Here is a 242,640-nt window from a genome sequence, read left to right as displayed (position 1 = left end):
GGACGTGTCCCTCATGTTCAGCACTCCCTAGATCATACCCAGGTACTGTGTCCAGTTTGGGGCTCTCCCTGCTTTAGGAAAGGCCTTAACAGACTGGGGGAAGGGAAGCCCAGGGAAGCCCCCAGGATGGCTGGGGCTGCAGAACTTCCCCTGAGAGGAAAAGCCATGGGAGCAGGGCTTGGTCAGCCCGGGGCAGGCAAGGCTTTGGGGACCTACACATCCAGCCCCCTTCCTTTGAGGTTATTGAGCCAAGGTGAGAGGTGACAAGGAGCCAAAACAAGAATGTTCTGGATGGATACAGGGAAAACCTATTCCCCATGGGGACTCTCAGCAGCAGCACAGTTGCCCAGCAAAGTTGTGCCATCTCCATCCTTGGAGGTTTTCCAAAGCAGGCAGTCCAAGCCCTGAGTGGCCTGGTCTGACCCCAGAGCTGACCTGCTCTGAGCTGGAGCTTGGACAGGGACCTCTGAGGGCCCCTCCAGCTCAAGTTACCCCGTCGTCCTGTGATTCTGCACTTGGGTGCAGACAAGAAAGCCTGGGAGATGGATAATATTGTGTTTCAATACAATACAATGCTCTGTGTTGGGAGCATTTTTGTTCTCTGCAGCAGGTAGCAAAACCATGCAGCATGAGAGCTGAGAGAGCTTTCATCAGCTCCTGCTTTCCACCGTTCCTGCTGTATTGGAAACATTTGATTGAAATAGAAGATGTGGATAATTAGTGGCATCATTTGTAAACACATGCTTAATTGGCCTTTTGGAGAGGGGTAGCATGCATTTAATGGCTGGTATTAATTCTGCATTTGATATTTACAGTGGTGTATTAAGAGGTGTAGGATGACAGAGCATGTAATCATTTAATCAGATAATTAGCTTATTACAAATATTTTCCCTTGTTTGGATTCTTATTTTAGGCTTTACCTATATCCCTTTAATGCAGCACAAGAATTAATTCCACTAATCTAAAACATGTTGTTCATCCGCTACAAAACCAAAGGTAATAATTGTTTCTGCTTCCATGTGCTGCCAGAGAAAACCAGAGCTGAGGAGAAAGCAGCTGTTTGTCTGCCCAAAGTGACACCTTTGTGCAAATGTTTGGAGCCACCCACATACCCTGACACAGGTGGGACTTCCCAGGCATGAAATATGGCCAGCTTGTTTCATAGGATGGGAGTAGCACCCTGAACACATGGCTGCCTTCTTCCTGTGGGGTGCTGTGTGTATGGTCTGTCCCCTGTAGCCAGTGGATATGCCAAATTCAGGCTGCAAAAGATAAGCTAATTTCTTCCATTCCCAGAAATCTAGGGTCCAGAAATTAAGGCCAAAGAGTGGGATCTCATTACAAGTAACTTGGGGAAAACAAAAAAATGTTCCTTCTGTGCTCTGCACAGAAGGCAGGGAGTAAGACAGAACCCAGATTTGGTATCAAACTGCAGCTGGTTTTTCTTGTAACTCCTTGTTTACTACTTTTATTATAGTAAGTGGATTGAAGGAAAAGAAATCTTGTTTTTTTACCTTGCTTCCTCAGAAGATTTTATACATCCTTTCAGAAAGGTGTAAGTAGTGTCAGGGCAAAGAAAGCAGAATGCTCCAGCTCTGGTGCCTAGCAGAGGTAGTTTGAACTGAAATAGGGACATGATTAAACCCTGTTAACAACTTTTTAATCTGTCATTCAGTAAACAACGTCCTGCTCTCTGCAGTAAGGAAACAAGGGTATTTAAAGCCTGCCAAAGAAGGGAAGTTCTGTATACAATGTTTGGAAATAGTTTTTAAAGAAATAACTACATAGAAAGTGTTGCAAAGATGAAGTCAAAGATTTATGAGGTATATAAGGTGTTTGTGGGATAAACTACAGGCTAAGACTAACCCACAGTAAAGGTGTCTCTTGCACTGATGAACTTTTCATTTGTGATGAAAAAAATGTGCTGTGCCCTGGAAAACAAATTTAGCACTGGCTGTTCTCATCCTAGGGCTGTGGGCAATATTTTAAATATGTGCATTATTTTAGGTGTGTGACACAAGACAGCACAGCAGCAGGGTTAGAAGCAGGAGAATATTCGGAGGGAGAAGCGATACCTGCACACAACTTCTGGGGACTCAAATAGGAGCTGGAGGCTGATTGTAGATGGAAACAGTGCCACTGAGTGTTTCTGTATTGAGGCCTGACTTGTAGTTGATTAATACATCTACTGATCTCTAATTAGGTGCAATTAACAGCCTGTACACAACACCGCCTGGATGATATTTAAGATAATTATCTGGAGCCCTCTAGTGGAGCATGAGACAGATACAATCAGACTATTTTTTGTTCCCTGCAAAGACAGATTTATTTTTCTGCCAGTGAATGGCCCAACTAAGAACCTTTGCTGAAATCATTGAAGGCTTATGCTTGCACTGAAAATCATGCAAAAGGTCAATAGTATGAGGATGACTTGGTCTATTGTGTTGATCTTTACAAGTAGTGACCAAAATTTTAAAAGCCTATTTTTAAAGAGACAAGGATAAGGAGAAGGCAAAAAGACAAGATGAGAGAGGGAGAAAAGAAAGAGAAAAATAATTTTTAAAAAGCAGGATACATTTTAATGATTCTTGGCTTAAGCATCAGTTACAGGAAATGAATGACTATTCCTTCTCTGCTATCTTATTTTGGAAGATTTCCTGTAGCACAGACTTACCTTGTTTTGTAGCTGGTAAAAGCCTGCAATCCTGTTTCCCTGAGTGAAGAAGCTCAGTGCATGATTGTGCCACACTTTCCAGAGGCTGCTTAAATTGTGTAAGACTATCCTTGAGCTGTGTGTTTCAAATATAACCTAGGGAGATTTGCTTTTAACTCATTGGTTTTTTTCATTACTTGAACTTCAGCAATGACCTCAAGAAATGATGGAGAATAAGTGTTTGCCAGCTGGGTCCTGCTCCAAACCCACATGTGACTCACCAAAGCAGCTGTGCCCATTTCTTCATAACATAGCTCTGCTCTCTAACTGCTGGGAGTTCCCTGACTTTGCTGCTCCAGCCTGGACAGCCCTTGGTTTCCACAGATCTGAGCTCTGATTTATTTGGAGCTGCTGGAGCATACTAAACACACATTTCAGCCCAGCATGTTAGGTAGGACTTTGCTTTTAGATTTTCTTTCCAAGATCACAATTGCCAGCATTATGAATTAGGGGTCTGCAATGGACTTTGGTAGGTGCTGTGGACAGGCATTATATTACGGTAGAGGTCTAAAAAAGAAGTATTTTCTCTTTTTGGGTTCTATTTTCACTCTGATTATTTTCAGGCCAAGGGATGGAAAAGCGAGATTGTGGCTGTATGTTGTTATTTGCTTCTAAAGTCTCTGGGTCTGCTATTTGGCAAATGGCTGCCTTCTAAACAGCAGCAAGAACACAGTTTGGAGAAATACAGCTTACATCTATTTTCTGCAGCCTCACACATCTGCTTCAGATTAGCAGCAGGAGGAGAAACGGGATGTGTAATGCTGGTTTATGGACACAGCAGATGCCCATACATCAGCACACACACACACACTGAATAAAGAGGACATAACCTTTTGGGATTCACTGAAATGAGGCACAGGGCTAGTGAGAATTACAGAACCATCTGTAATAATGGTTTCCACAGCACTTGTAAAGAACCTGGATTTGTGAAGTCCTCATTCTGCACAGGTGCTATAATGAGGAGAGCTTTGTTGCTGAGTGTCTCTGTACAGTAAGACAAGAAAAGCAGTTCAGGTCTTATTCCTCCGCTGTTCTTTGTTCCTCAGAAGAAATCTGTCAGAATATGGATTTAGGAGTTAATGGTCTGGAAGCAAAATCCCACAGAACTGAGTGTCTGTGTTAAAAGCTGTCAGAATTTACTGCTATCTTTAAAATAATTAGTGGAAAGTCTAGAACCTATTTCAGGCAAAGAGGGAAAGATGGAATTAGCCAGTTTTTTTCCAGACAAATTAAATGATTAGTATTAATGTGTGGTCATTTTAGATTTCCAGCAGGACCCCTCTCTCGACAATATTTGTCTTGTGTAGTTAAAAATGGCAGCATTAATACATTCTGCTTCCATGAGCCCCTTCATGGTAGCTGATTGGAAAGATCAATAATGTGCCTCAGGTTGTGAGTCATTAGAAGCTTATTTTTCAGTGTTGATTATTACAATGTATGTGAGCAAGTGATCAAAGCAGATTATTTACAATATACAGCAGTGTGGTCCATCGGAGCAGCACATTTCCAAAGCCATGGAAAGTGGTTTCAGAGAGAGCTGACAGATTACTACACTGTTTATCATTGTTACAGCCTCAGTGGGAGTCTGGTTTAATCTAATTAACATAACAGTGGGAGCACAATGACAATAAAAATTAGAAGCCCTGAAGAACTCTATTATGTGGCTGGTACGACTGAGAATGACAGACGTTACAATGAAAGCACAACAGGAGGATGTTAAAGGGTGACTACTGCTCAAAGAAGCCTTTTTTTGTACTCAGGACATTAAGCTGAGGTTTTTTTCCCTGCACTGTCTGCTCTGAGCATCCAGCCCACTTCAGGTGTTCTGCATTGGCTTCTCTGTTCTCAACCGCTTCTGAGCTGGCAAGATAGTTCTGGTCAGAGAATCTCAGACTGGGTTGGGGTGGAAGAGGCCTTAAAGCTATCCCAGTCCCATCCTCTGCCATGGGCAGGGAACCTTGCCCTGTCCTGGGCTGCTCCAAGCTCCATCCAACCTGGGCCTTTGGACCCTTCCAGAGATGGAGCAGCCACAGCTCCTCTGAGCACCCTGTGCCAGGGCCTCACCACCCCCATTGAAAATAACTTCTTAAATTCAGTCTAAATGTCTTCATTTTTCCAGGAGCTACAAAAAAACATTAGGGTTTTTTTTAGCAACAACAGAAAACACTACCTTGAAAAAACAAGTTAAAACAAGCCTACTTCAAACTTGGGAAGCAATTTAAATAGTAATGTTTGAAAGGAGTTCCAGGCATCTCTGGTGATAAGGAAAGGTGCAGTGGAATGAAACTGTGAGTAGATACCAAAGCTTTGGCTACCATAAAAATGTAGGCATTTTTGGGAGCTTTGTTCCATACTTCTGTGTTCTTTAGAGAACTACCTGTTGTGTTCCAGGAACAGGTATGCTGAAGTAAATCTCAGAGGAGGCAGTTTCAATTCATGCAACCCGGTGGGTTCCTTTTCCCACTGCTTTCAGTGGTTGATTTTGCAGAAGTCTGGTGGGTTGGTGTGCGTGGGGAGGAGGGACCTAAATCCACAAGGTCCACAAGTGGAGGAACAACTTTCACAAATTTCCAGGCCTGGCATATATCCTGGTCCTGAACACCTCCAGCAAGAACCAAGGAAAGAAAAACATCTGTGTCTGAACAAGTGAGGGATACAGAGCTGTTGGACAGTGAAACTGTAGAGTACACACCTGATTGCACAAAGCGACCAAACCCAAATTTTTAATGTCCTTTCTTGTGAAATAAAGGACAGTAGTACTGTGTAGCCATTGATCAGAGAAAACTCAAACTGGCCACCCTGCAGAAGGATTTGTCAAAGGCACCTACAGACCATGAATAGCAACTCGCTGTGAAATTTTACAGGAAACATGCATGTACTCCTCATCCCCAGCCTACAATAAAAAGTCTTCTAAAACATATGCATCAAATGCCATAAACGTTGCAGCAAAGCATTGGCCAAAAGTCAAAGAACTCTCTGGTGTTCTCCAGGACACAATTTCTCTTTGTTTCTGGCAGTTTTTTGATTATAAACTAGGAAAATATGGTAAGGAGAAGTCTTGGAACAGAGAGTGGGGATGAGGAAGCCACATGAACAATTTGACAGAGTGTAAAAAAGACAACAAAGAGGCAGGAAGCAGGAGAGAAAGTGGTTTGGTAATCAGCCCATGAGGATGTAAAGTGTGGTGATTCAGTGTTAGCCCCACACCGTTTCCTCTTGAAGAAATTCTTAAATTTCTCAGGGTTTGGTCCCTGTTCTTTGCCTTTTGTAGGAGTTGGAACCCAGATTTTTCTTCTCCAGATGAAAAGGTGGATTATTCTCTGTCACAGTAGGGCAAGAGGACTCATACTTGGAGCAGATTTCCAGAGCTGCTGGTGACAGGAGGCAAGGGCCACATCCCACCTCTCTGAAGTCCCTTCTGGCCAGAACACTGAGATTTGGAAACTGGCACACCAAATCTGCCCTTCTTGCCTCTCCAGAGTGCAGGGACAGTCACTGACAGGTAGGTACTGCTGCCTCACTATGGGGAGCAGCAAGAAGGCTGGAAGGGGCATGATGGGGTGTCATGGTTTGACACTGGCCAAAAGCCAGGCACCTTCAAAAGCTGCTCACCCTCCCCTGCCACAGCTGGGTAAAGGAGAGAAAAAATTAACAAAGAGCTCATGAGTTAAGATAAAGACCAGGAGAAAACACTCCAAGGGCAAAACAGGCTCAAAGGTACAAAGTAAATTTATTGCTAACAGAATCAGAGGAGGATAATGAGAAGTAAAATAAGCCCTTAAATCACCATTTTTCCCCCCAGCCCCTGCCTCCTTCACACCGACAGCACAGGGAGACAGGGCGTGGGGGTTTTGGTCAGTTCACCTCCCAGATTTTCTTCCTGCTCAGGAGAGGAGTCCTTTCCCTGTGAGACCCTGGGGTCCCTCCACAGGAGACAGTTCCCTGTGAACTTCTCCAGCGTGGGGCCACTCCCACGAGCAGCAGCCAAACCTCACCTGCCACAAGGTGAGTCCCTGCCACGGGCACAGAGCCCTCCCAAAACTGCTGCTCTGGGCTCTCTGTCCATGGGCTGCAGTCCTGCAAGGACAGGCTGCTCCAGCCTGGGAGCAGGGGCCTCTCTGCACTGGGGCTGCACTGAACACAGCCTCCCCCAGGGATCTTCCCTGAGTCACAGCCTCCTCCAGGGATCTTCCCTGAACACAGCCTGCTCCAGGGATCTTCCCTGAACACAGCCTGCTCCAGGGATCTTCCCTGAACACAGCCTCCCCCAGGGATCCTCCCCTGAACACAGCCTCCTCCAGGGATCTTCCCTGGGTCACAGCCTCCCCCAGGGATCCCAACGGGCTGTGGGTGGATCTCTGCATCCCCCATGGATCCCCATGGACTGGGGGTGGATCTCTGCATCCCCCATGGATCCCCATGAAGGGGCACAGCTGCTTCACCCTGCTCTCACCATGGCTGCAGAGGAATCTCGGCTCTGGCCCCTGGAGCACCTCCTGCCCCTCCTTCTCCACTGACCTTGGTGTCTCCCTCATATGTTCTCACCTCCTCCTCTTCTCTGACTCAAAGAAAAACCTGTCCACATTGTTTTGATTTTCTTCTTAAAGCTGTAATCCCAGAGGCATTACCATCATCTCTTAATTGGCTCAATTTTGGCCAGCTTCAGAGCCATCAGGGACTGGCTCTGCTGGACATGGTGGAAGCTTCCAGCAGCTTCTCACAGAAGCCACCCCTGTGTCCTGCCCCCTCCCCGTCCCCCCAAAAAACCAGGCTGTGCAAAACCAACACACGGGCCCATGGAGCTGAGTAGAAAGGAGCATCTCTCCCATGAGGAAAGGCTGGGAGAGCTGGGGGTGCTCCCCTGGAGAAGAGGAGGCTCCAGGGAGACCTCAGAGCCCCTTCCAATGCCTAAAGGGGCTCCAGGAAAGCGGGAGATAAGGGCCTGGAGGGACAGAACAAGGGGGATGGCTTTAAGGTGAAGGAGGGCAGGGTTAGATGGGATATTGGGGAGAAATTCTTCCCTGTGGGGGTGGTGAGGAGCTGTGGCTGCCCCATCTTTGCAAGTGTTCAAGGATTGGAACAACCTGACTCTAGCAGAAGGTGTCCCTGCCCATGGTAGAGGGTGGAATAAGATGATCCTTAAGGTCCATCCCAGCCCAAACCAGTCTGGGATTCTATGATTTTCAGTTGAGGATACTAGGAATTAATTTGCTTTGTAAAGAAAACTAATTTCCTAGTAACTATTAGCAAAGCTAAGATTCCTTGGGAGCTTTCTGGAGTGTAGTGAGTGGCCACAAGTTGGGTATCTGAAAAACAGGGAGGTGTGCGGGGTCGGGAGGGACTTTTGTAGGGAAGGATTTCACCGGAGGAGGAGGAAGAGGGATTCTCTGTGACCAGAACAGCTACAGAGGTGAACACGCAGGAGAGGGCGCCCGACAGCAAGGAGTAACTTCTGCTGTGAAAACATCGCATTAAAACGGGGAGAGAACAGCTGGTTTGAAGTTTTGGTTGAGGTTATATCGTGCATAACCTCCTAGAGCTAGAGTGGCCAACTGAGCATCCGTGGTTTTGGTAGCTAGTGCATTCAACAGGAGTGAAAATCTGATTGCTGTCACGGTCAGTGAGGAGCATAATCCTTATATATTATATATATATAAGTGCTCTCTAATTAGATGTGTGAGAGCAGCCTGGATAGGAAGTGTACAGCTTCCTTTATTTCTCGTGTCACACCACTGCCTCAATCCCAGCCGTGGATGCCGGCCTCCACAGCGAGCTAGTTCCTTGTTAAACCAGAAAATCCCCTCACAAAGCCTCCACGTTGCTCCACTTAGTGTTGGTTGCCTGTGCTCCCAGGATGCTGAATGAGGTTACAACTTGGGCTGTGTTTATTTTGAGGTTACAACTTGGGTTGTGTTTATTTTCAGGGCTGTAGCCGTGCAAGGCTTTTGCACACAGCAGAAACATTCAGAAGCCTGGACACTGGAGCCCTGTCAGGATCTAAGTCTTTTTTCCATGGCAAATCCAGCATTTAGGGGAACTGCCCTTAGTGGCAGCTACTTTTATCCATGCTGTCCCCAAACAGAATGTTCTTCCTCAGCACCTTCCCAGTGCAGGTGGTGCAGATGCTCATTTGAGGCCAAGTTGCCACTGCTCTCTTTAAACTGAAAATTCTAACTCCAATCCTGTTTCATTGCTGTGAGACCTTCCTGCCAGGTAGAGCCCTGTGCACCATCAGTGAGAAGGTCCATAACTCCTCTTAGTGCCTTTCCTGCACTGCTGCCTCACCACAGCTGCAGTTACAGCCCAGCCAAGTTGCTTCTCCTGGCCCTCCTTTGCAGATCCATCTCACACAGACCCAGCTGTGGTTTGGGCAGCTCGTTCTAGTGTCATCCATCATGACCACACTTGGGGCTGGTGCCTCGTGGGCTCCACCTGGAGTACTGCATCCAGCCCTGGGACCACAGCACAGGGAAGATGTGGGCCTCTTGGAGCTTGAGGAGGCCACAGAGGTGCTCCCAGGGCTGGGAAAGCTGGGGGAGTTCACCTGAAGAGAAGAAGGCTCTGGGGACACCTTAGAGCCCCTTCCAGTGCCTAAAGGGAGTCCAGAAGAGCTGGAGAGGGACTTGGGACAAGGGATGGAGGGACAGGACACAGGGAATGGCTTCCCACTGCCAGAGGACAGGGTTAGATGGGATATTGGGCAGAAATTCTCTCCATTCCTGGCATTGTCCAAGGCAAAGTTGGATGGGGCTTGGAGCGACTTGGGCTAGTGGAAGATGTCCCTGCTCATGGCAGGGGGTGGAACTGGATGGGCTCACTGCCCAAACCATCCCCTGATTCTATGATTCCACATGAACTTCAGTTTATTTCTCCTTCTTTTCAGAGAATTTTTGCTTTTCACAAGACAAAACTCTGGAAAGGCTCAAGTTATCACTAAGCAGCCCCAACCTTTGTTGTGGTGCATTGTTCTTGTCCGTGGTCTAACAATGCAGCCAGTGCCTTCAGCTGGGAGCCAGGAGCCAAGTGGAGACCAGCGATAAAGAGAAGGAAGGAGGAGCAAGGGAGAGTTTGACCTCACAGCTTTTGTTTCAATTGCTGGTTCTTTTTAGTATTTCCTCTTGTTATTCTTTAGGTGTTTGGGGAAAGAGAAGGGAACCATAGTCAGACCATTATGTATGCTTAGTCTATAATCAACACATTTTCATCATCTCTTTTTTTCTTTATTTTTTTTTTCTTTATTTTATCGGTTGGTTAAATAGCTACAGAAATATACCAGAGAAATGGAGACTTAAAATTTTGCAAGATTTTAATTCTGGGCAGTGTGCCAAGGAAAAGGTAATGGTTGGCAAGGCTCCAAGGTTTGGTTTGCATGCTGCTTTCAGTCCACAGCAGGGATCCTTACAGCTTAATTATTCTATAGACAAAATGCTCAAAAAGCTTCATTTTGAAATGGGCTGAGCGGCTGTTAGAGAACATTAACACCCCCAATTTCAGCCTCCTGCCCACTTCTGTGTTCCTGGGCTCTCTGGTCCTTGACAGAGTACTGAAAGACCCCCCAGTTCTATCCCATAGCTACTGCAAGATGTGACAGAAGCCAGCCTTAAGGTAGCTCAACTGCTAAACATCCAGCATGCCATCAGAAATGAAGCAAGGCCACTGCTGCTTCTTCTGCTGGTTATTTAGACAGGCAAGAGCTAATTTTTTTGTGCATCTGAACACATCAAGGGAAAACACATTAAGGCTAATACAACTTGCTCCAAGGAGAAATTCTGTCTGGGTTTAAGTGGAAGAAAATCACTGTGAGAACAATTAAACATTGCACTAGATTTCCAGGGAAGTGGTAAAATTTCCCTCACTGGAAATATTCAAGGTTTGGCTTGACAGAGCCCTGGACAGCCTAACACAAGGTCCTGCTTCCAGCAGGAGTTTGGAGCAGATGGGCTCCAGAAGTCCCTTCCAAACTGGATTTTTCTGTGATCTATGATAATACTTTTAATCATCATGTTTCAAAGTTGGAATAAGAGAAGAATGTTGTTATTTTCTTTCATGTAAGGAAAATGAGGATTCCAGTGTCTACGGAAATACTAACTTTATTATGAAATAGAAAAGGAAGGAAAAGCAATAGTTGTATTTCACTTACAATGCAACTGACTGTGGTCAAAACCAGTCTGGTAAAGCTGAGCAGCAGAGGTAACAAGGAGAATATAGGTTTCTGCTAAACATCATAAAAAAAAGAAAAAAAAAAGGCAATAAAACAATCATTTTTGATCTGCAGAGAGCAGTTTTAATGCAGTAAATATGACAGTGTGTTCAGTACTGCACAGCAAAACAGCTGCGACTGTGCTGGTGGATGTGCCTGAAAGCAAGCAAGTTTTTAAATAAGTATTATGCTTTCCTATAACAGCCAATTAAGTACTGGCATTTCAAATGCTTTGAAAAAACCCACAGAATTAGTAGTGATTTGATAAGTTTTTCAATTCTAACTAGATCATTGCTACATAATGAAGGCCACTGCTGTTTCTTCTGTTGGTTATTTAGAGAGACAAGAGTGAACCCAAGGCAGGTACTGTGCTAGAAAAGCAGATTAATTGTTACCCACGTTAACTGGAGAGGCAACAGTGTGTAAGAAAATCAGTCATACATTGGTTAACTACATCTGCACTCCTAAAGGATACTGAAAGTGTCCAGGTTTTATCACACAAGTAAGTCATGGGAATAATTAGTTGGAAAGATTTCTGCTGGCTGCTCCGCCACGAGGATGTGCTGGAGCTGCTGAGGAGGTGATGTCCTCCTTCTGCCCAGGCACATTTGGGTGAGTGCAGATGAGCTGGAGAGGAGCAGGAGGCTGGCAGGACCCCGGGGATGAGGGGATGGGTGGAGGATTGCTGTGAGGCTGCTTGCTGGGTGGCTTTCCCAGCCCAGGAGCCAGCCTTGGGTGGATGGACCTGTGCTCTCAGCGCCTACACTAATTGAACAGAAACACTTGTAAACATTTTGTGATCCATCTACTGTAAGTTCAAAACCTCGGAGGGATAAGTTGTTATAAAATTATCTGGAACAAAAATGAGGCAGACGAGACAATCACTTTAGAGAGGGGAAAACACATCAAAAATCCAAACTATTCCATTTTCCTTTGTGTGTCTCCTTTTGAACTTTTGCAGCCCCTTCAGTGTGCAGGATGGTTTAGCAAATCCCACTTTATTTGTTACACATGCCTCCCTGAATAGGGTCCTGAGGAGAAGATTCTCCATGGAAAATGGAGACTTGGAACAGGAAAGCTGTGTTTAAACCCCATGCTCGATCCTAACGAATATACTTGGAATAAAAAGCAACCAAAACCATCTGTGGCCAGAAGAAGCAAATCCAGATGTTGTGGGGATTTAGCCCTCTCCTTCATTAATTATGTCTGCAGGATCATTCAGCTTCTGCAGCCTACGCCTGCTGGACTTTTGAGGGGTTGTTAATAGCACAGGAACAGCAGCTCACTTGGGAAGAAAGTTTCAGTCACATTTTTGATCATCAAATGGAAGTAGAATTCCTTACTCCTCTAAGCAGAGTCAACATGATTTCCTTAGTTAAGATGGGAAAATTACAGGTTTAATTTCTGGATTTGGCATCTTGCCTCACTAAACTCTGTTCAGAGGCAGTGAGATGCCTCAGCCTTCCCTTCTTACCAGGCTGCCTCCTACAAAAACCTCCCTATAAGTTTATTTCTACCGCTCAGGAAGGTTTTGGTCTCCCCAGGCAGGTGTGGCTGCACATTTGAAGCAGTAAAGAGCCCAGTGGATCTCCACCAGATGGCTTTTTATTCTGCATTTTCTGTTGAGATCAGCAGATTGGGCAGTGCCTTCTTGTTTGCTGTTCTGTATCCCTGGGAGCAGCAGGCAGTGGGAAGGGCACTCAGCTGTGGTTTATTCCCTGGTTTCTGTGCACCACCTCTATTTTCACGTAAGGGAACAAACCCTTGTTTGACAATGAGGGAACTTCAACAATGAATTTGTGAGGGCCTGTGCATTAGTTGTTTTGACATGAATGTCCCAACTAATTAAATTACAGCCTCTAATGGCAGCTGAAGGGGAATGATCACTTCATTTGTCATTTAACAGATTTCATAACTAGTGACTAAGCAGAGAAGGAAATGGTGTTTGAATTTACCAAATACACTTTGTGTATTTAAAAAGCAGGAACGTTCAACACATGTATTTTATTTTAATTTACATATACACAAAACTATGTCATTTCCTGGCCACTGGGTCAGGAAAATGGAGTGTGCCACAGCTGGAGGTGATTCTTAATTCTAGGATTCTTTACTTTATAGGAGATAAAATCCAGAACTATATCTTCTGAGTTTTTCATCCCTATTCGGGGTTTTTATTCCTGTCCCCAATGCTCTCAGTCCATGGCATGTCCTCACAATCCATTTCACTCCCATACTGATTCCCAGGGCTGCTGGGTTTGCTTCACCTCTTTCCTTTCCTGTTCTTCTAGATCCAGCATTGCCCCCCAGCCTGCCAGAAGGAGACTCCAGCTGCAAAGAGCCACAGGGCTGACATCAAAAGAACAAGCAAGCCTGAAACAGTGCTCTCATCAGGTTGCTGAGATGGCAGTGACAGAGCCAGCAGCACTCCCCCAGGAAAACTGGGGAGAGGAGGAGACAAGTCCAGGGGAACTTCCCACCACAGGGCTCAAAGAGAAATTACTTCACATTAAGGTAAGGCAGAGTCTCTTGTTCTTGTGGGATCACTGATTTGAGAGGAATTTTTCACTCCAGGTGTGCAGTGCTTTCCCTTCTCCACAGCTGCTGCCTGGAGCTGTACTTGGGACAATCTGTTTATTTGTAATAAATCAATTTTAGAATCTGTTTTAAAAAGCAGTCTTGACATGCAAGTTGGTAATGTGCCCTAAGTACTAACAGATTGTGTATTTGGTTGTAAAGAGTGCTCAGAATAGATTTGCAAGGGTTTGGTTGTACTCCACAAGAACTGGGAACCTCAGAGGCACTGAAGGGCCCTTGTGGATAGAAAACAAGAACAGAGCTCTCTCCAGTGAGTACCATGAGCACTGTGCTGTTCCCTCAGCTTTGAGAAGGAATTCCAGGGAAGCAGCATTCTTTAGTTGAGCTGACCTGGTGTCTTAAAGGCCCAGCTGCTCGAATCCCCCCATCCAGAATCTCAGGTGTCAGAAGAGAGAGAAGCTTCTCGTTGTCATTACTGGGAAGTTTTCATCACCCCACCACACTCTTGCACAACAAAGAAAAAATAATTTTTTTAACCTCAAGTATTCTACCTTTCCACTCAAAAGTATTTAGTGTTTGAGGAACAAGATGTGTGTTGTTTGGATATTGAGGATGGAAATTCTCAATTTGTAGCAGTGTTGATGTCTAGCTGAGCCCTGCTATGGGCTAGGGCTATGTTTGTATATATATATATTCATTAAATGCAAGTAGAGAACTACAGAACTCTGCCATGTCACCATGTCACCATTAGTAGAAAATTCTATTGCAGGAGTTTCAAAAACCTCTCAGATTATGTATCACATTCAACTCTGTGGGCAAAATTGGCATATCTAAACAATTTGCAACCAAGCAGGGTAGAATAATGAGTGTCATTTATAATTTGGTTTTTTATAAGCACTGTTTTTCAATGAGTATTCCAATGAATGTTGTTCACATGTTGAATGTGAGCAACATAATAAAACATAACTGGGAAGGAACTAAGAAGTGAGGAAGGCAACCAGCAAAGCCTCCTCCTGCTTTGAACTGTGCACTCAGCAGCTTGATTATATTTTGATCTACATAACCTTTGAAAGGTAGAACTACAGATAAAATTATATCATTTTACCACCATCTGCTACTGAAATATTCCTTTGCCTTACTTTCCCTCCTTCATGAGTGGTTCAGACTGTCATTCATACTTTCCAGTAAGGGGTTTTATCTGATTTCTTCATTTGAATAATGACCATAAATAACATTTTTACCTCTTTCCTGGAACATTCAGTTCATATATGAAGCAACATACTGTCTCCACACCACGCTCTTTCATTTTATCTTGCTATAAGAAAGATACTTTCTACAGCAAGAAAAGCAATTCACTGGCACAACCTCCTCAGGGGTGTAGCAAGGTCTCTGTTGCTGAAGTTCTAAAGGTAATAGCACAGGGTGTTAGATAATCTCCTTAGACTCCCTTTTCCAGGAGAGGTTTGAGGACCTTTTGAGGTCCCTTCCAAACCTGGGCTGCTCCATGATTCTGGGATTAGGAACTTGTCAAAATCCACTCTCCTGTATGTGGGTTTTCAGTGCTCCACACTGGTTGGTCTCTCAGAATTAGGGCAGTAGTTAAAGCACAACCAACTCTTAACTTTTTTTTAAAGCTATTTTATCAAAATGATATTTTTAATTTTCCAGACAGAACAGCTGTGATTCTCTTAGAGTATCTTCTGCAGCTAGATTTTAAGACCTCCTTCTAACCTTTTGAAAAAAAATCATAAGAACAACATTTTTGTTTTACTTACAAGGAAAGGATCAGAATATACTTCAGTCAGCAGTCTGTCCTGAGAAAAGGGCTGTTTTTATTTTGTCACACATCTCTCACACTGTCTGCAACCTGACAGTGTTGACTTTCAGACAATAATGTTTAAGAGTTTCCTCTAGCAATAGATAATTATTATTTATTCATTACAGTTTCATTATATTTGGAGCTGGCTGTGTCAACAGCACATTGTTATCCTGCCTACAAAGCCAGTGGCCTTAAAATGGCTCCTTTCCCTTGGAAAAATCCTAGAAGGTACTTTTGGATAATGAATCATCTCTCCCAATGGATTTCACACACCTTTCACTTCAGTGCTTCTGTTTGATAACAAACCATGTCTCTGAGGCAACGAGAGGGCTGTTGGGGAGCACACACAGGGTGAACCTGTGCTCTCTCTGGAGCCAAGGGCACAGCCAAGTGCTCTTGTGCAGCTTGGCAAACCAGCTGGTTCCTTGGCATGTCCCCGTTACCACCACACAAGGAGAAGCAGCCAGCAAGGTGGCCAAGCTTGTATCAGTGCCTCTGATGACACCTCTGCAGGTTGTCAGCCCTGTGGTTGTGTTGAGGTCTGTGTGTTTGACTAACAGCCCCTGGAAGTTCATTCCATGGAGCACACGGTGCTGGGAATGGATCTCGTCGTGTCTGGGGCACATCAGGGTTCCATTACAGTGGGAGATCAAATAGATGAGATTGTGGAGATAGCCTCCTTCTCCCTCCCTCTTCCCTTCCTTCTTTCCCTCCCCCACTCCCTCCCTCCCAAAGCAGAATTTGGCAGTAACAGTGCACTGCACTTTTTGGGTACCAGAGCTTCCATGGGTCCAGAGCATGAGGAAACCTGGACTGTGGTGATGTAAGAAACCACCACCCTCCATGTCACTGTGCCACAAGTGAAGCCACAGAGGCTACAGAGCTAGATCTTCATCCCTTTGTTTGGAAGGGAGGGCTTCTCCTGATCCTCTTCACTCAGGAATTCACTTTCATTTTGCCCTTTAGGATATAGTACAACATCTAGGATATCATACAAAACAGGTGTTTAGAGAAGGAATTTTGGGGTGTGTAAAGATAAACACAACCCTTAAAGATCAAGATTTCATAGGAGAAAAAGTGGGGAAATACTTGTTTTGATTGTATTACCTTATCATTAATAGCTGCAGTGCAGGTGTGTCACATCAGCTTAAAAGTTAATGTGGCAAATTTCTTATCTTAAAGATGGTTTTTGTTTGAAGCAGTACATAAATAGGATAATTTATCTCTGTTCCTGATTTGGCTCACATTTCTCATGGTGTTTTTTTAAGAGGATAAAGACAGAAGCTTTGCTATTAAAACACAGCATTTCCCTATCTTAAAAAGGAAATCACAGTCTTAATTAGCAAGCATTTATGAAATGCCTGGGGATCTTGGGGAGCAGTAACACAGTATAGAATGTTGTAACTACACAAACTCCTCAGTTCTCATTTTGTTTTTACCCTAGCTGTAATTACACAGGGAGGTTTCCCATTCAGGTCTGACATCTGTTCTGGGGTATGAAGCTTCTGGGATTTGGCATATTTTTATCTGCTAAATGATGGGACAGAACTGCAATCCACTTCATGGCTCATGAATTCTCCAAGGTTTATCTCTCCAGACTCCTGGAGCTGACTTGCCCATTTCATGTGATGAAAAGCTCCTCAACTACACTTGATAAAAGATACACTTCACTGAGCAGAGCCTGAATTCTCCTCTGAGTTAATGCCTTCAAAAGGCACACCAGTAACCAGTATTTCCTCACTGGTGTCTGCTCACACAGCTCACATACATGCAGTGAGAAAACTTACAGCAGCCACCTTGCTGAGAGCTCTCAAATATATTTAAAACAGAGCCTAGTTCACATCTGACCTCTAGAAGTGCTGTTGATTTAATGTTTTAGCTCAGCTGGGGTCTCTAGAGACTTGTGAGAAACTGGCTCAGTGATGCTCTGGATGAGCCTGCTCTCCTCAAGGTAGTGAAGCTCCATCATATTTAGATACAACAGTGTGTGCCCAGAGAACATGAATTTTCAAAGGAAAGCGGTTTCTTAGCACAATACTGAACTCAATGTCACATATCATCTGCAATATTTCAAATCTGATCAAGTTCAGTGTTGGTTTAAAAACCCCAAAATGGTTGGTTTGTTCAATTCCAAAATGTTTCACCATTCTGTGATCAGCTGAGTGGCATAGGATAAACCTACCAACCCCACAGCCCACGTCAGCAAAGCTGAAATATGTGCAAGCAATTTCACAGTGAGTGGCAGATGTGTACAAGCTGAATAAGAAGCATTTAATGGTAAAATGAGTAACTTCCAGTCACTGTGAGCCTCCAGTGTGTCAGCAAAATCCACATTCATTGCAACTCATCAGCTCCATGCAAAACATATGAGGCCCAATAAGGGATGGCACCCTGCCCATGGCCAGTCAGCTGGATTAATGTTATAAAAACAACAAAAAATAAGGAAATACTTTAGAAAATCACATCTGGGTATTATGTGAAATTATTATTCAGGGGCAGGAGAATTCAGATATCTGTTCCATACTGACTTACATTGATGTGCTGAGGATCTGCAGACTGGTGCACTTGCCTGTTTCAGGAAGTTGTTTCAATCACTGGAAAATATTTACTGAAGTGATGTGTATTTTAGTGCCTGTTTTTTTAGGTTTATTGTTCATTGTGGAATCAAACACACAGTAGAAATTTGGAATATTCCTGGTAAGAGTGGGACAATATGCCCCTGAAGACTGAGCCATAAATCACAGAATCACAAAGGATGGAATGGGTTGGGTTGGAAGGGACCTTAAAACCATCTCGTTCCACCCCCTGCCATGGGCAGGAACACCTTCCACTGTCCCAGCTTGCTCCAAGCCCTGTCCAGCCTGGCCTTGGACACTTCTAGGGATCATGGGACAGCCACAGCTTCTCTGGGCATCCTGTGCCAGGGCCTTTATCACAGAATCATCAAGGTTGGAACAGACCTCTAAAATCATGGTGTTCAAACGTCACCTCAGCACTGCCACTGTCACCCCTAAACCACTGCACCCATCACCCAGCGCTAGTCCCAGCTGCCTCCTGGACATCTCCAGGAGAGGTATTTTGGTCCTGTTTAACCGTGCTTTTACTGTGGCACGCTTTTTAACGTGACTTCTGGATAAACCCCGGAGGCTCTAACCGTGTCTGCGAGGGGACGTGGATTTTGCGGTGACGAGTGACAGCGGGGCAGAGCGGAGTGGGGCTACAAAGAGCAGCCGGGGACAAGCGTGCCTGCAGCCCAGGGGCGCCGCGGGTCCCTGCCCGGTCCCTGCCGGGTCCCAGCCGTGCCCGGCGGGGCGGGGCCGGGCCGGGCCGGGGGCGGCGCCTGCGGAGGAAGCGGCGGGGGCGGCCGGGGCTCGGTGGGACCGCGGTGCTGCTGCAGCTCCGCACCCAGCCATGGGCGCCTCTGCCTCCGCGCCGCTGGACGACAGCAAGTGCGCCTACATCCGAGGTATGGGCTGGGGGACCGCCGGCAGCGCTCCGGGTATCCCGGGCTGGGGAGAGCCGGGAGCGCTCCGGGTATCCCGGGCTGGGGAGAGCCGGGAGCGCTCCGGGAGCCCCGGGCTGGGGAGAGCCGGGAGCGCTCCGGGTATCCCGGGCTGGGGAGAGCCGGGAGCGCTCCGGGTATCCCGGGCTGGGGAAAGCCGGGAGCGTTCCGGGTATCCCGGGCTGGGGAGAGCCGGGAGCGCTCCGGGTATCCCGGGCTGGGGAGAGCCGGGAGCGCTCCGGGTATCCCGGGCTCGGGAAAGCCGGGAGCGCTCCGGGAGCCCCGGGCTGGGGAGAGCCGGGAGCGCTCCGGGTATCCCGGGCTGGGGAGAGCCGGGAGCGCTCCGGGTATCCCGGGCTGGGGAGAGCCGGGAGCGCTCCGGGTATCCCGGGCTGGGGAGAGCCGGGAGCGCTCCGGGATACCCGGAGCTGGGGAGAGCCGGGAGCGCTCCGGGTATCCCGGGCTGGGGAGAGCCGGGAGCGCTCCGGGAGCCCCGCGCATCCCGGGCAGCGCTCGGCAGCCGCTGGGACAGAGCGGGTTGAGCTGATTCTCAGCGTCCGATGGAGTTGGGAGCACTTGCTTAAGGGCGATGCTTTGGAAGTTTCCACTGCGGGAGTCGGTTATGAGTAGAGGGTGAAACTTGAGAGAGTGTGGAGCGCTGCGGCTGAGTCTGCCCGTGGGACGGATCCCGGGTTTCCAGACCCGGCGGCTCCCGAGGCAGCGGGCTCTGCCAGAGTGACCCCAGCCAGCACCATAAGGGATGATGCTTCGCCAAGCCCCTTGGAGGCAGTGGCGATGCTGCTGGGTGGGTACCGAGGTAAAAAAGGTGGGTACTTTACACAGTGTGACTGTGTAAGGGCAGTTCTTTATCCCATTGAAATGTAAGGAGGGAGAGAGAGCAAACAAAAAACAAAACAAAAAACCCCACCCCCCAAAAAAACCCACCCAGGCTTTAAGTTATGTATATTGATATTAAACTATGAAGGAAAAGAGTGTAATTCTGGGGTTTAGGGTGGGTTGGTTTTTTGTTGTTTTTTTTTTTTTTTGTTACTTGAGTAGTTCGGTATGAAACACAGCTTACTCTTACCTTTGCTGCTTATCACTCAGCCAGCAGGTAGAGTATTTGCAAAGCAAATTTTAAGGCTGAAGATTTACAAGTTTGCATGAGAAAAGGAAACCCGGTTTTAGCACTTGGTGTATGATGCATGTGGAGTCTGCGGGAGCCCTCTCCTGGAGATCAAACTCTGTGCTGAGGATTTGGGCTGGAGGGGGACTCCTGGGTGATGCCCACAACCCAGCTTGTCCTTGGATTTCTTTGCTTTGGGATGTTTTTGTGGTGCAGAGGGAGTTCAAACACTGAGCCACTCCTCTGTTAGAACTTCTTTGAAATCACAGTGGGTCTTTCAAGTGATTCCCATATTGGGAAGGATGTCTAGTTACCAAATGGCTTTTACCCAAAAAGCAGTCAGCAGAGCTACTGGCCTCACACACTGAAAGTTTTCAACAGAGTCCTGTCAGTACTGTCAAGTTTTCCTGCCCCATTGAGGGTGGTTTCAAGTCCCATCAGAGCCATGAGGGTGCAGTCTCCATGGATTTCTATTTTTGTTTACATTCATCCCCACGCTGCAGCCAAAATTGCATTTTCATAGTTCAGCATTTAATTTGCCTGCAGCACACAGGGAGGGTACCTTGGTCATGCTGAGAGCCCTGCAGCACTCCAGACACAATTCTTATTTGCCCATTGCATCTTTGCACAGGTAAGAGCCAGAGGGAAGTCACTGTGGAAGAAGGAATTAAAATCCTATGCTCATCCCCTGGCTCACATCTGCTGTTGGTGCTATCAGGATCCCCCATTCAGAGCTCCTGGTTGGAAAAAATAATTAATGAGGCACTTTATACAGAGGCTGCCTGTGACTTAGCTCTTCTGAGGAGGAAAAAGAATTGTGAAGAGCATCTGAAATGCAAACAGAGTGCAGTTGAGCCAGCTCCCCAAACCTACTGCTGATGTTAGGCTGGAGTCTGTGAGAGTCAGCCTTACTGTCTGTCCTACACACCTGGATGTGATTTATTTGCAGAGGAGCTCTCTAGAGGGCTCCCCTCATTCCAGGAAGGAGCATGTGCAAGCACTGAGTCTGTAGCTTGATTAAGCAGTATGGTTTTTAGCTGGTTTTGTGAAGCTTAGGTGGGTTTTCCTAGTGGGATGGCAGCTTTTGGGGTTCTTTTCCTACACAGGTGATGCAGGGGTGTCCTCAGTAAAAAAGAAAGACTTGCTTTTTGTCAGCAGAATTGTCAGTCCATAGGTGCTGGAATGGGACAGCACTGGTGAGGGATGGAGATGGGGAGACAGCAAGCCAAAGGAACTAGCAACACTCTCCAAACTTTGTGTATTTTGGGATGCTCCCTCATATTGGCCCAAATACCAGTAGCCTCAAGACAGGAAATCCTGAGTATTAATTCAAGTGAGAGCTTGGTGTAGTTCACAGTTGTTTTCATGATGATGTAATTTAATTTCTTGTTGCTGTAATGAAAATCTAATTTGTCTGAAATTAAATGGATTGTAAAGCCTTGTAGTTTACCTAGACAACATTTAAGCTAAATGTAATGAATGGAAATGAGCATTAGAGGCAGTGGATGTTCTGTGTAGGGCAGGAGTTGGACTTGGTGATTCTTGTGGGTCTATTGCAACTCTGGATATTCCACAAGTCCATGTTACAGCTTCTACATCAACACAGGTACAGTTCTACAGGTTTTCTGACTTCTGAAAGTCTGTCTGCTCACATAGTTTGTGGGATGAGAGGAGAACCAAATGAAGACAAGAATTATGTGAGATGTAAAATGATGTTGGAAATACACAAAGCCAGTCAGACAGGTGCCTCTGTAACCCCTCAAGAACCTGCCCTCAGCACGGTCACCCCAGGTAGAGCCTGGGAGCTGCTCTGCTGTCTGTGCTTTCCCATGGTGGAGGGGGGTGAGCCTTGTCAGACCAGCTGGAGAAATGAATTCCAGAGAAAACCAGAAGGCATCCCACACAGCATCTCAGTTATTGAATGCAAAGCCTGGGATTTCCACCTAAAACTGCTTCCAGCTTCCATGCTCTTAGGGAAAATGGGGTAGGACTGAACCAGCCAACTCACAGAGCTGTGTATGGTTGTACATGGGGCAATACTTGGCTGGTATCATGACCTGAAAGGCAGCAATTGTAATTATTGACCTGATAATGTGCATCCCCTGCTTCAAACAATGCCTAAGAAAAGAACAGGCAATGCCAATGTGTGATTTTCCAGGTGGTCTTTGCAGGGAAATTGAGGCTGTGTTTGAAATGCCGAGGGCAGGGATCTTCCTTGTGAAATTTGAATCAACTGCCTAAACACTTAGTTGGGGATGAAAATGCTTTGCAAAACAATTTTTACACTCAGAAAATCTCTGTATATGTTTAGATCTCGTGATACATTTTGCAAGCCGTTGCAACATCTTTTGTCTTTGTTGAATAGCAATTAATGAAAATTGGTCACTGTTGGGGGATGAAATCATGAATAAAAGATCAGGACCTGATATTCCTTACTCCTACCTGAAGGAAATGAATGTCATAGTGAAATAATGGAAAAATGAGACAGCAGGGACTCCTATGAGCAGTGGGGACAGTTTGTGTCCTCTGGGAGGAGGACTGTGGAGGATATTTAGAGGGAAGTGGGAGAAAGCCAGACCACCTGCACTGCAGAATTACTAGCCTGGAAACCTGAGCAGTTTCAAAGGTGTATTTCTGTGCTGTGCAGCACAAGCCTGTTTTTCTAACCAGACTTATTGAGAAATACATTTTTCCACCTATTTAAATCCATAAGATATTTTAAATATACACACATGGTAAGCAGTAAAATGATTTAAAGCTCTTCTAAATGAAAATAAAATTTTATAGTAATTCCTCTAGGTTTTGGACTGGGGCCTTGAAAAAGACGACTTGTGGCAGAGATAATCCTGCTTTGTGGTGTTTTGGTAGCACTACATGAGGATTATTCAGGATGTGAGTAAAATGGAGTTTAAAACATGGCAGTAATAATTAGGAGACTGGGACTTGGTCATGTGAAAAGAGTTTATTAAAAAAAATTATGTTCTCAGTTTGCTGAGGCATGGGATAAACTTACGATGGGAGTTGTTTGGTGGGTGAATTGTCTAATGATGCTTGAGGAGTGCTCCACCCAAGAGGGAGCGGTCCAGGGCGGTGGTGGGGAGTTACAGGCTCGGGGTGCAATAATGAAATTCAGGAATCAGTTGAAAGTGCCTGCTAGAGCAGCTTAGCCCTGAGAGATTGTGCCAGAGGTATCATCATTGCTGGTGGAAAAGTGCTGCTTAGTGTCCTTGCTAGCAGACAGGAAGCAATTGAGGATGAGGATTGTACAGCTGGCAAAGATGGAAATGCCCTTAAAGTCTTGATGATTTTTCATTTCTGCAATCTCAGCAGCGGAAGTAGTAGATGGCCAAGCTCTGCTCTATCCCAAGTTGTGTGTCAAGACTACTTTTTTTTACAATTTGCAGAAGTGGAAAGATTTCAAGCACCTAACACCAGTAATTTCAACAGGTGCATCTTCAAAACAATCCAGCATATGAAAAATGGAACTTCTCTGAAGATAGATATTTGGTATGCTTGACCATATCCTGGCTACCCATTTCTATAAACAGACATCTCTCCAGAGGCTTTGTAGTCATTTGCTTTGGATTTGTTTGTTTAAATGCAGTTTCTTCCTTCCCTTCTTTTCCATCTCTTTCCTCCCCCAGGCAGGTGGGACCCCAGCAGAGGGCACAGTGGCTGTGACCCTGTGGCACCCAGGATGCACTCTGTGGATTTCCTCATTGTTTAGGAAGTTTTTCCAGGCAGACCTTTGTTGTTCTTTTGAGGTGACAGTGAAAGCTATTACTTGATGTCTGTAACAGACTTCTTTCTAGCCATTTGTTTACTTAGGAATTTCAGTGGGGTGGTAATTAAGTCAGGATTCTGCACAATGATCGCACGCTGTTGGTGCGTTCCTACAAGATGTAGCATATTTGGAAAGGCAGAGACTCCTATTCTGTCCCAATTTAGAGGCTGAAGAGGAGCCTGCTTTACCCTTTACTTGAAATACAAGATAGGAAATGGGTTGTTATCTTTCCAGGAAAGCAGGTGAGTAAATTGCAGCAGTGGTACGGAGATGAGTCCCGACTCCAGGGACAGACCCAAAGAGCCTGGTACAGCTCTGGAGTGAAAGTCCCAGCCAGCATGTGCTGAGCTGGCAGGGGGAGTGCTGCAGGACAGAGGAATGACTTGGAATTAATTGTGGAAAAGCTGGCCTTTTTTTGGACAGGCACTCAGACTGGATGTTGAATTTTCTGCTTTAAACTGTCACTTATCCTTCTGGTTTTAATTTGGTGTGTGACTGCAAGTCCAGCAGGGTTCTGTACAAGTCTTGCTGCACTCCCTGCCTTTGCTTCCAGCCTGTTCCAAGTTGGTTGTTCCATGTTCCAGAAATTCTCTTTTCCATTTTCTGTAGGTGAGCGTGGCTGTGACATCAAACACAGCAGAGTGCCCCATCCCTGGAAGTGTCCAAGCCAAGTTGCACAGGGCCTGGAGCACCTTCCTGGTCTAGTGGAAGATGTGTCTGTTCCTGGCAGGGAGTGGAATGAGATGGGTTTTAAGGTCATTCCAACCAAATTCTACAAGTGTGGGGTCTCTCTGGACTTAACAACATCTAGTTTGTAGCTCTTAGACACTGCTTTTCCTTTTCACCTGGTGAGGTTTATGGTAAAAGCTGATTGGATTTGCCTGCAACTACCAAAATCTAAGGAAAAGGCAGAATAATATTTTCATTCAGGAGCATGTATTAAATGCAGAATTCACGATAGCACCATCGAGTCCAATGAAAACAGGGATAAGTACCCATGGAAGGAAGAAGTGAGGTAAAGCACACAGGAAATTCAGATTTCAATAAGCATGTAAGATTCTATTATATGCACCTTGCAAAGTTTCCAAGTTCTTGAAGACTGTAAGAAATGAGATTTTTAAAGGAAAATCCTTTTGGCTTTACTTGTTTTCTGAGAAGTTTTAGTGCTCAGAGAGGTTGTTGCTTTTGGAACCAGTAGCAGATTTTCATTCCATAGTTTTGATAAATGGTGCCTGCCTGTGCTGGAAAGGAGAGGAAGCTTTTCTCTGGGTTTTATGGCCTTTAATTCAAGGGACCAAGTACTTTTTCTTACCTTTCAACTGAATGCAAGCAAAGGCATCCAGGGATGTGATTGATGAAAAGGGTATTTGCCACCCACATGAGTAGAATTTACTGTCCTTGGTAACTTTCAAATTCAGCTTTGGGATACTAAGGGAGGATATACCTTCTCTCCATTTCCATTGCTCAAATATTATTAACTTCTCTCAAAAGCTCCACAAGCGATTTTGGAAGTTTTCAGCCATGTTATCTTGCAATGGGCATGGTCAAGATTTCCCTAATCAAAGCAGAAGGTGAAATATTTCAGTTTTCCTTCATTAGTTTGTCAGTAGAGGTACTGTGATCACACCCCATTTGCCTTCTGTATATGGCTTGAGGTTTTCCTAAGCCCAGAAATGCCAGTTACCCAATTTGTGTCCCAGAACTTGCATTAGGCTCTGTGCCTGTTCAGCAGGATCATCTCAGGGCCCTACACCAAAGCAACCCATACACAGGAACTACCCTTAAAGTTGATGTGCTGCATCACTGGGTCTGAAAAACCAAAGGTGGTTTTCTCTGGCCTTTTTCTGGCTTGTGTAAGGGAAGGGAAACCACTGGGTTGTAGGGGAAGGCATGTAGTATTTTTCATGCTTTTCTTGTCACTGTAGAAGAAACTACATATAATGTTGAATTAGGCACAGGGGTCAGTGGAAAGAATATCTCAATAGAAAAATAGAGAAACAGGCTCATCCTGGCCCCAAATCTGTAACTGAGAGACACACTTCAAGTGTGCTGTGCCTTTGTACTTGATGTTTTTCAGAATTTTGAATACTGGAAGTTCTAAAATTAGTGCAGCTTAGCCACAAATTGTAAGACTATCTTTGCATCTGATCGACATTTTATTGATATGAAAGGGAGAAAAAGCAAGCTCCAAGATGATGAAAGCAGCTTTGTTGGTGGTGCCTTTGGGCAGTGGCAGCTGCAGAGCCAGTGTCTAGGTGGGGAAGGATGATATTCATAAGGAATGTGCTTTTAAAGTGCAGCTTTTTCCTTTGCATGGAATAACCACGCTGTTCTCTTCACGCTTGGAGAACAATTACAAGTTTTTGATCATACTTGCAAGCATTTTATTTGCTTTTGCAGTTAAAGGACAGTAATGAAACAAAGCCAACTATTACATCAAAGCAAGATTAAAGCTTATGCAAATGACTCAAACTTCTGTGAAGAAAGGGTTTTTCTGCCTGGGTCTCCTAAATTCTTTGTCCTGTGTCTTTTGAGTAATTTTATATATATATAAAAGAAAGCTTGCTGCCCTTTCTACACTGAAGCTTATTTTGGTATGGATAAGATTTTAGTGACTTTGTTTCTCTAAGTATTTAATTATTATATCTTGAATTCATGAGCCTTTAATTTTCATGCTTCTGTGATATTTGTTAATAGGTCTGACCAAGTAGTTGCTGTTACACTTTGGCTAGTACTGAAGCTTTAAGCCAAAATATTTAGGTCATTGTGGTACTACCAAAGTTATTATGCATGTTTTTTATTGTTATGCATCTTTTTTATTGCATGTTTTTTAAAGCTAGGGAGTTGTCTTAGCTGCAGTGCAGGAAGCAGAAAACAAGTGAGGCTGACTCTTGGGCTTTTCTGAATCCATGAGTAAGAGGTTAAAAACAGTGTACTTTTCAAAAGTATGTAGATGGGTTTTGTATGGTTGAAATTCTTTTAGGAAACTAGTGAGATCAGGAATAGAGTAGTTATTTTCTAAGTAAATATTTTAAGCCAAAACTAGTGATTCAAGTGACCTTTGGGTGCTGTTTGTGATGAGGCTGGTTCTAAACCTGTAGCTGTGCCATGCCCTGCACGCTGTGGTTCCTGGGGAGTGGGCAGTGCCAGGGATGAGCCCATCATTGCTTTTGTGCACTCCTTGCTGGGAGCCTGCCAGCCCAGTGTCTCCCGGGTGGTTTTTGGGGTGTGATCAGGGCAGGCACCCCTACAGCCATCAGAGGGAGGTGGGTGCTGCTGCAGGTGCCTGGTCACATCCAGGGGCTCAGAGGGACCTGGGCTGTGCCACCCTTGGGTGGGAGCAGCGTGTGCTGCTGTAGGACACCTCAAGCCGAGCTGCCCCAGGGCTGTCACGGGCTGCAGCAGCCCCACTCCTTGGTGGAAAAGAGCAGCAGGGTTTTGGCTTGCTGCACACTTTCTGTACCTTCCCAGGAGCAAGCTGTGATCTGTCCTCCAGGAGGAATTCTGCTTTGGAGCTTTTTTGCAAAGCGAATGTGTCAGCTGATCTCCAGGTTGGGTTTTTTACAGTCACTGCTGGAGGAGTGAGTGTGGAGCATCCTCCTGTTAGTGGTGCCTGCTGAGAAAAGCCTCCCACGGCAGTGCCTGGCAGGCTGTGGGCTCTCCCCAGCACCTCAGCACCACTGACACCTTTTCAAACCACAGAGGGCTTGTAAGGAGATCTTTGGCAATGCTCTAGGACAGTCTCCATAGCTCCCCAAAATGCTGGTGTTTTTCCAGGTTCATTCCGTGTTGTGCTTCGAGGGTCAGGGCATGTTTTGGGTGTGGCTGTCCTGCATTGCAGCAGGTAACCTGCAGAAAAGGTCATTTACACCTCAGTTCCGTGTGGGATGTTGTGTGGGGGTGTGTTGTCCTCACAAGGAGTGTGGCACAGACATCATGAGGTACTGCTTGTTCCTGGATCTGTACGGTGTGAGCAGGCAGAGCTGAAGCAGAGATCCAGGGAGCTGAAGACACAGGACCAGGCTGTGGCAGGATCAGGAAAAGCAGCCTGTGCCAGCCCTTGGAGCAGGGATAGCCCCTGCAGCAGCTCCAGCTGCACCCTCCTGGTGGATCCCAGCAGGCAGAGTCCATGACTGGCACATGTGCTGGGGACCAGCTGTACCTTAAGCACCCAGGACTCACAGAATCATGGAATGGCTGGGGTGGGAAGGGAATTTAAAGCCCAGGGTCACCCCATGCCACGGACAGGACACCTCCCACTAGCCCAGGTTGCTCCAAGCCCCATCCAGCCTGGCCTGGGACACTTCCAAGGATGGGGCAGCCACAGCTTCTCTGGACAACCTGTGGCAGGGCCTCACCACCGTCACAGGGAAGAATTTTTCCCAAACATCCCATCTAACCCTGGACCTCTGGCAGTTTAAAATAACTCCTCCTTGTTCTGTCACTATCTACCCTGTCCTTCATTTTTCATAAGCCCCCCTTAAAGTTCTGTAAGGCTTCAGCAAGGTCTCCCTGAAGCCTTGTCTTCTCCAGGCTGAACAATCCTAGCTCTTTCAGCCTGTCCCTAAATGCTTTCACATCCAACCTTAGAAAGAAATACCTGCAGCTTCTGTATGTTTATAAAACCATCTGAGGTTTCCCTGGAGGTTCACATTCTGTGTGAAGGGAGCTGCAGGTTTTGCAGGGCTCAGAGGCCACCTCTGGCCATGATGCCAGGTCCCTGCTCCTTTCCCTGGGACAGCCCATTTACTACTGATTTTTGGTTCGTTCTGCTTGCCACCTCAGCTAGAAAAATTACCCTCATGTGCTGTATCTGAAAATTTGCTGTCTGCCAAGGAGCTTTTCCTTGCTCTTTTCAGAGGTACTCGGGTGTTGCTGCTTCAGATTTAGAGAACATGCCAGCTCCATCCCACTCAGTATCCATCTCGCTCAGCCCCTCTCATCTCCTGTCTCAGGAAGGCATTTCTAAAGCTTTACGTGGTACTTGCCTTTCTCTGCATGAAACCACAGTTGCTGTTTGTGCTGTAATTCTCTGCAGAGCATTGTTGTGATGTTGGTAACTGGAGACACCAGGCTTGGAGCAGCATTTGGGATGTTAAATACCTTGGGTGAACATTGTCTAAAGACCAGCTTGCTTTTACTGAGCACGATACAGAGGATCTTTATGTATTTTCACTTCATATTCCAATATTGCAGTGGTCATATTAAAGGAAAGGCAAGTTTTCATCATCCCCAGGCAAAGATTTAATGGCGGGGTCTATGCAAAAGAAAGGACAAAAAGGCTTTTTAAAGGATATTCTGTAAAGTAATATCTCTGTAATTTAGTCTGCCAGACACTTTCCAGTGTTTGCAGTTGCAGATGAGGCTTTGCCAGCTTTCAGCTGTCCAGATTGAAGTTTCCATGCTGAGCATCTGCCCCAAATTGCCATTTTGAGAAAACTGCAGCTTAAATGGATGGAGTTTTTTGTTTGTTTGTTTGTTTTGTTTATTGTTTGGCTTATTAGGGGGGGGTTGGTGTTTTGCTTTTTTTTTTTTTTTTTTTGTTTGGTTTTTTTAAATTATTTTTGGGGTTTTTTTTGTGACTTAAACTAAAGAAAACATGATCTCCTCTCTTTGGATGTTCTTTTGAGCAGGTCAGGTATGGCCTGCAGGCAAGGGAAGTGTTTGGGGGCATAGAGGTAGAAAAAGGAAAACTGGAGGGAGTGGGAGAGGAGGCTTCCAGCCCCTGCCCATGTTCTCCTGCTGTTTCCACGTTTGCCCTCGGTGCAGGCTAGAAAAACTGCAAAACCCACAGCTACCAGCAGCTCCTGACAGCCATGGGCAAAGCAAACACAGCTTTGTACCTTACAGGCTTAAGTGGGAGTGGAAAAGCCCCATGGATCTGAAGCCCTGAACTCATTGCTGATGCTTGAAGGAGACCAGGGTGCATAGACTTATCTTTGGTGTGTTTTTCTACTGCTTCATTCAGTAGGAAGTCCCAGATTCATTGCTTGGGTTTTTTTCTTTCCTTCTGGGATTTCCTGTACACCTGCCAAGCTACAAAGTGCTGTGCAGATATTGCTTGGCTGATCTTGCTGCTGTTTGATTTCATGCACGAGGGGCTATGGCTGTTAATTTGGGGCTTGAAAAACCTGGTGACTAATTTTTTTGGGAACTGACGATTTTGATGCTCTCCCCAAGTTTCCAACCAGATTCTTGCTGTGCTCAGGCACTCAGCACTTGTCTAAATCAGGAAAAGAAGGTGGCAGGAGCCTTGTGTGAGCTTCTCCTGTAAGTGCCATGTGTTTTGTCCAGCTTTACATTCTGCAGTAGACTTAGATCTGCTTCTCTGGGGTGGTGGTTACCTGCTTTTAAATATAAATCAAGGTCCTGCTATTTCCAGCTCACAGTGCCACAAACTTTCAGAGCTCTGCAATGAATACAATAGGTACATATAAGGTAGAAGATGCTGGTTTTAGGTGTGCTTGTAAAGGAAAGTAACTTTACTGCTCCTTGTGCTCCCTCTGTCTGGACATGTCTCAGTGCTCTGAGCTGGTGACATGGTGGGCATTGGGCACAGGTTGGACTCAATGGTCTGGGAGGGTTTTCCAACCTGAATGATTCTAGTATTCTGTGTTTCCATGATGTCCTACAAACCCAAGGGAAGCAGTGGGGAGGAAGAGTGCCCAGAACAAAACTGAGGCTGTATTTCGTGTGACACACACCCGAGAGCTGCAACAAAAGAAGTTTCTGGGGAAGACTTTGGAGCCTGGGCTTGGTGTGTTCATGGTGCTCCCACCACCACGTAGTGGTGACATCAAAAACTGAGGCAGCACTGGGTTTGTTCAAGGAAGAATCTGAGTTCTGATGAATGAAGGAGGAAGGCCCCATCTGAAATGAGCACCATCTCCCCTTACATCTGGAAAAAACACGAAGCAGCTCAGCACATCCCACGCCAGAATGGGGGTGACTAAAGCTGATACTACACTGGGAGACAGAGGAGTTACCAGTATAAACAAACGTCCCACACCAATGTGTTGCTAAGAGTGTAAAATACTACGTGGTAGTTTTGAGCAAGAGCTGTGGTTTGTTAGTTACTCATCCCTTGCTACACATTTTTTTCTTTGCGTGCCTTAAATATTCAGGCAGCAGGAAGTGTGGTCAACTGAAAAGTTGCTCTTTCTGTAGCATTTGGCATTGGCAGGTGTTACTTTTGTGACCATAAACCAAATTCACGCTTGCCTTGGGGGCTGCTCCTAAACCTGGATCTCACAGGGTGTTGGGGCTGAGCAGTGGAGGGAAGCACTGGCTGGGTTTGATTGTTACCATCTGCAAAAGAGCTGCTTTTGAATAAAACCCAGCCTCTCTGACAGCTGAGTGTCTGGAGTGCTGCTGTAGGATGAGATGAGGGGCTACCCCAGAACTGGGGCTGGCTCTGAGGATGCTGCCAGTGCTGAGTTTCTGTGGCCATTGTGTTTGGTTGCCTTGGCTGAATCAGTGCCAGGGCTGTGAGTGTGCACGGCCCTGGGAGGATGTGAGAGCTGCATTTCAGATGGGGCCCATCTCTCTCTTCAGAGATTTAACTCTGTTTGGATGATGAGAATGGAGACATCTGTAAAAAGCAACAGTCCCCCTTCCTTCCAGAATAAGGCTATGAGCTTTCCAGCTGTTGGCTAAGACAGGTTTTCCTGTTAAAATAGCTTTTGTCTGAAGTAAGTCTAAAACAATATGGTCATACTAACTGAAAATATTTCTTTGTCAATTCTAGTTGTAAATCCAAGTGTTTTGATTCATTGCTACTTCTTTGATTCAGAAAACCTTATGGAATCTTCCAGTGAAGTGCCCGCTGCTGGTAAAATGCAGTTTTCCTTATTTTGTGTATTTTCTTTACCATATTGTGTGTGACTGATTCTCTTTTATCTTCACAGTCTCACAATTCCAGAACACACTCTTGCTTTCCTTCAGAAGTTCTATCATCCTGAATAATGCAAAGACAAGCCCATAACATTCATTCATGTGGTTCTTGTTTGCAACCACAATAAAATGGATTGTGCCATATATTTGTCAGCTGATGCCACCCTATATTCATAAAGTATGCTTGGGATCTTTTTTTAGTTCTGCAGAGTTTAAAGATGAGCTTATTAGGCATCTCTCTGATGTGTAATTATTCTGGGCTGAATAATGTTAATCAGAATATATGCAATTTATATACACTAGACAAGCAAAGAAGAATGTATGTTTAAAAAATGAGTTTGCCAGAGCAGATTTGCAAAAAAAGTGGATCTAATGCACTTAAGAGGTTTCTATTTTTATTTGAATACCTTTTTTAAAAAAACAAGTCATGTTTGCTGGCTCAGGAAAGTTTTACTTCTGAATTGTGTGTGTCTTGACTACATTTCTGTGTTTTATTTCAATTTCAAGATATGCTATTTTACAAATCAGAGGAGCCCTCAGAGATTAGGAGTTTAAAAAGCATGTCAGGGTGTCTGCTCAAATCAGGAACCAAGGCTGCATGATCTCCTCTGGTGTTGCTCTATACTAGTCATTCTTGAATGAGATAAGACCTGATGCTTTCGTGTTTCTCTCAGCAGGTTCTTCTTAAGCACACTAAGCAGATATTTTTAATACACCCCAACAAAAATTGAAATTCTAGAATGCCAGCTGGCATTTAGAGCTTCAGCTTGGCTTCAGAGGTGCTGAGCACCCACCTGGCAACTGGTGGTTGGTACCAGCTGTTCTGGAAGCAGGAGGAGTTGCCTCACACCAGTGGCAGCAAAAGTAACTTTGAAAAGATGCCTTTGAATTTTCAGTGTGTATATCTTCTTAGTGCCAGGGGTGCTTCTAAAGGGGAAGTAATTACAGCAGAAGGACCTGACCTCATTTCTTGTTCAGAAGGGGTTGTAAGATGACTGTCATCTCCTGAACTATGGATTTGTGGCTCTTGGCTAAGGCACATGCCCCGCAGAGGGACCTGCCTGCAAGCAGAATTGGAAACCAGGTGTTAAATCTGTGTTTTGTGTCCTGACCTCAGCATTTCTCAGACTGGTGAAGAAAAAGTCCTGACTCCATTTAAGCCCAAACCTTTGGAGCCAAAGGTTCAGCCTGACTGATTTGTTTATGAAGGGTTGATGCACTTTTGCTAGTAAAGTTCAGAGTAGAGCAGAGACCATGAGATCCATTTTTTCAACACTGTCTGTATTTTTTCACTGGAAAAACCTGATGAATCATATTGGTGGGTTTTGTGAATACACTTTTCCAGAATTCTTGTTCTTGTTCTAGGACACTTTTCACTGCTCTGCTTTTTCCTTGATCAAGAGCCTGCCTGTTTGTGTGAAGCTGCTGGGTTTATGCAAAAGCTGTGGTGAAACGGTTGGCTCAGAGATGCTTGAAAGGGCAAATAGCAGAGAAACAATGTCCAGGGTAGCAAAAAGTTCTGCTGCTGCATGAGCAGCACCTCGTTGGCAGGGATGATTGATTGTATAGTAAAGGTCTGTGGGAGTAGTAATATGGGGAGGCAAAACCTCTGAAAGGTTGTTGTGGATTCAGGAGCTCTTCAGGGTGTTTTGCAGCCACTGGATGCTGTTAGGTGAGAAAATATTTCATAGAAATTCAGGGCTCATCTTTCATCCTATCAGCCTGGTGAAGTCCATCAACTCAAATGAAGACAGAAAATGGGTTTATGTGGTTTTCCCTGCATTTGTTTCTCAGAAAGCCACAGGCTGCCTTTAAGGCACCCTTAAAGAATGCAAACATGGCTTGAAATGTAGCTCTAGTGAGGAAATGCAGGCAGCCTTTGGAGGAATTCAGGTTTGGATGAGACTCAGAATGAGCATTGTTAGACAGGGGCTAAATATGTTCAAAGTCACATTACTAGTGATTACTTCTGCATTCACAAAGTGAAAATGTGATCTGATAGACATAAATTTGCTAAATAAAACCCTTGTCACACAGCTCTTGCATATTGCATTCTTAGGGCTGCTTTTTTCTTGGTGCTGTAAATAAAGCATTTTGCAAAACATAGAAAGATGAAGAATTAGAGTTTTGATACAGTCAAGTGAAACATACTCTTCTTCAGAAAGAGAGAATGTATTAGCATCCACAGTGGCAGGAGCTCAGATTGGGTTGACGGGGAGAACTTCATGGAGACCTTTGATGGAAGAGCTGAGACTTACAAAACTGGAGCTGCATAACCAGTCATACAAAGGTGTGAGAGATGGAAGCAAACTGTTAAATTTGCCAATTCTATTACTTTTGCACTCGCTGAAGCATTGTCACAATGGGTATAAACCCAAGCCTTGAACATCTTCTGGTTGGTTAAGTGTTGCCCCAGGTCCTGGTGTACAGGCAGGTGAGTTTGGTGTTTCTGTACATGGAGGGCCACGAAGGCCTCCAGAGGCACAGGGTCACTGTGAACCAGCAAGGGAGCTCTGACCAACCCATTTCCCAATAAATTCTCAGGAACAAATTTCCTTTTTTTAATAATAACCTGCCCAGCTGCCTTTCTGAGGCCAGACCTCACGTGGTCCCACTGTACAAACACAGCACAGGGAGAAGGTGGTTTGGATTTGGTTTTTTCCTTTCAAGTCATGTTGTCACAAGCCCTTTTAAACTTGTGAAAGATAAATGGAGAGGAAATGAGGCAACTTATCTCCCTTTTTTTTTTTCCAAGAAGGAAGGAGCATTGAAACATTGGGGCGGAAGAGCAGAGCAGCCAAGGAGCCTCAAGCACAGGCTTAGTGAGAGGGACAATAGCTGAGTGGAGCTTCTTCCTGGGAAGTCCTCTTAAAAATGGAGCAAACAAACACCAGTGGGGATTATTGTCCTCCCTGGGATGCTTTTATGACTGTTTGAGGATCTGAAAGTGGTCTAGGAGGAAGAAGAATAATGCACAGCACTTGGCAGGGCAGGTGGCTGGATGGAACCCCTCTGAGCTGATTTCACTGAATAAAAGTGGGCTTTGATGAAACCAGCCCCAGGGAGGAAACAAGGCAACTGGGACCTACAGAGCTGTGTCACCACCTTCCTGTCACAGCAAGTGACACTGTGGCTGTGCCTGTCTGGGAGCTGCAGTCAGACACTCTGTTGGGCTCTGGCCTTCCTCTGAGTGATGGTTAAAAATAGCCTGAAAAAGAAAATAAATACTTCTGTGTGCTGGAACAAAGAGGCCTTAAACCCCCACTTTTAGAGACTGAGAGAGGAGTGTTCCTTTGTGTGTGTCCTCTGTGGCATTTACATCAAATCCTTTCTGATCTCAGTTCTTTGGTTTCCCTTTTTCCTTAAATTCCCCTAAGCTATGCCCCTGTCACCTGGGAGTGTTTCTGCCTCTGGTGATGTGGGTTGCTGGCACTGGTGGGTTGTAGGAACAGCAAACCTGGGGAATGTAAATGTAATCCTTCATCTTTGATACTGCTGCAGCTGCAGAAAGTTAGGGGTTGTTTACATTTTTACTTGACCTCTTTTCAGGATAAAATTTTGGGAATTATTCTCGATTTGGTAGCAGAAGGTGTATTTTTATTAGTAAGATCCCAGCTTTAATTTCGGAGGAATCAAAGGCATGACCTCTATTAAGTAAGGAATGATTAATGAAGTTTAATGGGTCATTTTAGCTTTGCCAAAGAAAAACCCCAAAATGTTTTGATCAGTTTGTTTTATTCTTTTACAGTGCTTTGGAAATACTGAGATCTTGATTATGGCCTTGTTCAGCTTGGAATGGGAGGAAAGAGGGAAAAGGAGGCTACTGCCAGGTCTCCCATGTTGAGAAGCCCCAGGCAGCCAGAGAGCCATCTCCCATCTTCTCTTTGTCCTTTCCCATTCATTTTGTTTTCATTTGCCTCATTTTCTCTGCTTCTTCCCTTGAATTGTCCCTGGACCAGATTTAGTAGGGGCTTTTGGAATGGTTTCATTGGTTTCACAAGGGAAGAGGCCAATTTTATTCCTTTTGCACCCATTTCACAGCTGGAAGAGAACAAAAGGCTGTGACCTATCCTGAAGTGGGACTTTGGGGCAGCAGCAGCTGCTATGGGAGTGTCAGAGTAAAGTGTGAGAGAGAGAACCAGACCAAGATTGAGGAGTGAGAGGAGATGTGGTCAAGGTCTCTCTTACCAGCAGCCTCAGTGCATCTTGTTCCCTTTGTGCCACCCTTTCTTGAAGGAGCCTGGATCAGGGGCTGATGTTCTGGTGCCACTTCCCAGTGTCTCTGCACTAATTTGAATTATAAAGCTGATCTGTTGCATCACAGAGCTGTAGTTTCCCTTCCCCATCTGTAATAAGCACAGAAAAAACTTTCTTACACAGGGTTGGGTGAGCAGCTTCATATAATAATTATACTCTTGTCTTCTAAATTCTACCTTAATTGATGCTTTTTAGCAGTCTTGTGAAGAAACCTTTCCCACAGGGTGAGGCATCAATGATTCCTCCTGTCTCTCTGCAGAGTGAAAAGTGAACAGTGTGGATTTCCTGAGGGACATTACCATCCATGGAGAGATAGAGAAGAATTTGTTTGTGAAAGGGGAGACCTCCAGTTGCATGAGTATAGACCCTTTTTTAATGCCTGACAGTATTCCTTGCAAAGGAATGAATGTGATCTTTTTAAAATCAAGTTAATTCTAAAGATTTAGCAAACACTTTTAGAGCTATTATGTTATTTTTCTGAACATGAGAGCAGACTACCAGCAAGGAGGGTTTGTCTAGTTTGTCTTAGCTAAGGCTTTGAAGGATTGACCATAGTGTAATGCTGTGGAACAGTTTTGTCTTATAGGTTGTGTCAGCCTCGACAATTCCTGCTGTAGCATCTGCATGGCCAGCAAAATCCATGTGATGTCAGAAAATGATCCTATTGTATCACCCTGCTGTGTGACAACAAAATATATAACAGATCAAAGAATTTTTATAAGCTTTGTAACAACAAAATATGACACAATAAAGAGATTTTATAAGCTTCACTCAAACTTCTAAGTTAGTTCTCCCATCCTCTGCCCAATTGTTTTGCTCTGACAAGTTACATTTTCCTGCCGTCATATTCCAGTATTATAATCTGAAATTAGTGAAAGCCTGAACAAATGACTAAATATGTACTGCAAAGGAAAAATGTTTCCATTTTTGTTGTTCAAGCTGAATGTCAAGTGGGAAGTCAGGTAAAAAAAAAAATTCTTTGGAATGTGAATTGCATTTTGCATACTCCTCTTCCTATACTGTAAAGTTTTATTAGAAGCTTTATCTTATATACACACACACATATATATATATATGTATAAATTTTTGTCCTTTTTAAAAGAGGGGAAAGAGGAATAAAATTATTGATTTTTTATTGATTTTCACAAAAAGTTGGCTCTTTGTCCCCCTCAGAATGCCTTTTCACAGTCGCTGCCCTACATAGGACCAAGGCGAGGCGGTGTTGGCACAAGCAAAGCAAACCAGGTGAAACTGGAAAATGGTCCCAATTGGCAAAACTGTGACATGAGTATGACCTTGGGCTTCAAAGATCTGAATGGTGCTTGTTTGGGTTAAAATCTGTGTGTTCACCCTGGTGTTGTTGTGGGGTTCAGAATGGCAAGAAGGGGCTCTGAGGTTGGAATTATTTCCTGATAAAATCAAGCAGTGTGGTTGTGTTAGAAGGTCATTAAAGTAAATGTCCTTGCTTTGAGACCTCTGTTTAGAGATTAGTCTTGGTTTTAGCCTTCTTGTGCATAGGCTTAGCTGAAAATTCTTTGCAAATCATGGTATTTAGTCATTTTCAGTGTATACAGGAGCCAAAAGTGAAGCAAATGCCTTAGAACTGATGAGGAAAATTTTAAGAAAAGAGGCTCCAATGTTACCATTATTTTCATTTTGTTACTCTGTTTTGTGCAGTTTGTGTGTTTGTTGAAGAGAAATGGAATAAAATCCTGCCATGGAATAATGGCCTTCTGCTGCAGTGCTTAAAAAGTGATTATTCTGTGGGAAATAGGGTATATTGAAGAGTCCATCTGGGCTGATGGTGACAGCAGTTGGAATAGTGAGAGAATAAAGGGAATTCATTACTAAGGTAAGGAAACCTCAGTGTAAATGAAGCTCCTCGTGGAAAGATGTGTACTCACAGCTTTGGCCAATGTCATGTACTCCCTGGAGTAATTTTATGATAGAGCCATGTACTGTGGTATAATTTGGCAAAGTAATTAAGAAAGAAGAAATTAGCAAAAATATCTCTTAGATTTGTATGAGCATATGCCAGGCACTGCATGGAAATAATCTTTTGAAGGTGTGTGTGCCTGTATAAATATCAATATATATATTAAAAAAAAAGGTTCAGCTAATGTCATGAAGGTGGTTATTTTTTGTTATCTATGTCTCTGTGTCTTTTTGTCATTTTGTTTTGTGGATGGTTGGGCAGTGAGGTAATTGTCACCTGAAAGGGAGGGAAGGGGGAATACATCATCCTGATTTAAAGGGTGATGCAGCATTGGCTTACATTTTTGGAATGCTGTTTAAATGTTCCCAAGAAACATTTTTGTGTGACCTCCACTGATGTGTAACATGGTGCTGAGATGTGGATTGGAGAAAGCTGCTCAAGACATGTCTGATGTCTGTGTCCCCAGGAGTGGCTCAGGGAGTTGAAAAATACCCCAAAACTTGAAAACCAGTGACCTTCACCAAATTTATTTATCACAGATCATAGATTAGTTTCATGTGACCCTCTCCAGGATTTAGATTGGGTTCATTTGGTTATTAAATCCCAAGTCCTTCTGGTGCTGTGAAAGAAGCTTATAAATAAAGTCTTGTCAGACCTTATTCTAGTTGAATCTGACCATGAGTAATTGTTTCTAGACAGAGATTGCTGCTTCTAGCCCCATTACCCAGAAAGGGTAGATTTTAGCAGCCTTTAAGATAAGCTTGTCTGACACAGTGTTAATCAAACCCTTGGCTTGTTTCAGCTTGAGCAACCACAAGCACTGGCCTTTATGTAATTCATGATTATTAGGATTTTTTAGCCTGACAGAAGTGCAAAGGCAATTTGTGAAATCTTCCTTCTCCCATAAATAAGGATTGGGCAGTGGGAGCAGGGGAAGGGAGAGCCAGCTGCAGGAATGAGTCTCTGGGTTTGACCCAAGAGCCACTCTGTGTTTGTGCAGGATCTGTGCTCTGCTGCTTGTTCTTGATTTTTCACAATCAGACAGCATTCACAATTAAGTTAAACCATCACGCTCCATTAGTTAGATCACAAGCTACTTTTCACAAAACAAACATTTTTATAGAGTGCATGAGGTCTCACTGAGCTCAATCTGCTCCCTCTGAATGTGAGATGTTCCCAAAGCTGCCTGGGAACAGCATAAGTATGTAAACCTTTGGAAATCTGTGGGATAATTGTCCATCTCAGTACAAAATTCAGCCTTGTGTAGCAGAGCACTTGAGGAAGAATAAAGTATAGGAGTAAAATTGTAGAAAGGATGATCTGCGAGGTTGGGAATGGAACCTGTTACTTTTGGCATCTCTTTTCCCAGGGATCTTGTCTGGATGAACTTACAAACGTGCTTGTTTAGCTTGCTGTGAAACAAAAGCTTTGCTTTTGATGGAGCACAAATATCACACCCCCAGTCTCAGCTGCCAAACTTGCAAAAAAAATCTGATTTTTTTCACAAGACAGCGGTAGTTTTTTCCTATGGAGAGGATGGACTAAGCACCTGAGGAGTGCTATATGCTGAGACTAGAGGAGAGGCTGATCTGAGGTGTGATGGGTGTTGCCCACTCTTCTGCACTGAGTTTTGGGTGACTAACAGGCATTTTGCCAGCATGGCAAACAGGTGATTTGAGGGTGTGTGCACACCACTGGAGTCACAGAATTGTAAGGTTTTATTGAGAGCAGTCTCCATTCATATAAACCAAGGCTGGGATAAATAACTTGTTTCAGTATTTTACCAGGTGCAAACCACATGTTCCTGTGTGGGAAAGAGGGGTGGCTCCACCAGCTAGAGCTGCTGGATTTGGCTGAATGCAAACAAACCTGTGAGAGGTGATCCACCCAAATCAGAACCTGGGATTTGTGTCTGACATCCCTTTTTGTCATAACAGGTATTAAGTCATGACACAGATAATTGAAATACTATTTCTACAAATAAAGATCAAAATGAGTCCTGCTTTCAACATCAAGAGTAGTTTACATTGCCTTCCTAGATAAAGTCTGGGAGCACTTGAACTTAAACACTTTGTGGGTGGTATTGTAAGTACTGCACAAGGAAGAAGACTGAAGGAAAGAGGGAATCACTTGTAAATCCCACTACATTGTTCTATACCCCAGAGCACTGGAAAGTGGTGGGCAATGGCAGGATATGCCAAACAGAATCACTTTCACAGGTTTTCTGGCTACCAGATGCATTTAGCAACTGATAATGATGCTTGCAGTGAACAGGTGATCTGAGTAAAAGCAGTTTTTATGGTGAGTGACTGCTTCCTTCCCTTCCTGTTGAGCATCCAGCCCATTTCAGAGCTGCCAGTACTGACAACTTTCAGGGCTTACATAGAGCATCTGCAATTTCATATGTTTACCTCAATCAGAGTTGTGCTTTTCTTGGACTTGGGATGAAGTTGGCCCAGGAGCTGAACACTGGAATTATTTTGTTAACTCATTTTGCTGCTACCTTGATGGTCTGTGAGAATAAGATTGTGTTTTTGGATAGAAAAGTAGATGGATGGATGGACAGTAGTAATTTTAAAGCTCAATTTGCATTAAGTCAGTTTATGTACTGTATGCATTTGCATACAGATTAACTGGTTTTTAGTTTATCATTTGAAAGGATGCCCCCAGTTGTGAGTTATATCCTGGCTTGTGGAGCACTGTGTGGGTATGATCAGCTGAGCATATAGATTGTGTTCTGACAGTTTTGCTCATGATCTGTTAGAGGAAATAAAACAAGGTTCCTGTTCTGTCTCACTGCTTTACTTGTTTGAAGTACTGGATGTACTGACATTCAGCACACACAGTGCCTATTTATTTTAATTTTTTTTTTGGTTCTGTTTTTTTTGGTTTTTTTGTTTTAATGCAGCAAATAATCTACTTCCTTTACATTTATGTCCCCTAGGGCTTAAATCGTGTAAGAAGATACTTCAGGCCCCAGACCTCCAAAGAAATTCATATCACTGGTCATGGTATATTTGGAAAATCCTTTCCAAAAGGTGCTGAGAAAGGCAATTGTGCTGTGAAGGGGAAGGATTGTGAACATTTTCCTACTTTTGGAAGGGTCATCTTACTGCCAAACACCAATATTTAAGTGAAATAGCTTTTATGGCAAGTCCTTCCCTCTTTCCATTCTTAACTTCCAAATGGCTGAAGTTCTGGGAGTGTGAGCAATCACTCTCTTGTGTGCCAGCCAATATGTTATTGTTTTCTGACCTTTTTTCCTGAGTTTTCCTGGCCTGCACCTGGACTGGCCACGTGGCAATGTTGTTGAGAGCAGGGAGATGTGGCAGGGTGAGCTGGATAGGCTGCACTGGAAACTGGTGACTAGACCAGCAGGAATTAATTTCTGGGAGAATTTGATGAAGAGTGCCCTTGTTTGAAAAAGCTGTATGTCAGTTATTTCAATACAAGCAGTGAAATCCCCACTATAAATTTGGGTATTTGAGGCCATTCTGCTGGCCTGATGACTTGGAGTTACATACAAGTGTCCAACATTAATTAAGAATTAAGAAGGTCAAAGGCAGGGGAAAAGCAAGGAAAAAAAAAATCTGGGGTTGATTACTGATTTCCAGGGGGGCAACAGGTAGATGTTTCTTGTTTCTCAGTGCAGTGACATTTGGTTTTAGTCTTAAAAGAGGTATTATAACTCATGCTAAAGGTTTGTGGTCATGCTGCAGAGCGGGAGGTGCATCATGAAGTATTAGCAACGTTTATTCTGGAGCAGGATCTAAACCCTCAGCAAAGGAGGAACAGACCCTTGCCATGTTAAGTCGACAGATATCCCTCCACCTCCATCACAGTTGTCTTTTCCTGTTGGTAATTTTGGTTCAGGGAATCACAGAATATCCCAAGTTGGAAGGATCCCTCAGGGACGAATCACCAAGTCCAACTCCTGGCCCAGCACAGGAGCAGGAGGTTGCATGCAGGCTCCTCCTGGAGCTGATCAGACTCCTCATTCTCCCAGGATAAACATCCCAGCTGCTGGGCTTCAAGTCCCATTTATATAGGCTGGAGCTGTGCCACTGCCAGACCAGCCAAGTGGGAGCATTGGCTGTGCTCCATATAAACAGCTCTGACTAAGCCAGCCGCACTAAATTTGGAAAAGAATTAGGGGAACTCATTTTTCAATTGCCCTGGAGTATTTTATCTCCAGTTGCCCCATGTTATCGTTTCATGGGAAGAGTTTCTGTTACTCAGGACTGTTTCCATCATGTTTATTTTCAGATAGCGTATTTTTATTTTCTGTAAACCAAAAGAGTTTAAATATCCATTAAGGAACAATGGATCAAGGGTCTGTCTGCTTCACTTCCCACCTTCAGGTAGCACTGAAATTCCTGTTCAGCTGAGCCCTGCAAGGCCAGGTCCTCATATGGTGCCACTCAAATCTCTTTAAATAAACTTTTCTTCTAATTTTAAGAGGGAGGAGTATTTTTAATGCAAAGCTCCTTTGCAACAATTAGTGTGAAGATTGGAAGAAACAACTGGAAACATTTGCCTCTTGATTCTTGTTTTGGTTTGTCATAAATATAGTCTGCACATAAAAATTACATCATCAATGTCCTATTTCTGACGTATATGTTGTGAATTGCAGTGTTTCTTTCTCTTCAGTCATTGTGCTTTTAGCTGATCTAAGGAGTACTGACAGTGAAGAATGACACTTCTGAGGCCATTTAGCCTTAATTGAGAATCTTTGCCAAAATTACAGGTATTTCCTGTGATTGTTGCAAGTTTTTTCCCAACACCAGAATTTTATTCTTTGTCCCACTTCCTCTGCAAACTTTTACTGCAGGATGCAGGCAGTAGCCAAGTGAGGTGCAGTGTCCCAGAGCCCTCTCCAACAAATTGAGAGGATGATGTGAGCTGGAAAAGAAAAAGCCACAGTGCAAAACAGGGGCAAACCCTGAGCAGGAAACTCTGCTGGGGCTGGGGCCAACAACATCCTACTGCTGGCTGGGACCAGGAGGAAAAAAAATGCTGCAAAGAAAGTTTTGGGAAACTTTGTCCTTATTTGGAGAATAAGTCTATGCCTCTGCCCAAAGCAGGCTAGTTTCTGTAGGGCTGGGATATTCTGCTTTAGCAGCACCATATCCTGCTATTATACCCAAGCACATGCTATAATCAGTATGTCTCTAAAAATCGATCTTAAAGCTGAAGATTTGGAGTCCAGATTGTCACCGGGTGCTGTCCCACAAGTAATTCTGTGAAAACCTTACATGAGTGGTGAATTGACTCTGGTTCTGACATCCCTCCAGCTGAGTGGGATGGCTGTGCCAATGCTGAGCCGGCTTCTCCGTGTGCCTGGAGAGGCTCCAGGGTGTCAGATCTCCCAGTGCTGGTGTGGAATTGGAATGGGGCAGCAGTGGGGCAAAAGGGGCTTCCAGTTCAGTGGAAGGCAGCAATCACACTGATGCTTGTGAAGGAGAAGGCTCCAGCTCACCCCTCCGACCTGGTGACACAGGAGTGGCTGGAATGAAAGGTGCTGTTATGGAATGGAAGCATTGGCATTGCCCCTGAGCTTGAGGGGGTGCATCTTGTTCTGCATCACACTGGAAATTCACCTGCAGAAGCAGAGGAGTTGGTATGTAGGTTTGTCTTCTCATGCACATCCATGTTAGGAATTTAGGGAGTAATTCCTGGAATCCCACAATGGTTTGGGTTGGGATGGATCTTCAAACCGATCCAGTCCCATGCCCTGCCATGGGCAGTGGCACCTTCCATTAAACCAGATTGCACCTTGCCCCTGGCCTTGAACACTTCCATGAATTCTGTTTCAGGAATGCTGTGTGCCAGTCCTGGTCTAGGAGTCCATTAAAAAGTCTTAGTTTGAGAATTACCATTTTCTTTTCTCATACAGAAAATACGATGGTTTTTTCCCCCCAAGCAGAACAAAATTAAATTTTGGAAGCATCTAAGTTGCTTGAGATGTGAAATTGCATTTCTCTGTTGTATGCTCAGAAATGCCCTTTTGCATGGTGCTCCTTAATACCAAGAAGAAAAGCCTCTCTCCAGTATCCAGGATGTTTGGGATGCTTTCTAGGTCATAGGCCAGGTTCTGGTTCTTGCATTCCTGTGGACTCTTTCAGTCACATATATGCACATGCCTTTAATTTTAGCTTCACTTCCCTGTCTGCAAAGTACCATTATTTCTTTGGTAGGGTTAATGAGTTAATTGCTTGTAAATTTTTTTAAGATTCTCAGAAGGGAGACCTCAGTGTGTTTATTGCTGTTGCTGTTACCTTTGAGATCTTGATCACAGTGAGACAATACCACATTAGTGTTTATTGCAGCATGACTGAGGATATGTTTACATTAAAACAAAGATGAGACTGTAGTGCCCAAGCCTAGAAAAATATTTTGTAGAGCTTTGAGTCATCTCTAGAATCTCAGTAAGTGATAAACTTGGCCCCTTATGGCTGAACATTAGCCAGTGTCACTGGTTGTCTTTGAAAACCCTTTCACGCCTTGACCACCCTTGGCTCTGGGGCAGCATGTCCCAGGGAGAGGCAGAGAGCATCTTTCCTTAGAGAAATGGATTTGGGGAATTCTTGTCTTGATCTTAGAAGAAAAGACAAAGTCCCAAACCCAATATTTTCCTGGACAAATTCCCTCTGAATGCATCACCAAGGGTTTCCTGATCTGTGCAGCAAGTGACCCTTGGTACATTCAGGAGGTTTTCTCATGGAATCATGGAATGGTTTGGGTTAGAGGGACCTTAAAGCCCATCCAGTTACACTCCCTGCTCTGGGCAGGGACACCTTCCACTAGCCTAGGTTGCTCCAAGCCCTGTCCAGCCTGGCCTTGGACATTGCCAGGGATTCAGGGACAGCCACAACTTCTCCGGGCACCCTGTGCCAGGGTCTCACCAGCCTCACTGGGAACAATTCCTTCCCAATATCCAATCTAAACGTCCTGTCAGCGGGAAGCCATTCCCCCTTGTCCTGTCACTCCATCCCTTGTCCAGAGTCTCTCTCCATCTTTCTTGTGGCCTATCTTCAGGTCCTGGAAGGTCACTATTAGGGGACCCTGGAACTGCCTCTTCTCCAAAGAGAAGAATTCAGGTCACTGTGAGAGATGCCTTGGTTCTGTGTTACAGGTTGTGATGCCATGTACATGAAATACATTTAAATCTCTGTTCCACCTCAGGAAAAACTGAGGCCACCATCAAGAACTTCAGCCCCCACTACCGCCGGCAGTACGCCGTGGCTTTCTGCAGGCACGTGCAGGAGGAGCTGGAGCAGCACCGCCACTCCCAGTCCCGCTTCCTGAAAACCAGGGTAGGAGGACACTCATTTCTCTGTCTGAGACCCAAGTGCATGTGCAGATGTTGGATTTGGGTCATTTTGGGATGGAAAAGTTGCATCTGGGTGCAAGTTTGAATTTTTACTTCTGAAAATTCATCTGTATTTTGGTTTTGTTTAGTTGCTTATCATGGCATGAGGAGAACCATGACATGAGTTTCTGGTACAAGGATTTGGACATTTGGACAAAACTGGTTCCTTCTTGCTGGTTGCAAGATTCTGCAAAATCTAGGGATAGATATCATAGTTCCAGGGAAGAGATTATGTAGGAAATATAATTAATCCTGTCATCTGTGGCTCAGGGTTCCTTAAAGAAGATGGTAATAATTTCGTCTGTGGAGTGAACTATGGAAGTTGGTTTTTTAGAGGGGAGACAAAAAGAGAGACACAAGTCTCTTTACAAGAGGAAAATGCAGAGAACTAGCCTTAAAGATTAAGAAGGTAAAAATTTCAATGTTCTGAACATACTGGAAATCATGGTTTTCCAATGCTCTTGAAATGAGTAGGTAAAGCAGTGAGATGGGATAATAGAAGATCTGTGTCTTTCAGAAAGGTGTGTATCAGTTGCTACAGCACATATGCAAAAGCATTACAAAGAAATGGGAAACAATTTACTGTATTATAATAAAACCCTGTTTTTCATATCAGTGATATATTTATATTATATAGTGGAAAATGGAAGGTGGTGAACTCAAAGCCATCCTGCAGGGGTTAGAATTAGATGATCTTTAAGGTCTTTTCCAACCCAAACCACTGCAGGATTCTCTGATCTTGCATTTAGCCTGTCAGCTGAAAGGTAAATAAATCTCTGTCTCAAAAATCTGGCAGTATTTTGGAAGGCAGAGCTCTTCTGTTGCCTCCTCACCTTGGCTACAAGACTTTGCTTGTGTCTGTAGAACCTTCTGAAATCAGAGATGTGTATGACTCCAAATTGCATTTGAAGGCTCAAAAGCCCTCAGAGCAGCATTATGGAAATGTAGAAATAAAAGCTTCAAGATGGTCAGTGGTGCAGAGGGGTTTCAAATGTCACCAATTGTCCCTGTAGCCTGCGGGGGAAGCTGGGACAGTTCTGTACGAAGGAGAGCTGCTGCATTTCAGTGAGGACCTGAAGAAGTGGAAGGACAGATACGTCGTGATCAGAAATGACTACACTGTGGATTGCTTTGAGACCAAAGAGGTGAGTGCTGCTTCTGTGGATCTGCTTGTACACTCCAATGGCAATGGCTTTGCTGCTGCTGTCTTGCCTTCAGCAGTAGGAGGTGAAACTTTGTCCTCATCAGGGTGGCTCCAGTGGAAGCCCCACAGGGATGGCTGAGGGTACAGTCAAGTGCCCTGCCTTGGCCAGATGAGTGGCCAGAACTAACAAATGGGACATTCCTTGGCCAGATACGTCAGCAAGAACTAACAAATCCTTTTAACAGCACTTGAACCTTCCTGTGCCTGTCCCAGAGCACTTCTCATCTCTACATCCCTGTAATATATCCCTGTGCTCCTGCAATTGGATCTGAAGTAGCAGGGTTTGGCTGGCTACAGTGGAGGTTTTTTCCTGGAAGCTGCCATAGTCAAGCTAGTCCAGGCTGAAAAATCCAACAAATTGGTCTCAGGAGAAAATCCCATCCTTTTTCCCTCCCTTCCATCCCTGACTCCTCACCACAGCAGATAAGCACTGAGAGTTCAGATTTGTTTCAGATTTGACATGCCTAGGGAACATTTCCAAAATTTAGCCTGACAAAAAGATTCTCCCTTTGGGCAATATCCCCATGTATTAGAATCATAGAATATCTTGAGCTGGAAGGGACCCACAAGGATCATGGAGTAAGCTCCTGGCTTTGTCACTGAATTGTGTATTTTTTGTTTTCTCTCTCCTTAAATCTCTATTTAACAATACTTCCTCTCTGTTGATTTTCCAGGCCTACCAGAAGGGAGCCAGCCCTAAATATCATGTTATTCCTGCAGGAGGCAAAGTCCTGACTTCAGAAGAAGATTACAATTTGCTGTCTGATAAACATTTTCCAGACCCTGTTGGTAAGTCCTGTTCAAAGCTGAACTGCCAAAACTCAGGCTCTATTCCTTACTCTGTTCTGGGAAGGCTTTTAGGCCCCAGTTTAAAATGGGGTAGCAGAAGATGCCCACAGACCTTTTTCCAAGTTCAAGTACAACTCCAGAATGGATGAATAAAGCAGATGCTGTAAGCCAACATTCAGAGAAATGCTGGCTCCCTTTCTTCCAGCATACCGGCACCAAGCTGCTGGAAGCTGTGCAGAAGCGGGGCAGGAACCACAGCACCATTGTTCCCAGGCTTTGTTCATATTCCTGGTTTATTTGTTTCCATTTTTAGATGCCAGCTGTCTGTGTTGACTCACAGCTGATAATAAGTCCCACAGAGAAGGCAGGAAGGTGGCTGCTTCTGCCTTTGTTGTTTCTGGGCTGGGAACTGCTGTGGTCGGGCCTGCCCCCACTGCACCAAGATGGAGAAAATTCAGGCTTTATGGAAGAGGCTCTCACATTGCAGTCAGATTTGGAGAATGGGATGCCACATAATGAAAGGGATAAGAGCAACTTGAATACAAGGATTTATTTTTTGAGTCCTTTAAATCCCTAGGATTTAAAATTAAGTGCCCTCTCACACCCTTTCCCAAGGCACAGGGTGGTCAGAGGGGCTTGGAGGTGTCCTGTCTGTGTCACTACAGCTCTGCAGCAGTTGGGGTTGAGTGATGTGGAGCACCCCAAGGGTGCTCATGGGCTTCCCATGGCTGTTCCTTCAAAAATATCATCACTTCACCTTTCTGGCACTACTCTCCATCTGTGTGGTGCTGAAGACCCTCCAAGGTGAACCGCATGTGTCTGGGCTCTCAGTGCATGTCAGTGACTCGAGATTTGGTTTGGTCATCCCTAAATGTGCTGTCCAGCATCCCCTGTGTGCAAGGACCCGGGGCAGGTGGGAGCTGGAGGTAGAAAGCTGGAGGTAGAAAGCTGGTGCTTTCTTTACATCACCGGCAAGGCCATGAAGTGACAGTTTTTAAGGGCAGTTGTGTATGGAAATCCTGGAACCAGGGAAAGCACTGCTGTTCCAACTCAGTTTATTTAATGCAGCTTGTTTCTATAGGAAAGTCCATACGCTCCTAAATGGTCTTTATGTGGAACGGACCAGGGCTCTCCACTAATTTACTTATTTGCCATGAAAAACGTTTCCCTAGCAGCTGTAATCCAGTGAAATAATTTGAAATTTTACCAAAACTAGATTTTTGCCAGCTTGAAGACAAAGCCATCAAGAGGCCGTCAAGTTGCTGTGGTGTAACACAGAGAGGTGGTTGATGCCAGCTGAGTGTGCCCATCCCAGCTGTGTCCCCCTGCCCTCTGTGCCCAATCTCCTGGACTGGGAAGGAGATGAACCTGCTGGCAGAGGTCTGGCACAGAGCCAATGCCCAGGAAATTTGCAGCTCTCAAGCAGAGGTGTTTTTGTGCAGGCTCCAGCGAGGAGGCAGCTGCAGCCTTCGTCCCGCTCCCGAAGGAGTTCCCGGTGTACCTGTGGCAGCCCTTCTCCCGGCACAGCTACTACTGCTTCCCGGAGCCGGGGGCACAGCGGCGCTTCAGCGCCGTGCTGGGGGACTGCGTGAGGCATTCCAACCACGGTGAGTGAGGAGAGGGATTGCATGAGGCATTCCAACCATGGTGAGTGAGGGATGGAGCTGCGTGAGGCATTCCACCACGGTGAGTGCGGGATGGAGCTGCGTGAGGCATTCCAACCATGGTGAGTGAGGAGAGGGACTGTGTGAGGCATTCCAACCATGGTGAGTGAGGGATGGGGCTGCGTGAGGCATTCCAACCATGGTGAGTGAGGAGAGGGACTGCGTGAGGCATTCCAACCATGGTGAGTGAGGAGAGGGACTGCGTGAGGCATTCCAACCATGGTGAGTGAGGGATGGAGCTGCGTGAGGCATTCTGACCATGGTGAGTGAGGGATGGGGCTGCGTGAGGCATTCCAACGATGGTGAGTGTGGGATGGAGCTGCATGAGGCATTCCAACCATGGTGAGTGAGGGATGGAGCTGCGTGAGGCATTCCAACCATGGTGAGTGAGGAGAGGGACTGTGTGAGGCATTCCAACCATGGTGAGTGAGGGATGGGACTGCGTGAGGCATTCTGACCATGGTGAGTGAGGGATGGGGCTGCATGAGGCATTCCAACCATGGTGAGTGAGGAGAGGGACTGTGTGAGGCATTCCAACCATGGTGAGTGAGGGATGGGACTGCGTGAGGCATTCTGACCATGGTGAGTGAGGGATGGAGCTGCGTGAGGCATTCCACCACGGTGAGTGCAGGATGGAGCTGCGTGAGGCATTCCAACCATGGTGAGTGAGGGATGGGACTGCATGAGGCATTCCAACCATGGTGAGTGCGGGATGGAGCTGCATGAAGCATTCCAACCGTGGTGAGTGTGGGATGGAGCTGCGTGAGGCATTCCACCACGGTGAGTGAGGGATGGAGCTTCGTGAGGCATTCCACCACGGTGAGTGCGGGATGGAGCTGCGTGAGGCATTCCAACCATGGTGAGTGCGGGATGGAGCTGCATGAAGCATTCCAACCATGGTGAGTGTGGAATGGAGCTGCGTGAAGCATTCCAACCATGGTGAGTGCGGGATGGGACTGAGTGAGGCATTCCAGCCACGGTGTGTGTGGGATGGGACTGAGTGAGGCATTCCAGCCACGGTGTGTGTGGGATGGGGACCGTGTAGGGCATTTCAACCACGGTGAGTGCAGAAAGGGCTCAGCCTGGGACATCGTCACCCACCCAGGACCCACACACCCAGCAGTGGGAAAATGCAAGTCACTCACAAAAGGTGCTTGGCTTCAGCACCCTGAGGAATGAATCAACACAGCCCTGCTTCTTGCAGTGCTGGGAGCACAGTTAGGTGCGGTTTGGGGTGCAGTGGGTGTAAGGTTGGGGAGAAAACATGGGAATTGCTTTGGAAGTTGTGTAATGATCCAAAATCCCTAAGAGGTGTTTATTACTAAGGCACAGCAAATCCCTCACCTGCATTTGTAAACTGGCTAGTGCATCACAGCTATAGAACCAGGAATAATGGACATCCTGAACTGGCAGGAACCCACAAGGATCATGGAGTCCAACTTGTGGCCCTGCACAGACAATCCCAAGAATCCCACCCTATGCATACATGAGACGAGGTGTGTACAACATGGAGGGAATGTATTCCCCCTGTACATTCCCATGTTGTTACACACATACCTCTCCTGATCAAACATTTGACCTTTCTGCAGATGTTTCAATGGCAGCTCAAGCCCCAGCCATGGTTAAGCCTTGTAGCTGGTCCATGAATGGTGTGTAGGACACAGTATTGATTGTCTGCACAAAGATAAATTATGACTATCACTTTCTAAGTAGATTAGACTAAAAAACTTTTAAAAAACCCTAATTTGTGACTTGGTAGGACTATAAAAACAGCTTTGCTCCTAAGAAATTGGAAGATCATTTATGAATTGGACCCTTCAGAAAAATAAATGCTTTCCTGATTTTCAGATGACGTTTTTTCCAAGATGCCCTCAGTTCCATGCCTTTAGTGTCACTTTGGAGTCCCATCTGCTCTTGCTGCCCTTGGTGGGAGATGGGAACACTCAGCAACTTCTCCACTAAACTCAGCTGCTTGGGTCTGAAGCCCAGGCTTGTGGGTAAATGAATTGTGAGTGCAGGGTCTGAACAGTCCCTTTTACTTACAGAAGTGACTCCTGGTGAATGTTTTTTTAGCTGTCACTTCAGTCTCCTGGCCATCAGCTTCATCCCATTGCCCTCAGACAGCTTTTTCTTGCTGTCCTCCCTGGATCATTCTTGATTACCATCTCTTTTCCCTTGCCTCCACTGCTAAAGACATTCCTGGTTTCCTTTAGGACTCCATTCCCATGAGGAAAACACACACAACTACATTTCTGGGCAGTTTCCGAAGATGTGCAGTTGTGTGGGGGTCAGGGCTGGTTGGTTTCAGGGGCTTTCTTCACAGGAGATGTGGGATTCCCTATCTCAATGCTGTCCAGGTGGTGTACAATCCCCATTCCTTATCCCAATGCTGTCCAGCTGCTGTACAATCCCTAATTGCATTCCCAGGTGGTGTACAGTGCCCTGACACTCTGGACTTGGCTCCTCACTGAGGTTTGGTAGGGAGATGAGGACACAATCAAGTTTTCCTGGCACTCCATGACTTGAAAACCGTTCATGATGTTTGGGGATTTTAATTTCTCTCCTGGAACAAGTGTAATGGGTTTGACAAAGCTTTTGGCAGCCTGTTTTTTTCTTAAAGTTCAGCACATCACTCTAGGGGCCAATCCTGAACTGGCAGAAGCTGGGTTTAGATGACCTAAGAGGTCTTTTCCATCTCCAAAGCTTGTGAGTCTGCACTTCATTATATTTCATATGGCTTAGCTATTGCTCATTTATGCATCTGTTCCAGGATTTATCCCTCTCAGCTTTTCCTGTGGTCCAGTTTTTATCTGACAGACAATTCCTCAAGGATTTTTCTTACTTCTGCCCAGTGGGGTGAGAAGCAGATAAAGACAGTCTGGATTAGGATCTACTGTTGAACCAGGAATAGAGTTTCAACAGCTGTCAAGGAAGCAGGAGCCCCTTTCATGTGGATTTCCTGGAGTTATGTAACCCCGTGGAGATCTAGGTGCTGCAAGTGGGAAAATGATCCCTGACAAGCACCTCAAATTGAACTCTGCCCTTGGAGAGAATTTTTTTCCCAAGAGCTTCATATTGATTCCTATTCATTTGCACATCACTGAAAAATATTGATTTATTAATACTTCTTAAAATCTTTTTTGCAAACAATTCTGCTGACAGAAACAGGTGTGTGAGCAATCTTACAAAGTTACAGCTATGTGCAGCAAAACAATGGACTGTAAGGACTGTGGTAGAAAATTTGGCTGTGTTCTTTTATTAAAAAACAGTTGAAAAGAGAAAGGAACTTTGAAAAATCCTTCATCTTTGATTGTGAAATACAATTTAGTGGGATAAGGAGCACAGATCAGGGCAATACTCACTCCACCTCTTCCCAAAGTGCCAAGTTCCCATTTACCAGGGCAGATTTGGCAAGGGCAGGACAAAGACAAATGTCATGTCTGATCAGAAGTAGCCTTTCTGCCCCTGCTGTGATCTGCCACTCCTGGAAAGGAATGTATTTCACTGGGCTTTAGCCAAGGACTTGGAGGAGCTCATGGCTACAATGCATTTCTTTCTCCCAGGAAGCAGAGTTAAACTGGGAAAGCTGCAGAGAATCAGTGCTGGGAGCCGCCCTGGCATTCAGCAGCTTCCTGTCCCCCTCTGGTATAAATACCAGCCCAGCCTGTGTTTCTGGGATTTCTGGGCAGAGCAAAGGCTTTGGGATTTAGTGAGCACCACTGGGAAATGGCATTCAGATGTTTGGAGTGTGGGTTGTTGTGCTGTTCCCCTCTCAAATTCCCTCTTGTCTTTGCCCTTTATATTCATTGATGAAGGCTTGCTGGTTTGAGGAGACAATGATCTCCTTCACCAGCAATGGAACATGAAGATCAAATGCTTTTTGTGTTTATTTTGTGAGGTGGTGTGCTTAGGGCTAATCAGTGAGAAGACAAGTACCCAGGGAGTAGCAGAGGAGCCCCAACAGCGTGGTGGGTGCAGGGGGTCCCTGGAGGGGACTGCTGACTGTTCTCTGCTGCTCCCCAAGTGTCTCTGCAGGTCACACCTACAGCAGTGTAGGATTTTGAACACTCCTCAGCTTTTTAAAGAAGCTGTGCTTGAGTTTAGGTGGAGTGTGGAGGAAGCAGTTTAGCATCTCCTCCAATTTTATGAGCTGCTGCCAGGTGAGATGGGGGTGACAGCATGGAATCCTTTAGTTTGCCTGAGCTCCATGATCCACTTTGATCCACAAGCTGGACTTACCTGGTTCCATCTTGCTCCCTGTTTCCTTGGTGAAATGTGACAAGTGCACACCTCAAATTTGGGGGAAATCTGCTGCTAAAGTGGCCACCTAGCCCCCAGTGGGGATGTTCTATCAGTCCCACAATGGCAACAGTGAGGAAAGGCCCAGAATATTCACAGGACTCCAATATTAGCTATTCCCCAGGTTTTAATCCTTTATGTTTGCATGCCTTGAAAATCAGACTGAAGTTTCTTCTGAATACTTCTTAAATTACTCGTTGTTTTTAAGTCTTCTTGCTTCCTATATGAGTTTCATTCAGTATTTGCTGTTGAAAGTGGGGAATCCTGACCACTTGGTGCTCGGATAGAGGGAAGTCTGCATGATGGGAAGGAAGTGACAACTAGCTCATTCTGGGAGACACACAGTTTCACTTCGTGATTTTATTTTTTTTGTGTCTGGTTTGATTTCACATCCACATCTTGACAGTCACCCTCCTGACACAGGAAGCTGAGGGACTTTCAAAACCATATCCTGTCATCTCCGATTTCAACAGAAACAACAACAAAAATTATTTTGAGCAATAAATATATTAAAGAAATACATTAAGCAAGAGAGAAAGGCAAAAACTGTGGAGGGGAGATTTTTTTTTCTCCATCTCTGACTTTCAGGTTTGCCATTATCAGTGTCTGCATTTCCTTTCTCAGTTCTGAATTCATCTGACAGATGTTTTCTTCATAGTTATTTCTAAATTTCTTATGTTACATGTCTATAGTACCTGTATAGGACTTACCAACTCTTGGACCAGAATTCAGAATAATTCTGGGAGCACTGATAAAGGCTGAGAAGCTGACATTACATCCTTGAGCTGAGGGATGAATGTGTCTGTATATCTCTATATACAGAGCAGAGCAGCTGTCAGGAGTCCACATACCACTTTGGAAGGATTTCTGAGACTTCATGCCACAAACAGGGTGGCCTTTCTTCCCCGGAGAGGGAGATGAAGGGAAGGATTTTCTTATTGCCTGTTTCCAGTGGATGTGGAGGGAGCAATTAAAAGAGAACTGAGGAGGAAATTGCTTTTTATGACATTAAAGAAAAATGTCTTTGTGAACTGGGATGAAAGTGAGGCTTTTTGGAAAGTTTGTGTGGTAATTTGGGGTGGGAAAAAGTACAAATGGAGATAATATTTACCCCTTCATCTACCAAGACTTGGTAGTCTTGGCTCCTTTCAAGTAGCTGCTGTACTTGGGTTAATTAAACCTTTACTTTTTGGTTAATAAGATAAGAACACCTGTGATCCACATGAGTGGCTGAGACCATGGCTGTTCTTTCACCAGTCACATGAGTTTCAAATAGACTTTTCAAACTGATGTTAAACATCCATAGGGGTATTAATGTAGTCAGAACAGACAATGCCATTTCATTGGAAATACCTTTGATGAGGCTTGTGGGATGTGTTTGCTCTACAGCATGAGTTCATTTAATCAGTGTGGCTTTTGTCTTTCCTGCCAGCCTGGTTTCCTACACTGTGGTGAGGATTTTCAGTCTGTAGGAGTGACATTCATTCTGAAACAGCACGATGATGAATGTGCTAAAATCATAATTGCCATTACATTCTTCCTATCCCTCTCACCTCAGGCTGATTATCTTCTTCTTGCACACTGCCAAGCGTGGGGTGGTGCAGGGGAGCCACTGCCCTGAGCCCTCCACCCCAGCATTTTCAGGAGCTGTGAAGACTCATTTGTGCAGAGTACGGTGGTGGTCAGGCTCCAGCTTCAAAGTTCTGCAGCAGAGAAATCACAGAATCATGGAATGGTTTGGGTGGGAAGGAACCTCCCACCAAGGGCAGGGACACCACTAGCCCAAGTTATTCCAAGCCCCATCCAGCCTGGCCTTGGACACTGCCAGGGATCCAGGGGCAGCCACAGCTTCTCTGGGCATCCTGTGCCAGGGCCTGCTCACCCTCACAGGGAACCATTCATTCCCAAAATCCCATCTATCCCTGCCCTCTGTCAGTGGGAAGCCACTCCCCCTCATCCTGTCATTCCATCCCTTCTCCAGAGTCCTTCTCCTGCTCTCCTGGAGCCTCTGTAGGTACTGAAAGGCCACAATAAATAGAACCTTTTCTTCTCCAAATTCCCACCTGCTCCAGGAATGCAGTAGCTGGTTTGGAAAACACTTGGAAAATGTCAAAAATGAGTGATACTGTGATCCTTTGTGTGTGTTAATGCAGTGATCATTAATATTTTAGAGTATGAAATCCACACCTGCTGGGCTTCCCTCTGGAGGTTCATTGTGCCCTGTCTGGTGCTGCTTTGACCAGCTTCAGTCTGGGTGCTGTGTGCTGATAAGCAAACAGTTAACCCTGCTCAGTGTTGGTTTGGTGGCCACGGAAGGAAGCTCTATTTGCTATAAGTACAGTGTATTCTTTCAGGGCTGCATCATGTTTGGGAGTGACCTCATCCAGCTTCTGTTGGTGGTTAGCAGCTTCACACCACATGCTCTGTGGATAATGTGACAGCACACTGCTTGCAGGAAACCCCCAGAGCTGGGAGGTTGATGCCTCTCAGGCCCAGAGCACCATATATATCTTACTTTGTTCTCAGTTTGGATGCTAGCAACACAGGACAGCATTTTGTGAGGGTAAAATGTGTGTCCTTTTATTTAGAGGGTCATTTTCAACTGTGCTTTAGCCATGTCCCAAGCTCCAGGTAACCTCCCTTTTCCTTAGGTGCACTTCCTGAGCTTTCTTTTTCACCCCAGGTTCAAAGCATGTTCCTTTTCTTACCTGCCATCCCGGTGGGATGGGACCATTGCTTATTTTTTGGAGACAGAATTTCCACATTTTAATTTTATAGGGGTTGATGGCCATGGCTTTTTTACCAGCTGTCTGTGGTATCTAAATGCAGCAGCTCTTAAATCATGCTGGAGCTCACGTGAGCTCTTAGAAAGGGAAATATTTTTTTTATTGTGCTCATTTATTTTTATTTGAAGGGCGTTCCCTAATTGTGGTGCTGGAAGGCTGGCAGAGTGATTCCTTCCCTGCAGGAATGTCTCTTGTTCCCTGATGGTCTCCAGCTGCCTCCACCCCAAATCCTTGGGGCTGGAAGAGTGGGAGCACTGTTTTTGAAGTGTCAGTACCACTATCCTGGCTCTTTAGTTGGTTTGGAGCTGTGTATTTTCCTTTTTGTTTTACCAGCTTTTGTTTTAAAATAACTAAATTTAAAAAAAACTAGTTAGAAATGTATTATTTATTAAATTATGGAGTGTGTATAGTGGAAAGCAGAGGAAAAGCAACTCTAAATATATATGAAAGAAACAGATGCCAAGGTGAGAGGGGAATAACTTGGAAGGATGAGAAAACTGGGAAAATGTAATTTGCATTTCTTAGCATGAAATCTATTCTCTTGAGGGCAGCAGTGTCTAGTGGAAATGAAGGGGTGGAATCACCAGCTTTTGAGACTGCACTTCAAATTCAAAACACTTCTTTGTCTGCCTCTTGCTATCTATTTGTAACATCACAAGAAGGAAGGCCCTGCACCAATATCTGTACTGAGATTTTTGTGTCCCAGAAAAAGGCTCTATAAAGTGACCAACAAGAAGGAGTTATGTGAGATGCTTTGGCACTACCTTCACCAGAGTCAGCTCTCCTTCAAATGGATGAGGAAGCAACAAAATAATATTGTGAGATCACCTAAAATCAAATGCAGTTTTTTACTCATTTATCATATTCCAAAAATTATTAGTAAGTGACATTCTCCTCCTCAGTGAAAGGCCACCAGACTGAACTCTTTGGTCATCTTCATCTCCTTCCAGTGATTGTTGTCCTGCCTTCTCCAGTGTTTGTCCAAAGCCTGTCACTTGGAATGATTTAAGAGGATATTCATGGGCCCTGCTTGTAGGGGGGAACTAAAAAGTCATGAGTTTTTTGTATTGGTTGTGAATGTCTTGTGTTGGGAAGAGAGAGCTGCAGTTCCTGAGGCTGGTGAGCCCAGCAAGGCCTGTGGGCCCTGACATGATCATCTCCTACAAAAACAGCCATCACTGGGTGCCACATTGCTAATATCAATTAGTTACCTGAAGAAAGAATTCCAGGATCATATAAATGATATTCCCTGCATGCAGAATCTGGCTGGGATGCTGCAGGAAGCAGATGAAGCCAGGGTGGATTGCTCCTGAGTTTTGGTGGTCAGTTGAAGTGCGTTATGACCAAGTCAGCATTTCTTTAATTAAAACCTGTGCTCTGTGAGCTCACACTTCTGGATGCTGGCTTAACACTTGTTCACCTATGTCTTTGGGCCTCAGCTTTGTGTGAAATGTCAGCCAGAAGGCTGAGGCTTATTCTTCTGGTGGAGCTCACTTTGGTAAAGCACTTTATCCATAGTCAGTAGACCCCTTCACTGTTACTGGATTGCAGCTGAGTTCAACCATTAACCCAGCCATGGTTTCACCATTAAACCATGTCCCCAAGTGACATTAGGGACAGTTATTGTTCAGAGGGACAGTTTAAATGTGATGTGGAAATAATCACTTTTTAACAGCTATGCCAATGTTATAATGGCCTCCTCCTTTGCTTGTAATTAAGAAAAAACATCATCTGAGTGATTAAACCTCCTCACCAGCAGCACCAAGGGAGCAGTGTGCAGTACAGACAGATGCACAGTTTGAACTGGAATGTTCAAATGCAGATATCACATTAATCTGGATTTGCTGCTCATCAGTTTGAGCCAAAGGCAGCTGGAACACTCAGCCTCTCTGGTAAGGAGGTCCATCTGCACAAGTTCTTGCACAGAGCTCTCCAGTGTTCTGACTGGTGTAAGACCAGCTGATCTGTGGCTGTGGATGAGATCAAATCCATGAGAGCAGTTAATTCCTGCTGCTGTCGTTGGATGCACAGGAAGTGTTATGGAAAGCCTGTCTTGAGGGGCTGTAGCCATGTCCATCTCCAAGGGGGCATCTGTCCTGCCATGGACAGGGCTGGGAGAGCCCACAGGACCTTGGGAATGAAGATTTGCTCATCACTCCCCAAACATTCACCTGCCAAGGGACAGAAGAGCAGCTCACAGCCCGGGGCAGCCTGTTGGAAGGCTGCCATTCCCAGGGCAGCCCAATCATGGGAGGCAGCTGAGACTGGGACCAGGACCCTCTTCGCCACGTGCAGGTGCTCTCAGAGGGTGTCCAGTAGCCTGGTCCTCTGGGTGTCATTTTGATCGCTTAATGTTTGACATAATTATGTTTTTTAAAAGAGAAATTACTCACTGCATAGAAGCTACTTCCTTCCCAGAAAGCTTTCTGCAGTCCTGAACAAATTGAGCCATACCATTGAGACATGTGCAAGTTTGGGAAAATTTATAAAGTTGTCCTTCCATCTCCCAGAGTTAAAGGGAGCTTTATAGCAGTTACTCTTGCATTTATAAAAGAAATCTGTGGTTAGCAATATCTGTTATTGAAATTGGGCTCTATGCTTGGATATGTTGAGTCTCTAGGTAGGTTTTCTTTTGTTTAAAATTAAACAGAACAAGCAGAATTTTGTTTTAATCTCCACACATAAGGGATGTTATGTTCATTAGCATCTGGAGAAGATGCTTGGGCTATTTTCCAAGTGCAAGGCATCCTGGATTAAACACACAGTATCAGTCTGTAAAGCCTCACTGGCCTTTTGCTGGAGAACACTCAGTAACCTTTCTGGCTTTGTGTGAGATTTGGGTAAGGAATACTGCAGCAGGCACTGCACCAAGCTGCCCTAAGCTGCTCCCCTCCATACAACCAGCAGGACACATGGATCATCCAGGACAGGGGCCAGGATGGCCGAGGGGAAGCCCCTGTGAGGGCTTCAGGAGAGGGGAGCACCCATTGTGCTTCCCCTCAGTGAACACTCGTCCCTGGCACCACTGGGCTTTGCCACCTGCCCCGTTTGCAGCTGCAGCTCTGCTGCCATGGCCCAGGGCCCAGCTGCTCCCTCGCACGCCAGCGGGGCTCCCCCAACAGCCCAGCCCTTGTTTCCCTGGCCTTGCTGTGGCTGCCAAGCCACCACCCTCCTCCAGCCTTTCCATGGACTGTTGGGTGGGATGGGCAGAACGCTGGCTCTGCCCCACTGAGGTCGTGCAGAATGTGTGTGGCAGCTCCTTTCAGCTGGGCACAATTCCCTTTTCTTGAGCCCTGTCCATGAATGTGCCTCTGTCTCGTGTGCCTCGCCAGCAGCTTCTGCACAGCCCGGCACTGGATGGATCTACTTGTTCAAAGCCTTATCACTGAGGCAATCTTTTCCTCCTATGGAAAGTGAGAATGAAATTGCCTAAATTAAGCAATTGAAGCAGCCTTGAAGGATAAAGCTTTCTTTCTGCTTGGAGTTGTTTTTGTAGCAAGACTGCCATGATTGTGTTTGTGTCCTGTGTTTACTGGCATAGGAAAGAATGTGGGATTGGGATTTTATGGCCCTTACAGTTTAATGTTTGTCCCATGAGCTATTCAAATGAATCATTCTTGGATTTTTAGCACCTTCTTCCCACTACAGTACAGGCCTGGGGACAGTCAGAACAGAGAGAGAATACTCCCTTGAGCATGGATTTAAAACTTGATGATCTTAGAGGGCAGACTCCTGTCAGCACTGATGCGTCACCATCTCAGCAGCTCCAAGATCCAGCCTCTTGGGTGGTCTGTTGTCCCTTTGGGTTAGGAGGGAGCACAGCTGTGAAGGAGGAAAACATGTGAGTCATGATTGGAGGGCTGTGGGAGTTGCAGTTTTCCCTCCCTGCAGCTAAAACAGGCCCTCTTCTCATGAAAATCGTCTCAGTTTTATTGTGGGAGGACAAAAGTTTTTGAATGCAATGTTCCACCTCAGTTGGTCAGGTGGAACCCTCCATTCTTTCATTAAAACTGTGGTCAGAGGATGTTCTCTCAGCACTGAACAGCCTGACTCAAAACTAATACTGGTTTATGATGTGCTGTGACAAATGCTATAAATCCTGGAGGCAGCAGTGAAAGTAGGGTTGGGGTTTTACCTGGCTGATTTTTTTTTGTTGGATCATTGTATGAGCTTGGAAAGTCTGTGTGATGTCTTTGGGTCTCCAAATATCTGCAGATGAAGAACAGTATCAAGAGAGTGGCACTGAGAGAGTGTTTATTGCCCCTCATTGTGTTTAACAAACCTTCCTGCAGTCATTGCAGCCAGGTGAAACTCTGAAAGGGCAAATGTTGACATTTGGGCTCTGAGAAGATCAAAAACCATGCAGTTTTCAAGCTGTTTTCAAGCTTCAAGGACAAAGCCCTGATGAAGTTAATTGTAGGTTTCTGTAGCACTTGTTTTTGTTAAAGTGCATGGAGGAGATACTTCAGGTATTACTGTGGTGTTAATCCTCCACGTTTCCCATAATTTCTCTAATCCCTGCATTGCCCTTGGCATTTATGCAAGGCTCCTGTAAAGCTTCTCTCTTGAGCAGTTTCATGAACAAGCCCAAAGAAGTGTTGCTTGACAAGCAAGGCTTGAGGACTTACTCCTGACTCTTCTCATCACAATTGTTTGCATGTATCAGTACCTTCTAAAGCAGCATAATTCCCTTCGAGACAATCAACATTCTTGTTCTTCCCTCCTTTGTTCTCAGCGTGCACAACAGCACTTCAGCTCCTCAGGCTGCAGGAGATAATCTTGGAGAGGGGATTACTAAGGAAAACATAGCTTTTGTGGCTTTGTTTTCCTACAAGATAGTAATCCTGATGCTCTGATAGTGAAGATACAGCACTTCAGTCGCTGAAGTGTTTGGGGATGCTTTTTTCACTCAGGTTTGCCAAGCAGCCACTCTGCTTCACTCTGTTCTGAGGCCAAGGTGTCCCCAGGCCACCACACTGTTCTCAGGAAGAGCTCCCATCTGGCAGAAGTGGCCTTGCACAATAACCAGATATTCCAGAGCTCTGGTTGAATATTCCTGAAATATTTAGGGAAATCAGAATTATCTTGTAAGGAGTTTTTGTTCTTAAATGGTACAAGTATGGTGCTTTCTTTGTTGAGGTCTGTTTTGTTGTATATCCATGAAAAACCATCTTGATCATCAGTTTTTTAACAAAACAAAGGAACTGAAACATTATTGGGGAATGTTAATTCAGGATTTAGCAATTTATCCAATAAGCTGCCTGCCATTATTGTAAACTAAGGAAAAAGAATTCCCAGCTGTTGGCCCTGCCACATGCTGTCAGTCTCCCTGTGTGCCACCTTACATTGCTCACAGGTGTGAAGGTAAGGAATGAGCTTTCCTATGTTAATGCATTTCTAAATCTTAGTGAACACCCAAGGCCTCCAGGCATCCGGGCTTAGTAAATTATTTAAAAATATTACTGCTAGATGCATGTGGAGTGGGAAATGGCTCAGAAAATGATGGTTATTTGTAAAGATTATTTCTGGGTAAATAGTTTATGTTACTTTTTGTTTTCTCCAGACTTTCTCAAACAGACCACATATGAAGTGGAGGCGTTCTTAGAGGCCATTCAGTTCTTCCGTCAGGAGAAGGGCCACTATGGCACATGGGAAATGATAACTGGCAACGAAAAAGAGGTAAAAGAATATATTCCTGATGGGGTTTTTGGTTTTGGGTATGGCAGCTCTGAGGGTAGTGAAGATTATAAATTCTTTTGGCTAAAACAGCATCTTAAAAAAAGAAAATTTAGTAGACAGAAATACCTGAGATTTTAAGACATCTCTTACTCATATGTAAGTGATAATTCTTTTTAAATAAAAACTTCTGAAACAGAGTCTTGTAGAGTAACAGTTACACTTAAACACCAAAAATCTGTGTACTTCAGTTCTGCAGAGAAGAAATGCTAAGCCCAGGGTCTGGGTCCATACTTGGGCACCTGGCTTTGGAGCACTCATGGAGCTGAGATTGCCCCACAACCCCACTGGCATTACTCCACATGACTTCTAGGGCATTATTTACACCCTGATTTATACTTTTTTTCCAAACACTGAGCACTCAGCAACAAATGTTTACGTGTTTACTTTAGTGCCAACTGCCAGCTGTTTTCCTTGATGAAATCTGTCTTACTTTGGGAAAACGGAAAAAACCTTAAGGAGAGTGATTTGTTTTAAGGAACCAGATTATTGTTTTAGAAGAAGCCTACCTTTGAAATTCTGAGAAATGTGGAATCTGGAGAAAAATCTATAAACAGTGTCTTTCCCATTGCCAACATGTCAGTGATTGAAGTTCTCTGCTAACATCTGATAATAAATGCTTACTTTAAGGAGTTACATGAGGGTTTTTCTATTCTCCCCTCCTCCTTCATATTATGGAGCTATTATAGTGCTAGTTCATTTTATGTTTTATTTTTCCTATTGCTTGCCAACATCTTACTCATAACCCATATGTCTCAAGAGAGCTGTAATCAGAAGACATCCAACCTAGTTCCACTATTATCTTCTTAGCAATAATTTATTCTGTAACTATAGTGTGTTCTCATGGCCTGCTTGGACCAAACATAATAATTATTTTAGGCAAATATCCAAGCTAAGTGAGTGGTTTGGAGCAAGTAGGCTGAAATTTGTTGCTGTGAAAGTCCTTGCAGAATGTGAAGAAATGTATTTGCTGACACTCATTTGTGATGGCTGACTCTCTGCAGTGTCAGCTCACACTGGGACTGCAGCATGGCTGGAGTGGGAGCACGAGCCGGGGCACCTGAGGGAAGATCCACCAATGCCTTAAAAATGTTCCCAGAGAACTCAAGATTCTTCACAATATAAAGTTGTGGAATCACAGAATATCCTGAACTGAAAGGGACTCACAGGGACCATCCAGTCCAGCTCCTGGCCTTGCACAAAAACCCCAGCAATTCCACCCTGTGCATCCCTGGGAGCGTTGTCCAAAAGTTCCTGGAGCTCTGGCAGCCTTGGGGCTGTGCCCATTCCCTGGGGAGCCTGGGCAGTGTCCAGCACCCTCTGGGGAAGAACCTTTCCTTGACAGCCAGCCTAACCCTCCCCTGACACAGCTTCATGCCTTTCCCTTGGCTTTTAAATCTATCTCGTCTGTTGTCACATTTATTATTTATGATTGTTTGGGTTATTCACGAGATCTTTTTCAAGGGAGCCATTAGGACCTGAATTAGTGAATTGCTTTTGCAGACATTTGAGTCAGCAGTGCTGAAGTGCTGCTGTGGCATTATCTATAAGTACTTAAATGAAGCTACAATAAAAGTGTATTGCATATTTGAGGTATATTCGAGGTATATTACAGTAGGTATTGAGAGTTGTATTTCCATAGGGGCTGTTTATGCCCTGTTTTACACTGGGCTGCAGTCAGAATCCTTTAGTTGTGCTGCTCTAGTTCCTGCCTTTTCCTTCTGCTGGTGTTGGTGCATGCCTCAAATCTTTCTGGCAGCTTTAATACATGAGGTGCAGTGTCTGGGAGCACGGACATGAATGAAAAAGTCCTGGCATGATGAAAATGGAAAGTTGAGGGGTATTTTTGCACTCTGTATTAGCTCAGCTAGAAGGTGGGTACAGCAGGGATGTGATCCTGAATGTGGACTGTGCTGGGCTGTTGGTGGAGCTTTCTCAGGCCAGAGACAGTGTCCATAAACAAAAACATGGGAGACTCCCAAAATCAGATGTATATTAAGTCTTGCATATTTATTTGGTACATTTGAGTGGGACAGGTAAGGAAGGAGTTGCAGTTCAAATCTAGGCAGAGAGACTGCAGAGCCTCTGTGGGTAATTCCTGGCAGCTGGAAGGGAGGGACAGCTGAGCCACTGCCTGCACACATCGCTCTGTGCTGCAGTGCTCAGCCTTCAGCTCAAGAACAGGGTGTGAACTTGCCATTTTCATCTCCTGACCCTACAGATCCTGAGCAACCTGGTGATGGAGGAGCTGCTGCCTAACCTCCAGACAATGATCCTGCCTAAAATGAAGGGAAAGAGGAATGATAGGAAACGGGCTTGGTTTGGGGTAAGGACTGACCCTTGCAGAGAAGCTGTTGCTCATAGCAGCTCTCTGTGGGTGCTGGTTCTGATCTCCGCTTCTCAATCTGATTTGTGTCCAGATTGTAGAGGAAACCTATGGCTTAGTCCAGCAGGAGGTGGCAGAAGGATTAAATACCTTGAAAGAAGAATGTAGAGAATTTGTAAAAACTCTTGAAGGGACCATTCGTTCAGACATGGATCAGATTCTGAGCTCCAAGAACTTCCTAGCTGGAAAAATCAAAGGTTAGTGGAGGAACAGCTGTGCTTTGGAGCAATTCTCCAATGTTTCCCATTGTGTTGCTCAAATTTCCAGATGTGCTTGATTGAAATCCTTGTTGTGTTTTGAGAAATCAAACTGGAGACACCAATTTTCAGAACAGAAATGAGCCTCTGCTGCCTTTGATGGGAAAAGATACCTGTGGCCATTGTGTCTGCGAAAATACCAGGCCTTCTCAAATTGGAGCTGACAGATTTTGAGTATCCTGATCAGAATTGTTCCTTCCGCTTTCATTTTCAATTATACAGTCTTAGTGAAGATACAGGTCACATGAGCATAATGAAAAGACCTGTTCTCTAGGAATGTACCACAAAACCAGGTTCTGGTTATGTGACAAGTCTACGGGCTTTCAAAGAATATTGAAGCCAAAGGGCTTCTTAAGTGGCTTTTATTTAATGTAAAGTAATCATAATTTTGTTATGAATATAAAAAGGAATGTAAAGAACAGGCAAAATGTTGGTGTTGCTTAAGCTGGCAAATAAATAAATAAATCAATAGCTGGTAATCATACCAAGACCTGCCCTTTCCTCTCCCTCACAGTCCCCTAGTTGCCAGTGTTTGCTTAGGTGAAGCTTGAGACAAGAGTTTTCAGTGTCACTCATAAAGCTGTGAACTCCTTTCACACCCTCATCACCTCTGTGGTGGTGTGACTCCAGGGAAAAATGCAAAACCATTAAATTCACTGTAAAGCAATAAGTTCCAATTACTTCTTTCAATGTCTCTAAATGCAACTGTTGTCCTGTGTGACCCTCCAGCCAGTGTTTCTGAGCCTGCCCAGAAGTGCTGCACAGAGAATATCCAGCCATTCCTCGCCTCCATCCTGGAGGAGCTCATGGGCCCCGTCAGTTCCGGATTCACGGAAGTGCGCGCGCTTTTTGATAAGGAAGTGAATGAAATCATCCAGGACTTCCAGAAGACCAATGACATGACCAGGCTAAAGGAGGTAAGACAAGGAGCCTTTGCATCAGCACAAGGTTGTTCTTGACTAGACCCTGGCTGGCAGCAGGATTTGCTTTCCCAGGTGGAAGCACGTGAGCACCTGGTTTTGTCATTTACAAAGTCTTGTGGTATTTGTACAAATGGTGTGCAGATACCAGAATTTGGGTTAAAGCCAAATTGTTACATTCTCTATTAAAAATTCACCTCTGGTTACTTTCTCTCAACCTGCATGGGAATGCAGAATGTGGACCAGCTCATGACCCTGCCCTTCAACTCGGTGAAAATGGAGCCCTGCTATCTGAAGGTGAACCTGCTGCAGGAGCTCCTGCAGGACCTCAAGAGTCGCTTCAAGGTCTATCACATCGATTTTGTGATTCAGAGGACACAGAACTTCATGCAAGAGGTACTGTAAGATCCAGTTTTTCCTCCTGGGAGAACAGGTTAGGTTTGTCCTGCTAATCTGCTTCAAAGTAATCTTGATAAAAGCTGTGAAAGAGCCCCAGAGTGTCTCTCAGACAAGGTACAGGTAACAAAACCTGAGAAAACCAGCTAGAAGCTGCTTGAAACTTTTATTTGCAAGACTCTGTGTGTGTGTGTGTCATTCAGCAAGGCATGAAAATTTTGGATGGATCATCTGTTCCCCTGAACTTTCAGGTTCTGAATTCCCAGTGTCTCACCACCCAAGAAAGTTGTGTGTATAATTAGTGGGATGGCTAAAATTCACCTGATTCCTTTTCTCAGGGCTCGATTTTTCAAGAAGGGTGTTAAATGTGTTTTACCAAACTGGAATGTCTTCTCCTTGGTAGTTGATTTTCTCACTAATATAAAGTAAAGCAATTAATGTTAGAAACTTGGAGACAGACAACATTTCAGGGTGTAGGTGCTTTATCCAGCCTCACCTTTCAGGGCAGTGGTGGAGGTGACAGTATCGTTCCAGATGAAAACTGAGCTCCACCTCTTTGTCCCCTCTTGTGTGTGTTGGTACAGGCTATTACTCTGCTTTGCCTGGACTCCTCCTGGATGCCTGGCCAGAAGTCTCTGAGGAGCTGGCCAGCAGACTGATTCCAGTTGCCAGATCACAAGGCAGATTTGGCTTTGGAGCTCTAAATTGAACCCTGTGATTTTAATCTGTATTTGGGAAATGTACTAATCTGCTCAGTAATCTTGTGAAATGGAGCTGGTCCAGATCTATGGAGTGGAAGTTATGAATATGGAAAACAAGTGTCTAGGACAGGGCTAGAATAGGGTTTTCCTAAAAGCAGCTCTTCTGAGTACAGCCAGGACCAGCAGCCAAGGAATTACTCAGAAATAAAATTCTGATTTCATGTCTGGGTCTTTCAGGGGGGACCATTCCAAAATGCTGTCAAATAAAGTGTATTTCACTGAGTGAAGACCATGAGTCAAGACAAAGAAGTAGACAGAAAATAAATTCCATATCAACCAAGAGGTCGTTTTTTTCTGAACAGAATATGAGTCAAAATTAACAAGAAATAAATTATAGCAGGAGTTCTAAACATGCTATTGTTGCATCTTCCTCTTTAAGAGACTTGTATTTTCCTCATAAAAATATTGTAGTTTCCCTGTTTTTCCATGGACGTTGTTTATTTCATAAATAAGTGAAATCAGACACGTGTGTTGGTGTAGTATTTGGCTAAAATGTACCTCGGGTGGAGCAGGATTCCTTGCTTTGGGAGCTTGGCATCCTCTAGTGGCCAATTCAGGCAATCTGGGAGCACGGTACTCAACTGGCTGAAGGAATGCCCCCCCCTGCTTATCTCCCTGTACTTTTCCAATAAGAAAATGTTACTATTTGAATGGGAACACCTAAAGAAAATGCAAAGCCTCATTAGATAGACTCAATTACCGCTTGCAGAACTGTTTGTCTGAAATATCTTCAGAGTAGGGGCATAATATTCTTAATGATAAGCTGAAAATATTGTAAATGCCAGTTTAGCATAATTCTGAGAGAAATTATTGCACTCTGTGTGATTTTTGCTGATTATTTATTTGTATTATAATTAAAATGATGTGCAGTATGATTAAATATTTTTTATTAATGATAGAAGTCAATGGGAGTCTTCCCATTAGGGATAATGAGTTTTGACTATGGTCTGTATACATGGATAATCAATTCAACATTTTGGCTCTGCCACTATCAGTTTTGGTGGTGACATGAGATCAAATCTGTACAAGAAAGCTGGGACAGCATGATAATGATACCACAGCTTTAATTTAATTTATTTATTGCAGCATTTCAGTGCTCTTCAGAGCACCTTCTCAGAAATACAATTTAAATTAACAGTTGCACTTAACATGTTTGCAGGAATTTGATGTTACTGATCTTTAACAGATTTTTTTCTACTTACTATTTTTAGCTGATGGAAAATGCAGTTTATACTTTTGAGCAGTTGTTCTCTCCAAGCCACCAGGCAGACTCGGCCAAAGTTGCAACAACCATTGAAAAAGTCAAGCTGAGAGTGCTGAAGGTAAATGTCATGTAGCACATTTGCAGGCTGCCTTTCTGGAAGCAGAGAATATATTTTATATTAATGTACCTCAATATTTGAAAGAGGATAAGCTTTTACCATCCAGCTGAAAATACTGATTTAGTGGCACTTAGCAAAACTGCCCATTTGGGGGATAAAACCTAGTTCTGGACAGACACTTATAAAAGTATTTGCATGTGCAGTCCCTTAAATTGTAGGTAAATCAGATTATTAATATGCTGTGGATCTGCATAAATAATTTTAAATTAACTTTGTAATTAGCCTGCACTAGGATTTGTTACTCTCTGAAAATGCAGTGCTGAAACGCCTGGGGAGGGCAGCTGGGGGATGTTTCTAGCCTAAAAGAAGCAAAAGAGATCCCAGAACAGTAGATTTTAGAGTGATTTTGTAGAAGCTGGACTAACCTGTGTGGCCATTCCAACCCCTGTGTGCCCTGATGCGGCAGCTACGGGCTGACAGGAGCAGTTCCCTGTGGGAGTGGTGAATAACCCCAGGCACGCATGGGCTTGTTTCTTTCTGTGTGTTTTGGCAGCAATATGACTATGACAGCAGCACCATCCGCAAGATGATATTCCAAGAGGCACTGGTGCAGATTACCTTGCCCACAATGCAGAAGACACTGGCTTCAACATGCAAACCAGTAGGTATCTGTGACTAAAAACCTCAAAAAACAAAAATGGAAGGCAGGGGAGGAACAGCACCTTGGTAGTAATTCCTTAACACTGTCAGGCTGTTTGCAGATCTCCTGCGTGCTCAGTGCTTAGATTTGCCACGTCATGGGTTGGGTAGGTGTGCAGCACAGGGACGAGCATTTTATCACCTAGAATATGTGCAGGTACCTCATGTCTCTGTCACAGAGGAAGCAGTGATGGAGCAAACTTCCACAACCCTTTCTATTTAGTTTCCCACCAGCCTTTTGTATTTGTGCCTCTGCAGAAATGAGCAGCCAGCTCTAGAAGCCAAAGTGTGGTACAGCTGACAAGACCTGCCAAGTCCTGACCTTTTACTTGAAAACCTCCAGGTGATTTATGTAGGTGCCTCTTCTAGAAGTGGTCAGAGGTCACTTAATTTACTTTTTATAGACCACCAAGCAGCTGCTTGATGATAGTGATTCAGTTAGACAGCCTGATGGGTATAAATCAGTGAGCTCAAAGTGTTACACACCTATTAGAAAAACAAAACCAACCCCGCGTCTCCTGTGCACCGTGGATTTGCCTTCTTGGACAAACAGGTTGTGAGGCATTTCCTCAGCAGCTGTTTGTTTCAGCAGGCAGTGATATGTAGTGCTTTTAACTGTGGTTGTACTGCAGGTAAGTAATTATGTTTGGTAGGTACATAATTGATTGTGGACACACGTAGCTCATGGAGTCATAGTTCAAACAGTGCACCCCAGGAGCTGTCACGGCGTGTTGCAAGACCTGCTCCATGGCATCTCTGAGCTATTTGGTTGCAGTAGGACTCAGAATCCCTCAGTTTTCTCCATCTGTTCCTTTCTCCCCTACCTGCACAGGAGCTGCAGAGATACGAGCAGTACATTTTTGCTGATTACACAAGTGTGATCCAAGTAGAGAACGTGTATGAAGAGATTTTACATCAGACACTGCTTGAAGAGGCCCTAAAAGGTGAGAACATTTCTGAGGTGACAGGAATAACATTGCAGCCTGTGGCCCATGAGCTGCTCCTTCAGAGCTTCCCAGAGCCTCACCTGGCTGTTCCTGTCCTGCTTTCTCCAGCACTGGTGGTTACGTCCCTACAGTGTTTTTTCATTTGGCTCGCTTGAAAATGTGTTGCAAGCCCTAAAATCTGAGTTATGGGGCAGCTTTACTAAATCCATGGAAGTTAAGAGTGATGGCTTGGCACAAGCCTTTTTCTAACAAAATGTAATTATGGCAACTTCATTTGATCTCAGTTCCCTGGGCCAAGGAGGGAAATTCTATCCTTACTTGTACAGGTTTGGTGATGACTAAATGAAAAGACTATGCCAATTGCAAGACTAAGAGAATTTCAAAGACTAATGGTAACAGAGATTAATTTTCTCAAATGAAAATAACTGCTGGATGCAGTTTCCAGTACTCACTGATGCCAGTGCAGTACTCCTTGCAGATCTTTCTGCTTCTGTGTCAGAAAATGAGACTATTCTTAATAAATACTACATATATATGTATATCTATTAATACTTTACTTGTATCTCTCTATATGTGCCTGTCTGTCTCTGCCCTGGATAAAAGACAAGCAAATGTACTACACAGGATGTTTTCACAGACCATAGGCACTCCTCTTCCAAAACAGCAGTATAATAATTGTAACCAGCATGCTTTTATTGGCATATTCAATGTAAATCCTTCTGCACTGAAGCATTACCCTTGTGCATTGTGGGTCCTCTGCTTCAGAAGTGCTTGGGTCAATACTAAAGTGATGTTATTCAAAAAATAAAATCTCCATCTCCCGAAAAGAAATGTGAACTAAAAGGAAGCTGAAAATTAACATTAGTGTTGACTTTAATATCAAAATGTACAACATAAACTTGGGATAGCACTGTATGTTCTTCCCTGTGCCTCTGTCAGCCTTCCCAAAGCAGTTTGGTGTTTGTGTTTTATTCAGTGATCAACGAAGCTGCCATTCTGAGGAAGCACAACCTGTTTGAGGATAACCTGAACGTGCCCTGCGAGAGCGTGTCCAGCCTGACAGAGCTGAGGACTCCCGTGGGGTCAGCACAGGGCACCCCCGCCAAGGCGCCCGCAGCCCCCCGGGCCGAGGGGTCGGACACCGAGAGCCACGGGGACGAAACGCTCGTTGTGACAGGGAAAATCGTGTGGGAGAAGGATGCTGATGAGGGAAAGTCACCAGACAAAGAGGCAGGCACCTCTGTTAGTGCAGCTGGTGATCAGGCCAGCAGGAGGGAAGCAGTGGCTGTTACAGACGTTGGTGACAAACAGGAGTGCCCTTCGGCTGACCACATTAAACAGGGAGTTGCAGAGGGAAAAGGTGCCATGGAGAATGTATCAGAGTGTGTAGTGAGCACTGAGAGAGGACTCAAGGCACAACAAACAGCTCTGGAGGAAAAAGTAGCTTCTGGGACTGACACTGCAGTAAAAAATTTTGAAGCCAGCCCTAAAAAAGAACTGAAGGTACCTGAAGGAGCAGTGGAGGAAGAGGTGACTTCAGTGAGTCAAACAGTAACGGCTGCTGTGTCTGTCAGCAGCACTGAGAAAGCAAGCACAGCACAGGAAAAAGTTTCTGAGATAAAGCTCACTTTCTCACCTAAGAGCGTAACAGATGCAGAGATTTTAGGGAGTGTAGAAAAGGAAAGCAAGGTAGAAAATGAAATTATGGGAACATTATCTCAGAGTGAAAATGCAGTAGGAACAGGGTTGGAAGGGAATAGTAAAAAAGAAAGTGGTGAGAATACTGAGACAAAGATTGTTTCCCAGGATGAAAAGACAGGGAAAGCAGGGTTTGGGGTTAGTCCTGAAAAAGAAAGCCAGTCAGAAGAAAAGAGTAGTAAATCCCCCGATGACGTGAATGAGATAAGGAGTTTGCTGATGCTGACAGTTGAGATCCCAGCGGATACTCCAGCTGAGAACATAAAGGAGGTCTGTGAGGGTGAGCTGCTGAAGTTGCCGGAGCACCATAATGGGAACTACGAGTTGAGCGAAGTGGCTGTGGCAGAAATTCAGGTGAGCCAGAAGATGAAGAGTGAAGATGCAGCAGAATGTGTGGAGTTCAAGGAGGAGCGACCATCCTCAGCCAGCCTGGGGACAGATGGTACGAGGGGAGAGAGCGTGCCCAAGGGGGCACAAGCTCCGTGGCTGGTGGAGGGCTGGGCTCCGCCTCGGGAGGCAAAGGCAGAGGTGGAGAGCAAACCAAGTGTGTGGTACGCAGGTGCGGAAGGCGAGAGGTTGCAGCCGGAGGAGCACACGGGAATTGCGGTGGATGGGAAGGAAGGAACAGGGGACAGCCACGCTGTCCTGGAGGACGGTGGGACACAGAGCTCCTTTCCGAGCCCTGCTGCAGATGCAGGCACGAGGGAGGTGCCCATCCTGGATAGAGCAAACCCGGGCCCCGGACTGCTGGAGCCGGTGTCCCTGCAGCCGCGCCGGGGGCAGCCCGGGACAGAGCGCACGGCAGACACGGAGCCCGGGCGGCGAGAGGGGGAGCCGGGAGATCAGCCCTCAGGAATTCACGGCACCGGAGGAAAAGCGATCCTCCCAGAAGAACACCGAGGAGATGGTCCTGCACAGCAAAACTCTGAGGGGTAGAAAGCAGCTTTCAGCCCAGCCCTGCGGGACCTGTTCACTCCAGTAATCCCTGTTCAGTTTTGAATACTTGTTGAGGTCGGGGCTGGAGGAAATGCGCTTTGTTGTGGTGTCCCCAGCTCCTGCAGGTTTCCCACGAATCCCTTCCCGAGGGATGGGTGATGGGTTTCGTTTCGGTTAAAACCAGATTACTGCTGAGGAATCTCAGCTGCCACTTCAAATCTGCTCCCTTTTAAAGCTAGAGAAAAAGTCTGGAAATGTGACCACTGAGTGCTTCAAACGCCCGACTATCATCAACTTATTTTAACAACTTAGCTGTTCTTAGTGATCCTCTTGATTTTTAAATGCATGGTTTTGACAAGTACCGCTCTGATTCTGGTGATTGGTACATACATACTCGAGGATGCTTTTAGTATTTGCATGCAGTATACAGGAAACAAAAACTTTTTTTTGTAGTAAAACTTTTTCTGTAGTAAACAGAACCAAATAGTTGATTTAGTAGATTGCTGAAAAGCCACGTGGTGCAAACTCTGCATACCGATTACTTAATTATTTTCAAGTTTTGGCAGATATCAAAGAAAAGCAAATAATTCTGATTTTTTTTTTCTCTTATTGCTGTATTTAAAAAGGGGAAGGTATGGGAGCAGGTTTCTCAGTCCCACTCTGCACTTCGGGGTTATTTAGCCTTCCAGAGCACTTTATGGCTATTGTTTTGTTTTGTTTTGTTTTATGGAAGGGAGAGAATGTTTACAATAACTATAACTGTTAGGCAGCATTTCTCTGGTTTAAATCCCACCATAAAATAGATGCACTTACAGCAATTTCATACAGAATCTTGAGACCTGCCATTCCCACTGAGTTACTCAGGTCTGTAGACCTTTTTAGGTATGGAAATCATGTAATAAGTGGCAACAATTGTGAAATACCAGAATCATTGCATCTAATTTCTAATGCAGATGTTAACTGGACTGACAGGCAGCCAGAGGTTGTTTTGCATGTGCTTAGATTTTGGAGGGCAGAATTACATTACAAAAGCAGTTATTAAAATGAGGCAGTTGCTGTCATGCACACGATCTGTATCAAGCCATAATCTTGGTGCAGAGTTGCTTAAATGTGTCCTTTGCATCTCATTTTGCACAGAAAAGCTTGGAGATGAAACCCAGCATTTTAGTAAATTGGCCTTTCAAATGCAAGACCTCACTTTAGAGGTCAGTTTAAGGCACCTTGAAATTCTGGCCTGGTGTTTTGAGCCTGTTTCTGAATGTTATACAGTGCAGGATAGCAAAGATTAACTATAATTGCAGCAAGGACTGCAGGATCTATGCCCATAAAGACACAGGAAGAAATAACAAAGCATAATATGTGTTAGCATTTAACTTCAGCAAACTGTGCAAAGTCTTTTAATGCTGTCAAAATATTCTTTAATACTAACAGAAAATTGACACTAGAGGAACAGCTAAATAGTACTGTGTGAGGAAGGAACTTTGTTGAGTAACTGGATTAACTATTCTGTCACTGCAGTAAAATAAATGCAGTTCCGATTTATTCTAGAAGCCATACTGTGGTATGGAAACATGAAGGTCACAGACATTTTCCTTGCAGAAGTAGTTTGACTCATTTCCTCCTTGTATTTCATGCAAAAATACTAATTTGGAAACATAGAAACCACTGCCAGCCAATTTTTTTTTTTTTACAAATCATTGGTTATTTCACTGTCAGCTGCTTCACTTTTACAAATCATTAACTATTTTTAATTGGTACTGAGTGTTAAATGACTTCAAATTTATAAAGTGCTCTAGAGTTAAGCAGCAAGCAGCCTTTTTAAGCTAAAATTAGGGGACATGATGGGGTTTTAGTACTTTTTTTTTGCATGGCAGCAAAAAGGACTGCAGCCTCCTGCAAAAGGAAACTAATTCATTCTGATGTGAATTAGATACATCTGTACAGAGAGCATTTTGCATAAGTATTTCCATAATGGTAATTTTGGAGTTATTTCTGTGGCAGGCCTAGATCTGGGTAATATTTTCCTGTGGTGTGTGTTGCATGGCTGGATGCAGATGCTCAGATGTTTTTCACCAGTGAGATGGGTAAGGATGAAGAAGATTCAGCCTGTATAATTTAAATTGCAGTTCCTGGTGGCCATGGGACTTTTTTCTCGGTTTTGGGCATTTTCTGCCCGTTTGCCAATGGATATAGTGCTTTTCTAATTGTTGGTTAGAAGCGACAGCTTAGTTATAAGAGGTCAGCAATCTACAAGGTTATGTGGGACCACTGATGAGAAATTATAATAATGCACCCATTCTGTCGTTTCTGTTGCTTTCTTGCGGTTTCCTCCACAAACCGTGAACTGTAATAAATCTCCTCTGGTGGAGCCGGGCGCCCTGAGGGGAGCGGGCTGGGGTGTGGAATTCCATGGGGTTTCCACTGTGAAGGGCCAGGACATGAAACACATTGTATTTGCTTGGAACTTTGTACAAACGCTTGTCATGGAAATAAAGACGCTCTTCCCTTCCATTGCCGGGAGGCTGCTTTTGTGAGGGTGCGATGGTTTGGGGGGGTTTATTAAAGAAGCGTACATCGGGCAGCTGGGAGTGCCGGCGGTGTTTCCAGCACGGACAGGGGAATGTTTAGGGCAGCGCGGCAGCGTGACGGGGAACGGCTCCAAACCGAGCGTTAGACTGGGTATTCAGGAGGAAGTTCTTCGCCGTGAGGGTGGTGAGGCGCTGCCACAGGGGGCCCGGAGAAGCCGTGGCTGCCCCATCGCTGGCAGTGTGCGAGGCCAGGCGGGGCAGGGCTCTGTAGTCACGGCCCTGCCCGCGATGAGCCGCCCGAGCCACGCCGGCACATTCTGGCACGCTCCGCGCTCGTGGGGCAGCGCCTCAGGGAGCGCGGGGCACGCCGGGAGCCGTGTGCGCGCGGGGCACGCCGGGAGCCGTAGTTCCCCGCCCTTTGTCCACGTCGACCCTCCCGTCGCGCGTTGCCTGCCGGCGCACGTGACCCCCGCGCCGCGCTCCCCCATTGGCCCGGCGGCGCGCGGGCGGGGGGGCGGTGCCGGAAGCGGCGGCGGCGCGAGGCCGTTTCCCTGGCTACGCCCCCGCGGGCGCGCGCGGAGGGGCCGGGCCGGGCCCTTCCTGCCCCGGGAGCGGCGATGGCCCCGCGGCGGGACTAGCGGGCAGCGGCCGGCCGCCATGGCCCTCAGCGCAGCTCCGGGCTGCCGCGCCGGGGAGCGGGGGCCCCGCTGCAGGAGGCCCTGGAAGCTCCTGGCCCTCGGCCTGCTCTCCGCCTCCTCCGTGCTGGCGGCCGCCCCGGGCGCCGGGGCCATGAGCAGGGAGGAGAAGCGGCGGCTGGGGTGAGCGCAGGGACGCCGGGCCGTGCTGGGCGGGGCGGGGGGTGCGCGCTGCCCCCGGGTCGGGGTGCGCTGGGCGGCCGCAGGCGCGGAGCTCCGGCGCGGCGTCCCCTGTCCGCCGTGCCCTGCCCCGGGCGCTGCCGGGGACGCGTGGCACCGGGGCCGCGCCGTGCCGGGGCTGCGTGTGCCGCACCCCGGCGGGTTCCGGGCTGCTGCGGACACGCGGCCCCTTCTCCCGTGTGGGGGCAAGCCATGTGCTGCGTGCACTCGTAGCTCGCCTCGGAGGTTTCAGGCAGGGCTTGCGCGGAGCTGGGGGTGAAAGTGAGCAAAGGTGAGTGTAAATCCCCACTCGGTCGGTGGAATTATGGCCGTGCCTCTGTGAGAGTGCGGGAGTCATAAAAAAGGTGAATGTTTACGTGTGTCTTGCCTAGTTCCTGTATGCGACCTAAACTGCTTCGGTCCCCCGTGCGTGTGCGTGTAAGAGGCTGATTCTTTTATTGTAATTTTTAGTTGAAGAGTAAATATTGCAGCGTATGTGGAAATATATTTTCCTGCATGAAATGGGACTTTTTAAAAAACAAATTTGCAATCCCAGGGGTATTTTGTGTTACTAATATGTTTCTGGGGGCAGTTTCATCGTCCTCTTCCCATCCAGTGGTCAGTTGTACAGAACAATAATGCAAAAAGTTTGCTGGAAAAGCATTGTGGAGACTCTCACATTTGTTAATCATGGAGTTGTTAAGGTTGGAAAAGGCCTCCAAGTCCAGCTGTTGTGTATAAGTTGATGTTTAACTCCCGGTGTTTACAGTTACTGGCGTTTTCCATCATGGGTTCTCAGGATAGTTTGTGTGTGCGGTCTTTGATATGTTTTCTTCATAAAGCTACACAAGCAGTTGAAATTTCATTCCCCAATTTGTTTTAAAATTTTGGGATTGCACTTAAAATATCATCTGATGCCCCAGGCATGTGCAGGCCATGTCCTGCTATGGTTTGTGTTTGGCTGTAAATGTAAGTTTGAAGCAATTTTCTGTGTGCTGCATCACCCAGAAGCTCTGTGTTTAGCTGGGGTATTGCCTGCTGGTACCTGAGAAAAGCACCATCCTCCGCTCTTTTGATGCCCTAATGCACTTGATGAGTTAAAACTACTTCTTGAATTTCCAAGTCATTGAACTAAATTGGATATTTACAATATAATTGTGGTGTCCCTGGTTCCTTTATGTTCTATCTTATCAGCAGAGATTGTGAATTATGTTGATGGTAGAAATTTGCATCCTTTTTTCCTTGCAGGGCTCCTTAGTGAAACAGTTAGGAATGATCAGAAGTAGTGCTGTGTCTTAAAAAACAATGTAGTTTTTTGGGAGTTTTTGTATGTAGGAGCATTTCTGTCCCTTCAAACATATGAAACAAATTTAAGAGTTTTCTTTAGTATTTGCTTGCCAAGAGATCCCCAAACAATTTCATGTTAGGTGAAGAAAGAGTCTTTCTTTTCTGGAGTGGACAAGAGCAGCTGAATCAAGCAAAATTATTATTCTGTATTTCATTTACTTGAGTAGAGTATGTTAGTAGGGGATCTGTGCCTGACATTCAGATATTAAAGTGTGATACATATAAGATGGTGTATTAAAGGCTATTGGGAGACAGACCACTAATGCTTTTTCTTTTTTCTTTTTTTAGAAATCAAGTGCTTGAAATGTTTGATCATGCATATAGCAATTATATGGTAAGTCAGATACTTGTTTGGAGTTTTTCAGAGTTGTTATTGCTGACCTGGGGCAGAAAGCAACTTGCAGTACAGGGCATTCTATAGATATATCTGGGAAGGAGGGGTGAAAATGGAGCTAAAATAACAGCACTTATAAAGCCTTTAAAAAGACCACAAGTATCACTTTCAGGAGGGTCATGATGGCTTTTAGAGTGGTAACCAAGAATTGTTTGTGGTAACTCCTAATTCATGCCTGACCTTTCCCAAGCCAGTTTATCTCACGTCAGGCTATCAACAGTAAAGTATTTGGTTGGAAATAGCAGGAAAAGGAAGTCTGGAAGAGCTATCTGTAGACATTAGATTTTGGAGATCACAAATTGATCTTACTTATTTTGTAGGTAAGAATGACATTTAATATTTCTTCAGTGGTAAGCCATGGCAGATGCCATGGGGCGTTCTTCTACTGTTTGTAGAAGAGAAAGGGAATCTGGTGCCATATCCAGGCATTCCAGGCTGTGCCCAGGGTGTGACTGTCATATGACCATGGGCCATGCTGGCTGTGGTTTCTTTTGCTCTGACTTGTGATTCCTGTGCAGGTGTCCTCCTGTTCTGGTTCTCTCAGCCATTCCACACACCCTGGTCTGGCTCTGTTCACAAAAGCTTAACAATAAATAGTTATTTGCAGTGGACTTCCTCAAGTAAAAGTTACTTTCAAATATTCTATAAATAATACGCTTTTGAGGAAAAAGTGTGGCTGTGACTAAGATAAATATAAAAGATTAATTCTTGCTGGCTTTATATGGACATTCTTGCACATTCTTCGTGGCTGTTACAGAAACCCCTCTCAAGTTGCATCAGTTCCTGCAGCACAAACTGCTGTTTCCTGGCAGCATCTTACCACATGTCCCAGGTTCTGTGTTATGGTTTAAAGTTTAATATGTTATTCGAACTTAAAATTTCAGGAGTTAAAACTTCATACAGCATGGGAGAGAGACAGGACTGTAGATGGACAGAAAGCCAAGCCAAGAGGATTTTCAGAGTGGTGCAGTTTCTCCTTTTAACTTAAGCTCTGTACTTTTGAAACCTTTAGCAGTTAAACATCAAGGCTTTTTGGTTGTAATTTTTGTAATCTGGTTCCATGAGAAACTCTTGGCTTGGATTTCTTTAATGGAAAACCTATGTGTTTGGCAAAATTGGGTGAAATATTACAAGGATCCGTGCTTCTACTGTTCATTGTGTGATAAATTGGCAACTGGTAGGGGTCTTGCCACATCTGAAGCTAGAAAATTCTTTTTGAAGGAGAGAGAAAACTTCAGCTATCCTGGAAACTTCGAAGCCAAAAGGATATTTATTTGCCACGTATGCTGGAGCACTAAACAAACAGAGAAATGTGAAATGCTTGTTTAAAGTTGAAGAAAAGATTAGAGTATCAGACTTGATTCTGGCAACAGGAGAATGAAGTATTTTTGCAGGTGTTTTTGAAACAGCCAGCTGAAAAGTTTTGATTTTCTGTTTCTATTAATACGTATTTTAGACGTGCGTATTTAGAAGACTGAAAATTCATGTTTGATTGCAGGGGAAATTCCCTTGCCTTTTTTTTTTTTTCTTTTTTAAGTTGTTAACAGAAGCTTTGAGAAAAAGCTGCTGGGTTTTTTTTTGGTTGTTTGGTTTTTTTTTTTTTTTGGCCCTTCAACAACATTTGTAATAATGGGGATATTTTTCTTCTTGGCTGTCAGAACAGGTGAAAATGTCAGTCACTTGAGGCCAGTGACTTGTTGGGAAATAACTCAATCCAATTCTCTGCAGGCAGAGAATGAGTGAAGTTTTATTTTTCAAAATGCTTCAAGTTCTATATTTGTAAAGCTAAAAGTTTATTTTTCCAGATTTTTTATCACTTCTCTTATCCAAAATTTAAGCCAGAGATCTCAGTTTTGACATTGCTTTTGTTGTATACTTCTTTAATCTGTTTTTCTGAATACTTTGCAGAGATATTCAGAAACATCTAAGCTGTAATAAAATGATCTAGATTCTGCCTTTTGTAGTTAAACTTGAGGAGAACAAAGACTTGAGCAAAGACCAAAACACTCAGGAGGGTGGTATACAGGGAAACAAACCATCAGTTTCAAAAGAAGTTGTTGTAAGAGCTGTTTATTTATAGAGGAACAGTCCTTTTTTATTTTTATTTCATGCTAGATTATTTTTGTACCATATATTTGGAAAGATTTTGAATGTGTTTACTTGCAGATTTTGTGCAGCAATTGAAGTTTTTTATCCTGCCACATGTTAGTTCTCCACTAGAAATCAAACTGGCGACTTCAGTACAGCAGCCAGTTTCGTGCTGAAATTAAGAGAAAAGCTCTATCCCAAACCACTTGTGTTAAGCTTCTAAAGGAGGCAGTTTCATGTTGGTTGGAATTAGATATGTTTAAGATTCATTGTCATTTATGTCAGTCTTATGTTTGTTATATTAGTGTCTGTTGTATTTGTAAAAGGCTCAGTCTTGTTAGGGTTATTTTTTTTTTTGTGAATTTTTTTTTTATGTCTTATGTAGTAATTCGCCAATTTTTTGTTTGAACTTCTGAGTTCTCTTACCTGTCACTGATTGTTACCCTCAGCCAGGTGAGCTCATTGTGCAGAGTCCAATGAAGGGCCATCAGAGTGATGGAGAGGCTGCAGCATCTTCCCTGTAAAGAAAGGCTGAGGGAGCTGGGGCTGTTCAGCCTGGAGAAGGGAAGTTTCCAGGGAATTTAACAAGGGAGAGAGCTGGGGCTGTTCAGCCTGGAGAAGAGAAGTCTCCAGGGGATTTAACAAGGGAGGCTGTCAAGAAGACAGAGCCAGGCTCTTCTCGGCAGTGCTCAGGGGAAATGGGCACAAACTGAGCAGGAGGAGACACTTTTACACTGTGGAGTTGGCCAGGTACTGGCACAGGGGGCCCAGGGAGGCCATGGAGTCTCCCTCCTTGGAGATGCTCAGGAGTTGTCTGGACATGGTCCTGGGCAGCTGGGTCCAGGTGGCCCTGCTCCAGCAGAGGGCTTAGATGAGATGAGCTCTAGAGGTCCCTTCCCACCTGCAAGGCTCTGTGATGGCCATGCAGTTTTTCTGCAGAGCAGCATGGTGAGGATTCCTTTTATTACACGCTCCCAGGAGTGGCTGTGAGCACTGTGACTGATTCCCCTGTTTTGTTCCCAACAGGAGCATGCGTATCCAGCTGATGAACTCATGCCTTTAACTTGTCGTGGACGAGTGCGGGGTCAGGAGCCAAGTCGAGGGGATGTGGATGATGCCTTGGGAAAGTTAGTGTCTGAAATGGTCACTGTAAACATCTAGGAATAGAAGTACAATTGGCAGCCCATAAAACTTGTTTGTTCTGTTGATATGGCCAGAAACGTACACTTGTAAGAAGTGTTTTTATTATTATGAAGTTAACTGATGTGGAATTGTACCTTAATTAGAAGAATTAACCAGTGAATGAGAACTGACCAGTGAATGAGATCCAAAGATAATTTTTTTAACTGTTCTCCCCAGTATTTTCCATAGGAAAACCTTCCAAATGTGGGCTGACATTTATGGTATTAGTAGTACAGGTTATAAGGGTTAATTATCAGCTGAACAAAACAATAACCTGTTATCCATGATGCTGGCCTAATAAGTAATATTTAAAGTGCTTTTTTTAAGTAGAAAGTTTTCTGAAAACAAGCAGTCAAATGATTATCATGTGTATGATAGCCTGAGGCCTTTGCTGAAGTAGAAAACATTATTTCAGACATGGAAATATTTTCTATTCTTTCTTTTAAGGGAGCTGATAGTACAAAATACTGATCCTTTGGCCAGCAAAATGTAGATTTAAGGAGTGTTTTTTTCCCTGTTAAATGGAATAATCCAAGGCAAAATTGACCTATTCTAAATACATGTGTTATCGATACCTTTGAATATGTGCAGTTTATAGATCAAATTCTTCAATAACAAATAGCTGATTTTTAAAAATACCACTGTTCAATGTCTCTAAGCACAATAGTGTTAATCAAAGCTGAGATCCTTCTCTTAAATACGGCTTCTAATTGTCTCTAGCATATTGAGCATGTTATTTTGGCTATGTTTTGTTATGTACAAATGTTCTTTAGTCTAGAGATTTCCATATAATCCTGCTGCCTTGTAGACATCCAAAGAATACAGCAGGTGAAAAGTATCAAGAAAATGTATTTTTAATCCATTCTTTTTAATGACCTTTTTTAAAAGTAACATATTAGCATTTGAGTAAAAATACCTTCCCCCTACCATCTACCCTTAGATGCATTAAATTACTGTGTGTATTTATTGTTTTTCTCTATACCGGCTTTATTCTGTACCTTATAATTGGTTACATTATTATGTAGCAGATTTCTTATCTAATCCTTTTTCTTGCCAGCTGCCTCATCAGTTGTGTTCTCTGCCAGTCTTGCAATCACAGAATGACAGGGTGAGGCAGCTGGGTCAGTTCTGTTTCCCTGGAGAACTTAGGAGCCTTCCATATAGATGTCAAATGCATCACTTCCCTCCTTTTGTACTGAAAAAGTTGTGAATTTGTTAGGCAGTTGTGCATAGTCATTAGTTAATCTCTGTCTCCTCTAAAACAGCACTCACAGAATGCCCTTATATCTTTGCAAATTAAAGAGAATTATAATATGGGAACACTTAATTAGAATTTTGGTTGTCACATGTTGCCTACAAGGTTTCACACATGAAGCACTTAGTGAAATCCTTGGTGTGTACTCCTCAGTAGGCAATTTTAACTGTTCTAAAGTGTTCATTTTTAACACCATCATGTTCTGTAAGTTCTATTCTGTGTTGTGGGTGTCTCTTAGCATAGGAGCAGTTGTTGGAATTAGACATATTTAAGATACAATTATAGATTCCTGGGGTGGGGAAAGGCCCCCTCAGCTTGGGATGCGCTAGAACAGCCCTGGACAAAACCTCTGATCCTCTTTAGGATCTCCTTCTTTCAGGTAGTGTGGAGCTGACCTGATGCTCTCTTTTCATGGAATAATCATGGAATCCCCAACCTGGTTTGCGTTGGAAGAGCCCTTAAAGCCCATCCAATGCCATGGGCAGGAACATCTTCCACTAGCCCAGGTTGCTCCAAGCCTTGTCCAGCCTGGCCTTGGACACTGCTAAAATAGTTCTTTATTTTAGAATAAATAAAGTAGTTCTTTATTTTAAGCCTGCCACTTGCTAGTATTGGAACAGTTTCTGGTATGAGAAATTTAGCTTGGAATGGCTTTTGATCTCAACATTTTTCCTTTTTTTTGAAAAAACAAGTGAAACAGAGGCTGGAAAATGACTTAAACTTTTTCGCTGGGTTTCTTAATACATTTGATTGGAGACAAGAAATAAAAATTAAATTTGCTTACCAGAAGTTAGAAAGCTGTATCTGTAATCATAGCTTCTTTATCAGCTCCTATTCTGGTCACTAGCAAAGGGGAGAAAGTTTTGATACTAAACATGTTGAGTACACCTGAGTGTTTTGCAGCTGGTGGTCTGTGAGAATTTAGTTTCTTCCGTGGTATCAGTTACTATTAAAAATCACTTAATTCCTACACATACAGATCTACACTAAATCTGTTTTAAATTTTCTTTCATAGGTTTTCACTGACCTTAATTGATACCTTGGACACTCTTGTGGTAAGCTTAATCTGTTGATAAGCTTTGATAAAACAAAGAGTTTGTCTTCTGATGCTCAGATTTATTTTTAGATTTCTTTTTCATAACCATTCATCTCTGGCTCTGTTTGAAGTGACTGTAGCATGTGAGAACTTTGAAGTGCTGTGAGGATGGAGTTTGGAGTTGGATGTAATAACTACAGCAGTTCCTTCACATTTCATTGATACCTTTCTATATTGCTTTTTTTTGGCTCTAAGTTAACACAAAAGGGTTTGCTTTCCCTTATAGTCTAGAGCAAGAGGCTCAGTTAGTGGTGGGCACGTCTTTATAACCACTGATGTATTTATGGTTTAAATTGTATGTTCATATTTCTTGGATAACTTTGTGTGCACTGAAATATCCTGTATGCAAATACACTGTGACTGCATTAGCTATACTGGAACTGAACACCTGCTCACTGTTGTATTCCAGGTGTTAAATAAAACCAAAGAGTTTGAAGAGGCTGTAAAAAAAGTAATAAAGGATGTTAATTTAGATAATGACATAGTTGTGTCTGTCTTTGAAACCAACATAAGAGTCCTTGGGTGAGTAACTTTTGTTTTCAAAACTCCTAAAAATGTGGATTTTAGACAGTGTCTTTAAGACACCTTTCTGTGCTGTTCCACCTATTTGAAATAGTTGTGCCTTTGTCAGTTTGCCTGAGAGTGGTTTTAAAATGCAAGGCGGGACTTGCTGCAGTGCTATTGGATCAAGCTGCCCCCATGTCACTGCTGCAGGCACAGCTTTGCTGATTAAGAACCCCATGTGATGTGAGGGAACAGTGGGTTTGCTTAAGGGAATCAGGTTTACAAATGGCTCTGTTCCATACTTGATTTACCAGATTTTGATACCTGGGGTCATAGATCATTTCAGCTTGGAAGGGACCTCTGGGGCTCAATACAGGATCAGAGCATGTAATTTTAAGTTATTATATGCCATTTTGGAGGTCTTGGTTGCTATTCCTGCCTAATATTGATGAATCTATGATTCCAATGATGAACAAGAAGAATTGCTTCCAAAATACTGGTAGCTAACCTTGATTTATAATGGGAATTGGGTCAGCAGTCTAAAAACTAGGGCCACAGTTAAGTACATGTCATCTAAATTGTAGAGAGTTGTCCTTGCTGTTGAGATGAACGTACCTTTTGAGATGTGGATAATTTCTCTTGTGTTTAGAGGTCTCCTAGGCGGGCACTCAGTGGCAATTATGCTGAAAGAAAAAGGTGAATATATGCAGTGGTACAATGGTGAACTCCTGCACATGGCAAAGGAACTGGGCTACAAGCTTTTACCTGCTTTTAACACCACTAGTGGTCTCCCTTATCCAAGAGTAAGTTCTGTTTCTGTAATGCAGGATTACAGCTGTAATCAAGACTTCTGTTGCTTTGATTTTATATCTTTTTCCAAAATAATTTCTAAGTGGCCAGAAAATAGAAAGCTGATAAATTACAGGTACTCTCAGGAGCCAGGAGTAGTGAGATAATTTACAAAACTAACTTTCCAGGAGCACTTGTGATATTCTGAGTTCCTGATTTGTTGTTATAAAAATTGCTTGGATTAGATTTTTATAGTGTATTCTCTTATTCAAATGCCTATTGAACCAGTCAACAGGTTCTTGTTGGGGAGGGTTGAGATTTTGAGGATTTGTGGACCATTCTCTGAGCATGTCTAAGTTGGCAGAGCAAAACCAAAGAGATCTGTTTTTTCTTGTCTTTAGAAAGGGCATAGATTATACACTTGCTATACAATCCTAGGAGTGTAAATTTTCTCAGCTAGCAAAAATAAAGATGTTAATCTCTATTTTTCTCTAGGTTAACTTAAAATTTGGTGTTAGACATCCAGAGGCACGAACGGGAACAGAAACTGATACCTGTACAGCTTGTGCTGGTACCTTGATCCTTGAGTTTGCAGCTTTAAGCAGATTCACAGGAACATCTATATTTGAGGTTTGCTTTCTATGATATCTTATTTTTTGCTTTAGGTCTTTAGCGTTGTGTCTACATTTTGTAATTTTGGACAAAACAATTCTGAGCTCATGATGTTTTAGCTGTGCTGCACAAAAACATTTGTATATGTTGAGATTTGTGGTGTTTGTGGGCTTCCTTCTAAGGTTTGATTTTTTTTAAAATAATTTTTTAAATCACAGGAAATAACTGATTAAAAGTAGTTAGAGTAATACAGAAGTAAGCAAAATTAATAATCTGAAGATCAGAAAGAGTTCTGAAATTGTTAAAGAAGAAACATCCTATTCCTTTCCTAGCATCTTAATTGAAATAGCCAGAAGAATCAGAGTTCAGTGTCTGTATTTCCCTACTTCCCTGTTGTTGTTATTGCAGGAATATGCCCGGAAGGCTCTGGATTTTATCTGGGAGAAGCGGCAGCGCAGCAGCAACTTAGTGGGGGTCACCATTAACATCCACACTGGAGACTGGGTCCGCAAAGGTGGGGCTGACACCCAGCCAGGGGATCTCACCCACCCCAGCACGCTCACCTGGGCTGCTGAAAGATATTAATGCAGAAACCTGCTGCCCCAAAGCCTGGCTCTGTTCTCAGAGAGCAAAGCCCTCTCTGCTAGAGAAACTGGTTTTATTCATGGCAAAGTGTTCCCTGATCCTCTTTAACGCCAAGAGGGAAATGCCTTGGGATGAATTTTCAGAGACTTTGCTATAAATACATGGGAAAAATATAAATAGGACAGGAGAAGTGATGTCCTGTGAAATAAGTGTCTGTCCATATTATTATGTGCACTAGTAGTGCAAAGCCTTTGGCATAGACACACAGTATTGTGTCTCTGCTTCCATCTATGCCTTAATTCCAGTGAAAGGGACCTTTTCCTTTCACTGGAAGAGCCTTCAAAATTAAAGTGGGAAAATGTGAAAAATACCCATATCACTACATAAAATAAATCCACCTTTTTATTTTTGCCTGTTCCTAGATAGTGGAGTTGGAGCAGGAATAGATTCATACTATGAATATTTATTAAAAGCCTATGTCTTGCTGGGGGATGACAGTTTCCTGGAAAGATTTAACACGGTAAGTTAACACCTTGCTCAGGTTTGTGCCTTTGCAATACAAATTTCAGAGTAATTGTGTTGTCAGCTGTTAGCCTGAGAAGGGATCTTTAGCAGAATTTCTGTGACTTCTGCTGTGTTTAGGGCCAGCTCTTTTTACTGAGGATTTTTGCTAATCTTAGGTGATTAGCTGTCACCTGAGAAGCTATTTTAACCCCATCCAGTAAAATTCAGAACATTCTAGGCCTTTATCCATGTTCCCAGTATGAGAGAAGCTGTATTTCCAGACCATTACTGCAGATGTTTCTGTAAAAGAATGTAAGGCTCTCTTCTTCCAAGCCATTGTACAATTTCATTCTGCCCTGGAGCAACACAAAAATTAAAATGTGGATCTTGCTTTGCACTGCAGATCTTCAGGCCCAGGATACATTTAAATATACAAGCTGGAAACCATGCTTAGATGTTTTTAATTCATAAATTACTGAGCAACTAGGTCAGCATCATATTTCATAAAAGCATTATTTCTTTTGAAAATAGCAATATCCATGGAAAGCATCTTTGATTATAAAATGATTTTATATCCTATAGCATGTTTTTTTTTAATTAGAAGTGGAATAATTCCATAGTTAATGTTGTAATACTTTAGGTATAAAGATGATTTCTTGGTCCTAAGGGGCAGCCCCCAGTGTTACATTTTCCTTGAGCTAGATCTCTTAAGTGTTTCCTGTCAGTTAGGCTCATGTGCTTAGGATTGCACCTTCTGAAAATAAAGTTTAGGATTAGAAGTCAGCAAGTGACCTAGTGGGTTTAGAAGTTCTTCTGAGCCATCCAGTTCAGCTGCTTGGTTTGGGTTTTTTACCCTCCTTTTCCTCCTGAGATCCATATGTTTTGGAATTCTGTTGTTCAGAGAAAGCAATTTCAGCTTTCTTTAGAGTGTGCTTTAAAATTCAGCCAAAACAAATGTGCCTTCACTGTGATAGTTCCTGGTTTATCACATGGCTGCTGGATATACTTTTGTGTACATGTGTTCCTTGGAAATGTGCTAAGTTCTGCAAGTGTAATACTGTGGAGCTTTTCAGTATTTACTACACTTGGTTTTAGTTTGCAAAGCTAGAGATTATAGGCACTGCCAAACATAGTAGTGACTGGGAATGTAATAATGGCTTTTCCATTCAAATACAATGCCAGTCTGGTGATCTGTCTCTCTTTTGGGGAATAAATTGATACACAAATTCCTGCTTTTCCTGGTGTTTGACAGCATTATGATGCCATAATGAGATACATCAGCCAGCCACCTCTTCTCCTTGATGTTCACATTCATAAACCAATGCTAAATGCTCGGACCTGGATGGATTCTCTGCTTGCTTTCTTCCCTGGATTGCAGGTAAGGTGTAAAACCCATGTAGAGATGGCTTTAATAACGAAAAAAAATATTAACTGGGTTTGATGTATGATTTCCAAGTAATTTGGTTTTCAGAAATACTGAGGGAACATCCCTGGAAGTGTCTGAAGCTAGGCTTGGTCAGGGCTTGGAGCAGCCTGGGCTAGTGGAAGGTGTCCCTGCCATGGCAGAGGGTGGCACTGGGTGGGCTTTAAGGTGTCTTCCAACCTAAACCATTCTGATTCCATGATTTCTGTACTTAGTCCAGTCACTTCAATGCTATCATGCAAGTTAATGTGCTTTTCTGGCTGTGTTGAGTATCAGGACAAGTATGTTCCTGTAATTTGCTTCCTTCACTAGTGACTGGTTTTCTACTTTGTGTGCCATTGACATCTTTGAGATAAACTAAATGACATTTTCACTCCAGTTCTCTGTAAATGTCAGAGGTCTTTGTTCTACATAGGCAGTAATTTTAACGAGTTCACTGATTTTGCTTAAAAAACTCTTAAGGAGTAAACTCTGACACTGATAGGGATTAATAATAACAATATATAGTGACTGCTCTGTAGCTTTGCATGAACAAATCATGAGTGTTCTTAACCTTGAGTGTTATTCCTATGCTTGGTGAATCAGTGTTACTTTTATTATTTCATTTTAGGTGTTGAAGGGTGATATTAGACCTGCTATTGAAACACATGAGATGCTGTATCAGGTTATAAAAAAGCATAACTTTCTTCCAGAGGTAAGGTAGTAGTTTTTTGATTTTGTAAATCAAAAATTTGTATTTTTGATTGTGTAAACTGTTTTTTTACCTCAGTTTGAACAGTTGCAGATGCCCATTTGAAAAACCAGCAGGTATATATATTATTAAAATCAAAGGCTCATTTCCACAGCATTCTTACGTGATTTGCAGTTCTTGCTTGTGTGACAGCTGAGAGGATGTTCTGAAATTTTGTATAATGTCTTTGAAAGTCAGCACACAAACTTACTGCAGATGCTGCAAGTCTTTGAGCAAGTCCATTGTGCACAGAAAAGCTTGTTTACCTGCTGAAGTGCATGTCTTTAATCTATGATGACTCAGATTATATTTGAAAGCTTCTGACTATGGGTTTAATTTCTACCTTCCTCTAGTGTAAGCTTATTTCTGTTAGAGAACATTTTAATTAACATCACATTCACCTAGTGTGGTTATTGAGAGCAAAGAATGCTAAGCACTGGAATTACTTTTTTGTTTGAGGGCTTTTAAAATGGTGTGGGTTGGCTTCTTATGGGCTTTTTGGTTGTTTTTATTTTTGTTTAGTACTTATGAAGGAAACTTTGAAAGGTCAGGTGGTTGTATTTAAGCCAACAGACCATCCCCCAAGCAAAGACTCAGTTTAAACCTTAGTATGAAATAGTAGTGAATATATGACAGAAGTGGCTTTTCCCAGTGGACATTAAGAGTGAATAGATAGACTGGGAAAGTTTTAGATATCTGACTGTTAGCCTGTGGTATTAATTTAGAAACAGCTGCTTAACCATCTGTCAGTGTGCAGTGACACTTGACTGCACTGGAGTGTCAGGTGATAGGTATGTTTGCAAAAATGGTGTTTATCAAAGCTAGGCTGGTTATATAGTTAACATAAAATTCAAATAAACCTGTCTTTGGTTTGCATTCCTGCATTTATTTTTGTCCTTTTTCATCCTCAGGCATTCACAACAGACTTCAGAGTTCACTGGGCTCAGCATCCTCTGAGGCCTGAATTTGCTGAAAGCACCTACTTCTTGTATAAGGTACATTCACTCCTCTGACCTTTGAGCACTTTTCTTGCACCTAGAGTTTTGTTGCTGTTTTATTTCAATACAGAATTGAGTAGCATATCTTCAGCTTAACTTATCCACTGGAGCCAGTTTAGTATATAGACAAGATGTAATGGTTCTAAATTTATTTTTTGTTTTATTTCATAGGCTACAGGAGACCCTTACTACCTAGAAGTAGGAAAAACCCTAATTGAAAACTTGAACAAGTATGCCAGAGTTCCCTGTGGGTTTGCTGCAATGAAGGATGTTCGTACAGGAAGTCATGAAGACAGGTAAAGTTCGCACAATTTTTTTTTTTTTTAAATAGAAAAATACAGAAAAAATCAAATTTCATTGTGTAATTAAATTGAGATTTGAGGAGCTGTCTGTCTTCAAGTCTGATAACCATGTCTTAAATTACCTGTTTGTAATTGTATTGAACTGTAAATGCATTGAAGCAATCTGTGCACTATTTCAGTAGGGTTATAGGGTGCTCTAGAAGAATAATTTCAGTTTAATACCCTTTCATTTGTCTGAGAGCAATAGATGAATTACGTTCAAGCTAAATATGCTTCAAATCTGTAAGTTTGTCAGGAGGTTTATTTGTTTTCTCTGTAACATTCTTTTGTACTGAACATGCTGAATCATTTCCCTCCAAACATAGCTTCTTCCAAGCAGAAGGAATGCTGATGGAATTATGTCCAGCAGTAATAATTGTCAAGTCTTCAGAGATGGAGAACTAGGAATATTTATTTTACTGATGTTCTAGAAATGAGATCTCTCTAAAGGAACATCTCCTTTTTCTCCACAGGATGGATTCATTCTTCCTGGCCGAGATGTTTAAATATCTGTACCTGCTGTTTGCTGATAAGGAGGACATGATTTTTGACATTGAAGATTATATCTTCACTACAGAAGCTCATCTGTTGCCACTCTGGCTGTCCACTACAAACCAAACCATCTCTAAAAAAAATACAGTACGTAACAGCTCCAGTCTAAATCCATTTCTGTGGTACACTTTTCTTTTTTTGAGGGGAAATGGAAATAAAATCAGGAAAGATCAGGATAGTTTGAGGAAGTGCACCAGTTTGAATACATTGTTTAATAGGTGTTATTTCATCATATTAACAGTGCAGTCAAAAGAGTAGTGACTGGAATAATGACTGGATTCTGTGATGTTGAACCTTGAGATTAAAGATAGGAATTATTAGCAAGATTTAAAAAGAAAATAATTCCCCACTTCTGTATAAATTGGAAAATAACACAGTCGGATATTTTGTCCCCATCTTTATTATTTTTTATAAAACCTCATCTGTTCTTGTGAACAAATTTTGAGAGGTTTTTTGAGACAGCTGTGGAGTTAATTTGACAAGATACAGCTGCAGACAGATTAGGGATGTTAAATTACTTTAGTCCATGCAGTAGGCACCTATTGCATAAATATGAGAACAGTTGTGGGTTTATAAATTATTTAACCTTCCAGAATAACCTGGAGTAATACAGCTGTTCTTTGAAGCATCATAAATCCTTACTTGTTTTTTTTTTATTTTGTGGTCAGTAAGGTGACAGCATTTGTCTGTAAGGCAATAAGAAAAAGGAAGAACAGAAAGAGGAAACATCAAGGACACAAATTCCTGTATTTATGCCTCTTATTTTTAACATTTCCTAAGAGTTCTAGAATAATGCCTGGATCAGAGGAAAAGGCTTATATTGTGTGTCAAGCCATGTATTCTGGAAAAATCACCGTTTGATGGACTTTAGCATTAAGCAGTGACAAATTTTTAGTTAGTTGATCTTAAAACATAACCAGTGTTTGACATTAATGAGTCATGGATTTGGTGTTAAATGCTCCTTCAGTGTGGAAATCCCACACCCTCTCTGAATTATTCCTTCCCTGAGTTTGAGTTTTGGAAACAGGCTGTTTTCTGAACTAAGCAAGAAGCTTTCTGAAGGGTCTGAAGGAGCATTTTATGTAACTTTTGTTCCTAATATAAGAATTTAATACCTTTGAGACAGGCAGGGTTCCCACAGCTGATGCTGTTTTAAGTGGTGGCCTAACTTGGTTTGTTCTATTGAGAGCTGCAAATGTTAATGAAAGGCCAGTAGAGAGGATAGAATAAATTGCTCAAATGCAGTTTCTTAAGGTTTTTGAGTCAAAGCTGAAAATGGGCATAATCCAAGTAAGCAAAACCCATTGAAAATGGTGTCAGGTGGCTGAAAGGCTGTGATGTTGGGTGTTCCTCTTTTATGGAATTTTATCTGAACAGATGGAATGTGTAAATGATTTTTAACATAAATACAGTGCTGTTAAAACAAACTGTGAGAGAGATGCTTGGTAGTATCAACCCAACATCCTGTTTGTATTTGCTCTCGTAAATGAGAAAGGTCATGTCTTAGTAACAACCCTTTAGGTCTTGGGTTTTAGGGAGCCTTTAAATACTTGATTTTTCATTGGCCAATATGTTGCAAACAGGAGGGGTGTGTCTTTTAAGGTGGATAAATACTACATTAATCTTTATGGGTTATGAAATGAGCTTGCCAGTTATTTGCTAAGCTAAGGACAAGCCAAATGTGGCTCCAAACCACCAGACATGTTTCACATGTTACAAACCAGCAATTTGTGCAGATGTTCACTCTGCCATCTTTCCTCAAAATAGGCATTGTTTGAATTATATAGAGATTCATCCTTGCTCATCCAGACTTGCAAAGTCTGTGTGGTTCCTGAGGAGCAGAATCTTTTGTTCACATGAAAAGATGTGACATTTTTAGTAAGAATGACCTAAAGCCTGCAGCTGATCACTTGTTGTAAAGCCATATCAGGTGAAACCAGAACTACTCCCTTTACTTGTCCAGCACATAAAATACAGGGCACTGGCTTTGTCATGAGCAGCCTTGCGAAGTACTGTCTGCCAGCAGAGGATTAGCTGTTTCTGAAAAAAAAAAAATCTAGGAACTTTATATAAATTTGGTAAATTGTAAATCAGAATGGGTGTTGTATTCATCTGTCCAAGGGGTTGCAGTGCACTGGCTCCTCTCTTTTGCACTGAGCTGCCACATGTCCCCAGAACACAGATGACTTAAATTAGGATTATCTGTTGATACTCTTTATGTAAAAATATAACCTGCATTTTTTTTCCTCTGTATCTTTGATTTTAGAGCACAGAGTACACGGAGTTGGACGACAGCAACTTTGACTGGACCTGTCCCAACACCCAGATCCTCTTCCCAAATGACCCCATGTTTGCCCAAAGCATCCGTGAGCCTCTGAAGAATGTGGTGGATAAGAGCTGTCCCCGGGGCATTTCCAGAGTGTAAGATGGATATTTCCTCTTTTTGTTAGCACAGGGCTGACTGGAACTGGGTCTGCTTTGCAGGGAAGGAGAAGCATGAGGTGTGCTGGAGCTGGTAGTCCTTTTGGGATGGGCCAAAGGGATAATTTCTGGTCACAGGAAAAATCACTTTGGATTTCTCTCAGCAAGACTTAGTTTGTTTTCAGCTGGAATTAGCAAGTGTTTCAAAGCAAAAGGAGCTGAATGAGCTGCATACCTTGGCTGCAGGTCCCACTTGGACTACTGTAGGAAGTATGTGTCTCTGATTTGTAAAATTAATTTTTGCAGTCTCCTGAACAATTCTGAAAGTAGTCTTTGTAGCAAGGAAATTATGCTGCCACACAACTGGACCCATTCTGAGGAATTTAGGGCAGTGTTAAGGCTCAGGAGGTTTGTCCTGACCACCTCTTCTGTATTTGTATTTAATGAATAAAACTGAGTTGGAACTGTATGGGGCAGAATGAGTTTGGTCAATAATGCAGACTATTTGCAAATGAGAAAAAGTATACGGGAGTTTTGTTATCAATACTTGAGAGGGAGGTTTTGCACTATAAAATTATTGATTATGTAGACAACTTTTAAAAAAAGATAACTTGATTGAGAAGTTGCATTCCACTAAAGCTTGCACTCAGTGTACCAAGAATTCCAATCTTGTGATGGCAGGGATAACACTAGAGTTCTGTTTCAAAGATAATCTGATTTTTAAAGCTTTGATCTCTGATGTCTTTTGCCAGAGAAGAGAGTTTGGGAAGTGGACCAAAACCACCATTGAGAGCCAGAGATTTCATGGCCAGTAATCCTGAGCACTTGGAGATCCTGAAGAAGATGGGAGTCAGTTTGATCCATCTGAAAGATGGACGAGTACAACTAGTGCAGCATGCAGTGCAAGTAAGACGACCTGGCAGGATGTTATTTTTCAGAGCTCTCAGTAAAGTCCTCCTAGCAATGATACTTGACACCTGGAGCTTCAGGAGGGACAGCCACCCTGTGGAAGGAGGCACATGAGCTGAATATTTTACCTATATTTAGCAGGTTGATGCTTGTTAATCTTTTGCCTCTGCAACACTTCTAACTAATCTTCCACCAAATTAGGTAGAGGCTAATTCAACTCAGGTTGAAGTGATGTAGCCAACAGCATCTTGGTTGAAAACACTGCTTTCAGTGTGAGATACTTCCGTCTCTTTATGAGGTCTATATATTTGTATATTTTCAGTTTCCTGGGTGGTGTAGATGCTAAACCTTTCGTGAAATGATGCATGAGTGGAAGTGAGCATCCACCCTGTGTGGTAAAGTCTTTGTAGCAGTGGTCCAAGCAAACACAACTTGAGTTTCTTTTCTCCCAAATTCCTCAAACATTTAAGATAAAATTGTTTATTGATTCTTTTCTCTGCAGGCAGCAAGTTCCCTGGATGCTGAGGATGGCTTACGGTTCATGCAGGAAATGATTGAACTCTCCAGCCAGCAGCAGAAGGAGCAGCAGCTCCCTCCTCGTGCTGTCCAGATTGTTTCCCATCCCTTCTTTGGCAGGGTAGTCTTGACTGCTGGGCCAGCACAGTTTGGGATGGACTTGTCCAAACACAAAGCAGGGGTATGTGAGATGTGGGTGTGTCTGTTCCTTCCCTGTTGCACAAGCCTACAGTCACAGTACTGCTGTTTGAGGGCGTCCAGCTGATCCTCCAGGTGATCAGTTAATTACAGTGGTTAAAATGACAGGGCCCAGTGGTGGCAATGACAGCAGTTACAGTCGTGGGGATGAGTGACTTATCTGTCTGTGCTCTGTGCTCTGCTCCTGAGTCATCAGCCGTGGTTTAGGATTTAAAACACATGCACAGCTTGAGTTGCAAAGCAAGCTTATCCAGTCTGCAGTGCACAGCTAAGGAGATGGTGATTTAAAGGGGGGGAAGCTTCCTTCCCATGTCAGCCAAGAGCTGGCAGAAACTTTTTGGAGTTAGAGCAAGTTGTTCTAACAAAAGCTTTTCTAGAATGTTCTATGTAGATGGAAGAGGGCAGTACCACAGAGGCAGGGGTCTCTATGGAAAGCATTAGGAAAACCCATGTTGCAGCCCCAAGGAGACTCCAGACTAGCAGTTCACAGGAGAAAAATTTCCAGAAACAACACTTCCCAGGTGTAGATAAACCACACTGATCATGAGAATTAGGTTTTCATTCAGTCATTCTTTGCTTCTAGAGCTTCAGGTGCAGGGCACATATTGTCTGCACTGGCACAAGACTACACTAAATGCTGTAGAATGACTGAAGGAACAGAAATACATAGGAATCTTTCACAAGCATGACCATAGTGCTCTCATTCTCTCTTTATTTTTGTTTTTTCCAAACAGACAAGAGGATTCGTTGCAACCATTAAGCCATATAATGGATGCTCAGAGATCACTAATCCTGAGGCAGTGAAAGAGAAAATTGCTTTGATGCAAAGAGGCCAGTGCATGTTTGCTGAAAAGGCACGAAACATTCAGAAAGCTGGAGCAATAGGAGGCATTGTCATTGGTAAATACAATTCCAAGCTTTTAATTTGTGTAAATGTAACCTAATTTTACAGATTTGAAGATACATGAAAGCAGAGAAGCTTTAAGCTAGAAGCACAGCAATTGTGCTTTCAGAAGATGAAGATATGTTTGGGGTTTGTCTGGTTCTGTGCAGACACAAATTGGGATGAGGGGTTGTCAGTGCTCTTACAGATTAAAAGTTGTTACTTTTAGGATTGCAGGGTGCAGTCAGTACTAACTGCTGAGAAAGAATGGGGATAGAAATGAAAAGTGGAGGAGAACACACCAGGCTGGGGTTTGCTGTGAAGTGACTGGGCAGGGGAGGCTGTTCCACGTTCAGCTGATCTAATGGGAAGTTTGCCCTTCCTCTGGTGTGCTCTGCCTAGATGACAATGAGGGCAGCAGCAGTGACACAGCCCCTCTCTTCCAAATGGCTGGGGATGGTAAGAACACAGATGACATCACCATTCCCATGCTCTTCCTCTTCAACAAGGAAGGGAACATCATCCTGGATGCCATCCGGGAGTATGAGGCTGTGGAGGTGCTTCTTTCTGATAAAGCAAAAGACAGAGGTAAGGTTTGAGGTGATTTATACCAATCTAGCTCCCATCTGTGCTATGACACCATGGAAAATGGACAGGAATGATTTGCACTGCAGCCCGGAGGTGCTGTGGTTTTCTGTTTGACACTGGAATTAGTTTTTTATTAAGTAAGCCATTATTTGAGAGATATCATTGATATTCACTCCCCCCTCAGGTAACATCCAGAAATGCTGTTCCTAAATGTCACTGTGGCTTATGAGAAAATCAGTCTTTTGGATTCCTTTTGAACCCTTTCTGTCATCAGCTGCTTTGAAGTAGCATCAGGAACAGCGTGTTTCCAGTGCCCTACATTGTGAGCATTTCTCCCTCACCAAGATCCCCAGTGACATTCCTGGGACCCAAAAGGAGAGAGACAAGTGCTAGAACTATTTTGCCTGTCTAAGGGGAAGTGGTTAACATGAGAAATAAGGCTGCTGACCTCAGATGTTCTGTGGGTGTTCTTGTATAATGCAAGAAAATTGCAAGCTAATACATTCCCGGTTGAAATGTTTGAATGCAGCAGAAAATTCCAGATCTTCCTTTTGTAAGCCTTCCTTGTAGCACTGCTGTGTCCAAGCAGAGTAGGTAAGAACAAGTATCTAAAAAATCAGCCTATTTGCAAAGGGGATATGCCAAAATCTTGTCTTGTTTCTTCCTAACTCACAAAGCCCTTCTGTTTATAACTGTGCTAAGTGCTCTGACAAAATGCTAAATACAGGATAGCTCTGCCTTTGAGAGTTTGTAACCCATATCTGCTTCTTCCCCCTCCTCACGCTTCCATTTGGAATCCCAGCAACAATCTTTAAAGGTAAAATGATTCCAAACTACATTATTGATAGCAGTAAGTATCTCATGTCAACAGTGGCATGTGAAGTTAAATTCCCTAAAAATCCTGAAATATCAGTGTCTTGCTTATAGTTATAAACATCAAACCCAGAGAAATCTTCCTGACTAAATTGGGCAGTTGTTGGGAGCTAAGCTGGGATGTGGGAGATGTGTGTTTCTTGCTTTGAGTGGGGAGGCTCTGGCTTTGGCACTCTCAAATGCACAGTTCAGTAAACTCTGTCCAACTCCTGTGTGCTCAAATGTGGGATCCTGGTGGATCTGGGAGTGCTTTAAAGTCCAGCATTAAAGTTCAGTGCACGCAGTAGATATTTGTTTAAGGCTGAAGGGAGAGTAACTGGCACTGACCCACAAATCACTCCTGAAGTTTGAGGAACCAAAATGAGCCTCAATGTATTGTTTGCCCTCATTTAAAATGTGCTTAAAAGGCTTCCCTCCTATCCCTCTGTAAAATATTCCTCAGTACCATTAAGTTTTCATATCATTGGAAAGTCTGCTCTTCCTTGAAGAAATAAGGCCAAGGGAAGTGACCTTGATTTTAGAATACATAATAAAACGTTGCATTCCTAAGGTTGTTTTAACCTTTTTTTTCTTTTTTTCCTTCCCCTTCAAAGACTTGGAAATGGAGAATATGGACCAGAAATCATCTGAAAACGATTCACACAAACCAAATTCTGAGGAAGCTCCTTCAGAATCTCAGGATGCTGGAGCAGTCAGTGAGGAGCCTGAAGAAGGAGGAGAGAGCTCTGCTGTGGGTGACTCTGCCCCTTTGTCTCCTGCCAGTGCAGCCAGTGCCAGTGTTTCCATGGCAGATCAGGATCCCCATGCCTCTGGACCTGCAGAGACCAGTGCTGTGGAGCCAGCATGTACACCAGGGGACAGCCAGCCTCAGGAACAAAACATCCAGACAGAGGCCAGTTCCAAAGCTCACTGGGATAGTAAAGTCCAGCCTATGGAATCCATATTAGCGGACTGGAATGAAGATATAGAAGCATTTGAAATGATGGAAAAGGATGAGCTATGACTTGTAATAATAACTTATTTGTTAATAAACAAATGGAGACCTCTTTGGGTAGAAATGAGGCCCTGATATCCAAGAAAACATATTCAGTATTGGGATGAGCAACCAGGTGTCACCTGGAAAACAACACAGAATTCCAGCACAGGCTCTTGTATGTTTTAATTTTTCCTGTTTAAAAATGGGAATGTGCAATCAAAGCATTTGTGTGGCCCCGTGGCTGGTGCTGTGCCCCAGGTAGGGAGGAGCCTGACTCATGCCTTCCAAGTTCTGAGGGACTCCTGGGGCTCTGGGAAGAGTTGAGCAGGGTGGGGTGACAGACCATGGACTGGTTCTTGACGGGGCACCCACCCCTCCCCAGCTGAAAGCCTTCCTTACAGCAGCAGGGGAATTGTTTCCAGGTGTTCTCACAGCTGGAAGCAGTCTGGTTTTGTCTGACATATCTCAGTGCTGCTCATCACTCCTTGCACCCCTTACCAAGAAGAACCACAGGGGGACCTGGGAGTTCTCCTCCTGCTCTCCAGCTGGAGGAATTGTACAAAGCAAAGGCAGAGTTTGAGCAGGGCCTGTCAGGGAGGCTAGGCCAGCCATGGGGCCACTGGGAGAAGGTGTGGGAAGGTCCTGCTGGAGGCTGAGGGGAAGCAGAAAAGGCAGGGGTTGAGTCCCAGTTGTTTCCCTTGGCCTCCCAGATGGAAAAACTCTGGTCTGCCCAAAATCTGAAACAGTCTAGAAAGGACACAGCTCCATCAGCTGTAACAAACCGGTTTCTACAAGTTTGACTTCCAACAGCTTGACTCCATTGTTCTTTTTATATACAACTTGTGTATATGTGGTGTTTCAGGCAGGGAGACCAGGGCCAGTGAGGAAGAGCAACAATTCTGACTGTTGGGTTGATAGTTCAGAGTCCAGGGGTGTTAACGCAGGCTCTGGAGTTTGTTCCAGGTAAGTGGGAGTCCAGATTTGTTATCCACATATTTAAGTAAAAATGGGGAAGTTTAAACAACATAGAGGCATTTTGACTGTGTCCAAAGAAACTGCCAAAAACTAATTAACTTGATTTATATAAACTGCTTTTAGTGAATTGTGGTTCAAAAAATGGTTTTATATTAAAGACTGAATGAACACTGCCTATATGCTGCACCAGGCTAAAAATGCAGGTTTATGTTCATCATTGTAATGGAGCAAATAAACAGGAAGCCCCACTCTGGACTGCACCTTTGATTTAGATGGTGAAATTACACGTGCTGAATATGCAACTGTTAATTAGCACAGCCATACTCTGTATTTATACTCTGTACAGTGAGCAGAGCAGTTCCAGGCATGTTGGATCCATGTACTCAGCCACACTTGCTTTCAAAAGTCTCAGAATGCACAGGCACCTTTTGAGAGCATGGCAGTCCATCTAAATATCATCCAGAACTATAAATCACCAGGGTAGGAGGGAATTCCAGGAGGAACAGTGAATAAGTGTCCTTTGAAAGAAATTAGCTCTTAAATGGAGTTGTCATTCCTTTGCACAAGTAACTGTCTGGAGGCTTGGACTTGAAGCAGCTGGGAGTTTTCATTTGGGAATGTTTTTATTTATGGGTTTTGTTACACGAGTTCATAGAAGGCATTTGACCAGGGGAGCCCTATAAGTGTCCTTGGTTCCTTGGAGCCCTGGGAGTGCCAGGACAAGGCCAAGTGCAGGATCAAACCATGAGGTGCAGATCAAACATTTTCACTCAGAGAATTCCGTTGATCTGTCAGTGCTCAGTGCCACAAAAGGAGCATCTTTGCTCCCATGCTTTTTGACATGGACATCATCTTCCTTCTTGGTAGCTCTTTTGGTGGAAATAGTTATTTTTATATCCTAGAGGCTTCTGGTCATTACTATCTCAATATAGCAGCTAAAGGTTTTCTTTTTTTTACTTGCAGATTTAGGTGTAGATGTCAAATTTTATTAAAAGGTTAATTTTCCTTGCCATCACCAGCTCATTTTTAGTAACTGCTTTCTCCACCTGTTATTAAAGCAGCAGGCATTACCTTTCAGGGATCCCAGAACTCCATATGGATTTAGGAGGCAGCATTTTGGTGGTGGCCTACCTCAGATTACTATTGCCTCCTTCCTTTTGAAGTGGTTTTTGTTTCATTTAGTTCTGCTTCACCTTTAAAACCATCACGAGAGCCATAGCTTTGTTTACAGAACTGAATCAGGCAAGGTTGACCTTTTGGGAAAGAGCATTAAACTGGGGAGACGGTTTTATTCAGGTTATTTTCACTTTGTATTTCCTTATGAGGACATAGGTTTTAGTTTAACCTGTTCATATCATTCTGGAAAGAGTTCAGTTTTCTGTTACTATATCTTAAAAAGCAAAAAGAATGTATTCATCAAAAAGAAAAACCCTTTTGGAAAGGGGAGAGAGTGTCCTTCCCAAATGTTTGGAAGTCTGCTCCCCTGCATATGGAATATTGCTCATCATTAATCAGGAATCACCCTTAGTGTATGGTATTGTCCATTTCTTTGTATGGTATTGAACACTGAAGAATTCAGGAATCACAGCTGCAGCTAGCACTTATTCCATGCCATGTAATTCAGATCAGCCAATTAATTTCTCATTTGATCTTAGAGGAATCTTAATTGTTTACATTTATTGATTCTTAATGAAGTTTGAGAATGAGCCCAGCTCTGGTTCTCCTCCTCCTGCCAGTGTCCCTGAGTAGGCACCAATGAGTGTGTGTTGAGAGGTGAAAAACAGGACATCTTATGCAACAGGCATCAGTCAGAACATAGAAAACAAACCATTCTGTGAATGAAAATTGTATGTTCAGATTTTATAAGATTTTTTGGGGTTTTTTTTTTTTTTGTTTTTTTTTTTAACCAGACCAATTTACAGCCGTATATTTTCTTATGGAAGATGTCTAATAACAGGTGCTGTAATACTATTGTTGGGTTTTACCCTCTGGTGACAAATGTACCCAATATTTCTAAGGGCAACTATGTACTGTGATGTAAAAGTCTGGGCTAAAATGTACATAATCCATGTACATAATTGTGTACTTGATTATAACTGCTGATTGTAAAGATTTAATAAAATGTAAATATTCTGGTCAAGCTGTGCTGAACTGATGCTCATTTCTGCATTGCTGTTGGCTGTCACTTTCAGCAAGGCAGTCACACCAGTCCTTCATTGGCAGCCTTGGTGCTGGAGCCACCCTGGAGAAGCCTGGAATTTTTCCCTGGGAAATGAGCTGAACCCAGAGGTATTGTAATAACCAAAGCACCACCTTTTCAGTCTAGAGCTGAAACTGGACAGGCTCTCAGCAATCAGATCTAATGGGACTATTTCAACCTCTTTTCTCTGACTTGGGCATTACTGTTTTATGTTTAAAATCCAGAATCCAGACCCTCAAAAGTTCATTTTGATTGCTGCATCTGTTTTATTTAGCATGAAAAAAACAGGTCTCACTTGGGCCTGATGAGGTGAGTCTTAGAGGAGTGTATCTCTCATCTTTCCTCTGTTATGAGCTCTCCTCCATCACCTCTATTCCTGTAAGTTTTTCCTCTCTAGAAGTCAGGATTAAGATGCAGGAGTCCTAAATCCAAGTCCTTGTTCAAGTGCTGAGCAGTGTTGGTAATATGAAGTAAGAAAGCATTGCCAGCCTTGCTAGGGAAGTGCTAAATTCCTTCAGCCTACTGCTTCTGTGTTCTGGAAACATCAGGGCTTAGGGACTGGAGTAGTTTGGAGCAAAGCCCCTTTCTGCCCCCTTTGAGAAACAAGGGACACATTCCTACTATTAAACTGTATTTATTAATTTATGCCAGTGGTTGTATTGAGGGCCTTGTAGCTCAATTGTCACATTTCCATTTTCCATGCAGGTCACCCAAAGGTGTGGCACCCTTCTCCCAAAGGACTTGAGCTGCTCTGACTGAAATTCAGCCACAGCTGCTGCTCATCCCATCAGCCACACTGGCTCAAGGCTGCTGTGGCAGGAGTTCCATTTTCTCCCCAAGTGCTCCATGAAAAGGTAATGTTAACAAGCATTCCTAGCTGAAATGGAACCTATAAAACACTGCTGACCTGCAAAAGTTCACCCAGGCTATTAATGCCCAGCACAGGCAAATTCATCTTCCCTAATGTTTTGGGTGGAGAGCGCAGAGCGATGGGCTGGGGCCCCTGCAGAGGAATTTTAGTCAGAATTGTGCCAAAAAGCCTGTGTGGTACCCACAGGTGGTTTTGGGAAGCAGTGGGGCCACCCCAGGATATCTCGGATGCCCCACTGGCTGCCACTCCAGGACAGACCTGATGGCAGCAGTGCAGGGCAGAGAATGAGAAGCAATCCAGAAAACCAGATCCATCCTTAAAAAACCCGGCCCAAACCCTGCCCCAGCGTTTCTCTGCCCTTTGCCTGGGGCTGCCATCGGGAACACGGGGCTGGGAAGGAGCTGCTGAGTTTTGGGCACAGGCCTTGGCCCAGGGGACACTCAGGGGTTCAGGAAGGGACACGGAGCAGCAATGTGGGTGAGAAAAAGGATGAGCTGGTGATGCTGAATTTGATGCATTTCAAGATTTCCCTATGGACCTCCTGGCAGGCAGGTTGATGGTTTGAGATGTGCTTGAGGCTCCTCCCCGCAGCTAAAGTCATTTCCTCATCATCCTCTGGGCCCAGTGCTCTTCATGATTGAAGAAAATAAGCCAAGAATGCTTAGAGAGACCTAAAAATGGGGGAAAATCTGGGGAAAAGATGCTCAGGTGAGGACAGAAAAGGCATCTCCACCCCGTGCTGGCTCTCCGGCGCTTTTATGTAACGGAGCACGTGGCTCTGCACGTTCCATGTGGGGCTGGACACGGGTTCTCTGACTGCCAGGCTGGAGCATCTCCCTCAAATGATGTCAATCTTCACTGCACTAGCATTACAGCATCATAAAAAATTACAGAGCTGCTATTTTGGGTAGCAGCTCTCTCCGAGTCAGTGAATAAATGCAGCTCCATATGACTCACTCCGGGGGATTATTAATAGACACAAAAGCAGAATGCCAAAACCCCAGGAATATGCTCTGTTCCCACACTGAGCTTTCTAGCTTCTCACAGCAACTGCTCTTGAGAACTTTTTGTCTCAGAAATTAATACACAGACATATTAGAAGAATTAAATATATAAATTTTCTGTTGAACTCGCACCTCGAAGGCTTTAGCAGGGGCTGTTCTGCAGGGATGAAGGATGGTTGCTCCAAGGCCAGGCTCCATCTGGGATGGCAGAGCAGTGGGAGAAAGGGAGTCATTTCAAGAGGGAAGAACCACAGGCTTCTGCTTTTGCTGCCATGGGTGTCCACGATGCTGGTGTTGGAGTTGGCTTCTTATGAAGGAGGTTCACAGTCCCACATGTGTTGATGATGAAGATGATGATCCTGAGGATGATGATGGTGACTCTCCCATCTTCAAACTCAAAGTAAGCATTTCCCTGATTGTCATGTGTGCAGCTAAATTGAAAGAAAATATGAAATTTTTATAAAGCAAAGACACAAAGATTTTTGAATACTATCAACTGATCCTGAGGATGATGATGGTGACTCTCCCATCTTCAAACTCAAAGTAAGCATTTCCCTGATTGTCATGTGTGCAGCTAAATTGAAAGAAAATATGAAATTTTTATAAAGCAAAGACACAAAGATTTTTGAATACTATCAACTTTCCCACTTGAAGTACCCTGAGCCTGGGGCTTCTTTCCCTTTGCCACAACAGTACAGTAACAATAACAGGAATTTCACTCAGGCCTTACCCAACTTCTTGATGCCTGATCTCCCCAACAACAATCAAATAAGGTGCCCTTCCAAAGCCATCCCTGCATTTCTTGTCTCCTCTTCCCCAAAATCCTACAGAATTAAACTAAACACAGAGTGATTTCAGCCTGAAAAAGGAGAGTTGCCCAGCAGCAGCAGGACCCAAAGCAGAGTCTTGCACTGTTCGGTTCTCCCAAAAGCATTTTCCATAAAGCCACATTGGCAGAAGTGCCATAAATCTGTGCTTTCTCAGTGAACACCCTAAAAACTGCCTGTACTACACAGTAACCTTGGCTGAGATCAAAGCTTTTGATTTTCCAAAGTGCAAGTGCCATTACTTACCCCCTGGGCTGGGGCTGCCCCTGACAGGTAAAAGCTTCTTTAGCACAGGGATGTTGCTCAGACTCCCCAACACCCCACAAAGGACCTGAATCAGGGCACTGGTTTTATAATCATGGAATCTCAGAATGGTTTGGACTGGAAGGGACCTTAAAAATAATCTTGTTCCATGGGCAACCTGGAACAATGTTACCTCCTGCCACGGGCAGGGACACCTTCTGCTATTCCAGCTTGCTCCAAGCCCTGTCCAGCCTGGCCTTGGCACTTCCAGGGATCCAGGGGCAGCCACAGCTGCTCTGGGCACCCTGTGCCAGGGTCCCAGCACCACGGTGGAACTGGAAACATCCTTTTTGTGCAAAGCCCACGTGACATTCGCTATTTGACACACACATCACCCAGCCCCTCCTATCCTGAAGGTCTGGAGTGTCAGCCAGGATGATCTGGAGTTGAGTCATTGCTAGCTCCAAATGAAAGTGACAGGAAATTACTGTTTTACAGACCTGGTAAAACCGAAATAGCCGAGAACAGAATATTTATCTCCAGGCCCATTCCCATGCGATGACAGCGACGTCTTCGGAGTTCAAACGCGTCGTGCTGGTGCTTCATGGACCCCTTGGCTCCCGTCTCATCATCCAGAGTTCAAACCCTCTTGTGCTCTGGGGCCAGTCTTCAGCCTGGCTGTTCTTACACCAAGAAAGAGGCACACCACAAAAAATCCTGGGATTGTTAAAGCACTGCTGCTCCTGCTGTTTACAAGGGCATGGAGAGGTGAGCCAGCCTGGAGCTGTGTGGCCCATCCGTGGCCACCAAGGGCTTGTGGCAGGGGAGGACACAGAGATCCTGCTGGATCCTGGCAGGGAGACCTAATTCAAAAGAACCAAACCTCTGACTGAATGCAAGGGAAGAAATCGATGTTAACTGGGGGGGTGGAAGGGGCTGGGAGGGGGCACAGGTGAAGTGGAACTCCCAGTAATTAAACAAGAGATACAACACAGCCCAAGGCTGGGCCTGGGGTCAGCAGCAGCTCCCCAGTTCCCCTCCCAGTGATGGGGCAGGCTCCAAGGAGGAAAACCAGCACCACTCAAAGGGCTCTGACAAAGGAGAAAGCACTTCAAGGGAAGAAGGTTGATGGCAAAACCCCTTCACCACAATTTTCTCCAAGATCTCAGAATGATCTCAGATTCCTGATGTGGAGCTCAGGAAATACTGCATCAACCTCCTAAAGAGAACCTTGGGCCACAAATCACTTCCCTGGCACTTTGAGATGAGCCTTGAAATCCCATTTACAGCCAAGCACAGCATACCAGATAGGAGCAAGCTCTCCTTCTCTTTCCAGCCTCCTCTATTCCACACTGCTGAATGTATTTGAGCAGAGCAAAGCACTGGGGAGGCAGAGCCCCAAGGAGAGATGCATTTTCAGCCAGAGTAATCTGCTTGTATTATTACAGACCTTTAGCTGCCACATATATTTAGACTTCTATTAGACTCTGCCAGGATTTTGCAAAGGTGGAAGAATCCCAGCAGGTTCCAAACCTCCTGCCCACCCTAGTGCCTCCCAGCCAGCAGCACCACAGCCTATCCAGGCCTTCACAAATATTACCATCTACAGGTCCAGCAGGGAGGCTGGAACTCATCCAGAAGTCTAAAGCACCTGCTGCTGGTTGGAACACAAGCACAGGTAAGATGGGAATTGCTTCTCCTCTCTCACAAAACATCCACCCAAGTGCAGGTCTCCAGTACCACCAGCAGCAGCAAGGAAAATATCAAATACAGGAATTATTAAAACTAAGAGGCAGCTGAAAGACCACAACGTGTCAAACACAGTGCTTGTGTGGGACATTTACACACAAGATGTTCAGCACCTGGACAAGGAAACATTTCAAAACAACAGACCCAACCCCATCACTCCTGCACTTCTGTGAAAGCTTTCCAAAGTGCTTTGCAGAGAAGGGTTTGTGGGAACAAGCCCCAGGACTCTTTATTAATTAAAGTGCTTTAAATAATTGAAATGCACAGTCTCTCGACTCTCCTAAGCGTAGTCACCTGCTCAAGAGCTGGCATAAATTATGGAAAAATATCATATCCAAGAGGAGAGAGACCTCACCTTGAAGAATTCCTCACAAAAGCCAACGTCTCTGTAGCACTGAGAGATGCCACAGCCCCAGAACAGCGATGTGATGGGAGAGAGGCAGAGAAACTTTGTCTCCAGGGAGGCCAGGATGTTTGGGAGGGGCTGCCTGGCCAATGCAGCTGCTCAAATGAGCCAGGATTTAGGGAAATCAGAACTGGCTGGTGACTTTTGACCATTAATGGGATACAGCTGAATATGCTGGACGCTGACACTGAGGTTTTACAGGGGAAGCTGTTGAAGCTCTGGGGTTGTCTGAATCCTGGAACACAGCAACCCTGGCTCAGACTGAGGCAGCCAGGGGCCTGGGCAGCCTGCAGGGCTGAGAAACAGCTTCTGCCTTTAGGGAACAGGCTGATGTGCAGCCTCACAGCTGCTGCTTGGAAAGCTGCTCCTGCTGGAGCAGCCCTTCAGGACAACTGCCAGGTCTGTCCCCAGTGCTCATCCCCAAAAGCCAAAGGTAAACCCAGTGCAGGGATGGCAGCAGAAGGAGCTGGGGTTTCTGGAGATATCCCAGATACAGTACAGTACTTACGGGGAATGAAATCTGATGTGGACTGTCCAGCCCCACTCAGAGCCAACACTCAGGGAAACCTCTTTAGTCAAGAAATTCAGCAGTAATTTAGAGATTTGAAGAGCTCCCAGGTGATCTCTGAGGGGCTTAGATCCTTTAGAGGGATCTGATTTTCAGAAAGCCCAGTGAAAAATGGCCAATATTTGGGCTGAGTGCTCCACTCAAGTGTCAGCCACATGATAGCAGATGCTGTTAATGCACCCTCAGTCTGGTCCACACCCATCCCACAAATGAAATCAACACAGTGACAGCAAACTAACACTGACAAAGCCTCTCCACTGGGTGCAGTGCAAACCCTGCCCCCATAGGGCATCAAAGCTGGAAGAAATATCAGCACAGGTGACAATCTTCTTTGAAATAATAAATACAAAAGCTGTATTTTTTCCTTTTTTTTAACTCATGACAGCATTTGATAAAAATATTACATCTGCTTTTGAGAAGGTAATATCCTCTCCATTTAATATGGAAAAATAAACTCTACAGGACACACAACACATCCCCCCAGTTGGCACAGAGCTGCTTTAAGAGACCAGATCCACAAGACACATCAAGGCAGAGGAGAGGTTTGGTCTTCCTTGTCCCCATACTCTTAAAACATTGTGTTGTAGGAATGGTAAAAGACAAGAATACATAAAAACAGTAAAATGTTTATTTTCTTAGAAAAAAAGAGATTCAAAATGATTGTGATCACACTCCCATTCGTGCTCAGCAAAGCCAATACTGCAAGCTTAGTCCTTGATTAAGATACCTTCTAAATGAAACTTTTTTTCCTCTTAAAATACAAGTTCCTGCTCCTGTATCACTTCCAGTATTTCAGTGATAACATGCTTTTAATGGATAACAGTTTCTCAGCTTCTTCTCAGCTGAGAAACAAGGCCTGCCATGGCAAAAACATCCCATCTCCAAAGCCTGGAACCACCAGCACTAACAAGCACTCTGGCCCCAACACGGACGGACACACAGCTCAGGGGTGTTTCTTAGATGCTTGGATGTTCACTTATGGAAGCTTGGTATAACACTACCTGTCTGATAGAAAACGGGCCAGAAGCCTCAATAAAATCAACAACGTCTTTTGGATTAACTTTTAAGGATTTGCTGCGTATCTGGACACAGAAAAAAGTGAGAAGTTGCAACAAGTTTTAACTAGCAGCAACAAAAACAGTTCCTTACGAGTTCTTAGCAATATTCCTCATGTGTTCATTAGGAAACACTGTAACTGAATGGAGCATATAATGTGGAAATGGTCTTCTTCTGTTATGGAGTGCTGTTCACCCGAGCAGACGTCCCAAAGGTTGTATCCAGAAGGCTGGGTTGGATCTATTTACACTGGAGGTGCTCCTGGGGCGAGCGCAGAGCTGGCACTATGTGACATCCTCCTCCTCTGAACAGTAGTCACGACCCTGCAGGGACAAAGGCCAGGCAGTTGGTACTTAGAGACAGCACACAGGAATAAATCCAGGCAACACTTACTGAGAGCAGGTCTCTGAACTTGGGGGGGTTAAATTCACAGCTGGGTAGGAACCTCAGACACAGGGAATTTGCAGGAAACCAGGATAGGAGCCACTTCCTTTTCTGTCACTATTAATCTCATAAACATCATCCCCCATATAGTGAATTCAGGAGGGGGGGTGGTCCAACAGACTGATTTACAAACCTGTTTTATGTAAAGATCCACCCTGATGGACGCAGCCCCGAGATTTGTTGTGAAAGGATAATCTCTGAGGCAAAAGCAACAAAGCAGATAATCCTATGAGCAACACAAGGCAGCTGCTGTGAACAAGAATCCCTCATCTGATAACCCCAGCAAATGTTTAACCCCAGAGCAAAAGATGCCATTTGTATTGAAATTATGCTTGTGCTATAGGGGATTCAGCCTAAGCTTCACAAAAGATGGATTTCTTATCAGACCCGTCATGTTACGCCTTTTATCCCGTCCCAAAGGTGTGGAGCAGCATCTCTCTGGGAATTTCCCTTGGGATGGCCTGGAGAAGGCACATCCCATCCCTCCCTACCCAGTTCTTGCAAAGCAGCAAGAAAGGACCTGCTGGGAGCCACTGTCCTTGCCTCCCTAAAACCAGCTGGAGCTGAGCTGTTCAGCACAAGCCACCCAGGGGATCCTGCATCAAACAACTGCCTCGAGTGCAGGACCCAAAATCTCAACCTGTGGGCTACTTCCCATTGTTCTGTGTGCTGGTGTGCCACCTGAGCACCTGGAGAAGGAGAGCCAGAAAGACAAAAAAAAAAGGGGAGAGAAGTTTCATAGGAGTGATCAGTTTATTTGGGACACACAGCTGGGCTGCACATCTGGAATAAAGGCTCCAAAACATCTCTGCAGTCTCAGTGCTGGAGCCCAGACCCAGGAATGTGCAGTGCTCTGACAACTCCCTGTGGCCCAGCACTGAGAGCAGAAGGGTTTTCTAAGTTAAAATAACCCCAAGAGACTCATCAGCCCAAATTCCAATTCAGCAATCACTGACCCAGAAAGAAAGGGGAAAAAAATACATTTTTTTAACTAAAAGCTGTAACTCAGAAGGAACACTGAAATTCTTTGCAGTGAAGCACAGGTCTGTCAGTTTTCTCCAGGCCAGGCACCACAATTGGACAAATCCAGGAGACGGAGCTGGTGGTGACAAAGGCTTTGTCCAAAATGCTTCAGAGCTGTGAAAGGCAGCAGCAGAGACTGAGGGCTGAGCTCAGGGCATTTCCAAAAAATCCCTTTATGTGCTCAAGAGGAACCCCATGGCCCAGCACTCCCCAGTGGTGGCCATCACTGCTATTAAAGCCCCAAGCAGACCCAAATCTGACAGAAAAAAAAGCCATCCTGCACTTTTCTCCTACTCCTCCTGCTGTTCTCCTGCTTCTGGGTTTGCTCCATGGCTGCCAAATGCATCATGGACACCAAGGAACTGCTCCAAACCAATGTGCTGAGCCAGTCACAGCCATGGCACAGACACACCACCTCCCACAAGGCCTGAAAGCCACCAGGAGCTGGGCTGGTCCTCCCAGACCTGTCACTTCCATCTGCACACTGCTGGGGATGGGGACACATCCGTATCCTTCTGGTGACCTGGCCAGCTCAGGTGATGCCCACACTGCAGTGAGTCCCAAAGGTGCCCAACAGAGCTTTGGTATACATGTTACACCCCAAATTTTTGTCAGTAATAACAAGCTCAGCATTGCTCAGGAAGATCAGAGAAGGAATAAAGTGCCCTGTTGTGACAGCCTGCCCCGCTGCACCAGAAATCCAAGACAAGGGTTGTGCCCTTGGTGCTCCTTCGGAGGGCTGCCACTGCCTGGTGGCAGAGGAAAGGCAGCTTCAGCCACAATCCAGTGGAATACTTTAAAATGTCCACTTTTGGCCTGCTGGTTGTTTCAGAGGATGTCTGCCAGATGCTGCAAGAGATGATCCCTTGATCACTGAGAGGCTGCAGTGCCTGAGATGGGGCTGGGAACACCTCATGGGAAATGGTCAGCTAAGAGCTAGCAGAAACCACACTGCTCTAGTGGAGTGTCCCTGCCAGCTGCAGGGGTTGACCAGGTGGCCTTTAAAGGTCCCTTCCAACCCAAACCACTCTCTGATTCTACAATTCCATCTTGGCAGTCAAATTCTCTCCAGGGGAGCAGGCTCCTACATCCAGAGGAGCCAGAGGCACAGAGCAGGTGGCTAACAGGAATGTATGGGCCAGCCATGGACTAAGTTGTGGGTTCAACCTGCATGGGCCACTCACTTAAAAGGTGGACTCAATGATTCTTGTGGGTCCCTTCCAATTCTGTGATTTCTGAGAAGTTTTAATGATTTAAAGTGTAAATGAACTACGTTGAGGAAGATGAGAACTGTAATATGTGCCTCCAAGTCCAGCTAATCCCTGAGGAATCCCATCTCCCACCTCTGCAGCTTCAAAATACAACTGTCAGCTTTTGTAGACATCCACAGAACACCATAAGTGTTTCTAAATGAGTGAGTGGATTTAAGATAAATTAAAAAGCAGCCTGATGTTCTTTTCCTGCTGCCTGCACCCAAACCAGAAGGGCTCATCCCCCATCTCTCCCCTTGCTGCACCTCCAAAGTGCTCCCCTCCAGGGGATGCTCATGATTTCCTTTTAGGGAATAAAAAGAGAAAGAAAGAACTCGCAGGAAAAAGGCCTTTTCCCCATTGTGTGGGTGACAGGCCAATAAACAACCTGGCTCAAGGGCCTCTTGTGCCTGAGCACTGGGCCAGGCAGGGGGGGACAGGAGGATGGGGATGGAGGGGAAGCAGGGGAGGAGAGGAGAGAGAAGAGGCAGAGGAGGGAGAGGTGGGAGGAGAGGAGGAGGAGGCAGGAGAGGCAGAGGATGGAGAGGGCCGGGAGCCGCAGCCTTTCTCCTGTGGGCTGGCAGGGCTGGGGACACATTGGTCCCTTTTCATCAGGGGGATTTTCATCAGGCTGGTTTTGTTTACAGGGCTCCCAGAAAGGACGGGAAGAAAATGCCGGGAGGCGGCACTAAATCACTGCATACTGCGCTGGTTTTTGTCCGTCTCGCGTTTTGTTCGGGAAAAATCAATGGAGTCATTAAGAGCAATCCACTTTGCTAATGAGGCTGGCAGGGGCTGCTCCCAAGGGCACTCCCTGGCTCCATCCCACCCAAGGAGCTGCTCCCTGCTCTCCCTGCTGCCATGCCCCGTCACCACGGAGGGATGCAGGAGCTGCAGCCGGGCATCCTCCCCTGCGGCTGCCTGTTCTCCCAGCAGCTCCCGAGGCCAGGGGAGTGCGCTGGGGGAGAAATCCCTGCACACCCACCCCAGCACAAGCGGTGCTCAAACAGCTGACCCGCAGTGACATCCCCCATGGGGATGGCAACACCGTGTCCCAGGCTCGGGGTTCCCATCAGAGCTCACAGCAACGCATCTCATTTTGTAATCTCATTTTTGCCCATGAGCATGTTTGCGTTGTGATTATTTTTTACAAACCACTGTAGTCACTGTAGACAGTTTATGATAACAGGACCAGTGATGGTTTTCCTCTGGTACAGCTGCCCAGGATTGTTTTACCATGGACCCTTTTGAACCAGAAAGCCAGAAGTGCTTCTCGTGTGGGGTTACAATCCCCAGATATAATCCCAGGAATTGCCTGTCAATTGTTCCATCACCCCTCAGCCTTTTGCCTACAGGGAGGCAGTTGCTTACACATTGTTCTCCAGCAGTAACATGCACTTCAAGGAGAATTCCTCCAGACCATTGTACTGCTCCATGCAGGATTCAGAGACAGCACTTGTTTTCCCAACCATTTTCCAGGACAGCCACCAAAAAGATGTTTTTGCTAGCAAGCACTAAATGGGTAATTTTTTTCACAGCCAGCACTTTGTATGTTATAGCTTTTAATTTCTATCTCTATTGATTTCATGCAAGCCCTGATGGGACAGGGCTCCTTCAAGGCAGCGGATTTGAGCTTGCAGGGCTCTGCCCAGGATCAACTCTGCTCTGAGCCACCCTGTACAGTTCATGGAATCCCAGAAGGGTTTGGGTGAGAAGGGGATCTTAAAGCTCATCCCAGTTCCACCCCCTGCCATGGGCAGGGACACCTTCCACCAGCCCAGGTTGCTCCAAGCCCCATCCAGCCTGGCCTTGGACACTGCCAGGCATCCAGGGGCAGCCACAGCTTCTCTGGGCACCCTGTGCCAGGGTCTCACCCTGACAGGGAAGAATTCCTTCCCAATATCTCATCCAACCACCCTCTGGCAGTGGGAAGCCATTCCCCCTTTTCCAATGGTACTCCAGGCCCCCATCCCAAGTCCCTCTCCAGCAATAGGTCTATGTCCTTCCTGTGCTGCCATTTCTTTTCACAGGGTAATGTGGAATTTGCATGGAGCCCTGTGGAATCAGGGTCCAAAAATTTTTGAGATGTAGAAAGAAGAAAAAAACCAACCAAAGTCTGGAGAAACTTTAGGAGAGACAGGTTAATCCTTCATCGTGTGTTTCACTGCAAATCTTTTTCTGTCCAAATGCAACATCTGACTAAATTAGACCTTGATGTATCAGATTGGAGAGAACCCAGGTCATTAATTTACTTGCCTGAATACCAACACAAATGGCCTGATACCAGGACATGTTTCTATCTTCTTAATCAGAGCTGATAGTTCAAAACCAGATTTATCCCACCACAGTGGGAGTGCAGTGATTGTCCCAATCCCAACTGCAGCCAGTGGAGCCCATTTCTCCTCTGCTGGGCACAGCCCAGCTCAGATTTATCCAGCAGCAGCAGAGCTTCCTTTAGGAGGGAAGCTCTCTGCTTCCTTCTCTGCTCTCCAAAGCCATATTTCTGTGTATTTCTGCCTGCATCTCTCAGGTCAAGCAAATCACTTGTACTCCTGACCCACATCTTCCTAATTTACTCCAGGGAATGCTCTCCTCGAGCTTAATTGCTGCTATTACCTGTTGCTCATCCTCCACTGGAATATATTTCTGTGATTTCAGGCTAATTTTCACTAAATTATGATAATGCTGACAGCAGATGAGCTGCCTCCTTCCCACTGCCTGTCTCTGTTCCATTTCCCCCAAACTCTGGAACACTTGTGCTTTCTGTCTCCCAGAGCAGAGCCTGTGACTCTCCTCCCAACAACCTCAGTGAGTGGGAAGCCCCAGGAGGACTCGCTGCAGCTGCTGCCAGATGTTGGGAACATTTCTGAGCCTGCTCTGCCACCACTCAGGGCCTTGTGCTGCACACAGGCCCTTGGTCTTCCCCTTTGCTCTCCTCTCCATGGTCTGCCACAAGTGTTTGGACAAGGCTCTCAGGCACGTGGTGGGATCCTTGGGGCTGTCCTGTGAGCTGGACTCCATGGTCCCTGTGGGTCTGTGCCAGCTCAGGATATTCTAACTACAGCTACAGTTGTACAGCAACTACAGCTTCCTGTGCTGCTGACTGCTCAGCTCCCTCCAGCTGCTCCCAGTCTCCCATCTAACCTCCAACTCTGGGTTCTCATCCACCTTGGGAGTATTTTTACCTGCAATGCTCATGTTTCTGAAAGGACTGGGTTGACTCCAGCAGAACCAGTATCCCAGCCTATGTTGGAGGCTGACTTCCAGATTCTCAGTCAGTCCTACCCCAGCCCTCATCCCAGTATTTCTTCCTTCCAGCAAACCCTCTGAATGGCACTACCACCACCACAGGCAGTTCTGTACCTGCCAGCTCAGCTCCAGCTCCTGAAGCAGGGACAGACTCACTCAGAGACAGAGCAGATGTCCCCTTCTGAACGACTCACAGAGTTTTGACACTGAATTTTGGTAGACAGAAGCTCCATGCTTCATGACATTCTGGTTTTTACCTTCGGGTGACATTTGCAGGAGGCAGTGGAGCTTCGTAGGAGCAGCCAGGAATGCAGTACTGGAGCAGGACTTCCAGAGAAACTCTCCAGAATGTTTCAGTAAGGCTTTTTTTGATCTCCAGGACTCAAACACTTCCTGTTTGCAGCTGACAAAACACCAGCCCGTGTTCTTTCACACTCTGGCTGCAGGAGCTTTATTGCACAGAATGGCTGTGCAGTCCAAGCCCCCATGTATGCTCCTGCCTAATGCTCTCATGTCTGAGCAGTTTTGGGCACTTGGGTTTGGTGACCCAGCACCCCTGGGGATCTCAGTGGAGCTGAGGCTGTTTTGCTCCTGACTGGAGTTTCTGCAGCACAGCCCACGGGGTCTCCATCACAAATCCAAAGCCATGGTAACCATGGGAACACCACAAGGTTTGGGACCTCACCAGCCACAGGCAACACCCCCAACACGTCCACAGGCTTTGTCAGCTGCCACTGACACAATCCTTCTAAATGTCTGACTGCTGTCCTCCATCTCCCTGGAGAAGGGACTGAAAATGCTATTTAAGGATCAGACAAAACCCCTTATACTTCCCAATCTTTTTTGGCATTTGTGACAACATCTAGCGAAAAAATGAGTTCTGAGCAAAGATGAATTAAAAACCCCCAAACTCCTCTAATGAAGACTATTTCCTCAGGCACAGGAGGTCCCCAGGGAACACAAATCCCACATTCAGCTGCACATTAACTCCTGCCAATCCCATCAGCTGTCAGCAACTTGGTCTCTTTGACAGATAAACTGTGGATTTCCTCTGAACAGACAATCTCCTGATCCCAAAGATAAATTATCCCCAAGATAAATGAGCCCTGGAGATCACCTGGGAACATCTCAAAGTGGATCCAAACAGCTCCAACCACAGGAGACAGGGTCAGCTGCACCTCAGCATGGCAGCTGGGAATGAGGGTTTAGTGCCCTGCCACTGACCTTGGGAACAAAAATTAACCAAAATGCATAATTAGATGCAGGCATTGTCTGGTCTGCAGATAAGATACATCTTTGGAAAATCCATTTTACTGGAGATTCAGTGCTCAACATTATGGAAGGTGATGATGTCCAGGAAAAGCATCTGAATATTCATAGAGTGAATGCATTTACTCAAAGGAGATATAGCTGTATTATGGCTATGCAGAAATTCTACCTTTAAATGCATTAGCTTACATAAAATCTTACCCCTGTGAAACACTGGGTACAGAAATATTCTTCTCAGGAATCTATGAACTCCTCACTTTTACTCTTCCCCTTTATGTCTTCTTTTGTTTTCATAATTTTTGTTTTTTAAGAGGAAAGTAACAAACGTGTTGCTTGGGACAAATATGAGATGCACCCACTGCAGCACTCTGACTCCTAGGACCAGGAGTGCTGGCAAAAAACCCAGAAGTTCAGAGCCACGCAAGTAAAAATTTCCCTTCCATTCTGCAACCCAACATGACAACTTAATAGAACAGAAAATAACAGACTAGACTAGACTAGACTAGAAGTATTTCATTTGGAGGGCACCTACAATCATCAACTGCCTGAGCACTGCAGGGCTGATCAGAAATTACAGCGTCTTGTTAAGGGCATTGTCCAACTATCCTGGACACTGACAGGCCTGGGGCACCCACCAACTCTATGGGAAGCTTGTTCCAGTGTCTGACTTCCCTTTCCATAAAGGAATGCTTCCTCACATCCAGTCTGAAACTGGGAGCACAAATTGGTACTCAGTGTACTGCTGATCAGTAATCAGTACTCAGCACAAATTAGTTCCTCAGTGTACTGCTACTGAGGAAGCAAATATTTAATATAAAGTATTTAAACAAGATGCACAACCCCAAAATAGGCAGTGTAAAGAGTAAATTGGTGTGTGAACATCAGCCCCCCCATCTCCCTTAGCCACTCGAGCTGTGCTCCAGCTCCTTCACTGCTGTCTCACAAAGAAGCCAAGGGTGTCATTTAAAAGCTTTCTGAAACACACAAAAGCTGCTCTCAGGACAGCTGAGATATGCAAAGAATTATTCATCCTCTTCTCCAAAACATCTCCAGCACCATTATTTCACTGGCACAGCCCTGGGGCAGGGTTACCCACACTTACAGCCACACCATCCCTTGGAGCCAGTGGCTATTTCAAGGAGATTCAGCAAGAATTCCTGGGGTATCCCAGGTACTACAGCATTAACACTCCAGCTGTCTCCCAGTGAGATGCAAAATCAAACCAACAATGATATAAAATCCCACTTTGCTCTTCACCTTTACCCAGCATGTATATCCTGAACATCTGAGTTGGCCTGCCATGAATCCCAGACTGATGACATTCCCACAAAACAAAGGATTCTCTCAGTACCTCCTGCAAACTCTACACCCTCCTGGTCTTCTTTGCATTTGAACTATCAAACCAAGGAGCTGGAAGGGAAATCTTGGGCCAGACCCCTCCAAATCATGGAGAACACAGGGAGCTGCAGCAGGCAGGTCCCTGTCCTCCCCATGAAGCTGTGCCCACCCCTGAGGGAGACTGGATGTTCACATGACTGTGTCTTACCTTTTCAATTTTTTCATCAAGCATTCTGAAGAACTCTTGTTGGCTTTCGGAGATGTGCATGCTGGAAGGCAAAGGAACAGTATCAATACCAACAGGATTTCTTCCATTATAAAACATCCCAGGGATGTTGAGGGGCCCAGCTGTCAGCTTCCACCACCATGAAAAATAAATCACTTCATGCTTTCCTCTGCAATGTCAATTTTTAGTCTTTTTCCCCCCTATTTTTTGTTTGCCCAAGAAAAATTACTGCTTTTAGTTCTGTGTACATGTGCAACACTTTGGGTGGTAATTGGGATGGATCCACATACATCCAGAGGAGACTGTTCCCTTTTCCAGGCTGACTGCAGAAGTTGATAGCACAGTACCTCTGCCTCTGAGAGGGAGAGTGAGAGCCCCCTCTCCTTCAGGACAGGAGGTTCTCCAGGACTGCCAACTTCACCAGCACAGAATGAGATACACACAGCATGAGGTTAAAGACTGTCCTCTTGTCCTGCCACTTGTTATGGGGAGAAGAGACTGACAACTGCTACAGCCTCCTGTCAGGAGCTGTGCAGAGCCACAAGGTCCCCCCTGAGCCTCCTTTTCTCCAGGCTGAGCCCCTTCCCAGCACCCTCAGCCACTCCTGGTGCTCCAGCCCCTTCACTTCAACTAATTCTTCAGCACCAAGAGGCTCAGTGATATGATTTTGCATTAGTAAAGAGAGCTGGAAAATACTCTTTTTTCTTTGTCTGTAAAACACTGATGGTCACATGAGGCTACAAGTCCTTCCCCATGGGGAACCTGCAAGCTAAAAACACAGAAAGGATGAGGACACAAGGGTGAGGATGGATGTCAGGTGGCATTTGGGGGATGGTGAGAGCCTCCCTCCTGCAGGAGTAACACCCCTCCAGGAAGGTGAGGCTGGAGCATCCTCTGGACCCGCAGCAGGGAGGAGCACTGGGCTCACAGGCAGCTGGGGAAATGTGCCAGGGACTCCATGTGCACCACAAAAAGATGCAAAAAGGGGAGGATGGGGACCGGAGCCAGCGGTGACAGTGCTGCCAAACGGTCAGAAGGACACACAGCTCTTGGAGATTTGCCCCAGCACAGAAAGCTGGCTGGGCTTGCTGAATTCCCAGCCATCCCCTCTTCCTCAGAGTGATCCTTTCAGCTGGAATGAGTTAATGCTCCCCCTAAGTGCCCCACAACGGGCTGCACTTCCCCACAAAGCTCAGCATTGAGCCCCCCCTGCTATCGGCTGAACGTATACAAAGATCTGCTTATGTGGGACATAAATGAAGCTCAGTTCACATGAGGAGGGCTCAGAAATGGCATTAAAACCTAAAGCTGGTGATTCAGGAGCAGGAACAATTCACTTTTCAGTGGTTGAGGGAGTTCCTGTCCCCAGCTGTCTGCCTGTTCCTCTTCTTTCCACCTCCACCTCAGATGGGGAAGAGATGCTTTTTTTGGGACAGCTGACCCCATCACCTGCATATTCAGGTGCCTTGGAGAGGGATTTTAGAGCAGTGCAGTGCTTTTTGAATAGGCAAGTGCTTGAAAAATACTCTTGCCTTTACAAGTTCCTAATAAAATGAGATAATACTATAGTGATTCACCCCAACCATAATTCGTAAGAGAACTAAGAGAAGGCAGGGGAAGAAAAAAGGAGTAAAAGGAGTATTGTGTAGTCATATCCCTGAAAATGCCCACAGGGTATTTCTACAGATCTAGTCTAGTGGAAGGTGTCCCTGCCCATGGCAGGGAGCTTGGGTTAGCTGATTTTTCATGTGCCAACCCAAACCATTCTGAGAGTTTGTGATTTGGCAGGGTAAAACTGGTCTGAAATAATCACTTTCATTTGATGCTTCAGGCTGCTGTCACTCCCTCAGTTATGACCTTGTCCCAGGGTAGTTGGTGGGTGTGTTTGATCATTCAAGGTGTCAGGGGGGTGAGTTTGGTGATGAACAGACAGAGCAGTGCCTGTGAGGTTGGGGCAGGGTGCAGGAGGAAGCCCTGAAGGTGTGGCAGGTACCAGGACTGGGTGTAAAGAGGAAGGACCAACCCTTCTCCCTCTGCTAAAGACCCCCATAAAGTACTGCTGGCTCTCTACATCCCCTGGTTTTGAAGCCCAGGGCTCTTGATGGAAAAATCTAAATCCTCCTGCAGGGAGAAGAGCCCTCATAATCTTACTTTTCAGCTGACATCAAAATATTGTCAAATAATTGTAAAGTAGCAAATTTATAATTTGGTACTTAGTCCATGTTTTGAAGTAACATCCATTGTACCAGAACAGTACTGTAAGATGCAATTAATGATCAATCTGTTAATTTCTGCTCTTCCAGCTCAGTAGACCTTTCCTACCCAATGCCACCCCACCTTGCAGTCAGAATTAGCATGGTTTTTAGATAATAAACCTTAAAAAAATATTGTACACTGTAACAGCTGTTTGCTGACTTGGCAATTAGCAACTCAAACACATGAGCCCACTTCATAAACAGAAATTCAGTGGTAGGTTGGGCAAACACTGGAGAATCTACCCAACAACCTTATGTTACATTCTGCACCTCTCTGGGAAGTTTCCTTATTTCTGCAGGTCTGTCTATTTATCTCTGTCAATGCAATGTAAAAAACAGGCTTTTTGGTCAGCTCTGAATTTGCAGGGTCTTTTCAAATTACATTTTTATGAAGGAATGGAAGCCCTGGCCTCATGCAATTCCTCTGCTGTGGATGTACCAAAAGATGACCCACCAAAAGAACAGCCCTTTTTTATCCCAAAGTAATTAGCCTCATGTTAGAGCATGTTAAATACATCTCTGACCCTGCTGGGAAGGACTGAGCCACAATAATGAAGCACAGCTTTGCTGAAGGAGTGCTTCTACCTCCACCTCCCTACCACGAATTTCTTTGCAATTACATCCAAAGCACTTGGCTTTTCCCTTTGAAAAGAGGCTGAATTGCACTGTCAGCTGATTAGGAAATAACTACAGTTTCCAGACTTGAAACAGTGCTCAAAGCACTTGATAGGCAGCAAGTTTAAGTTAGTAAGTGCCCTGAGGGCAGGGCACAAGGAACAGCATTTCCACTGGTGCTCAAAACCCAAATCACAAACCTTTATCACTTGTTCTTCACGAACCCAATATGTGGCTCTGTGTAATCAGTTATTCCTCAGCCAATTAGTGATTAAAATGTAACTGAAAAGAAATTACTTACTACTATCAATAACCAGCTCTGCCACAGGAGGCAAATATTTCATGTAACACTGACTGACTCCAGGCAGAGCATGGGCACAGAACTGCCAACCAAGCAAGGAAGAACAACCTTCATTTTAACAACCTGACCATTCCCAGTCCCTGGCACAACAGCTGCTAATCTACACCAGGAGCTAGCAAAAACCTCCCTGGGACTGACCCATTTGTATTTAGAAACATCAGTGGATATAGAGAAGTTTGCTCTGTGTAAGTTGTATAGAGAGCTGAGAAATAGCACAGGGTCTTCTGTTGGGCACAGCAGGATGCATCTCACCTTTTCTCAAGTCCTGCATCTTTGCTGTGCAAAGGAGAGGATGCTTCCCAATCTTGGGACACAGGTGCTCTTACCTCTAGTACTTAACTCAGCATGACCTTAGGGCTGCTGGGTCATTTGTTCTTTGCCTAGGCAGTAATTGTGAACCTCACAGACACTGCTTCTGTTTATTTGTATTATTTAAACAACAGAAATTGAACTTACTTTGCTCTGGGTTGATGTACTAATCCTGGGATCTCTTTATTAGATTTAAGTCTTGTGTTTGAACTGGCACTTTTTTCCTGAAACACACAAAAAGCACACAACAGCATCAGTATTTATTAAGCACACAGAGGTGACAGGCATTTGTCATAAAGGTGTCACACTCGGCTGGGTCCAGCCTCAGCTGAATGAGAAAAGCTCAGCAAAAATGAAATTAAAGATAACACAGGAGATGAAATGACCCCAGGTGGGCAATTTTTAAACACCCTGGGCTCGGTGGCATGTGGAATTGCCTCTGGGTCACTGGATGAAATCCAGGGATCAAACTCCACGCTGGCTGGTAACTCTCCAGCGGCCCATGGAAAATGGGGGGTGCTCATAGAAATCAATAACAACACCAGCCTCCACCTGCACCAGAGCAAGGCAAAGCACTGGGAAGGCAGTCCCAGAGTCACCCAGCACCCCCAGGCTGGCTCACAACAGGGTGGGGAAACATCAGCAGCAAGGAACTGTCTGCAGGAGGAAGTACATGTCAGATGTGCCAGGGAAGAACAGCAACTGCTCAGCCACAAAACTGGGCACAAGGGGCCCAAAGAAGCAAATCAGCTCTGAAGATCCCCAAAATTAGCATGTGGGGCTGCTGGAGAGAGTCCAGAGAAAGCTACAGAGATGTGCCAAGGGCTGGAGCTCCTCTGCTCTGGAGCCAGGCTGGGAGAGCTGGGGGTGTTCACCTGGAGAAGGCTCTGGGGACACCTCAGAGCCCCTTCCAGTGCCTAAAGGGGCTCCAGGAGAGCTGGAGAGGGACTTGGGACAAGGGATGGAGGGAAAAGACAAGGAGAAATGGCTTATTTCTGCCAGAGGGCAGGGTCAGATGGGACACTGGAAGGAATCCTTCCCTGTGAGGGTGGGCAGGCCCTGGCACAGGGTGCCCAGAGAAGCTGTGGCTGCCCCTGGATCCCTGGCAGTGTCCAAGGCCAGGCTGGATGGGGCTTGGAGCAGCCTGGGCTGGTGGAAGGTGTCCCTGCCACAGCAGGGGGTGTGATGGGATGGGCTTTGAGGTTCCTTCCAAGACAAACCAGTCTGTGTTTATAGGCAAGAACACAACCCTGTCCTTTCCAGAGGACTAGAACCATTAAAAACATCTTTAAAAAGGCCTAGGAGGGGAGAGTTGAGAGCCAGCACTGCTTAGTGAGACCTCCTCATCATGTCATGAGCTTCTATAACTCATAATTTAGTGCAAACACGTGTCTATTGTTTCCCAAATCCTTCAGAGGGATACAGTCTCTTCCAGATCTTCCCAGTGCCATGTGTTAGGGAAAGCTGCTGGTGCAGATGGGAGAGGTCTGAGTCAAATCTTACAGCTCACACACTCCACAAATCCCTCTGTATTTCTTAGGCATGTCACACCCATAGCAATTTAAGAAACATAAACCCAAGAATCAGTGTTTTTGTGGGTAATTTTGGTAATTTTATTTAGCCTTATTTAGTCTTTGAATTTCTGAATCACACAAGATTTTGGAAAAGGCTACTAAATCATTGAATTAAAAAAAAAAAAGGAGGCTGTCTAGCTGTTAATATTTTAATGAATAATTCTACAAGGGCTGTAAACATCAACTGCCTCGGCATATTTAACACTGTTTAATGCATATCTTCTAATCCTCCTAACCAGGGAACAGTGCCTTGCATGAAAATAGCAGTGAGAGAGAAACAAGCCCTTCTTCCAGCCTTAACAAGGGTGTCTGTGTTTGCTACACCCCACCAGCCACTGCCTGCTCAGGATCCTGTGATATCACACCACAGCAGCAGAACAAAAACCAAAATCACTTTTCTCAAAGCATCTTCCAGTCTTAACAGTGCTAGGAGGGTGTGACATGTACATTTGTGTGTGATGAACACCTGTACACAGAGACACAACCCATGAGCTCACATCTGACTCACACGGCTGTCAAAGCAAAAAAAAGAGAGGGATGGGTCTCATGGAGAAGACAACAAAGCCATAAATCAGCTAAACCCCAGCCTCCTGAACCTTTACCCTCAGATCCACTCCATGGGATGGGAAGGGGAAGGGAAGACTCTGATCTACAGCTCCTGTGTTGGAAGCTGTGATAAATCAAGGCAGCACAAGCTCAGCTTTCCACATCTCTGCTCGTGGTTTGGTGTCAGTGCAGCTCTATCAAGAGCTGGAGTCAATCCAAATCCCAGCCCAAAGAAACTTCTGGCACTTAGGAACAAATAGACACAAGAAAAGTATATGCTGTCTTCTCACTGTGGGTCCCAGAGCAATATGCAGAATATTAACTGACACGCATGGGAAAAGAGAAATAAAATTCCTGTTTAGTTGACTTCAAGAATCCAGAGTTTACTCTTTCCCTCCTGTTGCTCCTGATAATTACCACACCTCAATTATCTTTTACAATTCTCCTGTTTAAGCAAAGAGTATGTTACCTTCTCCATCTGTTGCTCAGCAGGAACAGACAGAAAAGGAAGAGTTAAGAGAAAAAAATAAAACCCAACCAGGTCTCAAATTGGCTCACTGCTTTGTTTATAACTCTTATTTACAGCAGTGATATTTCACTGCACTGATCGAAATATTGGCTTGGATAAAAATAGATATTCAAAAATAATTCTTCCAAATGCAAACAAATAGAATAATTTTTCCTCATAGCTTTGAAGACAAACTGACTCATCAGAAATTAATGGCTTGGCTTCTAATACCAAGCTAACAAAAACACCTTGAAATGCTTTAATGCAGTCAGATTGTTCTTCCAGACTGACTTGACTTTGGCTGAAGGGTCACTTCTGGCAGTCCAACCTAATTTTCTCCCTTATTTAACATGGTAAGTAAGTTACCATGCACCAAAAGAACACAACTGGTTTTAGAGACCTAATCTGTTGTAAATTGAAATGAATATGCAGAAGTTTGGTTTTAATCTAGCTCTGCTTCTAAGGATTATTTACAATAAATGCAGTAAATGCTGCCTCACACCACAGGCTTGAAAGGAAATCCCCCAGCATGCTGCACTTGTAGAGCAGCAGTGGCAAAAAAGGAGAATAGTGGACATTTTATTCCACATTATTTTGCAATTAATCATTATCAAGGTAAGGCTGTCATCCAATCAAGGTGATTTCATGTGATAGATTTGTTAATTATTGTTAATTCCTCCATAAAGGATGCACCATCTCCAGGATTTCAGGGCACTAACAGATGGCAGTGACTCTGCTGCCAGATGCTATTAACACAGCAACAGCCACTACTGCCATTATAATTAAATATCTGTCAACATTTCCCTTGATGCCTCCCCTCTGATGAGCCCATTTCTAGAGACATGTGAACTTCATTTCAAGTATTTTGCTTTTCTTCATAAGGCTGCCACAGATTGACTCAAGTAAGCTGCTAACAGTCCTTATAAAATAATTTTCCTGATTTATATCAAGATGACACTTTTCTTCAAAGGTGCCAACAGCACCTTTAGCTGCTTTCTAGACCCAAGCAAATCATCATTAAAGTCAGAGGAAAAATGAAGGATTTGTTTTCTTTTTATGCCATAAAATATTCTTAAAAATAATTGTAATTGAAAAGCTGGAACCAAATGCATCAGTTAGAAATGGACTGAATGATGAGATGTTAAATTTCAATATGCCAGCCCAGCGCTTTTTGACCTCACTCAGTCATGAGCACCAGCCTCAGGTAGTAATATCTCACATGGGCTGTCTGATCCATCAGGATGAACAAGGGAGAAGCACTGACCCATGAGATTTACTCAAGTTTCCTTGCTTTCTGTGCACGTAAGGGCTCATTTTTTGTGCTATCCTTGGCAGGAAGAGAGCCTTTCTCTCTTTTCCTCTACCTACCTAGAAGCAAAACCACCTGGAAACATTATTTAGGGTAACTTTATAATGAAGGGGCAAATCAAATATGGAAAAATCTCAGATTCTAGCCAAAGGAGATTATTCTTGGATAAAATTTCATCCGAGGAATCACATTAGCCCTGCCAGAATGTGTCCTGGCATGGCATGGATGGTGCTGACACAGGAGTCTGCTCTCCTCCTCTCAGATCCCCACCAGGAATGAGGGATGACGAAAACCACAGACCCATCTGACCATGGGTTTTGGGAGCCAGGATGGGCTCACAGGATCACAAAACATCCTCACTTGGAATGAGCCCACAATGATCCTGTCCTGCACAGGACACCCTCAGAACCACACCACGAGCTCCAGATGCACATCACCTCCACAATGTACACCAGACCCTAGAGCCAGGGCTTAGCAGTGAATTTAAGCATCAGGGCACACGGGCAGGAATGGATCCTTGTGCTCAGAAGACACCCAACAAAGCCATGGTCACCACAGTGCCTTGGCTGTCCTGCTGCTGGAGCACCTTGATCCTCGCAGGGAGGACTTGAAAACATGGCTGGTATCTGTGCATTTGGGTGAAGCTCGAGGTTCACATTTCGTAATAAAAACCTTAAGGAATGTTTTAATAAACACTCTTGCTGTGTCAGGTCAGGATCTCCTCAGCCCAGCATGAAGGAGTTGCCCAAGAGGCCCCACCCCTGTCAGTGTCTCCATCCCTGGAGATGTCTCAAAGCTGTCTGGACCTGACTCTGGGCAGGAGGTTCTAGGTAGCCCTGCTTGAGTCACGGGGCTGGACTAGAAGACATCCCGAGGTCTCTTCTAACCTCATCCAGCCTTTAGTTCTGTGATAAATCATAGTCAGAGCCTGGAAAAAAGCCACTTTTGAGTAGGTTTGTTGAGTTTTATCCCCAAGCAGCAGCGGGAGAGACTGAGGCCATTCAGGCATGCAAAGGGAAGGCAGCAGCAGACACAGGGCCTGGCATTCATTTTAGGAAAAAGCCCAATTCTGCAAACCCAGCCAGCATCACGCAGCGAGTCTGCACTGACACAGGGAGTGTAACCCAGGCTTGGCAGGGAAAAATCCTGTGCTTTCATCAGGGATCCAAAACGTGTTCCAGAGGGCAGACCTCATCCTGAAACCAGCCACTTAATGGAGCTCCTCCTTCCCAGGGAAACTACTGGGAAATTCTTCTGTAGGAACTCCAGCCCCTGGAATACAATATGGAAGATTTGTAAAGCCTCCTCCAAAAAAATAAAAAAAACACTCAAAATGAGATAAAAACAGGTAAAAAAGGAGAAATGTGTAAATCCTGAGCAGCTTTCTGCAGCCCATCAGAAGGTCTACAATGGCTACAACTTTCTAAACATCATTTTCTTCCAGTCAATATTAGGAAGTCTGGGCTAATTAGTTACAGTAATTCCAGTTAATTCTGTCAAGTAGCAGCCAAACACCAGGGTTTTGTGTGAAAAACAGACATGGAGCAGCAGCTGGCCAGACAACAGGAAATTAGGGCAGGTAAACAGATGAAATTACAAATAAGGCACATAAATGATAAATAAGTACCACCAACAAATCCTGCAGGGAAACTCTTCCCTGCACATTACCATCCTGCTCCCTTTCAGAGCTCTGAGCTTTTATCAACCCACAGGGGTGAATTCACTTGGGACATTAAGGTCCAGAAAAATAAAATCTGGGTTTCTACCTCAAAGTTCCTTTCTGCAGATAGACTGATCAACCTCAAGGTGTCCTCTACAGCAAACAAGAGGTGTAATCACTGGTGAAATGCCTCTGTTGTGAAATATGAGGATTATGCTGCCCTGACAATCAGGGTTTTCTGGTTCCTTCAGTGCCCCTCCGCAGCACTCCGAAAGGTCAGCCAGGATAAGAAAATGAGCATAGCAGAGATAAATAAAGCCAGAACACTTGTCTCCAAAGGTGCATGAAGTTTCAGGTCACAGGGGAAATTGCCTTGCTCCTGCAGCAGGAGCCCAGCCCATCCGTGCAATAAACCCAGAGCAGGGGCAGGCAGCAGGAGAAGGGACGTGTCTGCAGGACTGCCAGCACCAGGGGATTTGCACAAGGAAGATGGGGAACATCCCCTCTACCAACAACCTGGCAGGAGGCTGAAAACTGTCCCTCACAGCTGTATGCCCCAGAAATCCAGGTGGCAAGGTGCCTTAGAGCATGAAGAATAATGGCATCAGAAGATATCCAAAACCAAAATGCTACAGGGAGGAAGGCAACCTGCACTCCAGCTCTCAACAATACACCCCATCTTCAGTGGCTTTGGTACATCAGACTGGTTGAAACTTTTACATAGCAAATAAAAATCAGATAGAAGAAAGTTGATAACTCCATTACTGATGACTTGGAAGACTAGGCTGACTCTTGAGGAAACTTCAGAGAACATTTGGCAACAAAAAGCACTTGGCAACCTTGCACTTCTGCAGGTATGTTGCTCTTCTGGATTGTAGAGACACCCTAGATAACAAAACCTGGCTCAAAAATTAATTTTCTGCTTAATAAGCCTGCATCATCAACTGTTCTGTCTCTCTCACTCAACCAGCTTTTACAAAGATACATTTATTTATAGTAAATGTAGATATTACTCATGCTCCCAGTTCTTCAAGTGTGTCTCCTAAAGGCAGTTTTCCACCAAGTGCAGTAAAACAGAAAGAGCTGGCAATGACCATGAAACAACAGGACTGGGTAAAGTCTGTGAAACATTTGCAGCCAGGACAAATGGTGTGAGAGGGAGTCAGGGTGTCAGGGTATTCCTGCTCCATGAAGGCACCTTGCTGGAATGGCAGGAGGTTTACAGCACCACAGTTTTGCAGAACTTCTTAGTGGGATGGTTTTGAGGAGTTTTATGCCCTTCAAACATATATGAGAGAACATAGCTAGAGAAAGTGTGTGCCCTGCTTAAATAGCTGGGTCTACATTTTCAGCAGCTGTAGCAAATTCTTAAGCTGCTTTTCTAGAGGTAAAACTGGGTTTTTTTCAGCCTATTTTTGGAACATGCTCTACTTTAACCCTTTGTAAAATCAGTTTCCTGAGAGATGCCTTCACATGCAAGCAAAGCCTCCTGAGATCTTTCTGTGCAGTCAAAACCAAACAAGACTGCATATGCACACAGATCCTCCCTCACTGCCTTAAGACAATGTTTGGGGTTACCAGTAGGATGGCCTCATGGAAATGATGGTGACCACCAAACAGCCACATTGAGAAGGTGTCAAAATAGCAGCTGGATCTGCAAACATCAGCATGGTGATGGTGCCTCCTCTGCAGTTATGATGGTCACTGGCTTTGATCTGTCAACTGCAGGTGTGGGCAGACTGTGCTTATTACATTTTTCTTATTACATCCAGGCAGTTCCATAAAGTGCACTGACATCCTCCTAGATGTCAGGATAATGACAGGATCCCATTAACCAAGTCTTAGCAGGGAATTTAGCAGCATACATGTAAGATGGAGCAGCTCAGCTGTGAGGAAAGGCTGAGAGAATTGGGATTGTTCAGCCTGGAGAAGAGAAGCTTCAGGGTGACCTAATTGTGGCCTTCCAGTGTCTGAAGCAGCCAAAAGGAAACATGGGGAGAGACTGTCTACAAGAAATGGAGTGCCAAGACAAGGGGAAATGATTTCCACTGCCAGAGGGCAGGATCAGATGGGATACTGGGAAGGAATTGTTCCCTGTGAAGGTGGGCAGGCCCTGGCACAGGGTGCCCAGAGAAGCTGTGGCTGCCCCTGGATCCCTGGCAGTGTCCAAGACCAGGATGGACAGGGCTTGGAGCACCCTGGGCTGGTGGAAAGTGTCCCTGCCCATGGCAGGGAGTCAGATGAGATAAGCTTAAAGGTTCCTTCAACCCCAACCACTCTATGATCCTATGAAAATACTTTTCCCTCTCTTGTTCTAACCTGGGACTTACAAAGGACAGAACAAGGGCAAACAAAGTCCTTCTGGGTTTGTTGCTTAAATTAAGAGGAAAACCAGAACTAATTAAAGATGTGGTGCAAATGCAAAGATACTGTTACGCCATAGATAAGCAGAGTGAAATGGTAGCAAGAAATTATGAATGATGTAACCCTGAGAAGTGAGATAACAGAAAACTAAGAGTGGTGCTACTCAGCAATACACATACATTCACTTCAGGAAGGGTTTGTGTGTTCCAAACCAGCAAGAATTCCCTACAATAAGCTCTCATTCTCCCAGCACTGTCCAAGGCTCTAATTTTGAGATTTTCAGTAATTGCAATTATGTAAATGCCATTGCTGGAACATATTTTCAATGTCTGTATTTTGCTCCTCTCAACGTCTGTTTTATTTGCGTTAATTCTCAAATTTGCACCAGGCATAAGATTTAAGACCCAAGAGAATGAGTAACAGCTCTTGCTACATGGCAAATTCCAGCATGCCTGGGTAAAATGTGCATTTTAAAGGACATAATAGTTGGAATATTATTAAGTATCATATTTGTACTATGACACACAGGAGAAACATTAGGACTGCAGGAGAAGCCTTGCATCTGATCTGTGTATTTTGTACCACCTTCTCCTTGTTTTAGTTAGCAGTTACTTTTGACCAGCAGAAAGCATCATTATTGTTTCACAGACTACAGTGGCCTGCCTACTAATTGTGTTTCCAATCCTCAGCTGTATAAGGATTTTGCCTGGATTCTCCCAACACATTCATCTGAGTGTAATACTGAGAAGAGAAACCACATACATCAGAATGAAAGACAATCATAAACGGCTTAAAAATTTTATAAGCCATTTAAATCAGTAATGCAGGCTGGGTTTTAAGTGTTTGTCTCCTCTAAGTTTCCTTGGAAGAAGAGCAGATAAATAAATATAACTCTTAAGTGCTGGCAAAATGAGGCACCAATATATTCCAATGAGGATGCAGAAATATAGCTCTGTTGCTCAGGGTGGTGCAAGTTAAAAGATATCCAAAACAATACTGGGAGAAGAGCTAGCCTAAAATACAATTACAGGCCTGGAAATACTCAAGTCCAATATAGGGCATTAACAGTTAGATTTAATGATCTTAGAGGTCTTTTTCAACCTTAGCAATTCTATGATCCTACCAACCTAAGATGACCAGTATTTCGGAGTCCCAAAATAACTGTATGCCTGTTACAGCCTTTAATAACCACTCTGCTTTTCCATCCTCTCATCTTCTGCATCCCTTCTTCCCAAGACCACTCCTTGTAGGTGGGAGAGGACATGGAAGAGACTCAAAATGAGCTCTGCTTTCCTCTTCCAGAAGGCAGCAAATCTTCCCTGCAGGAAAGACTCACAGCCAGCCCGAGGTGGCTGTGTGCATCAGCCCCAGCAGTGCATGAGCCCAGCCAGGGCTGGGATTTGGTATCAGCTCCCTTGGGAGTGACTGGCCATGGAAAAGGAGATACCATGCTGTGCAAGATCAGGCAAGCAGGGATGGATCCATCATTCACCCACAAAATTTCAATGTGTCTCTCGATCAGAACATGAAATAGCTTAGTGAAACCCTACAAGATCCATGTCCTCAGATCTTCACCTGGTATCAACCATCACAAAAGTAAGATATTTCAAAATACCATGCAATTGCACCACCCCGGGGCATATACCCAAACCACTTCAACAGATTTCTGTCTAACCTGTTCTCCAAACTCCCATCCCACAGGTTTTCCCAACAGTCTGTCTTTCATCTTACCACTTCCCTGAAAGTTCAAATATTTAACCTACTACCCAAGCTTTAATCCTTGCCTGATGCCTTCCTGCCTCTCTCAGGAGTCATGGAGAAAAAACTATTGTCGTGCCTTTTAAAGCAACCTTTCCTATATTGGATGACTCGTTTCCTTCTGTATTTTTAGGCTAAACAAATCAATTCCTTCCATCTTCCATTACAGCTTACGTTTGCTAAGCATCCTATTCTTGTCACTCCCCTCTGGCTCTTCCCCATCTGCCCACATCTTTCCTACCAAGCACATTTCCAATTTCAGCCACAGTATTTAAAGCCCCTCTGAAGTCAGGATGGAACACGTGCATTGCCATATATATTTTTTAACTCCTGTTTTTAATTCATTACCTCAAACAAGCGAAGTTGACCTACAACAAATACACAGTGCACCTGTAAACTGTGCATTCATACGCAAAAAAAAACCTAAAGTAAAAGAATGTTGAAGGAAAAATTAGCTAAACTCACCTTCTCTAATGGCTACAAAACATTTGTGGTACAGTGCTCAAGATGTCTCTCACGACAAAAAGTTGGTGAGGATGGTCTCTCTTCCTGTCTCAATGCTTGAAATATTACACAAAACAATTTGGCGCTAACAGAAATATCAGGAAGTAAAAAATCCACATGTTCTGTGACTCATAGTGCATCAGTTCTCCTTAAAATTAACCAAAATCACATGCAACATGCAGAACAGGTGTTCTTAAACCATTTCAATTTTGCTATCTAAGCAAAACTGGCTTCCAAGTCTACAGCTGATTTCCAGCCATTTGCAGACACCAAGTTTTAACACAAGCTCTATTTTCTTTTCAAGTGAGGTGAGTGGAAAGATAAGCACCTTTAAAATTTAACATGGTTGTCCAATCACAGGGATGTTAAAAAATGATGGACCAGCATGTCCCAAACAAGGAAGCTCTCTGCCTGAGTCAGAAGTGCACTCCAATGCATGGTCAATAGGCATAGTACTCACAAGGAGGAGAAAACTAGAGTTTAGTATAGAGAGATGGCATCATTTTTCACTGCAATGTTGTATTATTAGCATTCAATTACTTCCCTACACTTAATTAACTCCTTGTTGAATCTTAATGTGATAAAGAGAACTTTAATTCAAACCATATACCATATCAGTGCTATGATCCTAACAGCAAAAATAGATTTTATTTAAGTCACCCAAGCCCCATAATTCCTCTTCCTTTTTATAACACTGTGATTCATATAAAAGCACAGCAGATGCATCAGGACAAGAATCTTCCCTGACTGCCACTAAAAAGATTAACAAAATCTATTTTGAAATCAAAATCAGTTGGCTGTGATTAATAGCTCTCACTAGTTCATCTCTCTGCAAACTGAAGAGCAGCAGAGATGGTGATCGAGGCTCTCTGGAGATCCTGCACCAATGTTCAAGCACCTGGTTAAATTAGTCATTCTGACAAAACTTTCACCTTTTGAACAACCCACAGCAGAGACCCCATGATATGAATCCCTCCCTTGGCCTTTCTATGCCTCACACTTTATAAGCACTCAAAACCAGACTAGAGACCTACCAAACCCAGAACATCAAGACCCAGCAAGGAGCACACTTGGCCTTCCAGCAGCTCTTCAACTCCATAAGATAAACAACAAACAGATCATGTAACTTAACAAAGAAAAACAGAAATGTCACGCTTGGCACTTAGCAGCCAAATCTAACAGTCTGACAAGCCCTAAACTTCTCAACCTGAAGGATTGCAAAAGCAGTTCTGAAACAAATGGAGGCACTAAATGTGTGTGAGGATCATGTGTTTCCCCCACCACTGAAATGCAGAACTGCTCCAATTCCCTGACTCCTCACGAAGAGCACAGCCTTCCACACCACTGAGGCTTTGGGAATGCAGTGGAGCATGTCCTTAACAAAACATGCCTAAATTAACTGCTAACAGTTTTCCTGATGTAAACTTCAACACTTTGCTCCTGGATCTGCAAAGCACTTGAAGGACTGGAAGTCCTTAAATGTCCCTAAACACGGAGGTGCCTAAATCCCCTGTAGGTCAATGATGCACAGGCCACTCACTGCCTTCCTGAATCATGGCCTGCACAAGTCTTCCAGCAAGTGCTGAAGACTTATCTTGCAGTTATTAAACATGGTGATAACAGGAATGACTCCGTGCTGGAAGGACTCTGTTTAGAGCAGCTGGGTAAGGCCTGCAGGGAGGGAAAGCTGTCGGGGAAGATGGGCAAACAACCCGCCCCAGGAACAGCATCCTGTGCTATCGGCAAAATTGCTGAAATAACCTTCAGCAGAGAAAGGAAGGGCGAGCAGCAGATGGGGATCACAAGATGAGGGCACATTTTATGATGCTTAAACTTCACTTAAACAACAGCAATCATCTGAGTGTAATGAGCAGGAGGAAATACATCCCTTTCAGCCAAGGCTCCTGTACTCTTTTCTTCTAAATGAAGAGTCACACACGGCCTAAACTTACAGCTATAACATTGCACAGTCCTAATTAAGTTCTAGGGTCATTAAATCCTTTCTGTTACTATGCACAAAGCTTGCTGCTTTGCCTCAGCCATTGCAAGGTCTTGCCATGTGCTGCTCACCCGAGTTCCTGCCTCAAACGTGAGCTCCTGCGCCCATGGACTCTCTTCTCCAGCCCTCCCATGGACTTTCCTGCTGCTTGGCAGCACCAAGTGAGCAATGTGTGACCACCCAGCCCCAGACTGGGAGGGTTCTCAGCTCTCCTCCCCATCCCCTCATTTCGGAAAGGCCACATCACGCAGCTCACTCAGCAGCTGGGGTGCAGGGAATGCTCAGGATGTTGTCGAGGCTTATCTGGGAAGACAAATGCTTAGATGATTAGCTAGCCTGTTCATAATCCTCAAATTCAGAGTTTAGTTTAAGACCCAAATTCCTAGGGCTTAAAACTGTTGTCGATTAATTTTAATATTAGGCACGATGGGCCCTGGGGGAGCTGCACAGCCGCCACCATGGACACTCAGCACATGCTCTCCTGAACTGAGCAGAAACTCTGGCCAGCACTAATAACACAATATGTGTTCTGAGAATATTTTTCAATATCTAAAGGTATTTATTTTCCTCTCAGCAGGTCCATCTCTCATTAAGAGTGCAACTTCACAGTCAGTTTGGAATCATGGAGTGGTTTGGGTTGGAAGGGACCTTAAAGCTCATTTGTCCCAACCCCTGCCATGGGCAGGGACACCTTCCACTGTCCCAGACTGCCCCAAACCCTAAGCCTGACCTTAGACATTTCCAGGGGTGGAGCAGCCACAATTCCTGGCCATTTGACTGAAGTCTGATACTGAACAAAGACTGCAGAGGAGAAATCACAGATGTATCAGGACTAAGTCCTTCATTCCAAACATTCAATAAGCAGGATTTCCCAAATGAATTAGGAAAGCAAATTTTGCAGCATAATTATCTTGCTGAAAGACAAAAGGACCTCTCAAAGTGTTGTTTAAAATTCTTTAACATTGAAGTATTGATTTAAACACTGTAGAGTTACTGTTTATCACAAAAAACAGAATACAGTAAATAATTTCAAGATAAGAAAACTAATCAAAAACTAGTAATATGATTTAATTCTACATGCAGTACTCTGCTTCTTGTTCTATTTGGTCTCAGCTATCAGCCTGGTGTAAAAGCCAGCCAAGAATTCTTCAAGCCCTGCCAGAGCTACAAATACTGGCCAGAAATATTTGTCTTATCACGGCTCAGTTTCCAAAAAGTAAGATGCTGGACTTTTACAGCCAGAAAAATACAAGGCGCAAAGGACAATAAAAAATGAACTTACTTAATATTGTTGCAATGCCTCAGATCAAATGAATCCAAGTACTCTTAAACCTGTAGGACTGCAGCATGACAAATACACTTCATTTAGATACTGAGCCCCTGTGAGTCAAACCAGTCTGGAAGATTCAGCCTCACAATTGCTGGATGTTACTCAATTACTGTGAGGCAATGATTTCCAGCCCTCAGCAACCGAGGCAGCCTCCACCTCTGGAGAGCCAGACAGCTTCACCTTGGATTAAATGGATCGATTTTTCCACTGTGTGCACAGAACAGCATCGTCAGGCAATTTGAGTTCACCAGCCACGTTATTAATGGACTTTGCTAATTTTTTCAAAGCACTCATAAAATACAAAAACATGGTGTCTTATAATGAGGCGTAATTGCAGCAGCCGCTTCTGCAACACGTGTATCTCCAAGGAGAATTTGTTTACACAGACATGCCCTTAAGAAATCTGGGCTTTATATTTCCTTACTGTTGGGTACAATATCTTCAGCCACAGGCAGTCCTATTCATTTCAGCCAGCCCACCTGCTGCAGTGAGCCCTGCTCCCAGGAGAAAGACACCAGCAGGAAAGAGTTATCCCCCAGGGAAACCTCTTCGCTGTGTTAATTCAGAACGCAGACATTCAGTAACATTAGGCAAGGTAAATCCCACGTGCGAACCCAACAAATTAGGAAAACTTTGGGAACATTATTTCTTCATCTTGGATCAGGAAAAAATTAGGAGCAAGTCCAAATTCTCTATCTTGGCTCAGTCACAGGTGTGCAGATGCCCAGCTTCCAAGCCAGGAAAGCTGCTCTAAGATCCTGTTTTCACCCACCCTACTGTAAAGCATCAGCAATGTTCAGCTGTCCAACTAGAATATTTACCTACTTAAAGTGAAAAAATGCCCTGAAAACTATCAATGACTGGAATCAGGAAAGTTCTTCAGATGAGTTCATGTGTAAACATATTGAAGGTACTGACTCTGGAAGAAATGTAAAGCAGGATTTGTGTACTGTTTTAAAGAGGATGAGAAAACCCTACTCCAAGCTCATTCTGATATAATATAATGACTACTTACACGTCTGTGTTAATTGATCAGAGTGGCTGAATCTAAGCTTTGACTAATACCAAAGGGAAAGCTGGCTGAGAAGAAGGTACTTTACAATGGAACGTTGTTTAAATGGAGGAATACATCAAGTAGGATTTTGCTGGTATCTGTCCTGGAGCTGCATTTTCACTAGGGACTGGGATGATGAATAATAACAAACTGGAGACTACAACTGCTTTCCAAAACCCCAGAGAGTACCAAGCCAGGAAAGGCTCAGTTTTAGAGGATTCAAGGTTATCTTGACAACTTGGAGAGATGAAAAAGTCAGATCAATTCTGGATTCCAGAATTCCAACAAGGCCCAAGTCCTAGGCAGTACACCAGTCCTAGGTAATAACCAACAGGATACAATAATACATTGATATATCAATAATAAAATAACCAACATGGAAGCACTAGCTTATGCAGTAACTCTGCTGGACAGGATCTAGAAGCTTGCTGGACACCAGCCATCAGTATCCTGCTCTTGCAACCAAGCCAGGCCTCATCCTGAGGCATCTAGAAGCTGGGATGGCTGCAGGAAGAGTGACTTGGCTACAGGCACCAGGAAGGTGTCAAAGAACAAGAATGACAACGCCTCTACATGAAGTAGAGAAAACACTCAATGAACTAGAGCTCCTCAGCCTCCAAGGTGACAGCACTGAGACACAATGTTCTCCTGCTCTCTGTACCTACCACCACCCCAAGGACCAACAAATGGATCAGCAACATGGCAAAGTGTTTAACTAATACTATGATGGCAGAGCTCCAGCCCTTGCGCTGTATTCTTCACAATCCCAACATGCCTTCCCTTCTCTATCAATCTTATTCCTAGCTATCAATCCTATTTCATGCATTCTCAATCCTTTTCTGGTCCACTCCCACAACTTTGTTCCTGACAACTTCTTTATTCATGTAAGGCAATGTGCTTGAAGCAAGAGCAGAATAATTATTTGGTATCTCCCATACCAGTGTTAAGTTCCCCTGAACTCAATCATGAAGAACCACTGGCAGCTCCCTGTTTGACAGCAAGATACACCAAAGTAGTAAGTGATTTCACATTCTGCTTTTGAAGACAAGCTATTAAATTCATACACTGTATTACTTTAATCAAGAATAGTTAATTAAGCTGTTCCTCTGATATGAATTTTTATCATTCTGCACCAGCCATACATTACATTTTTATGACTCAGACCGGGCCCATGCTGCATGCTTGCAATCTGTCTTTCCAAATTAATCTGTCACCACTTGTAAACTCAAAGTGGACCCAATACATTTGGTCTCAAAGGTAACTGGGCCAAGTTTGGGGACATTGGGGACTGGAGGATGAGTGATGCTGAAGCACCACTTCACAAAAGGGTTTCAACGAATTACAAGCCACATGACACAAAACACATTGTTAATATTTTAGTCTGTTTGCCTTGTTTTATTTCCTTAAGTGAACTCAGCTTCATGCTCTATGCTACCATTCATAAAATCAATTCAATAACTTATATGTTCATAGTAATCATCAGCATCCATAATGCAGGAGTCATAAGTACAGGCCATAAAGCAAGGGAGATCTGGAGAGTCAGGTTATTAAAAACATTAACAAATGATATGAATCTAAGTCTAAATTTATTACAAGCAAAAAGCCCCCAACAACTTTCTGTTCCCGGAGCTTAAGGACAAGCTAATAACACAATGTTTTTCTAGAAAAACAGACTTCAAACACAGCAGCCAAGGAGCCAGATATGGATCTCTTATCTTTCTAAAAGTACTCACAGAAGTAGAATAGCAAAAAGAAAAATGACATCACTATTTGGCTATGTGACTTAATAATAAGAAAATAGGTTTATGAAGTAAAAAAGTGAACAAAATGAAAATGAAAATTTGGACAAGATTTTCAAATACCAACTGGGAATATTCTGTTATTATGCTGTGAGAAGAGGCTGGAATTTACCCCCAGGAAAATAAGGAACATAGAGAAGATGTGTCATACCATCTAGCCTTTTGTGAGTCTATGCCATCAAGTTAAGCCAAGCCTTCCATAATCCCACACAACCACTTTTATTTACGTTTTCTAAAAGGCAGACTGATGAGGTTGATGTGAACTGGCTCTTTTCACACCTCACAATTTTACGTATTTTTTTAAGGCAATACAACCAAAGGATGTGGTTTAACATGGAACTCCTGAATCCCCAGCTCCATCAAGAACCCACTGAGCTGGCCCTGGCAAAGTCCCTGTCTATGGAGACAAAAGAAGAAGCACATCAGAGTACTTAGCTCACTTATCTTTTAATGAAGATAGAAAAAACTACTATGTTTTGTTTATTTTAGTGAGAAATCAAGTACAGCCAGAAAAACAGTTACCAAAACCCAACCAGGCCCACAAGGAATATGCAAGTCCACTCCACAAGCCCTTGAATCAGCTCTTGGGCCTTCTATGCATTTTTCCCATTTAAAAGATTTGTTTAGATAAACTCACAAATACAGGTATTTACACAGCATGACAGAACGGAGCATTTAAATATTCTAAGTAGAGGAACATTCTTTCAGGCTCATCACAAAATGAAAGTATGCCAAACTTTAACTAAAGAAACATGTTCTAACACCGAGAAACTTTTATAATTAATCCTCTCTTTAAATCATCTCAGAGAGAATTATGAGTCTAATTACCGTCAGTTGAGAAATTGCTCATGTTACTGAAATGGCTGAAACCAGACCCTGGGTAACAGACAATCTGAATCCCTCCCATCCCATGACCAATTTACAGCTAAGCCCTGACTCACTGCATTAAGTCCGAAAATATTTCTCGGCATTAGCGACAGCTCTCATTGAGGGAGGAAGAACGGACACGGGCGTGGGGGCAAAAATCCCCTCCAAGCTCCACTGCTTCACAGAAGGGATGAAGAGAATACATTGCTAAAATAGCCTTTTTTTGATGTTGTGATTTTCTTTTTTTTTTTTTTTAAGATCACTAGGGCTATTCTTAGAGGAGTTACACGGTGTGCAGGTTGCAGCGAGCGAAGGCTTGGCCGGTGGCCAGCCCTGGCTGGGTTTGCTGCGAGGCTGAGCGATGCCTTAGCTCGGGAAGAGATTTCTGCTTGCTTTTCTCATGAAGAAAAGGAAAAGAGGATGCAGAGAACTCCATACACAACCAGCTAAGAACGAGCTGTACTCTGGAAAGATGTGCCACCGTCTCCTCGCCATCACCCAAGGCCCGTTTCAGTGCTGGATGTTTTCCCCAGGAAGGAAATGAGTGTAAACACTTCAGAGGCAGCGTTCCCATGAGGATGTTATTCTTTGGAAAAGCTGGGCAGGATGCAGTGACTTAGAGAGCCGGGAGATCTCCAACAGCAACAAATCCCACAAATATACAAGCTGCTAAACCTGTGAATGCAGCCAAGCCCTTATGAAAAAAAACTAAGGCACGTTTTGACCTTGACTCACTCTTAGACACTCTGAAGCAACTTGAAGCTGGTTATTTCAGAGCCCCACCAGTCAGCTGAAATGGCTGAGATTTCCTATGCCTAGCTCAGGTGATTGCTTGTCTAAGGAAATGAGCTCTCCAACTCCACAAAGAAGTTGCTGATGCCAGAGAAGTTGCTGACACCCCATCCCTGGAAGTGCCCAAGGCCAGGTTGGACAGGGCTTGGAGTAACCAGGGATAGTGGAAGGTGCCCCTGCCCAAGGCAAGGGTGGGACTATACAATCTTTAAAGTCTCTTCCCACCCAAACCAGTCTGTGATTCCATGATTCCATGAAAAGGAAAGGGTTATCTGGCAAACTCACAGCATTTCAGCAGAAGTGCCACACTACCAGCATTGCTCCAAGCAAAACACCCTCTGTGTTCCACCACACCTGAAAGCCAAATCTGTCCCTCCTCTCTTGCACAGCAGCTTTGTTTTTTTGAAAGGCTACAGGAAGTGAGAAAACAAGGGAAAAGGAAGGCTTGATAGCACTCCCTCCCAAACTGCCCCTCCACACCATGAAGCTCAACATCCAAATGTCCACAGAATCACAGAGTTTTGAGTTGGAAGGCACCTTAAAATCCATCTCATTCCATCCTCTGGCATGGGCAGGGACACTTTCCACTAGCCCAGGTTGCTCCAAGCCCTGTCCAACATGGCCTTGGACACTGCCAGGCATCCAGGGGCAGCCAAAGTTTTTCTGTGCAACCCATGCCAGGAAGAATTTCTTCCTAATATCCAATCCGACCCTGCCCTCTGGCAGTTTAAGGCCCTTCACCCTCAGTTTTGTCACTCCAGACCCTAGTGCCAGGTCCCTCTCTCTTGCAGGCCCATACTGGGGGAAGAGGACAGCACAACACCCCTGCTGTGTCACAAAACTTTCCCCTCACCAGGTTGTGCCTTTTTTTTTTTTTTTTTTTTTAACATCCTGGGCTTTGCAACTCCCCCCAGCTCACTGTCCTGGAAGAACAAAGATTGTGGAATAAAAGCACCCGTTTGGATAAAATTCTGGGGAAGCATTGGTACTATGTGAGCCCATTCTTGCTGTGTTTGCAGGCAGAGCAGCTGCTCCTGATTCCCAACACTCGCCTTCAGGTGCTGCTGCAATAAAAATTGCATTTAAATACATACACACACACACACACAATTATAATATGACTACCTTATTAAGAAGCACTGGCTTTGTGTTCCCATGCAGAGATTATCTGTTGGCTTAATTTTTTTTTAAAGCTGCCTGTCTTTGATGGTATCCCATGGAAAGATTACATATTAGATAGAGCAGCACTTGGTCCACACAGATCAAATGTGGGAGATGAAAGCAGAGCACCAAGAGCTCTGTTTGAGTTCCAACACTGCTTCTTCCAGGAGCAAGGAACAAACAATTTAAAGAAAGAGAAAAAAAAAAAAAAAAAAAAAAAAAAAAAGGGATTTTCTTCTTTTCTTCTCAGTGGGAACAAACATGAAGTTGCATATTACCTTAGGTCAGTATTACTTTGGTATCTGTATAAATCACTGCTTTCTATTAGAAATTATTCATGAGACTTTTTTACTATACCTATATGTAATTCCAAACTCTGTACGCACAAGAGTCTGAATTATCTGCTCAGCTTTTCAGAATACTGAAGTACTTGCCTTTACTGGCATAAACTTATTTCCATAGAGATTTTCTTTCCATCCCTGACTTCTTACTTAAAAAAATTCTGAACTCTTGAATATTACACTCTTGCATTGTTTCCCCTCCTCCCAGTCCAATTTCTTACTCTTCTTTCCACCAGCTGAAATGCAGAAATCCCTTCCAACACACATTTGAGTCTCCCAGCTGCCTGCAGAGCAGCTGGTCTTGGCTATCCACAAAATCAAAGGGAAACAACCAAGGTCCAAAAGCTCAATTATAGTGAAAAACAGACAAGGCTGAGCTCCTTCCAGCCCTGGTGTAGGAATACACAATGCAGAAGGATGGATACACTCCCTGTTTTATTCCTGGAGGTGGCTGAAGCACCTCCAGTTCAGCTAGAGGCAGTCCAGCTCTTTTTCCTGGGAGGGCGGGGGGAGCTGAATACCCATCCTGCTTTAATCTGCCACCAGGGATAAATCCCCTCTCTCATCTGTGAGCACGGCTGCACAGCACAGAGCAGCACAGAGCCTGGGCAGGCTGGGGTGAGGTTGCTGTGCCCTTCCCAGAGCCCCCAGAACATGCACACAGCTGATGAGGCATCCCGAGTTCACACCAGCTCCTCGGGAAACCTGGATCTGCCAATCCTGCCACCCTGAGCACACAGCAATTACAGCTGAAGAGCTAAAGGACCTGTTCATGCAGCTAATGAGCTTCCCCAGCAGCTCTCTTTCCCTTTCTCTACAGAAGACACCACTAAATCAACATCTCTCCTGCTGATGTGTGCCCTCACATCCCAAAAAGCCTAAGCCTGGGTAGCCCAGCCCCTGCCCAGACCATGCATTTCCTTGGAAGAATTAAGAAGAAAAGAAGTCCACTCAAAAATGTTCACCACACTTTCAAGTAATTTTGAGCAAAACACCATTTTCTCCATGACAAACATGAAACACTTCCCACCTTCCCACATCTAGTGGTGAAGTACAACCAAAATATGGAACAAGCAAACACAAAACTCCAGCTTGCAGTGGCGGGAATGCTCCTTCTCAAAGATGCTGTGAGCGTAAAATTGCCTAAGAGATGGAAAGCTAACCAAACCAGTGACTATTGAAACAGGAAAGTTACATTTCATGCTCCTTTAGCACAACAGACATTGTCTACTTGAAGCTTAGTTAAATAAACAGTGCTACAACTTGTGCTCCTGAGAGTACTCCTCACTCTTGGATCTTCTAGATTATGTTGCCTATAAAGGTATTTTTTAACATTTCTTACTAAATGACCAGGATGAATAGGGGAAAAAAAAAAAAAAAAACAAACTAAAATAATTTAGGTGATGAGAAAAGCCTCATGTAGATTGCATTGGAGAAAAATGGCATTTTTGGTGTAAAACAGGAGACAAAACCCAAGTTATTTCAAAACAATAATGGTACAAAGTGGACTGGGAGCTCCTGATTTTCTAATCCCAAAACAGTGGAGCAACAGGGCTTTTAAAAAAATAGAGGCAAATTCAAAGCTGAAAACATTCATTTGAAAATACAAGTTAGAACATTGTCAAATAATGACAACTCTGGATTATGCAACACACTGCTATCATGCGCTGCTCATGGCAAGAAGAGAAGTTCAGTGCTGCAGAGAGCCCTCTGAGTCTCTTCTCACCTCTCCTAGTGGTGCTTCTGCTCTGTTTTCCCTTTCTTGTCACATTTTTCCCTTCCTTCTTTACCCCTCATTCCCTCCTTACCCCTCTTCCTGGGATGGTCACTTAACTCCCACTAACATACAATCCTCTTTGGGCTCTGGACTGCTTTAAGGTCCCTTACAACTCAAATCGGAGATTTTATGGTTAAATCCCCAAAACTAGGTGCTGGAGATCTTCACATTTTTCATTTGACCAGCTTCAAGTTCACCTCATTTAACTGCCCTTCAAAGACATCGGTTAGGAAAGCTTGCAAAAGAAAACACTTTCTACTGAAAAAAATACCTGAAGTATAAACAAGTTCCAGCCAAAACACAGCAACTGTGCAAAGGATCTACCTGAAACCAGCCCCGAAAGGCACATCCCTCCACCAAGGACTTCACCTCTGCTTCAAAACACCAAAATTAATAAATTCACAGAACCAGGAAAATCCCTCTAAGATCCCGAGTCTAACTGTTGACTCAGCACTGCCAATGCCACCACTAACCACCTCCCCAGGTGTCTTGGTTTGGGGTCTAAAATGGCACATCCCTCCCTCCCTTTTCCAGATGCAATAATACTGTATTTACACTGAAACTGAGAGATCACCAAGGCTGTATGGGTAAACATCTAATTAATGAATGGATGAATTTGTTGTTACCTCCATGCTCTACAATAGTCTGAAATTAGTACCTCACCAGATAGGGACATCCCAGACACTACATTTCCACTACAACCACTCTGACTCAAGGAGTTCCTGAAAAGAAAGTGTGAGCAGACCACATATCTAAAAATAAATGTGAACATATGAAAGGCTGAAGTACTTTGCCACTATCACAAGGAGGTCAGGAGATCACAGCTCACCAGTGGCCAGGAGTGCTCCAAAGTGGGACTCTCAGGCCATAGCAGATGCCTGGATTTACAGCTTTAGTCTCTATCAGTGACTTCTGATGATTTTAGGTATTTCTGCATGACCCACTCTGCCTGTATCTTGCCTCATCCTCTGTTCCAAAACAGCAGAGTTAATAATTAACACCTACTAGGCAATTGCTGAATAGCAAGTACCAAACAGAGGGTACAGAGAGCTTCTCTTGCTGACAGCTTGCAAAATCCTACAGCTCATCTTTCTTAAAGCTTCAGTTCTGCAAGTGTGGAGACGCTCATGTTCTTTAAAAAAAGTAAAAAGAATAAAAAAGAATATGAAGGTTCTGGTCCTCACAATCGTGGAAGAAACTCTTAAATCAAGACCTTGCCACCTTGCCATGACTGCTGACTCCTGTTTCACCAAATGCTCTCTGTGCCCATTCTCCTCAAAAGCATCAGCTTTCCCAGAGAGGCAGGGGAGGGAAAACCCCAGGCAGAAACTCACCTGTTAAAATGATACAGGCACGGAAACAACACAACCTGTATGGAAAATTATCTGCTTCCACAAGTGACAGTGGGAATGTCTCTGAAGGTTTTGTAAGAATCCTTTCCACGAGCAGTGGGATGGTCCTGAACCTTGTTCCTGAGAGCTGCCCATCACTGCTACATTTTCTCCACCATCAAGCCTGCAATTACATGTTGCTCCTGGACGCTGTTATTTCAATACACTTTGAAAGAAAAAGCATCATATATTTTTAAGCTTTCTACTTTAAAATCACATTCATCAAGAACTTGAAAAATCGCATCATTCTACCTCTCCATAGGGCACTGTGCAGATTTATTCAACAAAGCAGAAAGAAGGAAACAGGGTCTGGTCTGAAGCAATGCACCTGGAGCACAACAACTTTTGTATGATTTTCTGATTTGCTAAAAATATTTATTAATGATGTTAATTTATCTTCTAAATTTTCAAAATTAAATACTGGAGGAAAAAATGAATACTTCACCAGAACCATTTTAATGGAATCCAGAAGAAGAATATTAATACCCAGTGCAATCATTTACTTTGATGTCTCTATAATATGTAGTGACCCATAAGAGAAATGAGCTAAAACTGTCATAAATTCATTATGAGAAACCATTCTTTGAAGAATATCAATGCAGATTTGAAATTAAATGAGCAATATGGAAATGAGCAAATTGCACAGTGTTTAATACAACTGGCTCCAGTAGCAATGTCCTTTCTGTGCACTTCTATTCCAGCTGCAAAAAACACTGGAGAGGCTGGGTTATGAAAATTGAAATGCTGTAATTACTTAGTACTGACAGCAGTGATAGGGCAGCATTCATTTAGGATCCAGACTCTGGGGAAAAAAAAGAAATCCAAAGGATGATTCTGTAGTTCTCATTTCTCTGAGGAAGGGAACCTTGGATGGCATGCAATGTGAAATGTGCCAACCCAGGTCCTGTCAACAAAGACTGGAGGGAAAAAACTGTATATTCCCAGGGAGTTTTTTCTAGGTATCATCTTATAGAAGTAGAATGTCAGACTTCTCTTAGTATTTTACAAAGGTTTGCATTGGAAGGGACCTTAAAGCTCATCCCAATCCCACCCTCTGCCATGGGCAGGGACACCTTCCACTACACCAGCTGCCCCAAGTCCCATCTGACCTGGCCTTGGACACTTTCAGGGACGGGGTACCAGGTATCCAACACTGCAAAGGTGTTTTCCTCCACGGATCTGGAATGCACCTTCCCCCAGTGGGGCCGGCCCCTGCTCTGCCCTGTCTGTGCCAGCAGTGCTCAGAGCAGCTCTGCCAGGAGGAAGCCGCAGCTGTGCCCCCGCAGGTGCCCGGGGCAGGGCTGCCCACCCACCCACCTCCTGTATCCCAGGGTGGGCCCTGCCACCTCGGGCACAAGGAGCTCGGTATTCCATACCTCCCTCCTTCACCTACTTGCTTCTGCACTTTAATCCTGCCTTCCCTTTACTTTTGCAGCAGCAGCTTTTGGTTTTTGTGGTTTGTTTGAGAGTCCAGATGCGGAGCAGCTCCAGGCTGGGCTGTGGGAACCTGTGGGACCTGTTCCCACGGAGCTGCCCCAGGCCCGGGGCTTTGGCTGACACAGCACCTGGGCAAAGTGGCTGCCTGTCCCTGGGGGAAAACGTGTGGGGAGCAGGCTGCCTTTGCAGCCCTCCATTCCCTGCCCTCTCCTAACTCAGCACCGCAGGAGCTGGATGGATGAACACCACAGGAACCTCTGCACGTTATCCCATCTCCAGGCACATCTGCTGATGCTCACTTTGTCCTTTAAGCACTCCTACGCCCCAGGAACCAGAGAAAAAGGGCATCTCAACTTCTTTTTCCCCTCCCACAATGACCCAAGCTGCATTTTGCTGTTTGTTTTTGTGGGTTTCACCCTGCCTGGATTCCAACACAAGAACCAACAACATCTCCAAGTATTTCATTAAGCTGACGCTATTTATATATATGTATGTATATATATAAATACACAAACACACACATAAATAGATATGCTACACTATATGTACTGGTATTCCATACCTAAAGAGGCTCCAGGGGAATTTGGACAAGGGCCTGGAGTGAGAGGACATGGGGAAATGGCTTCGCAGAGTGCATGGTTAGGTGAGTTACTGAGCAGAAACTCCTCCCTGTGAGGGTGGGGAGGTCCTGGCACAGGTTGCTCCATCTCTGGAAGTGCCCAAGGCCAGCTTGGATGGAGCTTGGAGCAACCTGGGCCAGCGGAAAGTGTCCCTGCCCACAGCAGGGGCTGGCACTGGATGAGTTTTAAACTCCTTCCAACCTAAACCTACTTGGGATTCTGTGATCTGAAAGCAGATGGGAAAATAGGGGAGGGGCAAGACACAGAGAAATTAATAGCCTCTCCTTTATGTACAGAAAATACATTTCTAGATATTCATCCTTTACAGTGGATAATGAACCAACAGGATGAAGTTTTCCCAGCACTTGTACTGGAGCTGACCCTGTGCTGGTGGCACAGGGCTCCTGGAGAATGTCACACAGGAAGGAAAGGAAACAAGGGGCCAGCACAGGATTCAACACACCCAAACTCTTCAGGATAGACAAAACCCAGGAAAACATCTTCTTTCTAAGGGCATGAAGGCTCTTGGGCATTTTTTGTGTTCTTTCCCCTTATAAGCAGAGCATGAGCAAGTTCTATCCTGAAATGGTGTGTTCTGAAACCCTGCCACGGCACAATGGTTTAAAATAAATAATTAGAACATTAGAGAGAGCAATCTTCACACTGGGATATGCATTAGTATGTACTGGAATATGCATTAATATGTTTTTACAAAGCTCTTCACCAGTGTACTGCACCAGTACTGAAATAAAAATGCAGTTATGCATTTAAAACACTGCAATTCAAGGTTTACCTAGCAACAATAAGCAACACAGGCTTTAAGTATTTTAAAGTACCAAATTAATTATATTTCCATGCTTAAATTTGCCCTTGTGGTATTTTACATCTGTAGAAAGGAAAACACCACAAATACCCCAGATAAACTTAGCGGTGGTTACTCTATTTCTTTTAGCTGGCTTATTTCTTTTTTATTTAGTTTTTGTAGCACCTAGATTGGGCAGGTTGGTAATAGAATTTAAATGTATTTTCCTAAATTGATGTGGAATTCAGCATATACCAATCTTTGCACTGCACATCAAAAATATGTATGATTGATGTATATAAAACATTCATTTTACATCTTGTGCATAATATATACATTTAAATAGGGGTCTTCCCTCTCACATATTACATTTTATATGGTTATTAAGGTGTTTCACTCTGCATTTTCTGCCAGGCTTTTAATTTCACACACTTCATCTATCAGATATTACTGCCTACTTTAAACAAATCACTGCAGAAAATGATAACTGGTGCTGAATACAGAGTTAGGGAGGTGGGAGGTTTGCAATTCCAAGTAATGTGGAGCTGGGTGACAAATGGAGAACAGCAGCTGGGCTGAGAAGCTCAAGAGAGACAAAAATCACATTTGCAGGTAAGTGGAGTGGAAATTTGTGGAAACTGGGTAAAACAAAAAGCAAAACATTGTTATTAAAGGTGGAGTGAGAGGTAGCAAGAGTAACAGAGAGGCAATTTTCTCCCAGCTCCATCAGGAATTCATCTCAAGCTCTAACATGCAATTTCACTACGGAGCTCCAGGATGAAACACAGGATTATATCTAATTGTTCTGGGGGTTTGGATAACAAAGCATAAAAATCCCAGTAAGTGGCCTTTTATGCCAGTGCAGCCCAGAAAATGATGAATAAAAGTTATAAACACATCCAAAACCTGAACTGCAATAAATATCAAGATAACTACCCAAGAGAAAAGAAATGCAGCTTTAGGGATTTGGTATTTTCAGGGATATCTGTACTATGACAGCCCAGTTCAGAGGAAAACTGATCCGGCTCCTGAAGCTTGCCAAAGCAATGCTAAGCTGCAGAAATAGCACACACCTTCTCATTTTACCTTTTCTGGCAGTAATATTTTACAATGGGAAGCCAGGAGTGCTGAGAGAATATGGAAAGGAGGACAATTAAATTAAAAAGGCTGTTATGTAATTGTACACTGCATATTTAACATGATGGTGTAGAGCTACACAGTCCCTTCCAAACAAGAAATTAATAGGTCTTTATTAATATGTTATTTATTTTGGTCACACCTGCTTGTAAAATATTAATACTGTCTGAGTTGTGGCATTTTAGCTTTCACAGTGACAAATCCACCCTTAGCTCTGGGTAATCCTTAGGGTCAAAAAAACCCCATCCAGATCTGCCAAGTGGCAAACTCAATGCTGGCAAAACTCCCTTTGTTTTGGAGAAGGCTTAGCATAAAACCTTCCCCCAGGAAGATGGGGAAATGCAGGGGAGGTTTTGTGGAGCCACTGTGGAGTCATGGGGAGCTGAAGTTTAGTTTTAAAACAAGGTGGAGTTCAGCACCACACGTGGCACATTGGCACCAAGCTGGGCATGGAGACAAAGCCCAGGAACCCAATAAACCATCCCAGCCAGGCCTTCTGCTTCTGAACTCACAAATAACCATCCTAGCAGCTCATTTACCTCTAGGAATAATAGCACACACATTACCTTCTATGCATCATCTCACCTGAAAATTAGCACAGCTCCCACGTTTTCTTACATATGGGTAAATATATATATGCACAAACCAATGCTTGTGATTTTAAAACATATGTAATACGTAGTGCAAATCACTTTCTTCTTCCACCTATCTACTAGTTCTTCACTGTTCTGACTCCAAACAGCGCTGGTTTAGCTGAGCAGCCACCAAAGCAGGTGCTGCAGTGACAGCACCCAGTGTAGCCCCAGCTCTGCAGTGCCCAGTCCTGCTACATCCCATTCCCACCCTGCAGGCTGGGATGTGGATGGGATGTGGGACTGCCAGCTCAAGGGCAATGACTCTGGCTTTGATTTGAAGGTGGAAATGCTCTGGAAGGTGCCAGAGGTACTTGGAATGAAACCAGGAGCAGAGAGATCCCAGTGGCAGGTGAAGAACTGGAGAAACAACCTGACTAAAGAAGTGAATCAGGCCTATGGATAGGAAGGAACATCAGGAAAACAAGCTTAGTTTATGTCTCCTTATTTCTTTTCCCCTTGTCAAAAGCCTGCATTTTAATCCAAAGGGATCTTTGATTCCAGCAGAAAATGTCTTCCCATGGAGCATCTTGTGGTTCCCCTGGCAGACAGCCCTAGCACAGCCATCCCTGCTGGCACTGTCTTAGGAGCATTTCTGCTTTACCGTGCCAGACCTGCTCAAGTTTGGAGCCCTGCTTAAGCCTCAGGTTGAAGCTGAGAAGGTGGTGATTCACTCTCCCACAGATACCCACATTTGTTCCAGCCCTTCTCTGGCTCTACCTCAAGCAGAATCAAAGCCTGGGACTCTGACCTCAGCACCCAGTGTGAAATGACAGCTTCCCTGAGGACTGCATGTCCTCCCATTCTCTTCATCTACTCATGTGACTTTCTTTCCCCCTGACTCAGAAATACTGCAGCACCAAAGGCAGAGATGGCAGCACATCAAAGAGCCTAAGCTACAAGGGAAACAGGTTTATTTTCACTTGAGCTATTTTTTTTTTTTTTTTTAGCAAGACTTCAAAAAAGTAACAGAGATGATAATGGAATTGAAAAATCCAATGGCATCTGAATAACATAATTCAAGCACCAGTATCAGGGGATAAGATAACCCACCCAGAGACACTGAGGTTACACATCTCATCTGGGCTGTGTTTCTGAAGGGGATGTGAATTTGCAGCCCTTGACAATAAGGAAATTGGGGTTAAGAAACAAGAGAGGAGGAAAAAGGGCCAGTCAATTCTCCCACCACCACCTTTTCTTGTTCCTAAAATTTCAGTTGCCTGGAAATGGCTGATGAGAAGATGGGATTATGTAAGCGCTTGCCAACTTCTCACACACTAAGGAAATTAAAGCCTCAGTGATGGGCAGCTTAACCCTTCTTCTAAGCAGTGAGCTAAAACATGTCTACTAAGGAGAACTCGAATAGTGAAACCCCTTAAAAAAACCAGAAGTGATGAGGACTTGACAATTCCCAGGATTTAAAAGCTGCATATATTACAGACAAGGTAATCTCCTTATAGTAAGATGAGGAAACGGAAAATAAAGACTTTTTGGTGGACAAGACAGTTTTTGTTTTAAGGCACATCCATCCTGTCTGGCTGAAGACTTTCTTGTGTTATTGCCTTTTTTTCTCATGATAAACATGACAGAAAAGAGCTACACCAGCCTTCCAAATCCTTATTGTTACATTTTCCAACAAACTCACTGCTCCCATCAAACATGACCCACCAATAATAAAATAAGAAGCACTGTGCTCTTCCTACATTTAATCAGGTGAACACTTGGGTAGTACAAGACAGCTAGCACCAGCCAAAGTGCAAAATAGCTTGAGCTAGTTTTGAATAGACCTTCAGCAAGTGTGTCACCCCAGCAGACCTGAGCTTTCCTGAGCTCTTCCTCACTGTCAGTCCAGGGACATGGGACCTTCTGCAAATGCTCTCATTTAACTACAGCTGAAGGCCAGTTGAAAATCTACCACAGAATCACAGTATATCCAGAGCTGGAACGGACTCACAGGGATCACTGACTCCAACTCTTGGCCCTGCACAGGACTCCCCAACAATCTGTTAAAAACCTCTAAATCCTGCTCCAAGCTGAAGCTGCACCACCCATTGGAGGTGCAGGTAGCAAATGGCTGATCTAGAGGTTGAAGAAGAAATCATATTGCCTGCTGCTCAGCCACAGGATAGGGCAGCAAAATAATCTCCATTTGCTACAGGAATGCACCTGTAGTTGTGTAATGGAAGTATGTGTGTCTTGGAGAGGAAATACAAAGTAGCTGAGTTGCTGGAGCTCACATATTCATCAAAAGTAAAAAATCCCAAACAGTGGCTTTTTCTACAGCTGCCCAATAATGGCAAAAAGCAAATCCTCAGCTGATGATAATTGTTATGGTTCCACTGGAATCTGCTGCTGCTGTTTCCCCTCTGGACCTACAGAAGGAGGGGTGAAAACCCAATCATTCTATGGGAAGAAAAGCTGCACTGAATGAGTGGAACCAGATGTGAAAACTTCACCCAACGATGAGAATTCTGGGATGTCTTGGAAAACTTCAACTGGTCAAAGCCTCAGCCAGCCCATAAGAAAACCTATGTCCTTCAGCTTTAGAAGAGAAGAAACAACTTTTCAGAAAAGCGAGAGATTACTTAACTGTGATTTTTAAGCTGCTTCAACAGCATCTTAGCTATTTCAAGCAGCCTTAAGAGTTTATTTGTGATTGCCTTCCCTTAATGGAACTACGAGCTGGCAAAGTGCTCGAATCGGGGCAAAAGAAACACACATGATTTTTGTGACTGCTGTGTTACGAATATTTTTTTTTCTGTTCCAAACTGCCTTCCCTGGGAATTTTAAAATACAGAAAACCAGCAAGTATCTACATAAGTAGGTCATTTTCTTAATGGCAGAGAAGTGCTGTTTTACTCCAGCTCGTTTGTAACACAGACACACACATTTCCAAATAAAGAGTATTTTTGGATCTGCAAGGGAGGGGAGTGACTTACAATCATGGAGGCACTCACTCCAAGATCAAGTAGAGTCTAATTCAGAAAGACAAGCAGGAAAAAGTTGTACTTTGCACCTTCCATGAGAGCTTTGCAGGGAGTTGTGACATTTTGGAGAAAATCCTCTTGCCGCACATAAGCTGGAGCTGGAGGGTGCTGCACGCTGCATATCCCATTACAAAAGCAGAGCCACGTTAGTTCATTAGAGAAGTGATAAGTTCAATCCTTACCAAGTTTTCTTGGTTCCTGGCTGCTATTTTCTGATCATCTTCTCCCCCATTTTTCATGTATTTGACCTCTTCCACTGGTTTGATCCTATACTCATCTGAGCACCAAGAAAAAAAAAGAAAAAAAAATTTTGAACCAGTGTAGTTCAGCAGCTGGGATAAAAACCAAACTAAAACCAAAACAGCTGACTAGAATAGACCCTAGTTAAGCAAAGCAGCTAAAAATTACATGTATATATTTTCAAATACAAAGGGAATTTCTCCTGCCTAAAGTTTCAATAAGAATTGCAGTAGCTCTCTGGTCTAGTATAGCCATGGCACCAGGAAACAGGGATGTTTGGTGTGTAGTCTCTCCCAGATCCCTAGTTCTCTGTTTAATATGTTCAATACATACAAGTTCTTTGCTCCTGCACCCTCCCTGGCTATTCATTCTCAGTGGACAGTGACTGTGGACAATGGCTACTTGAGAGAAGGCTGCTCATGGGCACTCCCTGCACAGCAAAGCTGATGGAGGATTCTGAAAATGTAGGTTAAAAACTGGAAAAAGGCCAACCCACACCATAATCACTATGTCTTTTTTTAAATTTAGTTTTTCCTAATGACACAATGCACACAGAATGATTTCTGGAGTAAAGGCCCCATGCTGATCATCTTCCTCTTCCCACTTCCCCCACCAACCACTATTTTTTCCTGCATACAAATGTTACGCAGACAGAAACGCAGCCTGAAAATAAGTGAGAAAAGTAAGATTCTTGGTTTATCCTCAATATTTATCAGCTCTTCAAACACTAGAATTCCCAGCTCTAATGCTAGTATGGAAATGTTACCTAAAATTCAGGTGTTATACCATAGTAAACCCAAAGGTCCAACAAGGGATTTTTTTCCTTGGGAGGACAAGATGGGATTTCAGAAGAATGATTCTTCCCCACAGCCTGTGAATCCAGTTCTTGCAGGACCAACACTGCCCTTGCTCAGCCACATTTTGCTCTGGTTATCTTTGCAGCCTGTGAATCTATTGGAAAAAACACCCAAAGTTGTGCATCCACCCTCCTCTAGCCAGGATAAACAATGCAGAAGAGAAACTCCATCCCACAAAGGTGGAAATTATTAATACAAAGTGAAATGAGAACAGTACATTTGGAATAAAGGGCAAAACCATGACAAATTAGAAGACACTGCACAAACTTTCCTCCTTTTCTTTGGGTTTTCAAGCAATTCCTCTCAGTTCTACTGAGGGAAAAACAAAGCCCAGATAGATTTTTCTGGGTTACTGTATTGCTAAAAAAATAATATTATTTAGACAAAGCTGTTTTCAGGAAACTGTTAATCAGAGTCTGGAAGTTAAATAAACCTTGCTTTGAAAAATACTGCTTACTTTTTAAATAAACTTATTTCAAAAAACAATCTTATTTTAAAAAATGCATTATGGTTTTGCATTTGGTCTAGTCCACAGCTATACATTTTCTTTATTACAGAGTTCAAATAAACTGAATCTATCAAATAGAAGCATCTCAGACACAGAGCCTCAAATCAGATGGAAGAATTTAAGACAGTATTATCAGACTGGTAAATGTGAACAACTCTGAGAGTTTTTCTTTTTTTTTTTCTAGTGTAATTCAGCTAGTCTGGAGATGACAATTCATAAGCCCAAAAGGGCTGAACACAATAAAGCCTGGGAATTAGAAATAGTTGATTGACTGTAATTATCTAACTTACATTTTCCTCCCTGCCTCGGTGCTCTGTGTTGTGATTAGCAATAAAACCCACATGCAGAAAAAGCATCAAACTCCCACAGAGGCATGCAGGGATCTGAATGGGGAAACAGATGAGCAAGAGAAAGCAGCCCCAAGGACATTTCCCAACCCACAGCCAGTCCATGGGCACTGGAGGAAAGAGGAAGCTCAGCCCAGCCTTGTGGAAAACAAGGAAGGTATGGAGGGGCTGACGTTCCATGACAAAAATAACCCTGAAATGTGTCTGCTGCTTATTCCAAGAGATTAATTGTGATCAAACACCACATCCAGGCAGCAGCTGATCCTGTGGGGATGGTATAGGAGGGATGCTTCCTTGGACACATCATCTCTTGGAGCAAGTCAACCAGGGCACCGAGGAGTCCCTGACTGATAGCCAGGATAATCAGATTGACATGTGAAATTCTGATACATCTGGACAGGACAGAGTCTTCCTAGAGATCAAAAATTTTAAATTCATAATGGACACGGGCACAGAGCCTTCAAATGCTGCTTTGTTTGCCAGATACATCAAGTAGCTTTGAAGAGGTGGCAGAAAACTTTGCAGAGATTTCTTATGATACTTCCAGAGCTATTTCCAACAGTGTAAGTAAACTTCAGGACTCTCCTGATGATACAATAAGTATTCGGTTATCTTTGGCACAGCTGGTGCTACTCTCCCCTCCATCCTACCAAGTGCAGAAGTGCAGACAACTGGATAATTTATGCCCAAAAAATGCAGCAACAAGAAGGTTTTGAAAAATAAACCAGTCATTTTTTATAACATTTTCTGAACAAGTTGAATCCACCACAGCAAACAGCTTTGGAGAAATCCAACTTCTCCTTGGGAGAATGGCTTCCCACTGCCAGAGGCAGGGTTAAATGGGATATGGGGAAGGAATTGTTCCCTGTGAGGGTGGGCAGGCCCTGGCACAGGGTGCCCAGAGCAGCTGTGGCTGCCCCTGGATCCCTGACACTGCCCAAGGCCAGGCTGGATGGGGCTTAGAGCAACCTGGGCTGGTGGAAGGTGTCCCTGTCCATGGCAGGGGGCTGGAACTGGATGGGCTTTAAGATCATTTCCTATCCAAACCATTCTGTGATTCTGTTGATACAGATAAAAAAATCAGGAAGCCCCTGCAGATGTTGGCAGAATCAGCCTAGTAATAGGAAGTGTCTTAGAAAATTAATACAAATGTCCTGCCTCTAATAGATGGCATCTGTTTGAGCAGAAGAAATCTCTGCTCCAAAAGCAATAAAGCTTTGACATAATCTAAAGCTGAGGATATGCTTTAAAGGCCAACAGATTGTCTCCTGGGATAAGCCCCACTGGAGAAGGGGTTGAGGGGCTGGCACTCAGTGCCCCAAGCAGTGATGAACAGCCTGGAGCTCCAGGCAGGTCCCAGCTCCAGCAACCCCAGGGGCTCTGGGCAAGCCCTGCATGCACCATGGTGAGACCAAAAGGCAAATGCAGCACTGGCCTGTGGAAAGCCAGGGATCAACTTCATTTTGGTTAATAACTGAGTGGTAACAACTGCTTTATCAGCTACACACAGAAATGAAGGGAGCAGATCAGATTCGTTACATTTGAAGCAACATCATTACTCATAAGGTCTCCTAGTTCCCTATCACAGGCAAAATACTTCCCTTAAAACAAGGAGCACTGATATAATATATTGGAAACATTCCTGAGTATTAAGTAGTCACTTGCTGGAGGGAGGTATAAATAGATATGATTCTGCTTTGCAAGGGAAAAGAACAGCTAAGTAATTACACATAACTATACAGCCAGGGAGGACCCTGCCTGCTGGTGTAACAGAAAGACTTATTCATAGGTAAGATAACAGTCTTTATTTCAAATATTTTAAATCTACAAATTAAAATATGGTAATTATTTTCAGAAGATGGGTCTTGCGCTGCATTATGTTATTTTTGAGAGGACACGATGATACACAGACTTTTTTTTTGACTAGGTGAAGACAAAATCTGTCTTCTATAGCTACCTTTCACATAGCTATAGACACCTTACACATATGTGTAAACACCTTATGTGTAAGGTAAGGAGTGCAGAAACTTCAGATTCTGAGCTATTTATGAGATTGTTCTTGCTCGAAAGTTACTGTCAGGATGAAAGCACTGCAAGTGCAAAAGGGATGTTTATGCAACACAGACCTTGAAGCAGATCATGGGGTGTATGGTCATTAATAGTCTGAGGTAAATATGAAAATTAGATTAAAAACAGGACAGGTTGGATGATGAGCCCTTAATGCCTTTCCTGTAGGTATGTGCAAAAAAACATCAAACTGGTTTTGGTCAATAAGTTAAGAATGACTTGGAGTTGAAGAAGTAAAGGATGATGAAAACCATCTTTTAAGTTTTACCTTTCTACTGAAGTAAACACAGCATTTTGAGGTAATTTGGTCTGAGTGATCAGAAACAAATCCAGAGAAATCCTGAAATATTGACTGAAATCCAGCAGGACCTCATTAAGTCTGGCAGCCAACAAGATCTCTAAAACTGTAAGAAGTTCAGGATAAAGGAAATTTGTACTTTATGCCTATTTACCTTGGTCTTTTTCTTAAATACAGTTTTATATCAAAAAGAAAAGTGAAAAATATTAATGCTTCTTTCTTGTATAGAACCAAAAATCAAGTAGTGAATAAGATAAAAAAATTCGAAAACTACCACTCAGAATGTGATATATCAAATATATAAAGAGAAATGCATCCTTATGCTCCTTTCAGGAGTAAAAACAAAATCAAGTCCTCTCTTCTGTTGTGTGGTGTATTATATAAAATGACAAGATTTCCAATAACTCATATGGGGGAGGAATGGCTTTACAGGACTGTCATAGCAAATCCTGAGTTGAAGAAAAGCAACTCAATTAAATTGAAAGAAAAACAACATAAATGAACCACAAAAGACAGAAATACTGTGAGCATAACACCCACCACAAAATCACAGGATATAAACCAGAAAGCAGGAATGCTTCTAGCTCCAAACTGTGGAAAGGCACTGGCAGGAAGAATTTGGAAGTTGAATATGCTGCAAAAATTCTCAGCAGGCAAATCTTATGAATGAAGATCTCCATCTGGAAACAGATAATTCCACTCAAACATGTCACCCAGTTGCCATGGCAATGTGACAAAGAAAAACCAGCACTCATTAATAACAATTTCAGTGATAAATGAGCATATCAACTTAGAATATTGAAACAATTACTGGGTGGGGGGCACAGAACTGTGGTGGTTCCCATGAGAAAAATGTCTTCAGCACTCACAGACACGGCTGTAAGTGCCTTTACCACAGGAATATGGGCAATGACATCAATTCTACTCAGTTTAAAGGAAAGAGAAACACCAGCAAAAAGCATAACTTTGTCAAATATATCTAGAGTCACTGTGACTTTCAGAGAAATATTTGGTTAAACAGCAAGCCTTTAAATAAGTAAATATAATGCTGATTTTCATTGCATTCCCATTTCAGACATTTAAGGACAAAGAGATTTGGTTCCACTGTCATCAAGAGGGATGATGGGTGAGCCTCTTCTCTATTTTTAGCAAGATATCAAGTATCAGGCAAGAGGTGAGTGGTACTTCAGGGTTACCACCAAGAGGGAAATTTCTAAACACACCTTCATTTTCCTGTGCCACATATTTTTCTGCAGTTTCTCTTGCCTTTCTATCACACAACATGCCAAGATTTATCCTCCATCCATACTAAACCACACGTCTGTTCTGTAAAATAGGAGCTTTCTGTCCAACAAATTCCTCTGCACTGCACTTAGTTCTGCCAGGTGCAGAAAGTGCTCCTACTGCTGCGAATGCCACAGATCAAAGCTCCACGTGCTCCCCTCTCCCAAAGGCTTGAAAGCTCAAAGCTATATTTAGATAAAGGACTGAATCGCTTTTTCTAAAAATATTTGTTAAGAACTGTAAGAGATTTTGGTGCAATTTAACTGAAATGTAGAACAGCAGGTGAGCCACTTAAATGCTGAGCACAGAACATGCCAAACATCCCAGAATGGTTTGGATGGGAAGGGATCTTAAAAATCATCCAATTCCATCCCCTGCTCTGGGCAGGGACACATTCCACTATCCCAGGTTGCTCCAAGCTTTGTCCAGCCTGGCCTTGGACACTGCCAGGGATCCAGGGGCAGCCACAGCTTCTCTGGGCACCCTGTGCCAGGGCCTGTCCACCCTCACAGGGAACAATTCCTTCCCAATATCCCATTTAATCCTGCCCTCTGGCAGTGGGAAGCCATTCCTCCTTGTCCTGTCACTCCATCTTTTTTGTCAGCTCCCTTCAGGTACTGGAAGGCTAATGGAAGGCCTGAAGCTTCTCTTCTTCAGGCTATTAGGAACAGGAGAATTAGGAACAATCCTAATTCTCTCAGCCTTCCCTCACAGCAAAGCTGCTCCATCCCTCTGATCATGCTCTGGACTGGCTCCAAGAGCTCCGTGTCCTGCCTGTGCTGGGATGCTGGAGCTGGATGCAGCTCTCCTGGAGCCCATCTCCAGTGCCACTGGGAAGGAGGAACACTCCAAGATCCACAGCTGCACTGGGAGGACATGAGGAGTGGTGGGCTCAGCTCCAGAAAGAGCCAGGCTACACATCAGGGTCAAAAACAAGATCACAGACCACCAGGACAGACAAGGAGCAGAACTGGATTGTTTGGGTGGCTGCAGTTTCCAGCACCTGAGTCATCAGCCTTGCGTGCCATGGGTTCATGTGTGCCTGAAGGGTGAGATGAGCTACTCAGGTTATTCCAACCCTGTTATTTATGTGGCTATCAACTGCCTGGATACCACAGAAGTTAAGCCAAAAATCCCAAAAAACATCGACCGTCAGAGAAAGTAGTTGTAGAAATCCTGAAAATGAATATTTCTTGAACTAAATGTTAAGAAATTGAGAATATCTAAGTTATCTTCTTAGGTCCAGCTTCAAGCACTCACAGAAAGCAGCGGCTCCATGGTTCATTTGAGTCTAAAGGGTTAAAGAATTTACTCAGCTGTGGGGGTGGGTTTCTGATCCACTTGGATGCGGGCTGGGAATGAAATTTCATTGGAGGTCAACCAATATTGGGTGAGCAGTCTGTTGTTTTCCTCCATTACCAACCCTCAAAGCTATCAATTCACAGGCAATTCCTGATCCAAGTGATCATGGTTTTACTAACATGAACAGAATAATAAAAATAGCTTAGGAAAGAAGCCAACCCATTTTTCTCAAAGGATTATCTGAAAATGCTCATTCGGATTTCCCAAACTAATTTACCTTACCCTAATCCAACCTAAAAATACAGCCACTGCTGGGAGTCGAGGCTGTGGACACCACCAGATACTAAACAGAGAAGAGGTGCATGAGCAACACACCGATTCTGCCAACAAAATCTAAATCCTCTGACAGAACAGCTCTTTAAAAATCAACACACCACATGGATTGCAGCACATCTGCAAAGACCACCCTCAAGCACTTTTCCTTCTTCCTACACAGCCCTGACATGTACCCAAGGAACGCCAACGGCTGCTTCTGCACAAGGCAGATGTGACCAAAAGGGCTGGTTTTTGGAGGAGAAAAATGGATTGAGACACTCAGTGTAACAAAAGCCAGTTTCTAAATGGAGGATTCCTGCAGAACTGGAAGGACATTCAGCAAGACAGGGGTAGCTCTTTTCTAAGCTATCCAGCAGCCCTATGGCATATCCAGCACTCCATGAAACACTAACTCCCCCAAGGGTGATGCCGACCTGAAAACATTTAGCAACTTCCCTTCTATTTTGCCAAACCTCCCTCTTGCAGGCCCAAACCATGACATCTTTCAGCAGCAATCCTTCCCTAAGGCCGACAGGTCTGGCAGAACACAACTCCATTAACTGTCCTGGACATGATCTTCATGTTTGCTGCTGGAGAAGCACAAACCCTCCTGTTTCTGGATTAGCCCACCCCTCAGCAGTGCTGCCAGCAGCTCCCAGAGCTGCTCACAGCTCTCCATCCCTTGCTAACTCTGTTCTCTCCCAGCCTGATGTCTGCCTGTGGCAGCAAGCCTCCCCCAACCCCTGCGCTGCAGCCGTCCCTCGGGTGCCTCAGTTTGTGCATCCTGTGTTTCCTGACGACTTCCCCCCAGTTTAAAGGTGGCAGGTGATGATGAAGTCATAATTATCTCCTTTGTTGAAATCTATAGGTTTAATTTTCAGATTTGGTACGTGACTCGCAGAAACAAACCACGGTACGCCAGCTGTCCCAGCAGGAGATGTGCAGCCAAATCCAGGATGGGGGTTACTTGCTCCCACCTTCACTTGGTTCCTCCTTAGTTCCCTCCACTTGTTTTTTCTTCTTAATTCCTTCCACTGCTTGGTATCTTCTTGGTCAAAAAGTCCCCAAGGCTACTCTACATTTTGAGCTGTCATCTAGTCCAAGCCCTGTGAAAATTGGAGTTGCACATATAATTTTCTGTCATGTTATGAGTTAAGGATTGTTTTAACTATCCTTACACCAGGGCCACAGGCCCACTGCTCTGTATCTGCCACGTCTACCTTAGCTGTAGGTAGGTCAGAGGAACCACAGCCTCAGAGGCTATTTCATTATCTCAGGGAAGATTTTAAAATAAAACTTCAACATCCCCAAATCCAGTTAATGCTAAACACACAATCTCTGCCTTGCTCCTACTGTCTTTGTGTTCAAGATCTGAGGAAACACCATATGTGAGATGGTATTGAAAAAAACTGCCATGTGATCATATAATTAAAGACTTTTGTGCACTCCTCTGTAATTACAAAGCCAAAGAGTGCTGGTGGTGTGCACTCGTAACTATCTTTCAGCTACCCAGATTTCTGCTTGCTGAAACTATATAATTCATATATATATATATATATATACACACACACACACTTTTTTTAAACTTTTTGTTTTAATTAACACATAACTTTGAGGCAGACACCAGGCTGTTTAAAGGAAACCATTTCTCAGGTAGAGGAGATTACAGCCATGGTGCTTGGCAGGAAGGATACCCAGTAAATGCAATTATCCAGCCCACTAAAAAGATGAAACTTAGGAATGAAAGCAGGAGAGGGAACAAGTCACAGAGAGATTAATTAAAGGAATGGACAGGAGGAAAACAAAGGGTCTGTGCCTTCAAAATATAACTGCTCATATGAGGTCTCCAGGTGAGTGCCAGGATCCAGGCTACATTGAACACAGCACAGCATGGCCAACTTTGGAAAAACTGCAACTCCATTTCACTGCTCTGGTTTGAAATTCTCCCTCAGTAAGTTTAAAAAAAACCACCAAGCACAAAATATTTAATTTTTTTCAGGTTGTTCAATGTCATTAATGAAACTCCCAGTCTCTGCTGACCCTCCCTTCACCCCCATCCATCTATGTACTCCACTGAACATTCCTCACTTTGGCACAGAACCTGTCAGGGACTATTCAATTCCAGGAAAAACACCTAAGTGACCATTTCTGTGAGCATCCCTTGTGCAGCACTGGAGGCTGTGCCTTTTACAGTCCCTCTAAGGCATCCATCCACCCAAAACCTCTCCTCAACAGAGATGCCCCAAGCATTCTCTGGAAAATAAGTCATTACCACTCCACACCCACAAAATTACACATCTCCTATTATTGCAAACACAGGATGAGGTGCCTACAGTTTCCTTGTCAATAAAAAAGCCAATTCCTCTTTCCTTAACAAGCAATGCCATTCTCAATCAGTCAGCTATTAAATGAGATTATTGCCCTGCAACGTATGACTTGAAATGGATTTTTATACCCTTTCTGGGATAGGAACTTTTTTCTATTAATATTAGGCTATCGAATTTTCCCTCTCATAGACCTCAAAGAGGGTTTGTAAATCAGCAGCTATTTCATTTTTATTAATTCCAATATGGAAGGGACTGAAGGGACTGAATAAATACCCAGAACATTTCCTCACTGTCAGTATTTCTTTAAACCAAGAGGGGAGATCTAATGGAAACTTGATTTACAAAATACAGCACACATTTCCAGATGCAAAAGATACACAAGTTAATTAGATAATTTTACTTACAGACCACCTATCAGCTCCAAAAGTACCCTATTGGGAAGCTTAATATTTTACTCTGGTTACGGATTTTCCACGCCTTCTTCCCTTCTCTTTGGACAACACTTTTTAAAAGAAAGCAAAATACCACTGTCTGGAAGAAAATAGTTTAGTAATAGCTTAAAAAAAAAAAAAAAAAAAAAAAGTCCCACCCTGTGCATCCCTGAGAGCGTTGTCCAAATGCTTCTGGAGCTCTGTCAGCCTTGGGGGCTGTGACCACTGACAACAAAATACAGGGGATAACAGGCATGCAATTGTAACAAATACAACCATTACTCAATTCAGGAGACTTCAGTGGCAAAAACCAAACCACTACACCCCCTTTTTTCCCTCTGAATAGCTCAAGACCATTCACGGAGCCATAACTCCAGGAACAAAGGTGACTGCGTGCTCCTTCCTGGCACCACAGAACACGAAGTGCTCAACAGCCCCTGCACTGCTCCCATGACAAAGGCTGGAAGGAAAAACAGAATTTCAAAGCAACCCTGACCCTGATCCTTTCTGCCAGAGCCCCTGCTCATACAGGTAAGAAGAAAAAGCACACGGCAGGGCATAATGACACCCCCTCAGCAGAAGCCAGGCTTTGTTTTCCACAAGCACACGAGGCAGAAGTCTTAACATTTTCCATTTTGTTCTCATTTTTTTCTGGTTGCTGGCTCAAGACAGAGCACTGTCAGTCTTGGGCCTTTTACCAAGGAAAACACGAGACCACTTGGATGTAATATTTATTTAAAATACCCATGATGGCACAGTGTTTTGGAGAACTACCTACTCAAAAAACACCTTCTATGTTCACTTCCTCTATCCTATAAAAGCACCTCTGGCTGTGTATGCCAAAGACACACAAATACTTATTGGTTAGGTACCTTTTTTTCTGTATTTAACAGCTATTTCTATCAGCAGATATTTCCTAATATAGAATTAGAGCCTTAAAAATTTCAGCTTTGTGTTGCTGAAATGAATACTCACCCATGCCGCTACACGAGGCTTACCTGGGGAATTGGGAATTATTCCCCAGAGTGAGTCTTTTCCAGCCAAATTTCAGGCTTTGGGGTTTTCTCTTGGTTTCTCAGTTCCCCAAATTTGTGGCTCAGTAACAAAACACCTGGAAAATGGCTAAAGGAACACCGCAGTAACCAAAAGTATATGGCTTTTTTACCATGATTTTAACTTGCTTGCATGTACAGGTAGGCAATGAATGCCAGAGATTGTCTTTAAAAGATGAAGTGAAAAACTAAGTGTGTCTGTACCATAAAATAAACGGATTTCCTTTAGCACCAAGGCTGCCAGAAAACACATCCTGGCTCCTTTCTAGCCAGCGCCAAAGGCGGATGTATGGCCCTATTTATAGCCCACTAATGCAACTGTGAAATGCACACCCCTTGCACTTCATTTGTATGGGCTGGGACTGGACTCTCCATGGGGCTGAGCAGCTTGGAGGAAAGGTCACTCCCTAAATAACACCACGTTCCTCTGCCCACTCCAGGGACTGCAGAGACTCGGGGTCCCCTGGAGCCCTCTGGTCGCTCTCTGGGTGCTCTGATGCCCGTGGAGAGCTTGAAAAAAGGGAATCTCACATGAAAATAAGCAGCAAGGAAGTGACGACCTGCCTGTGATGAATTTCGGCTCCTAAAAAAGGGGTATCAACTGTTTCTCCACCTTGGCTCACCCTCTGTCCCTGTACTGCAAATCCCCACTCGAAGTGCCGAGTCCAACTGTGTGTGCATCACTCCAAACCCAGCACTGCAAAGACCTGGATAAAAACAGCTCCCTTCCACTAAGGAGAATGACTGTGCAGAATAATTCCCTCATCTAATACCATGACAAGGGGCTGTAAAAACAGTTCAAGAAGATTAACCACCAGAAGAAGGTCATGACAGAGTGTGAGGGCTGTCTAACTAATTTATGGATACCTGTTCTAGGTCCAGCTCTCTTTCAGGTAGGAAAACCTCAGCAACCTTTCCATGGCAAAGATCTTCTATCCATGCAGGAAAGGCGTGTCTTTTTGGGTCTTCCTGATTATTTTTTTCTAATAGGCACCAAGAAGTATCTTAAAACACTGTTGCTCTACTGCCTGGACCATTTACAGCTAAGTAATTTTTCAGCATCCAGGTATCTAAAAAGCTACTCTCCCATCATTTCTGAACTGGTTTTCTTCTCTGCTGGTTTGGTGAAAACTGACACTGAAAACCAACCTTGCCAAAAGAGACAAGGTACCTTCTTGGAGTCCACAGGAACCTTTCCACAGGCCTGGATGTCACCCCAAAGGAACACTAAATCAGTGTTTCTACACTTCCAAGGGGGGGAAAAATGGGCAAAAGAGTAGGAGAAGGGAGAACTATTTCAATCACCATCATTACACAGACCACAATTAATGGACAGCTGCTGTCAGTCCTGAGTGCATTAAGAGGCCACAACCAGCCCCTTGAGACCCCACCTGCATCACCTGCCCATGGACCCAGGAGCTGCTTCTGCTGAGACTTGGGCCTCCAGCCCTGCCAGAGCAGGTCTGCCTGTCTCTACTCCTGCCTCTGGTCCCATCTCCTGGAGGGACCTCAGCCCCACATTGTAGGTACCTTCTCTCCCATCTCTCCTCTCCCTGTCTGCAGCCTTATCTCCTGGTGCACCTCACTGCATTCCCTGGATCTGGTTCAGTGCCATGCCTGGGACTGCTCTTTTTGTAATGTTTATATATTTATATGTCTGTATTTCTGTGCTGGAGAGGGAGAAGAGCTTGTTTTTTTACTGCTCAGAGCAGCCTCTTCCGTCTTCTGCAAAAGCAGCACCTTTTCCAAGAGCTATGAGCCACTTCCATACATAAAAGGTGAAAACACAGTTTTAATTCATGTGGAAAACACTTTCTTTGCACATATTGATTGTGAATACATAACTAGACAAAACCCAAGGGTGCGGTTTGGTTTTGTTTTGATTTTCTTTAAACGCTATTGCTTCCTTATAGTAATAAAATAGTAAATTATTAACTTACCAAGAGTGTTCTCAGAATTACACGACTACATCATAAACCTAGATAACACATGCAATTTTGTTACATCTCCCACATAAACATAATCAGGGTAGGTAGGGTTTGGTTCTATTTGTTTCTCTCACTTCCTGAAGCACTTGTTTAGAACTGCTCTGTTTGCTCAGATAAGAAGCAAGCTATCAAAAAATTGCTAAACAAGGCAAGGAAAGAGAATCACAGAATGGTTTCAGTTGGAAGATTATCCCATCCCACCCCTGCCATAGGCAGGGACACCTTCCACTGTCCCAGGCTGCTCCAAGCTCCATCCAGCCTGGCCATGGACACTCGCAGGGATCCAGGGGCAGCCACAGCTTCTCTGGGCACTCTCACAGGGAAGAATTCCTTCCCAATTCCTAATCTAAATCTGCCTTCTGGCAGTTAAAAAGCACAGAGTCCAGTACAATTCTGGAAGATGCTCGTGCACTTCAACCCTCTGCTGCAATGCACTCACTCATCTGCTTAAGCTTTCAAGCACTGGAACAAGATCTACTTTACAACATGAGCTGCTGGAACCATGAACAACATGAAACCCTCCCTTCCAGTAGCTCTCGCAGAATCTGAATTTAAGCAAAGAAAATCTCTCCTTTGAAACTCACTGTGATATCTGGTTTTAAACCCCTGAGATTGAGTTTTCAGAGGATGGGTGCCTACAGGCCACTCACTTCCATGGAGCTTGGATTAAGAACAAGTGCCTGGGATTGTACCTGAAATATTTTTCATGTTTGAAAATGCCTTTTAAAAAAGCTGTAGTCTCAAAGTATGGAATTAGGAAACAGTATGGGGCTGGTCCCCTTATGCATTCGTCCCCAGAACAAGTAAGAGCTGATACTGCAGAACATACCAGGAGCTGGAGCAGTTCCTCCTGAGGTGTCCATCAGCTAACCAACACAGCCCATCAAATAAAGGTTGCCAGGCAATAAAGGCAAAGGGAAATGTGTGTTTGGGTGCAGTAAGACCTTCTGATTCCAGCACACACCCACACTTGACAGCACACAAGTTCCATTCCTTAAGCTACAGCATTCTAGACAGCTTCAGGTCACTGAGGATAGCCATGCTGTCTTCCAGAAGAAAGAAATTCTTATTTTCAATTTTAGATTTTTATTTTTCCCCTGACAATTAAGGGAGAGGGGTTAAAATGCTGTAACATTAGGAAGGTGTTATTCACTGAAAACACTTCTCAGATATTTTTCTGACTGAAAATTTTAACTGAAGACTTCCCCACTTCAAGTGGCCAGATGACCTCCAGCATTTTGTGTACCAGAACAAGATGACTTTAGAAGTTACCTCCTTTTAATTAAGGACATCTGAACAGTCTTGCTAGGCCTAGATATATATTTTGAATTGTCCTGAGCAACACCCCAAGACTGAAGTTTTCACTAAGATGATACTTCTGGCCTGTTAAGGAAAGAGTCTTCAAGGCAAACCAACCTCTACAAAGGTCTGGACACACCATTTTTGGAGATGACAATTGTTATTTAGGAAAGGTAAATCACAGTCCAAATTCCCCCTTGTTATTCTTCTTCTGCATAGAGTGGACATATTTTAAGGGTTTCAATTACTTTAGCAATTTGACATTTACTTCAAACTAAGTCAGGGTTCTGCTGTCTTTGAATGAGACAAGGAAGGAAATATCTGTCACAAAACAGGGATGAACAGAAAGGAGACAATCCCATAAAACACACAGGAATAAAGAAAACATCAACGTGAGAAAGAAAACTGCCCTAGGGTTTGTGAAGCAATCAGACACTATCACAGAATTCCAGAAGGATTGGGATTGGGTTGGGAGAGACCTTAGAGCCCATCTCTCAGAGCCCTGCCACGGGCAGGGACACCTCCCACTATCCCAGCTTGCTCCAAGCCACATCCAGCCTGCCCTCGTGCATTTATCAATTTTTCAATCTCATTACAATACTTTACTGCTGAATATTTCCTTTCCTAGCCTTCTCCCAGCTGTTCTGAGATAAACTGGTTTATAAACTATTGTGCTTTGCGTTCAGCCTTATTTAGACAGATTTAGCAACTGGGGTTGCTCTTAGTAACAGAAATCCCACCACGATATTCCCATTTTGTCAGAAAATTCTGACCTGACATGTTAACTTCCCTTTTTGCAAAGCACCCAGGAGCTCCATGGAAACATCTGGATTCAGCCTCTCAGACTAATGAACACATTCTAGAATGTTTGGTTTTTTTTTCCCCAAATCACATTACCACTTACTTTCTTACAGAAAGAATTACTTCAATAACCTCCTCCTCAAAGGAACATCCCATAATTTTTTATAAAGGCACAAATAAAATCTATCTACAAGAGATATTATTAAAACATATGCTGAAATCAACAATGCCCAAGGCTCTATCATGGCATTTTGTTCTTCATTGGTATTTACATATTATAGTTCTTATGTATTGCCCTGGAAATCAGCTTTGAAGTGGAATGATGAATAAATGAAGATTTATTATTACTATCCTTATTAGAGGGATTTTAAAGTCATTAGAGACCAACAGACATAATAATCATATTATATTCAATCTTCTCTAGAACATCTCCTTTGATAGGCCTGCTAACTCAATTATTTAAATATATATTACAGCAAAATGCAGCATGACTTCTACAGCTGGGGCAGGGTGGAAATTTTTATGTTTTGGTTTCATTTACCAGGATTTATCCTTACAGAATTCATGGGTTTCATGATGGGTTTTTTGGTTTTAAACACCAGGATTTCAAATTCACAGCGAGCACATGGCTCAGTGCATCTGCTCAGCTAAAATAAAAGGTTATAGCTGGGGAAGAAATAGGGTACTGGAGATCAATTTGAACTTGCAGTGTCTTTTAAAAGTAAAAAAAAAAAATAAATCTCCCAGAAGCCATGATCTCCCAATAAGTCAATAGTCTTGACTGCAACCAATCCCACCATGAAAGAAGAAAAAAAGATACAGAGGTTCTGAGAGAGAGCCAAAGCAGAACTGCACCACCCTGAGAAGCTCAGAAAATGCTCTCTGGATTCAATGTCAGTCAAGTAAAAACTACTCATGGGGGGAAAAAATCCAAACACTGCTCAACTGGAAAGTACAATCCTTACTATTGACTCTTTCTGCCTGCAGCTTGTCTGGGGCAGGTGCTAGAGGAAGGAAGGTGAACTGCTTCCAGTGGGGTGTAGTCACACAGCGAGGGACAATTTCCTGTCAGCCACCTCCTTCAGACCCCACTGCCTGCCCAGGGAAAGCAGCACCACCACTCTGCTCTGGTCCTTTAATCCTCTCACTGCTCTACCAAATCCCTCAGGATTTCCTCTCCTTGTGAAACATCTGAGGCAATGAGCCTCATTCATATCACAGCCATGAGGCTCATCCCTGCTTGTTCTGCACGGGCACCTGATGTCACAGTAGTCCCCAGCTGCCAACACTGCCTGTGCTCCCTGTCCATGCTCAGCACAGCTCATGCTCACTGAGATGCTCACCTGTATCCCTGTCCCTGCACAGCATGGCTCATGCTGAGATGCTCACCTGTGTCCCTGTCCATGCTCAGCATGGCTCATGCTCACTGAGATTCTCACCTGTGTTCTCTGTCCATGCTCAGCACAGCTCATGCTCACTGAGATTCTCACCTGTGTTCTCTGTCCATGCTCAGCACAGCTCATGCTCACTGAGATGCTCACCTGTGTCCCTGTCCATGCTCAGCACAGCTCATGCTCACTGAGATGCTCACCTGTGTCCCTGTCCATGCTCAGCATGGCTCATGCTCACTGAGATTCTCACCTGTGTCCCTGTCCATGCTCAGCATGGCTCATGCTCACTGAGATTCTCACCTGTATCCCTGTCCCTGCACAGCCTGGCTCATGCTCACTGAGATTCTCACCTGTGTTCTCTGTCCATGCTCAGCATGGCTCATGCTCACTGAGATTCTCAGCCACCTTCCAACCCCACTTGACTTCTGCTCCCTTTACTTTGCAGCCTCCTTCCCAAGAACTAACTTCTAACTCCCTTTCCATCACCTCCTTTTCTCCTTGTTTCCCTACCACTCACCATGGTTTAGCTCTGCCTGTTCTTACTGCAGGGAGCTTTCAATCCCTACAGGCAGCACAGATATTCTGCTCACGGCCACTGGCTGGGTGAGACACTGCTGTCCCTTCCCAAAAATAAGAAAGGAAGCATCAGGGTGCGGAGGCCCTGGCACAGGGTGCCCAGAGAAGCTGTGGCTGCCCCTGGATCCCTGAAACTATCCAAGGGCAGGCTGGATGGGGCTTAGAGCACCCTGGGACAGTGGAAGGTGTCCCAGGGTGGCACTGGATGATCTGTAAAACTCCAGCTCAATCTCCTCCTGCACCCAGCTCCTGACCTAGAAGCTGTCTTTCAACAGCAAGGGAAAAATGTGACCTCTATGGTTATCATTCAAAGAGTTAAATCAGACTCCAACTCTGCTAAGCAGGAATCAGTCATGGACTCAAGTCTTTAGGAATGACAAATCCCACACCTAAACTAAAGCATGGGCCAGAAAATGGTTAACAGCAGGTTGTACTCCTGACAGTGAAATACAGAACGATTAACAGCCCTCAAATGGATCCCAGAATACCTAAATGATACTGCTGACACCAGTCCAGCTCTATAAATGGGAGTCTTTTAAAATCCCTTCAATCTTCTTGATCCTCTGACTCAGGAAGCTACTTTAAGTTTCTTGTGTTAAAGTTATGATCATTGGCCCACAGCATGTGGCTAAGCCACCACTGAAAAAAAAAAAAAAAAAAAAAAAAAGACTGAGTCTCACATTTTGCCAAAAATTGTTCCCTCACTAACTATAAGCTAAAATGTAAACTCAAATTCCTTTGAGCAACTGATAAAATTTTCTGTTCGTGACAGCACTTAAAGTCTATTTTAAAGAAAAGCAACATACTGAGCTCACAATTCCAAACCCAGCATCTCCCAGGGATGAGAAAGAGGATTTAACAGTCCTGAAGTTTCTTCAACTGCTTTCTCTTGGGAAATCTTACTCTGGGATCCACTGGGAGAGCAAGCTAGCCCTCAGAAAGGCTGGAGAAAACACCAGGGAGGTTTGGTGTACTCAGTACCAGAGCATCTGTTTTAAAAATAACAATACCAAGGCGGCTTATTCATAGCTGACTTTACTTTCAGACAGATATCCAGGTATCCATGTTCAGAAATTAATTTCTGAACAGTCTTTCAGATAACTTCTGATATTTTAAAATCTGTAGTTAAAGACTTACATCTTTATCTAAAAAAACTTCGTGTATACTAACAGAATCTGGGGCAAAAAAAACCATGAAGCTGAATATGATTTTATCTCCTATCATTTTACCTCTCCTGATGCACAAGACCTGGATCACAGACCAGTCTTCACAGTGAACCAGATGTTTTCATCCCACGTTCCCAGCTTCCCAGCACCACTAAATCCCTCAGTTTCTTGTTTCATTGTACCTTCAAACCCTGTTTGCTCCAGGACTTCAGAACTGATGTTTTACTGCTTTACAGAAGTGAGGAATTACTTTTCCTACCAAAGGGATTTTTATTTTTAGGAAATGAGTCAACTATGTTGGTATCCAATGACATATAAACATATAGCAGAGACACATATATAAATACATATATAAATACATGAGGGGGTTGTGCAACTCATTGTCTTTGAACTATTCCAGGATTTGTGGAGGTAAAGACATGTAGTTCCACACATCACTTAAAATGTTATTTTTTCACTAAGGATTTTACCACTGTTTCAAGTGTCACGGTACCCTCCCCTGGATGGGCCAACTGTTCTGTCACTGTGCTATATTTTAACAGGCATTTTGCTTTGTATTTGGTGAAAGGTTGAGACTCCCTCGTACACCTTCCAGGACATTATGGTGCTGGGAGAAAGACAATCCAGCAACACTCACCCCCAAACACATCTCCGTTCTGGTAGTTCTTGCCCTTCTGAGTTTCCTCTTCGTTTTGAACAGTAGACACATGCTTGGCGGAGGCACAGCCCATAGCTTCATTCAGACAGCTCCAGCTGCACCGAACCACAGAGCATCTCTAGCAACGCCCGCTCATCCTCGCAGCAATAATCCACCTTCCTGCTCGGCTCTCACGTGCCCTTCACCTAAACACGGCCAAAGAGAGAGGAAAACATTCACACAAGGTACCCTCTACACGGCGAGCTTCAAGGAGATAAAAAGTGGAGTTTGTGAGGAGGAGCACAAGGGCACAGCCTCCATGGCCTGAGGCTGCTAAAACCATGTTCTATAAAAGATGGTACAGGCAAGTCGTGATAAAGGTACCTCCAGAGCTGTGGAACTCAAAGCCTCTTCCAGCCTGACTCTTTAATCCATGGCTTGAAGAAAGCATCATGCAGATCTGCTTCCCACCCAGCCCGCTATTCTCACAGAACGCAGAGGGTTTTGGGAGAAGAGATAAGGAACCATCAATATCTGCTCCTCCTGCTCCTTTTACCAATCTACTCATCAAGCCAGATTTCTTAAAAGCATTTTACTGATTAAGAGCTGCTAATTGCAAGTGTTTGGACAAAATAACCCCTCTAAATCAATTAAAGATCTTGTGTTCCCAGATGTGAAAGGCGATAGTCAGCTGTATTATCTTTTCTCTACGTGTTCATTATTCTACTTAATCCATAAAACCTCCATCACTCAAAAAGATAACCACCTCCATTTTAAGATGGAATAACACTCCCTGAACAGTCCAGATGTCACATAAAACAAAGGGAAAAGAAAAATCTAATCCGGAACGGTAATATTTTAGGTTAAAAAGAAATTTGAATTCATGATCTGTTTATTGCTAAATGGTTCTGCACTGGAAAAAAGCTACCTCAAAGTTTGGTGAGATGACCTGGTTTGCCTTTCCACCAGTCAAACTTTTCAGAAGAAAGAAAGCAAGAAACTCTCCCTTTTGCCAAGTTTTTTAGCTCAGCTATACATACACAATTTCTTAATTCAACCTCTGAGCATGTACCTTACAAGGCTGTGGCTCATTCTGCTCCATGCAGACAATTTAATGTGTAACACCAGACACGCGCTCTTACCTAGGACAGGGAGAGCTGGAGCGAGGTGATCTTTAAGGTCCCTTCCAACTCAAAGCATTCTGTGACACAGCAGTATCCATTCCAGCAGAAATGTATAATCCCAAGGCAAGTGGTGACTTTCCTCTCCCTGAGCACCCAGCACTGGGCAGGTCAGTGACACACCAGCACATGCTCTAGGAGGGTTCTGCTCCCACCTCCGCAGGGGTTTTCCTGCCCCTCCCCAAAGCCACAGACATGAGGATGTGGCAGCCAGGCTCAGAGCGATCCTGTTTAGCACACCATGGCTTTCACCAAGCAAGGGGAAGGACTCTGGGTGCAGAACCACCTCTAACTCCTACTCACAACCAGCTTCCCCCTTCTCTGCACAGAGCAGTGCTTCTCCTCCACTTGGCAAGGGCGTCCCAGAACATACAAAGTGTATCTGCCAACCCCTGTTCCCAGCATCCACCCCTCCCTTGTTTTATTTCAGGACATCCCCCAACATGCTCTTCTTTCTTCCTTCTCTTACACATGCACACCTGAGCCTGAATTTCTTATTGCCCCATCCTTCTCTTCCTCCTTAGACAAAGCAAATTACTCATCCCAAAACACAGGATTTTATAGAATCACAGAAAAGCTTTGAACTCATCTTGTTGCAACCTCTACCATGGGCAGGGACACCATCCTCTAGCCCAGGCTGCTCCAAGTCCCATCCAATCTGGCCCTGGACACTTCCAGGGCAGCCAATGTTTTGGGCAACAAACACCAGGCATTGTTGCTGTCAGTGGAAGGGAGTGAGCACACCCCTCTGGAGCGATTTTTTTAGCCCTATACAGTTACATAACTTTCCCCCATCCTGGAAAACATAGATTTTACAGGAGAAGTCATTATGAAGTTCCTCAGTTTTTGCAGTTCAGGGAGGGTCACAGCTGACAGTTCATCCTCTCCTCTGTTCAAGGAGCAACCTGCATTAAAGTCTTCATCTCACTGTTGGGGTCAAGCAAGGATCCAAAGGATTTAAAGCATCAGCCATGCAGTGCTTGGAGATAGGTAAAGACACTCAGGGGTGTGGGAGATGGAGGAGAAACAGCAGACTGGGAGAGGGAACTGCTGCCTGCACTGCAAATGAAACGGGGCCTTATCTTCCCAGAGAACATAAATTTGGTTAAAGACAAAAGCTTTTCATGGACCAGCTGAAACAAATGAAGGGGTAAACGTGATCAACAGTGTCCTTGATTCAGTTTTCAGAGAAAAGCAGGAGCCTCCAGGTAGACAGAGCCTGAAAGCACTGACTTCTGGTTTGAAATACAACCAGTAGTATTATTCCAGGGAAAAGGGTGTGGCCAACTATAGGAAAAGGAGCAAGAGAAGGCTTGATGTAATCCTGGAAAGGATGTGGAGGTGTTTGGGTGAGATCTGGGTAGGAGGCTGTCGTGGGGGGAATTGCTGCCTACCACAGCTCAGCACCACTGAGCACAACTCAGGCACAGAAGTACCTGTTGAATGAATTATGCTCCTGCCATATTCAATTATTTTTCCTGTTTCCTTTTCTGTCTCTCAGCAGGGACCATTTACAAAAAGGAAAACAGCTGCTCAGTAATAAAACCCAAATGTATTTCACAAAGGAGCAGTGGGTTTGGTTTAGGAAGGAGATTTTTTAATGAAGCCTTATACAGCCAGCATGCAGCACAACAAATTGCAAAATACTTAATTATTGATTAGTGCCCAGGATGGTCAGGGTCCCAGGACCACTGAGCTGCATGAACAATCAGGAGCAAGGAGATATAGAACAGGAATGCAGAAGGATAAAGCTCTTTTGGGGGAAAAAAAAGGAAGAAATATCCACTGTCAAATCTCTCCCGCAGCATTTTGGTAGCACACATCAACCTCTAAAAATATGGTCACAAATGAAAGCATGCTGTGATTAAAGGAAACAGATGGGGATACAGGAACTGGAAGTTTCACTTTTTACATGAAAGAATAGCAATCACAGCAGCACCTGAAAAAGCCATACAATTAATAGTTGGGTTATGGAGGCAAACTTCTCCTGGTGCCAATAAACTGGGCTGAGAAAGCTACTGAAAAATTACCTCCAAGGTGAGTCTAACACACTTCCAGGCATGTTCCTTGGACTGCTGTTAACATAGCACTGTGAACACAGGTAACTAAACACAATCTAAGGATAGCAGAGGATTTAATACCAAGAACAGAGTGGGAGGAAAGCAGCATTAATTTCACAGGGGATGAAATCTGGTACAGCACGATGCTCTCCAGCCTTGGGAGACCTCCCCTGCCTGAGGACCAGAGCCAGGGATGAGGTTTGGGAATCACTCAGAAGAGAGGTGCTGGTCCTCACTCAGTGGGATGCCTGGCAAAGCTTTGGGGATGTGAAACACAGCACTTCACCCAGCAGCAGAACAACACATCCGCTCCTCCTCCTCCTCCTCCCCCACTTCTGCACAAATGTAACCTTCCCTTTTGTCTTCCATGGCATTTTGGGGGCACACATATTTTCAGAAGCCAAAAATAAAAAGAAGAAGAAAACCTCAAACCATTTGCAGTTCATGTTCACCACCCACCATCACTAATTATCAAGATTTGAGAGGCAATTTGCAGGCTCCTATCTGCAAAATGCTGGTGAGAAAAATCTCTCAGGCAGATCAAAAGTGTACACCACCCCCAAATGAAATGCAGCAGGTTGAGGATTAACATCTTACAGCAGGTCAGAAGAAGACTAGAGGCACTCTCAGATGCTGTGCTTTGTACCCAGGTTTCTTCTGAGCTAAAAATGGGGGAGCTCAACTCTTAGAATAGAAAATACCTTTGGAAACCTTCAGCAATTCCTTTTTTGTTTCTTCTGAGCAATGTCTATGATGTGGTTTTTCTTTTACCAACTCTTTCAACACTTCATTAATCCACTCATTACACCCTCACCTCTTATTTCTGATGGTCAAAGGCTGCATCCTTGACAAAACACATTTTGCTTCCACAAACGCTTCATACAAATGGAGGACTTCCAGTGTTTTACAACAAATGCATGTTAATTCTTCTGTTACAACAGGTGTATTTGTTTTCATCTTTATTGCATTGAGATAACTGATCTTGCATCATCTTCAGGCTGCAGATACATTCACAAATTTCTTTCCGTGCTGACCACACAGGAAATCAGGTTAAAATTTTACAATGCTAAAGAGATCAAAGCAACAATTTCCATGCAACCATGAAAAACCCCTAAGCTAAAAAAGCCACACTGGCTTTTCCTATGGAACAACCTATTCCAGGCAGACCTTGAAGATTTAACTTACTGCTACTAATTACATTTATTTCCTATAAGAAATAGGACTGTTTGATTTCCATTTCATTTTTTTTCCCAAGAAGAAGAAAGCAGAAATGAATTCCAAGTTTGTCCTGCACTTCTCCACTGTGACATCTCTCTTTCTCAGCTACCCTCCACCACAAAAGATGGCTTTTTGGGTTTTACTCAACAGCCAAAAGGCATTTTTGGAGCCAAAAAGATATCACTTTTGCCTCTGAAGTACACCAATGGCCTAAGGAGGGAAAGAAAAAGTATTTTTAAAAAAAGTTCATATAAGGTCTCTTTCTCCTTCTTCAAATTATTCAAATTGGTATGAATAGTGCAGTTATATTGAAAATTAATCTACTGAGTTGCTAAATAAGCAGGGCTAACTGAACAGCAGAATGAGTGATGCAAACACTCTAGAGCATCATCTTCCAGTGGCACTAGGAGGAAAAGAAAAGTCAAAGTGAGTGGTGACTTCTCTTCCTTGGGAGCCATGGACAAACCATGCTGCCCTCACCCACTGGTACAAACAGCCAGCTTAACACAGGACAGCCTCTGCTCTGCTGAGGCTTGGATCACCTTTTTCATCAGCAAAATTTGCTGGTCTTATTTTCTTTTGCTTGCAGTCAGGATTTCTGCTGATCCAGTACATGGGGTTTTTGACATATTAAAGCAACAAGTGATTTCCAAATAGAAAAGCTCTCAACAGCATCGTGATACTTCCTGGGAGCATATTCTCCTTGCTCGGACTCTTAAGGAGACATACCACCAGTAAATCCATGGAAAAAGATTTCAAACATCATGGAGTAAAATAAAAAAGATGGAAGGGAAAGGGAATTGCGTGGCAGTCATCCTCTTCATTCACACAAGGTGGAGTTAAAGTAAAATCAGTGTGAAAAGCCCAGCAGCACATGAGATGTCAGTCATACAACTTGCCATTTTTCCAAAGAAAATTAATTACGTTTCATTCTGAATTTCTTTTACCATCAAAAACTTTAAGAGTAGTGATACAAATATTACCACCACCATTACAGAATGCAGTTCTAGTATTTAATAACTTTCCCCCCTTTATGAGAATTAATAGACAAAATTTTGAAGACAGATGAGATTTAATTGGCTGGCAAGACTGTAGAATATTTGCTTTAGCTTGCCCACAGAGATGACCTGTTGCAGGTGAGAACCCAAACTTTTCAAACACATTTCATCTGCACAACCTCAGCCAAACCAGTAGCAGCACCAGAGATGGCCTTTAACATAGAAGCAAGTAATACTCAGATTTCTGAAGATTCAGGACACTCATCCACAATACTTTCAGAAAAAAAACAAGAACTTTTCATAAAAAATAAGATTATATGACAATATGTAGAGAACACCTAAGTATTTCCTGCTTCTACAGCAGAGATTGCTGTGGTTTTTAGAAGGACTGACACAGAGATATTCACAAAATCACAGAATGGTTTGGGTAGGAAGGACCTTAAAGACCAAACCATCCTACCCCTACCATGACAGAAATCTTCCACTAGCCCAGGCTGCTCCAAGCCCTGTCCAGTCTGGCCTTGGACAATTCCAGGGATCCAGGGACAGCCACAGCTGCTCTGGGCACCCTGTGCCAGGGTCTACCCACCCTGACAGGGATGAATTTCTTCCCAATATCCCATCTAACCCTGCCCACTGGCAGTTTGTAGCCATTACCTTGCCCCACACTAAAAATGACTACAGTCAACACCAGATAACGAAAAACCCACCAGCAACCACCATGAGGGATCTGATTAAAAGCAACAAGACCTTTCCACTGACTTGAGGTCACTTCCTGAGTCTCCATTTTCATGAAACAAAAATCGTTTTGTGATTTATTTCTGAAGGGATTTTGAAAATGCAGAGCTGGTGGTGGCACCTCGGGCTGATGTGATGTGAGACACCAGACAGGACTACAGAAAAGCCAGGCTCCATTTTCAGTACATGGCTTTCTTGTGTATCTAAGAATAATCTCCAGCATTTACCGTAATGGGAAGGTAGCTCAAGCACCTCTAAAGTATAAAAAAAGAAAGCAATAAGCTCTCCTATTTAATTTTATTTCTGTCTTCATGGTTTAAGAGCAAGATGTGCTTTACTGAGCAGGGCACAGTAAAAGGCCCTGAGGTACAGGAACAGAGATTTATACAATACTTAATACGCTCCAAGCACAGGTCTGAGCATCATCTCCCTTTTGAAGACTCACTCCCTTTGCTCTGCCTTAATAAAATAATTTAAAGATGCAACCATTACATCTAGGCAGTCACCATCATCATGTCAAATCACACTAAAACAATTGATGCAGGAACTGCAGCCACTTCATCAACAAGACCCTCTGCTTTGGAGGAAGACCTTGAGGGATAATTACCACACTGAAAAACCAGCCTTGTTCTCCTGAGCTCCTCTCATCTTCCCACCAGGGCTGAGGGATCAATCTCCACATGACAACACTGACTCTGGCTTGGAGCTGAGCTCTTTTAAGGACTACCCCTCTCCCAGAAAAGGCAGTGGTTTACCAGGTCTCTCCTAAAAACGTGAAGCACATAGTTCCTTATTTCAACAGGAAAAGCATCAAGGACCAATACCACCCACTAGTGTGGTAGTGAATACCTGGAATTTTAAGACTTGAATGTTTAATCTTCATTTTTTGTTCTTTCACACTTTGATTTCCTTCCCAAACGACTTCTTAATCTTTCCTGTGTGCCACCATGAAGGTATAAATACCACACTGAGATGGGTCCTAATGCAATTATCTGTAATTGCACATTTGCAGGGTCCCACCGCCCTTTAGACCCACTGATTTATCATAATAGCTCTACAACAAAAAGCCCCATAGTCAGCTGATTGGTTATTCCCTAAAAAATTCTTAAAAATATCCACAAATGAGATGACAGACTCTGGCATCTCCCTCCACCTCCAGCTCCATCAATGAATGATGAATACACACACGGCAGCAATTCACCTATCTGCTCAAAAATCCAGCACAGAATTACCCCACCTCAGAAAACTGCTTTGACTCTGCCTTGAATATACACTCTCCAGTTATGCTGTGAGCTTCCAGCTTCCACCTGGAGACCTTTCCTTGCATCCTGGTAAGCTTGGCCAAACAGCATGCCTGGGCCAAATTTCTGCCCACAGAGGAAGGGGAGAGCAGCTGCAAGCTGGAGAGGGTGGCTGGATGTCCCTGGCTGTCCCTGGATGTCTCTGCACCCACACAGAGCCCACAACCCGCCCCCCCACCTCACTTCCAAGGCATTTTTCATCCAAAGAGCTACAGCAGGAGCTACTTTATGTACCACTGAGGATAAACATAGCACAGAACAACTGAGCTGTGCAGAAGCCAAGGGGCTGAGATGCTGGGGACCTGCTGCTAATGTGCCAGCAAGGAAACATTTGCCATATGCACGTCTGCTGCTGCTGCTGCTGCCATGCAATTAGGGGATAGAGCAGTTTCAAGGGGCCTCCTCTTTTGGCAGATGAGCTACAGAAATAAGAAATCTTTCTTCACTAACCTGATAACACTTAAATGACAGAATAAGTGCAGGGATGCTGCTCAAAACCACAGGAGCTGACTCATCCAGGCTGCTGAGGAGTGATCCCAGCACAGGCACCATTCCATGCACGTCTGCCTCCTCCATGGCCCAACCAGCAGCTGCAATCTTGCTAAAAATCAGCAGGTAAAAGTCAGGAGAAGAGCTAACAAAGCAGCTCACTTCAATCTCAGCTCTTCTGAACAACTGCATAGTATTTATACTGTTATTTTTTAAATTATTTTCTAACTGTAGTCCCGTGAAAATGGCACAAGCAGGAATGAAAGGGATGCACATTGCCACCTGCATTCCCAAAATGACACTACTGACCACTCCTTCCTGCTTTGCAGGATAACTCCTCAGGAGGAGAACACAGGATTTTTGGCGCTGAAGGCCACAGTGCCTGAATGTTTGTGCTGGTATGGTCTGACCCAAGAGCCCTATGCCATGAGCTATTCCATCTCATACCCTATCCCACAGGCTATCCCTGAGAATCCCCAGCTGGGAGGGCAGCTGAGAAAGCAGACTGTGCTCTGAAAGCAGCAGAGCTTCAGAAACCTCCAGCCCAGAACAGGGAGCTGGAAAAACACAGGTGAGAGAGGAACCAGGTTCTGCTCCTGTAAAACCTGTTTTGATCCATTCCCTACTTTCATCCCGCCCCCCACCATGCAGTACTCAGGCAGAGGAGCTTCTGGACATCACTGATGGAGGAAAAACATTTCCTTCAACACAGATGTAGGAGTTTAGCCCAGTCCCAGTTTTGGATACTGGCTTCCTCCTTTATTAATTTTCTTTTTTTTTTTTTTTTTAATTTAAAAAAAATGTCTAAGAACACTGTTACAGCTCCATGGTGAGATGCTGAATGGATACATCCATAACCAAGCCTAGACATTCACAAAATAACATCTAAACCATGTTTCAGCCTATGATATAAATAAATGAGCAGCAGAGTAGCCAAAACCAATGGCAGTATTTTCAGTTCATGTTAACACAGCTATAACTCAAACACAACCAGCCAGAGCAGAACTGGATCAGTGGCACAGGCGAGGGAGGGCTGCAGATCTCTCCTCCCACTGCTGACAAGGAGCAGCCAAGACAGCAACAGACCTCACAAGGATTTAAAACACAGAAACCAGCTTCTTTTTTTAACTACCTACATCTTATTCCAGCTGGTAGCATCCTGTTTCTGTATTGTGACTTAATGTTACATTTCCCAAAAGTGACCACAATAATTTTCTGTGTATAGGGAGCTGGGCCCTCTTCTGCATTTCCTACACCTGTATAGTGCACTTCAGCTTTGAGCCACAGTTTAAGCACATGTTTAAACTCAAAAACCACCATTTAAAACCAACTGCGTATAAAGCACAACTTTCTGTTTGATGGTGTAAACTTTTTCTGGATACCACCTGAATTTATTTAAACCAAATACCATGCAGAATAGTAATGATGAAGCAATTTTGGTACCTAAAGAGGTTTAAGAACCACCCTGAGAGCATTTACACCTCACCCATGAGTCCCAGCTCAGCAAAACCCATGTAGCAAAGGGACACAGCATCCTTTTGGAAAGGTCTGTTAGATGCATGAAAACACCATGCCAGGGCTTCCTGCATGCACAGCATGGATGCAGGGACTGCAGAAGGCATTACATAATTTAAGTCATCCTTGCAAAGTGTGTGTGTGCCTTCACATCTGTGCAGGAACAGTGGAGGGTATAAACTTCTCTGTGTTGCTCACCACCAAAAACTGAAACTGGAGCTGACCTAGCAACCAGGAACCACCCAAAACTATTGTGAGTCCTGCTTCCAGCACCCTGTAGGCAGTAGATGGTTTTGAGGAGGGAGCAGAGGGTCCCATGTCAGTGCAGCTGTGGGACTGGGAAGGTTCTGGATGCAGGGAGATGAACTGCTGGCTCGTGCTCCTGCACTTGTGAAAGGTCCATCACCCAGCAGGGCAGGCTGGAGGAAATAACCCCAAAAGCACAGGACAAAGGGAGTGTTCTCCCACGCCCCCTCACAGCCACACGGCCACACCACAGTGGCATTTTCCTGCCAAATCGACACATGAATAGAAAGGGGGGAAAAGCCCAGCTGGAAACAGCCTCACAGCAGTCAAAGCAAGGAGAAAACCCATACAGAGCAGGGCAAAAATACAAATTCTGCTCAGCTGTAAGAGAGGAGAAAAAATACATTATAAATAATTGAAAAGGCTTCCAAAGACCATTGAATACAATCAGTAGGAATCAAAATGTAATAGGATTTTTTAAAGAATTGTAATGTCAGAACAATACAAATGCCTACAGGATCATAATTTATGTGAAAAACCCAGGTCAAAATAGGCCAGAGCAGTCATCCAAACGCACTAAAGCTCTGCAGATGTTCATGCAGCTTTCTCATGAAGAGAAAACTGATGGGGAGAAGAGTTGATGCAACATTGTTCAATTTGTAAGAGTGGGACAAAATAATACAAGGCCCCTGAAGAAATGAGAAATATGGATTGCAAAAGACTGAGGCAACTTTGAAAAGCAAGGACATGAGTGCACCGTCTGTTTGGCTTGAGGAGGGACAGAGCAGGGCTCTGAGAGTGTAAAGGCATCCCCCAGGCTGGCCCACACTGGGACCCTCACTCACACCTGTGAGCAGAGGACAACATCCACAGGCAAGTGAAAATCTGACCCACCAAACTGTTTTCATCATCCTGAGGACAACACTGTCTCAAAAGTAGTTCCCAAGTTCTTCCACTGTTCTCCAAGCAGATCTCCTTTTTCACAGGGCTCAGCTGAGCTGACCCTCTAGGAGTTATTTTGGATCCCTCTCCTTCTGGCCAAGAGGATTCTCCTTGCAATTACTTTATTATTCAAATGTTTAAATACTGCTCCTTTTCCAATTCAATCAGGGCCTTAGTTATGACACCATGTCACTTATTACATAATAATAATGTCACTAGGTAAGGGGCCAAGGAACATGTACTTCTCTGAACTACCCACACAGCCATCAAGAATTCACCTTCAACAGCCTTCAAGCTTTACATAATTTGGCCTGCTGATAATTTGGGCAGAAATTACATGAAAACAATCACATTTCAAAGGTGGTTATACTCAAGTGTCCAAGGCCAGGCTGGATGGGGTTCTGAGCAATGTGGTCTAGTGGAAGGTGTCCCTGATCATGGCAGGGCATGGAATATGAGCTTTAAGGTCCCTTCCAATACAAACCATTCTGGGATTCTGGGATTCAGCAGCACAGCATCAGCTCAGTACCTTTGAAAGCCTCTCTAAAAGGTTGTCAAGGTTTTATAATCTTCCCCAGGGACTTGTCTCTAAAGTTTTTTTAACCCTGTCACATTTATTAATTTGGGAAGTGATGCAGTTGCTTAAATTCCATTTATATTTTGTCCATTGTTTTGCTGTTACTTCCCTCCTTGTGTCCAGCAATGACTGGGTGCAGTAACCTGAGGTCTCCATGTCCAGCTCTGCAGGTCCAGCAGGACCATTTCCCCATTACCCTGTCCAGGGTCCGTGATTCCCCATGACAGAGACACTTGGACACAGCTGCATCCCATGTTAAAAAGCAGCTGGACACTGTCAAGCTCAAAGGCCCTTTACTCCCACATTTAGCTTTCTGCAATGAAAACAGCAGCTGCTTTCCTGAGAGTCAATTCTGCAAACCCTTAATGGGCTTTCTCTCCCTCTTCTAGGGTCAAGTGTGAGGAGGATTCCTTTTTAAAATTAGAAAAAGAGATACGTTTATGAAGGCTGAATCAAGCTGGCTCTCTTAGATACACTTTTATTATGTTAGGAAAGCAATACTGAGACTAAATTCAAAAAACATTGAAATGGATATTAAAAAGAAGGAGGGGGAAAATAAAGGAAAATGGGAGAACCAATTGTGCAATGTGCAAGGTCCTACAGACAGAGCACCTCCCTCCCAAACCCATGCCTGGGATGGTCATGGCTGTGCAAGGAGCTGTCGCTGGAAGCTGATTCAATGTTTTTTTTGCAAGAAAAACCATTTAACTGAGTCCAGTTCCCTGGAACAGCATTTAACTCAAAACAACACAACTGTAAATGCTGGTGTCATTTATAGCACCTGTAAATCATCCACTGCCAGACAACTGATAAACCCAGGCTCGGGAAAATCAGCGTCCAGAGCAATATGCACCAAAACATCATAAATCCTTCTCACTATTACAGTATTTTTCCATTCCCATGTCATAAGTGAATTCTGTGCAACTGAATTATAATACTGTAGCTGAGCACTTACCAATTATATTTTAAACAGACTATTTAAAGGTACCTTTACCCCACTGCAAAAAACATCAAGACAGCAACAGCAGAGAAGCATCCACCCCAGAAATAAAAACTGGATTATTCTGTCTTGACTTTGTTTCTCTTCAGTTGCATGTTTTATAATAAAAAATTACATGACAGAAATCCACTATTTTCTCATCTCCAGTGAATCATTTAATACATATGTCAGTGCTCATAAAAATCCCTTACTGCATCCAGGTGAAGTTGACAGCCTCAGAACTCCAAAGGCTGAATCCAGAATGCCACTGTGAGAGCTTGAAGCTAAAAAACAGCAAGGACAGAAAACTTTGTCTCTGGTTCATCAAGAACAACCAGTTTCTGTTCAAGGCCAGCCTGGACAGGGTTTGAAGCAACCTGGGCTACTGGAAAATGTACCCCACATCAGTGGGCAGAACGAGATGGGATCCTTCCCAACCCAAACTATTCCAGGATTCTATGACAGGTTCTAAAATATATTAAAATAAAAACTGAAAATTTTAAGTTTTCCCTGATCTTTTTCCTCACCTCTCCATGGCTAAAAGAGAAGCAAAGTCTAAGTATTCAGATTTACAAAAAATGCTGTTAAATTTAAAACCAAAAATCAAAAATACTCAGGACATTCTGCCCAGAAATCACTGCACTTTGCCTTCTGATAGGCAGCTTTCTGTAATGCACCACTCCCTCATCTCTTTTCTTTGCTGTGTGGTACTGAACCTTCTCTATTTGTGACACCAGCACCACCACCCTTGGAAAGGCTCTTTCAACACAGCCAGACCCAGTGCTTGGTCTCCTCTGGAGATCTGCCACAGGAGCTCACAAGGAACCCGAGCAGCATAGAAGCAGTTTTGATAAGGAATTAGATGAAATCAGCTTTGTGTTGCACCAGTATCACCCTGCCTCCTCACAGTGCATTCTGGAAGTGATGGCAGAGACCATCAAAGTCCACCAAAACACCACGGAAGGAGAGAAATGCCACGGGAAGAAGGGAAGAAGTTGCTTAGCAACTCTCTTATTCTGACAGCCAGCAGGATGAAAGAAGTTGAAAAGATAAAGGTAAAGGAATTAAACATAGAAACTTTGTCTTCTCCAAAATTCTCAGCTGACCTGAGTCACATTACTCAGATGGTTTTTGCTGGGCTAAATCAGCCTGTGCCAGCTGCACATGCAGGGCAAAAATAACAGGACTACCCAGTGAAGAAATAAAGCAGCAGAAACCCTGGGAAGGCAGACTTGATCACCATCAGCATCTACGCAAAGCAGCCACTTGGATTTCCATACACAAATGCCAACAACTTCCTCCCAGGCAGGCCAAAAAGTGAGTTTCTGAGCAAGCACCAGAGATCAAACTTGAAATACAGCCAAGATGCCAGACCAGGCCCAGCCAGCAGCAGCTGGAATGGAGGCTGTAACCCCAACAGCTCAGTTAATCCTCTCATTTTAGGCCACAAAAAGATCCTGTAGAGGCATCTGAGTTCCAAGAACAAATGATCACGTTAAGTTAAAATGTGACAGGAGGAATGATGTGGGATCCCAGGGCTTAAAGCTGGGCTTTCCAGCAGCTTCAGCCTGGGCAACACACAGATCCCCCAGCTGAGACCCAACAGAACAAGGGAGTTACTTGATGCAATGAGTGTTTCTGTAGATACAGTGGTTTAAAAATAAAAGTATTGATTTTTGCTGTTGTTGACACAGAAGATCCATCTGCATGTAACTAGTGCATTTCAGTATATAACATAACTGATAAAAGTGTAATGGAACATTAATCTTAATTTAGGTTTTAAGTGCTTTATGGGGGGGAGGAGAGAAGGATCTGATTTTATGTAAGCCAAAGTACGGCCTCAGAGAGAGACATTAACAGATTTTTTATCAGTGTATAAAACCCAAGACCGGTATTTCAGAGCACAGCAGACTTATTCATAAGGAGTAGGTAATCCAATTTTACATGATAAAATCCCAAACTTTTGTATTTTCACCATGGCACTTAGCTTCCCTCAATGGTTTGAGAGTGCAAAGCCAGCCCAGGCTGGCAATTTCCCCCTGAGCCCCCAGGATTTCTTTCTCTCCCTGCAAGCTGCCACACACCCTCACAGAATACCAATGACATGGGATGGGACAACTGGGAACCAAACCCAGGGGCTCCTGGGGAACAGGCCAGCACAGTGCAGCAATAAAAATCTGTTCATTTTAGCAAATCAAACTAAAGGCATGAGGTAAATACATTGCCTTGGTCCCTTCTCACTGCACAGGGAGGCATTAATGGGTGCATTACAGGCAGAACTTGAGGTGCATGGTGTGCCCCTGACACTTCTCTGCTTCCCACTTAGCAAGAACATGGTTGACTGGTTGATATAAAGCCATAAATTATTGATTTTACTCACAATTTACAATATTCCATTTCCCATCCAAGTCAGCTAGAGTGGGAAACACTCTGGAAAGATATTGAAAATTATAGATTGATCAGCCTTAGAAGTTGCTTGAAATCAGAATTAATTAATGAATTAATGAACTAGAGGAAGATGTTAAACCAAGAAATTTTAAGCTTCAGTCAGAGAAGTCAGTGTGCTTGGTGTTTTGGGATAAAGAAAATGTTATGTTACTTGAATGTTCAAAAACCAGAGCCAGTGACTTGAAGGAGCTTCATTGGAGACATCTGGGAAGTGGCTTGGAAGGAACCCCAGAGTGTTACCTGGCCTGCCAGAGGGAAAAGAAGAGGGAAATCTTCACAAGAACAAGTTCACTCTCAAGAGGTTTCACCGAATGTCAGCATAATCAAAGACCTCCCCTGAGCCAGAGCCTAACCTGGGCCTGGGGATGGTCCTGTGACCTCCCTAGTCCTCATTAATCCCACCCCAGTCACACAGCAATCATCTTCAGTGACAAAAAACACCCCAAAACCCCACAGCACCATTCAAACCTGAATACAGATATGGGCTAAAACACATTTCCTGCAAGGAGTGGCCAAGGAAGAGCTACACTTGATGGGTGGCACTAAAGTGCAAATTCATCAACACTAGAGAAAATGGCAAAATCCTAAGGGGCCAGAGAACAGCCAGATAATTAAGCTGCCTGAACTTGAAATAAACTTATCTTGACAAGCACAAGGTAACACAGATTAGAAGGAATAATGTGCAACTGTGATGTAGGCTTTACCATTGACAACTAATGACAATGTATCATTGGGATTCAGAAAGCTCAGTGAAAACCTGACAAAAAACAAGTCACACAGCTAGATTAGCACTCTGATATTTTATTTCTTGCCTTCATTTCATTATTAACCATAGGATAGTCTGAATACTGAGTTAAAATACCTTTTAAAAACTACATCAAAACATTTATACTGATTTGTATAGCAAGCTGAGCTGTAACAGATACATTTTAGTTTGGTGATCAGGATTATATCTCACAATCATCCTCACACAGACTTTGTTTATGCACATCAACAGGCAACTGGTCTCACCAGCAGAAGGCTTCACCCTGATAGACTGTAATTCAGTAGATCTCACACAAATTCTAAGAAGCCCTCTTGAAGGCACAGCACCATTTCACAGCAAGTTCTAGTCACAGAAAACACTCTGGAGAGGTGTCAGGATGTGGCATCATAACATGCCAGGCAGTTCTTGCAGATTATGCCTGTCTCACACAATCTCTGGTGAAAGCCCCATGAGCCCCTCGCTGCTGGGACTCTATTAGCAAACCCATGAGCTGCAGCTCTTCTTCCCTAATTCCCACCAACCAGGGGATGTTGTTTACCCAGATTAAATTTTCATGCTCAGCATGAGAGACTCCATATGCACCCCCCAATGGCTTCCCTAGGAGGGAGGCATTTGTATTCCTGAGCAGCATCCCAGTCAGCTTATGCTCCCCGACAGCTCCTTGCCAACAGCCCTTCATTAAGTCTTCAACTCAGCCCTAAGCATCCCCTTCCATGAGCTGCCCTGTCAATGGATGTTTTCCCTCTAAAGAAGCATCGTATTTTCTACAAGGAGGCTCAGTCAAAACAGCAGAGCAAGGAGAGCTGAAAAACAATCCTGACTGGCACATTTCCTCCCACTTCCCCAGACTGAGGGCAATGCACTCTTCCCACTTGGATCATTTCCTGTTGGTCCCACACACCGAGTCCGTACATTTTCACTCATCTCACAGCAAGAGTTACTTGAATTTCCTTTTTTCAAGGAGTATTTTTGTCACAGAGCAGCTGGGGCTGCCATAATATATTTTTGGACTGCTTTTTTAGCCTAGAAAACCTCTGGAGTAAAACCCTACTGAGATTTTTTTCTTTTTTTTTTTCCTCCTTAGACATTTTATGAAAGTTCATTAGACGTTTCAAACAAATTACTGCTGGGAAGTAAAAAGAGAAAAGCCCAGCCACCTTTAGCTCCTCCAGATAGCCTGTTGGTTCAGAGAGCAAAATTTGTATTTTCCAACTCCCCAGGGTAAACGAGGCAAATCTGGGTCAAGTCATGAATGAGCAAGTGAGCAGAAGCTGTGGGCACCTCTGAGTATGTGTTCCTGTTCTCCCTACACCTTCCCCCTCTGGCATGGAAACGTCACAAAGGTGCACATGCCTATACAAATATGTATAAAAAGTATGTGTACACACACACATATATAAAAAATATGTGTGTGTATAGCCTATAAAGGCAAACAAAGCATCTAGAAGGCACCAAGATGCACATCTTTGCATTTCAAAACCAAGATTCCTAAAAATGCCAGTCCTTACCTCCTCCTCCCCTCTCCTCCCATGGTGCCAGGCTCTCTCAGCTCAAACAGATTTAAGAGCACTTTGTGCCAGACCTTCTGCCAACTGGTTTCCAGGGCAGAAAACATCTCTCATTCTCTTAAACATCAAAATTGCTTTCCAGAGGGGCTGCAAGGCAAGCTTAAAAAACAACTTTCCGGTTAATTATCCCAACACTGGTTTTTAAAACATTTTCCAAAACCATTGCAAATACTTCCCCTGATTATAAAAGCTGTATTTGTTTATTGCCTTTAACCTAAACTTCAAGTGGTGTTGATTAACATTAATCCAAATGAGATCTCCCCCTCTAAAGAAGAACACTGTATGGACCTCCTAAATTAAAGCAGTATATTCTGTGACTGTGCAGCTCTCCTGCAAGAAGCTGGGAAGAGCTGCCTGCAGGAGAGGAAGGATGGGGTGGGGAGGAAGGGCCCATAACCCCTGTGACACGTCCATGTCAAGCTTCCCAAGCCAAGGCACTCCCAACAACTCCAGATGAATTTCTAGTAATCCTGGGAACCTTCATTTCTGATAGAAACAGCCCCAGCTTTCAGATTTATGTAATTTCTCCTCGATGCCAAGCAACAGCCAGCAGCCTCAGCTGAGCTCTGATGGTTCAGGTTAAGAATAAGCCGTGAAATCACAGCACAGTTCCAGATGCCAGGCAAAGAAATGGCTGCACCCTGCTGGGGCTCTGCTCTCCATGGCTTCCCAAACATGAGATGACAAATATAAAGGATTGCTAAGACTTTCAGTGCCTGGCTGAGCAGCAGATTCACAGGACAAAGCAAAGTGTCTTGCAACAGAGCAAACAGCTTTGGTTGCAACAATAATAATAATACAGGTTTTAATTAAAATACAGCTCTCCAGGAGGATCAGCTTAGTAGCTGCTATGAAAGTACATCACTTGGAAATTGTTTTGTTCAGGGTGGGTTTGGGGTTTTTCACTAAAAACAATGCAATTGTTATGCACTGACAATATTCTTATTATGCAAAACAAAGCTTTTCACGCTGTACACCACTACTAAAAACTTGAAAGTAGGAGACAAGGACGAAGTACAAATGTTGACAAACCTACACTAAAGAACACTGTCAGAAACCTTCAGATACTAATATCTTCCTTTCTTAATTGTAGGCTTCTATTGTTAGAGCTTCACACTATGGTGATGGGAAACAAAACACACAAAAAATAAAATATTTTTTTTTAATTGCTCATGCCATTCATAAACATGATCTGTCCTATCCCCTGCAGAAGACAAACCAAGAGACAGATAATTCTATCAAAACAGCAGGAGAATGGTACAACTTTAAATTATAAAAAAAAAGTACTAAAAGTCTCCTGCTTGTTTGTTTTACCCCTGCTTTAAATTTTGCTCTCATTTGCTGAGGAGAATCTTGTTTTTTTGCTTTAGATAACAAAAGCACACTTGGGAGTTTGATAGGATGCTGTCACATGACCTCTCTCTACACCCAAAAATATTTGTCTCTGAGTACACATATTTTATAACCTTGAATTCCTTTGCTTTAGTTGCTGCCAAAAACAGCCCTTCCAAAAAATGATGAAATATTCACCAAGGGCTTCCCTGATTTGTACCTGCAGCTGCTCAGGCTGTAAGGCCCTGCTAGAGGTGAATTATTTACAAAATTGGGTTTTAACAACCACAGCTGTCAAAAGGACTTGTCTCATTTCACCAGGCACAGCACCAGTGAGTGTCTGACAAAGGATGCTGATCTGGGGGTGGGCAGTAAAAATGAAGAGTGACTGTACCACTGAATGAGACCAAATTAAAACTCCTGTGTAACCAAACCTACCTGGCTTATCCCTCACACAGTCCTCCAGGAGGAAGGAGTCAGCCTGGCATGGCAGCACAGCTGACCACTTCCATGCTGCTCCTGAAGCTCTGGAAGGACTCAAGACAACACCACACAATGGTTTTGACAATCCTTTGAGACAGTTCCCATTCTTTATTTGAGCATTTCTTTAGCCTGATGCTATTTCATTGTTAAGGTTTAAATTTATAACATTCTGGCCTGAGAGAAGCCACAGTTCACCCAGACAGCTGAACCCTGACTCCACTAAACAGGATTCCTTCACTGCTCAGGACTGTCACCAGAAGAGATGCTACAAGCACATTACAGCATTTATACTGTAAATACTAATTTTAGACTGTAAATGGATGATACAAATCAGTCCTTCTTTTACATACAGATGTTGCTGGCATACAGAACATCTACCTTCTTATAAATATCACTGACACCTTAGAGCTTTCTCCTTGCACCTAAAAATCCCCTTCTGGTGTCTCTGCAACCTTTCTCACTGTAGCTTTCCTCATGAACAGCCTGTTCTGGAAACATCCTCACAGGTAAGACCAACCAGCATGAGTTATCAGGTGGTTATTATTGCATGGGCAAGAGAATCATTCCACAGGACTTAAACATTTGCCATGTATTGTCTTGTATTACCTGTGGGAATCCAGGGCTTCCCTCTGGCTGCCCTGGCAGGTCTGGGACCTTGGCAGGGGTCAGGAACCCCCCTGGACAGAGCCCCCAGAGACACTGGCTGTGATCTCTGTCCATGGAAAAGAGTTTTCAATCTTACAGGATGAATTACAAGCTCTGAGTGTTTGATATGAGTAATAATTAAGTGTGGCACAGGTACAAAAGTAAAATTTTAGGATTCTAGATTAGAGGTTCAAAGGGGACAAGAAGGAGGAAATTGGGTGTGCCTTGTCCTTTTTCTCCTTCTTCATGCCCTCCAGGTTTCACTGTGGTGTTGGCATTTTTCTGTTGGTTCAGGCTGGGACACACTGTTCAACATAGGTGACAGATATTGGCACGTTATTGTAAATCCAGCACAGGGAGTTTCTGGTATTTAATGTTTGTAACATCCCACTGAGGGCAGCAGAACATGTTAGAGATAAACAGAATAAACAACCTTGAAACCAGCACAGACCAATTATGACTTCTTTGGCAGCGGGGCAGAAAGACAGAGACTTTCTACAATCTCGGAATCATCAATACCCCAGATTCCGACAATTACCCAAAAAACCTGCAAATGTTTCACCCAAGGTGAAGAAGAACTCTGTCTTTCTCAGAGAGCCTCTGCTCCAAGCCTGTAACATGAGGCTGGTGTGGCAATGCCACCTGAATGTGCCTGACTGTCACTGAGCCCATCAACAGCTGCATCATAAATCCCTGGCTCTAACAAAGCACAGGGGCAATGCTCCAACCCAGCTGGAGCTGCTCTGCCAGCCCCTGGAGGACTGGGAGCAATATTGATCCTACCTGACTCGTCTCCCTGGAAAACACGGATCCTCTGGGCACCTCTAACAGCCCAAAAATTTGCCCATGCCATGCAGAAACCTCCACTAATCCCTGGGATCAAAGAGAAGCTTAAAGCTTTAGGGATTTGGCTATCCTTGGAATGGTGTTCTTACAGAACTGTGTTAGACACCTTCACTTATGGCTTTTTTTAGTGGCATTTGGAAAACCAGTACCTGAGGTTTATTCTTCAAAACGGAGATATGCTGCATTTGAAGTCTGAGGGTTTTATACAAACCATGTAATTAGTACTTGGACAAAAAGATCAAGAAAAATTTGTTGTTTTTTTCCCCACTGCTTAAGTGCAGGTGTACTTTTTAAGCAAAAGCTGGCTGTCTGCCAAGAAAACAGCTTGTAGCAGAAATTTATCAGGGGAAAAGCATCATGTCCTATTCAGTCTGCAAAATCCTGAGTATTCCTCAAAGCAAGCGAAGAGTTGAGGAGCATTAGTTAAAAGTTTTATTGCTATTTCAATGCAAATACTAAACCCTTACAAAAATTAATTGTAGCAAACACAATAAAAGGCATTTTAACACAGCACCTTAAAAAAATTATACTTGTCAGGCATCATGATATCTTCATGAATAATCTCTCATAAACCAAAAGGTACAAGATTATGTAGTCAACAACTGCCATGAGTGCAATGACCAAAAGGGTGATCACTGCTGACACCTAAGGGGTACAACCTCTTAATGGAATAAAAAAGTATTTTTACAGGAAATAACAATGATTTCAGAGCTGAGGTAGTAAGCTGTTATTCTGCAAAGATTACTAACCTACCCTATAAACAGATAAAATTGTACATGAGGCATACAAAAACTTTTCAGTACATTAGCCACTTTTTAAAAAACCCAACTGCCCCCTCCTTTGCCAAACAGCCTTAACTTCCACTGCAGAGCCAGAGGTGTTCAAGTTGTAAAAAGTAGGCATTTAACAGCTAGACAGACTAAAGAATTAAAGTTCTGTGCAGATAAAAGTAATTGTAATAGCAAATTTAACATCTTCTCAGATTCCTCAAGCCACCTTCAAATCTGGGGTAGGAGCTGGCAGCATTTGGATTCCAGGCACAAGCCAGAGGTGCCCACTGCCAGCAGGAACAGGGTTTGGGGAACAATGCTGATGACTTTCTAACTTGATTTAAAAAAAAGAAAAAAAAAAACATTTTGGTGTACAGTATTTCCTGTATCCCAGATGCTCAGAGAAGCAAAAGCAGGAAAACAAGGAGTTCCATGGAAAAGGTGCTTTCCAGTACCTAAAGGGGCTACAGGGGAACTGGAGAGGGGTTTTGGGTCTGAACCAAGGATTACCTTCATTTTCTGCCTCATAGACAACTTCATTGTGACAGCAAATCCATATCCAAAAAATTCAAATACTCACACACCCTGCTCAACATCCCCTCTCAACACGACATCCCACAGGGCTTCCCTTCTGATGCAAGTGGTTTAGTACTTACAAGTCAACCAACATGTTCACTGAAGTGGCATTCCCTCAGGAAAACATTCAAATGAGCTCCTCTATTAAATTACAAAATAGATCAGCCTGCAGTTGTTTAACATGCACTTGAGTTTCTCTTACAACAGGGCATCCATCAGTGTTTAGCAGGAGCATGTTCCTGTGCTACTCAATTCTCTTCTTGCTGAAGAAACATCAGACCTCTGAAATGAAGGTTAACCATTTTTAACATGCAAACCCATGTAGGAAGATACTTAGGACACCACTCATAATCATTAATGAAAATATTGCATTTATATGTAGTCTACCTGCATGAAATTCAATAAAAAAAATTGGCTGCAGGCTGCAAAAGCAAGTTTAAAAATGGATACCATTATCATTCAGCAACATTCAAATCCAAGGGAGGAGAAAACCCCACCAGCCTTAACTCTGTGATCTGCCTTTTATGAACTTAAAATTCACAGAAGGATTTTACTGCAGGGTACTCCTGTTGATAAATAACAATAACAATCCAGAATCCTGATGATCTGGATTAGAGGAAGGTTTCTGCATCCTCAACAGGAATTTTTCTCTAGAAACACAAGACAGCTTTGAACAAGACCTTTTCCATGACTGTGAAGATGCCTTCCCTGCAGAGACGTGGATCTCTTACCAACTCCTCATTATATATACATATATAGTTTTTTTTTAACAAATGAGTTCAGTTTCATGAGCTGTGTCTCCAGGTGAAGATGCAGGGATCCAGGTCACAATGACAAATTTATCACTCTGCACTGGGAAGAATACCAGAATAGCTGGGAACATGGATTTATGCTCCAGGCATCCTGACCCTGGTATAATCAGGAACAGTTCCCACAAACTACCTGGACTGCACAGCTGGAACCAGGACCCCCAAAAGACACCAAGGACCAGGAAAACTGCACCAAGGCTGGGACAGAGCAAGGCAGGCCAGACCAGGGAAAACATCCAGCAACAGAGATATCTGCTCTACCATGGGTCAGGAAGAAAAAGGTCATGTAACGTTCACAGAGCACAATATCAACATAGGGGAGAAAAAAATCATGCTGTTTCCAATCAATTGAAAATAAGTCAATAAAGTAAATTATCACTGCTTTGGTAGGATTCCAGCCCCAAAAAGCCAATGAAATCTTCCCCTTCCATGTGCATGTGTTTTCATTATACTTTTCTTTATATTGTAGGAAGACAATTCCATTAAATGAGAAAATAAAATGATTTAGTTCTCAGTATCAGGTTTTGTTTTCAGCCACTCACAAAACCAAAATTTTTGTATATTGTACAACAGGAATGCACTGGCAATAAGAGATTTAATTTCAATCCTACAGACAAGAAGCTCTGCCAGGCAGGTCAGTGAGACCCAAAACAGGAGGAGCTCTTGGCCAAGGCTCTCTGCAGATGTGCAGGACAAGATGCTCCATCCCACAGCACCAGGAGGACCAACACTCACACAGTTATTCACATTCACACAGTTATTTATTCACACTCACACAGTTATTCACACTCACACAGTTATTTATTCACACTCACACAGTTATTCACAAGGAACTCTGTGCACTTCTTCTGCCCTCTAATGCTCTCAAGTTTGCATCCACACACCTCAGCGCAAGGAGGAGCCCCAGCATTCCCTTGATTCTTGTACTTGAAAGGAAGTGTTTCAGATGACAGCAGAAGAGAAGAAACCAATAATGGGAAGCAAAAATTCGGTGGGGAGTAATTCAAATGTGAAACTGTTAATTAAATATGCAAAATACTCGCAGAAGCAGCAAGGGATAGGAAAAAGCCAAAACAAAACCAAATGCTGCATATACTGTAAACAAGTATGAACACACAGAATAAATATATCTACCTTCCAAACTGGGATTTGACTTTCTAATCTCTGGTCTACATATTTCAGATTTGCTTCTTTTTTAAACACATGTTCTGTGAAGGATGTCTCTGCAAGATTAAGACAAGAAGTAAATATTTCAGCACTTGGAAAAGAAACAGGAAAAACTGTTTGTTGTTCAAGATTTCTTGAATTCCTCAGAACACAGCAAACAGCTTCTGCTCCTGTTTAACAGAAAGGATTTACCACTATGTCAGTAAAGTGTCCCTTGTTACCAAACAGGCAGCAAGGAGCTGTGACAAGCTCGGAACAATTCTAGGCACAATTCACAGGGCTGCAGATAAGAAAGGAGGAGTTGAAACATTTAAAGCAGTTTGTGGAGGAGAAGGAGAGCTGCATGCAATTTTATTATTACTGCAACTTCTGTAGCATGAGCAGCATGAGAAAGAATCCCTCTGTGCTGGACAGTGTAAACATGGAGCAAGAGCAAGCTCCCCCAAAATGTCTCTGATTAAAGCATAAAACAGAAGATAAACACTAGCACAAGGTCACACAGAAGACAATTTGCAATTCCTACTCAAACTAATTTTACTTTTATATACACAAAAAAGTCAAACTGGGTTTAACAATAAACACTGTAACTGCTATCACCCAGCCCCTATAAAATGCTGCTTATTCCAGCCACCAGGCTGTTTTCAGAACATGGTGGCTACCACACAGATGATGGAGGGTACCAGAATTCCCATCTTACATAGGTGCAAAGAGACATCTAAACATAATTGCAGCGGGTTCCAGATTAAAACAGATCAACCCTCAGCCTGTGAACACAATGAATCACCTTCAGCTTAAAAGATGGTGTCCTGGTTTAGGCTGGGAGAGAGTTAATTTCCTCCCTAGTAGCTGGTTCAGTGCTGAGGTTTGGGTTCAGCCTGAGAATAATGTGGATGCTTCGGCAGCTGCTGAGCAGAGCCCAGCCCACGTCAAGGACTCTGCGGCGTCCCAGGCTCTGCCAGGGAGGAGCTGCAGCAGGAGCTGGGCTGGAGCAGGGCCAGGAGAGCTGATCCCCCGGGCAGAGGCCACCCCACAGCCCGGGATGCCAGCCCAGGGTGTGACTGGGGCAGTGGGCAGAGGGGCTGAAGGATGCTGAGGGACAGGCTGGGCATCAGTGGGTGGGCGGGGAGGGGCTGCACTGTGATCACTCATCTCTCTGGACTGTACTCCCTTTTTTATGGTCTCCCTTCTCATTATCATAACAGCAACAATAATACTAATAATATCATTATTGCTTAATTCAAGTATTAAACCGTCCTTATCTCAACCCACAAGCTGTACCTTTTCCTGATTCTTCTCCCATTCCCCCAACACCTGCTCAGCCAGGCCAGGTTGTCTCCAGAAGCAGACCCAGTCAGCTGAGGGCTCTGCAGCCAGCCCCTAGCACCAGCTAAAACATTCCATGCCCACAGGCTGAGCCAATGCTCAGGACACTGCTGGGCTCCTGACAGGAGCAGTTTTATGGGAAAAGGAGAGTAAGCCTTTTGGGGAGAGTTTTATGGGGAAAAGGGAGATGAAAGGTAGACCAGGGTGAATCTCGTGCACACAAACTGACAAGGAGAGACACGCAGTGATTGAGGCTGTACATAATAAACACAACTGGGAAGAGTCTAGACAGGCTTTCAGTGTGTAAATATCAAATTATATGAAACACGCTGCAGGGATTTGTAGCAACCTCTCATTTTAAGGTTCTACCTGAAATTTAAAAGAAAGGCAGCAATACCATCCCTGGCTCCTTGCCTAAGCAGATTCTGCTGATTTGCTTAACCAGACAAATCACATAAACCCTGTGGTTTATAAACACCTTTACAAGTTCATTCTCAATGAGTAAATTGAGAAAACCTATGGGTCTGAGTTTTTTCCCTGAAGAAAAAGTGGGTGAGGGAGGAAAGTCTCCTTTCCCTTCATCCTTCTTCATTTTCACAGCAGGCTACAAAACTGCCTTGTGCCCAGTTCTGTCACCGTCCTGCCCGATGCTCACAGGATTCTATTTTCCCTTTGAGAACAACATGAAAATAGTTTCCCACTGCTTTCTTCCCAAACACTTTGCCTAAATTATTAAAAGGTAACATTAACTGGTCCTGGCACAACCCTTGTGCTCTGGAAAAGCTTCCCACAAAGCACATCTGAACCACCAATCCTTTACCAGCTCTCCAATTTCAGAAATGAATCAGTCTTGCAGTTAAAACTCCTCACATGCTCCTGTGATGGGCAGCAAAAAAAAAAAAGTCAGTGATACACTATGTAGCCTGCTAAGTTAAATGAAAGATTTGGGGTGTCTGTAAAGGGGGTTTGATCTTTCACTCAATAAATAAACAAATAAATAAGTGACCCAGAAGATGAATGCAGCTCACCCTGAACACAGGGTAGAGAATTCCAGAGGGATGTCCAGGACTGTATCAAAAAGCCACAAGTTCTGAGATGTTTCCTCTCAAATTATTCCTTTTGGGACCAAAGACAAACCACTGGGTTTCTGCTGGATGCAAAGCCACAGGTGTAACTCACCTGTCTCAAAACAGCTACACATCAGTGCACATCTGGGAATCTCTACCATGGAGCATCACACTATGTGGAAGAAATTGGATCCTCCCCAGAGAGCTTGCTCTTTAGGATGATGCCCTCTGAAACTTCAATTTTTTCCCTCTTCTCTTTACTTTCTGTCCTTCTTAAAAGAAAAGCTGGGCAAGGACAGTTTTAGCAGGCCCATCTCAAAATGCTGAAATTGCTTCAAAGGTTCCCTGATGGAGAAATACCAGCACAATAGTGTGATTTTACAAGAAAACTTGAATCCCATGAGAAAAATTAGTATTTTAAGCTATTTAATACTTCCCATCTCTTTATCAGAATAGTACTGATTTTCTTTTCAGCCAAAGCACTTCAAACATACACATACTCACATACTTCAAGCTTGAGGGCCCAAAGTTACACATATGCCAAGAGGGTCTGATGAAAGAAAACCAAAACTACCAGCAAAGACTTTTGGCTCAGCAGTGAAGTGATCAGCTTGCCACAAGTACTTCCATGGCCCATAGTGGGCCAGAAGCAGCACTGTGTGTTTGTTTTATTAACAGTAAATTCAATTATCTCAAATATGCCTGACATCACCATTGCTCCACATCAGATGCCATTCTCCAGCTCTGTCTCCTCCTCTCCTCCAGGCTTCCAGTAAAATTAGACTTTGCATTAAACTTCCAGTAAAATAATTACAGCTGGCAGGTATTTTTCAACACTGATTTGGAAGCCAAGAAACCAAAGCAAAACAAAACAATGTCAAAGTCAAGCATTACTCAACTTCCCTCAGAAATAGCTTGTTCTGTAACTCAAACACTGTTACTGGCAGATGGTTTTGCTCTCCACTATTTCATGTGCTCTGTCAACTTCACAAAAGCACTGGCTGTATACCTTACAAAATTTCCCTAAGATAAAATAGGGGAAAATGTCTCAAGGCCTTCAAAACAACAACAGAAAATTATGACAGAGAGAAAAAGTCCTCCTCAAATGCTGTGGACATTTTTATTGTGGAGAAAACAATGAAAAGAAAAAGGAAAGCAAGAAGGAGCTAGAATCCTTCACAAGATTTCTAAGCAGCATGCATCACCACCATCACTTTCTTCTGCATGCAGATGATATGCTAACAAGCCCTTTAGATAATTTAGTCCATATATATGCTGTGTAGGTGTTTGCTAAAACACTAATGCCAGCATCCAGTCACTACAACGGGTGTGCTTTCTACTTTATTGTATTAAAAATTGTTAAAAGTTGTTACAGAAAAATGCGACAAGAAAAAGAACTCAATTTTCAGAAATATTTCAAGTCCGTTCACCTCCATTTATTTTTCACCAGCAGTTTTGCACCACCAATGGCTGTTGTTAGAGCTGTTTCCTCCTGGCATTGCTAACTCAGCATTCACTTGATTCCCACACTTTATCATTCCCCTTTCCTGTTTTTGCACTCACTGCTGCCTTTTGAGGATGCTGAGTAGGGGCAGGATGAAAAATTGAGATGAGAGCCCTCAGCTTTCTGAACAGCAACCTAGCAACCTCAGGAAGCAAAGCATTGAACAAACACACTGGAATGCTGATCTTTAATTTTCGGGTCATTTAGCCAAAAATGTGATGTACAGAAAGGAAAAAGTGATGTTCTAACAATCCCTGACGTTTTAAGAACAACAATTCTGTCCATTCAGAGAATCATACCTAACACGTTTTCCTCTGTCTGTACCTACCACTTCTGTCTCATTCCATACTCCTACAAAAATTCAGGATGTTTAACAAAAAGTGAACCAGGTTTGACTGCAAACATCTTTTGCCAGGATAACTCTCAAAATTGCCCAAGGGCTTGAGACACTCAGATGTTTTTAACTAATAATTGAATAGGACACTGCATTTTGTATAGCTCTGAGATGGCTCTGAGACCTTTGTCAGTGTTTTTTTTTCCCCACATATACATAGCGAAGAGGATGGATCATTCTGCAGATGAGTCACTAGTGAAACAACAGAATAAACTCCTGTGAAATGCTGTGGGGTTTCTGCTTAACATTCTCTAGCACCTTCCTGGGGTAATTTGGCAAGGTTCTGGCAAACGCTCCTCCCACAGAAATCAAGCAGCGATTTTGTCAGTGAAATTAATCTAGAAATGCTTAGTATTCATTTCAGTCTCCACTTACCTTCTCCTCCTGCTTCAAGTTTGCTTCCTCACAAAGCTGACAAAGGAGAATGGAAAGCCACCAGGAGCAGGGTGACTGCTGACACCAAACCAACAGCCAGCAGAGATTTCCACACCTCCAGACAAAGCTCCAGCACATTTGCTACTGCCTGAATATTTGCTAGACCTGAACGTGGTCTAGATTGGCTTCCACCTGTAACAAGTTCAGCAGGAACATCTTCTGGCTAAAGCCAATTAACACGTGTAAAATGAAGGGAGAGTGAAAGGTAGGGGTAGGTGAGGCTTTGGTGCCAAGCAATCAGCAGAAACCCAGAGCTTCCTGCTGCCATGGTCTGTCTGCACATTCACCCACCCTCCCAAAATCCAGACAGACCTGCACACTCTCCTTGGACACAGGCACCCCAGTAATTACTGCCACCCAATTCAATCTGCACACAAATCACTAATTAACTCGGAACACGCACAGGTACCCAACCCAGAATCACAGATAATGCCCCTGTCTGTCACCAGTGCTAAACTCAGAGTCACCAGGGGACACTGGGTGCTTACCTGGACAGCAGTCCTGTGCTGCAATCTGCCCTATTGTCTCTGCATGTGTTCTGCTACTTATTTATCCCTATTACCTTCTATTTATCCCTATTACTTTCTTATTTATCCCTATTACTTTGTGGCTTTGCACAGCTCCCTGACAGGAGGGTGCAGCTCTGCTCCCAGGGAACAGGGATGGGACAAGAGGGAATGGCCTCAAGCTGTGCCAGGGAAGGGTTAGACTGGGAATATTGGATTGAATATCAGGGAAAATTTCTTCATTCAATGGGCAGTCAGACTCCAGAACAGGCTGCCCAGGGCAGAGATGGAGTCACCATCCCTGGGGGCATTCACAAGACATGTAGATGTGACACTTGGGGACACAGGTTAGTGGTGGGCTTGGCAGTGCTGGGGGAACAGCAGGACTCGATCTTATAGATCTTTTAAAACTTTAATGACTCTAAAATTGTACTTAAAAGCTACAATATAGATTATTATTAAAAATGTTACAAATATATCTTCAGTTATGGACACTTGGAACTCCTACCACCCCTGCTCCCACATCTGCACAGAGGCACTTCAGGAAACTGGACATGCCAAACCCTTTGTTCTTAGAGTCACTGCCCAATCACTTCAGTCATTTTATACTGGAATCAGACAGAATAGAATAAACTGCTTATTTACCATACAAATTATAGCAGGACTAAAAACATTCTGATTGGCAGTGCATAGTTGAGTAGGCAGAAAACATGAGGAAAAATGCAATCTTAAAAAAAAGTGACCAACTCTGAAAGTAAATTATTTTTTCTACTGGCTTCAAAGAGACTAAATTAAGAGAGTTTTATCAAAACAAATTATTACATCTATAAACATGAAAGTGAGTTTTGTCACAAGCAAACATTTGTACACCACAAGCACTCAGTAACAGCACACAAGGAACAAGTGCAGTGACAGTGTGCTCAAAATTCACCACTTTGATTAGACTGTCAGTCCCTTAACAGATGATAATCCATCATTCCTCAGAGATTGCAGGAATGCCAGCACTTCATTCAGCACTCACCGGAGAGGAAGATAAGAAAACAATGTAAAAGAAATTAAAGACAGGCAACCCCCCACCACCATCCTCCAAACCCAAGAGAACAGTTGTCCTTTTTGTAAATGGGGAAAGCACTTTACGCCTTCATTCCCCTGTGCTGAGCAGAGGTGGTTGGCATTTTTACACCACTTCACAGACAGGAAAGCAAAGGACAAGTAGCACAGCAGAGGCAAAAGAAAGTTCCACCTTTCCATCCCTCTGCTCTTATATCCATGGAAGAAACAGGCCTTTTTCATTTTCAAATGTGATGGCAAACTTTCATTATATTCCTTTGCTTTCCCAAACTATTGTTATCCCAACAGCTCAGCTGGGGATGTACAGAAACAAAGGAAGAAGCAATTCCTTCTTTAGGAAGCCTTCAGTGGAATCCCCCAATCCCCCCAGCCATCCTACACAGACCCCACAAGCTCTCCCAAGACTTTAAAGGTGAGTTGACAATACATTTATTCCAAACAACATCCAGTCTGTGAAGTCCATCTTGTCCTGCACCCAAGAGAAACCAAAAGCAGATTACATGGGAAATGGTGTAGGAATGCAGAAACCATCAGGTGGTAACACCACCCCCTACCCCAACTCAGGTACAGGGGCAACTCTTTTCTCCTCAATGAGCAGCTGAAGTTGCAGAAGTGCAACACAGCAAGTCAGCATGGACTGACCACCATGGCTGTCGGGCTCTCCTGTCCATTTCCTCCCTCATCCTTCCCTCTTCCCTGCCTTGTGAGCTTTGGAAAACCAAACTCCTTGCTGAAAGGCACGACTGCACTTCCCAGAACAACACCTGATCTCATCTGGGCTTTCCCTGCACCCACGTAACACAGCTGGCAATGTGGTGAGGGGAAATTTAAGAAGAGGAAGTGGGAAATGGTGCCAGTGCTGGAGAGAGGCAACTCCACAAGAACAGCTTTTTGACCTGGAAGAAAAATCAGCCAAAGAATTTTTTAAGAGCTTTTTAGAAGCACCTTAAAATTCTAAGCCAGTAACGAAAACCCCCATGGAACAACTTTATGTTGCCTAAGACTTTGCAGAGAGCACACACACGAGGCTCCCTGCCCAAAAGCAGCACTGGAGCTCTTTGTCCTGGACACGAGGTGCACATGAGGTTCCCTGCTGCTCCAGCTCTGTGCCTTCCCTCCCCTGCCTCTGCTGACAAGCCAGCTCTTGCTCCTTGGTGTCCTGCCAGGACCTCTCCTGTCAAACATCCCACGTGCCAGCACAAGCGGCGACACGAAGCTGCATGGAAATTGGTGCTGCTCTGGCTTTTGCAGGTCACTGCAACACCACACAGCATGGGTGGGGACATAAAACAGAAATAGCAGCAAGCCTCCATCGACAGAGCAGGGCCCTTGACCAGTCAAAGCTACTGGAATCACAAATCACTGCATCCCCACAGCCAGCACCAGTGCTCCCTCTTTCCCAACAGTGTGTCCATGCCACAATGAGACTGATTTCTTCCATCAAGCCCCATCCCAAGTTTAACAAGTGAAGGCTCCGTTAAATTTCACCTGTACCCTCACTTCTCCCCCCAAAAACACACACTGATTAGCTACAATTCAGGTACCACAGTAAAATGGATTTTAATCAAATACAATTTCTTTATTTTCTTGTTGCTGTTGCTTTGCCTTTTACTTACTTATCCCTTTGCCTTTTTCTTATTTATCTACTTGTCTGTCTTGCAATCAAATCCCAGAATACAAACTAGCACTACTGAGAATCAGGGAACTAACACAAGTGGTGATTATTTTGCTGTAACACCAGTTATCTAAGTGGTTTGTGGTAGAAAGAGAAGGTTTAGGGAACAAACAAGGGGTGCAGACAGAGATCAAAAGAAATACTGCTCCTACGTGGAATATTAACATTTCCCTGTGGAAGAGACGACAGGAAGATCAGTAAAGCACGTTAAGCAGAATCACTGCAGTTCACAACTGGAATATTTACAAGCTTTTTGACTGATGTTTAGTATTTCAGAATTGAAGAAAAACCCTGAGTCTTTCCTCTTTTGCCTAGCCCATTCCTAATGGTGCTGTTCAGCATGATTCAAGTGACAAATTTTCTGTCTGGGTCCAGCCCAACTATATGTCACCCATCAGAAGAGAAGGGTGCACAATGAAGAAAAGCAACACAAAGCCATGGCAGCCTACAGAAATCAGCTCTGGCCCTGAGCACTCACTCAGAAAGTTTTTATTCATAACACACGCCACATGAAGGATGGGAGAAAGAAGCATTTGATCATTTCTGCCCCTGACCTCACACCTTGTGACAGCAATGCAATGCACACGTGTGTCCTTACAGTTTCCTTTCCAACACCAAGTGCCTCCTTCTGCTTTTGCTAGGCCGTGCCTCAGTTTCTCCTGCTCACGTTTCCAGCCTCATGCCATCAGCTGTTTAGCTCTTCACGTTCCATCTCAGCGCTCCACCTTGCCACCTCCTTGTTCATTACATTTATGAACATTGTACTCCCACTCTCCTTGTCATTCTTCTGGTTACTGACACCAGCTCTGGATGCTGACAACACAAAAACAACATGCTCAGGCTCTGCCTTTACCCAAAATGGAAAACCCAAGGCCAGGCTGGATGAGGCTTGGAGCAACCTGGTCTAGGGGAAGATGTCCCTGCCACTCCAGGGATTGCAATGATAAAATCTTCAAGGTGCCTTCCAACCCAGGCCATGCTATGAACATCTGTGAAATCTCCTTTGCTGAGCATCATGGTGGCCAACCATTACTCTGAACTTCTTCCCAGAAGTTAATTTTTAATGCATGCTAACTAAGCCCAAGGTACTTAAAGACTCCATTCTGTATGAGGTAGGTAGGGACTGCAGAAAGATGGTGGGAGCTGAAGCTGGGGAACAATCGAACACCAGATGTGCAGGGAAGCCATACACCTTCTAAAGAGGGCAACCAGAAAGACATGTGCTAAACCTCACCTATACAAATTTTCCTATTTGTAAACAAATTAACATAGCCACAATACATGACTGTACTTCTGTCTTCCATGAGCAATGAGTCAGAATTGTTGTTTACAGTTATTAGCAATGCAACCCTGCAGTCCATCAGCACTGCCTTCGCCCTGCGGAGGCAGGTGAAGCTTCAAAAAACATCAGGAAATAAGAATGCACACCCCAGCCCCAGGACTGTGCTCTGAGCATTAGTACTTGTCATAGACAGCAAGAGGAATCACTCTCTGCTGTAATTCTGTACTTAAAAATAGTATTTGACAAGCAAATCTATTATGAGAACAGAATTAAGATACTGAAGTTCAAGTTGATCAAACGATTTTGAAAAATAATCCAGATTTCACTCTGACTTAGAAAAACAAACAAACAAACAAAAACACTTGAAAAGGGAGAAAAAGAACCAGTTTTTATCTTTTTGATAGCAAAGCACAGAACAAGCTCAGAGTCATACCACAAAGACACTGTTTTGGCTGCAGGGAACCTAGCTGGGCAACTCTCATCACAGCAGCTCCACAGCCCCCTGGGAAAAAGAGCTGTAGTCTCCCACTCCCATCCCAGGGCACCATTCCCTACCCCATGTCCTTTTTCTCCTATTCCAAAAATATCTGCAAGCACATACACTTTCTCCTCCTTATCACAGGCTTTGAAGTTTTTTTGCCAATGCATGCTTGTTCTCTTTTTTTTTCCCCAGAATTCCCTAAAACAAAGCAGCAAACAGGAGAGAAACCAGAGGAGCTGCCAAAGACAGATACACACAGCACTCCTACATTTCCATGTAAGTACAAATAAATGAAGGTCTAAAGATGCTTCCCCTGAGCCATTGTAATTTCCATCAGTTTTAAACTTAGTCCTAGAGTATCTTGAATCTTTCAAACTACTCAGCCTGGTGGCTAATGACCAGGTAGGGATGAGGAACAGGAGACTGGAGACAGCTTCCAACCCCTACTACCAACATGCATACTCTGCCTTAAGGCCAAAGTCGCTCCCATCTTCTGCTTTCCATCACTCCTCTGACATTTAAATCAAGGCCCAAAACCAGTCCTGCAGTCTGATGATACAGAAAGGTCCCTGCACTCCTCCATTGCTGGGGCTCTTCTCCCTCAAGATTGGTCAGCATTCCCACAGTCAGCACCACACCTCAGTCTGCACTTGGAAAAAACCTTATGGATATAGATGCTAGCTCACAGAGTTTGATATCACTGGCACTGAAGCAGCAGGCTGAAGCTTTCATTTTTACAGCCAGTCACACTTAGTATTTTGATAGCAATAAAACCATTTCAACACAAAAATTCAGGCATGTTCATGACCATGTCAGGGGAGATGGCAGCAGGTAAGGAATGGAAAAATCATAGACAAGGAAAAGAAGAATGGGAAATTGAACACTTAAAAAAGCAGAGAGGTCACCAATTTAACCAATGAAAAGAATCAATCCGCAAACCAGACAGCGCCATTCACCAGGTAGCAACCATGAAACAGAAATCCAGAAATCTTCAGAGCTGCCTCCACTCTTACTTGCAGTTTTTATTCCTGAGGATATTCAGTCACAACCAAAAGCAGAGCTGGCCCCACACGCTAGGAAAGCTCACAGATTTTGGGGGATAATTTCCATATCCTTATGGCATGGTTAATTCACCTGGGATCTTCCCTCCCACCTCTGCCTCTGCCCAGGACTGCATCAAAACTTGCCTCCTGCTTGGCCAGAGACACCTCGGCAAGCAGCCAACGCTGATAATGACCAACAACAGCCTGTTTGTGCCTCTTCAAAGCACAGGATGATGCAAAAATGCCCCAGAAAAAGAATTATTTCTTCTGCATTTGGCTTAGGGCATAAAACATACAGGAACACAACAAATATCCTAGTTATTTACACTCCACTAAAGAGATTAGGGCTGTGATACAGGAGCAAGCAAGTGGGTTCTTCATGTGCTTTCCCAGGATAGCAGCAGCTCTTGGGAGAGCAGGGTGGAAGAGCAGAGAGGAGGCATTGCCATCAGTCTCCATCACAGCCAGACCATTCCTGTACCTGAAATGTTTTATTTCAAAATCAAGTCTTTGGACTGGCGGGGGTTTGCACCTTGGGCTTTCTTTTGGAGGGCAGGCAGGAGGGAAGAGGCAGCAGTAAAACAACTACTTTGCCTTACTCATCCCAACAGGAGCAAAGAAATCTGTCCTCACGCACTGAAGGCATTGTAAACCCCAGAAAAACAGGAGCCCTCAACATGGCACACCTAATGAACACCTTTGGTGAACTGCCCCTTGTTTTGTGTAGTCTCCCAAGTCCTGTGCTGCTGCCCAACCTGTTCTGCCTACAAAGCAAAGCCAGGGCAGGGCCTGGAAGGGTTTGGACCAATTCTTCACCAAGCAGCACCACCACTACGTGCTGGCCCTGCCACATTTGCTATTGCTTCAACCTCAGCACCTTCAGAAGCCCGGAGCCCCGAGGCTTTGCCCAGCCGGTGTTCCCTGCCTCGGCAAGAAGGCTCTCCCAGTGCCAGGTTTGCACGGGGACAGGATTTGGGGCTGGCAGCGCTGGGACACGGGGCAGGAAGGGCGATGGCCCCGTTTCCAGCCTGGCAGCTGCTGGGTGGGAAGGAGCCGGGAGGGACCCGGGCACAGCCCGAGCTCCCAGCGGAGCTGGGCGGCTGAATCAGCGCGGGTGGACAGCGATGTACTGCTGACAGAGCTGCAGTAATCACCACCTTTCTGCATGGTGAACTCGCAGGGCTGACTTAGTCATCCTCCATCCTGACGCCATTCCAGGAGCAGAGCCACATACATCCCCCGGCTTTGGGCTGTGCCCGTGGCCCAAAAATAGCTTTTAAGCCAAATCCTGCAGTCATCATTCAAAGTGGAAACTCTTTTATTTACATTCAGCAAGAACTCATGTATGTTTTTGACAATGCTGAGAGTAACCAGTGCTTAAATTATTTGCTTAGCAAAGCAGTCTATTTAACTACAAGAGTTACACCAAATATGCAATGTTTTCTGACCCACATAGAAGCTAATAATTTGCATTTTATGGAACCACTTTGCATAGACAACCCATCTTAATGCCCACAGCTTACTGTACAAGAATTAATAATTGAAAAGCAACTCGTCAGCACTGTTATTTGCGTTACAGGTAACTCACAGACCTCATTACACTGTAGCATTAAATTTCCAATGACCTTCTGGAAAGCTGCTCACTGCGAGAGTCTTTTTAAGGCATGATATTTCAGAATGCCAAGCAATTGCAGAGAAAGTATGTGACAGCTACCCAGAGTCCGTGGGAGAGGCCAGGCAAAACACCCTGTCAGAAGTGTATCAGCCTGATTTCCCTTTGGCTGAAGAAGTGACTTTGACTTCATGAATCCCCCCTCCTCTCCAGTCAGTCACTTGACCGAGCTTCTCTCACAGATTTCTGCCTTAATGCCAGATTAATCCTACTTCATCCACTCCCCAGACATCTAAGACACTCCGGCCCTTTTTCTCTCAAATCATTTGCTTTCAAGCTATTTCTGTTGCAGCACCCAAGCACTTGCTGTGGATGAAAGAAGACTCAGAGGCTAGTACAGAAGTGTAAAGGCAAACAAAAATTAAATGGCAAAGCCTGGGATTTTCATAGTCTTAGGGAAATTAGGTCCCCTGAATCCCACGGCAACTCTGAGAACAGCCGAGTGCATAATTTTCCATTATGCTTGTAAAAAATCCCCAAATAAACGTACACCTAAATGCAGCTTCGCAAGGCTGAGCGTTGCTTATTCTCCTAAGCGTTGCTACTAAGCCTGAGGTCTCTTACTCCACATTTTAAGGTCTGGTTTTTCAGAAAACGGCGCAGAAGGGCAGCCAGGGGAGAAGGCAGCCCAGAGCCCGGTTGCTGGGGAGGAGCAGCAGAGCAGCCCCACATTTGGGGCTGTGCACCCCGACGCTGTCCCGCTGGCAGAACCCTCTGCGCTGGCACCACAGCCACTCCTCGCTGCACAATCTGCTCCAGAACGTGCCCGCTGACTCCTGCCAGCCCCAAAGCTTCTCTGGCATATTCCTCTGGACTGAAGCAGGAAGACTGGGGCAGCCAGGGGCTGATTTATCTCTGCGTGAACGCCTGCGGGTGCAGTTTGTGCAGCTCTCCCAAACAAAACATTTTCACTGCCATAGCAAAGGCAAACTTGCCCAAATCCAATTTGTTTGGTACTTAATTAGCATCTCTGCTGCAATGCTGGAGACAAAAGAAAGAAGCACTCCCCTCCTCCCATGAGCATCAGGACTTTTTAATCTCAAAGATATGCCTTATCCAACATGACCAAAGCAGAAAGAATACAGCTCCCTCTTACTGTGAAACAGAGATCATCTCAGGAGCTTGCTCATCATGATTTGAATTTCAACAGCCCTGGCTGATAGACTCCCATACCTGAAAACTAGGGAGTAATTTAAAAACATAATTCATAAGAAAAAACAATTATATCCATTAGACCTTTGAGCGGTAAAAAGAATAAAGATGGGATTAGAAAACCCTGGCTGGCTTTCCTTTCACCCACTAATCAAACAATTCCCTGAAGCACTCACAGGAGTTTCTCCTCTCCACATATCTGTGGCAGATGAAGGGGAGAGCCAGATCTGCTCCCCTGGATTCAGTCTGGCTTATTCAGCAGCTTCAGCTCTGCTGTTTCAGATTTCCTGCAAAAATAAAGGCTCGGAAGGGAAAGCTGAGCCTCTGGGCATCCACAACTACTGCACGCACATAGGAGGCAGGGCTGCACTGCGAGGAGAGGAGCAGCAGCCTGTCCTTCAGCATCACATGGCTGGCCGTGCTCAGCATCCCTCACCACAGCCTGGAACAGCCCAGCCCAGAGAACCCCTGGAGCTGGGCACAGCCATCAGGAACAACAGAGCAGCTCCTGCACGCTGTCAGTGCATTTCCTGCAGTCAGCCTGTCCGTGCATTTCCTGCACGTCAGCTGTGCTCCCTTCAAGATGCAGTTCGGGTGAGCAGGCCTGTAGATGAAATTAAGCAGCAGGATCCAAAGTGGATATTGCCAGAACAGAGAAACATCTTAGTCATGCCTCAAAGTTGAAGCAGAAATGGGCTTACATCCCATTACCAGCCCTTAGAAAGACAGCAGTTGTTTTGGTTTACCAGTCGATTCTTCCCTCAGACTGTTTTCCACTGGGGCAGTGCAAATGTCTGCTCCTCAGAGCTTTACTGAATAGCAATTTTAAAAGGAATTCTCCAAACAATCAACAAGCCTGCTTCCCCAGGAACAGCAAACCAACATCGTGAACATGCACAGGGCATGGAAAATGCTACTGTAAGAAAGGGAATACTAGCAACGTGTTCCTTCCTCTGTGTCTTCCTGCAAAAACAACCTCCCTGCCCAATATCCAAAATTGCACAGGCTCCACAAATCTAATTAGCCGTGACTCCAAAACGCAGAGCTCTGTCCGTCTAAATGCATCATAAACATTAAAGTTGTTTTGCTTTTATTAATAAAATCTTGGGACAGGATGAGATAAAAATCCTCATGAGCAAAGTCTACGAGGTAAGTACCTCCCCCTCCCCGAGTAAAGAGCTGTCTTTGTGTGAATAAACTGGGCAACCTAGATAAACTTTTCCTTGTTTATTATAAAAGCACAAGTTCACCAAGGTCCTTTTATGTCCTGATGCATGAAATTATTCCAGCTACATATAATTTCAGAGAGCCAAAGGGGTGAGGCTATGGTATTTATAGATACATTCAGAGCTAGAATTTTGGTTAGCAGCAACATTTTTATGGCCTCAACACCTAACATACTTTTGGGAAAATGCCCACCTGTATATATAGATCCTGGGAAATTTTCCCTATTAAATACATATTTCAAGAGAACTTACCCTTTATCTTTTTCCAAATTTGATATATAAAGTCTGTGCTTTTCTCTTAGAGATACAGAGACAGAAGGAGAAGAAACTGAGGCAACTTTCATAGCAAGAGGAAAGCCTCTGATCCCATCCTGATTCTTTCGGACATGCTACACATTAAGACCTGAATATCTGTAAACTCAAAACACAAAGAGACTGACAGGGCTCCACCAAAAAAAAAAAAAAAAGAGGAAGAATGGCTTTATTTTATTCAGGTAACAAATTAGGAGCTTACAATGGTTTAAAAACCTGTTCCTCCAAACTTCTAACCCATAGCCATGCCTGAAGTCTGCTCAGGACTGGATCAATACTCCATTTAAATCACTCAGCACTGGCATCTCTTTACTCCAGAATTACCCTCCTTTGAAGCAAGCAACAGCAGACAAGCAGGGAAGAGATGCTATTGGATTAATACTACTCCAGAGATCTTCTCCATATACATATACTGTTGTTGTATATAGCATCATTATGTAAGCCTCTCTATTTTTAAAACAAAGTATTTGTCTGGTCAGTCTCTACTATTATCCCACCCGTAAACCATCAGTCTGAAATTCCAGCCACTTTAATCATAAGTTTACAGTCTTAAGGGTAGAAAAGCAGTAGAAATTACAATATCAAGAATTTCTATTTGCTTTAGAAACATGAAAATTCTAGCCATTTTTATCAACAGGATTTCAGAAGCCACCACAATAAGGGCACTGCCCAGGCTCCCCAGGGAATGGGCACAGCCCCAAGGCTGCCAGAGCTCCAGAAGGGTTTGGACAAAGCTCCCAGGGATGCACAGGGTGGAACTGGTGGAGCATCTGTGCAGAGAGAGGGCTGGACTCAATGATCCTGATGGGTCCCTTCCAGCTCACGATACTCTTTGTGTGATTTTGAATAAATTACCAACCTTTGAACAGCTTATTTTAATAAACCAAACACAACTTTTCCAGAAGTCTGTGACCCAGAAGGCTCCTGCAACCCAGACATTCTCCTGAACCACCAGCACAAAAGCAAATACTGTAGGTCAAGTCACAGCCAAAAGATTCTGGTTCCCTGCCACACAAAGGAAAAGTGGAATTTAAACCACAACTTTGTTACCACCCATCTATTCTTGAAATGGTCAAGGATAGCATGGTGGAAGCCAACCTATAGAAAAGTTCAGGGACTGAGTTACTGCTTTTTCTGCACCATGCAGCACTTATGGAATCTGTATTACTTAACTTCAAGCTCTTTATTAGAACTTTTAAATTCTATTCTCTGCATTCTTACGCATGCCCTAAAAGTTGCACCAGATCCCTTGCTAAGATTTACTTTGGCAAATCTTTCAACATTGCTGAAGTTGCTCCTTGGCTTGCAGCAACACTTTTGTCATCGGAGTATTTGTGAATCAAGACTCACCCCATCCTATGTCAAGGACGCACAGCTGCAGAAATCACTTCTTGTATTTGAAGATTTTTTTGCATACAGTCACCAAAATATGACAGCCATAATGGTACCTATGCGTGAAACATGACTGCAAACAGGGCTGGGATTATACCTCACTGCAAATATAAAGCAGTTATCTTCATTTACCTTCTAAGATCACACATAGCATCCTCATATATAGTTCAGTTCTGTGTCAAAATCTAAAAAGAAATATATTCTTCTAGAATTTAGATAGAATCACAAGGACTTCAAATGGCAAACTGTAAAATTAAAATAAAAAATCCCTTTCAGGCTGGACAATTATACCAGAAGTTCACCAGCACAGGAGGTTGTGAACACTAATGTCATTAAGTTTTTCAAAACTAATTAAGACATTTTTTAGATAAGACAATCCATCAGCAGCTATTAAACACAGTTTAATTCCTCCCTGGAACTGCCAGCCCAAAGGTCTCCTAGAGTGGTGACTGCTACAAGGGTTTACCAGGAAGAGAACTTCACTGTTCCAGTTTTTCTGTGCACCCGGGAGTGGCCCCATCAGATGAGCTACTGAGCTAGACAGACCTTTAGTCTAACACAGAATTCTCTTACTTCATTCACAAGATTGAAGATTATAAGAGACCAACCTGTTAATAAATCAGAGCTGAAGTAAAGTCGTACCAGCAAAAGAAATCGTCTTAGCATGACTGACTGCATATCACATTCCACACTGCCTCCTCTGAACATCCTACAACACAGCCTTAATAATATTACCTATTCCCTGAAGTACCTCTTTGGATTCCAGTGTACCCAAAATGTGCTTGTGTACATTTATCACAAATGTAATACAGCACACAGAACAGAAGTAGCACAGTGATAGACATTTGCAAGTGCCTGTGAAATCCCTTTGCAATTACATACCTGCTGATATAGAATTAAACACAGCCAGCAAGGAAATAAGTAACAACAACAATAATAAACTCTTTCCAGAGTATTTTTGAGCATATATAGAAAATAGTCCTGTTCCATCCCCTAGCAGGGGATGGAAAAGTAGCACCCTCGATGGTCCCTTACCTTTCCCTGAATGAGGGGAAGATTGGAAGGCTCAGGCTCCACACCAACACAAAGGCCTCTGAAAAACTGACTGCAGGAGTTGCTTACTCCTCCTTTTCCCCAAACACTTGATGCCATCACATGCTGTTCTTTCAGAACAAGATGCCCCCCCAGAGCAGTGCAGCTGCAGGCGGGTCCCAGCGAGGCACTGCGCACACCTATGGAGAGGTCCGTGCTCACCAACACGTCCCTCTCCTCCCCACACTCCAGGTACTTCCCCACATCCCAGCCTGCCCCTTCCCCTCTGAGCTCCTGTCACCTCCAGCACGGTGGCGATGCCCACACCGATCTTCGCCATCGCCTCCTCGCTGAGCAGATTCAGGGAGACAAGCCCCAAGAACCTCTCCTGCAGCAACGCCACCTCCACAACAGCGACAAGAAACAGCCAACTAATAATGGACCGGTTGAGGGGCTGCCAGCTTCAGCAAACGGGGCTGGAATTGTGGTTTTTGTTTAATTCAGGAAGCTTCCAGTTCAGCATTTTGCTTGACCCAAGCCCTGGACTGCAGTAGCCCGGAGCCCACACAACACCCCAGGCACCAGCAGCTGTGCACAAAGATTTCCACAAGGCCTTGGATTGTCAACTAAATGAAGCCGAAAGTAAGTTTGCCCATGCGTGCAGGGAGCACCTAAGGCACTGCAGAAGCTCCTGGAGCACAGACAATGGATAGTAAGTACATCATAATCCCAAAGAGATTGCTAAAAATTTGCTTAATACATTACTGTGCCACTCATTGTGTTTCCATCCAGTATTTGCAACACGCCAAGTGCAGCAGATACGCCCGATGTAAACAGCTGCCCTAATCCGCGCTGTTCTATAGATCGTGTTTACCCAAAGCTGAATGATCATTTCAACCTTTGTTAATCTGATTGCATAACAAACCACAGCAGCCTGAAATAACCAAGCTGCTCTCTCCGGCACACATTAGTTGAAATTTCAGCACCCCGCTGCTTCTGAAAAACAGAACAGACCAGATCATGGAGAAAGAAGAAAATAAACAAGGTACCTGGGCACTGCTTTCGCAGCCAACCACCACACGCATGGCAGCACGCAGACACCACGGGGCACATTCGCACCTGGAGTGGGCTGCCAGCACAAGGCAAAGCAAAATGTTCTCAAGCCCTGAGCTCCACTGCGCAACGGGAGCACATTCTGCTGGATCTCGCTCACAGCTCGGGCACAGGCTCGCAAGCAAACTACACGGCGTGGATTTCCAAAACATGTGAAAATGCACACATATAAACAAAGGCTGTAATTTACACGGCAGACCCTATGAAAGCTTATCTAGCACATGACATCACACCCATAAATTACAACTTAAAGCACCTGTGCCAAACTGCTCCCACCCCAAAATGAAGATGATTAATATCATCTACTCATCCATGCCCATGCCTCTTGGGAATAAACACACATGAAGTACCTCCCAAGACAGAGTAGTATTTAAAGGTTCTTCAGACAATTAGAAGATTTATAATTATTATTGCATTGCATCATCACAAAGCCTTAAACAAATCAAGCTGCCTCATCATGTGACACCTAAGATAATACAAGGTTAAACAGCATCAAGCAGTATCGGTTAACTTCACTTGTACAGAAGGGCAAATGCCCCCAGCCCTTGGGCACGGGGATCTTCAACCTCACAGCTATTATTAAACAGCAAGTGAGACAAGCAAAAGCAAAACACACGGATTTCTTTGAACGGGCCCAGAATCAGAATTTTTCCTTTGAAATCCCACCAACCAAGGCATAGGGAAAGTGAAGGGCAGGCGAATGGGGAACTGAATAAGGTGAGGGACGTGTTTCAGCATCTCTCAGCTTTAGTTCACTGGTCCACGATCAGCTTGGGAGAAATCAAGAGGCGGTATCAGGAGCTAACATTACACTGCCTATTGATCACAGCCAGCTTTCCACAGCACACAACAGAATTCCTTCTTCGGACTGATGATACCCGAGGAGGCTGCCTTATGGCACAACTGGCAGACAAGACAGGCATCAGCCGACTCTCTAACCAAAACACGCCTCAGTATCTTTGTGCGGCAAAACCAGCCAAGTATCTCTGCCCCAGGCAGAAATATCTGCTCCTCCGAGTCCGCAGCTCCCACAATAATTGGCAATTCTCGCAGTGCCCCCGCAGCAGGCCCTGCGCCGGGAGCACAGCGGCTCCGGCCGCGCCGCTGGGGCTGTGCGTCTCCATCACGCTCTGCCCGCACCGAATTCCCATTTCTGCGCGTTATTACCAATCTGACATCACCCACAGCGAGCACAGTCTGACATCTACAGTTAACTCGGCGATGGTGTAAGTGCCGCCCGGCGCACGAGCGGTCGGTGTTGCAATACGGCGGTGCCTAACATCGAAAGAGAACGCAGGATGCAGACACGGCTATCGACACGCAGCTATAAGATAAAACCCGCCGGAGAGCGGCTCGCGGGGCTCGCTGCCGCCGCGGCCGGGCAGCCGCAGCCGAGCCGCCCACCGCAGCCATTTCCCGGCCGCGGCTCCGGCGCTGCCGGCGAGCCCGCTCCGCACAAAGCCCGCCGGGCCATGAATAAAACATCGCCCGGAGGCGGCGGCGAGGGGGGTCGGCACGCGAGAAATAAGGGAGTGGAAGGAGGAGCGGCCCCGCGGAGGATGGGGGGCTCCCCCCGGCCCGCGCTGCCCCGGCCCCGGGCGCTCACCTCGGCAGCCGCGCTCGGAGCGGCTCCCCGGGCCGGAGCGGGCGGCGGGCGGCTGCGGCTCCCGGGCGGTGCGCGGCGGCGGGGAGCGGAGCCGAGCCGAGCCGAGCCGAGCCGGGCGGCCTCTCGGGGAGCGGGCGGGGCGGGGCGGGGCGGGAGCGGGGCCGTCACCGCGGGGAGGAGCCGCCCGCCCGCCCGCCGGGGCCCGCGGGGAGCGGGGGGAACGGGGGGAACGGGAGTGCCCATCCCGCACACGGACCTGGGGTACCGGGAGTGCTCATCCCGCACACAGAGCCGGGGTACCGGGAGTGCTCATCCCGCACACAGAGCCGGGGTACCGGGAGTGTTCATCCCGCACACAGAGCCGGGGTACCGGGAGTGCTCATCCCGCACACAGATCCGGGGGTACCGGGAGTGCTCATCCCGCACACAGATCCGGGGGTACCGGGAGTGCCCATCCCGCACACAGATCCGGGGGTACCGGGAGTGCTCACCCCGCACACAGATCCGGGGGAACGGGAGTGCCCATCCCGCACACAGAGCCGGGGTACCGGGAGTGTTCATCCGCACACGGGTCTCGGGGGTACCGGGAGTGTTCACCCCGCACACAGAGCCGGGGTACCGGGAGTGCTCATCCGCACACAGATCCGGGGTACCGGGAGTGCTCATCCGCACACAGAGCCGGGGTACCGGGAGTGCTCATCCCGCACACAGATCCGGGGTACCGGGAGTGCTCATCCGCACACAGATCCGGGGTACCGGGAGTGCTCACCCCGCACACAGAGCCGGGGTACCGGGAGTGCTCACCCCGCACACAGAGCCGGGGTACCGGGAGTGCTCACCCCGCACACAGAGCCGGGGTACCGGGAGTGTTCATCCCGCACACAGAGCCGGGGTACCGGGAGTGCTCATCCCGCACACAGAGCCGGGGTACCGGGAGTGCTCATCCGCACACAGAGCTGGGGTACCGGGAGTGCTCACCCCGCACACAGAGCCGGGGTACCGGGAGTGCTCATCCGCACACGGGTCTCGGGGGTTCCGCACCGCTCATCCCGCACACGGACCCGCGGTGTCGCAGGGCAGGGAGGCAGTAGGCGCCCGGTGAGGTCACAGATGCACAAATCCATCTCATGGAATCGGTGGGGGTAGGAGGAGCCTCTGGAGACCAGTCCAACCCCTCACCAAGGCAGTGCCACTCGGAGCAGGTGACACAGGTGGATTTGGCATATTCCAGAGTTGGAGGCTCCACACCTTCCCTGGACAGCTGCTCCAGGGTTCTGCTACCCTTCATGGAAAGAAGTTCTTCCCCATGGAAGTGAAGGGTCAGCTCCAATTTCTGCTCTCTGTGACAGGGACAGGACCCAGGGAGCAGCTGAGCTGTTTTACTTTTTGTCCATTGCTCCTTGTCCTGTCACTGAGCACCATTGAAAAGAGGCTGGCACCATCTTCTTGGCACCTGCCTCTGGGATATTTATGTGGATCTCAAACACAGCCCCCTGTGCCTTTGGTGCCCACAGCAGGGGGACAGCAGAGTGCTTCTCTTCCTTAGCATGGAAATTGTTTTCCCAGGAATGCAATACCTATCAGCTCTATGGCACCATACACCCAAACTTTCACTGGAACACGGTGTTTTTCTGTTCACAGAGGCAGAGTTATTAATGAAAAACTGGAGATGGAGGTGAGCCTCTTTGAAGATTGGGTTATAAAAGCTGTCTCAGACTGTTCCTGCCAAGAGGTGCTACCATGTGAACTAGAAAGACTCCAGCAAGCCTACATCCTTTTCATCACTCACAGTTTTAGTATCATCCAATAAACCAGGCAGATAAGTTTTCATCTAAGAACATTTTTCCTTCACCATGATGAAAATGTTGAAATAAATAACAGTTTGTTGGCCAAATCCTTGGCAAGATCCCATTTGAAGCAATTTCTACCTTCAAGTTTCTAGCAATTAATTATTATTTTTTGCTGCACTGGAAATCACTACCAGAAAGGTGAACATAAATAACATCAAGACATTCCAGAAAAGGGAATATTTTCAACTCTAGGTTGATAACTGTGAAGTTTGGCTGACTTTGTTTTTCTGTAGAGAGCCTGATACTGTTTCCAAAGAAACTGGTGCTTTTACAGTGAAACATATATGATTGCTATGCCTCTATAAACTGTGCTTCCAATAAAAATGCCCATAAAAGAACAGCAGGAAGCAAACATATTTTGTTTAGCCTCTACAAACAAACCTTCCTGATGTTTTCCTGATGATGTGTGTAGCTAGTTAACATTCATAATAATTAATTACATGAAAATCCATTTCCTTATGCACAAATTTGTTGATGGAGTCTTTGTCTGCCACTCTCATGTCGTCAACAATATGTTTTAAAGCAGAAAATAGTTATTACCCAGATTTCTGGTATTTATTTTACTTATTTCTGAGACAGTGCATATTGGAGAGTTATTTTTAGAAGCTGAAAACATATAAACAGTGTAAACAATTTCTGATATCTAGGACAATTTTGGTACTAAGAGTACCATCAGCTGGGCCTTGTACTCTGTCCCTGCCTAGTGATGCTCAAACCTGATACTTGTTTATTAACTCACAAATAAATTAGAGGTTTAATATCAAAACCAAGTGCTGGGGGTTGTTCCTGCAAGAGGAGGACAAATTTCATCCTGAATTTTTCATACATGAGAAGAGAAATTAGCTTTCCTTCTTCAGTTCTCCTGCTGCTGTGGGAATTAATTGACTTGGATCTGGGAGAGTCATGGACTAAAAGTAGCCAGAGACAAATATTTGCAAAGATGAAATTATCATTATTTTTATAATAATAAGCCCCTCAAAACTCTTGGAAAGAGGAAATATGAGGATATATTTAAGTATGGAAAGTCAATGGCTTGTACCTGGTTGTCTTCATTTGAAAGCAGCTCCACCACTGTGCCAAAAGAAAAGAAAAAGCCTTGCAAAATAGCAGGTAAAACAGTGGTGTAGAAACACCAGTTTGGCCTATTTATGAGGGAAAAAAGATTTGGCTTTCATCACAGTGCTGCAGTGTAATCAGTGTGTGCATGCCTCGCATGTTGCCTCAGTTATATCAATACAGCAATGCTAATGAGACTCTGTCTGTCTTCCCCTAAAAATGGGAATGCAGTTCATTGTTTATGCCAAAAGTATGTATATTGTACTTGTGTCCTACTTGTTATGGGTGAAAAATAGACCATTACTTGGATCAGGTAGCTGCTATCAGCACAACTGTCTATGTTTCAAGCTGAAAACTTTTTCAAATACCTAAGTTACTCTGTTTTATTTTCTGAAAGGCACTGATGATTTCCTGATACTTCAGTGAAGCTCTTCACTTCAGAAATGGAAAAAATGAGAGCAGTTATGGCTCACCTTATAGAGGAATAACTGAAATGGCTGCATATTTTTTCCGATTAACAGAAGTTCAGAGGGAAAACTAAAATGCTGCACAAGCTGCTGCCAGAAACAGTTTAAGGATTTTTATTAATTGTTATCACCTCGACCCTGGCTAAAATAAACCCCACAAAGACAAATACATTTTCCCTTCAAGTATTGTAGTCCCAAAACATTGAACTATTTCCTGTGTTGATATTCAAAGGTTTTTGTAAGCACAGTCCCCGGGTCAGTGTGCATGGACTCTGCCTGCCAGGGTGATGTGGCTGTTCCTCCATCCCCAGGCACTGTGGAGAAGCCAAGTCAGGCTCACGTGGACCACATTGCTCTTGCTGCTGGAGAGAGAATAAAGGGCACAGAGAGGCACAAGCCCTGCAGATGCAGCTTCCTCCCATGGATTATGCATGTACTATAACATTTTAAGATGTCAGGTACCAACATTTTTTATAGGATGCCAAAGTTGTTGAGGTGAGTTTGATGCTGCAAACCAACCAGCTGCTCTTTGAGCTGTTCTGCTGCTTGACAAGCGACACAGGAACAGACATGCGAACTTCCCAGCTCCTTTTTAATAGTGTGTTAACATCAAAGACTAGCATTACATGTTTAAAAGACTACAAATTAGCAGACTTTTTTTTTTCACAGTCTGGCCCTTCTTGTTGCATTCACTGTCATTATTAAAATGGAAATGGATGTTAATTTGCAATACAGAAAAACATGGATTGCAAATTTTGGGCATAGAAGAGAATGCATTTTAACCAATAAATAATTATCTCTGAATAAATAATGCCCTTGGAAGTAGGAACTGCTTTCACTCACTTCAGCCAGCACTACACCTGTTCAGAGGGCAAAAAGGAGAATGAAATTTTTTGAATAGTCAAAGATTATTCTGCGTCACTTAACGCTGCATAATTCCCCAGAGTTTTCTGTTTCACAACTTCATCATCACAGAGCAGGGCCTACATCAAAACCCTGTGACACAAAGCAAGCCCAGCTGTAGGAGAAACCTACAGGTACACCTGGGAATTTTCAGGCAATCTTTACTAATCCCAGTTCTTGTGCAGTGCTTGTTTATTTACTCTGCAGATTCAATTATTCTGTTTATACCTGAGCTTGCAATTAAGAAAGATAAGACAAAATAAGTAGATAAACCCTCCAATAAACCACCCACATTTTGGAAGCTGTATGAACAAGAAGAAAATGTCTGTGGCAGAGCATCCAACCCTGAGGTCCTAATTCCAGATTAAGAGTTTAGCAAAACTGACCGTTAATTTCAGGCAAGGGCTGAGAGAGGAAAGACTAAGCAGGAACTTTAATGGTCAACTGTTGAACATTTGGATGCAGCACAGAGTTAGTACAATGGGGTTTTAGCCTGAAGAATGCTTCATGCTGGGACTGCAATCATTGACCATGTGCCTGTGCTAGAGTAAGATAAATCAGTGAAGATCACAGCATCACAGAATCATGCAATACCCTGAGTTAGAAGGGGCCCACAAGGATCATCAAATCTAACTCCCAAGACTGATTTTTATTTGTGTGCCTGAAGGTCCAGTTCACCTGTCCCCTGTTTATTATGCCACTTCTCTAAACAGACAATATATGGTCTGAAAATCCAGGGAAGAAGTGGGAAGTGAGGACTGGGTGCTGTGGTCCTGTTCAGATCACCAGCAGAAGGCTCCTCTGGCTTTCCAGGTGCAGAACTGTATCCAAAGCACAGGCTGAATTCTGTTCGTTACTGGGTTAGTTCCAAAAAAGCCAAGAACATTTTCTTCTAGGCTGCATGTTTGTAGCTCAGTACCAGTTAGGCTTGCATGACTTTCTCTTTATGCCTCTTATGCTTTAACACAGCTCATTGTGACACCAAATTATACAGAGAACACTTGTGTGAGCTGTTCTACCTCCTCCTGGGGAAAGGTGCAGGTGTCCTTTTGGGAGGGACACTGCTCATTGCTCATTTCTTCTCTGGCACAGATGCTTACAAAGCACAGAACCACTCCCACTCCTCACCTCCCTCAGGAATATACACAGGTTTAAATTAAAGCCTAGTTTTAAGTTAGAGTTTTAAGTGACAAAAAGAGAATCTATCCCAATCACAACAACAGCAGTTTACTTGTTGTGATAATATCTCAACTGTATCTCCTACATTAGGAGATAAACACTGTTAAATTTTATGTAAATCAGTCTTTCAGGGACCCATAAAAACACTGCTTGTAAGAACAGAAAGTAAAAACAGGTGACCATAACAGTAATGAAGAATTTGGGGAGTTTAAAATTTATTTTATGCCCAAAACCCCACAAACAAACAAAAACCCAACAAACAACATCCTAAGTTCATAACTAGTTGAACGATGCCTTCAAGCAGTAGAACTAACATGGGTGAAATCACCATTTGTGCTCTACCCAGGGCATTTATCAGCATCACAGCAAGGGACTGTGTGCCTTGTGCAAACTTAAACCTGTACACAGCTTTTATCAGATCAAGTCTCAGGTCTCAACATCTTAGGCTGGCAAACAGGGCTTCAATAAGTAGCCTAAAGCCCAGACTGGGCTGAGAAGAAAAACTAGAAGCCATGGCTAGTCCATGTTCTAACTGCTAGCACAACTTCCCCCTTTTCATTCACAGGAAATGGGCATTAAAAATAAATATATAATTGGGTTTTCCTGCATCCCTTTCCATACCAGAGAGGAGAACACACTGACTTGAGAATACTGCTGCCTGTGTGGAATTGAAGGCCTATTTCCTCATGCACCAATGTGTGTTATTCCCATTTAATTTCCAAGCTGAGGAAATAAAGAAAAAATATTCTTGTCATTATGCTGCTATTATGGCAGAGAATTTAATTGCATTCAAATCAAGGCAAAGTTATGATTCCCTTAGAAACTGTAACTTGATCCAAAACACTGAACTCTTCTGGAGCAATAGTTGCTGCACACCTTTAGAGAAAACATTAAGCTGACAGGAAGTGTGTGTTATGGATCATAAGGGAACTATTACATGGAATTTCCCAACTTGTTAGGATATGTGATTAATCACAAGTGCACTTTCATCATAGCTTTTGCATATAGGTGATGATGCAGAGCTGTGGGTTAGGATTTGCCTGCCTTCTCCTGACATCTCAAAGTGAGATGCCTGTGCTGCAGCAGCTCTACCATGGATCCCCTTAGAGTCCGTGAAGGGAAATAAGGACCTCCAAAGGCTGGTTGGTGTTGAAAGGAGGTGAATGACCTTCCAGAGGCTTGTGTTTTGCTGGGATAACTGGCACCAGCACAGGAGCCTACGTCCTGATGTCTAAGCCATGTAAGGTGAATCCACCCTTGGGCAGTTTGGTGTGTTTAGGAAGACAATAATTTCCTCATCATTTTTGGGAGCTTCCTCTCAATAAACATATCAAAAGTCTTTGCTTGTCTTTCCTACATTTTCAATGTCTATCTATCCTTCTTCCTCCTTGTAATTTTCAACTTGCAGATCTGTGAAAAGGCTCCCACTTCAGCAATACCTACTGAGAAAAAGGTTTTCAGTTCGTTATCAAAATAAACTCCCTTGCTCCCTAGGCTGCTCAGAAGGTTCTGTCAGTGAGGAAGAAGGAAAAAGTTAGTAGAAAGAAGGGTGTTCCTTACAAAAAGGCAGGGACGGTATTGCCAGCAGTTTTGTCTGAATCATCTCTGTGGGTTAGACACAGAGAGGGGAACTGGGATGACAATAGGAGACATTAAAAGGCAAGTCTTTCACAAAGTCATAACAGAAACTCAAGGTGATTTAAACTTGCAAATCAGTTAGGAGTTCATTCCAGGTAATTTTAGTTGGTTTGGGGACAAGTCAGAATAAGTGAATAACAGAAATATGTTAATACCTCACATATTGTTTGGGTGTTATTTATGCATGTTTAAGCAGAATGAAAAAGTGCACTTTCCATTATAATGTCTGGACAATGGAGACCATTATGGACCTAGAAATTCAGATTCAATGTCCAGTTCAAAGATTTATTCATCCCAGTGAGAGACTGTAGAGAGGCTGTTTGGCTAAAAATTATATGAAAATGTTCTGGCCACTCTCAAACCAGTGAAGGGCAGTAGCAATATGCAGTTCTGTGCTGTTACCACAAAATTCAACTATATTTCTTTCTTTAAAGTCCAAAGACCTCTGTGAAGCGGGGTCTTCTCTCCAGCTTCTTCTGTTGCTGAGCAATAAGGAGAGAGGAGGGTAAAGCCAGGACAGGTTCACAGGATGATGTGGAGAAGGCTGTGCACCTTGCCCAAACCTCCCTGAGTCTGCTTTGGGACAAACTGCCTCTGAAGAACTGCACAGAAAATCTACTGGTGCTCCTTATCCCTGAACAGGATCCCAAATGGATTGAGTAAGGTGCCAGGCTCCTGTCACCCCTTCAGAAAACATCTCTGCAAGGAGGAGAGATGCAAGTCTGCATGTGGGGCAAACAGACAATGGATACTCAGGAGAATGTCAGTCACCAGTGACCATGGGGACTGGAAGGGAATCTGACCCTAGGAATAAAAGAGAGACATTTCCTCCACAGTCTGAGCCTGTGACAGTCCATGTTAATTGTAGTTTTACAAAACCAGCTGAGGGTCACTAACAACTTCCCTAAATTGCTGAGCCACAGCAGAGGCAGGAGTTGGCACATGACTATCTATTAATACCCTCCCAGGTGATCCAGCTAAATACAGAGGTAATGCAAGGTGGGATAAGAGATTAAAGTCTCACCGACAGTGCTACAGGAGAAGAAAGGAAAGCTGCAACCTTTCTGCATCAGCTCCAACAGCATCTGCAGTGTGCTGCTGCTGGCATGGGGTGCTTCAGGCTCCAAAAATTATGGAGGCATCTGCCCTAAGGTTACTTTTGCCCTAGGAGTCTGAAGAAACTGTAAGCCAAACTAAATGTTAACCTGCCTCCAAGGACTGTGGCAGTGTCATTTTTTACAGGTATGCTACATCTGAGACCATGCAAACATCTGTTACTGGTTTGTTGTTTGTTTTGAGTCTGTGTGTGTGTGCTTTTTAGAGAGGGAAAGAACTGCCAGTCTCTGGAGCTTGCTGTGACTCAGAGGCCCAGGTGCCATGCTAAAGAGAAGTGAGATTTAACCACATTAAAAGAAAACACTTTAAAGATCATTAAACAAATCTATGCTAATGTTCAGAGGTGGATCACTGCATCTGGTTTCTAGAAACCCTTGAATTTCATCATCTGTGCAAAGGGAGATTTCCCACCTTTGCACAACTATGGTAAGGAAATGCAAAGTGTTATTTCCTCCCTTGGTGGCCTTGGGGCTGTGTTTGCCTCTGTGACCTGCTGTTGGCATTGCAGAGGTGTGGGGCAAACCTGAACCAACAGCTCATGCTATTTGTGACTTCTGCTCTCAGCCAAAAAGGGGGAGGCAGTTCTCAGTACCCAGTGTCTATCCAGCACAGCTTTTCACAAATGGAAGAACACTGTTCCATCAGCTTTGCTGGAAACCTTTCTCATAGTTCCTTGTGCATCTCTTTTCTCCAGATATGTCTGAGTCATGTGCAAAGCCTGATAAAATCTCAAGTGTAAAGATTAGCTGAAAACACGGGGTCTAAAGACATCTGTCAGCAGTGGCCCTGCCATTTTATAGGTGTCAGTCTGCCCTCAAACATCTTCCTTAGGCTGGCCTACTCAATGTCAGGCTTTGAGGCATCTGGATGAGCAGGACCTCATATTTCATTAGTTCATTTATTGTGCAGAAAGTGGAGGAAGAAGCCTTACCTATTTGTACTCTTTTAGCAGAGGCCCATGCTTGTGACTTTAGCTGGCGGTGGAGCAGTTAAATGAAGCAAAAAACAGAGTAACAAGAGATTGAGCACATCCCAGTTATCAAAAAGCAGAGGATGGCTGTTTTTCTGGTTTTGTTTCAATGAGGATCAAATCAGGCTCCTAAATGTCCTAACGCACATCCCAGTAGCTGGGGAATGAGACTACTTGATTCATCTCTGCAACCACCTGCACTCCTGTACTTCCTTTTGGAAAATAACTGCCCCCATTAATCTTATTCCATTTAACTGGATTAAGTGTTATCTACATTTTGTATACTGTGACCAGACAGGAGCCTTCACACTCTGCATAATCTGGTTATGTATTTGTGTGTACAACCAAAGAAGCACTGGAGGAGGTTCAGCCTCCAACTCCGTGGTGTTGGACAGGAAGGAAATGAGCCAAATAACTTCTGAGACTGCATGGATATGCACCAAAGGTCGTGTTTCTATGGTTCAAAATAGCATTAGGTCTCCTTTGAATGGGACTAACTGTTTCTAAAATCAAAGGAGCCTGTTCTTCCCTCGGCGTGGTGGGGGCCAGCACTGATGTCCCACCTGGGCACGTACTGGGTTTGTGGGGACACAGTGCCACTTTAGCCACTCAATTTCCATTGAAACAGCAATAAACTCTTCTTGGTACCCTACCCCAGTGGTGCAAAGCTGTATCTGGCTGTCTTTGAAGGGAACTTTAAGGATACAAATCCCAAGCGTTATGATTTGTTTCAACATGCATGTCCTGCTAGTAAAAAGCTGTAAAACCCAGTGCTGCTCTCAGCCAAAAGGGTATGAGGAACAATGCAAATTATTCAGAAATGTGAGTGGTGCAGAGCCCATAAAACACAGCAGATGTAAATAAAGCCAACAAAAGAAAGTCTGCATCCTACAAAGCTATATTACGGAAGACTCTCATGACAATAGTTGCAGAATATAATTTGTATTATAGAAGAAGACCCCAGTATCCTCTCCAGCAAAAAAATCGTATGTAAATCACAAAAATATTTTACAAGATACTCTAAAAATACATAAATCTTGCAGGCAAGGAGATGAGTTAGAGACTGGTACACAATTTGCCCTGGAGCAGGCCAGGGAAGTCGATCTGCTTGTGAAAGAGAAAAGATTCTCCTAGATTTATAGACTGTAAATATTTTATTTGCTCTCCAAAGGAGTCCAAAGGATGTATACAAAGGGTGTGCAGGGCTGTGTCCTCTTTAGTTTGGTGTGGCTGTGAAAATGAATTTGAAGCATTATTGGAAGCCAAGTGAGTTCAGGTGTCCTTTGGTCCCATTCTCCACAGGGAGGGATGGGGAGATTCCTCAAGGCACATCCATCCTGTGTGAGTGTCCCTCACACACCTGTGTCTGCAGGAGGAGTTGTTCAGGCCTTACTCTGAGCTGAGAAAATACAGATGAAAGATGAATACAGAGCATTCTGGAATAATTTCCAATGCACAAGCTTGTGTCCAGCATAAGCTGAGAGCTTCCAGCTGGGTCTAAGTTGGCTGTGACAGAGCCCATCCTCTCCATTGCTCTGTCCTCTCCATTGCTCCATTGCTCAGGTCATGCCTGAGGGTAATGAACAGGGGATGCTCTGTGTGTTCTCCAAGTCTCATTAGAGGCAGCACTAATATTTACCTGTTTGCATTTCAAATGAGAGGGAGTCCATTTAACACCATCAGCAATTTGGTCAATATTTACAGGTGGAGAGCTGGATGATGTTTTCATTTAACTTCAGTGCTCTACAGCTCTGTGCAGTTCCCCAGGAGATTGTTTTCTGTCACCAGAGTGTGACCATGGCTGTGGAGGAAGGGCACTTATAGGGCTGTCTGCTAAAATCTCAGGTTGTTTCCTGAATGATGCTAAAAGGCCCTCCAAGCTTTATTCTCCATCACTCTTGCTTCTCTCCCAAAAAACAGATGTCTGTGCTTGGTCCATTAAGCACCTTCTCTTCCTCCTCCTTCTCTGTGGGCTCAGGCTGAGCCCCACAGATCCTCAGCTCCACATGGAGAATTCAATTTTTGTCCTTTTCCTGCTGCACCGCCCCTGTCTGTGGTGCAGTAGATACTTATCCTTCAGTATGTGTGTTACAATATTGATGTGACTGTAGTTCTCCATCCCTAGGGTGTGGTTAGCTGGGAAGAGGAATACAGTGCATTTCTTTATTCATGGATACCCTTGTGAAAGCACATTATAGATTACACTGATTGCACTGCAGTTTCCAGTGGCAGTCATTACAGTATTCCGTAGACAGAAGTGGATTTGTTCTCAGAATTGGTCCAAGGAAGGAAAGTGTCCTGATTCCCATGCTAGAGATGGAAAAGCTAAAGCAGAAAAGCAAGATGACTTGCTCTAGGAGTCGTCTGTGGAGGAAGAGTGGGAGTGGAAATCCCATCTGCCAAAGAAGGAATTAATCCAGACTACAGGAAACGTGGGAGATGACTCAGCTGCAGATGATAAGAAGGTTGAAATGCAAGTGAAAGCTGGCCTGAAATCTGGATCACTGTGAGAAAGAGGGACTGCATTTTTGAAATGATTCAGAAGAAAGCCCCTGTACATGTGCAGCTGAAGGGGAAACAAGGCCTGGGCTGGGCTTGGGTTTATCAGTCAGAAAACAGAGACTGTGAACTGCAAGGTCATCTCCACTTGGCTGGAGCCCTGCTGGACAGCAGGCTAGGAGCAGAGCTGCCTGCACTGAGAGGCTGAATTCCAGCCACTGAGCAAAGCACCCTCCCTGGATCAATAGTTCTGTTCACAGCAGAGCTTGCTAGACAGGGTCACAAGAAAGTTGTTCTTCTCCTACTGAAAATTCCCCATTTCTAGCCAGTAACCATTGCCATTTTCTGTCTGTTCTAAGTTACTAGGCTTAAATTCATGTTACTTCACATATTTTAATATTTTCTATCTTTAAAAGTCATGGCAAAATAGTTAAAATAGTTCTCTCTCATGCTCCTAAGTGTTTTTATCATTCAAGTTTTTGCATAGTGGCAGAGATTTAGGTGAAATCTAAAATTACAGAAACAAGGTATTCATATGAATTTCAGAAAGTTAATATACACTGGACCAAGTCTATCAGTTATCTGTGGTAGTTTTTCACTTTTCAAATATTTCCCAGGCAATCAACTCCCAGGAAGATTATTTGAACTCTTAATTCCAATCTTTGTATTCAACCACCAAAAAACCAAACCACTTTGTATTCAACCACCAAACCAAAACCACTTTGATCTCTGCATCATCTGATGCTCCTACTCAGTTCTTTGACAATTCACAGAATTCACATCATGACTGGGTTGGACAAGACCTCAAAGATCACTGAGTCCGACCCATGCCCCAACACCTCAACTAAACCCTGGCACCCAATGCCACATCCAGTCTTTTTTTAAACACATCCAGGGATGGTGACTCCACCACCTCCTCAGGCAGACCATTCCAGAACTTTATCACCCTGTGGATTCAGTCCTCAGCCCTCGCTGTGTTTGCATACAGAACCAGAAGTTTCTCTGCTGACAGTCTGGGCAAGTACAGAACCACACACGTGTGGTGAGGTGGGCTCCCAAGGGACCCACCAGCTATCGCTTTTTAATCCAATGCTGCAGCAATTCCTTGCCAGGAAGAGGAGAAAATGCCCATTTGAGTGTGCAAAATGCCCATTTGCTAGTAATTTCATGTTCTGAAGCTCAGAATACTCACAGAAGGATCATCTGAGGGTTGAAGAGAAAATGCAACTGGTAGCCTGCAATGGCAATGGCACCTCCCTGAAAGTCCAGGTGGGATTTCTGCTTTCTGAGAGCAAAACCACACCAGAGTTATGAGCTTGTGAGAAGCTGAGTGAAAGCAGACGCAGCCAACAACTGTGATCTGAGAAGGAAGTGTGTGGAAGGTCACAGCAGGAAAACACTAGACAAATTCAAAATGCACACATTCTAACTTTAAAGGTAAAGGAGAAAACTCCTTTGGGAAAAATGGGAGGAGATTTCTTCTCCAGAAGAAAATCTCTTGAAGAAAATCTTTTCTTCACAGGAAACAGCTGGTATATTAGGGGGAATATATTTAAAATAGCTTTATGTTACTTAAGGTTGTGCAAGCTTAATCTTATTCATGAACATTTCTTCTTAAAAGGCAAAGTCACATAGATAGAGAACCAGGGAAGTGATCAGATTTTATGAAAAAAAGGCAGAGAATAATAAAAGAGCTGTGGAAAGAGAAGGAACAGTTTGCCACACTGGACATAGGCAGAGCTTTGTACCATGGATGCAGGATATTCATCTTTGTTTTGGTTTGTGTGTATTTTATTGTTCCATTTCCAAACTTCCTATCTGATAGCATGGGAAGAAATATGTATTCTAGACAGATACTCCACGAAGTACAGATTTGTTTTGTGGAAAGCCGGATGTTTTCAATGACATGCAGGAATGCTGAAGCTAAAAACCATTACAATAGCTACAGCTTGTGGTGCATGTTAACACAGAGGGAACCTGCTTGAGAACACCACGCAAAGAGCTGCACTGCTTCCACTGGGATGGAAAATATTGCCTGGTTTTTCTTGTTAAATAAAAAATGTGCTACATTGAAGATTTTCTTTAGCATAGTATTTTATTTTCCCCATTTAAAAGAGTGAAGAATAAAATCTTTTCTTTCCAATGGCAGTTTCAGATTTTTGAACTCTGAATCATCATTGTTACTGCACATCACATTTGGAAGTTGGGATTTGGAGTGGGGAAAGGATTCTTCAAAGCTCCTCCACAATTCCATGATTAACTAAAAAAAAGTATTTTAGAAATCTCATTGAAATAATATGTATTCCTGATTTACCTCTTGAATTTCTATGCATTTACCCATGAGAAGACAGCCCTGTATGTGCACTTGCTGCAGTGTTTAACTCCTGCCAAAGGAGCCTTCTGGAAGGCAGCTGGAACTGTGTCATTTTCTGTAATTGATTATTATAAATATACTGTTCTTCCATACAATGGCAACTGGCCTTTGAGCAAGGCCATCAAGAAATTGAAATGAGACACAACCTTGGCAGTTTCCAGGACACAAATGGGGTGTATGGACAATGGAGATGATTAGAGAAATATAATTTTGTTAGCAGTGGGAAAATGCTAAGGAGGAAGCAGAAATTTTGAGGGGTCCACAAACCACAGCAGAAATGACTGTAGCTTCGAGCTGCAGTTTGAGCAGATGTTTTTGCCTCTTGCTGTACGTCAGCTTCAAATTCCAGCTTTATAGAAGAAAAGAATTTTCTACCATGAGGGTAGAGAAAAACTGACATCAACTGCTCAGAGAGGCTGTAAAAGCTCCATCTTTGGAGATATCCAAAATTTAACTGGACATGGTTCTAAGCCTCTCACTGTAGCTACACTGATGAAGAAGTGGGAGTGAACGGAGGTCCTCTGGAGGCCCTTCCCAACCCGTGTGGTTCTGTGCCAACATCACCATGGTCTCTTTCATTTGCACATCAAATACCAGAGGTGGATCTGTACCGTGTTCAGTGATAGCACCTGTAATTATAAAACTGCTCAGCAACATCCCTTTCCATATTGTGTTTAATTTAGATTTAAAATAAGAGAAGTTGCCACCATTCCTGCTCAGCAGCAGCTTGGAGAGCGGGTACGTGAGCAGGTATGTGTCCAGCTGGAAATCCTGGAATACAACTGCAGCCAAGGAGGATTAACCAAAATGGCAACAGCGACTGCAGCTCCAGTCCCCAGCTAAAACCTGGAGCACAGACCTGCCAGGAGAGAACATGAATTTGTTTTGGGGATGTCCTTGCGTCACAGAGAGCAAACACAGCAAGACAGTGTCACGGGGAGACCCCGAGGGCACCGGGGATGACGTGCACCTCCGACGTGTGGTGGCCTCACGCTGGAGCAGGGGAAGATTTCAGCCTCGCTCAGCAATGCCATGCAGGACAGGATGTGAAGAAGGATGTGTCCCTCACTCAAAACAATGTGAGGCTTATATTTTTAATCTAATCAAAATACAGAGATTGAAATTTGGCTGCAAAACCTGGGCCAGCCTGTCTACAACAGCAGAGTGAACCAAGTTATTGAGCCTCGGTCCTTGGAAGTGTCTTTGGATTTTTAAACCATGAGATTCTGAAGCTGCCTACTCCATTTTTTTAGGCATACCTTTATGGTAAAGCTGAAAAAATATATTAATTTCTTAAAGCTTTGTCTAGTTATGCCTACAGTCCTGTTAAGCTCAAAGTCAAACTGCTTCCCTAGGAGTGACAGCTCAGATGTGAGTGAAGGGCCAAATGAAAATTATGTGGAGATCTCATTTGACAAGGCCACTTCAGACAAAAGAAATGTTAAACAAATAGCCTTACACAATGGGAAATGGTGAACTTGGGCTGACCCTCGCTGGTGGCTGGGTGCCAAAGGAAAGTTTGAAGCTACCCACATGTTCCCTCTGGAAAGCTCTCTGGGTTTAATGTCCAGCGTTTGTATATAATTTAAAATGGAAAATGAAGAGTGTTTAATTATCTTCCCAGGGTATGACAGCTGATGGAAATTAAAATGTCTGCCCAGAACTCCTCTGCTTCACAGAGCAAATCCTGGTAATTACTCAGACGATATAAACCTGGGCCATGTTAAGCCCTACACCACAAATAGACGAGACTGGATAATTTTGCAATGCAAAGATAGCACCAAAGAAAATGAAATTATTCAGGTGCATCTCCCTTGATAAATGTTGCTTTTGTGCTTCCATCTGCTGCCACAGGCAGTTACAAATAAGTTACAGTCTGGGTAACTTCAGATTTGTCTGCTTGGGCAGGGAACACAAACACTGGGGGAGAATATCTTTTCTTGGGGTAGGTGAAGTCAGAAGAAACTTTTCAGCTTTCAGGACCACAAGTCCTTCAAATTTTAAATTAAAATTTCATTTTCCCTGCCTAATATAAACCAATCCAAGGCCAGGAATATGAACTCTGCCTACCACAAAAGTCCCTAACAACTAATCACCTTGCTATTACTTTCTGGTATTCCAGATTTACTTTTGTTGGCCATTACAGAAAAACTGCAGTCTAATATTTTAAATATTCTGATTATTGCTGTCTGGAGTAATGGTAGAAAACAAATTACTGAAGGGATTAATCTCATAAAGCAAAATTAACTATTTGAAATGGACAGTTGCCACCATGATCTGATGGCAGCAGTCACAGTTGCAGGAAAATGAAGCTCAGGCTTTGAGGGAAGAGGAGCACAGACCCCTGGCCAAGCTGTTTTAAGGTTTGTGCTGGGAATTCTCCTTTTAACTCAAGATTAATCTGAGGTTCAAATGCAAGTGTCCCGAGAGGCTAGAAGGTGATTTGGTGGGTTTGGAGGTGTTGATGTCTTCTCCTAAGTAACAAGCAATAGGACAAGAGAAAACAAATCATATTGCATCAGGAATGATGTAGGTTAGATATTGGAAAATTTTCTTTGTCCAAAGGGTTGTCAAGCACTGGTAAAGTCTGCCCAGGGTAGTTATTGAGTGAGTTCCCATCCCTGGAGAGGTTTCAAAGCCATGTGGATGTGGCACTTGTGGACGTGTCTCAGTTGTGGCTGTGGAGGTCCTGGGGCAGCTGTTGGATTCCATGGGCTCAGAGGTATTTTCCAACCTAAATGAATCTAAGATTTTGTGATGTACTCCACCCCAGCCCTCATTTTTAGCAAGAACATTTCTTTCTCCTGGTAGAAAAATGAGGGATACCTCCAGATGCTCGGAGCTTTGAGTCAAACATGCTCCTATCTGTAGGTGACTGGAGAAGTTCATGGACTTGCTGGCATTACAGCCTGTTTCTCCCCATCCCTTTTCTGTGATGGCTGAAAATGCTTGGCTGTAAGAGGAGCCACAGAGCCCTCAGACCGAGGCTTGAGGCACTGGTGAAATCAGACTGACAAAATCCTGGGATTTTGGATGCCTGGGTTTCAGGGTGAATTGTCTTGTGGGGATCCTGAGGAGCTGCCACAAACCCAGCTGCTGGCAAACCTTTACCTGGTAAACTTGCTGAGTTGAACAGGTTTTGCTGGAGATATGTTTCTGCTCTCCCCTCCTGCCACAAGCTGGAGGCAGAGAAGAGTGGCTGATGGCCTGGTTGCACTGATGCCATGATATTATGGGACAAGGCTGGCTAGTCAGGGAACACAAGTGCCAGGCAAATCCTTCTCCTTGAGAGGCCTTTGAAACCCCCAGGGGTACCATGGCCACCCAATGGAAATACTCATTATACAAAATGGGCCTGATGGGTGGTTTGTCTTCTGAGGAGAAGACAAGCTGGGTAAAATGTCATTGTTGAATAGCAGGAGGAGCAAAATGGGTCAGTCCTTCTCATTAAATCCTTCCTTTGCAGAGATTATTTGACCCCAAGGAGCTGTAAAAAGACTGCAAAGCAGCTGAGCCTTTCACATGGGCCAGACTGCAGCCATGGTGGGTGTTTTAATACCTGAATCCACAGACTACTTGCAAGATAATTGCCCATCTCCCTTAATTCAGCTGACACCAGCTGAACACTTTCCAGCATGATGACATGCTCAGTGCAGTTTTCAGGGACAAATTATAAATATTAAAACAAATTATAAACATTTCTAGCTAAACATGACTTGGTTTGCCAAGTGGGGCTGAATGTGAGATGTATTTCTGCTGATGCAGGAAGACCCATGAACAAGCCACCCAGCTTTCAGATCCTTTTCTCTGCAAAAGCACTAATCCATGGCACTAAAGTTACTGTGGAAGCTATGAAAATTATAAAAAAGAACTCTTGTAGCCTGGTTTCTAGCAGACAGTCACACACTGCTGCACTTCTTGCACTACTATAGCCCCAGGTCCAGCAAACCTCCTACAATACACAATCATAGAGCTCTGCTCTCTTCAAAAGAGCTTCAGTTCTGCTCTCCTCCTCTCCTGGACCTTTTGTTTCATCAGTTCCTCTCTCACGTCACCCATGACCACCACAAAAAATGTTCTCTCTTCACCCAGCCAGAGGACTGCACAAGCAGTTCCATTGAGTTTCATTCCTGTGATTAGTTGGTGAGTGCACCCATGGCCAGCAGAATCTGCTGAAGGCAATGTCTCGGAGGAAAGTTCTCCCTGCTGTTCCCTCTGTAGCAGAACCAATAACATCACTTTTCTCTATGTGCTTCTCTATTCTTATGAAGTTTAGAGGACTTTTATTTTTTTTTTTTAGGCTCTTTACTGCAGCCTTGTTTCTGCCTTGGATTAAGCTGATCACAGTCTGATGGTAACAGCCTCATTTCCACAGGAAACGAGGCTAAAAGCCTTCTCCTCACCTGCACTTGGCAGCTGCCAGTTTGACAATCTGCCAGAGCCTGCTTGACAAAAGCAGACCTTCCCATTCTTCCTCCTGAAATTATGTTCCCATGAGCCTAAAGGTGAACTGCCAGGTCATTGATCTCACTGCAAACAAGGTATTGACAGGAGATTTCCATGGGGATGAAGTGTCTGGGAATGACACATGCTGGCTGCTCCTCACACTGATTTATTACTAACTGGTCCCAAAATGAAGAGGAGTCACCAAAAGTGAGGCACAAGTCATTAGACTTATTTTCTTTAGTAGCTCCTAAAACAGTCACCCACTCAAAAGTTAGACAAGGGCATGGCTTATCACAGCTCTATTTCTGCTTCAGTTCCCTTGCAAGTTCATCCAGTTTTTGAGTGGAACCCTTGCTTTAATCTTTAGAGGAGTACTTAATGCCAAGTCAACACAGGAGGTTGCCTATTCCTCGTTACATATTTTTAAACCAGGTAATGTCCACAACTGATCTGACAGCCTGGTCTCACAAAGAGTTTTCCTGGCACCACTTGGGGACAAGACACTGTGGTCCAGAGGAAGTCCTTGACTAGCTGGTGATAGCAGTTTTGGGGCCCATTACCCACTTCTGCAGCGGAAGGCAGTGCCATGTCAAACCACACATTATCCACACATTCCTGTGCTCTGTCTGCTCCAGGGAAAAGCGTCTGTGAGCCAGTGAACAACAGCTGAGAGAAGTGATTTCAGTTGGATATGAAATTTTAATGCTGGCACTTCTGAAGTGCTTGTACTTGCAAATCTAACAGCCCCTGTTTGACACCGATGTTTGCAAGTGTTCGGGCTTTTTAAAAGGAAGATGGGCTCTTGACTGTATCCAGAAATCCCACCCTGAGCTCATCAGAACCAACCTGGGCCACCAAGGAGGCTGAAATCCTTCCATGTGCTGCCCAGACCTCTGCCTTGATGACCTGAGTGATGGGTGATGGGGCAGAGAGCACCCTCAGCAAGTTTGCAGGTGACACAAAACCGGGAGGAATGGTTGATAGACCCGGATGGATGTGCCACCCATGGGCACCTCGGCAGCCTGGAGAAATGGGTTGGCAGGAGCCACAGAAATTTCAACAAGAAGTGCAAGGTCCTGCCCCTCTAGAGCAACAGCTCCAGGAACAAGAAGGTCCTGGGGGCCAACCAGTTGGCAAACAGCCTGGCAGAAATCCTTCCTTGACTTCCCCATATCCTGCTGGGGTGCCCTGCTTGAGTCGCAGTGAGGGGAGCAGGTGGTACCTGCCTGCCCTCAGCTCTGCCTGCCTGGATTTGTGCAGATCACCATGGAAAGATGTTGAAAGAGTCATTTCAAGAGCTTGGCATGAAGTTTTTTACGCTGTGGAAGGGCTCAGGCTTCTGCTAAAGGGTGCAAATGGAAACCAGCAGAACTTGTGCATGATCTGATTCACAGCCTTCTGCTCCTACCTTGGCCCTCCAAGTCTATTTTAATGCATTAAGAGATGGGATGTACACCATTTTTTCCATGATGTCTGTCTGGGACAGTGAAATCACAAAGAAAGTTTTTAACATTAGAAAGAGAACAAATTAATTACAGTGTCCAGAACCCTGGGGAGATCGATTTCTCAATGCCTGCAGAAGTCTGAAAAGAGCCAGGGTTTTAATATTTTCTTATTGGAAACTGGGACAGTGTGAGAAAGCAGGATGAAATGTCTGAAAAACCTGACTGTTGTCAGGCACCAGTACAAAATGTGACTGAGGATATCCCAATATGCTCTTGCAATTCTGTTTGCAGAAAACTTCTTTGTCACAAGAGGTGCTCAAGGAGCAGCATGGAGCAGGAGAGTGTCCCATTATTGATTTGCATCTGTGGAAATGCACGGATTTTTGCAATTTGTTGAGGTTAACCACAACCTCACTTAGTAGGAGAGATTTGTAACTGCAGCAATGAATTGATTAAAGCTACACATGGCACTAACCAACAGTTTATTCATAACATGATGAAGAAGAGCTGGATTTCCCCTTTTTCCTTTATCACGTGGAAGTGTCTAATGAATGCAGCAGACAGAAATCTCATTTTTACACCCTGCCCAGGGTAGGCAGTGTCTGCCAGAGGAGCAAAGAGCTGTGCACACTGAAGGTGCTGGAGGTGCTGTCTGCAGCAGTTATTGGCAGGAAAGAGGGACTTTCTCCTGAATTATTCAGAGCTGTTAACTAGACGCCAAACTAGGGTGAGATGAGGCCATGGCATTAATTCTGGTTTAGTTTAAACCAAGACAAAATAAGTGGCAAACCTATTTTCACATGTGTCCATGCACAAAGACAGGTTCTCTGATGTGTCAAGGCTTTCAGCTTTATCATCCACTGATATTGTCTCATCAGAAAACCCCTTGGCAAATTTAATCACACCACAACATGGCTATCACTGGTCACCAAAGCCTGAGTGCACAAAGATGCTTTGCAATTCACATCCTATTCCTTCCTGCTTCACTAGGTTTTGAGTTTGTTCAGGGAGGATGAATTACATGGGCAAAAATTATACTTGGTGGGTTTCATGGCTACCAGCCAGAAGAGTCTGCACTCCAAACATGGCACTTAGTCCCTGTGGCTAAGCCTGGTAAGCAGTAATCATAAAAAAAGCTCTGGGGTAAGCAGCTGGCTTGACTTTTATCTTGGTTTTCTAAATTATGCATCTAAGTCATGTTTCTAAGTTTACCCTCCATAGAAAAAGGCCAAAGTTTAACTGGCTTTTCCCCCTCTAACTTCTTCGGCCACAAAAGTTTCCAGTGGTGGAAAAAATTCCTTCCAAATGCCAATAAGCAGCCTCAAACTCAGCATCCTCATCTGCAGCCCCGTGGGGGAATCTCGCCCTGGAGTAGGGCCTTTGGATGATGCGTTTTAGCCCAGTAGTATCCAGAGGAGGGAATATTTTATTTCTCATTCCCCCGGGTGCCTCAGGGCCATTTACAGGCTGAAAGAGCTCGGCACGACACGGGTCTGAACTTCTTGGTTTTTTCCACTGGAGCTGGGTGCCTGAGGCACTGCAGTGATGTTGTACATCCACCCAGCACACCAAGTGTTACTGGATGAGCAAGAGAGGGGGACAAAAAAAGCAGTGTCCTCGAGCTTCTTGGTCCTTGGGACAGATCCAAGCAGTGTGGCTGTATCTTCAGCAATTAAAACTGTGCTATGAGTGTTAACCATGGCAAAGGTGAGCAAGAATGCAGTTGAGGCTCCGTGTTCATCAATCCTCAGTGTTCTCAGCTTCCCCCTTGCTGTGGTGCTCCTGAGCTCAGCGGGTGAGAGGACCTGACCAGTGGCTCATGGCTGGGTTCTCATGGGCCTCACGTGGCTGCAGGCACAGCAGGGTGAGCACAGGCTCCTGGGCACAGCAGGATGAGCACTGGGCACAGCAGGGTGAGCACAGGCTCCTGGGCACAGCAGGATGAGCACTGGGCACAGCAGGGTGAGCACAGGCTCCTGCAGGCAGGAAGACTAACCTGGAATGCTTCTGGAAAAAATCCTGCCATGCAGCTTTCCATCAGCAGATCTGAGACTTGTGTTCAGGGGCCCTGCTGCTCCCTGGTTCCTCTCAGGAATGAGATTGTCAAAGTCACAGTCTTCTATGTTTGCCTTCACTTGTGTTTGTAACTAGGGTCAAAGACCCCTCAGTCCACATCCTCTCTTCCCCTGTTTTAGCAGTGACCCTTATGACCTGCTACCTTGGATTTTCAACTGATGTTTGTTGAGTCAAAGTTTACAGGTGAAGAATGATTTTAACACCAAAATGAGGTTTATCAAAACAGGATCCACTTTCCAATAATTTCTTTGTCAATTGCTTTAGCATTTGGGACACTTCAGTGTCCAAATGTCATAAAATCATGAAATAGTTTGGGTTGGAAGAGACCTTAAAGCCCATCCTACCCCTGTCATGAGCAGAGACACTTTCCACTAGCCCAGCTTGCGCCAAGGCCTTTCAAGCCTGGCCTTGGACACTTCCAGGGATGAGGCAGCAACAACTTCCCTGGGCAACCTGTGCCACGGCCTCACCACCCCATTAGAGAGACAAGAATGGCCATTTTTGGAGGCCTAGGTTCATAATTTAGAAATCCAAGATAAAGCATTGCCTTGGCATGGCATTTGAGCAACCACAGCTCAGGGCAGGCTCAGCTCAGCATGCCTGTGTTTTGGCAGTTCTGTGCCAGTTTCCCTGGGGAGATGATCCATCATCAGCCTGGGGAGAGCCAAGCAGGGCCACAGGAAGGGCAGAGGAGAGCAGGAACACCAGGGGAGCCTGAGGGTCTCTGTTCCCTTCAGCAAGGACAGCTCCCACCATGGCCAGGCACTGCAGAGAGAGGAGGGAGCAGACACCCCGACACAGCTCAGGGCTGAGGGGAGCCTGTCCCTTCACCAGCAGCAGCTCCTGGGGTCTCTGGAATATCTTGCTGTGTGTGACAAGGGCCATTTTCTACGAGAACCTCTGAGCCACTCCCAGGTTTCACATCTTCGTTCCCCAGGGCTTCTGGAAACAATTGGAAAGTATTTTTCTCCTGATCATTTTAGCAATCACATGCCAGGAAGTGGCAGGAAAGACTGAGTATACAATTTTTTTTTTTTTTTTTTAGCATGTCGTGGGTGTAAAATCTCAGGGCAGTGACTCAGGACACAAGGGGATTACCATTTCCTGATGGATGCAGCGTGTTGAGCCCGGGGCATCCATGGTGATGGCTGAGCTGCCAGACTCCCCCAGCCCTGCCCATGCCACTTGTCATCCTGACCTTATGTTCCAGTCCAAGGGCAAAGGGGCCTATTTTTTCCTTTCTGTTAATTTTAAAGAGATAAATATAGAGTGAAGCGACCTCCAACCACTTTGGAAGTCTTTGAGTTTAAAGCCAAACATGTGAAATTTAGCAGTAGTTCTTTTTTATTTATAGGCTGCTGATTGTTTAGCTTAGCATGAGGCTGTGCTGTGTGCCTACCAGTGGGGTTAATTAGCACAAGGTCAGCAAGCTTTGTAGAACAATGACATGTTTTTTGCTAAAAAGTTATTTTTTGAGAAAAAATACATAGTTTCCAATAAATTAAAATAAAAATAAAAATTAAAAATAAAAATTAAAAGTTTCCAATGTTGAAACATGATGGATTGTAGTCTTGAATAAAATTTCTCAAATACATATTTTTGTTTGAACAGTCACCTAAGTAGCTCTGGCCCCATTGAATTCCCCAGGGCTCAGGTCTGGATTCCACCCTGACTCTGATAAAACTCCTGCAGTTTTATCCCCCAGAGCATGAGCTACAGTCAACAAGAGATGGTCATCTTTAAGGAAGAAATTCTGTTTCTGTAACTGCAGCTCTGAGGAGGACCCAAGTGAGCAGCACTGACCAAAAATAGGCTGTGATATAAAACTGGCTTTAAATTGAGACCCTTCCTGGAACTGTCCAAAGCTTTTTATTTTACCCACAGTGACTGCAGGACTAATAGGACACATGTCCATTAGTCTGCAGGAGGTTACTGTAATGAATAATAATGGATTTGACAGCAACCCCGAGGTAACTCAGCGGCTCTGATGCTGCTTCCCAGTTCTCCCATGTATGGCTTTCATCATCCCTGATTTCTGCCTTCTGCCACATGCAGGAAATAAAAAAAATTATTTGGACATTACTTTATGGAAAATAAATTAAAGAAAATTAAACTATGGCCTAGATTTCTGTTTAGAGAAGGCTTTGCTTAAGGGTCAGAGAAAGGGGCACAGCTACAGTGTCTCCTTGGAGAGCCAAGCTTTTTCCCCAACATGTTACAGAAAGATGATGGCAACAGTTGTCAATTAAGTTACAATGATAGATAAGAACAGTTGAGGTTGGAGATCTCTCTAGGTGTTTCTAGAGATGTCTAATCCAGCCCCCCACAAGGCTGGACCAGCTGGAATAGCTGGGCCAGGACTGCATCCAGGCAGTGCTTCAGGGTTGGATAGCTCACAGCCTCTCCTGACAACTTGCTGCTTTGTCCATCCACTTGCACAACAAACGAGTTCTCATATTGTTTGGGTGGGATTTCATACATTTCACTTTGTGCCTGTTGCCTCTGGGCCTGGCACTGCTGAGAAGACCCCGCTCCACCTTTACCACTTTCCATCTATTTTTAGGTAGGACAGAGACAAGTGAAGTTTCCTCACGGAACACAAACATGAAGGTTGGACCTGAGGATTTGTGTGGAGAACCATAGTTCACTTTGCTAAAATAGAAGCTGTAACTGTAGTTAGGATCATCTGTAACTCCAAAAGAGCACCAGCCATCATCTTTTATGTCAGAGGGAAGCACCAGAGCTTTCTCCTGGGAAAAGCAAGAGCACTTTTCCCAAGTTTGCATTCACCCCAAAGCTTCTGCAGATGGAGGAGATCCCAGGCTATGGCTGGGGTCAGGAGGTTACTGACACTCTTCAAGGGCAGGAGGGTGTTATTTTCAGCCAGGAAAGGGTGATTTTGGGGAGTGGGTGCTCTCAGAGCTGTGTGGAATGGCCAGCATGGCCTCAGAGAGGTGCAGAGGAGGGACAGCAAAAAGCAGAACTCCCAAGGACTCCTGCCAGAATAGATAGAAGCTCTTCCCAGACTGAACCCATGGGGGATGGCACAGCCTGATAAGTGCCTGCAGAGACACCATGAGTGTGAGAGAGGAACCAGTGTCTTTTTGAGGGTACCAGAGAGCTGCAAATATCTGGCCAGGCAGAGCTCAGAGCAAATGCCTGCTTGCAGAGTGTCCTGCTGCCTCCAGAGAGGGCCAGTGTCTCCATCCATCACTTTCCAAGCTCTGCAGGTTCTTGGTGAAGGAACTGGACCAGCTGGGTGCTGCTTACTGTGCTTTGATGTTTTTGTACATGGTGCCTGAGTGAGAAGGAGGAAAGGGACCCAGGAAACCAAATTTGTATGAATTTTGCATGGAGCTCTGTGTTCAGGCTGGCAGTGCTAATCATGCTGCATTTTCATTTCACTGAGAAGAGAAACATTTGGTTCTGAGATAGCTCTGAGTAGCACTTTATCTCCTGGGTGGTTGTTTTCTCTTTGGCATGGGGGGAAGTGCTGTGCTCTGAAGTGACGTGCCTTGTTTTAAACATGGCTTGGGGCTCCATTTGTTATGGGAAATGTCACCTCAGCTAGGACACACAGACAGCAGTGTGCAGCCCCTGCTAGACCCACAATGCTCATCTGAGTCAGCACAACATCCAGCTCTGAGCAGAGGCTGGGGCTGCTGGTCCCCAGCTGAAGCACAGGGACCCTGTCTCTGAGCTGGGTGCGACAAGGGACACCCTCCCAGGTGCCTTGTGTCTCCAGATCCACCTTCCCTTTGAAGCACAGCTGGAGCTCAGGGCCCTGGGTCAGGCACCCAGCTTTGAACTGTGTTTCTATAAGTGAGCAAACTGGCTACAGAACCAGGGAATTAACTGGATTTGAATCACTTTCATTGCCATGATGGGAAAAGACTTCAGAGCTCCACCCATTTTTATGTAGCTTTTGAAACTTAAATAAATTCTAAGTGTGAATTTGGATTTGTTCTGTTTCTTCATTTGAGTCAAATTCCAGATCAATTGTAGTCACGACACATCTTTCCCCTCCACCTCTATTAAAGGCTGAATGTACAAATAATTTCTAAAAATATTTGGCATTTTCACAGAAATTGTTTAACTTCTGCATTAACAGTCCAAACCCGTGGAGCAGCATCACTGTCTGGTACAACCACTCGTCCCCTGCCATTCCAGTCTGTTTCCTGGAGATGAATACCACAGTTCCTTTGAAAACACCCAGCATGCTGCAACATCCTCAAAGTTCCCATAGGTTCGAGATGGCTGTTCTTGTCCTCTGGAGACACAAACAAAGCACGGAATGTACCAGTTGGGATGTACCAGAGTAGATCTGTACCAGAAAATATGTTGCTTGCTTCTATGACAACACTGGAAACATGAGAGAAATAAGACACTGCACATCCCACACATGAAAGAGATGAAGCTGCCTGCAATGCTGCAGTGACCATAAAACCCTCTCATCAATTAGTATTTGTGTTTATTTGCATGTTTGCATGAGTCAGGTGTCTTGGTGCACAGCACCCGAGTCTGACACCTCCCTCCAAGACCCTCAACAGCAAGTCTTGAGTTGACTGCAGCTGTGGTGCCTCTGACCCAAATTTTAGGACCCTGAGGTGAAGGGAGCCTGTGAGAAATGAGCTGGTGGCAGCCCTGTCTTCTGCTTTCCTGATTATAACAGGGAAGAAGACAACCTCCCACCCTGCAAACAAGATTATCTGTCAATGGTCTGGTACTGCAGAATTTAAGTACTTTCTCTACCAAGGTGGTCCTAAAAGCAAGGTTCAAGTGCTGGACATCCCCACCTGGAATGCAAGGCCAGAAGTCTGGGGGTTTCTCCTTTCCCCCTCCACCAGGGTGCTTGGAGGATAAAATGTCTTGCTTGAACCCGACATGCTGTAAAAGCAGCATGGAAGTGAGGACAAAGTGAGGACAAAGTGAGGACAAAGCTTTCTGGGCCTGCCTTTGTGCAGGGCAGAGTTGTGGGCCCCAGTGAAGAGTGGTCAGGGCAGTCACAGCCCACAAATGTCCCCAGTCCCACCTGCAGAGGAATGAGGAATGATAACTTCAGAAGTGACTCCAGGTGCAAATGGAGCCCTAACCTGCACCCCACTCCCAGAATGTGTCAGTAGGGATTTAGAATGGATTCTCACAGGTAGGAAACACTGTGCTCTCCAGACTGGGACCTGTCTTGTTAGCTCGAGGGACCAGGAGCCTGAGAGAGGCTGTGAGTGAGGGGTCACTTGGGCTGACCCCTCATCCCCTCTGCAGCTGCCCTCCAAGAGCTCCTGAGATGGGGAGGTTTGAAGGTGACACGGAGGGTTAGTTTGCTGTCATTGTGCACCTTTCCCTTAGTCCTCTGCTTCTAACTTCACTGGAGCCAGTGGGAGCAGGGGGAGAATTTTCCTGAATAATGTCAGCTTGTAACTAAGAGCATGGCATCTGGTGGATCAGAGGCTGAAATCATTTGTGCTGCTGTCTGCACAAGGCTGGGAGTGATGCAGAGGAGGCAGCTTTAATTAAAACCAGCAGCCATAGATCATGAAGAAGCCTTATCAATTTGCAGGGCTCTGGAGAGTGCAGGGATGGAATTGGCCTCCAGCAGGACCTGGAATAACAGCTGGGCAAGGAGCAGAGATACCTGGGGCAAAGCAAACCTATCAGCCCTGATTCTGCCCTGCCCTGCCAGACAGGGACCCCCAAACCCAACCTGCTGGACCATGTGTGACAGGGGTGAGCCAGTGCTCCTGGGAACACGCTGAGAGGCTGCTCTGTGCTGCTGACAGTGTGTGGGGTCAAGGCTTTGGGTAGGGACATCCTGGGGACTCAGCCACCCCCACCCAGTACCTACATAAGGCTGAAACTCCTCGAGACTCCCGTTGCTAAACCACTGAATGGCCTCAGGTACTTGTCGTGGGGCAGCAGTGGAGATGAAAAATATTGTGTATATGTATAAAAAAAAATTACATCTCATCCCTGTAAGTGTTCAAAGGCCAGGCTGGACATGGCTTGGAGCAACCAGATAATGGAAGGTGTCCCTGCCCATGGAGGGAGTGGACCAAGATGATCTCTAAGGTCCCTTTGAACCCAAACCAGTCTGTGATCCTATAATTATATGCATAAAAAATGCAGTTTAAAAATCTTGCTTGAAAAATCATTATGTAGCAGTGCATACAAAAAAAATCTCTGTGCTGAATGTGTTGGAGAGAATGTCCAATAGTATAAGCCAATATCTATAAATCCCTGCTCTAAAAGGTGAAGCAGCACATTTAAAGAGAAGCCTTTGGCTTTGTGCTCCAGGTTAAGGCAGGATGAAGGTCTGCATTCTGCCCCTGCCATGGATTTGCATCACCAGGGTCTGATCTGGTGCTCAGTGGAGCTCAAACTGGGAATATGCCTTTGCTTTTCATTAGAGGTTTGGATTTGCTGAAAGCAGCTAGATGTATTATTCATGAGCATCTCCTGTGGAAGTCACAGACCAGTTTTCCCGGACTGCATTCAATGGAACAGATTTCCATGGAGCACGGCAATGGGGTTGAAAGTCTTGTGTGAAACTTCTGTCAGCTATGCACAGGGAAACTCATGAACATCCCAATCCACAAGAGACTACAGAATACTGAGTTTGCTGCCTCTAAGAATTTGAAAATTACAAGTCAGGCCTCAGTCATGACTTTTTTTTTTTTTTTGTAAACATTGAGTTCTTGTTCTCAAACACTCAAGCCCTCATATTTGTGGAAATAAATCTATTTCTAAATGAAAAGCCAGATTGTCTGGCAATAACAACTCTAGAGAAGCTGACTGCATGTTTCATAACTCTTCCAGGCTGAACTGAACACTCCTGCAGGTCATTGCTACCACCTGAGGTAGCATCTGGACTTGTGTGTGGTGCAGGTTATCATCCCTGAGCTTAGGAACTGGTAGCTGGTTTTAAAAATCTGACAAAATGAGCCTTCCCAACCCAGCAAAGCACATCTGAGGGAAGAGCTTGAATCTGTGGACTTCATGAAGTGTTCAAGGCCAGGCTGGACAGATCTTGGAGCAACCAGGGATAGTGGAAGGTGTTCCTGCACATGTTGGGGTGGATCTGAAGGAACTTTAAGGTTCCTTCCAACCCAAACCATTCTGGATTCTCTGATTCTATGCACATCTCCAAATAATGGCCATGAAAAAAGAACTTTGTTGGCTTCTGCTTGTCCAGGGGAGCTGGAGCCTGCACAGTCTGTGCTGGCAGCAGGGGCAGAAAGCTGGCAAGGCACAGGGGTGCCCTCTGCTCTTGCTTTAGGATGACACAAAGAGATTATTTTAATCTTAGGCCTGAACTGTTGCCAAGGTTTATTTTATATATATATAAAGGAAGGCAAGCATGAGCACTTAAGGGTACATTTTAGCCATGTGGATTATGCTGCATCTGTTCCCATTCACTCTTCCCTCCTCCAGTTCTCATATCTGACTCCTTGGACTGGTCCCATCGCTCTGCCAGGGGGTGGTGGCAAGAACAGCAGAACCAGGGACAGTGTTAGCTCAGATGTTGAGGTGCTGGATCAGCTGCAGGAGGGAAAAGCCAGCACATACAGAGGACTCAAAACTTCAGATGTAGTAAATTTTCATAATGGAAACCAACAGATATTCAGCTTGTGTCCTTCCCACTTGGAAGACAGCATAAGCAGGAGAAGTCTTTCAAAAGTCATCCATTTCTGTGAAATGCTGCTCTTATACTCTCTTAATTATGGAAACTTTGGGGTTGCAGAGTGGTTTCTGAAGAAGGTATGCAGCACTTGTCTAGATGTGATGTTGGATCAAGTTCATCAGCTGCATTTAACCACCCAACACTTTGCCTGTTTTAACATGAATCTCACTTGCTGTTGAGCATTTTATTTCAAAGCTGATCTCTTGAAACCAAGTCCGTATTTGTGAGGAAATGGTGCATCTCCAAAACAAACTGGGCTGTGCTTCCTCCTGTGCTCACCTGGGCTTGTAGGGCAGTGTCTGAGGTTCAGGTTGCACTGAAATCATTCAGCACAGCTCTGCTGACAACCTTTTCACCTCAGCAGTTAATCTCCCCTGCTGGCAACTGTTGCTGTTTACCCATCCAAACTGAGTGTCCCTTCCTGGAGCGTGTCCCTGCCAGCAGAAC

General features: G+C 44.3%; 3 protein-coding genes and 2 long non-coding RNA genes across 12 annotated transcripts; 3 read left to right on the top strand and 2 right to left on the bottom strand.

Annotated features, from left to right (window-relative positions):
- The first annotated feature begins 18,597 nt into the window (after nucleotides 1-18,597).
- NIBAN1 (niban apoptosis regulator 1) lies at nucleotides 18,598-74,448 on the top strand. Of its 3 annotated transcripts, XM_085586597.1 has the most exons (15): nucleotides 18,598-18,733; nucleotides 44,951-45,081; nucleotides 46,151-46,282; nucleotides 47,016-47,130; nucleotides 48,573-48,737; nucleotides 61,443-61,558; nucleotides 63,837-63,941; nucleotides 64,036-64,198; nucleotides 64,988-65,175; nucleotides 65,413-65,574; nucleotides 67,547-67,657; nucleotides 68,211-68,318; nucleotides 69,189-69,300; nucleotides 70,280-71,443; nucleotides 71,561-74,448. In XM_085586597.1, exons 1-15 carry the CDS (start codon nucleotides 18,679-18,681, stop codon nucleotides 71,935-71,937), a joined length of 3,204 nt encoding a protein of 1,067 aa, XP_085442723.1. In that variant the 5' UTR covers nucleotides 18,598-18,678; the 3' UTR covers nucleotides 71,938-74,448. The 3 variants fall into 3 exon arrangements, with proteins under 3 accessions (XP_085442723.1, XP_077641630.1, XP_085442724.1); XM_077785504.2 differs by having other exon boundaries at nucleotides 70,280-74,448; XM_085586598.1 differs by lacking the exons at nucleotides 18,598-18,733; nucleotides 44,951-45,081; nucleotides 46,151-46,282; nucleotides 47,016-47,130; nucleotides 48,573-48,737 and adding an exon at nucleotides 48,763-49,016 and having other exon boundaries at nucleotides 70,280-74,448.
- A 583-nt stretch (nucleotides 74,449-75,031) lies between these two features.
- EDEM3 (ER degradation enhancing alpha-mannosidase like protein 3) lies at nucleotides 75,032-100,198 on the top strand. Of its 5 annotated transcripts, none has more exons than XM_021525124.4 (21): nucleotides 75,032-75,283; nucleotides 76,955-77,000; nucleotides 80,175-80,275; nucleotides 82,601-82,640; nucleotides 83,091-83,203; nucleotides 83,835-83,988; nucleotides 84,470-84,604; nucleotides 84,995-85,100; nucleotides 85,594-85,691; nucleotides 86,928-87,053; nucleotides 87,709-87,792; nucleotides 88,740-88,823; nucleotides 88,998-89,122; nucleotides 89,641-89,806; nucleotides 91,986-92,140; nucleotides 92,893-93,046; nucleotides 93,552-93,746; nucleotides 94,498-94,663; nucleotides 95,049-95,234; nucleotides 96,037-96,051; nucleotides 96,701-100,198. In XM_021525124.4, exons 1-21 carry the CDS (start codon nucleotides 75,123-75,125, stop codon nucleotides 97,108-97,110), a joined length of 2,820 nt encoding a protein of 939 aa, XP_021380799.2. In that variant the 5' UTR covers nucleotides 75,032-75,122; the 3' UTR covers nucleotides 97,111-100,198. The 5 variants fall into 5 exon arrangements, with proteins under 5 accessions (XP_021380799.2, XP_021380798.2, XP_021380800.2 ...); XM_021525123.4 differs by having other exon boundaries at nucleotides 96,037-96,084; XM_021525125.4 differs by lacking the exon at nucleotides 96,037-96,051.
- A 6,334-nt stretch (nucleotides 100,199-106,532) lies between these two features.
- On the bottom strand, nucleotides 106,533-212,632 carry C8H1orf21 (chromosome 8 C1orf21 homolog). 2 transcript variants are annotated; one of them, XM_021525127.4, is made up of 6 exons: nucleotides 212,497-212,632; nucleotides 168,557-168,762; nucleotides 149,853-149,947; nucleotides 119,469-119,545; nucleotides 115,764-115,824; nucleotides 106,533-107,305 (listed from the first exon to the last, which is right to left on the bottom strand). In XM_021525127.4, the coding sequence occupies exons 2-6, from the start codon at nucleotides 168,648-168,650 to the stop codon at nucleotides 107,267-107,269; spliced, it is 366 nt and encodes a 121-aa protein (XP_021380802.1). In that variant the 5' UTR covers nucleotides 168,651-168,762; nucleotides 212,497-212,632; the 3' UTR covers nucleotides 106,533-107,266. The 2 variants fall into 2 exon arrangements, with proteins under 2 accessions (XP_021380802.1, XP_085442722.1); XM_085586596.1 differs by lacking the exon at nucleotides 212,497-212,632 and adding an exon at nucleotides 192,178-193,189.
- On the top strand, nucleotides 152,960-168,182 carry LOC146766781 (uncharacterized). The gene is made up of 4 exons (XR_014957100.1): nucleotides 152,960-153,411; nucleotides 155,063-155,161; nucleotides 159,993-160,177; nucleotides 161,139-168,182. It is a non-coding gene; the product is annotated as an uncharacterized LOC146766781 (long non-coding RNA).
- On the bottom strand, nucleotides 158,022-168,550 carry LOC146766780 (uncharacterized). The gene is made up of 2 exons (XR_014957099.1): nucleotides 166,176-168,550; nucleotides 158,022-166,129 (listed from the first exon to the last, which is right to left on the bottom strand). It is a non-coding gene; the product is annotated as an uncharacterized LOC146766780 (long non-coding RNA).
- Nucleotides 212,633-242,640: the final 30,008 nt, after the last annotated feature.

Source organism: Lonchura striata, chromosome 8 (assembly GCF_050655825.1).
Source record: "Lonchura striata isolate lonStrDom1 chromosome 8, ASM5065582v1, whole genome shotgun sequence".
Lineage (NCBI taxonomy): Eukaryota > Metazoa > Chordata > Aves > Passeriformes > Estrildidae > Lonchura > Lonchura striata.
Note: the sequence above shows the minus strand (reverse complement) of the source record. Positions and strands in the feature narration are given on the sequence as shown.

What these genes read in the sequence shown, in the direction of transcription:
- EDEM3 (XM_021525123.4), top strand. Translation starts at nt 75,123, where the DNA reads ATGGCCCTCAGCGCAGCTCCGGGCTGCCGCGCCGGGGAGCGGGGGCCC. An exon ending in ACCAACATAAGAGTCCTTGG is followed by an intron (nt 83,204 to 83,834) that starts GTGAGTAACTTT and finishes TCTTGTGTTTAG; the next exon opens with AGGTCTCCTAGGCGGGCACT. An exon ending in ACAGGAAGTCATGAAGACAG is followed by an intron (nt 89,123 to 89,640) that starts GTAAAGTTCGCA and finishes TTTTCTCCACAG; the next exon opens with GATGGATTCATTCTTCCTGG.
- NIBAN1 (XM_077785504.2), top strand. Translation starts at nt 18,679, where the DNA reads ATGGGCGCCTCTGCCTCCGCGCCGCTGGACGACAGCAAGTGCGCCTAC. An exon ending in ACATTTTCCAGACCCTGTTG is followed by an intron (nt 47,131 to 48,572) that starts GTAAGTCCTGTT and finishes GTTTTTGTGCAG; the next exon opens with GCTCCAGCGAGGAGGCAGCT. An exon ending in CGTGAGGCATTCCAACCACG is followed by an intron (nt 48,738 to 61,442) that starts GTGAGTGAGGAG and finishes TGTTTTCTCCAG; the next exon opens with ACTTTCTCAAACAGACCACA.
- C8H1orf21 (XM_021525127.4), bottom strand. Translation starts at nt 168,650, where the DNA reads ATGGGCTGTGCCTCCGCCAAGCATGTGTCTACTGTTCAAAACGAAGAG. An exon ending in CCAGGAACCAAGAAAACTTG is followed by an intron (nt 119,546 to 149,852) that starts GTAAGGATTGAA and finishes TGTGTGTTTCAG; the next exon opens with GAAAAAAGTGCCAGTTCAAA. An exon ending in TTGATGAAAAAATTGAAAAG is followed by an intron (nt 107,306 to 115,763) that starts GTAAGACACAGT and finishes TTGTCCCTGCAG; the next exon opens with GGTCGTGACTACTGTTCAGA.